Source organism: Suncus etruscus, chromosome 4, assembly GCF_024139225.1.
Source record: "Suncus etruscus isolate mSunEtr1 chromosome 4, mSunEtr1.pri.cur, whole genome shotgun sequence".
Lineage (NCBI taxonomy): Eukaryota > Metazoa > Chordata > Mammalia > Eulipotyphla > Soricidae > Suncus > Suncus etruscus.
The window spans coordinates 159,587,296-159,831,088 of record NC_064851.1 but is presented as its reverse complement, the minus strand read 5'-3'; the positions used below and the strand labels follow the sequence as shown (position 1 = coordinate 159,831,088).

At 41.4% G+C, this 243,793-nt stretch overlaps 1 protein-coding gene and 3 non-coding genes across 4 annotated transcripts; 2 read left to right on the top strand and 2 right to left on the bottom strand.

The window, feature by feature from the left end:
* Positions 1–14,642: 14,642 nt before the first annotated feature.
* Positions 14,643–140,015, top strand: PRDM6 (PR/SET domain 6). The gene is made up of 7 exons (XM_049771391.1): positions 14,643–15,093; positions 23,824–24,131; positions 108,053–108,180; positions 112,055–112,179; positions 123,115–123,457; positions 132,364–132,540; positions 139,601–140,015. The coding sequence occupies exons 1-7, from the start codon at positions 14,643–14,645 to the stop codon at positions 139,713–139,715; spliced, it is 1,647 nt and encodes a 548-aa protein (XP_049627348.1). The 3' UTR covers positions 139,716–140,015.
* LOC126008483 (U6 spliceosomal RNA) lies at positions 51,856–51,962 on the bottom strand. Its single transcript, XR_007495811.1, has one exon. It is a non-coding gene; the product is annotated as a U6 spliceosomal RNA (small nuclear RNA).
* Positions 140,016–222,980: 82,965 nt separating the features above from the next.
* On the top strand, positions 222,981–223,087 carry LOC126008372 (U6 spliceosomal RNA). Its single transcript, XR_007495707.1, has one exon. It is a non-coding gene; the product is annotated as a U6 spliceosomal RNA (small nuclear RNA).
* Positions 223,088–238,204: 15,117 nt separating this feature from the next.
* Positions 238,205–238,337, bottom strand: LOC126007810 (small nucleolar RNA SNORA51). The gene has a single exon (XR_007495292.1). It is a non-coding gene; the product is annotated as a small nucleolar RNA SNORA51 (small nucleolar RNA).
* Between the last annotated feature and the right edge of the window lie 5,456 nt (positions 238,338–243,793).

The following is a 243,793-nucleotide window of genomic DNA, read 5'->3' as shown; positions in this document are numbered from 1 at the left end:
TGAACTCTGGACATCCAGAAGCGCCCTGCGAAGAAGCTGTGGCCGAGAAGCTGCAGCGGCTGTGGCAGTGGGACCTGCTTCCAAAGTGCCGCCCAAAGGGGAGAAAGGGCAGCTGTGATCAGCCAAGAGTGCCCGTCCTGCGGCAAAGAAGTGGAGGAGAAGCTCCCTGATCAGGCCAGAGGCGGCAGGGCAGCTCTCCGGACCTGCTTGAAGAAGGCTGAGACTTTCTGGCAGTGAAACCACGTGTTGAGAGCAGCGTGGGACAAGATCAGCATCTGGACATTTGGTTTTAGGTGAAGGAATTTCACAACTGGTGTTAGTAATGGGAAAAAATTAGGTAGGTAGTAGTGTAAAAGTTCTTTTGTTTTTTTTTAAAGGGGAGTAATACAGCTTAGCCCAATTGAAAAATCTAATTTATAACTGCCTGCATCTAACTTTGTTTTCAGGTATATTTCTTGATTTGAGTCATTTTCTTAATGATTTAAATGTGCTTTATTATTTTCCATAGTTAATGTTTCCAATGGTATAATATTTTACTGTGTATTTTGAGGTATTAGCCTGTTTTATAAAATGTATGCTCTGTATTTATGCTTTTGTGCTTGTGTGTAGGGAAGGTTAAAGGAACAAAAAGTTCCCCAAAATAGTTTAAAGGTATAGGAACAAAAAGAAGTTCCAGGATAGTACTTGGTAAAAAGCATTGAAAAAAGAAAAATTTTTTAAGTTACAGGTGTATGGTATATTTTGCAGAAATGTTATGTTTTTGAAAAGGGCTGGTATGTTAATTTTCACTTTATTATATTGTTGCTTTGGAAATATTACCTGCCTGTGGCTAAAGGCAGAGTCAGGATTACAAAAACTTCATTTACATTTCAGAGAAGGAGGAGATGTGACTCCACCCCGGATTTACATGTAACTACCTGCAAGATTCGTCCATTCCTGGGAGGGGTCTTGGAAAGGTTAGATAAGGCCTTTGACCGAAGGAATTAAGGACTTGGCCAGCATGGAGAGGTAACAGGAGGAGACATATGGGTAACACATGATCCAATTCTAAGGTATGATAAGGAACATTAAAACTAGCATGGTTCATTGTAAGCCTTCAACACTCAGAGCTTTAAAATCACAAATCTTGGATAGTCATAATTTCTTAAGCAGGCATGCTTTGAGCATTTCAAACTGAAGTTCCTTGGGGAAATTTTTCATAGAAAAACTCTCTCCTTGGGCTGGCGAGATAGTATGGAGATAAGGTGTTTGTCTTCCATGCAGAAGAATGGTGGTTTGAATCCCGGCATTCCATATGGTCCACGGAGCCTGCCAGGGGCAATTTCTGAGTGTAGAGCCAGGAGTAATCCCTGAGCACTGTCAACTATGACCCCCCCCCCACAAAAAGTAAAAAGAATAAAAAAAAAAAAGGAAAACTCTCTCATAATGTTTCCAGTGCCTTATTAAAAGAAACACTAATGGCTAATATTCTGTCTCAGATCTCTCCAATTTTGCCCACCATTGATTCAATTTGGGGGGCACACCTGGCGGCACTCAAAAGTTATTTCTGGCTCTGTACTCAGAAGTCATTCCTGGTGGGTTTTGGGGACCATATGGGATGCCAAAAATTGAACCCGGGTTGGCCTTGTGCAAGGCAAATGCCCTATTCATTGTGTTATCAATCCAGCCCCTGATTTAATTTTGATGGTAGGGAAAGACTCTGAACATTATATTCACATACATTACATTGGAACCCAAACAAAATATTGAAGATGAAGACTTTCAGTTCATAGAATTATTTAACTTCCTCCTTTCCTTTCCTTATAATAAGCAACATTATTTGTATATTATGAGATAACTTTGGCCTCTAATGTGTTTTGATTATCTCTTTGCTCCAGTGTAACAATGATCTGAAGAGACAGCATTCCAAGCCAAGTGATGATGTCTTTTGTCACACCTTACTTTTTTTTTTTTTGGTTTTTGGGCCACACCCAGCGATGCTCAGGGGTTACTCCTGGCTATGTGCTCAGAAGTTGCTCCTGGCTTGGGGGACCATATGGGACACCGGGGGATCGAACCGCGGTCCGTCCAAGGCTAGCGCAGGCAAGGCAGGCACCTTACCTCTAGTGCCACTGCCCGGCCACACCTTACATTTTTATCCTCCCCAATTAGTCTAAAGTTTGTGTCTAATTGTATTATTATCTGCCACCTCCAAGAAAGATAGCAGGGTGTAGGTCCTATTTTCCTGGCCTTCAAGAGAAGGAAGATATTAGAAGGTGGACAATTTATTATTATTTGTTCACTGAACAAATATCTGTGGAAGTCCTTTTGAATAGCTGGCACTGCTACCTGAGTTGATTATTTTATGCATGTGTCCAGGAACTTCATATTCCTAACTACCAATGAAGGGCTTACAATTTAGGGGTTAGGTCACATTTTTTCATTTACAATCAAAATAAGCGCAAAAAATGTTTGAACTTTCTCTATATACCCCAATGACTCCCAGGTGGGAACAATATAGTATGTATATTTGTCATTGGGTGGGAAGAATACTCTCTCAATCCCATCCCTCCAATGGCCTTAATGTCTCCTCAGAAACATCATGGAACCACAGCTCAGGGGTAGAGCACATGCTTTGCACGTATGAGTCCCCTAGTCCTATCTTCTCTACCCACAAATTTTCTCACTTTAAAGCAGGGGTCTCAAACTCATGGCCCGAGGGCCTTTTGTGGCCCTCCATACAACATTTTGTAGTCCTGCCCTAGAGGAATCTTTTTTTGTTTTGTTTTGTTTTAGTTGTTTGGATCACACCCCCCAATGTTCAAGGCTTACTACTGACTTTGCACTCAATGATCACCCCGACTTTGCCTCCTGCGGTCCCCAGGTAAGTTGAGTTTGAGACCCCTGTATGGGTCACAGCATTCCTTCACCAGCTAGTGGTTTTTGCTTCTTTGATGCTCTGTTTTATTTTCCTGGGGGACACCATTTTTTGCTTTCTTTTTCCAAAAATTGAACTGGTACAGAGTGGGAGGTTCCTTATCTTAGTCCACACTACCCAAGAGAAATGGTCTCATTGGTCAGCCAATCTCCCTGGGGCATGAGAGATGATGGGCAAGTTCACCTCACTAGGTGAACTTATTCAGGTCTGAATGGCTGCAATGAGATAGACTCTCCATTTTGTCAGATTAGCTGTGGCTGGTGCACTCTTTTCATGGGATATTCCTATAGGTTTCATTTTATCTATAAAATGACTTTGGAGGGGATATCTGGCCCCCTGCATATACACATTACCCACCCCCCACTGAGCCATGAAAATGGCAGGCACAAAGTTGCTGAGGGGCTGCACACAATTTTTCTAAGCCCAGGCATTCTATTCTTTCAGAGAAATGGAAAAGGCTTCTCTCTCTTTGTGTACTCTTGTTTCTTCTATCCATTTAGGCCCAGCACATCCCTATCTGCCCCAATACTACACTACTCAACAGTGGACTTCTCTTCTGAGGATCAAAGTGTACTTGTTGCTGCCCTACAAATTTGGGGATTGGGTGTATTCAATCACTGGAAATTTTCCAACCTTCACCAGAAGATGATATAGCTTCTGTTGTTGCCAAACTATACAGACCTCTTGAAAGCTATATCTTTGCAATGAGTATGATTGCTTTTCAGATTAATTAGGGCTTTACTAGGCTCAGCCAGATCCCAGCTTCTCTCTACTGTGTCAATTAGGTCTTATGATGTTTTTAGTTTAGATTTCTCCACACCATTATGACTCTCATCGGGTCTCATTTTGCATGTCACAGCTTCACTGTGGGTTGCGATATGATTGTATGAGTGGATTTTGCCAATCCACAAGCCCGTGCTGGCATTTTCTATTAAAAATAGAAGAAGGGGCCAGAGCAAAAGCACAGAGGTAAGGTGTGTGCCTTGTATGCAGCCAATGGGAGACCGATGCGTGTTTGATCTGGGCATTCCATATGGTCCCCCAAGCCTGCCAAGAGTGATTTCTGAGTGCAAAGCCAGGAATGACTCCTGAGCACAGCTGGGTGTGGCTCTCAAACCAAAAAGTAATGAATAAAAGTAAAATGAACCACACATTCTTACTTGTGCTAATAAAGTCTTCCTGGGAATTACTTGACTGTAGGTAGAATTTTTAAGAAATAATGGTGGTAGAGTTTTTATTGGTGATTACATTGAGAGGAAAGAATCTCTATTTTCCTTCCCTGTGGGAAGAACAGTTTATGAAGTTTCACCAAATCCAGTGGACTGTGTGAGGACTATGTGGTAGTGTCAGGAGCAATGATCTTCTTTAGAAAGGATTTAGGAATTATAAACATTATAATTAGAATTTAAAAATTATAAATATTACAAATTATAAATAGATATTAATAGGGTAAATAATTCCAGTGGAGTCATTTATACCTGAAAAGTAATGGGAATAAGGCTTGCCAATTGGATGGACAGATGTTAGTTGTTGACTTGCTCCAGAGGGAGAAGTTAAAGTGAGGAGTTTGCTCCTAGGAGATGCTTATGACAACTTTGAGAGGGCAGAGAAATATGGCCTCCGATTCTCCAGGAAATGGCTAGAAACCCAGCCTGGGGTTGTCAATGGCAATATCTCCTGCAGAAAGGGAGCTTAACTCTGAACAGACAAAATTTTTCTAGAGGAGGCAACACCATTGCCAGCATTTTTTCCTCCTCTTCTTAGTAATTCCAGGTTTTGCTCTGGAAAACCATTCTTTTCCTAACTCTATCTATGGAGTCTGGTTGGGGTTTAAAGAAAGATCTGGCAGGCAATATGCTCATTTTTTAGATTTATGGATTTAGGGAGAGCTGGGTCATACAGGTCACCCTGTGAAGACTCAATTTCAAAACTTTTGTTGGAACCATTGGAAGACAAATCATTGTCCATAGAGTGTGATTTAGAAGAATGAGATAAGCATGGAGCAGCCTAGGGAGCAATCCCATGATAAGAATTCTCTAGAGATTAAAGTTAAAGCAGAAGAAAGCAGAGATGAAGTGAGAGGCATACTTCACAGCATTGCTTGATCCATTTGGATCCATTTGTGCCAGAAACCCCACACCCTGGTTTTACATATGGGAGCCATCTAATCAGTTTTCCTTTTTAAGCTGCTACCATTAAATTTAAATTTTATCACTTACAATGGAAAATACAGCCCAGACCTTCTTCTTCTTTTTTTTTTTTTTTTTTTTTTTTGGTTTTTGGGTCACACCCGGCAGTGCTCAGGGGTTACTCCTGGCTCTATGCTCAGAAATTGTTCCTGGCAGGCTTGGGGGACCATATGGGATGCCGGGATTTGAACCACGGACCTTCTGCATGAAAGGCAAACGCCTTACCTCCAAGCTATCTCTCCGGCCCCAGCCCAGACCTTCTTAACCCCTTCTAAAACTCTAGGGACAAATCACAAGGTCCTTTCTCTTTACAAACACACATTTAGAAACTCATCAACTTGGTACTTCTTCCTCTTTGGCAGGAGAAGGGAGCACAAAGACCTCTAGACTTTTCACAAGTTGATAACTGAAAATGAGGTGGCAAGTAGAGCCAGTCACCATATCACATGCCAAGTGGCATTTGCCCGAATGAAATGAAACTTACCTGTGCAAGGAAAAACATCTTTTGAATATCCTTGCACTTAGAAAAATATTTTGGAAGTCTGTTGCAAAACAATCAGTGGAAATTTGTTCTCCCCATTCTCCCTACCATTGGCTCCCTACCATTAAGAAGAGGGTCCTGGGCCCGGAGAGATAGCACAGCGGTGTTTGCCTGGCAAGCAGCCAATCCAGGACCAAAGGTGGTTGGTTCGAATCCCGGTGTCCCATATGGTCCCCCGTGCCTGCCAGGAGCTATTTCTGAGCAGACAGCCAGGAGTAACCCCTGAGCACTGCCGGGTGTGGCCCAAAAAGCAAAAAAAAAAAAAAAAAAAAAAAAAAAAAAAAAGAAGAGGGTCCTGTCCAGAATTGTGCTCTAAATTTCCTCATCCACCAAGTGAAAACCATGATTAGTAATATTTTTCCATTTCAGCCTTTGGCTAATAGTCAGTCTTGTAGGTGACAGGGTGACACGAGTGACCGACTGATGGGGCACATTTACTAGAGTGTTCAGCTTTTGCTGCTGGCTCTTAAAAATTGATTTTGAGGAAACAATTGTGAGAAATGCTTCTGTTTGAAAATGTTCGCTTACAGAGCAAACACTTGACTTTGAAATCTATATTTAAACTATTAGTTTACTGCCAAATAAAATACTTCTCTACCCAAACATATGCTTCGATGGAAAAGTGCCTACCAGTGTAAATGGAAAAATGCCTGAAACATGATGGGTCACATGTCACAATATTTTAAACCATCAAGTTGCTAATGCCTGAATTTCCAAAAGGCCATTTTTCTAATCGATGTCCTAGTGTCACTTGTCATTTACAATATTATATAAAAATGGGCTAAGAATGTATTTATGATCATGTACAATGCTTTTTTTTTAGTTCAATTAAGAACTGGCAGCTCTGTCAATGAAAAAAATTCTTTTTTTGAATCATCAGAATCTTAACATTTTCCTGCAGTGTCTCTTTTTCTGTTTCGGGTAGGGATTAGCCGTAGTCTTCATGGATCTTTGGGAAATGTATCCGACTCTTCTGAGTAATTTTCTTATATAAATTTCACTTCAGAAGGGTCAGGAAAACAACTATTTAAAACCCTTTCACAGCTTTATTTCATAAGTTTCTCAGTGGTTTTTATTTCTATGTTTTGGCAGGGTTCTTTACTATTTAAAAATAGCAGGCCAGACACTCGGAGCTTCTACCATCCTGAGTCAGGAAACATCAATGCTAGATCACAGTCTGGGTGCAAGTTCTGCTCTGCTGATGATTTTCAACTTGAACCCACAACTATTTTATAATTTGTCTTCTGTGTGCGTTATCCATTCAAACCTTTTTAGGAAGGACATTTTTCTGTAAGCCTCTTTCTGAGTCTCTGGAATGACTGAGGGGCCCTGGAAAATGGAGTTCCAGAGTTTGGTTGGCCATCATCCTGGCATGCAGTATTATTGGAGATATGGGGTGATGTTGGGGTAGTGACTCTGTTTATTCAGATAGTTCTGCTGTCCTCAGATTGTTTCTTCATGTTCTTTCTCCCCACCTTCTTGATGGGTAATCTTGTAGGTTTGCCTAGTATTGGAAGCTTTGTTCCATTATGTTTTAGTCTTCAGTTATGGCATCCCCTTCCTAACTTTTTGTTGTTGTTGTTTGTTTGTTTTGGGCCACACCTGGTGATGCTCAGAGGTTACCCTTGTCTATGCGCTCAGAAATTGCTCCTGGGTTGGGGAACCAAATGGGACGATGAAGGATAGAACCACGGTCGGGCAAGGCAGACGCCTTACCGCTTGCGCCACTGCTCTGGTCCCCCTTCCTAACTCTTAAGCCACTTTCTGGCTGAAGTTCCTGGAATTTGGAGAGAGAGTTGGGTCACTGAGAGAGTTTTCCATTGAGACATCACTGGAGGCCAGACCCTGACATTGACATGCTCATGGCTTGCCCCACAGCAGCTTGTATTGTATATCTCCATTAATATAAAGGCAAGATCTGTAACAACAAGGAAACTGAGAAGAGGTTCTTCTTACATTCAAATTATTATTTATTTTATTTTATTTTTAAAAATTTTATTTGGGGTGGGGATGGAGCAATAATACAGCAGGAAGGACATTTGCCTTACAAATGACAGACCACGGTTTTATCCCTGGCATCCCGTACGGTTTCATAAGCCCTGCCATGAGTAATTTCTGACTACAGAGCCAGGAGTAATCCTTGAGCATTGCTGAGTGTGGCCCAAAATCAAAAAAGTTTATTGAAAATTCTGTGATTTATAATATTGATAGGGCTTTATACAATGCTTATAGAGAGAAATATTTTTACTGAAATAAAATAAATTCAAGTAATAGCATCAACAAAATAAAACCTTAGCATCATCATGGTGGATCTCAAACAAATAAATAAAAATACAAGACCCCAAACAAAACCAAGTATTAGTATCATCCTCTGCCCCTTAGCTCATGTAGATGAAAGACTGATGCTAATCTATCCAGGCGACTAATATACTGAGGGATCTTACAGGGCCCAGGTTTGTTTTAATGTATAGAAGAGTCCCTGGACTGTTTGGGTGAGAAAACCCTAGGTGTCCCTCTCTTATGGGCTAATTGAAAGTGATCTCAGTTCCTACAGACTGTTGCCAGGCTCTCATAAGCCCATCCTCTTCTAGAACCACCAACTTTCAGCATAGTAAGCAACTGTAGCTTCTGCTCTTGATTGTACACAGATGTCCTGTCATGTGCTGGCCTCATCTTGATCTTAAAGTAAGGCCTATGAATTTCCCATAATTCAGGTTATGATCTGGCAAAGGCTGCGACAGAAACAGGTAGTATTTGCTAGACGAGCTTCAAAGGAGATTGTAGCAAAGTTTCCTACCTACCAAGAGTCTCTTGGTAGGCGGGAGGTGCTATGAGTTAGAATGCACAACTGTTTATGCATATATGAGTTTATTTGAATTTTGAGGGAGGGATGTCTGGGCCACATCTGGTGACACTCAGGGATCATTTCTGGTGGTGCTCAGGGTGGTATCAAGGATCAAACTAGGTCAGCCACAGGCCAGGCAAGTGCATCCACCTCTGGTACTTCACACTCTGTCTCAGATCGTGTTGATAATTTTAACCACGCTCACCTAATTCTACAGGGGGAGAGGGGGAACAAATACTCAATTTCTGATGAAAGTGTAGACAGGAAGCAAATACCCTGGCCTCTGAAAGGACAGTCCTCTGCCTAATTTTCTTTGCTTGACAAGACTTCACAAAACCAAAAATGTTTTTACAAGACTGTTTTGAATGGGGCAGGAGGTAGGACATGCGCCTTGCACGCGGCCTTCCCAAGTTTGATCCCCAGCATTCCACATGTTTCCCGCACTGCCTGCCAGGAGTGATTTCTGAGCTCAGAGCCAGCAGTGATCCCTGAGCAATGCTGAGCATGGCCTAAAAACCAAAAACCAAAAGACATTTTCACTCATTGCCTATTCATGAAAATTTTCAGGAGTCCGAGCCACCCAGATAGGTTTTCAACTCACGTGACTTTGGTGAAGAGAACTCCCCAGTTTCCTTGCAGAGAAAAAGGATATATTTAGAGGGCTTCCTGGGAGAATCAGTTGGCCCTGGGGAATGGACTGGAGAGCCTTTCACCTCAGGGTCAGGGGGTCAAATCCAAATCAGGCCTGGGGTGGGCTGGGAAGCATTGTTTGAGTGACAGCTGCTGGTGAATGGGGTGAATGCACCGGAGGGAGGGTTTGGCTGCATTTCAAGTGAAGGGAACAGGTGCCATCTGCAGTGAGCCTGGCCGAGGATGAAAGACAATGGTCAGAAATGAGTTGGGCTTGACCTGGCAAAGCATGGGAACCCACCTCCTGAGCACTTGTGAGAGGGGAGGGAGCCAGGGGGACAACATGTGTTTAACACCACAGTTGAGGCAGAATCAGGAAGCCCATGTTGGAGCAGATGCTCCCGAAGCTGTCTTCTGCCTGCTAGCTGTGGATGATGTTTCTGTCCCTAAACGAGGACAGATGTGTGAAGGTGCCAGGGCATTACTGAGCATACTAAGTGACGATTCAACTAAAGAGGAGTATTCTCCTTCTTAATGTCCCTCCTACACAGATCAGTCCGTGGAATTTGGGAGATGGGGTGACTGGTGGATACACCAGGACAGAATGGGGTCTCTGATTTCCAGAAGCAGGGCGTAAAAAGCTATGGTAGCAATACTCCTTTGAACATGAAACAAATTGAATCCCAGAAAAGACCATCCCAGGTCAGGCTTGAGTCACCAGTAGGAATAGCAGCCCATTGCAGCTAGTAGAGGAGAATGATAGTGGAAGGTTTAGAAGTTGTCCCAGATAGTCAAAAACAAAGGGAGAAGGGAGCCAAGTATGGCCAAGGATTGCCAGAGAGAACTGCCCTCAAACAGATAAATAATTCCTAGTCCAAGACCTGAGGAAAGTGGTTTTTTTTTTTTTAAGACTCCTCAGGGCATTAACACCTGGCCTATAGATTAGTGTCTGTCCAGAATGCACCTCTAGGCACAGAAGTGCCATTTTTTTCTGCCTTTAGTTTATACTCAAATGCCACTGTAAGAGTGTAGCAAGGCCCTACTCCCTGCATTTTAAATAGCAGCACAGCCCAGAGCTGCATTCTTTTTGTCCTCTGATTCTGTGCTGCTCTTCCTGGCACTTGTTACCATCTGACAAGTATTTACTGTATACTTCCTGTTTCCACCTCCCTATAATATTAGTTTCCTGAGGATCTGGACATTGGGGTTTGTTTTTGCCTTCCTGCCAGAATAGTCTCTGCGCATTCCTTTCTAGAGTTTCCTACTTGTGGGCTGTATGTACCTTTAGGACTGGCAGATCCTTGAGCCTCTGGGCTAGTCTCAAAGCCTTGCATTTGGGGAGTAGAACTATCTCTCCAGAGATATTCCCCTTTTGCAGTATTACAACCCCCCCCCCCCAAACTCAGGGCAAAAACAATCGGGCTTTCTGAAAGGTGTGAAGGAGCAGATGTGAAAAGGGAACAGGATTCTAGAGAACCTTTTGCTATTCTGATGCTCCATTTCCAGCCAGCCACTTCTGGAGGGCGATCTAAAAGGACCATTTCAAACTCTAAACAGGAATTTATCCCCAGGCCTTGTCCAACCTCCCCCCCCAGGTCCCCCCCCCCCCAGGTCCCCACCCCCAACCCTCCCTCGCTTTTCACCTGCAATCCAACCTCCACTCCCCCCCCTCCATTTCCCAGGAAAATAAATCTCCTGGAGGAGGCCAGGAGAGTGGGGCTCAGAGAACCCTTCTGAATAAATGTCTATATTAATGAATTATTAACTCAGCCACCCGTGACCTTAAGCCTAGAAGCAGGAGCGCCGAGGGCAGAGGAGCGCGGCTGAATCCTTTATTGGAGTCCTGTCAAAGGCAGCCGACCATTTGTTCCCTGCCTCTATCAGGAAAAAATAATTCACATGGAAGGCAAACTTTTAAGTGGTGTCAAACTGTACCAGAGAGGGGCTCTCCCGGATGGAAGCCCATCTTCTTGTCCAGTTGTTTCCGGGCTTCCCCTCCCGCTTTCCTCTCCCTGCAAAAGATACCACGGGCATCTTGAGAATAATTTTCGGGGCAAAAAAAATTACTGGAGAAAATGATGAATTTGGATAGTTAATTTATCGATCCCGGCTCTTCTTTCCACTTGTTTTATTTTAGAGGTCATTAATCAATGAAGAAAAACACCACCGTGTCCCCCCGTTCTGCATCTAATATACTCATCGTCCTTATTTATACCTCTGCAACAAATTCCCAGCAAATATTCACCCATCGATTTGGGAGCGATGGATTTTCATAAAGGTTTTGATCGGCTTCCTAAGTGGTCGAAGTGAGATTTGTTTCAGAGGTCGCCTTCTAAAAGAATGGCGACAGAAGCTGGATTTGAGGGCGCAGGGTCTCTCGGGTCAGCTGGAGGGTGCCCAGTTTCTATAGCTGCCTGCTCCCCCGGGAAGTGCTGGGGTGGTTCCTATAGCCTGGAGCTGGGGGACCTAAGTGAAACCAGAGATGATGGGGGCGGCCCCCAGAACAGCCCTAATGCCTAGGTTAACAACTCCAACCCCCAACCTCCAACTGGGGGCAGCTGCAGTGGGGTCCCCCTTTCTGGACCCCACTGGGGGAAGCTCTCGGATGGGAAGCCGGTTTCGTCCACAGGGAAATTCGTTTCTACGGCCTCTGGACTTGAGTCATCCCGGGGGGGGCATTCACCTAGGACCCTGGAGCCTTTGGGCTTTGAGGGGCATCTTAAGCAAATCCGGGTCGCCGCACCTCTATGAGGATGGGGCTCCACTAACTTCCAGTCGCTGCTTCTCCCCTTACCCTGAGGAAACGAGGGGACCCAGACTCTCCCAGGGTCCAACTCTGACCCCAAAGGGCTGATGTTTCACTAGAGAAGACCTGACCGAGGCCAGCTCTGGGCGCCTTTCCTTATCGACCTGCTCAACATCTGCCTCCTCCGCTCATTAGCGCCTGAATGTGGGCGACCCGCCTGAGCCTGCCCATCTCTGGGTTCCCCTCTGTTCGGGATAATGCCTTCTCTGCCCGGCGAACTGGGAACTGGAGGCCCCTGAAGGTGCCCAGATGCCCAGGCACATCCAAGGCTCCGAGGAGTCGATGATCGAATTAGAGTGGTGCCTTCAAACCCCAGACTGTGGCTACGGGAGGGCTGCAGGAGGACTTGGAGCTAGCGAGCGAGCTAGCGAGCAAGGAAAACGCTCCAGTGGTTTTGCAAGTCTTTTTGGCGGGCAGGGTTAAGGTGGTCCCTTGAAGGAGGGGGAACAGACCTGGCTATCTAAGGCTTGAAAGTCGCTAAGGAGCAAAATCAAGACGGTGTGTACGTGTGTGTGTGTGTGGGGGGGGGGAATGATTCCAGGTCTCTCTCCAATCCCCTTCTCTTTGCACGGAAGCCCCCAAAGTGTGAGCAAGCTCTAGTGCTCCTTTGGGAGTGGACAGTCAGTCACCAGAGACGAGGCGGCCTTTCCCAGGGGCAGTTGAACGAAGAGGGGATGGACCGTCCCACCTCTTCTCCCACCACCAGAGCAAAGACAAGCTTCGGGGAACGGGCCCGTGCGCTTCCCCTCCTGGTGGTTCTGGCCGGACACTTGGGACCCGTCGATCACTCCAGGATGACACGACTGATGGGTCTTGTCACGACCCCACCAGTCAAAACGTTTTTAGTCCAACCAGTTCCTAGGAGGCATCCGGCGGGAGACCAGGGCTAAACCTAAACAGAGTTTCCCAGGCTCCGTGGGCGAAGCGAGTGGCGGGAAGGCAAAAAAAAAAAAAAAACAAGCCTTCACCCACACCGAAAAGACTCATTAATTGTTCCGAGTGGAGTGGTGGGTGCTAAATAAGCTGGTCTATGTGGATAGGGAGGACAAATATCAGCTCTTTCTTTGGAGGTGTGGACGGAGTTCTGCGCTGGCTGGGAGAGTCCTGGGCAGCGCCTTTTCAGAAGACGGGTCTGCACCCTCCAGCGCTGCAAATGAGTGTCTGGGTGTGGGTGTCTATGTCTGGACAAGAAGCCATTCAAAGACTCTGAGACGATGGCCTCGGCCCAGGGCGCCTCGACAGGGCGGGACAGTACACCCACCTAGAAAATCAGTGACTCTGCCTTGGTGAGACCGTGCGTGAGCCTTAGGGCAGCCCAAAGGCAAATCCATCTCTTGCTTCCAGAGAAGGGCAGCACCACCGGAGGAAGCTCCGGATACTTGCCTCCGGGTGTCGGCAAGAAAGGGGAGGGGACAGCAAGACACGTCCAGCCCAGTGGCCCTGCTTGACTTTCTCCTGGAAACAGCCTCCCTTTGGAGACTCGTCTCACCTCCAGCTCCGTCGTGCCTGCCTCTCCCAGCACCTTAATAGAGAGCTTTCACTCCCCCACTCCTTGATCGCTTCTTCCCCAAGACAGAAATTTCTATTAGGAGTCCAGCCCGAAGGTGGAACTTGTCCGGGACCAAGAAGAACTTCTGGGGGAGGAAGGGAAACCCAAACCCAAACCTTCGGAGTCAGAGTCCAGCAAAATCCCAGCAAACCCGCCCCAGGACGTGGGTCCATGGGCCGTAGGGGCCCGTCGCGAACACGGGAGGGAGCGCGTGCGGAGGAGATGCCTTCTTGGTCCTGTTTGGATGCCGCTTCCCGGGATGAGGGGCACGAAGCTGGCACCTAGAAAAGACACAGGAGGGGCAGAAAGAGACAAACGCACTAACCGGAGACGTGTCACAGACACACACACACACAGACACACACACACACACACACACACACAGAGGGGCAGAGGCGGTGTCTGGTCTCGGGTGGATCATGGATCAAGGAGTTGCAACTTCCTTTTCCCCTCTTGCCCTCCCCTTAGTTCTTCGGGACCGACTCGTGCCAATCGCTCGCTCGCTCCCCCATCGCACACACACGCGCGCGCACACACACACACACACACACACACACACACACACACACACACACACACACTCAGACACACACGCACGCGTCTCCTGCTGGCGTCAAAACCCACGTGTCCAGGCGGGAGGCTGCCAGAGCGTGGAGCCGCGGAGCCCGGACACGGAGGCGGCCAAGCCGATCGAGCCCGGCCGAGCCCAGCCCGGCCCAGCCCGGCCCGGCTGCCCACGGCGGCTCGGCTCGCGGGGGCCCGCTCCTCCCTCGGCCCGCCCGGGGCGGGTGGCCCGCGGGGAAAGTGGCGCGCGGCGGGGTCCCGGGAGCATGTAGCGCCTCCGGGGCGCACGCCCGCCCGCCCGCGGCCCGGGGGGTTCTGGTGAGCAAGCGGGGGGCCGGGACCCCGAGGGGCGCGGGGGCAGGAGGTGCCCCGGCCGGGAGGCGGGGCGCGCGGGGCCAGGCGGGCCCGCCTCCTCCTGGCGCCGGAGGCCGGGCGGCCCGGGCGCTGCGCCACTCGGGCGCGGGGCGGCTCGGGCGGGCGCGGGGCTGCGTCCCGGGCCGGCGTGTGCGGGGACCCGCGGGCGCGCGCGGCTCCGGAGCCAACTTTGCGCGCGGGACTCACGCGCCCTCTCCTCCGCCCTCCCGCAGCCTGAGCGCCGGACATGCTGAAGCCCGGCGACCCCGGCGGCTCGGCCTTCCTCAAGGTGGACCCTGCCTACCTGCAGCACTGGCAGCAGCTCTTCCCGCACGCCGGGGGCGGCCCGCTCAAAGGCGGCGGCGGCGGCGGCGGCGGCACCGCGGGGTCCCTGGGCGCGCCGCCGCCGCCGCCCCCCGAGCGCCCCGAGCCCTCGCCCGACAGCCTGCGCCCGCGGCCCGCCTCGCTCGCCGCCGCCCCGGCCGCCGCCGCCGCCGCCGCCGCCCTGGCCGGGCTGTCGGCGCTGCCCGTGTTCGCGCCCCTGGCCGAGCCGCCGCCGCCGCCGCCCCCCGAGCCGGGCCCCGCCAAGGCCGCCCCGCGCTTCCGCTGCAGCGCCGAGGAGCTGGACTATTACCTGTACGGCCAGCAGCGCATGGAGATCATCCCGCTGCACCCGCACGCCAGCGACCCCAACAACCGTACGTAGCCCGGACGGGCCCCGCGCGCGCCCCGCAAGGCCGGACGGACGCGCGGACGGACGGAAGGAAGGACGTCGAGCGCGGGCGGCCGGGGGACCGGGCGGCCGGCGGGGCTGCCGCGGAGATCCCCCACCCGGCGCTCCTCCAGGCTCCCCAAGTGGCCTTCGCGAAGGAAGGAAGGGAGGAAGGAAGGGAGGAAGGAAGGAAGGGAGGAAGGAAGGAAGGGAGGAAGGAAGGAAGGAAGGAAGGAAGGAAGGAAGGGAGGAAGGAAGGAAGGAAGGAAGGAAGGAAGGAAGGAAAGGAGGAAGGAAGGAAGGAAGGGAGGAAGGGAGGAAGGAAAGGAGGGAGGAAGGAAGGAAGGGAGGAAGGAAAGAAGGAAGAAAAGAAGGAAGGAAGGAAAGAAGGAAGGAAAGAAAGAAGGGAGGAAGGAAGGAAGGGAGGGAGAAAGGAAAGAAGGAAGAAAAGAAGGAAGGAAGGAAAGAAGGAAGGAAAGAAAGAAGGGAGGAAGGAAGGGAGGAAGGAAGTAAGGAAGGAAGGAAGGGAGGGAGGAAGTAAGGAAGGAAGGAAGGGAGGGAGGAAGGAAGGAAGGGAGGGAGAAAGGAAAGAAGGAAGGAAGGGAGGGAGAAAGGAAGGAAAGAAGGGAGGAAGGAAGGGAGGAAGGAGGGAGGAAGGAGAGCGGGCAGGAGGGACACCCGGTGGAGGGGCGCAAGGGACCCCCTTTCTCTCTCCCTCCGGCACAGTGCCCCCGAGTCTCAGGGACCCCGCCTGGCCCCGGGCGTGAGGACTCTCGCAGGGCGTGGGGGCGCGCGGTGGCCTCCGGAGGGATGGGCTCTTCCCGGCGATTCTGGGGAGTCCCGCGCGCGAACCCCTTTCCCGGACCTGCCTCGCGGACTTAGCTGCCCGCCCGCCTCCTCCCGCTTTCGGGCTCGGGCTGGGAGTTCGGGGTGACGGCGGGCCAGGGTGCGCCCGCAGACGGGCAGGCTAGTCTCCCCGCTTCTTGGATTTAGCAAAGAAAGGGGCTCGCGGGGCGGGTGCGAGTGATGCCAGCTGCTCTGAGCGAGGGAAAGAAAGGTGCCCGCCCGGCGGGTCCCGCTTTCTCCGCGGGTCCTGGAGCCTGCCCGCGGCCGTAGCTGCTCGGGCCCGTCTCCGGGGTTCTCTTCAAAATGAGGGTCACAGCGAGGTACAGGAGCCACTTCTTCTCCGGCGAGCACGGAGGTTTCTGGCCACTTTTGCGGCCGTCTTCAGTTTTGCTTCTGATCACAAGGACCCTTTTCTGTCGAGGGATCGAAGCAAAACTAAACCAAGAAGAGCAGGGAAAGAAAAGCGCCTTGCTTTTCATCTCGCTTCTTCTGGGAAAGTTTAGAAGTTCCATGCTGGCCCCGAACGTGTTGGGGTGACTCCTGCCTGCCTGCCTGCTAAACTACTCTTCCAGCAACATCTGGAGAGCACTTTGGCGCAAGTTAAGAGTCAGCTTGGGGGTCCGAATGAGCCCATTTCTTGTTCTTTCGCTTAGCTCCGTTGTGAGGAAGGTTTACTTTCCAACTTTTATTATTCTCTTGTTTTGAATAAGTCCCTTCTCGCAGAATGTCTGCCGCTCCGTGAACTTAATTCGTTGTAACAGGAAAATAATTGTAGGTGACAGCTATTTGAAAGGACGCAAAGTCGTTGCTTGGATGAGAAATTCCGAGTTTGTAGATGGAGGTGCTTCAATCTTTTCATGAAGGTAGAAATGAGTGTTTGGCTGGAGATCATTATTACCAATAAAACGGGGCACTTATATTTACTTTTATTTCTTTTCTAGAGCCTGAATTGGTTTGAAATTGGGGTGGGATTTCACCTCTAATTTGGTCCGCAGTTAAGACGGTTCTTGTGCTTTTAGTGCTCAGGAGAATTACATAAAATGACGTTTTAGTGGATTTTTGAAAAATTATCTGCTACTGACTTTTTGCACACCCGAAATGAAACGATACGAAGAAGGCATTTCTTGCTTCTAAGTGCTGTAGACTAATTACGGGCTGAAACTGCTTCCCTAAACTCACCGTTTCTTTTCCAAATTAAATCAGATTGGAAAAGACACCAGCTAGGCACCCGAAATCTCAGCTAATCTGCTGAACTGTTTACATCGAAGTCTCCCGAGGTTCGATATATTTTTGTCAGAGAAAAACTTAGTCTAATCACCAAGAATTGGGATAGATTCCTAATTAATATATGAGTATTGACCCACTTGCTGCCTCGATAACTTTTTCTCTCTGGTTAAAGGAAATGAATGATCGCTTCTATAAATTATTTCTACTGTGTTAATCTTCTAGGATCTCCTTTGGAGTGGCCGAGACCACTTGGGAAGTCCAGGGGCAGGGGCGGGCACAGGGGCAGGAGCATCAGAAAGTCAGCGCTTCTCGTGGAAGTTACACCTCACACCGTTCTCATGAAAGGGCAATTGGGAAAGAAAATAGAAAGCCGAGGTCGTTGGTGTTAGTCTGCCCGGAGACCTCAGCTCCATTATTTCAGGAACTACTCTGGGCCAACACAGGCTCTCCCTTGGAACGGCGGCATGGACGTGTTTGACTGAACTGGCCAGAAGGGATGGTGCCTACTGTCAGGAGAGGAGCAAAACAAATCTGAAATGCTGGAGTGGGGGCCCTGCAATTTCTACTCCCCGAGTGCGAAGGAAGGGTGTGCTACTTAATAGAAGATGAACAGAACCAGAACTTGTCTGTCTTCTCTAGTCCTGTCCTCTGCTGCCTCACCCTCATTTTGTTCTGCTGCATAGAATCATTTCCTTTTTTTTTTTTTCTCAGAAGGCCAAGACAGAGATCTCTTCTCTTTCGAAGACTTTCCTTTTCTTTTCTTTTCTTTTTTCTCAACACCTGTGAATCGGCTGCCCGTTTCACCAACTCCGGTTTTATTGAGCCCGGATGGCAGAGCCTCCACGAAGGCATTCGGGCCTCAGGGCTTTCTTTCGGGAACATTTCCAAACTGCGGGACTGCAAGCCAGCTGGGGTGGACTCTTCCCCAGTCGGAGCTTCCACCCTACCTCCAGGAGTCCCACTGTTGTTTTCTGATTAAAGACCCTTCCCACTGGAGCTGGGATCGCTTATCTGCCTCCCTTTCATCTCGAGCAGTAGGGTGGGGAACTGCGAAATAGAAAAGGGGGGAGAGGCCCATCTCCCTTTCCTGGGTTGCTCTCCTGAGCTGCCGGCGGCCAGGATTGTAGCGGGCTCGGGCTCCAACGCCGCCGCCCAGTGGCTTCTGGCGGGGCTCTGGGTGCGGGCGCTGTCCGTGAAAGGTGCGGAAAGGCGGCCTCGGCCCAGATTGGCCTTCCTTTAGAAAGGTAGATACTGTGCCTTCTGCAGGGTTTTCATCTGCAGCTCTCCCCACCCACCTACCTACCCAGGCATCGCTCTTTGGCCCGGGGAGGGGTTGCGCTAAGACCCACCTTAAGGGAGTTAGGCTTCTGCAAGTGTCTGGGCTGGAGTTCTGGAGCTTCTGCTTTCTTGGGAGTCAGGCAGTCGCAGCCCTGTGGGGAACAAAACCTCTGAGCCTCGGTTCTAGGAGGAAGCCTAGGTTCTCCTGTGAGCTGTGTCTTCATTTTGAGGTCTTGGGAGAACAACTGGGGAGAGTTAAAGAATGTGAACCCAAGCCTTGTTCGTCCTTAGGGTGAGGGGAAAGAGGAGAGTGTGTGGTTTATTTTCCCCCACCTGTCCGCATCCCGTCCGCCCTCCCTCCCCGGAAAGCCTGGATCCTGCAAGGAAAGTTTGTGAACCCTTGGTCCGTGGTGGATTCTCAAATCAACCTGGACTGCCCCGTCCCCTGCCTAGTCCCTACACCCCGAGGAAAGCCCCCAACTGGGATGTGGAAACAGGATCCTGAGCATCGGTTTTTCTTTTCTTCTTTTCTTTTCTCTTCTTTTCCTTTCCTCTTTTTTGTGTGCAGGCTCAACCCCAAGCCAGAACGCACATGATTTAGCTATTTTACATCATTTCTTATCTAGCGCCCTGAAACCCAGCATAGAGCCATATATTAGATTGAGGTTAGAAGAGGTGGCGACTGTTTATTTAAGGTGATAAAATGGTCCATCAGCAGTAATCTCCATCGATATGTGCCACCAGGAGATGAAGGATGAGGGGACAAGCCACAATTAATTGCCCTATAGTTTTGTAGGAGAGAGTGGAGCAGCGCAGACCTGCTTCGATCTCTCGCTCGCCTCCTATTCATCATCCCCGCGGTGTATGGGGCGGCCTCACAGGGCCAGGGGCCTGGAGGTTTATCTCCACGCAATATTCTCTCGCCCTCACGCAGGCGCTCCCATTTAATTTATTAATACAGTCATGGAGACAAATAAAAACTCACATGCTGCCTGCCGCCCTGCTCCCTTTCTTTCTCCCTCCTGCTTTTGTCTCTCCCTCTGGAGAGAGGCTGAAAACTGGAAACCCAGAAATCACATCATCCAGGCCCCAGAAAACCCAGATCATCTTATCACTTGCAGGGAACCTTCAAGTGGAGTGAAGGAGGTTTCCAGGGAAAGGGAGAGAGGCATATTGATGGCCAGGACTCCACTTCTCTGGACCTGGGCTTATCCTACTTCCTGCTCTCCTGGCTTACAAGGCTCTAGGTTTCAGGGATCCGAGGAGACTCTTGTCCCAAGATAGAAAAGAAAAAACATTGGGGAGCTATGGGAAGCAAGTTGCACCCCAAGGGGTGCCAAGTCTGGATGATTTAAAAAGACCCTTCTGCTAACAGGAACTGGAAGCCTGCAAACTTCAGAGCCCAAAGGAGGGGGAGTATGGAACCATAGGCCCAAATAGCCCATCAGTGTCATAGTCTGTGTAGCCCAAGATGCAGGAGGGAGATCTGGGTGTCTTGGGAACTCCCAGTGTGTGGAAGATGCCCTGCCAGCTGAGTGTTTTCCTGGTCCCTTGCAAGGTCGTGCCACTGGGCAGGGATCCATGGGCTTTGGGCTGCCGGACTGAAGGCCAGGACTTGATCAGAAGATCTATAGCTCCCAGAACTTCCACAGCCTGGACAGGAGGTTTTTTGGTGGGTTCCTTTAGGGTGTCAAGCCAAGGTGGTCCCTAGGTCTTGAGGAGCAAAGACACGATGTATAGACAGGGGTAGGATGGGGAGGGGTGCATGGTGGGTGGGTGTGCAACTCCTGAGTGCTATGGTTTATCAGTCTCTAATCCATTCAGATTCAACCTCCACCTCCCCCAGCCCAAGGGCTTCTTTGTCACTTTTTCTAGAGGAAGCACTGGAATGTCCAAAACTGGGCAATACCTTTCCTGTCATTTTCAATGACAGAAGTAGTCCCTGAACTTGGGAAAACACTTGGGATAAGCATTACACCAAATTCTGAAGCTGCCATTTATTTCTGCTGGGCCTAGCTTTCTGAAGTCAGATGGGAAGCATACCTGTGAGCATGGACTGGGGGGTCCAGCCTGGATTCTGACTCTATGCAGGAGGATGGCCAAAAGGGAACAAGATCTTTTTACAGCCCATGCTGCTAAACCAGCATTTCTGGGTGTCTATTTGGGTGATATTTCTTACTTATCTGGAAACTCTTTTATGAGTATGTATGATGAAGTTGGACAAAATCTTTACTTGGATTTGAGGAGAAATCAGGCACATTTATTTGTCTCTGAAAGCAGATGTGTTTTGTATGTCACTTGGCCTGGAATGCTGTGTATATCAGACGTGTTATATAGAACGTATATTTTTGTATGTCAGGTGGGCAACTTGCCTGGTCTCCCACAAATCTGTTTCTGGAGTATTTTATGACTCACTGTCTAGAAAACACTTTGCTGGACGGTTTGCCCACTTGTACCGCCTTTGTGAACCCCTTAGGAATCAGCAACTTGCCTTGAACATCTCCAGGCTTCTTTGGGATTTGGCGACGGAAATCAGAAGCCAGCCTTTTTATTTTCACCAGTGGTGAAGGTTGTGTGTATTAGCAACATATATATGCATATTTGCACATATGTAATATGCATTTAAGTGAATATTTGGAAAGAGCATGTAGTGATTGATGAGTGAAGATGGCTTATGTTGGCCCCACAAATTAGATCAAGCTTTTGCACTAAACTGAGGACATGACATATAGGTAATTTACAGAGAAAGTCTGTTTCTCCCTATGCAGAATGCTACTGTAGGGCTTCTGTCAATGACTCTTAGTTTCAAATGGAACTTAGTTGAGTCATGGTTCTATCATGCATTATCCACAGGTATGTGTCTGTTGTGGGAGAGGGTCAGGGTGTACATTGGTACTTTTGTACTACCTGTACTTCCTGAGGCAGTTGGCGTGGTACTGCATGGAAGTGAGACAGAGTAGTGAACACCAAATGCTCTTGTTTCTTACCCTTTTGTTTCATTCAGCCAAGTTGAAAAGGAAAGTCTGTTAAGCAACTCATGGGTGTGATTTATTTTTATTTTTATGGGCACATTGCCTTTGCTGATCATCATTTGTTTTCAGCTATTTTTGCTAAGGTGCTGAAAGGCCATCTCTGAACTTAGGCACTAATATTCAACATTTTGGACACTTATCTATTTACTTCCCTATTCATTTTCTCAAACCTCCCCCAAACTCAGGAGTGTGAGAACAAGGGGAAGAAATCTCTGTGATTCAGACATGCTTCAGCAACTTTTGAGGTCCCAGTACAGTTACTTCAGTGAAATATTACCTGGCTTATTGGCTGAGTTATGGGTTTAGATATAAAATTTTCTCCACTTTCATTATTCTCTCTAGACCTCTGGGTTTGGAGTGTTTGCAGTCAGACAGACTTGGCTGTGAATCTATCTGCACTTTGTAGTTTCTGTTCCTGTGTCCGGTCTGTTCACAAAACCTCAGTGATTTCATCCATAGGATGGGAGTCATTTGCATGTAAAATGCATTTCCTTCATTACAGGTAGGCATTCAGGTGGCATTTGGAAGTTATGACACTGAGTTGACTCTCAATGATCCTTTGTCTTGAAGGTCTTGCTTGTTTCATAATCAAAGGTGGAGTGCAGGTGGGCAGTTTCCAGATTTTTAGATTGATTGTTATTTGTTATTATTAGATATACATTATTTACAATATCTATTATTAGATATATTGCGAGTACCTACTCTTCTGGGCTCATGCCAAAGCTTTTCCATGCTCTTAAGTCTTTGGAAGGGGGTTGTTGAGGGAGGGTACCCCAGAAACACTGGCTGGTCATTCACTGCAGAAATAGGCTTTTGCTTTTCTCTTGAAAGTCTGGTACACCTCCAGGAAGCTGCTGCCCCTGAGTGTCTTCATTTCCTGAACTTTCTGGGAGAAAGTAGCAAAGTAGATGGCCAAGGGAATGGCAGCTCAGAATGGACCCTCAGTGGAGTGACTTTCCTCATTTTGGAATGAGGTCTTCCAAAGCTTCCCCAGGAACACTGTGACAAGTTCTTTGGGTGTTCTAGCTGTCTCTGCACAGGAAAAGTCCATCTGGAAAGATCACCTGGCAGTGAGTGAGTAAGACTAGGGCAGGTCCTGGAGAATATTCCCCTCCCAGGCCCTTACCACCCACCCCCAAGTGCTCTCTGCCTTGGGAACTGTTCCCAGGCCAGACTCATGTTATAGGGTCCTTTCTGCACGGGTGATGGGGGTCCCCATGAAGGCTGCTCAGGCAGGCAGGGTTGCAGAGGTGCTGAAGGCAGGGGGCAGGTCTGCTGAGCGGGTGGCAGACACAGCGGCTCCATCAGGTCCATTAATAACCAGCAGGCTTGGCCAGTGGACATAGCCTTCGCCCCAGGCCCTGCTTCCTGCAGCTTCCTGTCACTTCTTGCTCAGTTTAGAGATGCTTGTGCTCTGCCACTGCCCAGCTTGGAATGTGGGATCCCCTCTAGCTGCTCAGGGGAACCCTTAAGAAGAGGGCTGTCTTTGAACCATGGTTGCTGAACTGCTCTCTTGGTTAATTATTCTGGTCCCATTCTCATCCTGCATGGTAAAACTGGCTACTACTTTCTTTTTTGCATCTCTGGAGATGGAAAGCACGGGTTCTGCAAACTTGCTGGGTCATCCCTCTTTCCCTGCTCTTCCACTGGAAGAGGTATGCTAGAGGACTCCCAACGCTAGTGCAGACTTCTGTGACTGCAGTCTTGGGTTCTGGCTGCAAAATGGCCCCAGACTTGTCTGTCCTCCGTCTGGTACACTGGGGTGTCCAAAGGGGTAGGAAGATGCCCGCACCAGTCCTTTAGTCAGTCCACCTGCACTGAGGACTTTTAAAGTCGCTTCTGTAAGATCAAGGTGACCCATGTGGAACCTCTCTGAGAAATCAGAGTAGGTAAGAGAAGGACTTCGATTTGGTGCAAAGATAAACTCATCTTGAAACCCAGGATAGCAGGTGAAACAGAAGAGAGGAATAGGAGGAAGAAGAGGGAGGGAAATGGCAGGTGGAGATCAGAGGAGAGGCTCAGATCCCTGGCTTCTGAGAACTGGGCCTTCTCCTAGCTCAGGAGGCATTTTACAGCGGGGTGTGTGTGTGGGGGGGTGAGGGGGGTAGGGAGTAGCATTTTGCACTGCTATCAGCTGGATTGAGGGTGGGAAGGCTTCACTTCTTTCCTTACTCCCCATGGTGCAGCTACAAAGCTTTCAAAGCTGCTCCTCCTGGGGAAGGTGGTTCATCCAGCTGGGCCTGAGGGGTGCCTTCCCTGGGATTTCCCTGATGAGGGATCCACTTAGAGCTGCCCGGTAACCCTGTCTTTCCCTCCTTGCTTGTCTCCAGCAGGCTGTGACATGTGTGCCGATAACCGCAATGGAGAGTGCCCCATGCATGGGCCCCTGCACTCCCTGCGCAGGCTCGTGGGCACCAGCAGTGCCGCTGCGGCTGCGCCCCCACCCGAGCTACCGGAGTGGTTGCGGGACCTGCCTCGGGAGGTGTGCTTGTGCACCAGCACGGTGCCCGGGCTGGCCTACGGCATCTGCGCAGCCCAGAGGATTCAGCAGGGCACCTGGATCGGGCCCTTTCAGGGCGTGCTTCTGGCGCCCGAGAAAGTGCAGGCAGGCACCCTGAGGAACACGCAGCACCTCTGGGAGGTAAGTCAGCTAGCTTCCAAGCACTTTGCACCTGTGGCAGATGTGAGGGCGAGCCTGCTTTGCTCCCCAGAGTGTCTCGGAAAGTAGATTTGCCTCCTCCAGCAGCTTCATTAAAGTACAGCGCCCTTCTGCACCATTGGCCTCCAGGTGCCCACTTGGCTCTTCCTCTCCTGGGATCTTGAAAACAAAAGAAACCATCCAGACAGATGGAGCAGGGATGGTGGTGGTGGTGGTGGTGGGCATGGACTGGGGCTTGGCAGCCTCTTAGAACTTTCTAGCTTCTTCCAATGTTTTTGTTTTTTTCCCCAAAAGGCAGTAGAAGCAGAGACAGGAGGAGGACAGCAACTCAGCTTAGAGTCACACACACACACAAACACACACACACAAACACACACACACACACACACACACACACACACACACACACACCATTTTGGTGAGAGCTGCATGCAGGACAGACAGCAGGTTCCAGAGTGTCCAAAGTTTCTGGAATGGATAGAAATCACAAATTCTGGGACTTCTGTGACAAACTGCTCTTCTGTCAGCAAGATAGAAGAGAAAAATCATAGGAAAACTTTCAGCTCTTTGAACCAACTGATACTAGTGCAGTGGCCATCTCTTACCTTTTGAAGCCTTTATTACTTAGGAACTATTTGAGAATAACACACTCACTTGAGATTTCTCCCCGTGGCTTCAGGGTTGATTGCTGAGGCTTATTCTTAAAGAGAGAGAGTCAGGAGGGTGATTCCATGCCCTACCCTCTTTTTTTTTAAGCCTCCATATTCCTAGATAGAAATGCATGAAAAAGAAGGTGGTAGAAACTTTTAAGCTAAGGTTAGGCTGCAGAATGGAGTGTGTGTATGTTGTCCAATACCAGAAGTAGAGCTGGCCTGGACCTTAGGGCTTGGCTCAGGATCATTTCTGCCTCAGTGAGGCTCACATTTGGCTTCATGGTTCACCCAGTTGGTCATTTCACTGGGAGCTCCCTCAGAGTCACTTGCTAAGGAAAAAAACCTCCTGGACTTCATTTGCATCCCAGGATCTGTTTGGGCACATCATCCTAACCAGTCTGGCATTCATGACACCTGGATCTTCTCTCCAGTGCTCTTTCATGACAGTGATCCTGGAGTTCAGAATTGGGTGCCTGCAGAGCATCCTTTGGCAAATGAGGAGTTAAGTGATCCCCACAGCCCACAGCACAGGATGACAGCGTGGGGACCATACCCAGTCTTTTTCCTCCCCCCTTCACACACGTACACACACCTAGACCATTGGTGGAAAGCAAATAGGCATCTTCAGTCTTTCAGATTGAGCTTCTTTGTTTTGTTTTGTTTTGTTTTTTGCCACACAGTGGTACTCCTGGCTTTGCTCTTGGAAATCACTCCTGACAGGCTCAGGGGACCATATCGGATGCTAGGGTGGTTCCTGGGTCAACTATATGCAAAGCAAATGTCCTACCCTCTGTGTTACCACTCCGGCCCCCAGGTTAGGGTTCTTAAGCAGGGGCAAGGGGTTGTATATATGTTGGCAAATTCTTTCTTTCTTTCAAGGGGTTGTATATATGTTGGCAAATTCTTTCTTTCTTTCTTTCTTTCTTTCTTTCTTTCTTTCTTTCTTTCTTTCTTTCTTTCTTTCTTTCTTTCTTTCTTTCTTTCTTTCTTTCTTTCTTTCTTTCTTTCTTTCTTTCTTTCTTTCTTTCTTTCTTTCTTTCTTTCTTTCTTTCTTTCACAGAAAACTTGATAAGACAATCAGGCAGGAGAAAATGTGTCAGTGCCAAGAGGCAGGTGAGAAGTGCTCATGGAATGGAAGAATAGACAAGTGGGAGATTGTCAGAGCATGTAGTTTGGAAATATTTCTTTGTTGGGGTTTATTCTTTACTAATTCATTGTAACCTCCATCGTATTTAAGATTTCAGAGAATCCAGGCACTTTTTAGGTGCCAGTGGTGCTATTAGATGCATTCAGAAAGTAGAGTTAATGGTCCTTTTCTGGCGAGATCGTAAAGTAATTGCTTAGTGGTGCCAGTTTGCTCTGTCTGCAGAGGTTAAAATAGAACCCTATCATGTGGCTCTCTGATTTGGGGGGCTAGTAAGTATTTGTCCTGGGGACAAAATATAAGTATGACAAGAAGTACATGGTGTTTTGGTCCAGGGGACAAAACATAACGTATGACAAGAAGTCCATGGTGTTTTGGGACTTTTTTTTTTTTTTTGAAAGGTGTTCAAGATGCTGGAGTTGGTGATTCTAACGGGAGACTGTAGTGGTTCTGTTTTCTGAAAGTGATGGAGCTTTCCTTTTATGCCCTGTATTTGAGAAAGTTGGAATTCTATGGTAATGAAGAGACTCAGGGAGGTAATTTATTTTCTGCTGTTAATACTACAGTAGATAGGGGCACAGGAATTGAGTATGTTGCTAGGTGGGTGCAAAAAAATTGCCCTGTTTTATAAAAAAAAAACTTTTTTATATCTGTTTAGAATAGTCTACAGGTCCCAACTCATAACTTGGGACACAATTTTTTTAAAACTGTTATTTATAAAAAATTAAAATAACATAACTTTAGGGGAGGGAAGGATTATTAAAACTGAATTCAGAGAATGTATAAAACGGTGTTGGCTGGCTGAGTAACTGCCAATGAACATATGAAAGATAAAATGCTTTCTTATAATAGGTTTCAGACTTTATTAGGATAATTATTTCAAGATAGTACGTGTGAATTTATTTTTAATTTTTAATCATGATTTATTATTTTTGTGAAATAAGGACTATTTAAGTTATAATTATGCCATATTCCAACTGTCAAAATCAGAATGTTCCATAAATCATAATCTTCCTTTTCAAACATGAATTCTTTGTGGAAAAAAAAACAACTAGTCATTATTTTTATTAGAGAACAGCAATTGAAATACACTGAAAGTCTATAGGAAACTTTTGGCAATAATTTTTTAATGACTCATGTAGTAATTATCCATTTACAAAAACATATTCTTTTAGATATCTTCCAGAATATCAGAGCGACATAAAGCAGATCTTTAAAAATTAAAAGCAGTTGAATCATGACTATTTCATTTTAAAAGTCTGCTGTAATGGTTTCTTTCGCCCACATTTTTTTTTTTAAGTGAGTTGCTGATGAAGAAATGTCTTTATATTTAGAATTCAATACTCACGTCTTGCAGAATCTCACTGGGGTTACTTATCTTTATTTCAGTACAATAAATGGATTGCTAATCTTACCCCGTCACTGTTTCCAAGTAGATGATGGATTTTTGTTTCAGTTTACAGTTCATTGTTTTTAGTACAGTTGTACTTTATTATACACATGAAGGCTTATTACAGAAACAGCCAGATTCACTTTTTGTTTAATCATTAAAAATTCCATTTTCTTGGTAGAAATGACTCTTGAATATGTAATATTACATTAGTCATAGGAAGCTTATTTGGTTTGTAAATGTGCAACTACATTTTAGTTATTGTTTCCCTTGCCTATAATTCCTGGTCCTTAAAAATACAGTAATTTAATGAAGCTTCATTATTCTAGTCAATATGTTTCAAAGTGAGTATGTATGTAAGATTTGTTTTTCTTTTTAACAATAATCAAAAGTAATGTTTTGGTAGATGAAAGAAAGTAACAACCTAAAAGGCACATTACTAGTCTATTTTGGGGCCAACAGTCTTTTAATCAGAATTTTTATTTTAAAAAATGTAAGAATTTAATGTAAGAATTTAGTTTATATAGCTTAAAATAAAAACATTAAAAGCTATATTAAATAATTACTTGCTTTGGTTATATACATTTATTCTTAGATACATGATTTATTTCTAGTATTTGGACATAATTGGGAAAAAATCTTTCTGAATGTTTTGCAAAGAAAACACAGTCTTTCTCAGCAATTAGGTCTTATTGATGAGAGTGAGATAACTTTATCCTAATGTGTTTTTTAGTGAAGAAGTGAAAGGCACATTTGATTCCAACATTTATGAAAACATTATCTCAATTATTAATGTGCCCTTTTTCCCTTGAGATAAATTAATCTCATCGCATATGGTTTCCCCTTTCTGCTTAACATCAGAACTTAATGTGGCTAGACCTGAGGAATGTACAGTGTATACTTTAATTCTACTGGAATAAGGTACAGAAGTTTAAAATAAAGCTGCAGTTTAAGATAGCCTAACCTTCCCTGGCCTCTCAGCTCACAGCCTGATTAGACAAGAAATTTTAGCAACAACAACAAAATAACTAGCTCTTACTTTCACACTCGAAAATAATCTGGTAATTGCAATAATGTGGTAACTTGTTAGGATTACAGTCAAGGTATTAGAAAGAGATTTGATTTTACAGAACCTGTCTTCTCTTTGCCCGAGCAAATTTGCCTCATTTTTATTTGCACCGTGTAGAAGCCTTCATTATTTCACTTTAGAAAAGCAAAGGCGGTAACATAATGTAGTTCTGTTTGTGGTTTGGTTTTATGCCATAATATTTTAGATTTAATATGAGTTTTGCTTTTAAGTAAATGGTCTATTTTTCATCATTACTATTTAGCTGAGGTCAAAAGACATTAAATGAAAAGCAGTATTAAAATATATTACACATTGGTAAATGTTTATATTTCATAGCCATCATAGGTAATTGGCACTAAAGGAAATGAATTGACTCTATATTTTAAATATGTTCTCTGTTTCTATAAATGATCCAAGTCCCATACATACGCATTTGTGTATATGTAGGTGTTGAAAAAAAGTTAAAAGGAATCATTTCAGACGTAATTAAAATCATTTAGAAATTAAATTGTGATGATATAAAATTGCTCCAGTGATCATATTGTCATTATTTACTCCATATTTTTCCTCTGTAGACTCAGTCTCATTTTGGCTCAGTTCTCCAAAACATCAGGGGATCGAATTAGGTAGCCATCACAGTCATATCAAAGTAAAAATTATGTTTCTTAGCAATTTATCTGTAAGTACTAGACTGTTTGTCGAGCTTGGTTTTAAAGATGTCAATTTTGTGAAATTCAGCTGACTTCTCCTTAAGAGAAAACCATAGTAATATGAGTCTTAAATTTTAAATTATGTAGAGTAACAGCTGGTGTCCCTTTCTGGCTTTGCCTCATTGGATTGAAGATACCTTTTTGAGTGGTGGCCATTTGAAAGAGCGGGAGCATTTTATAGTTTTACATAAACTCTAAAACCATCTGCCACCTCTTGGAATGGTTTCCACCACTGTGCTAAAAAGTAAGAATTTGTATTTCAGTGGGCTTGGAAAGGTCCCCTTCAAGTCCCACTGCTTTGTGATTTGGTTCATCTGTACCAGAAACCTTTGACTTCCTAAAAATTACTCTGCTGTGAAAAATATGGTAACACACACTTGGACGCTCTCCTGTTTACTGAGGCTTGTCCTTCGTCTGTGTGGGAGGGTGACAGAGCTTTCTTGCCTTGCACATACTTTCTGAAGAGGGCTATGTTCACAAGATTATTTTTCTCTCTTTTTCAGTATATTTCTTATTTACATATTGCTGTTTTGATTTAGAGTATTTTGTCCATGGAAGGAATTAGTTCTCAAATGTTTCTAGTTCCCTAGCAGCATTTTTCTCATATTCTAGGATTCCCTCCCCTCGACTTCTTTTTCTTCACTGACTTAAAAGTAGGGGAGAGAAATAAAAATTCGATTCTGGAAGGTTGCAGGATACATGAACTCAGCCCTCCTTCCAGCCCCACCCAATTTTTCGGTAGCCAACAGTCAGTGTGTGTGATCGGGGCCCAAGAACCCTGTGGGAAAAGCCCTGTGGTTCCCCTGTATCCATGAAGGCAGGTTTTTATTATTTGAGTCCATCAGCTGTGTTTCTTGGAAATCCCATAGACTTTTGGCATCGCAGGATGGATTTTAAACCATTGGATGGGAGTAGGTATGTGCAGATACTTACTGCTGGGCTCTGTGTCCGGTGTCACCATCTCTGCTTGGAAAGAAGGGATGAGGCTTTGAATCTGAGCTACAGTTCACTATTCTAAAGACGGTCTTCCAGAGCCACCACCATGTGACTTGCCTCGTTCTTTTCCTTAGACACATCCGTACTCACTGTCCCATAAGTTCAGACATTCCTTGTGTATTTACACAAGAAACACGAACTCGAGCATAACTACTTCCCATAAAAGCCAGAGGCTGGAGTGGACTCTCCTTCTCCCTCATAAGCATTTGCCACCTCGCTCAGATAAGTTACAGAATTCCATTATCCAAATTGTTACACATGTGTGACAGAGGTTGACCTTTCGTCATGTCAATCCTTTCTGTGGAGCCCCCAGGCTCCAGCCTAATGGCTCAAACCCTGATTTACTCACTGTAATAAGGGCAGGAGGTCGAGCAATTGTCAGGCTGCCTGTTCGTACTCTTCTTGGAGCCTGCTTGAAGGCTGTTAACACAAAGCTTTTCAAAGTGAATTTACAACCAGCCCCACTGACAGAGGCCAATCAGTGCGCCATAAATGTCAGGTTAGTGAGATTGAGCAGTAAGTAAAGTACTGACAGCAGCCTAGCTATTGGCTGGAATCAATTGGCCAAGGTTTAATGCAGGAGGAGGAGAGCAATCTCCATGTGGCTGGGGGAGAGAGGGGAACAGCCAGGGCTTCCAGGTGGAGGTTTACCTGTTTTGGGAAGAGTTGGGTGCCTGGCCCTCACAATGGCCTCTGTGCACCTAGCATCAACCACGTCACACAAGGGGTGTTAAGAAGTGCCAAACCTGTCCAGGCTTGGGGGTCACAAATGGAGTTAGGTAGGAGAGAGCAGCATTGTGGCAATATGCGACAAACTAGAGTGGAGAATAGGAGGCCTATGCCACTTGTCTCAGCTTCCAGCCAGGTCTTCTGCTTATGTTTACCACCAACCCTGGGATTATTTCCACCGGAGGCTGGAAAGGACAGAAAAGCCCTCATAAGCTTGTACTTGGTCTCTACCTGAGGCTCAGCAGTGGGAAACTTTCCTGGAAATCACTAATGAGTGATTATGAGTTGAGGGCCTGAATATCTATGAGATGTGGTTTCCCCCACCAGACGGAATGTTTTTATCATTTTGTGTAATGACAGCTGGGACAACAATTCATTTAGCTCTGAAGGCATCAGCAGTAAAATGGAGGAATCCATTAAAATGCTGTATGCAAGGATTTATAAATTAGGCAATTTCCCTGATTATTGCAATCATTTACAAAATTGATTGTTCCAGTGTGGTATAGACAGATCTCAGCGGCCATCATTGACAGCAAGCACACGCTCTCATATCTATAGCTACTGGTCACTAAACCAGGTCACTATTTCTCCCTTTGCTTTCCCCCAACCACAGTTGGTCTCAAGGTCAGGCAGACTTTCAAAGAACATGAAAAGTCCAGAAGTCCCATTTATGTTCCTGGGTTGGAGATTTAGATGCCGGTGAACTAAAAGATGCAGCCATGGATGTTTCTTTTTATATTTTAGTCCTAACGTTGCAGTGGGGAAGAGCTCTTGATCCTGTGGTACCTCAGATCACTAGAACAGATTTTGATACAATGCAAACTTAAAAGGAACTCTCTTTCCACATCTTATACATGTAAATATTTGTTTGAAAACCTAAACGTCAATAATATGCTTTATTGTGGGACATTAGAGTTGTCGTTATCTAATAGCTATATTGTAGAGTCACTGGATTGGAAGGTCGATTCATTCTAGAAAGCATAATAAAGACATTGTCACCAGTGGGAAATGCTGAAAATGACACAGATTTTTCTATACAAGAAGGCTGAGTATAAGTTCACTGCATGCTTAATCACTGCTGCAAGGGACGACCATAGGTGGCTGGCTCCTTGGCACTGGCCAGGAAAGTACCCTTGCTGTTTAGGCTCTGTGCAAAATAGCTGTAGGCATTTATTTTAATCTTAGTTTTGTTTTTAAATGTCATTTCCCAGTTTTGGAGCACTAACACAAACTGAGACTTGTCATGTAAGAGTGCTTCAGAAAAGGACTTTTCACTGTGGAGAAAGCAAAGTATGTTTCATTAGTCCTGACTGGAAGACAGTGTCATTTGATCCCAAGGTCTTTGTTGGTTTTAAAAGGGAAACCCTATGTTTTCGAAAGGCCTGTGGCACCTTGCTTTTATTTGAATACTATTGCCTCCAAGCTGGATGCTCACTTTCATTTTTGTTGGTAAAAGTTACTGCTTAAATTTTTCCAGTTTGGGGAGAAGTGTTTTTATGTATGCGTGCATGTCTGTGCACGTGTGTGTGTGTGTGCCAGTGTTGGAAATTGAACCCACATTGTCTTATACATGGAAGACATGTACTTTACCACAAAGCAATAACCCCCCTCCCAATGTACAGCTTATAAATTCAGTAGGAACGAAACATTTTTTTCACTTCATTATCTTGCTAGTCTCTTCTTGTTTTTATTTAACTATTTTCTCTCTACCATCTCTGGTTTCTGTTAAGACTTAAAAGCCATACAATGAGATCTGTCTTGGGTGAACTGTAGATGAGGCACTCCATATCCCAGATGTTTTTGCCAATGCCCTTGTCCATCTGTTTAATAAACCCAAGTCTACCACATACACTTGTGAAATACTGGTAAGGGATTCAACCCATTTTATGAAAACAAACTGTGCTTCTCCTTCTCAGTGGTCATTTTAAATTAAAGCTGCCTCTGATAATGAAGTGTCTTCTATAGAAACATTCGGGGCAATCTAATTCAGTAGAAACTTCTTAAGTGCTTTTTAATTGGAATCAAATTAAATGTAATCAAGTCATGTTTTCAGTGTCTTGTAAAGCAACAAGATCTAAGTGTTGTTAGCACTGGGAGTATTATTGTTGATCTAAAAGTAACAGTGTATAATTCCCCAGCGCACACTCCCCCAACCCCGCACAGAACAGAGCCCCTTCATAAATTCTGGGTTGGAATGCAGCACTTTGAAAACCTGTTGCATTTATCCCAAATTAATGCCTACATTTATATGTGATATTAAGTAGAAAAGCATAAATAATTGCTGGGAGAGAAAGACCTAAAATGTATCAGACTCCTGAGGAAAGTTCATTATTTCATATACTGCTTTGTAAAATCGGACTTGGAAGATCTCCAGGGTGAAAAATCTGATTACAAAATTTGAAAATTGTGGAAAAGGACTTTTCTACTAAAATAATACTATAAATTCAAACTACAGAAATATTAGACCGGTTGTTATGACTGCTGATTGTTGGGCCATAGCCATTGGTGCTTAGGGACTATTCCTAGCATCTTGCTAGGTGTGTTCCTGAGTGGTGCTGAGGAACTTTAGGCAGTACCCAGGATTTGAACCTGGGTGGTTGTGACCACTGCAGTCATGTGCAAAAGCCTCGCTTTCTGTATTACCTTTCCCCATTGATTTTCAGAATGACCTTTGTAATAGAATGCCTATGTATTTGACTAAACCTCAGTAAAATATGGTTTTGGTGAAGGAACTTTGCACTTTCTTTCTGTGACCACACATGGCCACTTTTACAGCAGCAACCCTGTGAATGAATTTTGGTCCCTTGTCTAGTCTTTTTCCCCCTCTGTGTCTTCTCTGGTGGCAGAGAGTCTTCAGACCTTGCAGATGCTGGAGAAATGCTGCTCCAGATACTTTTGCATGTTCCGTAGCAGCTGTCTTTAATAAGACCAATGGCTTTTTGGCTCTGCAGGGACAGCGCAATTAACATTTCTGTGCAGAGAAGAAAGAACATCCCTTTTTTGCCTGGCTTATACTGGAAGGTATTGACCAATGAGGAGGGAAAACTTTCTTGAAATGTCTTTCCCTGAAATGCTTTTCAGGGAAATGGCCTAATTTATTTCTCCCTGTACCACATTTCTGCATGTAGAAGAGCTCTTGAACTACTACTTAAATGAGAGACAATATTTATTACTTTCATATACCTAAAAGAGATGTTTTCCTTTTTCAAGGGTTTTAATAATTGTTAGGTCTCTCCTGGACTCAGCACATGGTCATAAAAACTCCATCATCTGTTAAAAGATTATGCATGGTAGACCATGATCTACAGCTTGTATTTAATTACAGCCCAAATCCAGCTTTCATACTAAAACGCAAGTTTATTTAGTGCTGCTAATAAGAAAAGATTATATATTAAACTATCACACGAATGCAAAGATAATTTTTGGATAGTTTTAGTGTTGGGGAAAGAGGTCTCCTAAGTAGTTCTCAGGGGGACTGGAGACCCCTCCAGCCATTCTTTGCCATATTATTAGATCTATGTGAGGACTTGCATTTGTGACATTTAGTCTCTGCAGTGCCAGGGATCACCTGTACTGCCCTGGTGATGATTGGGGACCTCCAGGCTGAACCACCAGTTCTTGGAGGACCAGGTTGATACAGGGTACCAAACTGGGGTGAAGCACATGAGCCTTACCCTCTCTACTATCTCAATTTTAAGGATTTTTGGAGGGTGGTACCACACCCAGCTGTGCTCAAGACGTAACTCTTGATTCTTTGCACAATTGCCACTCCTGGTCCTGCTTGGGTGACCAAAAGGTTCAAAAGATAGAACCTGGGTGAGCCAGTATAAGTACACACTTATACTATCTCTCCAGCCTCCATTTTTTTTTGTTTTGTTTTTGGGCTACACCCGGTGACGTTCAGGGGTTACTCCTGGCTATGCACTCAGAAATCGCTCCTGGCTGGGGGGACCATATGGGTTGCCAGTGGGGGGGGGCCCATGGGGGAATCGACTGCGGTCTGTCCTAGGCTAGTGCCGGCAAGGCAGATGTCTTTCCCCTTGATTCACTGCCCCAGCCCTTCCAGCCTCAATTTTGATGTTTTGAAACTTATATTTCTAATATGGGGACGATACAATTTTTCTCCTTGATGTACCAGGTTTCAGTAAATGGAATGAGCCTTCGTAATCCTTTTTTATAGAGAAGTGATTTGTGATATGAAAAATATAAAATGAATGATGCAGTAAACATCTAGAAAAATTATAAGGAAGCAATAAAACGGTAGGTATGTGCTATGGATCTCAAATCAAAGAGTAATTCATTAGGTTGGGTTGACACTGGATATTGTATTCTGAATAGAAAAATATATCCATGCCTAACACATTGTGGCTTGTCAAGAAGTATTAAATGACAGCAAGCTAGGTCTGCCACTGTCCATCAAACTAATGTGTGTGACCATGTAAATCCCATGAAAAGGAAGAACTCCAAGACCCGTAAATTTTAGAACAAATACTAAGCATAAACATCAGAACATGTCTACAGGAGGCCAAATTAAGTCTAAAACCAATATTTTTCTGTTGGGTATATTTCATAATAATTATTTCTGGTGGTATATATTGAAATTTTAGATAATTATAGTGTAAGCATAGGTGATAGACTAAATACTTGATAACAGTTGAATCCCCTATACTAGGATCTTTGCTCATTGTGCCTCATAGCTTCCTAGTGCAGATCTAGCTTAGTGTTTAGAGATTGAGCAAAACCATGAAGGAGGGGCCAGAGCAATAGCACAGCGATAGGGCATTTGCTTTACATGCAGCTGATCTCGGTTTGATTCCCAGCATCCCAGATGGTCCCCCAAGCCATGAGCGATTTCTGAGCACATAGCCAGGAGTAACCCCTGAGTGTCAATGGGTATGGCCCCAACACACACACACACACACACACACACACACACACACACACACACACACACACACACACAAACAACCCCGCAAAAACCAAAAACAACCCCCAAGCCCCATGAAGGAAATGAGAAGTCTGAGAATAATCTCTAATGATTGGTGAAGGTTCCAATTTGCAAGAAGTTTAGGAGATGGCTGACACAGTGATGTGAGAACACAGATCATGGCTAAAGTTCACGAGTCGCATTTTGTTATGACTTTACAAAAGAAGTTTCCAAAAATGTGCTCTCTATTGGTCAGTCTCCAGGTCTGAGACAATAGGCAAAATTCAACCTTGGGACAGACCCCCTAAGTCACAGGGGTCCTCAAACTTTTTAAACAGGGGGCCAGTTCACTGTCCCTCAGACCATTGGAGGGTCTAACTATAGTAAAAACAAAACTTATGAACGAATTCTTATGCACACTGCATATATCTTATTTTGCAATGAAGAAACAAACAAATACAAATACAATGTGTGGCCCGCGGGCCATAGTTTGAGGACCACTGCTAAGAGATTGGGACCCCACTAAATTGGAACCCAGGAGTCTGTTTTCTCATGGGGCCCCAGAACTACCCTTGAAGGAACAACATTTTCACTTTTCTTCCTCTCTTGAGGGCAACTTTCACTCTGTCTCTTTCTTGTCTCTGCTGTACTTGTTTTAGTGGGCCACGCTGAACAGTGATCACGGCTTTCTCCAGACACTGTTCTCAGGGATCCTTCTTGACTCATGTAGATGACCATATGTAGTGCCAGGGACCAAACTTGGGTCAGCTATGTGAAAGGCAAGCACCACACCCACTGTATTGTCTCTCTTCTCTCTGACCTGTCTCAGCTACACATAGTTCACCTGGACTCTTTCTATCTCTTATCTACACTGGACTGTACTATGGCTGTGTGAGCTCTCATCTCCACATGGCTTTCCTTCCTGTTCTGGCTTGGTCAGTCTCTTGGTTTACAGTCTTCAATTCCCATACCTAATTTCCAGACAAATAGGGACGGAGGAAGATAGGCTACCAGAAAGACTGACAAAGGTAGGGATGAGAGAAAGGTGGAGGGAGGAGAGGAAAGGAGAGGAGAGAGAGCAAGCAGTGAGCAAGCGAGAGATACTAAAAAATCTTCTGGCTGGAGAGATAGCATGGAGGTAAGATGTTTGCCTATCATGCAGAAGGTCTTTGGTTCAAATCTCGGCATCCATATGGTCCCCCGTGCCTGCCAGGAGTGATTTTTGAGCATGGAGCCAGGAGTAACTCCTGAGCACTGCCGGGTGTAACCCCCCCCAAAAAAAATCTCCTAATAGCCAACAGACTACTGACTTTATGGTTTCTTTGTTTTTAGTTTTGGGGTAACATCAGGCCATGTTCAGGGGTTACTCCTGACTCTGCACTCAGGACTCAATTCTGGTTCCCTTAAAGGACCATGTGGGCTGTCAGGGATCCAACTTGGGTGGGCTGTATTTATGGCAAGTGCCCCCCTCTATTGTTTCTATATTCTGGATCCCCATCCAGCCAAAGCTTACTTGCAGAAAGCCATACATAGCCTGTGACTGATAGGGCAAAGCTAGCTTCTAAGTAATCATAGTATATGCTTCGGGAGGAGGTGGCTTGCTCAAGGACATTTGATGGTGAACAAAGGCCCAGTACTCACTTTGTACTGGATGTGAACTCTTTGACTAGAAGCCTGCTTGGTTCCTAGCCATGTTCCCTCGACTGTGCTGCCTTCCCCATCTTTCCTGTTGGCTGCTTCGGTGCCGTCTGTAATAATGGAAAGATGCCTAAAGCTCCTGTGGACTATTTCCACCAGATGCCACCTCAGTCTGCAAACAGACTTCTTCCTTCCCTTCTTCCTCCTCTGTGTCCCATTTCTGCCCATTTAGGGTGGGACTGTGCACCTGGGGGTTTCTCGTCTTATCCCCTCAGCCATTTTCCTGGTTCCTTGAAGAGGATGATTCATTCTCAGACTGGCCTGCCCACCTTGATCTCAAGTCCATCCCTCAAGACCCTAGTTCTTATTATCTGATCAGGTTTCTTTTCAATTGAGTGGGTAACTACCCCAGCTAGCAGTTTTCCCCCAAAAGTGTCTCTTTGTCCTTGTGTGTGTGGGGGGTGGGGACATTTGGGAATGCTCAAGGATTTCTCTTGGCTCTGTACTCAGGAATTCTGGGGGTCTTAGGAAACCATATAAAGTAACAAGTATCAGACCTGGCTTGGCCATGTGCAAGGCAAACATCCTATCCACTGTACATTTTATTTTGGCCTCTGTCCTTCTTTTATAATGTTATTTGAGGCTATTTTGACATAGAAGTACAGCATTTGTAGTAGTTTTAATAAGATTTTTATTCCTGACAATGAACACACAAAGGACACTTAGTAAAAACAGTTGCTGCTATCACAGCAAAAGTGCAGACAGTCAAGCTGAGAGTCGGTTTGGAACTGTGCAAGGTAGGCAGGTTGCAAGCTTCATTCTCAAAGTGACTTCTTAAGTAAAGACAACTCTACAGTTTGCAGAGGAGGCGTTAACTTGCCTATGACTGTATGGAACACAGGTCACATTTACTCTGTGAGTCCTTGCTCTTAGCCTGCCCTTTGTTTTGCTGCCTGTTCCTTCCTCTATATATTAGTGCTATATATAATAGTGCAGGACCTGTGTCTGCTGTAGGAGGCACCAAGCAGCTGACTCTGACCTCTGGACCTGAAGGTGAACTTCCAGGGTGAGCTGATTTCGTCTCTCAGTTACCTTGGAACATTTGGTAGGATTAGTCCACCATGTGTATAATATTCCAGAGTGTTGAAACATTTGCCAAATTTTTTTTTCTTTTTTCTTTTTTTTTTTTTTTTGTGGTTTTTGGGTCACACCCGGCAGTGCTCAGGGGTTACTCCTGGCTCCAGGCTCAGAAATTGCTCCTGGCAGGCACGGGGGACCATATGGGACGCCGGGATTCGAACCGATGACCTTCTGCATGAAAGGCAAACGCCTTACCTCCATGCTATCTGTCCGGCCCACATTTGCCAAATTTTAAAGAAAGGCTCCAACGTTTAGAAACTGCATGTCTGGAAACTTCTGAACGTTTTGTAGAGGTAGTGTGGGGTGTTGAGCTGGCATGACCCACTCTACTGTCAAGTGCTGAAGAATAGTGAGGCCTCAAGTAATCACACTGGAGTCAGGGTTAGCTGGTCTTTTTGAGGATACCCAGAGCAGGGAGTGTGCCTTCCTCTTGGGGAAATTAGGAAAGAAGGGATGTGCACTAGAGCCTCGGAGGTTAATTTACTGTGAGTTTGGGATTGGGGAAAGACTGTGCTGGGGGAAGGCCAGCCCTTCTCAGTTCAGCTCCGGGCCATCCCAAGACAAGCTCACCTCCTTGCACCTTCCCTCCAAGTCTTTGCTTCCTGTCTTTAATATCTTGCTCATTTGCCCTGGTAGGGTTCTGTGTTCTTATTCCAGTCGATTGCTATCTTTTCTTTTGAAGTCATATCTTCCACAAGTTCACTTATTTTTGTTTCTTTGAACATATCCAGCAGTGCTGAGGATTTACACTTGGCTCTTTGCTCAGAAGACTATGAGAGATATAGGGGATCTAACCTGGGTCAGACTCATGCAAGGCAAGTGCTCCTCCATCTGTACTATTTCTCCAACACCATGAATTCTTTTTGACGACCTCATTTATCCCCCTTTCCTTTCACATCTTGACTATTGTTGGACTTTGGAAACTGCCCACAGTTTTCATTCTTGTGATAAACTCAAGTTTCAGACAGACCAGGATGAAACCATTCCCCTTTGTCAGTTTGTTGTCTTTGAGTGGCTTATATTTTTATTTGCTAAGCCTGCTAACAAAGTGACAGCTGAAAAGAGAGGCAGTATAAAGAAGAATGAATAAACCTTTGGTACCTCATGGGTTCATGGGTGAGTGGGGTCAGAGATCTTTAGGGTCAGAAATGAGAATACGTAAGATTTTGCCTTTTGTAGTTTTAATTTTGGGGCTTGGGGGCTGTACCCTTAAAACTAAGTAGTTGAAAGTTCACCACATTTTGTTCCAAGAAAACTGCATGCTGGTTAAATAAGTAGTGTTTAAGTAGTTAAGTAGTGAGAGCTGGTGCCTCTTCCAGAAAGTTTACTCTAAGTGCGTGCAGAAGAGTCCTTGGCCAGGCTGTGGCAGGGCAGGTGCTCATAGGAGAAATACTGAGAGGAGTATGTGACTGGAGAAATTAGTGACTGGGAGTTATTGCTAGTAATTAGATCATTTGGAGGGAGTTGAGTTTTCTGGGGAGGGAGTTGGTGGTAGAACTTTGATAGACAAGGCTGAAATGTCATCTACTATACAAACTCAATTGGGCTAGGTCACTGTATAGAATAAACCCAAAGAATGGGACATGTCATGGATATTTCATGTCATTTCTCTTCCCTGTAGCAGTAGGAGTGTGACTTCCTTCGGACTTCACAAAGTCATTGCATTGTGACTTGGAACAAGTTGCTGCCTGTAAATGTGTTAGGGTCTATGAGCCATGGCCTCTCTCTGTGATCCCCTGGGATTCTCTGCACAGGAATCCTTTCCAAGTGAGGGGTGATTATCCCACTCACCTATGTAGTCCTACCCAGATTCCCTATTGCCTCTATCACTCTTGGCCATTGCCCATATGCTTTATGATGCCCCTACTGGTGCTTAGAAAGTCTGGAGGTCCCTCCCAGAATTCTAAATGACTGGACTAAAGTTTAAGGAAAGGGACCAAGGATGTGGTGCTACTGTCCCAGCCTGCAGTGCTGGGAATTACTCAGGCCACCACTCTGGTGTTGGGGGCCTCCAGGGCTGCTTCCAATGATGCTTGAGGGACCAAATGGTGCCAGATCAAATCAGGATTGGCAACTTTCAAGACATGTGACTTAATCCCTGGCCTGTTTCACTGATTTAGAAATTTATTATTATTATTATTATTATTATTATTATCATCATCACCCATCATAATTATCATTGGGTTTTGGACTACATCCAGCAGTGCTCAGGGCTTACTCATGGCTCTTCACTCAGGGATCATTCCTGGCAGGCTCAGGGGACTATGTGAGATGCTGGGGATCTAACTCGGGTTGGTCATGTGCAAGGCAAATATCAAACACTCTGTGCTATGGCTCTGACCCCCAGAAAATTATTATTATTATTATTATTATTATTATTATTATTATTTAGTTTTTGGGCCACACCCTGCGGTGCTCAGGGGTTACTCCTGGCTGTCTGCTCAGAAATAGCTCCTGGCAGGCACGGGGGACCATATGGGACACCGGGATTCGAACCAACCACCTTTGGTCCTGGATTGCCTGCTTGCAAGGCAAATGCCGTTGTGCTATCTCTCCGGGCCCCAGAAAATTATTTTTAAAAGCAAGTAAACCATGATGAGTTTTTTTGCACTTAGTGTTTACTTTTAAAGTAAAAACATGCTTTATATTTTGCCACCTCACACATAATCATGAGCATTTTCACTAAACTGAAAGTTAGTGAAATGGAAAATTCTTTGCATAATTTCTATGCACTCTACTCTAACCATTGTTGAATCAACAGTTATTTCTAATCACGTAATGTAGTGATTACAAAACTACCTGCAGGCAAAAGCACAGAAACCACCTTTGTACTAGCAACAGTAAAAGTAAGCCACAGGAGAAATTGCCCATTGCTTTCGGCTGTCTACAAACCTCACAGCAAACTCTCGAGCTAAAGGAAGGTCTGGCCCTTCCAGTGCAGGGAAATTCTCTAGCCCACCTGGTGTGGGAGTGAGCATACCAGGCTGCGTCTGTTGATCAGGAGGAGCCACCTGCCCACTCTTGGGAAGGTGAACGCTGGGGAGCTGCCTTTATTGACCCGCTAGCTCCCTCGGAGCTTTCCATCTGTCCAAATGTGAGCCTGGAACTGAACGCCTCCACACAGTGATGAAATCCCTTACAAATGTAGTGACAACATTGAACATAAGGCCTTAATTTTTTCCCGATTGCTTGCATTTACAGTTAATTCAATTTGAATGATAAGTCCCCTCCACAGGAATGACTCATTCGAACATTATTAGGAGCTTTGTTTCCTAACATGTTCAAAACAAGAGCCACTTGGTTTTGCAGACTGGGCACAGTCAAGGTAATAGCAAAGTGGTTTTCCTTGCGGAGGAAACATCTAGTCTTCTAGGCCTGGAGTTACACAAGAAAACAGAAATACCATTTCATTGTACCCATTGTCCACAGCGTCTGGGAGAGGGGCTAAGTATGCAAATCAAATATAATTAATTCATCACATGGAAAAATATATCTCCCCCCACTCCATTATAGGGCATTTTGCCTTGGTCCAGTGGAGAAACTTCTCAAAGGCCAAGATTCCTGGGATCTAGAAGGGAGTGAGGCCAGAATAAGCCCTGCAGGTTGTATCCAAAGTGAAGGAAATGACTTCCAAAGACTGGAGCAAAACAGCAAGGAAAGGTCCAGAAAACACCCTCATAAATAGATAATTGCTGAAATATTTGGATAATTTTGGGAAGAAATGCAGGCTAACATTTCTGGACAGTGAAATCAGCTTTTCATAATAACTCTGTCTTCCAGCCAGTAATTTCCTTGTTATCCCAAATTTATTTCACTTTTTCTGTAGCTGGCAAATTCCTGTGTTCTGAACCTCCAGTAAACCAGCTTTCCAGCTACCGAGTTCTATTGAGGCACTTGTCTTGCCGCCTGCTTTATGGACAGATGGGTCCCTGTGTCGCTGCCAGGGAGTCCAGGGACTGAGAGCATTCCCTGCCGGGCAGCTCCAGCGATGCCCAATAGCCTAACAGCTCATTTAAGTTTGAACCAGTGTAGCTTTAGAGTTAGGCAACTATATCCCATGTTACAGCTCCTACTTAGCGGTGGCACCTGGGACAGGACAGTTCCCCCCACCCCAGGCAATCTCTTTAAATGTGCTATGACTCAAATAGGTCATTCAAGGTACCTTGTTGTCTCCCGCCTCCTCCCAGCCCCAAGCTAATATTGAGGAGAAGCAGTGGTGAAGACTAAAGCAAACTCAGTTTAGTACTGTAGCGTGATGGAAATTTTCATGCCTTTAACTTTGGATGGTAGCATGTTTGTGTCTGGAAAGTTGAACATGGGATTTTGAGGTACATCTTAGAAAGGTCTTGAAAACTAGAAAAAAGTCTTCATTATTGGTGTCCCCTCACCTTTCCTGTTTGGCTAGAGGTACTTATGTATCTTTCTCAGACTCTCCCCACTGGCTTAAAATGCCAGTGATGGAAGTTCTATTTAAATCTCACTGGCATTGCCAGCGGAAGGCGACTCTTGCAAAGCAACCAAGGAGGGTGTTGGCTGAGAATGAATATGAAAAGCCAGGCAGCACTGGCTTTGCCTGAATAAGGACTGCCGTACCAGTGGTATGCAACCAGTGGTACAGATGGGGTCAGATCTGCACCAAGGGCTATACAGATAGTACAGTAGCAGATAGGGTGCTTGCTTTGCACTGGTGCCGACCTGGGTTCCATCTCTGGTATCCTGTATTGTCCCCTGAACACCGCTAGGAATAATTCCAGAGCTGAGCATCTTGGTATGTTCCTTTTGAACAGACAAGAAAGACAGGTACAGAGCTGGATTTTGTTGCTGTTGTTGTTGTTGTTATTTTGTTTTCTGAGGGTCACAGCTAGCAGTGGTAGGATTTACTTTTGGCTCTGAACTTAAGAATCATTCTTGCTAGGGCTCAAGGGACCATAGGAAGTACAGAGTTCCAAACTGGGTGGTCTGGATCAGGCAAGGCAGCATCCAACCTGCTGTACTATTCTTTCTAGTTCTTGGTGCAGATCTGGAATGTGTACATGGGGATGTGCTAACTTTGAAGTTCATTGTGGCTGAAGAGAGCCACAGTGATTTAACAGTCAGTCAGCAGACACTTGGTCAGCCTTATTGAGGTGCAGGACCTATCAGGCCCAGCCTGTTGGAACTTAATGTTAAAGGAAGACATAGTCTGTGACTGGGAGCAGCTTAGAGTTCTCGAGGAAGTCATCAGTTGCCGGGAGCAGGGCAAGTGAAGCAGACAGAGAATTAAACAAAATCTGAACATGAAAACTCTGAGGACTAAATGAGAAGGTGAATAAAGATAAGCTGGTGAGCCAAGTCATCCTCAGCCTCTGCAGTCAAGAGTTTCAGGAACAAGTGGCCAGGTGTCAGTTGTCAGGATAGACTCAAGGTAGGGAGGAAAGCAGGTCCAGAAACCCAGAAGAAGTAGGAGTTGAATGTTTTCATCTAAAAGTTTCACTGTGTCTGTGGGTCTTTCTCCAGAAGAAATGAAGCTGAAGGGCCAGCAAGATAGTACAGTGAGTAGAACATGTGCCTTGCATACAATTCACAAGGGTTTGATCCTAAGCAACCCATATAGTCCCCGAGCACCACCAGGAGTGATTCCTGAGTGCAGAACTGGGAGTAAGCCCTTCTTAGGGGCTTACTCTCTGGATGTACACGCTATTCCCCCCAAAAAGAAATGAGGCAGAAGATCCTAAACGGGTGCCTCAACGAGTTTCTTCAAAGCTGTTAGAGTAGAGATTTGAGGCATTCAGAAGAATTTGCTTTCTGATTTGCTAGGACCCTTGAGGAGGGCCAGTTGCTCATAAAGAGTTGGAGGATTGGTTCTACAGATAGGATTACATTTGGTCAAATTCTAGGTAATGGATGTTTCAGTAGTATGGAGCTCAGTTTGTCCCTTCATTCAGACCCATTATGATTGTGAGAAGGCTTGGGGTGGGGAATGGGCTCCCTAGATCCTGAAGAATTTCCATGACTAGAGCAGTTAAAGTCTTGTTCAGAGCTATCAGCTCAGGTGTGTGGCCTGTTTAGGGCTCTGGTAGACTTGTGATTCTTTAGTTTTGGTGACATTAGGCAGTAGCTCCTTTGATGGTGAAGGAGGCAAGGGAAACATGTAAGGGTGCAGTGGTGGCTGAGGGGGGACTTGTAGCCTCTGGAAGGTAGATAGTAACCCTGGGGCCAGAGAGAGGTACAGGGCAAAGCACAAGTCCTGCACATGACAGACCCCTGTTGGTCCCAGCATGGCAAATGGTCCCCAAAGCACCACTAGGGGTCACTCCTGAGCACAGCTTGAGCACCACAGGATGACCCCAAACCCAACCCATCCCCTCACTCAAAGTCATTTCTGTTCATGATTGTGTTTGGGCCACACACTGGTGTATTTTCTATCATAAAATTATTTATTAAAGCACTATGGTTTACAAAGTTGTTATTAATACAGTTGTTTCTGGCACCAATCTCACCACCAATAACATTCCCTCCACCATTGGCACCAGTTTCCCCCCCAAAAACACCCTCCGCAGGCACAAAATAATTTATTTTATATTGCTTGTTGCAACTAAAGGGCTAGTGGAATTATCAGAAACTACTTCAGTAAAAGAAAATTTGTGAAAATAGTTGTCATTCTATGATGGTTTTTCTAAACTGTTGGTTGCTAGTTGAGCATTCTGTGTTTTTGTTTATTGAGATTAGTTGGCTTCTATGCTTCTTTTCCATCTCATTTGGTGTGTTGGTATCATTGTTCAGGAATCTGGAACTACAAGAGTTCTAGGATCTGTACAACTGGGTCAGTCAGCTTACATGCTGGTGGCTGTGGGGTGTGGTATATCATTGAAGGTAATATAGGAACAGCTGATACATTGTGATAAATGAATTATCTTGTTATTTGTTAGTTTGGGAGGGGGGCACACCTAGCTGGGCTCAAGGGCTACTCTGACTGTGCTTGTCAGGGATCAGAATTTGAATCAAGGCCTCCCACATGCAAAGCATTACTTCGTCCTGCTGAGCTCACTCCCCAGTCCAAATGCATCTTATTAGATAGATTCACCACCAAAAGGTTCCATCAAGCCATGGTACCAAACTGTGAAAATATGGATTTAAAAAGATAATGACCCACAACACCAGAAAGCCCTACTATTTAGGAACATGTGTCAAAATATGGAACTGGCTGGGGGCCGGAGATGTAACATAGAGTAAGGTGTTTGCTTTGCATGCAGAAGGACAGTGGTTTAAATCTCAGCATCCTATAGGGTTTCCCGAGCCTGCCAGGAGCGATTTCTGAGCACAGAGCCAGGAGTAACCCCTGAGTGCTGCCAGGTGTGACCCCAAAACCAAATATATATATATATATGTATACATACATATATATATACATACATATATATATATATATATACATACATGAAACTGGAGAGTTAGCTTTCTGGGCACTCTTTAGAAAAAAGTTGTGCAAATACCGACTGGTGTGTGTGTAGCAGGCAGTGTTTAATGTTTATTTCCTGCGCCCCACAAAACAAGAAGGAAGAGAAACTAACCTAAACTAACCTCTAATTGAATGAGCACACTCAGGAATGCACATTTTTAAGTGACTGAGAGATTAGAGCAGAGAAAAACAAGATGAGCGATTTTTTTCAAATGAAGGAATGAGAAAGAAGTGGTGATTGAGACAAGGAGTTTGGAGACAAAGAGGACAGGGGCACCAGGCTGGTGGGAGACCAGGAGTGGAGACAGAAAGAACTTTGACAAGGAGAAATGGTGTCTGGACCCCTTTGAGGAAAGCTTCCCTCCCTGTCTCCATGAGGCCCTCTTGCTGCCTCAGCCGCCACCTCTGCTCTCCTTTTTCTGTGACCAGAAGCTTCTACTGGTGGTGCCTGCCCCTACCCCCCTTGGAATTAGAGGAATGCATCTGTTTGTGGGCTGGAGATTAGAGTTTCGGACTGGGGGACTCCAAGGAAACCTGGTTTTGGGGTGGCCAACCAGACAACCTTCAGACCCTGAGCTGATACTTCTAAATTTGTTTTGCTGATAATCTATAATTTTCCGTTTTTAGATGACATTGCCAGCGGTGTCAGAGTCCCTTCTCGGGCGTTGTGTCCATTTAAGACCAGCACTTAATATCTCTGGTTTGGAAATTAAGCAACAGAAAGGAATTCAAGGGAGCAAGCTAAGAATGACTTTTTAAATTAAGATAAAAAGTTTATAATGATAGTACCAACTTAAATCAGGTCCGTTGTCGTTCCTCAACCCCCTTTCCCAGAGCTTTCAGTGAAGCTTTGAATTTAAAAGATTTATTTCAGTTGTTGCTTTAACTTCAAATTTTAAAACTGAACATTTTTAAAGGTTCCTTTTGAACTTCAATATCAAAAATATAATATAGGGAGCATGTTTACAATAGTGTTAGTACTTATGGTTTTTTTTTTTTTTTAGTTTTTGGGTCACACCCAGCGGTGCTCAGGGGTTACTCCTGGCAGGCACGGGGGACCATATGGGACACCGGGATTTGAACCAACCACCTTTGGTCCTGGATCGGCTGCTTGCAAGGCAAACACCGCTGTGCTATCTCTCCGGGCCCAGTACTTATGGTTTTGATGTACAATATTACTGCACCTTCACTTCCACCAAAGTGTCTCTGAGTTTCCATCTTGATCTGTATGTTCTAGTTTGTTTCTTCCTCGCCACTCGTTGTTTCTCCCACTGCGTGGCAACTTAAAATTTATTTGAAAGGTTTTGCCCTCACTGTGTCTCCTATAATATTGATAACACATTAGATAAGTCTTGAAGATTTACTTGGTTGTTTTGACTGTCTTTCATGCCACTGAAGGTGTTTACTGTCAATTGTTCCCAGAAAGATTTAAAGGGACTCCTGGACAGAGACAGCTGCACATTTTGAAAAGATGACCATGGAAAATTCTAAATAGAAATGAATGTGTCATTAGGAGCATCCAGCTGCTGTTGTGAGAGCGTACCGTATGGAGCCAGACTGGACCATGAATAGCTTCCAGTTGGGCTGCTCAATGGAGAGTGGGGCAGACGCAGGTGTCTTCCTGGTGTAATTGACTGGAGGCGTGCTGCATTTCCTCATGTTTTTATGTTTTTATTTTGCATTTGCTTTGGGGGCCACACCTAGCATTACTCAGAGATTTTACTCCTGTCTCTGTGCTCAGGGATCACTTCTAGTAGGGCTCAGGGCCATTAGGAGTGCCAAGGAGTGCCCCGGTCAGCTTTGTGCAAGGTAAGCACCTTTTACAGCTGGACTGTCTCCTCATCCTGCAAGTGTCCTTTCTTATTCAATAGCTTGTTAATGAAAATTTAGAGAAATATAGGTTAAATCCTTAAGTCCCTGTTGCCACTACCTGAAGACAAATTCTAATATTTGTGTGCTTTATGTCTAGATCTGTTTTATGCTGAAAAGATCATTTTACTTAAAAAGCATATTTAAGGATGTCCTGGTATAATATAATTGTTATAATTATAGTAACCACTACTATAAAATAATTATTATAATTAAAATAACCACTGGTATTAAGTAATTCTTTTAAGAACACAAAAGCCAAAGTCAACGACAACAGAAATGATACCCAACCTACATCAAGCTGTACATGGGGAGAACAGTTGCACTAGCATTGTGGGGGGTAAAGGAGGAGGAAAAGGGATGCATGCTGGGAACAGGGGTGGAGGGAGGACAACACTGATGGTGGGAATTCTCCTCATTCATTACTACTATGTGCCTTAAATATTACTGTGAAAGATTTGTAATTCACTTTGCCCACAAAAAAAAGAAAGTAAAAAAGAACGGTTAAGGGTGGAGATATGGGATGCATGCTGGGATCAGTGGTGGATGGAGGTTATCACTGGTGGTGGGAATTGCCCTAATTCACTCTTACTATATACTTTAAATAAAACTGTGAAAGACTTGTAGTTCACATTTGTCTTAATAAAAATGACAAAAAATGGCATTTAACGTATTCACTATTAAAATGAGTCAGAATTTGCTTAGCTTTTGTTGTTTACTCATTATTAAACCTTTAGTATCTGTATGTCTTACAGTTTTCATCATTTTGGGAACATAGACATGCTATTCCTTTGGAGTCATCATTTTTCTAAATTTTATTGAAACCATTGTGAATTACAAGTCCTTCATAGTTGGACTTCAGGCATGTAGTCCCAGTGAATTGGAGCCACTCCCACTACCATGTTGACCTCCCTTTACCCTAGTCCCCAGTGTGCATCCTATACCTCCACCGTTAGCCCCCTAGTCTGCCATGGAACAGGCACACTTTAATTTTAGACTGTTATAGTTTGGATCTCTTGATTCTATTGTTGTTGACTTTTACTTGGGTATTTTAAGTTCTATCTTGTTTTGTTTTGTTTTTGGCCGGTGATACTCAGAAATTGCTCCTGGCTTGATGGACCATATGGGATGCCGGGAGATCGAACCATGGTCTGTCCTAGGCTAGTGCCAGCAAGACAGACACCTTACAGCTCCATTTTTTTAAATTTTAATATAAACATACATTTATTTTTAGCTTTACTTGTACTCAATACATAAATTTTAGTGTCTTTTAAATGATTTTTATTGTGACCAAAGTGAATTATGAATATTTCACTGCAATATTTAAGGTACATAGTGACAATGAATCAGAGCCATTCTCACCACCAGTGTTTTTCTCCCTCCACCCCTGTTCCCATCATACATTCCATATCTCCTTCATTTGTCCCCCGGGCTGCTAGTGTAACTGCTCCCTTCTGTGTATAGCTTGTTATAGATTGGGTATCAATTCTGTTGTCGTTGACTTTGGGTTTGGTGTTTTTAAGTCTGATCATTTTTATTTCCACTCAATGTTCATCAACTGTTTGGTCTTGGTACCATACATCGCCCCCGCCCTCCCAATTTATGAGGCAGAACAAGATGGTTCAAGTTACGTGGTTCTGTTGAAAAAAAAAAAGAAGAAAAAAACTGGGAGGAGTCCATTTAGAGGTTATAAATATCAATTTAAAAGAAGAAAGGGAATAAAGAAGAAAAATATAATGAACAAAAACCCCCCAGCAACTCCAAATAAAGCACAACAGTAATAACAACAACAACCAAATAGCAACCACAAGAATAAAAACAAAAAAAGAAGAAAAAGAAGGAAAAAAGAAAGGAGAGGCTTCTTCTTCTTCTTCTTCTTCTTCCTCCTCCTCCTCCTCCTCCTCCTCCTCCTCCTCCTCCTCCTCCTCCTCCTCCTCCTCCTCCTCCTCCTCCTTCTTCTTCTTCTTCTTCTTCTTCTTCTTCTTCTTCTTCTTCTTCTTCTTCTTCTATTATTATTTTTTTTTGGCATAGTTGGGGAAATTAGAAAGGGAATTCCCTTGGCCTAAGAGATACAAGGTTTCTCTGCCCTTGAAGCATACTGTCATGGGAACAACTACAGGCTCCATACACGCTAATTTTCACAACCCAAGGTCGTTTTTGGTGCCAGGAAACTTTCCGCTCTGTTGTGGATGATAACATTAGGCCTCTGTAGCTAGAGATCTTGGTATTTGCACAGGTCATAGGACAAAGTCTAGGATAGTGTGTTTCTTAATGATTCTAGCTAGAAGTTCTGTTCCATCACTGTTGTTGTAATCAGTCTTCTGTAATAAGTGGTCTTGGTATTTGCACAGATCCTAGGATGAAATCTAGGATAGAGTCTTTCTTTATGGTTTCAGAAGTTCTGTTCAGTCGCAGTTGTCAAAGTCAGACCTCTGGAATTAGAGATCTTCATTTTTGTACAAATCCTAAGCCGAAGCCTAGACTAGGGTCTTTCTTATTGGTTCCTGAATAAGTTCTGCCCAATCATGGTTGTCAAAGTCAGTCTTCTGTAGTTAGGGATCTTGGTTTTTGCACAGATCAAAGGACGACATGTCTTCGGATTTCATCTTACCAATAGGTGATGAGAGAGGGCAACCTGCTCTTAGATCAAGTTGTTACTGTTTCTTCATTGTCAGTATGTCATATCAAAACTGGCACAAGTTGGTGCCAATATTCTGAATTTCCCAGGGGCCAATTTTGTTCCTGGTGCTGTTGCAGGGAACTGTGTTGGTTCTATGTCTGGGATCTGGGGTTCGAGGTTGGATGGTCGCTGTCCATTCACATGGAGTCTAAGTTGGGTTCACATGACACATGTTCAGTGTGGGAGGCGCCACTGTGTTATAAAATGTATGGGTTCTTATCCCTAGTACATAAGAGCTTTTTTCTATCCATAAAATTTCCCCTTTTTAAGTATGCCTTTGCAAAAGGGAATGGTGCCATATTATATTGCTGGTGCATTTGGGGATAAGAATGATAGGCTACACAATCTCTGTGCCCTGTTTTGACCTGAGCTATTATTCCAGGCAAGACTTTTTCTTCTAGTTTCTGTAGCAAGTAGAACCAAAACAGGTAAAGTTAAAGAAAGTATACACACACACACACACACACACTCACACACACACACACACACACACACGAAGAAATTCATAAAAATAAATTTAAAATAATTAAAGAAAAAAGTGATGGAGGAGGCTACCTTTACATTTGGGAATAAATATACTGAGGTATTATTCTAGAGGTATTAAACATACAAAAGAAATATAGGCATCCTCATTAAGTCTTTTGAGATATTCTTGTGGGGGTGAAATCTAGGGCACATTTTCATCACACACCGTGGTCTTGTTGAGTTTGAGAAATGATTTACAGCAATAAGGGATCAGGTAGTGTTCTTGAGCTGGAGATCCTTCTGGAGCTAAATCTGGTAGCATGCAACAGCCACATTTAGGGGGCTGAGAAGAAGGGCCACATAGCATAAGTCAGCAGGAGTATGCGGAATGAGAGGGTGTCCTTTCACTTTGGGAGCTGGGTGGTGGCTTATTGGGGCAGGAGGTCGGTCTTGGTACCCAATGAATTAAAAACTGAGGGCAAAGAGGGTTAAATAAGGATGGATAATGGATCAGAACTGGGGGATGAGAGGATAGAAGGATTTCTGAAGAGGGGGAGGAGGGATAATATATGAGGGGGCTATATACATTATAGGCATGGATTGTTTACAATTTAGGTTTGCATATCAGAGAGGAGTCCACTGTATACTGTATGTCATGCCTGCATATTGACAGATATTAGATATATATTCTTAAGTTGTTGTTGGAGGCCTGACCCTCATAGGATGGGTCTGAGCTCTTAAGAAATAATTGAATTAAGAAAAGATGAATAATTAGCCTAGATATAGATTAAGAGAGAAAGGGAGAAGAAAAGATAAGAGAGAAGAGAGAAATAAGTAAATACAGTAAAATTTAGTTAAAAATATATGGAATGCTTAATGAATTTGTTTGTCATCCTTGCGCACGGGCCATGCTAATCTTCTCTGTATCGTTCCAATTTTAGAATATGTGCTACTGAAGGGAGCACACTATTTTTTTATCCCCACAAATGCACCTGATACCACTTGGCCCCAGCCACATTATCTTTTTTTTTCCCTTCTCACTTTTGTAGAACAATACAGAAATATTAGCTAAAACAAAGTAATTTATGTCCCAAGGACCTTGGAGAAAGGTGGGGGCCCTTGTCTAAAAATACAGATTAAAAAATGGGGTTTGACAGGGGTTTCTGTTGTTGTTTTTTGTTTTCTTGTTTGCTTGTTGCATTGGAGCAGCAAAGGTTGGAAAATTAGAAAGGAAATACCCCTACCCTAAGAAAACAGGGTGTCCCTATTCATGAAGCATTCTGTCATAAGGCTCCAAAAATACTGATAGTCCAACCTCAGGGTCTTTCTTCATATTCCCAGGAAAAGGTCTCAATTGCAGTTGTCACAGTCAGTCTCCTGTAATTAGAAGTTTTTGCACATAACCTATTTCAAAGCTGGGGTGTTATGGAGCATCCTCTGATTTCATCTTATTATTAGGTGATGAAGCAGGAATACCTGCCCTTAAAGCAAGTTGTTGCTGTTTTCTAGTTATTGGCATGTCATTTGAACCTACCCTGGAGCAAATCACTACCAGGATGGTATTAGGGCCTCCCCAGGTGGAAGTTTGTCTCCTGGTGTTGGTGCAGAAAACTGCTGGTTCATAGGATGAGATCCAAGGTTCAGGGCTGTACAGTCAGTGCTCCATCAACTGGGGCCTAAGTCAAGTCTCTGTAACAACTGTTCAGGATAAAGGGCACCCCTGTACTATAAAATTTGAGTTCCTATCCCTGTTTGATAATAACTTCTTTCTATACATAATATTTACCCATTTTAATGTGTTAATGCATAAAGGAACAATGCCACATGACACTACTGGTACCTACGGGGGTAAAAATAACAAGGTCACCAATCTTGTGGAGTCTGAAAATGGTTTGCAGAAGTCAGGGATCAGGTAGTATCCTCGAGCTGAGGGTCTCTCTGGAGCTGAATCTGGTGGCATGCAACAGTTGCCAGTGAAAACTGGCGCCAGTTAAGTGGGAGAAAAGGAGCCGCATAGGATGAATCAGCAGGAGCAGTGGTGGCAGCTTCTTCCCTGGCTGAGACAGGGCAGGCTGGGAAGCTGTCCGTTTGCCTTGGGAGTCAGCTGGCAGCTGGCTGTGGCAGGGGGAAGGTTTTGGTTCCTGAGGAGTTAAGAACTGAGGACCAAGAGGTTTAGATAGGGAGAAATAACACATCTGAGGTGCCACGGTAGAAGAGGATTGGTAAAGATATAGGCAGGGGAGTAGGAAAAGGAAGGGTTATATACAGGGACTATATACAACATAGAAAAACCTTATGTACAATACAGATTAGACAGCCAAAGAGGTGTCCGCTATATAAACACACACACACATATATTGAAGATCGATCCATAGGTTGCAGTCAAAGAACTGACCCATGTGAAGTGGGTCAGAGCGCTTTAAAAATATGAGGCCATCAGATCGGGGTGGGGGGGAAGTTTTTCAGTTTTTAGACAAAGTGTCATTGGTGAGAGTAAACTTTGCTGAAGAAAGGCTTCTGGGGATAGATTGTTTATGGAGCATTCCTAGAACAATCATGATTTTGACATCTAGAGTATTACATAGTATGATAATGAGCATTGTGAAAGTTGTCTACCCCATGAAGCATCATCCTACCAGATCTCCAGCATCCAGATTTCTTTCCTAAAAGCAAACTGAAAATGTGGGTATTGTGATATAATAGTAAACAAGCTTGAATTGAGAAAAAAGATAACAAAAACATACTCAATGAACAAGCAATATAGCATGAGTCTATGGTGTGCAGTTACGTATCCTAATGGTATCTTTGGACATAAACATTAGATTATATTAGCAGGCATAATCATATAGAAATGGATAGGTTAGAGGATTTTGTCAAGGCATTACCATAATGAGCACTGTATTTGGAATCTAATGTGATACAGCATTGTAATGAGAAATTAGGGCGACCAACCTATATCTCCAAAAGCCACTGTGAACAAAAAAGTTAAAGAGTTATTATAGGGATATTAAATTTAAGACTAAAACATTCTTTTAGTGAGCACTGTAGTGGGAGTCCATGGCCTCCAAATGCATTCTGCACCTGTTTTTGTGGATAAAGCATTAGAACATTATTATAGACATCTATAAAGAGCAATTGACTGAACACTGCTCAATCTTAAAACAACTCTATCTGTTGCTGCAGGTCTCTGAAGTAAAAAGGAGAATTCAGGATTCTTTTTTTGTTTTGTTTTTGGGTCACACCCGGCGGTGCTCAGGGGTTACTCCTGGCTCTCCGCTCAGAAATCATCCCTGGTAGGCTTGGGGGACCATATGGGATGCCAGGATTCAAACCACTATCCATCCTGTATCAGCTGCATGCAAGGCAAATGCCCTACCGCTGTGCTATCTCTCTGGCCCCAAATATAGGCTTTCTTGTTTCTCCTCTTTTACTGTTTGTTTCTTTCTCCTCACTAAATGGTGTCATAATTTTCTTTCTTTCTTTTTGATTTTGGGCCACATTTGGTGACACTCAGGGGTTACTCTTGGCTCTGCACTCAGAAATCTCTCCTGGGATGGGGATGGAGAGATAGCACAGTGGTAGGGCATTTACCTTGCACACAGCCAATCCGGGAAGGATGATGGTTTAAAACCGGCATCCCATATGGTCCCCTGTGCTGCCAGGAGCGATTTCTGAGTGGAGAGCCAGGAGTAACCCCTGAGTGTCACCGGGTGTGACCTAAAAACAGAATAAAACAAAACAAAAATCGATCCTGACCATATGGGACACTGAGGCATAAAACCAGGATCTATCCTGGGTCAGCCACGTGCAAGGCAAATGCCCTACTGCTGCACCATCGCTCCGGCCCCAGAATCATAATTTTTATTTCTATATAGTGGGATTTATTTCTCTTGTGGTGATTATATAATACTGAATAAGCTACTTTATGATGAATGTTAAGGTGCTTATTAAGTATAGAGACTCCCATTTTCTTTACCATTGTCTTAAGGACTGTCTTGAGGATCAGGGAGTTAGTGTTTAAAAAACTTCACTTGTGTTTTTAAAAGGACAATTCCAAAAGAGTAAAATTATTTAATTAAAAAATTTTTTGTTTTGGGGCCACACCCAGCAGTACGCAGGGGTTACTTCTGGCTCTGCTCCCAGAAATTACTCTTGACAGGCTCAGGTGACCAGTGGGATGCTGTAGATCAAACCTGGGTTGGCTACATTGCAAGGCAAATGCTCTCCCCACCATGCTACCACTTTGGCCCCCCAATTATTTTTATATACAATAGAGTCTCCAGAAAAGTTGCATTCTGTCCCATTTTGCAAAGTGAGCATCATAAAACTACAGGAGAAATTTCCTTGGTCACTGGAAACTGCATTTCCCTTACCATTTACATAGATTTTTATTTAATTTTTGGCTTTCGTTTATTTTATTTGATGTTCTTTTTAAAATAAAGTCTTTAATCGAATCACTGTAAAGTACACAGTTACAAAGTTGTTCATGGTTGAGTTTCAGTTATACATTGTACAGCACCCTTCACCAGTGCACATTTCCCACTACCAATATCCCCAGTTTCTTTCTCTCCCTCCCCTCTCACCTGTCTACATCTGTGGCAGACATTTTTCCTCTCTCTTTGCGTCTCTTTCTCTGTCTCTCTCTCTTTTCCTTTTAGGCACGGTAGTTTGCAATGTTGTTACTGAAGTGTACATCATTTACTTCCTTTCAGCATCCAGTTCTTGTCCAGAATCATCATTTCCAACTATCACTGTCACATTGGTCCCTTTTCTTACCTAACTGTAATCCCCTGTTATTTGTGGCAAGATTCCCACCATGGATTGGTTGGTCCTCTTAGCCCTCATCTCATTAAACAGATTTTAAAATATAAGCAGTAGAGAAGAAATATATAGGGAAAGAGTATAATAAATTCTCTTGTATCCAACATACATTATAAGAGTAATTTTACCCCCATTCTTTCTGTTTATTATTTGACTATATTCAGGGGTGTTTGGGGAGTAAGAGCAGGTGATGCTTAGAGCTGAGATGGAGCCAGAGATGAAATCAGGGCCTCCTTCATGCAGAGCCTAACCGACATCCATTTAAGCCATTCCCCAGTCTCTTTTGTCCCATCCTTGTTTCTTCTGTTCTCTCATTTCTATATTTCACTTAAAATTTTTTGTAATATTTTAGTTGAATGTTTAAAAAATCTAGATATGGCAACTTTTTACCAATACTTACCTTAACATCTACCTCTCAATGATATCTTAGGAAGAAATTACCAAACTACAGTATCATCTTTATATCCAGTAATATTTTCAATAAATTTTATATATAATACTAATATGGGTGATAATTTCTCATTCCTCAAAATATTTTAACAGTGAATTTGCAATAGTCTAAATTAATAATTAGATCAATCTATTTAGATGTCTAAATAGATTTATTTAGATTTCTAATTAATTAGAAAAAGCAAAATATTTATTTGGCTAAAATATCTCTTGGGTCTATTTTAATCTGTACTTAAGTAGTTGAAGTGCATTATGCATAAGTATTACATGTGTGTATGTATATTCTTACCTCTAACCTATTGCATACAAATCTAGTTATTTCATTCAATGGTCTGTAGTTTATTAAATTTCAAATTGGTTAAATAAGTTTGAGACCCTTTAAACAAAGGCACCTATATACATACCTTTAAAATGAATTTTATCTAGAGAAGCATACTTTTTAAAATATATGTAATCGTCATCTAATTCCTTCATTTTTTCTTTTATAAATGCAAATACTCTTTTTTTATTGGGTCTTCCTGAAATGGGACTCACTTCTCACAAGGAGAACAAGAGGGTGATTTAGGTTGTCTTTTTATGATTGCTGCTTTTTCTCCAGGTACTTAAGGAGTTTTGTACCATTTTTTGTTGAGAATACTTTTGTTGAGATATATTATATTATATATGTAGTTGACTTTCCTTGAACAAATGTTCAAAAGATGTGTAGAAGTAGGAATAAAAATTACCTGCACTACTCATATGAGTATTTTCAGTGTTTGATGCTGTTCGTTTATTTCTTAAGGATGCATATTGAGGGTAGGAAGGAAGCCTGGGACAAAAGTGGTTGGAAGTTGATGCTAGTGATGGAAATAGTATTAGGACATTATAAGCCTGAAACTCTATTATGAACAACTTTGTAAATCATGGTGTCTTAGTGAAAAAAAAAAACAATACATGACTGTAATCATACAACTATAATCATGTTTGTAATCACGGTGTTTAAATAAAGATTAAAAAAAAAAAAGAAAAAAAAGAAAAATAAAACTGTATTGGCACTACAGACAATGACCTGGATTGGACAAACTAGTTTGCCTGGAGCCTAGAGTTGGTCTTATGCCAGGAAACTTCAGGGGTAGGGTCTCCTTGTATTTAGGCCAAGGCTTTTCCTTTCCATGTCCCCCATATTTTGGTGGACCTATGCAAACAATAATTGCCACTCTAACACTGTGCTCCTTTGACTCTAAACCTTAAAAAAAAAAAAACGCTTAAACTTTTGAGGTTAACTTAAACTAATATGCATGTGCAAGGTAATGAAAAAAAACTACTATGCCTTCAAGTTTAAAGAGTTACATTTATGGCTTTAGACTACTTTGTGTACCGCTAAGAAATGTTATAATGTACTACAATCTGGGGTCTTGAGGGACAAAGTAATTGTACATGGGTTCTGTTTTAGTTTTCTTAATGTTCTTTGACTGTAAGTTAAAAATTAAGATGTCAGCAGGGGGCTTTCTTTTGAGAACTCTGTTTTTTCGGTGATTGTCCTTCCACTGTAACTTTACCTTGTCCTCTTTCTTTGCATCATTATTCACATAATTAAAAATAAATATATATATATCTTGCAAATAAAAAAGTCATCATGTGCAGGAATACACAGTAAGCTTATCAGAGTGGGAACTGAAGGGAAAGGCAGGACCCTCTGATAGAGAATGTGGGTTAGAAGATTGTATGCTTGAAATCCCATCATTAACATTATTGTAAACTGTGGTATTTAAAATGTACTAAATTAAATTTTTTTAATTAAAAAATTAATTTGAGCCTGGGAAAGTAGAAAAACAAACAAACAAACAAAAAAAAAAACAACCAGAAAATAAATACCACCAACTCATTAATTTTTAAGTCATGATATAGGCTTGGCGTGTTTTTATACATTTTTAAATAAGTGGTACCACGTAAAAGCATTTTGGTAAACTCAGTGGAAGACGGCACTTGTATCATCCTGGTATGGTGTCCTGGGCTCAGTCCCTGACATTAAAAACATTTTTTTAATTGTAAGGAATAAAGTCTAAAGTCTTACTATGGATATTTTCTTAGTTTTCAAATATGATTTATTGTAACTTTTTAAAAATATTTAAGTTAATGGCTATCCCCTTGCATTTATGTGTATGGTCTAATTATGGATACTTGCCTTGGTTATATATTATCTCTGTTATAGATAAACTCCATTACAGAATCTCTCTACATTTTCTATCAGCATATTTTCAACTGTTTTCCTAGTCATATACAAAAAATTATTCCCATTTTGATTTGATTTCTTTGTCCTTTGAATTGACTTTGAATTGACTTTCGAGTCCTCCTTCTTTCTCAATGAATGGATTTTATCACAGAATCTTAGTGAGGATATTCAAGGCCCATCAAATGAGATGATTCTGTGTGAGTCATAAATAGTTGGAAAGCTTGCTTTGAGTCTTGCAAAGCCAGCTTAGAAAGTCAAAACCTCATGTTTGTAACCAAGGTACTTAAATAAAGATATTATTGGGGAAAAAAAAGAAAGTCAAAATCTCAAACTTGACTCAATGACAAAGAATGATCTGAGTTCTTAAACTGTTTGTTAAATTGTAATATCCAACAGAATCATTTCAGATACCACATCAAGGCAACAATATCCTGAATTTATGTTCACAGGTGGTTGGGAGATTGCTCTTTTAAGTAGGGGCCAGGAATATTGCTCAAAGGGCTAAAACGTGTGCTTTGCATGTGGGACCCCTGGGTTCAATCTTTGGTACTGCCTAGTTCCCTAAGAAATTCCTGAGCTGGGAGTAGCCCCCCGTAAAAGACTACTGGACACAATTTCATGACTTCATTTTAGTGCCTTTCTTTTTCATCATTTATTTAAAACAATGCAAGCCAGGAGTGATTTCTGAGCACATAGCCAGGAATAACCCCTGAGCATCACCAGGTGTGGTCCAAAATGTCAAAAATCAAAAACCAATGCTGTAACGGGCAAATGATGTCTCAAATCCTGTGCTGTCATTCCTTTCTGATAACTTCGGACACCGAGCCCCTTTGATCTAGGCCTAAGGATATGTCCCAGGGTTTCTTATTTGCCATTTCTGGCCACCTTTGGTTTCGTCTCAGAGGCACTTCTCATTAGGATCAACTTAAGGCAGGAGAATGCAGAGTGGGAAGAGAGAGAACTGGGAAGTCTGAATATTTTGCAGCATCGGAGGCAGCCATGACTTGGATCCAGTCTTTGAACACTGCTCAGCAGGGAGGAATGAACCAAGTCAGGACAGAAGGATCCTACATTTGGAGCTGAGCGGCTCAGCTCTGACCTCTGATCTTGCAAGCTGGGCAGATTGTGACTTGAAGGGAAACTGGCTGTGCAACTCCGCTCAGCACTGCGGGCGGATATGCTGAGATACGACTCTAAATACATTTGCGACTGTTTATGTGGTCTAACAGGAAGACACAAGCTGGTGGTTTTATCAATAATTATTTCAGCAGAGATGGCCAGCAGGATAGTTCATACTCCCATGGAAATGATTTTTATCTTAAATTGTCCACTTTAGCCCTTCCCAGTGGTAGGATGGACATTGCCAAAATTCAGTTTACTTTGGTGCTGTTTAGACACACATCATATGGTGCTTTGTTTTAAAAGACCTCAAAGTATTTTTATGGACGTATTTACAGGAAGTTTGGACCTTAAGGAAGAAATATTGTTCGTTCATTGGTAAAATGTTTTTTTTTTTCCTTCAAGTCTCCCTTCTAAAGAAAATATTTCAGCTTCAAACTGGCACTAGATACAATGATTCTGCTCCTTCACAGATATAGTGTATAATTCAGAAAAGTTGCTGTTTTTGGCAGTCCCCCTGCCTTGAATTAGGTGGGATGGGGAATAGGGACTCATATGGCTCTACCCAGGAGAAAAGAAGACAAGTTTGACAGTAATGACATCTAAGACATTGCTGCATCCAGGAAATTTATGGTGGTGACCGGGCAAGTCTGGAAAGTTGGAAAGCTCTGTCATTTGTTAATTTATTGGCTGATGTGGCATGTTTTACTTTAGAAGACTGAACTCTGGCCTCTGAAAGGATATGTCTTCAAGCTCTTTATTTTATTCTTCGTAGAAAATATTTTCTGCTCGTGACTTTCTGAAGGAAAACAAGTAAGGGAGGAGCATGATAACCCATGTTTTTATGTCCAGATCGTTGTGGAGATAATTTAACTTTTTTGGCATTTTTCTTGTGTATTTCAGAGGTTTGAGACTAGACTTTATCTTTGTAGCTATATCCCTGGAGACTGGGAGTACAGAGAACTTATAAAATGTGTGTTTTTAAGTGATGTGATGCATTGCCCTGAAAACTCTCTCTTTACTCTGTGGAATCACACACCCATGTTCACATACCCAGGAATTCTCTTGGGTGTTATCATGAGCCGCTGTGGGGGTCTGTCGCGCCACTAACCCAGCTGGGCTTGTCGTCCATTTGAAGTCTCAGTGACTCAGCGTCTGTTTGGTTCAGGGGCCTCATTTAAATGGTGGTATCATCAATCACTCCATTTTTTAATCATTTGAGTAGCAAACACCCCAAAGCATTAAAGTTAAACAATGTTAATGGGGATTTAGTGTTGAGGCCATTGTTTTAATATGACAAATGGCCGTGCATGAAGCTGCGTAGCACAGTTTATTTATGCAGACATAATTAGGTCTTTGAAATGAAATACAGAGTGAGGCATTTGCCAGAAATTCATAGTCCACTTGACGTGGCCCCTCCTCCAGTCACATGGCTCCCATGTGCCTGATAGGCTTAAAGCAAAATGTCCATGCGATGAAGGCTTGTTAGGCTCAGCACAGAAGTTACCTGATCATCAGAATGGATCTCTGTGCTCCTCCATTTCATTAATCCTGTGAGTGGGTGGCAGGTGGAGGGTGGTTTTCAGTCATAGAGACGACAGTAGAAAGAGAAATTAATTTAGAGTTTTAAATATTTGACAAAGAGCTTGGCCCCACAGGGAGTTTTGTACTCTGTAGGAGTCAGCAGCAATGAGTAGAGAGAACTATGAATTTTCAAGAGAACTATGGATGCCCTTTCCCTGACATCTTGGGAACAGCATCTCTACATGTGCTCATTTTCAAAACTGTTCTTGTCATAGCCATATAGTCTTGCTTCCATCCCTGCATATTTATTCTGGAATGTATATGTGTGTAGGGATAGAAAATCTGGCCTTTATTTTTTATTTATGGCTGTACCAATATCTATAGCTCATGCCTGCTTTGCTAGCTAGGCTGTAGGGTTGAGTGATATTGTAGACAACTTCTGGGAAGGAAGACTGAATACTCTAGAAGCTCTGACAAATTCATTTGAGCTTCTCACCCTGGTTCATGTTAACTAGGCCCCATTCTCCCTTGTTAATTAAAGAGCACATCGGGTCTGTCAAGATAGATAGAAAAAGGGACCTGGGCCTGCTGCCATGGTGACGCATCATTGAAGATGTAGCATGGCTTTAAGCATTTGAAGGATGGGAGTTGTTGACCCTAAAAGATCATGATTTTTTTCTGGTGACGCTTTGAACATCTCTGTAGTATTGAAAGGCTGAGACCGCCAGCAGGGCCTAGAGGACCAAATGTTTGGGATGAACATTTTCTTTGTGCCTAGTTAATTACAGAAATAAGTTCCTGCCATACCAGAAAAAATACACATGCTCTAAAATCAACCCAGGCATCGATTCTCTTTAACCAAGTTCTGTCTTGTGTAAGCAAAGTGCACCTCTCAGACACCAGAGAACTCTTACTTCCACATTCCTGTTATAGGAAGGAGAATTTTCTGAGGCACTAGAAAGAATTCCAAAGGTTTGATACCTCATCTTACCTTGCTTTCAAGAAAGAAGTCTTTTAGCAACTCACCTGTTCCTAGCCTCCCAAGATTTAACATCAGAATTGGGATCATCAGTGTTTCTTTTGTGTGTTTTATATTGTGACCTCAAGTGGTTTCTTCAGTTGGTATGAGAAAACTTGGAAAGACATGTTGTTTAGATATGTAGGACTTTGCAGTAAATGTTCCTGAAATCCAGACTCCATAAATATGAAAAAATAAAATAAAATAAAAACAAAAACCATGCTAGTCCCAATACTGACTTTCTTTTGCCTTTTCTTGTTGAGAAAAAACTGAAGTGGAAATTAAAAAAAGTGGAAGAAGTTTGGGAAAAGTTCTCAAAATCACTGGAACTCTGAGTTGGAGGGTAAAAGAGCTCTTTTGTATAGCATCATTGAGAGAAGGAAATCGAGAAGTTGCCAGTAGGTTTAAGAAACAAAAAGCAGGGGCTGGAGAGATAGCATGGAGGTAAAGCGTTTGCCTTTCATGCAAGAGGTCATCGGTTCGAATCCCAGCATCCCATATGGTCCCCTGTGCCTGCCAGGAGCAATTTCTGAGCATGGAGCCAGGAGTAACCCCTGAGCACTGCCGGGTGTGACCCAAAAACCACAAAAAAAAAAAAAAAAAAAAAAAAAAAAGAAACAAAAAGCAAAAAGCATGGGCCAGAGGGCTAGCACAATGGTAGGGCGCTTGCCTTGCACACATGTGATCCAGGACAGATGGTGGTTCAAATCCCAGCATCCCATATGATCCTCCATGCCAGCAGCAATTTCTGAGCACAGAGCCAGGAGTGGCCCCTGAGTGCCACTGGGTATGACCCCTCCCCCCCATAAAACCAAAACAAAACAAACGAAAAAGCAGTATGAGAATGAAACATTTTTAAGATTAAGTGTTTTAATCCTTAAGTTAACTTTAGAACTGTGCCTGGGAATAGAATAAAGGGATTTTGATTCTATGAAAATTTTTAGGAAAATGATTCTCTAAAGAGTCTCCTCAAATAAAGTGTTAATAAAAAGTTATTTAAGTTGGGCTGGTGCGGTGGTGTTAGAGGTAAGGTGTCTGCCTTGCCAGCGCTAGCCTAGGATGGACCGAAGTTCGATTCCCCGGTGTCCCATATGGTCCCCAAGCCAGGAGCGACTTCTGAGCGCATAGCCAGGAGTAACCCCTGAGCTTACTGGGTGTAGCCCAATAAAGGGGCCGGCGAGGTGGTGCTAGAGGTAAGGTGTCTGCCTTGCAAGCGCTAGCCAAGGAAGGACCGTGGTTTGATCCCCCAGTGTTCCATATGGTCCCCCCAAGCCAGGGGCAATTTCTGAGCACTTAGCCAGGAGTAACCGCTGAGCATCAAATGGGTGTGGCCCGAAAAACAAAAACAAACAAAAGAAAGTTATTTAAGTTTACATTGAAAGGCTAGTGCATGAAGACGTGTAAAAAGTACTTGCCTTGTGTGTGACTGACCAGATTTAATCTTTGAACACTGCAGGAGTGATCCTTGAGTACAGAATCAAGAGATTCAACCTCTAGAGGCTGGAGAGAAAACACAGTGGTAGGGCATTTGCCTTGTACACAGCTGAACTGGGACAAACCTGGGTTTGATTTCTGGCATCCCATATGGTCCCCTGAGCCTGCCAGGAGCGATTTCTGAGTGCAGAGCCATGAGTAATCCCTGAGTGCTAAACCAAACCAAAATTAAACAAACAAACAAAGAAGAACCCTAAGCATGGCCAGTTGTAGCCTCAAAGCAAAAATAATTGTAAATCACATTAAATCTTGGACTCGGTATATGTAGGTTATCAATGAACAAGAGGCATCATTTCATTCTAAGCATCTTCATATTCCAGTAGTTGTTCATTAGACTTGTAAATCTACCCTAAACCCACTGAGCAAGAGGTTTGGAAAACACTCAGTGTTGTAAAGAATAACAAAGTTTTAGGACTTCAAACGATGGTGGTTTGAATTTCCTAAGCACATTTCTATTTTCTCGAAAGTGTCTGCTGTACAGGGAATTACCTTTATGTGAAAAGAGCCATCAAGGGTCATTTAAGGCCTCAGTAAATCTTGTCTGTGTGTTCAAATTCTAGCTCCACCTTGTGTGACTTTTAAGTTTCTTTAAAGTCCCTCCCCGTCCTTTCTCCTCTCCCCTTTCCTCCCTCCCTTTCTCTTTTTCTTTCTCTTGTCCCATTCTTTCTCTTCCTTTTCCCTCTTTGCCCTCCTTAAATCACCTCAAGCTTCCTAAAGCCACCAAGTTCCATTGAAATTTTAATTTCTCTCAGATTGTTTTTCATTTGGAAAATGAGGAAAACCAATCTTACCTAATTTTGAAAAAAAAGAAATGAAATTGAGTTCTGTAGCATGTTACTTGTCACGTGTAGTAAGGTCACTGTAAATGTTATTTTGTATTTCAGAATTATCAGGCATGTGAAGTTTTGTGTCATTTAAGATATGAGTCAGAGAGGGATCAGCAAATCTGGTATTTCCAACCAGAGCTAGCCTATTTCTAATCTAGTTCTTGATTATAAAAATAGAATCAGTGTTAACTGGCAGCCAACTATCCTCCTCTCTTCCCCCCTCCTCTTTCTTTTAGTCTCTTTCTCCACAACATTTAGTTAACATCTTAAAGAATGAGGAAATGCTCAGCATGAGGAATAAGTAATTTCTTAATACACATCAGCACATTCAGGTTAGAATCTGGCTCAGAGACCCTCTTTGTGTATTAGCATTATTTACATTTTATTTTAAAGTATTTTAAAATTATAAAACCTATGTTTCCATTCAAGTGTTTTCAGCATTAAGAGATTAAAATTGCATTCAAGGGGCTGGAGAGATAGCATGGAGGTAAGACGTTTGCCTTTCATGCAGTAGGTCATTGGTTCGAATCCCAGCATCCCATATGATCCCTGAGCCTGCCAGGAGCGATTTCTGAGTGTGGAGCCAGGAGCAACCCCTGAGCCCTGCCTGGTGTGACGACCCCCCCAAAAAAAAACAGAAAATAAAAACAAAAACAAAAACAAAAAACAAATAAAATTGCATTCGAGCCAAATGATAGTCAATAGCAGTAGTCCATCCTCTCTGGATCATCTGATTGAGCTGGAATCCCTCTTGTTTTCCTTCTCACAATGGCACAGCACTCTGCTCTTCTGCTTAGTGCTATCTGCAAAGAACACATATCACTCATACAGCCATGTACCAGGAATTGTTCTGTGTATTTAGTACGTATTACTCATCTTTGGTTTAGATATTTAGTTTTGTCCTTTCTTACTTACTCATCTTAATTCTAGAAACGACACTCTATCTAGGGTGGCTGGGTTATTCCCATTTTACACATAACAACCTGAACCTTTATCTATCATGACACTACAAAGTACTATAGTTATATATTTAAAAATCAACCTCACTCAGTAGATGAAATAAAAAATTTCTTAGGTCAAAGGGAGATAAATGGGACCCTTCATTTTTAAGTAGGCACCTGGGTGTGTCCTGGGGACTGATGTGGTTTATTACTTGAGCTGTCTTCCTGGTCCTCTAGCCCCAAGTTTTGATAAACATTTGCCGCAAGCACTGTGATGATAACAAATTACTCACAGATAAATAATGTTTTATGTGCCCAGTAGAGAGTTGAGTATTTTCATTCAAATGGGACAACCTCTTTTGTGTTTTCACTTTTTTGTTCTGTTTTCTTCTTTTGATTGTGAGGCCACACCCTTGCTGTGCTAGGGCTTACTTCTGGCTCTGAACACAGGAATCATTCCTGATACTGCTCCAGGGATCTCTTATGAGATGACAGAATTGAACCCAGGTGGGCTGTGCTTTATGTAAGGGAAATGTCTTAGCCACCATATTGTCTCTCAGCTCCCTATGTCTATATTTTAATCTTTCAGATTAGCATGACCTTAGATGAATTGTTAGCCTTTCAGTTCCTTGAGTGCCTCAGAGGCAAAATAGACCTAAAAACAGCATCTTTCCCATTAAGCAGTTTGAAGATGAAATGAACTAAAACATATGATCAACCTGAAAGACAGTGCCCAGGTACAGAGGAAGAGGCCTCTCCATATTCTTGGTCATTATCATTTATAACCTGGATTTGTCTCATTCTCAAGTAATGCTCTTTTTTTTTTCCTTCTTGTTTTTTTTGGGTCACACTGGCAGTGCTCAGGGGTTACTCCTGGCTCTCTGCTTAGAAATTGCTCCTGGCAGGCTCGGGGACCATAGGGAATGCTGGGATTCAAACCACCGTCCTTATACATGAAAGACAAATGCCCTACCTCCATGCTATCTCTCCGGCCCCAAGTAATGCTCTTTTATAACATCTATTTTCCTTTTTAAAAGTTTCTTTTCATTTTATATAATTTTGCTATTGAGGCCACATCTATTTTTCTTTTTAAAAGTTTCATTATTTAAAAATTTTGCTTTTGGGGCCACATCCTGTTGTATTCAAGACTTACTCTTAATTTTTGTGTCTCTCCTGCCAGTGCTGGGGGTGGGGTACTATGAGTAGTATTAGAGATTAAATTGGAGTCAACCACATGTAAGGCCGGTGTCTTAATTGCTTCAGTACCTTTTTCATATTTTAATAAAAATTGTATGTCCTGAAAATGTATGACATGATGATGGTATAGCTACACATGAACATAGGGCAATGTTTATTGAATCAAAATAATGAGCACATTTCAGAGTTACCATCTCTGTACATGTGTGTGAGAGATGAGCCCCCACGATGTACTGTCTTCGCATGTTGTTAGTATTAGACACCCTATTATCAAGTGCAGTCAATATACATTCACTTCTTCATAGTACACGTTATCTCTCAATGTTGAAGTAGAACTGAACTCAACTTGCTTTATTTGTCTCTTAAGCTTCATTCGAACCTGGTGGGCTTTTCAGCATGGAGAATCCATTTCATTTCTCACAAGCTGTGGCGTAGAAGTGTGGGGAGACCCTGCAGACCCTTCAGCATGAGAATTCCTGCCAGTTCACTCTTCACAGAAGCAGGATCAACACATTCCTTACTAAGAAAGGAGGCCTTAGGTGGGGCTTTTTTGTTTGGTTCTTCTTCCTAACTTATCAAAGAGGAGTTTTTCCAGGTCTGCCTGTTCTCCAAGTATCTTCTAATGGGTTTCCTTGTTTAGTTTTTCACAAGAGCAGGAACATCAGCTCTGTATCTCTGGTGGAGCGCTTTCTAAGTGTGTTGACGTTTCAGGGAGTGGGGCCTGTTGCTAGAAGCACTGGTGTTTTGGGCAGAGTGGAGGCCCAGAGTCTGAGCAGAGGGGTTCTATGGAATAGTGTCCAAGTATAATTCCTAGCATGATGCAGTACGCTTGCTCTGCATTTCTCTTATCCTCATTTTAGAGGCTCACTTATTAGGGTTTTTTTTCTTTGCATATGTTACTTATTTTTTTCTAATAGAGATATTGTTTGTTTGTTTGTTTGTTTTGGGGTCACACCCGGCAGCGCTCAGAGGTTCTTCCTGGCTCTATGCTCAAAAATCACTCCTGGCAGGCTCAGGGGACCACATGGGATGCTGGGACTCAAACCACCATCCTTCTGCATGCAAGACAAACACCCTACCTCCACGTCATCTCTCCAGCCCCATCCAATAGAGATTTTTGTAGTGTTGAGATTTGATAAACTCTGCATGTTTTATTCCCTGACCCCTCCACCCCATATTTATAAGGGTCATATCCAGCAGAGCTTGGCTTAAGTGGCCGGTAGTTTTGTGGATCTTGCATGTGCTGGGCACGTACTCTACAGCTTAAGTGATCTCCCCAGCACTTCTATCTTATCTTGAACAAATATCTTGAACAAGAATACTATTTTCTGACAAGCAGAATTTTGTCTATTTTGTCTTCTAACCCTCAAAGTCTACCATATTTTAGAATCATCACCCTAGTAAGGACCTTATTAAGGAAAGAATACATTTCATGTTTTGAAATGAAGATACAAAGTCAATGATGAGACCACTATGAATTTGAGGGGGGGGGGAAAGTAATGACTTTGGGCCAGTCAATGACAATGGGAGAGTGCATGCTTCAAAAGTGGCTTTGATCTGGGGCAGAGGTCCTCAAACTGAGGCCTGTGGGGCCACATATTGTATCATTTTGTCTCTTCACTTCAAAATAAGATATATGTAGTGCACATAGGAATTTATTCATAGTTTTTGTTTTTACTATAGTCTGGCCCTCCAGCAGTCTGAGGGACAGTGAACTGGCCCCCTGTTTAAAAAGTTTGAGTACCGGGCCCGGAGAGATAGCACAGCGGTGTTTGCCTTGCAAGCAGCCGATCCAGGACCAAAGGTGGTTGGTTTGAATCCCGGTGTCCCATATGGTCCCCCGTGCCTGCCAGGAGGTATTTCTGAGCAGACAGCCAGGAGTAACCCCTGAGCACCGCCGGGTGTGACCCAAAAATCAAAAAAAAAAAAAAAAAAAGTTTGAGGACCACTTATTTGTGGCATTGCATATGTTCACATTTGCATATGCATGCTTGCATGTTTGTGCGCACACAGGCCTAATAACAACAACCAGAAAATTCTATGCTAATTCCTGTTCTTCCTTGTTCATAGCCCTGGTGAAAATAAACACCTTTGTCATAGTCTTCTTTCCATTTAAAACTAATTTTGTAGGTTTTGCATTTTTGCCCAACTAAGGGGGAGAGTATAGGAATTTCATAGAAGTTGCATGTAAATTCTTTCTAAACAAACATGCATTTCTCCTATAACAGAGAAATAATCCTCTTCTGCTAGAAGTTTTCTTCTTTTGAAGCAGTCAGAGACAAATTTCACCATCAGAAAAAAAAAAAAGAAAGTAGTTCTGTAGTTCCGTACACTTTCTTAAAAAAGAGATTAAGAGACAAAAACAAAGCACAAGAAGAAAATCTTTTTTTTTTTTTTTCATTTAAAGTCAAAATTAGCATTGCAAATACAATCCAGAACTTGTGAGCTGTCACTTATGGGGAACCATTTGATAAATTGGATCTTGATATTTACAAAATCTATTAAAGTACAACCAATAGTGTGTTTGTTTATATGTTGACAAGATGATATACACTCTGAAGGTCAAGGGTGATGTGAATTGTTATGGTGTTCTTGTCAAAGTTGTTCAAAATAAAGTGGGGGGAGTCTAAGGAGTTTTGATGGAGTAATGGCTTTACTGTGTGATAGCGAATGCAAAGAGCCTCTTGAAAAACTTCAGTTGATTTGAAAGGAAAATCTCTGATGTGTATCAATCAAAAAAAACTTGCTTGCACGTGTAAAAAAATTGGCAGATCAAATGGAAAAACAAATAGTGAAATTAAACAAAAGCATTGATTTAACTTCTTGGGTGGCTTATCAAATGCCATCATGAGCTTTTCTTCTGTTTTGTCACTTATTAATTACCTTCTTTTATCAAACCAGGTCAGGATCACTTTACAGACATTTTGGGTTACTTCTGTTCAAATAATTCCCCAAACTCAGTTACTTTGTCATTTTACCAAAGGTCTAATTGTCAGCCAAGCTACAGTTCTGTTCCCCTTGTTAAACACACACACACACACACACACACACACACACACACACACACACACACACACACACACACGTACATCCACTCACTCAATATATCTGAAAAATAAATGTAAGTGAAGCTTATGTAATCTTTTTTTAACATGATTTTTTTTTCTACGTTTGGCCTCCTTGTTTTCTTTTGCTTAACAATTGTCATAGGCTTAATTATTGGAGGCATTAGCTCAAAAAAGTGATGCCAAAAAATGTCAGTACATTCAATTTTAGTTAAGTTTTTCAATGGAGATCTTTATTGTACTGTTTCAAACCAGCATCTGGAAGAAATTGAGTGAAAATTATAGATGTTAATTTGTAGGTGATAGATTAAGCTTCCTTCAAAGAACGGATCAGTGTATAGTCTATGAGCAAAATATGAGCTGGGCTAAGTAGATTGAGATTCCCCACATCTATTTAGAAAGCATTTAGATTTTTATGTCTTTTAAATTATAGTAGCAGACAGAGACAGCTGATTTATAGGTATGTTTAAAATTATTTTTGAAAGGAACTGAACTATTTTTATGTGTATGTCATAAAATAGATTGATTAAATGAAGTTAAGCCAAAATAACTGTAAACAGGCATAAAAATAATAACTCCCATCTCCACCAATCATTTTTGGTATAAGATTTCTGCTAAACAGTATGTAGTTTATCTTCCAGGAATTGATTCTTGGAGTACATTTCAATATATTGGTTCATTTCCAGTTGCTGTCCGGTGTATAGAGGTGTGGGATTGAGGGGTATGTGAGACATCAGTGTTTTAAGAAGCTAATCGCATTGCAGTGAGAGACCTTTCACCTGAAGTAGATGGCACAAGTGGTAAGGGCAAGAGATATTTATCCCATTAAATGCAAATACATAATTGAGAAAACCCACCTGATCCCAATTTTCCTTAAAATAGTTTAAAACAAACTGCTAAATACAAATTACAATGGTTGTCCTGGTTTAAAGGCTGACGGTACTTGCCAAAGTGTGCACAATTGCTCGTTTACTCAGCCTGGAAACCGCTGTCGAGGCCAACTCTTCCATGCAAATTCTTGTCCCAGAGATGTGCATAAAGCTAACTTTTCCTGCAAGCATTTAAAACCATTTCTTTTCTGATAAAGGCACGGAAATAAGCGACTCTGATACAGCAGGATGTGGAAAATCTTTAAGGCCACCTGGGGTGGTGATAGTCACCCAATTTGCTTTTGAAAAGGCAAAAACAAATGGAGTGGAGAAGCATTCTAGGCTATGGAATGAATAAAGGACAGATCTGTCCCTCTACACTTATGTCCAGGGAGAATAGTTTACTCTCCAATACAAAGCCTATGGGTTTCATCAAGCTCTTTAATGGTTGATCTTGAAAGTGCAACATAACGTCCCAAACCTTAGCCCTAACCCCCGGGAAAGATCTCTAAACTATCACTAAAGCTGATTAATCACCCCTGACTGCTTTGAAATAAAGTAAATAATTTAAGAATGAAAGTGTCTGTATTCCATTATCAAACTCATTAAGTCATCTAAAAAAGCCACATTTTGGGTGACTTTCTAAATTCCTTGGACTCTGTTCACGCACATTTCACACCCCCACCATGTTTCACAAATATTAAAATAACCAGACCAATCCATTTGGACAGCAGAGTTCAAGGTAATTATTTTAGAATTTCATTAGTTTGTTTCGCTAACTATCACATTGCCCTGGATTATATGTGTTTTTAAAATGATTACTTTTCACTAAGTAAAGGAAATTAAAATATGAAAACTCTACTTGCAGATAAGTGAAACTTCTGTGTTTGGCCATTTCTCATTGTTTTGCTGGATGTGCCTGGAAATTTCAGAGTTCTCTGTTCAACGAGTGATTTGATGGCTTGAGAGAGTCTGAGGGGGAAGATTTCAATGATGAGAATGTATTTTTTAGTCCCATTGCACTCGAAAGTCAAAATTTTATCTCCTTTTGGAAATCATCCTATTTCCAAGTTTTCAGTTTTGCGGTGGTAACCCTTGGTCTTTGTGTTTATCTTTTGGCAGAGGCATGTGGTGTCATGGATTCAGTGTAGGTACATAATAAACCTTAACGCTTTTCTTTTGTTCTCTTACTGTTCTAACATGTTTATAGGTCATGTTGGCTGAGAATGCCTATAAAATAGACATTTTTAACTGAATACAGTAGAAGCTTATAAAATAGATACACACGAATCCAAAGAGTTTGTTATTTGTCTCTATTCTTCTGGAGAAGACTAGAACTTTAAAAAGAACCAAAATTCCATCTGGAAAACGAAGTAGCAAGTAAATCTAAAGATTATAAGCACATTATTTAGTTCATTTGACTCTAGTTGGAAATTTTTGACCACAATTTTTCTTCTTAATTTGAGTCCTCTTTCTTTTTCTGTTGGAGGATGTAACAGTATTTGGCTTTTTTCGGTTGCTTTTAGTACTCTTGAAAGATTTACTATTACAGATTTTATGTAAAATGTAGATAAAAGAATAGATGTTGTGGTGTATGTCTTCTTAATTTCCTGATTCTTTTCTATCCATTTATTTTCCATTTTATTTTTTTTTATTCTCTCTGTGTCTCCTACTGATCTCTCCATGCTCTCATAATTCTGCCAGCAAAATGTGCAGAGGAACCACAGGAGATGAGAGATACCTGCAATCTAGTGTGGTGCGGGTGCAAAAATTTATACTCGGCAGTCAAATTCTTCTGGCTCCCTCCCCTTCCTGGCAGTGTTGCTTCTTTTTTAGTATCTGGGTTGTGGGGTATGAATTTGGGACACATCTAACAGTGCACAGGGCTTACTCCTGACTCAGTGCTCAGGGAACCTTTTGTAGTTAGTGCTGAAGATTGAAGTAGGATTAGCTGCATGCTATGTAAACTAAGCGTCTTAACCCCACTACTGTCTGATTTCTGACATTGCTGTTCTTTTTTTTTTTTTTTTGGGGGGTCTCACCTGGCAGTTCTCAGGGGTTACTCCTGGCTCCATGCTCAGAAGTTGCTCCTGGCAAGCACGGGGACCATATGGGACACCGGGATTTGAACCGATGACCTTCTGCATGAGAGGCAAACGCATTACCTCCATGCTATCTCTCCGGCCCCTGTTCTTTTTTTTTTTTAAGCAACAAAGTTTTTAATTGAAACGTATTTAGAAAGATGTGAGGGGGAAAGGAAAAGAAGAAGTACATGTTTAGGAAAGAACACGGGTTTCCCTAGAATAGAAAGAAGCAAGCAAAGAAACAGACAAACAAGTTAGATAAGTGTTCAAGGGCTTGAAGAATGTGCAATTGCTTCTTTTTTGTGTATGTATCAAGATTTTAATTCAAAAGTAAGCAATTTCTACTTTCTTTTTATATATATATATTTTATTATTTATTTATTTATTTTAATTATGAGAACAATGATGCAAAGAAAGAGGACAAGGTAAAGTTACCGGGGAAGGACAATCACCAATAAACAGAGTTCTCAGAAGAAATCCGCTTGCTGACACCTTAATTTTGAACATAAAGTCAGGGAACATTAAGAAGAAATAAAAGAGAACCCATATACAATTACTTTGTCCCTCAAGTCTCCAGATATATATTATAACATTTCTTAGGGGTACACAAATCAATTTAAAGCCGTGATATTTGTGTAACTCCTGAAACATTGAAGGCATAGTATTTTTTACATTTCCATACATATGCATATTAGTTTATGTCAACCTCAAAAGTTTAAGTAGGTTTTTTTTTTTTAATTTAAGGTTTAGAGTCAAAGGAGCAAAGTAAAAACAGTGTTAGAGTGGCAATTATTGTTTGCATAGGCCCACAAAAATATGGGTGACATGGTAAGGAAAAGCCTGGACATAAATACAAGGAGACCCTACCCCTGAAGTTTCCTGGCATAAGACCAGCTCTAGGTTCCGGCACAATAGTTTGTCTAATCCAAGTCCTTGTCTGTAGTGCCAATACACTTTTATTTTTCAAACAGTCTCTGTTGTTGGCAAAAGATTCTGGAACCTGCATATCCTACATTGAAGTCAGGCTGGTGTCGAGCGTCCTCTAGTTTCACCTCACAATTAAAGGGCAATGCAGAGAGCCCTGTCCAGTAAGAACTTATTTGTATGTATAGAATTTCACCACTTTAATGTGCTTATGGAAACAAGAGATAATGCCACGTGGCATTATTAGTACATATAGGGGCTGCAAGAACAAGTCCTACAATCCCCGTGACTTGGTTCATACATAAGCAATAAACTGAGGGAATCTTTCACCAAATTCCTTATTGATCAGTTCACAAAGAGAAGAAAAGATAAAAAAAAAAAAAGTAGGGGAAATCATCACTATATAAGAGAATATTAAGTAAGAGATATAGCTGTCAAAGAAAATAGATATAAAAAATTCAAAGGGCATATTTGCTGTTTTATGCTTTTGAAATAGTTGGGTGAGTGTTAAATCCACTACACCATATTGGTCTGTGATTTTGGATGGTGCAGTGCTGAAGTTAAAAAGGGTAAATGTGGAGTAATGATAGTTTGGGGTGAGTTAAAGAGTAAAAATGAGTTTTGTGGGGGTGTGATAAAGAGCAGAATACAAAATGGACCTTCTGCATACATAAAAACACATGAGCAATTGCTTCTTAATGGATCATTTCATTTTGGGCAAGTTCCTTTGTTTCCTACCTCACTTTTCTGTTAGTGACCTTCACTAGTGGGTGCCGGCTAGAATTCAGTAAGAGGAGTGTGATGCATTTTGGGAGCCATCCCTGGATGGTGTAAGCCAGGGGTCTCAAACTCAATTTACCTGTGGGCCGCAGGAGGTAAAGTCGGGGTGAGGCAGGGCCGCATAAGGGATTTCGCTTACTGAATATTCGCAATAAAAAATCGCATTAGTAAGAAAAAAATCGCAAAAACTCACATTAAACATTTGCGTACCCCGAACGGAACTGCTCGGGGTATGCGAATGTTTAATGCGATTTTTTTCTTACTAATGTGATTTTTATTGTGATTATTTGGTAAGCGAATAATCGCGAATACTGTGATATTTGAGGCTGGCCGCGGGCCACAAAATGTTGTTGGGAGGGCCGCAAATGGCCTGCGGGCCACGAATTTGAGACCCCTGGCGTAAGCATTGCCTAACTTTTTGCTTCTCTATTCCATTGTGTTCATTTCTGGATCACTTGCAGATCTGTGTGTGTGAAAGGATGAGGATACAAGAGCCTGGAATTGAATGTTGAGAAAACCAAGCTCTAGATCTAGTTCTCTGCATTACTATGTATGGTGACTGAGAAAGTCTCTTGAAGGCTTCTGGGACCATCATATTTAAGAATTTTAAAGAGATGTTTGCAGTTGCCCTGATATTGACTTATGGAGAAGTAAACAGGAGATCCACCAGAGCTTGAAACGATTCACTGCTCATTACACTGAGCAAGATAGCACAATGAGTCTTGGGTACCATCTGACTCTTCTTTTTCAAGCCAGTATCTCCAAGAGTGACAAGATGTTGGGTGTAGTGTTGGGGCGATAGCACGTTTGCCTTGCATGTGGCCAACGAAGGCCAATCCAGAACAGACTCGGGTTCGATTCCCAGCATCCCATATAATCCTCTGAGCCTGCCAGCAGCAATTTCTGAGCGCAGAGCCAGGAGGAGCTCCTGAGCGCTGTTGTGTGTAGCCCCCCAAACAAATAAAATAAAATAAAATAAAATAAAATAATTTGGGGGGGGGGAGTAGTACTACATAGAATAGGAAACTGTGCTTAATAAATACATCATACCAAATTCACACTTTTTTCCCCAAATTCACACTTTTTATAAAAATTGTGAGGCTATACTCTCATAAAATGATAAGACTAGGTTGATTTAAAGTTGTTTATATACATATTTTTTGGTTTTGTTTGTTTTGGCCACACCTGGCTGTTCCCATGGCTTGTTCCTGGCTCTGTGCTCAGAGATACTCCTGGCAATGCTCAGGGGACCATATAACGTGCCTGGGATCGACACTAGGTCTGTGGCAAGCAAGGCAAATGTCCTACCTGTTGCATTACCAGTCCGCCCCGCTAAAGCTGTGTTTAGAAGATGATCATATCCATAACAGTCTGGCAGTGTAAAACTGGAGGAAAATCTATCACAAGGAGTAAGGTAGGGACATCCTAGGTGAGGATGACATAAAACATGTTTTTTTCTGGGGTTTGATTTTTTTAAAATTCATGTTTATACATCTTAGGATAAATGTCTTAAGTTAGAAGTGTCTTCATATAGCTCATGACTTTTTTAAACAAAAAAGTCTGGGTTGGCCATATGTAACCTCAGCTGGCCTTGGGATCCTGAGGACAAAGAGAGGAAGGGTTGTTGACTGGTGCTGGAAGCCTTGCTGAGGGAAGGAAGTGTGAAATGCACTTTAGAGGGAAAAGGCAAATGTGGAAACCAAAACTGGTTCTGATAGTGGCTTATCTTATCACATTTCTAGGAATACTTTCCCATTCCTCTTCAGCCAAGATGTTTTCTCTTTATCTCCATGTTTACACACAGGTAAACTTCAGTGTATATAGTAGTATGTTTTTGAAGTGGCCTATGGACTTTGGATCTGTTTTATTCAAACCATCCTTTTTAGGGCTCTGGGTAAATAGAGGGGTTTTTTTTTAATTTAAAAATATTTTTATTGAAATAGCATCACATTATAACGAATATAATGTCATGCATTCCTCATTATAAATCAACATCTGTCTATACCAAAAAGAGTAAGTGGAGTGTTTTTAAAATAAACTGTTTAAGCCTCTTGTCAACAAGATCAACTCCTTTATCTCTAGATACCTTTGGACTTTTACATATCACATTTCTTAAAACAAAGCAGACCTCATTGAGTAAGTTCAAGATTTGGGCCTGTTAGATAGTAAGTGTTGGCTTTTGTTATGGATGATCTTGTTTGTTGTTGAAGGGGAGCCACTGGAAATTCCACAGGGTTCCGACTGAGCAGCTATGTTCTTACAGCTTCCCTGTGGTACCATTCTTCTTTGGCATGTCTCTTATTAAAGGGTACTGGATTATTGTTATTATTATTATCATTATAATTGGTTTTGGGGTCATACTTAGTGATGCTCAAAAATTACTCCTGGCAAGCTCAAGGGTCCATATGGAATTCCAGGAATCAAACCTAGTAAGCAGCATACAAAGCAAATGCCCTACCCACTCATTGTGCTATCGCTCTGGAATGAATGAACATTATAATTTTAAATGTATAGATTTGGGGGCTGGACATAGTACAATAGGTAGGGCATTTGCCTTGCATGTTACTTACCTGGATTCAATTCCCAGCACCCCATATGGTCCCCTGAACATCTCCAGAACTGACCCATCAGCACAGAGCCAGGAGTAACCCCTGAGCACCATCAGGTATGCATCCCCCACAAAAAAAGCCCACATAAAAGTTAAATGTATAATTCTTTAATGAAACAGAAAGAGAGAGGGAGAGGCGTATTATAGCCTTCAACTAGAGCTCCCTCATACCTGACTGGCATGATCTGTAAAATATAATATGGAATCTCTTAACCAGACTCAGGTGAACCATTTAGAGAGAGTCCAGCTTCTGATTTACAGATATGCTTTAGGAAAAGCTTGATCTTGCCTTGATGTTTCCGAATTAGCACTTATGTACCTGTTCTTTGGCAGCATGACCTTTAGAGGGGAAGGGATTGTAGATGGAAAGGGTTCCAGGATCTGTTTCTGCTCTTGAAATGAACAGGCCCTCTCTTTGAAGAGTCATTTCTGTCTATGCTATGCTGAACCTATCAATAGGGACACGGGCTTCACTGTTGTCTACAGAACATGCTGGACCCTGGACCCTTATTTTTATAGTCTATTTTTTTTTGTAATCTAAACTTAATAAATATATAATTAATTAATTTTGTAGTTTGGGTTTTGTAATTCAAACTTAGTATATAATCAATTAATACAATTAATAAATCTAAGCTTAATCTATTTTTGTAATCTAAACTTGATATTTAGATTTTGCTGACAGATCCAACCAGTGCTAAAGATGTGAGCATTGAAACCTTGGATTTATTACTAGCACAGAATTGAATAGAAAGAATGCAGAAGCTGGAAATGTGTATGTTCCCCCAAGCCCAGCCGAGTGTGATCTTTGAACAGAGTCAGGAGTAAGCCCTGAGCATAGCCAAATGGTCCAAAATAGAGATAAACAAGGAGAGTGAGACATGGAAGGATGATCTGGAAAAGAAGCCAAAAGGATGCTGCAGGAAGCAGCCTCTGTTTGGGAGACATGTTTTTATATTTGTGAGAAGGTGCTGACAAATCCATGTAGCCTGGAATTTATTTTCCAGTAAAGCCTGTATCTGATTTGTTTTATGTTAAAGGAACGGTGTAATTTGTAATCATAGTTGATATCAAACCATTCAAAATCTATTCTAAGCACTAGTGCTTAGGAACACTCACGGACTTTCTAAGTGACATCATAATTTTGAATAAGAATTACTGTGGTTTATAAAAAGAGGGTTAAATTCTAAGATACACATCTTTAACCTGAAATTATCAGTGTATGGCCAAATCAGCTTGCATGTATTTTCTTTCTTCCACAAAACATTTGGTCTCAATTGTAGTTTTCTTTCTTAAAAAAAAAAAAGGTCAGAAAAAGTTCAAAATGACATGATGGAATATATATTTATTTGGAAAATGATCTGGTTATTACCATGGCAGCTATATTAAATTTTTAGGGTTATGTGATATAGTTTTTATATTAATACCATCTTTGAAATTTATTTACATGATGTAAGAGCTCTGCTGGTTACATTACATCCTTGAAAGCAAAAATGTACAAACTAGTCAAGATTTATGTAGCTTCTTAGGAGGACAAAATTATTGAATTTAAAGGGGGAAAATATATCTGTTGGATTTTAACCATGCCATTTAGAATTTGATGCTTTATTTTTTGTGAAAGAAATGCAAAGATGGCTTATAGAAGAAAATCCTCTTTATAAAAATACATTAGTAATGCTGTCTAATTTTGCTTTTGATAAAAGCAGAGGTTTGAGAGCAATCTTCTTAAAATTATTTTTTTATTTTTAAAGTAATTTATTTAAGCACTGTAGTTACAGAAATGTTTGTAGTTGGATTTCAGTCACCATAAAATGTCCAACACCCTTCACTAGTGCAGCTTTCCCACAACCATTGTCTCCCATTTCCCTCCCCCCCCCCCCAGCCCTTGCCTATCTTTGGGATGGGCATTCTGCTTCTTTCTCTATCATTGTCATGGTAGTTGTCAGTGCAGTTATCTCCCTAACTGGTCTTTGTGGCAAACTTCATATCATCGGCTGGTCCTCCTGGCCCACATCTCTATTGTCTTTTGGTATTATTACCTTAATGTCTTATTTTTTTTATATAAAGATGAGTAAGACTATTCTATATTAAGTCTATCCCACTCCCTCTGACTCATTTCACTCAACACAATAATTTCCATGTCCATCCATGTACAGGCAAATTTCATTACCTCATTTTTTCATAATGGCTGCATAGTATTCCATTGTGTAGTTGTACCACTGTTTCTTTAGCCACTCACCTGTTGTTCGGGCACCTGATAAAGGTTATTGTAAATAGTGCTATAGTGAACATAGGAGTGCAGAGAGCATTTTTGTATTGTGTTTTGTGTTCCTAGGGTATGTCCCTAGGAGTGGTAGAGCTGGGAGCTCAATTTCCATTTTTTTCCAAAAATATCCATATCATTTTTCAGAAAGGCTGGACTAGAGAGCATTCCCAGTAGCAGTGAATGAGAGTTCCTTTCTCCCCACATCCCCACCTGATTGTTCTTGTCTTTTGTGATGTGTGCCAGTCTCTGTAGCATGAGATGGTACCTCGTTGTTGTTTTGATTTGCATCTCTCTTATGATTAGTGATGTGGAGCATTTTTTCATGTGCCTTTTAGCCATCTGATTTTCTTTTGAGGAAATGTCTGTTCATTTATTTTTCCCATTTTTTGATGGAGTTAGATGTCTTTTCTTATTGAATTCTGTTTGTACCTTGTATATATTAGATATTAGCCCCTTATCTGATGGGTATTGGGTGAATAATTTCTCCCATTATGTGGGTAGCTTTTACATTCTAGTCATTGTTTCCTTTGAAGTGCAGAAGCTTCTCAGTTTAATGTAGTCGCATTTATCTTTCCTTCTACTTGCTTGGACAGTGCTGTTTCTTCCTTGAAGATGCTGTTAGTCTCAATGTCATGAAATGTTTTGCCTACATTTTTTATATACCTTATAGATTAAAGTCTGATATCAAGGTCTTTAATTCATTTTGATCTGACCTTTGCACATGGTATTAAAGAGAAGTCTGAGTTCACTTTTTTGCATCTGGATGACCAGTTATCCCAACACCACTTGTTGAAGAGGATTTCCTTGCTCTATTTTACATTTCTTGCCCCTATATCAAAGATTAATTGATTATATGTCTGGGGAAAATTCTCTGAATACTCAAGTTACACTGTTTTGAGGTTCTGTTTTTATTCAAATTTCATGCTGTTTTAATGTAGTACAATTTAAAGTTGGGAAAAGTGATGTCTCCCATCTTCTTTATCTTATGAGTTGCTTTAGCAATTCATGGAAGTCTATTGTTCCAAATGATTTTCAGGAGTATTTGATGTATTTCTTTGAAAAATGTCATGAGTATCCTTAGAGGTATTGCATTAAATTTGTACAATGCTTTGAGGAGTAGCACCATTTTAATGATGTTGATCCAATCCATGAGTAGAGTATATGTTTCCATTTTTTGTATTCTCGTTTATTTCTTGGAGCAGTGTTTTGTATTTTTCTTTGTATAGGTCTTTTATCTCTTTTGTTAAGTTGACTCCAAGGTACTTTAGTTTCAGTGGGACTATTGTGGATGGGATTTTTTTTTTTTTTGGTTTTTGGTTTTTGGGTCACACCTGGTGGTGCTCAGGGGTTACTCCTGGCTGTCTGCTCAGAAATAGCTCCTGGCAGGCACTGGGGACCATATGGGACACTGGGATTCGAACCAACCACCTTTGGTCCTGGATCAGCTGCTTGCAAGGCAAATGCCTCTGTGCTATCTCTCCAGGCCCGGGATTTTTTTTTATATCTGAATTTTTATCATTATTTGTATATAAAAAAGGCCAGGGTTTTTGCATGTTAATTTTGTAGCCTGTCACTTTGATATACAATCTATTGTTTCTAGAAGCTTTTTGAGAAAATCTTTAGGATTTTCTAAATAGAGTATCATGTCATCTGTAACCAATGAGAGCTTGATTTCTTCCTTTCCTATTTGAATGCCCCTGTATCTTTTTCTTGTCTGATTGCGATGGCAAGTACTTTCAGTACTATGTTGAACAGGAGTATGAGAGGGGGCAGCCTTGTCTTCTGCCAGATTTTAGAGATAAGGCTTTCAGTTATTCCAGTTGAGTACAATATTTGCCATAGGCTTATGGTAAATGACGACTATATTGAGACTTGTTCAGATGACTATATTGAGAAAAGTTCTTTCCATTCCCATCTTTGGTTGAGAATTTTTATCATAATCGGTGTTGGACCATACCAAATGCTTTATATGCACTTATATAAATCATCATATGGTTTTTATTTTTCCTTTTGCTGATATGATATATTATGTTATCAATCTATTTTTTTAAATCTTAGGAAGCTCAAACCGACTTAAGAGGCAGACTTAGAGGAGGAGGATGTGCAGGGCATGGAACCAGGGCCTCACACATGTAAGGCATGCACTTTACCCCAGAGTCAATTTTATGTCTTCCTGAGAAGAATATTTATATGGTTTTCTCTATACTGTGTGTAATTGTTATCTGCATTTATTCCTGTTGGGGTGGTAATTTATAAATGGTGTGCTTATTAAAAGAAGTCTGCTTGTTAATTCTTGATAAATAGTAATCATAGGATTATTGTTTCTAAAGCTTATTGACATCATCTTTCATTGAACTTGTCCTAAAATCTCAGATGCTGTTAACAATTAATAAAATTAGTTATTTAAAAAAATATGGCATTGGGTCCTATACTTGGCAATGCTCAGAGTATACTCCTGACTCCCAGTTTTGCTGTAAGGATCCTTTGTGATGACAGGGATGCAGTTGGCATCAACCACATGCAAGGCAAATGCCCTAACTCCTGTATTATCTTTTCAGCCTGAGGTCAATTACATTTTAGGGTCACTTAAAATAGAAATGTGTAATTCAATAAGATGAATTTCAAAATTTATTTTCAAGTTTAAATAATATTTCTAAGTTGACAAAAATTGCTATTTTATAATTCAACAACTTATTAATAATATTTTAAATATGTTTGCATACCTTGACATATCTATTTTAATTCTAAAACTTTGTATGAAAGTTTTTTTAATGTGTTGTAACTTGAAACTTTTGATATTTCAGATAATGGGGTCACTGGATTATTAAAAAAAAGTAAAACTTTCTAGGAATGATGTTTTGTAGAAGTGTGGCAGACCCTTTTCCCACCATTATTTTTCTCACTCCTTGCAGGTTAGTGGGGTTATTATTCTCTTTTTACACAAATTGGAAAAGTTAGTAACTTGCTGCCTTCAAACAGCTGGAATTTGATTCCCACTTTACTTAATTCCACTTCACACACAACACTCGAGGGGCAAAAATTCTGTCATTTTCTTTTGTTGCTTGTTTCTCAGAAATACTAAACTTAAGGCAAATGTGTTCTGTATGGGATGCTCAAATGTGGTAGTAAAAATCAATGATAATGATGGTATTTAATTTGTTATTATATTTAGAAGCCACAGTCATTTTTTATTATACAGCCATATCTGCCTCACTTAAAAAATTGGTCAATTTTATGGAGACTATTTCCAGCTGTGGTTAGAGGAAAAACTATGCTAAGGATCAAATCTGGCTTTGCACATGCTAGGCTTCTATACTCTATCAGTTGATCTGCCTTCCTGGCTCCATCTGCCTAGTGGTTATTTATATATTTATTAATTTATATATAGATTCTTTTTGCAATATTGTTAATATTGATGCACCTCATCACCGCCCATGTGCCCCATCCCCTCTGCTACTGTCCTTGCCACTTCTACTTCACCCTATCCCTCCCTGCCCTTCTCTCCACTCTCCTTTGCACACTTGATACAGTCCCATTCTGTTGTCTGAGCCCAAGCTTTTTGTTGTTTTGTTTTGGTTTGGTTTTTGGGTCACACCTGGCAGTGCTCAGGGATTACTCCTGGCTCTACGCTCAGAAATCGTTCCTGGCAGGCTCAGGGGACCATATGGGATGCCGGGATTTGAACCACCGTATTTCTGCATGCAAGGCAAACACTCTACCTTCATGCTATCTCTCCAGCCCCTGTAAGTTTTTTGAATTTTTTTCCCATGGTTTTTTTTAATTCATCTTTTCCCATTCCCTTGCTTTGTTACTCTATATTCCATGGATGAATAAGACCATCCACCATTTTTCCTTTTTCCTCTGACTAACTGGTATCTCACATTGTGTAGCCCTTTTTTATACCATTCAAGTTATAGCAATTGGGTATTTTTTTTTTATCTTTTTGATAGCTCAATAGTATTCTATTATGCATTTATAATGGTGCTATTTTACTGAGAATTTACTGTGTCATACACTTGTATACAGTAGCCCATTGATGTCTCACAGAAACCCTGAAAGTTACAATGATATCTTCCTCATCTTAAAAATCAAACAAGTTGTTTTCCTGGTATGACACAGTTTGAGATTGCCGAAACAAAGAGTCGGATAAGATCTTTCTGATTCTGTTTATCACTGTGCCTCCTTTCCACTTCAGTGTAAGCCTCACATTTATATAATTGATTTTACTTTCAAGAGTATGGAATTTCAAAAAACGTAAGGCTTTGATGGGGCTGGGGCGATAAGACGGTAGGGCATTTGCCTTGCATGTGGCCATTCTAGGCCTGATCCTGGTATCCCATAGGGTCTGCTGAGTATGGCTGAGAGTTCATTCCAGTATGAAGTGCCAGGAGTAGTAACCCCTGAGCATTGCTGGGCATGACATCCACCCCTCCAAAAGTCTTTAAAAAATACATAGCTGGGGAGGGAGAAAAAAAATACATAGCTTTGGAATGCTGTGACAAGAAGAGTGCAGTCCCAGAAGGAGAGGGAGAAGAATTAAAAAAAGAAATACATAGCTTTGAATTTGTTTTGGTGGTCGTTATATTGTGAAGTTTAGATCTAATTAGTATGTGGCATATTCCTCTTGGACATCACGGGCATTGGAATTAAAAAGTACACTCCGAATGGTTGTGAATGGCTTTTTATTCTTTTGGATTTCAGTAGTCAAGAACTTAAGTGTATACCACACTTGTATAGTTTTCAGGTCATTGGGTCATAGAAATCAAAGATCTTCTGACTTCAACTCATGTGTCACGTTTAATGATATAGAGTCACTTTAAATAACTGACCTGGGCCACAAACTTGTCATTGCTCAAGTCATAGTTATTACCCTAGTTCTTCCCTTGTAGTTCACCAGTGAACTAGGATATATAAAGATGTAAGTCAAAGCAAGAGGCACAATGCTTTTATTTGTTTGTTTGTTTGTTTGTTTGTTTATTTTTGGGCTTGGGGCCATACCTGGAGGTGCTCAGGGCTTACTCCTGGCTCTAAGCTTAGGGTGTCCTTCCTCGCAGTGCTAGGGGGCCATATGGGATGCCAGAATTAAATCCAGGTCAGCCAAGTGCAAGGCAAATGCCCTACCCACTGTGCTATTGCTCTGACCCTACAATGCCTGTTTTTATTAAACACCTATACAAAAACCAAACTGAACCATTTAGAAAGCCAGTGGTTAATTTGAGTAGACTCATTGAATAGTTCCCTTTTAGTGGGAAAAGTAGTGACGTATAGTGGTTCTAACCAAAGCTGAAGGGAATGGTTGGAATATTAATAACCACTAACACCCAAAGGCCAGCAATAGGCAGTGCTTAATGTTGGCTAAGTGGCAGCATTGCATAGCCTAGTACCATCTGGCCCACTCATACCATCCCAACCGAAAAGTATCTGTCTTATTAAATAAAATAGCCAAAGGGCTTGACTCCAGGTAGAATTTTACAGTGGTTCTGAAATGTAATCAGATCAGGACAGTGCTGGTACAAACCATTGGTGCTTTCCTTTTGAATGTCATTTAATGAATACAAATTGCAGCACCAATATCAGTGTAGTAAGGCAAAAAAATAAATACACAAAAGATATAATTGCAGTATAATACCAAGTACACCTGCAGTGAAAGGAACCCAGAGAAGTTGGCATTTCTATTTCTGAAGAAAAGTAAAGGGGAGTAAGAGCAGGTATTTGGGAAACTGAAAAGAAGAGAACCCTTGACGAGAACTACATACAATTTTTGATTCATTTACACATATCTTCTCTGCTTCTTTTGTGTAAATGAATGGAATCTGACAGTAGCTGTGACACACACATGTGTGTAAAGACACCATATCTCTTGAGAATCCACCAAGACTTATGAACATTCTTTTCAAAAGATTATATAGTGGCACATATCTCATTTTTCTGAAATTTTGTTCTGTGTGTAATCTTGCCTGTACACTCTATGGCAAAGGAGCTCTCTCTCTCTCTCTCTCTCTCTCTCTCTCTCTCTCTCTCTCTCTCTCTCTCTCTCAGTTCTCTCTCTCTCTCCAGTCTTTTATCCATGCACTAACACTTCTGCTGGAAAGAAGGAATCCGAAGTCTGTGGGAAATGGGGACTCAGGTTATATCCACGGAGCTGCTTTTCTGGAAGTGTGGATAACCATCATACTTCACTTCACTAGAACATTTGCAAGTCTAAGGGCCCAGATGGTCAGGTCTCTCTTTGCTGCATGTATTGGGACTCATTCCATTCCAGGAATTCAGATTGCCTCTATGAGAAATGAACAGGCCCCAGGTCGCTGCTCACTTGCCAGCCCTCTGACCCCATTTGTGAAAGCAAATTTATGAATAAAGCTAAACCAAGACAAGTTAGGGATCAGGGCCACTTCCAGTTTTTTTCTTTTTTTTAAATGAGAATCTTGATTTAAAAAAAAATGAAAGCAAGCAATGCCAAAATAATGTTAAAAAAAGCAGTGAAATACTTTAAATGTTTACCTTTCAGAAGCTAATGCTTTTAATACCTGAAACATATAATTATGTCATTTATAAGTTAATTAAAGGATTTATATGATGTTAATTTATCGCTCACTAATTGCAGTGTGGTCCCGTCAAAGGACCCAAGTGTAAGGGATTGAAAAGAAGGCCTCCTCCAGTTCTGTCCATCTGGTACCGGGATTGCCAGCAGACCTTCATCTGGAAAGGACTGCTCAGGCCTCCATTGGAGGCTCTTCAAGAAGTGAGGCTGCTGGGCCCTTCTGCACTCCACACCAGCATTGATTTTGCAAACACACTTCTATGAGCTGGCTGCCCCCATCCTCCTCCTCCAGTCTCTCTCCTTGTCCTCCAAGCTTCCGTTCAAAAATTTGTGTGCTTGTTGCTGTATTCCAGCAACTCGGCTGGTTCTGTCCTCTGGATCTCTACAAGGATTCCCATGGAACAGTTGTGCAGCAGGAGGAGGAGTGCCCAGTGCCCTCCGTAGGATGACAGGCACTAAGTTTGCTTCAGTGGGCATGTCTTCTTCTGTCCCTCTAGAAGGGAATGTTCAGATACAGCCATCCTTCTCAGAACTGTGCCTATGTCCTCAGAGCCAACACTTCTGAGGTCCTGAAGAGAGAGATCAGGACTTCCCTGAGCAGGACCCAGTACAAGAATTGACCTGAAGGGCAACTGTGCCCACACTGCAAAGAGACATCTGACCTCACGGCTAATGTGTCCATCTGTCCTTCTCTCTGTTCTCTCTCCCTACTCCCTTCTCTCTTACACACACACATACATACGTACATACATACATACATACATAAACACATAAACATGGATATACAGTCACTGGCTGTGCTCATTTACTGGAATTTCTTCATAATTTCCACATGTATAGAAAATGGCCAAAGGGGCCCGGAGAGATAGCACAGCGGCGTTTGCCTTGCAAGCAGCCAATCCAGGACCAAAGGTGGTTGGTTCAAATCCCGGTGTCCCATATGGTCCCCCGTGCCTGCCAGGAGCTATTTCTGAGCAGACAGCCAGGAATAACCCCTGAGCACCACTGGGTGTGACCCAAAAACCAAAAACCAAACCAAACCAAACCAAACAAAACAAAACAAAAACACCAAAAAACAGAAAATGGCCAAAGATGTGCACTTTAAATATCTCACATTTTTATTGTTTATATCTCAATGAAACTAGACTCTAAAAAAAAAAAGGAACAAAAGGGGACAAATAATCAAGTGTTCACTTTGAGCCAACAAGGCAAAGCCCACTCATTCAGGCAATGTGGCCTCTCAGTTCTCCCATGTAGGGCCTGAGAAGAGAGCTCAAAGGGATAGAGCCAAGGCTCCAGGTCATGTGCCTGGCACCCTGTGGCCCAGCACCTCCAGGTGTAGCCCTTATCTCCCCAGAACTGTGGAGTTTGTCCCTCTTAACTCAGCATCACTGGGCATGGCCTTCTGGGCTTCTATGCAGCAATGGGTACAATGGGATAGGGAGTACTATTTAAAGCAGTTTGGTGGCAGGAAGTTTACACAGGTGAAGGGACGGGTGTTGGAACATTGGATGACTGAAATTCAATTTTAAAAGAATTAAGAAAAAATAATGATTTCCCCATCTTCCAGGTGGATTGTCCCACACAATTACGGAGTGACTCACCTGGGTTGTCCTGCGCAGAGAGCAGTGGTTCAACCCCGAGTGCTTTGGTAACCTGAAGGTTTTCTGTCTTCTCATTCCTCCACTGTGTGATGCTCAGATGCCTATACTGTCACTAATGGCCTCCAACCAACCCAAGAGCAGCCAGGAAATGGTGACCTGGCACCAGGTGCTAGAGCATGATGTGCTTTGAGTTCATCACTAGGGATTACATGGCAAACTAGATTCCCTTTCATTATGCTCCCTAGACTGCTGTTTCTCAGAAACTAAAAAAAATGGGCATTCTGTTGCATCTTTATAGACTTTGATCAGATGCAGAAAAGAAGCTAAAACTGTGATAGAGCATAGGGTTAGCACAGCCTGGGTTCAATCCCTGGTACCAGAAAGAAAAGATAAATAACATGGAAGCAAGCCAATAAAAATGCATAAAAGTAGTTAAGAAAATTCCAGGCATGTGGCAATATTTATAACAGTGAAACAGTGACTCAGTGTCAGAAGTTGTATCTAGTATATATTTATGGGGTTAATTTAGGGGGATACTAAGTGGTATTTAAGGTTCATTCCTGGTTCTGTGCTTAGGATGATTCCTATTGTATTTGAGAGAGGTATATGTGGTATTTAGAATCAATCCTGATTCTAGGTCCAGAGGCTATTCTGGATCAGGGTTCAGGGCTGCTCTAAGAGTACCAGGGGAATTATAAAGTGCCACAAAAGACTGATTTTAGATTTGCCTTCATAGAGGTTATAGTTTGGCAAATCTTAATCAAATGGTTGCTTAATGCTGCCTTGACAGCCCAGTATGAAAGTATCTGGTTTACCCTTTCCCTTATTTTATCGTTAATTAAGAAAGTTGGGTAGGGGCTAGAGTGATAGCATAGCAGTTGGGCATTTGCCTTACATGCAAAGAGCTTGGGACAGACCAGGTTCAATCTTCAGCATCCCATATGGTACCCTGAGACTGCCAGGAGGAATATGAGCACAGAGTCAGGAGTAATCCCTGAACACTGCCAGGTGTGACCCCAAAAAAACCAACCCCCCCCAAAAAAAGTTGGGTAGAGGATATGCTAACTTGGTAGTGTTCACAGGTATTCCCAGCTCAGTACTTGGGGGGGGTATTCATAGCACTGCTGGGGGACTATGCAGTGCTGGATATTGAACTCTGGCATCTTGCCTACAAGCATGTGCTCTAGCCATCTAAGGGATTTTCCAGCTGTGCTTTAGTTCTTTAAGTCCTGATGCCTGCCTGTAGGTCAGAGATGAAATCTAAGAGGAAATCAAAATATTTCTGGAAACAAATGACAATGAACACACAAATTATCAGAATTTGTGGGACACTGCAAAAGCAGGTCTAAGAGGAAAATGTATAGCTTTGCAAGCACACATCACAAAGAAAGAAGTGGCCTACATAAATAGCTTAATGACACAGCTTTTAAAATTAGAAAATGATCAACAAGATGAACCAAAAATAGGTAGGCAGAAGGAAATAACAAAGCTTAGAGCAGAAAACAATGAAGTGGAAATAAAAAAAAAACAATTTGAAACATCAACAAAAGCAAAAGTTGGTCCTTTGAAAAACTTTTAAGATTGATAAGCCACTAGCAAAAATCACAAACAAGAAGAGAGAGAAACTTAATAACCAGATTAGAAACGAAAACGGGGAGATCACTATAGATATTGCAAGATTCAAAGGGTAATCAGAGACTACTTTGAGAAACTCTATGCCTCAAAACATGAGAACCTGGAAGAAATGGATAAATTCTTGGACTCTTAATCCTTCATGGTTAAACCAGGATGATCTAGCATATCGAAATAGAATCATCACTACTGAGAAAATTAAAATGTAATCAAACGTCTTCCCTAAAACAAAAGCCCAGGCCCAGATGGATTCACTGATGAATTCTTTCAAATATTTCAAGAGGAAGTACTTCCAATCTTTTTCAGGCTCTTTCATGAAATTGAAGAAAGAGGGACACTTTCAAATAGTTTTTATGAAGCTAACATTACCCTGATACCCAAACCAGATGATGCTGCAAAAAAAGAAAACTATAGACCAATATCCCTAATGAACACAGATGCAAAGATCCTTAACAGAATCCTGGCAAATAGGATCCAAGGTCTCATCAAGAAGATCATTCACCAGACCAAGTAGGTTTCATCCCAGGAATGCAAGAATGGTTTAACATACATAAATCAACCAACATAAGGCACCATGTCAACAAAAAGAAGATGTCCTTCAACAGATGAATGGCTAAAGAAACTGTGGTACATATACAAAATGGAATATTATGCAGCCATCAGAAGAGATGAAGTCATGAAATTTTTCTATACATGGACGGATATGGAAACTATTATGCTGCATGAAATAAGTTAGAGGGAGAGAGAGACACACAGAATAGTCTCACTCATCTATGGATTTAAGAAAAATAAATGACATTATTGTGATAATGTCCAGAGACAATAGAGATGAGGGCCAGAAGGACCAGTTCACAATATGAAGCTCACCACAAAGAGTGGTGAGTGCAGTTAGAGAAATAACTACTCTAAAAACTATCGTGACAATGTTATGAGTGAGAGAAGTAGAATGCCTGTCTTAAATAAAGGCAGGAAGTGGATGAGGAGGGAGATGAGGCATTCATGGTGGTAATGTTGCACTGGTGAAAGGAGGAGTTCTGTTTAAGACTGGAACCAACTACAATTTTGCTTGTAATCATGGTGCTTAAATAAAAATATTATTTTAAAAAAGTCCTGATTCCTTCTGCAAAGCTATCATGGATTTCCTTTGCCATACTAAGATTCCCCACTGTGAATGTCTCATAGTGCATGATGGCATGGGTTGTGGGGACAAATTGTGGAGCTGGAATGGACACCCTCTGACTTGTGTAAATGCAAGTCTCTTCCACTGAAAGCCAGAGGACAAGGAGCAGGGACTGGGTGTTCAATGTTTCCTTCAGTCTGTTCCAAGGACCTCATGGGCGAGTTGTTAAAGTTTCCCACTCATGTTTTCAGTCAGAGAGCCCAATATCACCCTCTTCCCATTTGGACCTAGATGAGGAGGAGACCCAAAGCAGGAATGTGTCTCTTTATTCTTTCAAGTGTGTAACTGGTTCTTCAAGGCCAAATGGAGTTAAGGCCCAAGTCTACCCCCTTACGTCCCTTGTTCCAAGGAAAACTCACTGTTTCATTGTGGTGTGTGTGTGTGTGTGTGTGTGTGTGTGTGTGTGTGTGTGTGTGTGTGTGTGTGTGTGTGTGTGTTTAATCCTATAAGCAATTACTTTGGGAGAACAGCAACCTGGAGGTGCGGAGAAGTGAAACTCAATTCAGAACTTTATCTGATCCAGTTGTGATCAACTCACTCCCCAGATATGCTCATTGTCATTGCCTCTGCCTCTGCTATAAACCTCAGCAGGACAGAATAAAGTGAGGATTGGGTACAGGCTCAGTGCTGTTCAGTTTGACATAAAGAATGTCTCCTTCATGATTTAAGATGGAAAAATCAGTTGTCTACTGGCAACAGATAGTCCCTTTCCATTAAAGAAAAAACCTGCAATATGCCTGGCCATTGTGCTTTTTATTGGCATAGCTAGCTAGGAACAGAATGTCATAGACTTAAGAAAAAGTCATTATTTAAAGAGTGACACATCTCAGTGAGAATATAAAGCTGTGAACTACTCTGAAAAGAAATAAAACCATAGGAAACCATGACTTCACTGGAACTATTTTTTGTATTTAAAAAAATATAACTTTGATTTTATATTGTATTAAGTACAATAGGATATATTAAATTGCTGCTATGCATTAGAATTTTTTTTTTATCTTTCTTCCCCTTTTTAAATTTAAACACCATGGTTACAAATTTGTTTATAAACAGGCTTTATTTTTCCACAAATAAAGTTTTTTTATGATTGACTTACAATCAAACTTTAGAAAGTTCTCATTAAAAAAAAAGAAAAAAATAACTGAACACGGGATATGCTTGACTATGTCCACTCATACTTGGAAACAGCCCTGTCCTACCTATAGGGGCTGCCTTTTGCAAAGGTACTTTACTGTCCTGTCAGTGCTTCCTGTGCTTACAATCTAACATCCTGTCTGTCTCAGTGGCTCCTCAGAAATAAGATTCTTAAGTAGTTGTATGGTGAGAGGGCAAATCAAATCATAGTTTGCTTCATAGACTCCTATTCACTGAAATTCGTAGTCTAGGAAGTTCCTCTCCCTCAAGGGCTTATATGAACCAGATGATGAACTGGGATCCCCTGAGCTGCATGAAGCCTGTGGTATGTCTACAGTGGCAGCAATGCTGGAAATGTTACTGTGGATTTCCTGAGTATAGACCTGGCTGATGCTGCACTGGTGAAACATGTTTGTAATCATGGTGCTTAAATAAAGATATCATTAAAAAAGATAAAAATAAATAAAATAGGGGCTGGAGAGATAGCATGGAGGTAAGGCATTTGCCTTTCATGCAGGACGTCATCGGTTCGAACCCCAGCGTCCCATATGGTCCCCCGTGCCTGCCAGGAGCAAGTTCTGAGCGTGAAGCCAGGAGTAACCCCTGAGCACTGCTGGGTGTGACCCAAAAACTAAAAAAAAAAAAAAAATAAATAAAATAAATGCAAAATAAAATAAAAGCCATCCAATTCCCTCGTTAAAATATAAAAAGTATATTTGAGAGAATGTACAGCTCCATCCATGTACACTGCCACCATTTCTAGGATTCTTCTGACATAGAATATTGAACATTGTCCCATCTCCTGGTTGGTGAAAATCCAAGGATTGAATTTTCTTTAAGGAAGAGGAGCAGCAGATTAATACAAATACCCTAGTAATTTAGTTTCCAAAATTGATATTTATCATTCCCTACTTTTATTTATTTATTTATTTATTTATTTATTTATTTATTTATTTATTTATTTATTTTTGCGTCAGACCCAGCAGTGCTCAGGACTTACTCATGAATCTGTGCTCTTAGCAGAGCTCAGGGGAGCATATGCAGTGCTGGGGACCAAACTCAGGTTGGCTGCCTGTAAAGCAAGAACTTTACCCATGTGCTATGTTTCTGGCCTCACATTTCTTTTCAGTCTGGCTGATTTTTTTTTCTTTCAAAATTCACTGTTCTCTCTTTTGGGAAATGCTAGTGAGTAGCTGTGCCTCGCGGCAACTTGCAACCTGAGCTCAGCGGCCTAGTAGGATTGCCAAGATTCTCCCGTTCGGTCTGTGAGAGTGAAAATGAGAGTGAAGAAGGGAGGGAAGCCCAAACCCAGCTTTTCTTGATTCATCTCAATGTAAAAAGGAAAGGCAGCAATAATGCAAGCTGCCCTTCGTTTATCACATACACGGTTCATGGCGGCAGCTTTATAAGCACTTGTGACACTTCATAAATATGAAGAGATACAGGCTTTTTTGATTACTTAGATCTAAGTGTTTATTGAAGCATTTATGAGAAATTTTTTCTGCCTTTAGACTGACCTCTCTCCCCAGAACAAATGTCCATTTCCACATGCAGACTTACACAATTGAAACAGTTTCTCAGAATCCAAATCCATTTCATTTTGGTATAGCTTTGGTATCTTTTTGTATAGCTTCTTGTAGTTTTTTGGAAAACTGGATTTTTCTTTTCTTTTTTTATTTAATCACAATGAGTTACAAAAATATTCATGTTTAGTTTCAGGCATAGAGTATTCTAGCGCCTATCCCTTCACCAGTGTTCTCTGTCCTTTCACTAATGTCTCCAAATCTCCACACCTCCTCCAGTCTACCTCTATGACAGACACTTTAATTATAGATTTTAGGCACTGTGATTTATATTATTGTAATATTAATGTTACTTATAGGTTTTCATATTTAACGCTTTACCACTCTTCAGCAATCTCCATTCCTTAATGACCACTTACAACCACCATTGTCATAGTGTTCTCTTCCCTGGCCTTTTTTCCCCTTCACCCCCTCCATTGACAAGAGGATCTGAAATTTCTTTCTAAAAACTAAATTTTAGGGGGAAAAAAACCCCCTAAACTTTAGGAACTAGATTTAACTGCATCCAAGAACCTTACAATTTAAGATAAACATAAGTGCTGATATTAAAGAAATTAAGAAATGAATAAAGTTGGGGCCGGAGAGATAGCACAGCAGTGTTTGCCTTGCAAGCAACCAATCCAGGACCTAAGGTGGTTGGTTTGAATGCCATCGTCCCATATGGTCCCCCGTGCCTGCCAGGAGTAACCCCTGAGCACTGCTGGGTGTGGCCCAAGTAAAAAAAAGAAATGAATAAAGCGGGGCCAGAGCTGTGGCGCTAGAGGTAAGGTGTCTGCCTGGCAAGCGCTAGCCTAGGATGGACTGCAGTATGATCCCCCAGTGTCCCATTGCTCAAGCCAGGAGCAATTTCTGGGCGCATAACCAGGAGGAACCCCTGAGCATCACCAGGTGTGGCCCAAAAATCCAAAAATAAAGAAATGAATAAAGCAATGGAAAATAAGAAAAATTAATGCTGTATGAAAATGTTCTTGAGGCCACTGTGTTGGGTCAGAGTCTTTTTTGGTGTGAATATGGTGTGTGGCTACCTAGCCCTTTACAGATATTGTTACTGAGAAAGGTCTGCAGCCACGCCTGCTTGTGGCACTCAGCCAGTGCCCTGAAAAATAGCATGCATGTCATAGTGAGCAGCTGGGTGCAGAAATATAACTCTTTAATTTGGATGGATAAAATTTTTTGCACAGCAGGGCATCTCTTAAAAGAGTACAACCTCAAAGAGGGCGGGTCTGCGCTGTCCGGCTTCAGCTGGCTCAGGAGTGAAGCCAGGAGGACTGTTACTGCATCTCAGCTTCCACCAAGTGAAAAATGGAAAAGATTCAGTGGCTCACTGGCTCCCAGTTCCAACCAATCCTAATCATGGAGGCCTCATTTCTTAAAGTTCTTCTCTGGTCAGCAGATAGAGGCTGTCCCAAGAAGTCTCTGGATTGATGGATGGCAGGCTTTGTACCACCAGCTGCCACGTCATCATTGGGAAAGATTAGTGGCACTCACTCCAGGCAACTGTGGTCTTCATGCGGGAGTTCTTGGGTATACCCTTTCTCCTCTGCTAGCCTGACCCTCGACAGCAGCTGATCCCTCACACCCCAATGTGCCCAGAACCCCCAGTCCATCTCTCTATCCAGCCTGTTCTCAGAAACTGCTTCTCCAACCCTACTCCGGTGATTTTACAGTCTATTGACACTTTTCAAGTGTTTTTCTGATTACCATATTTCAGTCTTGACTTATATGTTGGTATTATCTGCAAACTCAACATAAACCTCTAATGATTTTCTAATATTTCTGGAACTTGATGAATGTGAATTGACAAAGTACAGTATATAGCTTTATATCAGCATTACTGAAAATATTGCAACGGTGTATATAACCATCACTCATTTATTTCATGGGGTGTTTATTACTTGACCTTTTTAGCCACTTGTTAGAAGGCTGGCATTCCAAACATTCCAAACTGTTCCAGAATGAGGGGGAAGGGGCTTCTTATTAGAAATAACAACAAAAGAAATTAATGGGCTTGGGAGAAGGAGTGCAAAAGGGTAGAAATGAAAGGGGAAAAAATCCTATAGTATCAGAGTGTAGAAGAGTGGGAGAACTACTAAACTGAATGTTTCATTGATTGTTTTTGTTTGTTTGTTTGTTTGTCTTTTGGGGGGACACACCGGTGATGCTCGGGTTACTGCTGGCTATGGGTTCAGAAATTGCTCCTGACTTGGGGAAGTGAACCGTGGTCTACCTAGGTCAGCCACGTGCAAGGCAAAGGTCCTACCGCTGTGCCACTGCTCTGGCCCCTCCAGTTGGTTCTTAACCCAGCAGGCCAGATGGTTCAGTGGCGAATCTGGAGAATGCCAGGTAGTGCTCAGTGACCTCTAGAGTGGTACCTGGAAGACGTGCAGTGATGGAGGATCAAAGTGGACCCCTTGCGGATGCACTCTAGCCCTTCAAGCTGTCTCTCTGCTCCTATACTGTATTATCTCTGAGGAAAGAATGGAAAAGATGAGCACAAATAAATAAGAACACAAGCCCACATTTGCTTCCATAAAGACATTTCTCTTGATAAACTTTCTTGCCACATCATCTGCAGATTTTAGACTTACTGCATGTTGATGTTTCCAGTCATTCTGGAGCACCCGGAATGGACTGACTAGTTCTCTTAGCCAGGGTAGTTGTAGCTTTCCTACTTCATGGCCATTTGATCAGGTTTACTAACAGATGAAGTCAGTCTCACTACATTAACATTTGCCTGGAAAATAGGAGTTTGATAAGTGATATCATGAATCACTAGGAACGTGTTTATGACCATCCTTTGGAGTGTGTCAGATGATTTTAAAGGGAAAGCTCCAACCTTTCTCCCTCTCAGACAGGGAGGGAGAGTGGCTAGGAGGTGGCTGAGCAAAGCCTCCACCTGGTGGTCTGTCTCTTAGGAGAATCCTGTCCCTTTACATGCAGGAACTCAGATACAGGCAATGCTCCTCAACCTGGGGTTGCTGATCTGTAACACCGAAGAGTGTTCCAGCCTGTCTGCTAGGTCAGGGATAAAGATCAAGTGCAGTTGTGAAAGTATTTATAGGCAAAAATGCCACACAACTGTATATAGACTAGGTCATTAGCTGTATGTACTTCTTTCTTTTGATTCTGGGAAGTCAGAGGCTGGCTCCTGGGTTGAAAGCATTGTATTGAGATACTTCTCAAGCCTTGATGTAGCTCAGTTTTCAAGTTTTTAAGCCAGGTGGTGAAGAAATCCTGCTCTTCTGGCTTTCTTCTTTCCAGGCCAGTGGGGTTCTCATTTGCTCCTTCAGGCTGCTCTCCTTGAAAAGGCTTCGCTCCTGCTCCCTATATTTTTATGCATGCATGCACACTCCACACTCATATGTACATACATGTATACTCACACATGCACTGTCATACAGCCGCACACACATATTATTCAAATTGAGCATTCCAGGATCCTGAGTTCAGGGAAAGATGCTCCTTGAGAGAGCTGTTAGAACTTTGGCTTTTCCACTTATGAAAACACTTACTGATAATTGTGACTTGGTTTCTGATATGCTTCAGGGATGGCCTTTTATGGTATCCTTGAAATAAAAGACTAATCCCATCTAGGAAATGGAAAAAAGAAATATGTTTTCTAATAGCATTCACCATTAGCTAGTATTTTTATATTTGTTTAGTTTTTTGATAAACTTTTCTAGGAAATAAAAACATAGACTAGGATGACTTTAAGTCTAAGAGCTCACTTATGTCATCCACTTATCTTTATTTTTCTTTTTCTGTGTCAACAAAAATTGGTTATCCAGTTGATACAAAAAACTTGTTTAAGATACTTGTTTGAAAAGTGACCAAAATGCATTTCTGGGGGCTGGAGAGATAGTACAGGGTGAAGTAACCCCTTGAATATTGTTGATGTAAACTTGATCCCCAGCACTGCATGGTCCCCCAGGCATAGCCAGGTAGGTGCATCTCAGGAAGTCCCTTAGCACTGCTGGGGTGACAGGGTAATCTCTGACAGTTCAGAGCCTGAGCAGCACCACATCCTTGGGTTCTCACATTGAATAGCCAGTCAAGTTAGTGGAGAATCACCGGGTGGGAGGCCTCTGGAAGTCTTGAGCACTACAAGCCCTAAACTATAACAACCTAAACACAAAATGAACCTGTTACACTGGTAGACCAGGGAGTTAATGATGAAGGTATGGATGCATGCTGGGAACTTTGGTGGAGGGAGGTCAACAGTTGTGGTGGGAATGGCCTTAATTCACTGTCACTATATGCCTGAAATACAGCTATGAAGGACTTGGAATTCACAGTGGTCTCAATAAAAATTTTTTTTAAATGTAAAATGTGTTTCCTCCACTGAGCTTATAATCTAATAAATTTGTATTCAACCATGTTTGTATATAAAGCTTTATGGCTCATGTTCATGGGCAAGTTACTAAAAAATTCCTGGTCTAATTAGGGACACTAATGTTATTTGACTGTTTTTTACCCTTTCAATTTAAGTTCTCAGCATGTAGCATTATCTAATATTATTTCCCTATAAGTTATTTGAAAGGGTAATACCATTTTAATGCCGTGTTTTTAAGAAAAGAGCTTAGTTTCCTCAAGAGGTTAAGTAATAGCCCAAAGACACATGACCATATATAGCCATTCTATTATCAGTCCCATATGTATGCTCCTTTGTTGTTTTAGTTTTGGTTTTTGGGTCACACTCAGTAGTGCTCAGTGGAAGATGCTGGAAATCAAACTTAGGTCAGCCATGAGCAAGGTAACTGCTCGACCTGCTGTTTTGTCTCTCTAGGCCTGTATATGTGTGCTCTTTTGGTGCTTATTTTTTCCTAAATAAGGGTTGTATATTGGAGGCCATAAGGGTTACATCCAATAGTGGTGGGATGAGAACATACTGTGCTGGGGATTGAACTCAGGGTCTCACACATGGTTAGCATGTATGACCTGATTTGGCTCTCCAGGTCTCCAAGAATTGCTTCTTTGGTGTAGATAGTTCTGTTGCCACACCTATGGCACATCTTCTGATTCAAAAATTGTGAACTTAAATCTTATTTTCTATCTTGGCATGCACTTTTTCAACTGAGTTTTTCAAGTTATTACTCGATCAATGAGACCTCAGTTTTCTGAATTTTACATGGCACTCTGTAAAATTGGCACAACATGGAGAGGAGGAAGAGGAGGAAGAGAAGCTGTCTTTTGGTCTGTTCTTTCCTGACTGCTCCATGGTGTTGAAAGACTCAGAAAAGTTAATACTTAGACTGACTTCCATATGCATCCAGGGCCCCTTTCAGTGGCCCTTCTCTAACTGTTCTGTGGATTTGTTTTAGTCATTTGAAACTTACCTTTGTCTTAAATAAAATAGAAAGAAACTATGTAATGGTATATTAAGTCTTGATATATACAGTGGAAAATTATACAGCTGTAAGAAAAGATAAAAATCTTGCAGTTGGTTATGGCATGAATGTAGCCAGAGGGCATCTTGTTAAATGAAATAAGTCATAGGGAGAAGGAAAAATACTAGATGCTCTAGAATAGAGAGAGACAAAATGGGGTTAGAACAGTGGCAAATTCTAGGTTTTGGAGCACAAATCATTGACCACATAATGGGGAAGAAGGGAAGAAGAGCAAACTAGATAGAGCTCAGGACATTGGTGGAGATTTGTGAACATTTTCATGGGTGGGGTTGTCTAGCAATCTTGTATAATCTTTAATGCTACTATAGTTACATAAACTGTAATAAATAGGAATTGGGGGAAATGTATTAAAAATACATTAGCTGGGATTAGAGAAATAGTACAAGGGTAAGACCTTGCCTTGTATGCAGCTGACCCAAATTAATTCAGAGCCAATCCACAGCACCATCATAGCACCTGAGTATCAGCAGAAGCGGCTCCAGAGGCCCCTGAACAGCACTAGATGGTCAGGGTATCCCCAGCGCCTCATCCTCAGACCCTCACATTGAACCACCAACCTAACTGGCTGAGAGTCTTCAGAAGAAGCCCCTGGACTTCCAGAGTACCAGGAAGTGCTCCACTACTGTTTTGAGACTCAAAAAGTAAGATAAGATACGGACTAAACAGATAGTATTGAGGTTAAGGCCTTGCATGCAGCCAACCCAGGTTTGATTCCTGGTATGACATTTGATCCCCAAGTACTGGTGCCTGAGCACCACCAGGTGTGGCTCCAAAACCAAAGAAATAAAAATATGTGAAGGTAAATGAAATAAAAATATGTGAAAATAGTCTTATAATGTTTACATTATAAAAGTAGGATTGAAAAAATTATTTTACTACATTAAAAAAAGACCAAGTCTAATTACTACTGCTTACAAGGCAGTTTCAGCATGCCTTGAGATTCTCTTCTTTTGTAGAATTTTGTAGAATCCCTTGCTGCAGTTACTGCAGTAAGCTGCAAGCTTGCCTGCTGCTCAGCTGCCCAAGACTGCCAGGGCCCAATGCTGCAAGGCTCGCAGGGGCCCAAGGGGCCCTGCTGTTGGGTGGGACCTCATGCCCACTCAGGGATACCAATTTGTAGCAACTGCCTGCCTGGGACTGAGAGAAGGAGAGAGAGAGGGAGAGGAGAAGTGAGTTGAATTGAATTGAATTGAATTGAATGCTTCCTGAAGTCTGAAGCCAGCCGCTGCCACCCAGAAGTTTCTGAGAGAGAGAGAGAGAGAGAGAGAGAGAGAGAGAGAGAGAGAGAGAGAGAGAGAGAGAGAGAGAGAGAGAGGAGAGAGAGAGAGAAGAGAGAGAGGAGAGAGAGGAGAGAGAAGAGAGAGAGGGAGGAGAGAGAAGAGAGAGAGGAGAGAGAGAGATATGAAAATTCACTGGCCAAAGGTGGACGTGGCCAGGGGGCCTGGGTTTCAAAAGAGAAAGAGAAAGGGATAGCTACAAAGCAGGCAACATCTTGGCGCTGCTCTGGTCACTATCCTGGGCTCCCCCTCCAACTGTCCAAGTTTTTCCTTTTATAGCGTGCATGGCAGGGGGGCATGTCCAAGGGGCATGTCCAGGTTCAACCATTATTACAGCAAGGTTATCCAAGGGGCGTGTCCAAGTTCAGTTGCTTTAACTGGACTTCCTCTGGTCTTATGGACCAGGAGAGCCTTTTTGTAATCTGCTTTTATTTTGTTTTCTGGTTTAGCTTTTTGTATTGGGCTCGTGATTAAGACTTTTATGAACTCAAGGGACCCATGGCTTTAAAAGATCACGGAAAGGGGAAAGGAACTCCCTTCTCTGTTCCTCCTTTCCATGACAGTGCAGGAGAGGCTGATCGTGGTCAGATGGTGGATCTGAATCGCAAAGAGGTAAAGATATTTGCAGTATTTCCAGGATAGCAGTTGAGTTTTTCTCCAAAGTCCTCCCCACAGCAAACCTGCAACAGACTGATTTGTGTGGGTATCAACAATTCTTCTGCAGCTAGGATTGCTTACTAAAGTGCTGAATGACGCTCCCAAAGGTAAGTTAAGTCAGGTACATAAAAACTAGGGAGTGGTAGGCAATGGAAAACTGGAAAATCCTTTGCCTATGTAAAGAGGGGGCCCTTTCATTTCCTGAGACTCAGAGAAAAAGGCTAAAGATTGGTGGGAACAGAAATGGGAAATTCAGCTTCTGATTTTAGAGAAAAATTCAAAATTATGTAACATTTCTAAATTTTCAAAATCGAAAGTTAAGTTGGTCAATAACCTAGATTCAACTTTTGGTCACTATTTTGCAAATCTTGCTTTAAAGAAACAACTGCTCAGAGCCAGCAATATACACAAATTTATGATATTCAGATGCTCTTCTTCATATGTTAATATATGCTCAGACCAGCTACTGGCTCCCTTTATTTCTATGATATTGATCATTGTTTATTTTATTTTATTTTATTTTTTAAATGTTTATTTATTTATTGGTTTGGAGCCACACCCAGTGATGTTCAGGGGTTATTCCTAGCACTATGCTCAAAAATCACTCCTGGCAAGCTCGGGGACTATATGGGATGCCAGGAATTGAACTGGGTCCTTCCTGGGTTGACCACATACAAGGCAAATGCCTTACCACTGTGCTATCTCTCCGGCTCTGATTATGATTATTTTTATTTTATTTTTTTTTTGTTTTTGGGTCACACCTGGCAGTGCTCAGGGATTACTCCTGGCTCTATGCTCATTGCTCCTGGCAGGCTCGGGAACCATATGGGATGCCGGGATTTGAACCACCATCCTTCTGCATGCAAGGCAAATCCCCTGCCTCCATGCTATCTCTCTGGCCCCTATGATTATTGTTAATTCAAGTTGGCAAAATTCACAAGTGGCAAGGCTGTGGGCAAACCATTCATGACCAGTGTTAATGACATGCAATGGTGCATTGTTAGCTGCCACTGTTCTCACTTAAAGTAAATTCTTGTTCTTAGAAAATATGACCAGGTAGGGATGGAGTGGTGCTTTCTGACATCTAGCCCTTTTTACTCAGTTCTCTCCCAGGTTCTAACGATAAGTTGGTATTGTATTGAAAGTGAATCTCTTGAATGCACACACAGAACAAAAGAAGCAAAATATATACATGCAGCCAATTCTGGTTTAATCTCTAGCACCACATAGGGTCCATCCAAGCTTTGATAGGAGTGATTCCTGAGCATAAGGTCACAAGTAAGCTTGAGCACCAGATGTACTCCCTATCCTCTCCAAATTATGGTTTTCCATCTAATTTCATACACCTCTAATTTTTTGAACTTCCTCCATGCTATCTCTCCGACCCCTGAGTGAGAATTTAGATGACTAATATTTCAGCTAAATGAGTGCTATTTTAATAAATGTACAAAAACTATAAAAACATCCTTCCTTGGGGCCGGGCGGTGGCGCTAAAGGTAAGGTGCCTGCCTTGCCTGCGCTTGGACGGACCGCGGTTCGATCCCCCGGTGTCCCATATGGTCCCCCAAGCCAGGAGCAACTTCTGAGCACATAGCCAGGAGTAACCCCTGAGCATTACCGGGTGTGGCCCAAAAACAAAACAAAACAAAAAAAAAAAAAAAAAAAAAAAAAAAAAAAAACATCCTTCCCTAAAGAATTCGTTTTCCCCTTACTTTATCTTTCTATTCCCATAGATGCCAGATAAAGGGCAAAGTACAGATCAAAAGCAGTGGTTACTTGTAAAATAACAACAGTAGCAATCCCAAAGGAAATGAGTGACTGATTATGTAGTGATATATGTGGCAAATACATATTGATAATACAGACTACAGTTTTTTACCTTGAGGAAATTTTATTTGAGGGGGTGGGTCACACCTACTGGCACTCAGGAGTTATTCCTGGCTCTGAGCTCAGTACTTGCTCCTGGTAGGCTCGGGAGATCATATAGGATGCCAGGGATCAAACCAGAATCCATCCTGGGTTGGCTACATGCAGGCAAATGCCCTACCACTGTGCTATCACTCTGGCCCATAAAATTTTATTTTAAAATCTAGTTTAATTATACATGCAATAATAAAACTACAAAGAAATTAATGACTTGGCTTTCATTTCACTTTTTTGGGGGGTGAAAGAAATCAGGATCACAAATTATTACAAATGCTAATGTTTAGGCCTTCAAAAAGGACTTTTGCTTACATTTTGCCATTTTCAGAATTTTTTAAATAAAAAAATGAAGACTTTCTGATAAAGTTTTCATTCCCTTTGTTTTCCTTCTAATCCCTGTCTTACCCAAAGCTTCTCTGAAAAAGTTATTTAAAATTCTTTTAGCATCTTGGGCCCGGAGAGATAGCACAGCGGCGTTTGCCTCGCAAGCAGCCGATCCAGGACCAAAGGTGGTTGGTTCGAATCCCGGTGTCCCATATGGTCCCCGGTGTCTGCCAGGAGCTATTTCTGAGCAGACAGCCAGGAGTAACCCCTGAGCACCGCTGGGTGTGGCCCAAAAACTAAAAAAAAAAATTAAAAAATAAAAAAATAAAATTCTTTTAGCATCTTTATAGTCTATTACTATATCTACATATAAGATTGTCTATACTACATGTACCATAATGTTTTTGTGTGTTTTGCAATGAAAACCTATTGTAGATTTGCATATATTAACATGTGAGCACATAAATATTAATCAGCATCATTTATTAATGTTTATTTTAACTCTGTCTTTATATGCTAATTTATTCACTTAAATTATTTTTATTCTTTACTCTTACAATGCTACCCCTTATTTTTATAATGACTGATTAAAAAATTACTTGTGATTGAATTTCAGTCGTAGAATGTACACCACCCTTCACCAGTGCACATTTCCTGCCACCATCCACCCCTCTTGTCTCTGGGCAAGCATTTTACTCCTCTCTTTCTCTTTCTCTCTTGACACTGGTTTGCACTATTGTTAATGAAGGGGTACCAGGAACTTGCCTCCTTTAAGTCAGCATATCAGAGCTTTCTTGGAGTGGTTTCCTAGAGTGAAATTGCTTAGTCAAAGGCATTGCTCACCTGGTTTGCACATTGCCAAATTATTCTCTAAGGTGACTGTTTCATGCTCCCTTTTAGCAGTCATGAGACGCACTTTCTGAGAGAACTGTGCCAAATCTGCTTTCAGTGGGTCTGAGGTGTTTTCCTTCCCACTGAAGGGAAATGTAACCCCTTTTCCTCCTGATGTCCTGTATGTTTCTTTACTTACATTATTCTCCCTCCAGAGGCTCATTTGTTTGTCTTCCTTAGACAGAACAGAGCAAATATTAAAAGTTTTTTGTTCATGTTGATTCAGGGGGAAAAAAAGACACAGTTTTCAACAAACCATTGCTGCTCTTTAAGTGTTCTTTTGGAATCTGTCCATTTAAATTTCTCTCTCTTGCCGTCATTCTTACAATTTGAATGAACACAATTTCTCACCTTTTCAACGTTTTCCTAAGTCTGGCGGAGGTTGTATAAACACTCTAGGCATGACTTTCAATATTTTTCTGCTTTTTAAAAACCCTTCAAAAGGTAATGGAAACAAAATAAGTCTTGGCTTTGGCATGAATTCATCTTCTTACATTGCTTGAATTTTTATTTTTGGCTTCTTAGGTGTCCAACTTAAAGTTCTCTTTTAGCATCATTCTACCGTGGATATTAAGGTAGCCTCCAAGATCTGAGTTTGAATTTGTTTCTGTGATGCCAGGTTGGAGGTTGTTGAATTTCTTCCAGTAGAATGATGCAGTCCAGGCCATGAGCTAGGACTCTGTCACATCTAGAATTCACCTCCTCTTCTTTTCCCTTCTAACTGGGAGCATGGTGAAAGGTAGGGATAGGACTTTCTAGAACTTTCTGGTGGGTTTTCTTGATTCCTACTGAGCATTTTATTTGTATGCCCTTTCTACTTATTTTCCTTAGAGCTGAGGCACTCAAACTTATTTGGCCTAACATCCCCTTTCCAGAAAATTAAAAATCACTCAGTGCCCACCTGGAAATCTCCCTTCTTTAAGTAATAAAGAGAAAGCAAGTCATACCCCAACTATTACCACCTCCCTGAGTTACTCCAGTAATGGGAAGAGAGTGTCACCCTCAATGTCCAAAGGAATGATTAGAAATAGGTATTGAGGCTTTCTGCTGCTTTGTCTCATTAGGCACAATATAGGCTTAGGCTACACTCATTTGAGTGTAGATTTACTTCTGGCTCTGGGACCATATGCAGTGCGATATCACACCATAGTGTATGACCAGCAAGGCAAGCGCCTTATCGGCTGTGCTGTCTCTTCATCCCTGGATCAGTTGACTTATTGTTTTTGTTTTGGGGGACATACTCAGTGGTGCTCAGTAGCTTATTCCTGGCTCTGTGCTTAAGGTTTACTCTTGACAAGCTCTGGAGGTTTACTCCTGACAAGCTATATAGGTTGCTGGGGATTAAACCTAGGTTGGTCATGTACCATGCAAGTACCCTCCCTGCTCTATTACTTCTCTGGTCCTGAAACCCTGAAGTGAAATATGATTTGTCAATTGTCTACTCTTCTTTCTTGTGCCAGAATGGAACTAGGACCTTGCCCATTGATGTTTGTGCTCTGCCACTGAGACTTATCCCTAAACATTATGAGCACTTAGCTGAGACAAGAGCACCCTCTTGATTATCATGAGCCTAAGACAAAGGTTCCCTCGTGTGCCAGGGCAAAGGCCTGCTTCACGTGATGAGCTTCCCAGAAGAGACCCAATATACTGTAAAACCCACATGCTGTGAATATGTGTTATTACAATGACATATTTTTGGTGGAGGTGGATTCTTGTGTTCAGACAACTCCCAGGCCCCAGTGTGGAGATGCAGAGTTGAGGTAGGGAGGGTATGGAGGAGCAGTGATAAGAGGTTTGAAGGCCTCTTCATTATTTCAGGTTGGAAAGGGGCTGTGGGGCTTGGATGGGGCTATAGTGCAAGAGACATGGATACTCATGGACAGTAATTGAGAGGCAGGTTCAGCTGGCTTCTAGGTTCTGAGTGTTGAGGTACAGAATAGCACTGAGGTTGAACGTGTATCCCCATGTGGTGTGCAGTTCTGTCATCTCAGTTTGCATGTGGCTTTTGCCCACTGTTTTGTGGGAAACTATATGGGAGTGCTTCAGCCTCTGCTATGTGCTTTGTCCTCGAAAGATAGCTGAAAAAGTCTGATAATTTACTACCTTCTTATTTTCTCAAGGCCAGCAGCAGTTTTTTCAGGTAGTCAAAAACAAAACAAAACAAAACAAAAAGTCTGATAAGTTACTACCTTCTTATTTTCTCAAGACCAGCAGCAGTTTTTTCAGGTAGTCAAAAACAAAACAAAACAAAACAAAAACACCACCAACCTAGTTCGCAGCTCCTGTTGCTCCATTTTTAGGAGCAACCTTTGTTTCTGAACAAGGTCATTAGAGAACAAAAGTGTAGAAGGAAACCCCTTTTCTCCTCATTTTCAGGACTGACTGTTTTGTGCCTGGTGTTCAGATGGGTTGTTCACCCTTCAGAACACTCCTGATGCAAAGAAATGTTAGCACTTTGCTTGCTGTAGGGGATTGGTTAACAACACTTGACTAAATACTTCCTGATTCTTTTCATTTGTATCCCTCAGGAAGCTCAATTTCTGGGAAAAAGTCAAACATGTTCCCCATTTTGAGCTCTATGCAAGATAAATCTAAATGTTAAAGATAGTTGAGTTTGTCAGCCAGTCATAGATACACTGTCAGTTGTAGATCAAGTTTGAAATTTTGAGTCTTTGCCCCAGTTCTAGATTGGAAATTTAGAGGAACGTAACTCCAATAGGTATCAGCCATTTGAATGCTCACAGAGCAGACATATCCACCACATGAAATGTTTTCATAGTCCAGTTGTCTCCAAACTGGAGATCTAAAGAAGTCTTTAGCTGTAAGTCTAATAGAGTTCAGGACTTGCCTTCCTTCTTCTCAGGTTACATTGATTATCAGCTATAATCACTCTGGCATGCCATCCTGTCATAACTTTCCCAATGATTGCCTCTGTTAGATTGATGTCTGTCTTTTATTTGTGGGGTCAGAGGAAAGGTTGGGGTGGGAAAAATTGGGGGAGGGGAATACAAAGAAATGAAAAAAAAAACTCATCTGGTTTCACATGACTGAAGATGATTAAAAAAAAGAAAGAAAGAAACTCGGGGCCGGCGAGGTGGCCCTAGAGGTAAGGTATCTGCCTTGCAAGCACTAGCCAAGGAAAGATCGCGACCACGGTTCGATCCCCCAGCGTCCCATATGGTGCCCCCAAGCCAGGAGCAATTTCTGAGCACTTAGCCAGGAGTAACTCCTGAGCATCAAACGGGTGTGGCCCCAAAAAAATCAAAAAAAGAAAAAAGAAAGAAAGAAAGAAACTCTGCCCTTTGCTCTTCTATATAGAAATACTGAAGTAGGGCCCAGAGAGATAGCACAGCAGTGTTTGCATTGCAAGCAGCCGATCCAGGACCAAAGGTGGTTGGTTCGAATCCTGGTGTCCCATATGGTCCCCGTGCCTGCCAGGAGCTATTTCTGAGCAGACAGCCAGGAGTAAACCCTGAGCACCGCCGGGTGTGGCCCAAAAAAACAAAAACAAAAACAAAACAAAACAAAACAAAAAGAAATACTAAAGTAAATTAACATTAAATACTATACACTTTTCAGTGCCCAAATACCAGAACCTGTGAGGCTCTTGGTGAAGCTTAGTCTGCATGTTTGACTAAAAGAAAAGGGGAGAAGCTGTTGTGCAGGACAGGGTGTCCCAGGACACACTGGGTTATATCTCAGCAGGCACCCAGATCCCAAGGCTGATTTTGTGGGGAAAAAAAAGTTCAGTTGTATCACAGTCATTAGGAGAGGGGAGGCCCTTCCAGCATTGCTCTGCATGTGTTACATCCTAAGGACAATACTGTCCCTGCCCCCTAGGACTCAAAGCTATCCTCGTGTCCAGAAATGGGAATCGTTGTCTCTAGGGGTGGTCTGAGGTGGGGTGGGAGGCAGTGGTGGCTTTGGGCTTGGTTCATTACCTTGTCTAAGATTCTCATCTTGTCCTATGCTCTAACCTACTTTGAAGCAAATTTATTTTATTAAAAGAAACTGCTTGAGATAAGCTGGGGCCATTCTTATTTGTCCCAACTTAACTAGGACATTGGAAACTCATAGGAAGTGGTGAGGTTTTTCCTATCTTCTTATTGAAGGTCTTTGTGTTTGACGGCTCCTGTCTCCTAGTAGCAGATCCTGACAATAGATCCCCATGTAACACCCAAGGGGAGAGAACATTTACTGGATTCTGAGCCTGTCTGGCCAGTTCTTTCTAGCTCCTTCCTTCTCCCACTGTCCCTCACACTGTGGGACAGTTATGACCACCTCCTGAATGCCTCCCAGCAGCCCTGTGTTAGGGCTCGGGCGCCCCTCCTATGGCCACCCAGCCACGTCAGCATGGCCTGTCCCGTCAGCTTGCTTTGTTTATTCAGCAGCTCATTACTTAAGAGCCGCCTGTCAAAATAGGTTAAATATTCTTTGGGAAACATGGTCCCTCACATCCTTGAGATACCACAAATATGTTTCATGCAGAGAAGATGGGCTTGATAAGAAAAACATGATGGACTCCAACCACCCTGAAATACTCGCCTGTGGTGCCCATGGCGTGTCCACCAGCATCAATAAACCCTCACAGTGAACCTGGGGGCCATAAATTTCCACAGCCAGCACGGAGAGGCACCCCGGGAAGCAGGGAAAATGATTGCTGATGATTTGTTCTAACTACTTGACCTTCTGACCTCTTCTCTAGATATATGACCAAGATGGGACACTACAGCACTTTATTGATGGTGGGGAACCTAGTAAGTCAAGCTGGATGAGGTATATCCGATGTGCAAGGCACTGTGGAGAACAGAATCTAACAGTAGTTCAGTACAGGTAAAGTATATCTTGATTTACCACTTCCAGAGCTGAAGCTGTGGGCTCACAGTGTGTATATGTTCAGGCTTCTTGTTTTTACTTTGAATGGCTCCTACAGACTCAAAACTAATCGGGCAGACCGTTTTTTGACCAGTGAGTTCCTGAAACCTCTGTAGTTCTTGAAACAGTCATTTCATGAGAGTTTGAGAGTGAATATGGTTGAGTTCATTGCCCAAATTACTGCCGTGTCTTGAAAGAGCCCAACAAGTCTCTGGGACTTGAAGTGGTCCCAGCCTATCCAGTCTTATGTGCACCCACAGAAAGTGGAGTTCTCCCCAGATCCCTGGCCTTCTGTCACCTGCAGGCTCTCTTCTGGGCACCACCAGGAAACCAAGCCTTCCTGCATGATGCTCAGCCACAGTAGCAGAACCTTGGGTCACCTCCCATGCACCTGAAGGTGCCAGCACTATTTTCAAAGTGAAGAAGAGGTTACAGAGCACCAAGACACCTTTGTTCCCTGAGATGTTTGGGCAAAACCCCAAAGGCAACTAACTAGCTCACTAAACCAAGGTAGATAGATCCCTATCTTCTCTATATCCCATATCCTAGAGCTCCCTGAGTTTGGGAGTATGGTGAAGCCGGGTGTAGGGAAGCTGGGACGCCAAAATTATGCCACATCTGTCTGTACACCTGTTGCTTGTGCATTTCCACCCTCAGTTCCAGGATGCTGAGGTGGCAGCGAGAGGACCCTGAAAAATCACAGTAGAAAGGAAGGGAAGGAAAAAATAAAAAGCCCAGCCCCTCAGCCTGCTTTGCTCAAAATCCCTCGAAAACATGTGCCGCATAAATATATGACCTCACTTATAAACAGCCTTGTTCCCTTTAGATTCAGAAGCAACTGTTTAGCTTTATTAGGCTCCACAGACACATCAAAGCACAGAACTCCGGGCTTGGCCACTTGGAGTCGTGCCTAAAGCTATTTGTTTTTCTTTCCTGAATTATTTTTTTTTTCCTTAAAAAAAAAAGGAGCCTTAAAATAAACAAATAAAGCTTTCTTCTTCTTCTAGGTGAAAGGCCACACAATCCTGACTTGCCCTTGGAAAGTCTCTGATACTAAGGAAAACTCTCTGGCAGCTCTATTCCTTGCCTTGGTTCCCCTACAGTTTGCTTTCATTCACTAATATTCCAGGGAATTGATGTTCAGAGGCTTAAACCTGATCTGCAGGGCACCAACCTCTCTCCTCTCTCATTGTGATCGCATTTTGGTCTCTGAGTTTTTCCCAAATGCTGAGCATCTCAGTGAGAATTGTGCTTTTTTCTTTTTCCTTCAGCAAAAACTTGATGGGTTAGTCTTGCCACATGTACTCAGAGAACTCTGGAGGGGAACTCTGACTCTGGGCAGAACCAGCACCCCCCAACAGGCAGGCAGGCAGGCAGAAGTTAGTTCTTCCTCACCTCCCAGTCAATATGCAGCAGTGGACAGCCGCCCTCAAGCTGCTGCTTTAAGTTCTCACTCTCCCTCTGTTTTCGATTACTGTAGATCTTTCTAAAAGGAACTACAAAACACAATTTAAAAAAACTGGCATCCAAAATCCTCCTCCCACACCCCCACCATCCCCCTTCCCGACCCTGTGACCACGTCCCGGAGTAAGAAAATAGAAAAGTTGGACCTCGAAGAGCCAGCCTAATTTTTATTGTACATGGATGTCCTCTTCACAAAAAGTCAGCTGGTTTAGATTCATTCTGTTATGATTTGTAATATCTAAATGGAATTTTCTTCAAAGCGCCCTTGATTGATTGACCCTGTGCTGAACGTTTTGTTTTTATTTTGAGGCTGACAATAATGTTTGTTGGCCTGTGCTCCGCTTCAACTGCGTTGGGACGCCACGGAGCTATCTTTATGAGTCATCCGACCACAATGCTAAATACATGTCAGCAAAGGAAATATTATCTGAAAAGGGAAAAATCCCTTTGATGTGCTTCAACATGCAGAGATTGCTGCGAGTTTTGGAAGCCCTGCCCGCTTGTAAGGAACGGTGTACGCTTACACACAGCCCCCCTCCTCTCGGCCCACTGGGTGCCTCAGCAGACCACCCATGGCTCGAAAACAGTCCTGCTCTTTCAGCGGCAAAGCGTGTCATTTGGGTTTAGCACATTCATTTGCTGGGCGCTGTGTTTATGTTAAGGGAAGCCAAACCGAGAGATGAAATGTTACAAGGGTGAAGTACAAAGTAGACTCAATTTTTCTCAACTTAGGAGATGCCAGTGATTTATAACCCGGCTCCAATTTAGATTTTTTTCCCCCTTTTTTTATGTAGCAGTGGAAAGAATTAATAAAATGTACCCCTCTTGGAGCAGCCGAGAGAAGAAGGGTGGGGAGGTCCAGCCCACGGGCTGTAGTTTTTGTCAGATATTCATAGAATGTGTGTTGGGAGGGGGGGACATTCTGCTTAGCTAGCAGTGCCCTCGTGAGACGGAATGGCAGCAAGGAAGGAAAAATAACAAGATAAATGAAATTTTTGCAGCTGCAAGTAAAATATTGAGAATCTGCACTTTTTTATTGATCTTTATGATCCTGTTGCCAAGAGCCACTTTGCGGTGACGAAATATGTTGACAAGTGCATATCTCACCACCGTGAAAAATGTGGCAGCGCATTCATGGTGTGTCTGCAGTGTTCTGCACGAAGCAAATTGCCTTGCTATGGCCCATTCCTCATAGAAAGGCAGAATTTAAGGCCCACTGGCCCTACACACTTTGATCTGAAGCTTGAGACTAATATTGGTGGCTGTTCTTCATTGAGTAAACTTGTGCAGGCTCCTCATTTTTAATAAAATCTATAACTGGGGCCAAAGCGATAGCACAGTGGTAGGGCATTCGCCTTGGGTTCGATCTGGGTTCCTGGGTTCCATCCCCGGTGTCCCATATGGTCCCCCCCGAGCCAGGAGTGATTTCTGAGCGCATAGCCAGACGTAAACTATGAGTGTCACTGGGTATGGTCCAAAAACAAACAAACAAAATCTAGAACTGTTTCTCTGCAGTATCAATGTTGTTCTATAAAACATTGTTTATTTCTCAAGACCTTCACTCTGTCATTTCTCAGTGTGCTCTTCAGCCAGAGTAGAGGGCTCCTTTTGTATTGATTGATTTTTCCCTCCATTTCACGGAAGAGAGGTCATCTCGATTTAGAAAGCAAGAGGGACCAGAGAGACAGTGCCAGTGGGCTGGGTGCTTGCCTTGCAGGCAGCTGATCCTGGTTTGATCCCCCACACTGCAATATGGTCCTACAATAACTGCCAGGAGAGATCCATGAACACCACTAGGTGTGGCCCCAAAAGAAACATGGAAAACAAAACACAAGACAATTGTGAGGGTTTTTCTATGTTTTGGTTCTTCTACTACAAAGCTGCTTAGTATTAGTCCAGATTTGGGACAACCCCTTCCTGCCATGAATGCCAGGTATCAAAAACACATGTCTTGCTATCCCTTCAAATAAGAGATCAGTAATACTCATTTTACATATGTGGTAGAGAACTCCCTGACCCTTAGTCACCATTTGCAAGAGAAAGATAATTTGTATGAGATGGAATTTCTGAGGTTAGTTTGTTTGTTTGTTAACTAATTCTTCCCTTCTGCCATCTCCTGGGCCAAAATCCCTTTCTTCTGCAGTTAGTTGATTGAGGGACACTGGAAATAAACTGTCTATGGGTTATAGACTTTAACTGATGGCTGAAAATGGTAAGGTGGGTGCAGAGTTTATTGTATATATAAGCTGTTTAAATAAAACAGGGCAGAACTTTGGGTATTTTTGGTGAGGGATAGCAATAAAAATGTGACTGGGGGGCATGTGAGACCTACCAATGACTAAGCTGGGTTTTCTTTTGTTTTGAATAGGTCGAATATATTCTACCGAGCCTGTATAGATATCCCCAGGGGTACCGAACTACTGGTGTGGTACAATGACAGCTATACGTCTTTCTTTGGGATCCCTTTACAATGCATTGCCCAGGATGAAAACTGTAAGATTTATTTTTAGCTCTGAATGTATTAAACCTATTTCAAAGCTCACTGACATTTATAAGGGTATGGGGAAGACTGGAAAGGGGATCTAATCGGGAATGTTCTGCAAGTGCCTGTCTGCTCCCCCATTTCCTTTTCCTGTCCATCCTTATCTTTTTTGATATAGGACCTCTAACTTGTCCAGCCCAGTACTTCTTGGCCTGTTTACAATGTCAGAATTTTACCCAAGTTTTCAGTCAATTTTGCCATGGACTCATGAGTCATGAGTGAGCAATGGAAACCACAGGGCAACTGCTTAGGGAAGATTCTTTAGACTTGACATGCATGTCTGGGGTGGAGAACCAAAGCATTGCTTTTACCTTATGATGCCATTATATGGAGGAGTTTGACCTAGGAATTGGATTGGAGGGATGGGGATAGAGGCAGTCTTAAGTGCCATTTACTGTGGGTGAAGGATGCTAAACACCTGATACTGGTTGTTGAAGGGTATGCCCTCTGGTCTTTAGGACTAGCACCACAGATGCTAGATGGAAAAGTATACTTTCTGGATATACCCATTGTCTTTGATTTGCTGATGTTTATGATTTGCAGTCCTTTATCTGATAAGCATACACAGTCCAACCTCAAGCCTTTCTGAAGTTGCTCATTAGAGTACTGAATAAACTCATGCAGCAAATTTAACACCTGAAATCCTTAGGAGAAAAAGCACAGTATTTTGCAGTGTGGATTCGGTAGGCAAACTCAGCAGAACTTTTGGGTTGACTTCAGGTTATTGTAAGTGAGAGTTGATAGAAATTTGCAGGGAGTTAAGTCAATGAGTAAAATGTACAACCATAATTATCCCACTCCCTCACTTCCAAGGGTGTTATTGGAATTTTATATTTCAGTTCCTATCTCAAATACATGCACCTGTGAGGTGACGGGCCACACAAGAATCCAGCAGAAAGTCTCATCAGATAGCCTGAGAAAGATAAATCTCTTTGACACGAACTTCTCTTTTGACAGGATTCATTAACAGAGAATTGTCCCCAGAATTGATTTATAAAGCAATTTTATATAAAGCAATTATATGTAAAGCAATTTTTTTTGTTTTTGGGCCACACCCAGTGATGCTCAGGGGTTACTCCTGGCTATGCGCTCAGAAATCGCCCCTGGCTTGGGAGACCATATGGGACATCAGGATCAAACCTTGGTCCATCCTAGGCTAGTGCGAGCAAGGCAGACACCTTACCGCTTGTGCCACCACTCCAGTCCCTATATAAAGCAATTTTATAAAGCAATTTTACCTTATGTAGTGCCATGAAATTACTGTGACTCGAAAACTCACATGTGTGAGTGGGTATAGTAGGTACAAATATTGAACAGATAAAGCCTCTTACGATCCTTAGAAACTTAAGTCATCTACCGGATTGATGATTCTTAGAGAAGTTTTATCCCTTTGTGCTGCACACAAGACAACTTACATCCCTTAAAGAGAAGCTTCTTCAGATCCAAGACTAGTGAACCCAAAATCAAACCACCACACAGTACTGCACATAGCAAGCAATTAATGAATGCACTCAGAGCATTTCATTGTCATTTTGAGGCAGCGTTCAATATCTCAGTTTAATTTCTCTCCACCTTTTTATTTATTTCTATTCCCCTCCTGCCCACTCTGCTCCCAGGTCATGAGATGCAACTGAGATCAGGCCCGTGGCTTTAACTTCCCCTAACTGACCTCCAGCCACTCTCAGCTTCTTGGAGTTTATTTTTACCTATTTTATTTTATTTTTATTTTTAGGTTTTGGTTAGATATGATTTATTTTTTTGAATTTTTTTTCTTTATTTAAGCACCATGATTACATATATGAATGTAGTTCAGTTTCAGTCTTAAAAAAAAAAACACCCCCCCCTTCACCAGTGCAACCTTCCCATCACCAATCAAATGGCCAAGATAGTCACAGAAAATGTGATTTTATTCAGCAAATAATACTTATTAAGCACTTTTTTTTATTAAAACTTTTCTTTTTTATTCACCTAGTACCACATGAACAAAGGTCCTTCAAGCATGTTAGATTACAGATTTTAAAACTTCAAAATATGTAAGATAACGCAAAGGACTAGAATATGTGCTTGTGTATGCAGGAAAGTCATGTTATATTCCTGTGCATGATCCCTGAGCACTATTGAGGAGTAACCCCTGAACACCACACTAGAATTAGCACCTGAGCACTGCCAGAGCACTCTCTATATCCTCGCCAGAAAAAAGCAAAAACCAAGCATTGGTGTAGAAATGTTGCACTTGAGAAGGGAGGTGCTCTTTTTTTTTTTTTAAATAAATTTATTTTTAATTGTGAGAACAAAGATGCAAAGAAAGAGGACAAGGTAAAGTTACAGTGGAAGGACAATCACCCATGAACAGAATTCTTAGAAGAAAACCCCTTGCTGATACCTTAATTTTGAACTTTCAGCCAAAGAACATTAAGAAAAGTAAAATAGAACCCATGTACAATTACTTTGTACATTTACAATTACTTTGTATTAAGCACTTTTTTAATAAAAATATTATTCTCTTCCCATGGCTCTTTCAACATGAAAGAGTCCACATTTCCCATTGAGCATGTTGGGTGGAGTCAAACTTCAGTACCTCTTTCTTCCCCAGCAGTACCCCCAAACCTGTAGGGGCCATATTTTTCACTGGACAAGCACTGAGAGGCGCCGGTTCTCACAGACGAGCCAGCAGTCCACGCAGGCATTTGGACACTGGAAGCAATTCCTGGGTTATTTTCTTTTTCAAAGGCCTCGCTTTGAATGTAATAGAGCCCCGAAGAGCGAGCCTCTCCGTCCACTGTGGGCCTTTCAGGAATGGCTGCAGAAAGGCCTGTGTCGACAGATGGTATCCGCAAGAAGGAATGAAGTCCCCCCGAAAACATCCAGGGGGGATTAGCTCCTGCAGAGTGCAAAGACCAGAGTGGATTCATATTCATTTCAGAGGAAATGAAAGAAAAAAAACCTGGGAATAAATGTTAAACAAGTCTTCCCGCTGCTTTTTCTGTCTGGGTGGGTGACGCTGAAGTAGCAGAATGTGAGACGGGATGGCCACGCAGGGGTCGCTGCCCTGGGTCAGCTCTGTCTCCGTGAGGCCCGCTTTCTTCTTTTCTTGAAGTTTCAAGGCTAGAAAAGAAAATGGGGCCCTCTGCAGAGAGCTCTTTATCTCCACCAGTTCACCCATCCTCACCACATGGGGATCTCAAAAAAAAAGACTAGCTCAGCCTTAAACCTTAGCGAGATAATGGAGGCACTCTAGCTCGCAAGAATGCCTTTGTGCAAAGCCTGTGGTATACAAACACTCAGGCCCTGAACCCAGGGACTGCACAAGCACAGATGCACAAGACAGATATGCATATGGATACACACGTATATACCTATACAAGGCTTACATGCACCCATAGACACACACAGATGCACACACAAAAATGCCCACATGCTCAAAAGCATACACCCATGGCTAAACTAAGTATTGATTCCTCTGTGAGGAGTCAACTCTTGGAGGCCACCTCACTTTTGTGTGATGGAAAACTGGGACTGACCTAAATCTAGGAATTAAATGCTGATTTTTTTTTTTAATTTTGCACCAGCTGCTGGTATGGAGGAAATGGGGCTTTATTTATCCCTACTTTGCCCACTAGGAAAACCAGAGCCAAGAAACCGTTGGCTACTTTGCCCAAACCCAAGAGATGGAAACTCCACCCAGCACCCAGTATTTTTAATGCACTCACAAGGTTGTTCATAATAAAATTGGGTTTCTTTTTACAATTTGGAAAGTTGTTCATAATTGGGTTTCCGTCATCAATGTACAAAACCCTTCACCAGTGCACATTTCTTGCCACCAATGTCCCCAGTTTCACACCCACCACATGCCTGCCTCTGGAGCAGACATTTTTTTTTTTATCTCTCTCTCTATATTCTTTTTTCCTTTTAGAAACTGTAGTTTGCCATATTGTTTCTGAAGAGGTATCATGCCTACCACTTTATCTCCTTTCAGCACCTAGTTCTTGACCAGAATGATCAGTTCCAAATATCATTGTTATAGTGGTCCCTTCTCTGTCCTAACTGCACTCCCCCACTACTTGTGGCAAGCTTCCTACCATGGGCTGAAGACCCAGTATTTTTATGTGGAGAAATGACAAGCATAAAGAGAGGGCAATAGTGGGAAGTGGGTCACTTTACCAGCCAGGGGCCACTCTGCCAGGGGTGCTACCAAGATTTTGCCCCACCGCTGCCTCAAGGCAGCCCTATGACTGACAGTGCTGGGTTGGAGAGGGGGTGTTTCTATGTATACTTAGAGAGTCACTTGACCACTTGGACTCATACCTCCTTATTGTCTGTGTATATGATTCAGAATGTCTGTCTTGGGCCCGGAGAGATAGCACAACGGTATTTGCCTTGCAAGCACCCAATCCAGGACCAAAGGTGGTTGGTTCGAATCCTGATGTCCCCATGCCTGCCAGGAGCTATTTCTGAGCAGACAGCCAGGAGTAACCCCTGAGCAATGCCGGGTGTGGCCCAAAAACTAAAAAAAAAAAAAAAAAAGAATGTCTGTCTTATCCTGAATCAGGGTATCACTAAAGTACTTTCCCGTTTATGCAACCTATTCACTTCTTCCCTTCTGGCCTTAAGCCCACATGCTGTCTGTCCCAGGCCCACTCTCCAGGAGTCCTCCACTGCTTGGAGCCAACCTTCTCCACTGTGTGCCTTAATCAAGTCACTTAATCAAGTGCTCCAGAATCACATGTCAAGCCCCCAACCAACCAGTCACTAATATCACCTTGTATCTCCTGGTAAAATAGAAGCCATCCTACTCAGTTCACAGTTGGCCTGCCCAAGTTCAGTAATCCTCATTCAGCTGCCTTTCTAGAAACTTTGATACCAAGTTTTTCTTCACACTCCCACTCAGTTTTCATGTTCTGTGAATTGTTTGTGCTGAAATGTGTTTCTCTTCCTTTTGATGTGCCTTTCTACATGCTGGCTCTCCCACTAGTTTTAGTGGCATGAGGACAGTGGGTGTGGCTTTCTTATTCCTTCTGTAGCAGCTGGCCCAGAGTCAAGCATGTAGGTCAGAATAAGCAGACATGAGGCTTTAAGTCTATTGTTGCTTAAACTTGCCTCCCCCTGTTCACTTTTCTAGGGTTTGATGAGTTCATGTTCTTCTGGACTGTATCTGTCAAGGCAGTGTTTGTTCTCAACCTCAACCTTTATATAGCAATGACTTTCTTCTGACCTCATTTTCTTCTGTTAGTTCCCCCACTACATCCTACCTGTTGGCTCTCTAGCCTCTATTTTCACCTGTTTCCTACCCCCAAATTACTCTGGAGCCCCTACTCTACTCCCAGGCAATGCTTCTTTGAAACTGTCAGAGTTTGCCCTCTTTCTTTGAATCATTTGTCTTAAAGGTTAAACAGATTTCACATGTTTGGTATGTCTTCATGTAGATCAGGGGTCTCAAACTCAATTTACCTGGGGGCTGCAGGAGGCAAAATCGGGGTGATCCTTGAGTGCAAAGTCAGTAGTAAGCCTTGAACATTGGGGTGTGTGACCCAAACAACTAAAACAAAACAAAACAAAAAAGATTTCTCTAGGGCAGGGCCACAAAATGTTGTACGGAGGGCCACAAATGGCCCGCGGGCCGCGAGTTTGAGAGCCCTGATGTAGATATTCCTTCATCTTGTTGGTCATTTTATTCAGTCATTTGGGTCTTATGCAGTCTCTATATCTGCTGTTCATGAGTTAGGCCAAGACAGTATTCCTGATTTATTTCCTGTCCCCTTTTCTGACAATTTCTGTGTTCATACTTTGAATTGCCATGGACTAGTACTTAGAAGAATTTTCTGTGTTTTAAGGGTCTTTCTTTAAAGTATTATACTTGGTAGATATTGGGGTTCCTGGAGGTAAGCAGCACAGTTTGGAAATTAAAGATAGTTGCTTAATTTTTATGAATAAAAATCATTTTCAAAAACTTTTGGGCTACTCCTGCAGTACTTTGGGGGCTTACTCTTGGCTCTGCACTCAGGAATCACTTCTGGCAGCGCTTAGAGAATCATATGGGGTGCCAAAGATCGAGCTTAGATTGACCAGATGTAAGTACTCTCATTCAGTCCCCAAATTGTTTTCTTTCTTTCTTTTTTAGGCTACACCCAGTGGTGCTCAGGGCTACTCCTGGAGGACTTGGGGGACCACATGAGGTGCCCAAGGGTATCAAACCTGGGTTATCCAGGTGCAAAGCAAGTACCTACCCATTGCACTATCACTCCAGCCCCAAATAATTTATTCTTATTTCCACTTTTGTTTTATTGTTTAAAATTTGAGTTTATGTAGCAGCAATCACTTTATAATCAAATATGAGAAAAGATCACGTCCAATGTGGAACATGGCATAGAAGTTTTGCTTCCTACTACTAGGAAACTTGTTATAAAACATTTGTTTTGGGGTATCCTGGAGAGAGGATTTAACAAAATGGAAAAAAGTGTATTCTCGCTATCCCTCCCCTTATTTTCCAAATGCTTTTACCTAACCTGTTAATTGGCATCACATATATTCTGACTATTTGAACAAACTAGTATAAATTTGTGTTTAAAACGGCACTGACACTGATCATTAAATTTACAAACAGCCATTTGCCCACAGTTTATTTAAAGGTTATATGACCTTAACATTTTGAAATTAATGGGGTAAATTACTCTCTAAGGGCCTAATGCAAAGTCAGATCTACAGTCTATACATTGAGTATGATTTATATTATTTTTTTCAGATGTTTATTAGTCCTCATTCCAATAGTGACACGTATGGTGTTCCCTTGCCACCTCCTTCCAGTGCACAGGGGTTTCCCAGCTCCAGAGCTTGAAGACTTGAGAGCTTCCCTGTGCTCCTTCTTCTAGATTATTTATCCACATAATGGTGCTGTTTCACTTCTTATCTGAAAGCATGCTATAAAAACATCAAATCTTTCTCCTTTTCTTGTGATACCTTTTCAAAAAAAGAAAAGGAAGTCTGTATGCAGTCAGAGGTTTTTTGACTATTACAATTGTGCTCACAAAGTTCATATTGATAATGCACTTTTTGCTCCAGGAAATAAAATTATTTTACACATACACATATGCATAGACACACATCCTAGTCTTGGGACCACTCCCAGCAGTACGCAGGGTCTAATTTTTTTTCTTTTCTTGGGCTACTTTTGGCTTTGTGCTTGTGGGACCATGCAGTGCTGGGAAGAGAAGCAGCGACTTCTGCCTACAAAGCCTGTGCTGCAGCCTTTGAACATCTTGCTACCCTCTATAACAATATTCCTCTATAAGATATAGACATAAACATATATGTGTATATATGTAGAGGGATTCCATGTATAATGTGTTTAAATTGTATGATAAGACACTATACTAACAATAAAACATCCTTTAAGTTTTTGAAACATAACTTGGGCACAGGCAGTATAGGAGTATGGCCTAGAAGCAGGGCCCTAAAACTCATCAAGTTGGGCCCAGAGTAATAGTACTGCACATGGCTGACCTGGTTACAACCCCTAGAATCTCACATAGTTACTACTGGTTTCTCATATGGAACTCCACATGAAGCCCCATTAAAACCTCTCTGCATGTAGAGCGAGGAGCAAGCCCTGAGCATTATTGACAGTGGCCCAGAAACCAAAAATGAATGAATGAATGAATGAATGAATAAAAAAGCTCTGTAAATTAAACATTAAGCTTAGGTGATCATGTGACCGTGGGCAATTACTGGACCTTCTTGAGTCTTTTTTAAAAATTAGTTATTAGAGGGCCCAGAGAGATTGCACAGCGGCGTTTGCCTTGCAAGCAGCCGATCCAGGACCAAAGGTGGTTGGTTCGAATCCCGGTGTCCCACATGCCCCCCCCCACCCCCCCGTTCCTGTCAGGAGCTATTTCTGAGCAGACAGCCAGGAGTAACCCCTGAGCACTGCCGGGTGTGACCCAAAAACAAAAACAAAAATTAGTTATTAGAGAGGTGGGACTAGTTACATAATTCTTAGTATAGATATCCATATATCATATATTAAGTGGATCTCAATATATATGAGATGCTCAGAGAGGACTTCTTTAAAAATAATAATTTTATTTAAAGACTGTAGTTATGAAATCATTCATGATTAAGTTTCTGCCATAGAATGTACATCACCCTTCACCAGTGCACTTTTCCCACTATCAGTGTCCCCAGATCCCCTCCCACCCACCCACTCCTACCTACCTGTAGGGCAGATATTTATTTCTTTCTCTTTCTCTCTCTCCCCCTCTTTGTGATACTGTGGTTTTCACTATTGTTAATGAAGGGTACGATGCATGTCACTTTATCCCCTTTTAGTACTCAGTTCTTGTCCAGAGTGATCAGCTCCAACTATCATTGTTATAGTGGACTCTTCTCTATCCTAACCAAACTCACTGCTCTTTGTGGCAAGCTTCCTACCATGGACTGGCCCCTTCTGGCCCTAATTTCTATTGTTTCAGGGTAAACATTAAAGATGCCCATGTCCAGTTTCTTCCAGGAGTGTCTGGTTCAGGTTATAAAATCTAGGAACCTGTTTGAATCAGAACAGAGGTGACTGGCTTGAGGCTCCCTGCAGGCGCATGGATTTTGCTTTTGTTTACTCTCCATCCCCTGGTTGTGCTGCTGAAAGCTCCTGCAGATAGTTCCTTCTCTGGGTTCTTGGGGTTCATGTGGAAGATTCTTGCCACCCCAGGTGCCCCCACACAGTGTCCCAGGTGTCTTGGAATTCAGGTCTCCTTACTGTGACAGCTCTCCTTTTTCTGCTCAATGCTTTCCCAGCATCCACCGCACTTCCCTCCCATCATAGTTTATCTAGTCTTACTTCTCAGGTGACTTCTCAAATACCTCCTCTGGAACCTGTCATCTTTCTGAACCCTGAAGTAATCAGTCACTATTGACACTGTAGTTAACTTTAAAAAGGGATAATCAGCTAGGGGCAGATTAGGAGCTAATTAATCAATTAACTATGACCCTGTGGGTTGACCCACTGGTGAATACCTGACAGATGATGAACAAAGTAACAACATTAAAAAAGTTCCATCTTAATTAATTAGGTTTTTTCTCACAAAAATGTATCTGATATTTTTGCTGTGTCCTTCTGCTATTGCCCCAAGTAGTAGCTACGAATCCCATAACACTGTTAAAGGTGGTGGCTGTTGTTGCAGATCATGGGCCCTGTGATGGTATTTAGACCTCATAAAATGGGGGGTGAAAGATGTGGACAACTCCTAGAGTTTGATGTATAGAGATGAGTGATCCTGGCTTTTTCTGAATATATCTCTGTGCATGATCTATTTCTGTTCTTTGATGATTTTGCATTTATCTATTGATTTCAATGTTCTGCAATTGTTCAATCACCAGAATGGAGTAGAGTATTAATGTAGGGCATTAACTTTATTAGGCTGTTTTCCTGTTACTTGTAGAATTATTATAACCCCATTTTTATTTTATGTAAGGAGAAACTGAGGAATATTGACTAGGCAGACTCAGGATTTCTGATTCCAGAGTCCAACTTGCCATATGCCATACTCTCCCCATCCCACAGCTTTCTACTATTCCTATATATAAGTGACACATCACTTGAGCCCTCTCTCAACACAGTCTTTTTTTTCTTGCTGTATATCTTTTTTTTAATTTATTTTTTATCTTTTATATATTTTATTTAAACACCTTGATTACATACATGATTGTGTTTGAGTTTCAGTCATGTAAAGAACACCACCCGTCTCCAGTGCAACGTTCCCATCACCAATGTCCCAAATCTCCCTCCTCCCCACCCGACCCCCGCCTGTACTCTAAACAAGCTCTCCATTGCCCTCATACATTCTCAGTTCAAAATGTAGTTATTTCTCTAACTAAACTCATCACTCTTTGTGGTGAGCTTCCTGAGGTGAGCTGTAACTTCCAGCTCTTTTCTCTTTTGTGTCTGAAAATTATTATTGCAAGAATGTCTTTCATTTTTCTTAAAAACCATAGATGAGTGAGACCATTCTGCATTTTTTTTTCTTGCTGGATCTCTAAACAGAAAGATCTGCATATATTTATTTTGTTTGTTTGCTTGTTTGGGGCCGTACCTGATGGAGCTCAGGATTTAATCCAGGGTTTACTCTGTACTCAGGAATTACTCCTGGCAGTGTTTGTGGGGCCAAATGGGATGCTGGCAATTAAGTTTATGTCAGATGCATTCAAGGCAAGTGCACTACCCACTATCCTATCTCTCTGCGCCTGCATCTGTTACTAAGATCTGAAATCTTTTGCTTATTTCCTTTTTTTAGATTAAAAATGACCCTTTGAGTTCTCTGCTTCTCTTATTCCCACTAGATCAGCAGCCTTCTGGTTGTCCATTACTACTCCCCACCCTACGTCTCTCTTTTTTTTTTTTTTTTCCCTGCAGGATCTTTCCTGTTGATCTTTCTCCAGTCAGTTTTTTCTAGACAACCTGTCCTGTGCCACTGAATCAGATAAAAGACTAGCACCTCTCATGTCCGCTTAAAACCATCCTCTCCAGTCAGTCACCCTCAAATCTTCTCTATCACCTTCTCTCTATGCCCTCTATTGCATAACCCCCAAACCTCGGGGCAGTGCCTCCTCCTGAGCTGCATGCCACTAAATCCTAAGTGAAGTCCACAAGGGCGAAGACCATGAGTGGACAGTCTGAAACATGCAGCAGTTGCATGGAAATAAGCATAGACCAAGTTAATAATTTGTGACAAGAGGGCCTTCCTCCTTTGCTCTGCCCATTGGCTGTGTCACTCACTTAGAACCAGAGAAACAAAATATGAACATGATGCCGTGGAGATGGGACTTTTAGAAGTGTTTATTGTTGTACTTGCTTGCAAGGGCTAAGCAAACTGATTTCCTCCCACCTTGTTTTTTCCCAGTAAACGTCCCTTCCACGGTGATGGAAGCCATGTGCAGACAAGACACCCTGCAGCCTTTTGCCAAAAGCAGCAAGCTCTCCCCGGCGCCCCAGCAGCGCTCTGTGGTGTTTCCACAGACACCCTGCAGTCGAAATTTCTCGCTTCTGGACAAGTCCGGACCCCTTGAGCCAGGCTTCAGCCAAATCAGCGTCAAGAACCAGCGTGTCCTGGCAAGTCCCACTTCCACCAGCCAGCTGCACTCTGAGTTTAGTGACTGGCACCTCTGGAAATGCGGGCAGTGCTTTAAGACTTTCACACAGCGGATTCTCCTCCAGATGCACGTGTGTACACAGAACCCTGACAGGTAACCCCAACATCTCCAACTCTACCCCCATTGCTGTCTAGAGGGACCTCACGTCCACCCAGCCAGGCCCCAGCCATGCCTGAGGAAAGCCCGGTGTTATGGAGGGTTTGAGGGCAACTTGGGCTTGGGGGCTTTGGTGGGGTTGCATCAGCCATTGCTGCAAAGAGGACACTGTTGCTTCCCTGGAGCTCTGTCCAGGAGATCTAAGAGGCTTAAGCTCTGCCCAGGTCCAAAACGGGGGCCGACACTGAGGACAGGGCCTTTCTGAATCTCCTCAATGGGTAAATGAGGTTGGCATCATTAGAATCCGCTCTGTCTTCCAAAGATAATCGAGCCGGCGCACTGCTACTGCCGCCACCGTCTCAGGGTTCACCTCCAGTGTGCCGTGAGTAGGAACTTCATTAAATCCTCAGAGGTAATGAATTGGAATTTTTTGCTTAGTACTATTTTTCTTCAGAGCATGCAAGCCCATAAATCCTGAGGAGCTGTCAAAAGGAAATACCTAGCCTGCTAGTGATGTGGAGGAAAACAGATGCCGCTTATTCAATAAACTAATATCCTCACAGAAGAAAAATGTTGACTAGATACCTTGGAGTCAAAGTTGGTTTGAAAGTTTGTCAATAAAGAATTTTATGGCCATGAACTGAGAGGATGAAATTTAGCTGAACAAGTGAATTAAAATTTCAGGTACTCTGACGAGTGGCATAGGAGATAGAATGGAACTATTATTTATGAATCAAAACTGGTTCATTCGACAGTCTTGAGAGCTGGGCCTATATAAGACAAAATTCAAATTAATTCAATAAGAAAGGCTTGTGTTTTATCTCTCCTTCAAATCGTATGAAAACCGGATTTAACCCCAAATGTCTAAGGATTGCATTTGGCTATCAAAGCAGAAGAAAGTCTTAGGAGAGAATGGAGATTGTGAAGCAAGACTCTTGACTTATTTTTTTTAATTTGACCTCTTATTAATCTTAAACTTCTCGACTCTCCTAGATAATAATTTCTACCCCTACCCCTTGTCTCTCTGCCCTCTCCCTAGTGCCACTGTCAAAGACCCAAGCAGACAGGGAGAATGCAAGAATGGTGAAGAGATGAGAACAAGCTTTCCTAAATAGCAACAATTATCCATTTTAGGGTATAGATGCACATTGACCTCTGAATATATTTTTTAATTTGTGTTACTCTGGAAACCACTTGCTTTGCAAGTGAATGATTTAGTTAATTCTTATTTTTTTTTATTTGCAGTAAGCTTATTAAGGCAGCTGTGTCCTTCCTCTTTTTCACTTTCATAAACACCCAGGCAGAGAGACTTCCATTGTTGTTTTGGGCTCACACCCACTGGCACTCAGGGGTTGCTTCTAGCTCTGTGCTCAGAAATTATTCCTGGTGATTCTCAAGGAACCATAGGGGAACCTTGGACCAAATCCAGGTGTGTAAGGTGTGTGTAAGGAAATACCCTAACTTCTGTGCTATTTCTTTGGTCCCAGTATAGACTTTTGCCCATATAACTCCTATTGACTTTGAAGGTGACTCTTTACTCAGAAAGAATGTAGGGGGTAGGAATTCACCTTTCTTGCGAGTAGATATAGAGTTTTAATATATATTCATACATGCATAAATGTTTAAACACATCCATATTGACATATATATACACACATGTAGATCTACACTAACAATGCTTTTGCATATGTCCATACATACACACATATGTATGTGTACTTATTTTCAGTTCACCAAGCATTCTAATATTTTAGTATAAAAATGTGCTATTTAAAATAAGTATTGTTATTTTAAACTTGCTTGTTTAGGGGCACAGGATGGCCTGTAGGGTATTTTCTTTGCATAGCATTGACCTGGGTTCAATCCCCAGCATCCTATGCTTCCCTTAGCGTCATAAGGAATAGTCTTTGAGTTTAGAACCAGAGTAATCCCTGAACACCACTTGTCTGTTACAATAAGAGAATTATTGTGCAATATAGTTTGAGAGTGCAAAATCTTTCCTGTAAAGCCACAAGTATAATAGTTTATAAGGTATACCACATTCCCCTTCATAATCATGGCAGATTTTATGCCACTCTTTAGGAAAGGAAGGAAGAAGGATGACTATAACGTAAAGCTTTTGTGCTGTTGTTTGTTTGGGGGGCACACCCAGAAATTCTCAGGAAAATTTCTAATATACCTTAGGAGACCATGTAGGATGTCAGGAATTGAAACCAGGTAGGGCCATATGTAAGGCAACACCCTACCCACTGTACTATATAGCTCTGGCCCCTACATCAAGATGTTTAAAAACAAAATTCTGCTAATACTACTTTAAAATTGAATGCCATGATTATGTGGTAGCAATTTTCTTGTGAAAATTTATGTGATTTACACATAAATCATCAGAAAAATAACCAATGCATTAAAACATACATGTATCAAATACACTTTCATGAGAAACTGTTAGGTCAGTGGTAATTCCAAGCTGTTTTCAATTGGTTAACAAAATCCAGGAGCCATAATTTACCTGTTCCAGGTGAGACCCCCAACAGCTAATTTGACTTGGATGCTAAGGTACAGAAGGAAAGAAGGTGTTGATATCCAGGGAGAAAATCAGTTTGAGATCCAATTACTTAAATTGTGTGTGCCTATTTTTCCCAAACATGTGATTGGCTTGGGAAGATTAAAGAGGTATTTTTCATCAACTGTGAACCAGTTAAAGTTAAGAATAATGGTGCTGAGACTTAACATCTGCAGAATACAGGAATAACTTTATGTTTGGGTTCTGTGTATCTGTTGGCTGTTATTCTCTGGCACTTTGTGTCCATCCATTCATAGACAGTGAAAAATCTAGCAGATGGTCAGAAACCATCTTCCTTCCATTGAAAAAGTGGTATGCTTTGATTTCACTCGATCGGTCAGGCTAGAACCAGAGGCAAGAAAGGGAGATGCAGAAGACAAAGTCACAAGTTAAACAGCTTAGAGTTTCAAACAGGCCCAAAATTTGAAACTGCCTCTGCACTGAGGTCCAAAAGGTCTTTCACTCAACAGTCTGTATGTTTGGCCATGAAACCCAAGACATCTGAGCCTTCCTCAAAGAGACTGTGTCTGTGTCTATACTGGTGAGTTTTTTCATGCAAGTGCCTTTCAAAAAGCCTACACACCTTACTATAAAAGAAAGATCCCAAGAAATATACCCATGGGACCAGCTTCCCCATTTTCTGTTTATGAACTCTTTACATTAAATGAAGAAAAGAAACTCTATTTTACCCAAGAAGGTAAGAATTAGCAGTACAGGTAGAAAGAGCCCAGAGTAGATCCAGAAGATACAAAAGAATTAGATGTTGATTTGTTTGTTTATTTGTTTGTTTGGGGGCCATACCCGGCGGCACTCAGGGATTACTTCTGGCTCTGCGAACAGAAATAGCCCTAGGCTCAGGGGACCATATGGGATGCTGGGGATTGAACCTGCATCTGTCCTGGGTTAGCCACATGCAAGGCAAATGCCCTACCGCTGTCCTACCACTCTGGTCCCTAGATGTTGATTTCTTTCTCTTCATAGCCAACAAACTATACCAGAAATCTCTTCATTCCTTTTGCCAGATTAAGTGAACATTTCTTTTCCTGAGCAAATCCATAGGGAAGATTAATTAGTAGAATCAATTATCAACAAGATATGTGGGTCTTCATAAATATTTGAGGCTTTGATTTTGAGCTCATTCCCACCCCCAATCAGAGAAACTTACTTTTGCTTGCGAAATTCCTTTGCTCTTTTCTGCTAGGGAAATTCTCAATATTCCCACTAAGAGTAATAGAGTAGAGGTAGGGTTGGGGAGTGTTGTATATGTAAACATTTTTATTGGATTATTATGTAATTGACCCTACCCTGATCGTGATTGTGCCCTACCCTAGGGTGTGACCTGGCATTCTGCTCCCATCCTAGGGTGGTACCTGATTCTGCTCCCACCTTTGGGTGGTATCTGATCCCACCATTGGGTGGTACCTGATTCTGGGGCATAAAAGCAAGGGTCTGTGGAAGGTGAGGGGCTTTTTTCCTGGGGCCTATTCTTAGGTCTTTTGGCTTCGGCCTCTTCATGGAATAAAGAGCTGTTTTCTTCGGAAGCCTGACTGCCTGTTGGCTTTCTTCCCGCCGCATTCACCTCAGAACCGCCGGCTGAACAGGGTAACAGGCGCATGGTCCCAGCTGGAGGAGAAAGGCCTCATCCTCCATCCCTCTATCAGTCAACCCCATTAGGGCTGACCCAGAAAGGAGTAAGCCGAGCCTTTTATTACAGTGGGCTATTTCCTGGTGTACCCTTTCTCTTTCTTCTTCTTCTGCAGAAAGTATCTACCTAAAACTAATTTTTTTATTCTTTTTCTTTTTTCCTTTTTGAGTGTTTATTATGGGAAGAAGTTTGCCTTTTGCTTCAGAATGCACCATCAGCTGATCATATTTGTGTCTTGCTCTTTCACTATGGGTGATCGGATGTGATGGTACCCAAGTCAAGGAGAATCTAAAGGGTTTGCTGGGAAGAACCAGTATGGGGGACTCTTTTACCCTGACAAGTTCCTTGGAACATATTGGTATCTTTGTAATTCCACCCTCCCCAACTGAAGGCAGTCTTCTTTCTAGCTCCCATTTTTTTCTAGGTGTGTTGGATCTACAACTTCTGTTGCTTTTCCTGAAATCTCCAAGCCCTTTCATAAAGCAGACTTCATTTCTCCCTTTTCCCTGCCATCCGTGGCCTTTGACATATTAAAAGTTTTGCACATGACATATGGGAAGCAGAAAGAAAATGTAGCCCTAGTGAAATGACTTTGGTCATTTAAACAACTCATACTTAATCTTATTAAATGATTCATCCTTTTACTATATATACGCAAAAATCATTATAGACCCCACTTTCTCAGGTAAATGAGTTGCTTTTTTTTCCTGGAATCATTTCAGGCAGGGAAACTGCCAGTTCCAGAGGCCAGCAGGTAAACAGGATGGTTTCACTGCCCTCCTTCTGCTGAGTGACCAACATGAATCTGCACACAGTCCAAGGACCCCGGGTTTGTTTGATTGGGTCTTTTACTTATAATTTTTTGTTGTTGTTTTGGGACCACATCCAATGATGCTCAGGGGTTACTCCTGTCTCTGCACTCAGAAATTACTCCTGGAAGGTTCAGGGGACCATATAGGATAGAGGGAATTGAACCTAAGGTTGGCCACATGCAAGGTAAACACTCACTCATTGTATACTGTGACTCTGACCCCAGAATTGGGTCTTTTATTAGTTATGTCATTATTGAGTGCAGGGAACATCTAGTTTTTTCATGAATATTGATGTCTGTGTTGAAACGAACATGCAAGGTCATTTACAATTAAATGAGTGAAAATCAAGTTCTGCTTTGATTTCTCAGGTTTGTTTCAGTTACCCACAGTAGAAAGTGTAGCTGAAGAACTTTCTCCAGGAATGTCTCAAAAGAATTTCTATTTTAAGATGTAAAACTGAAGGGGCAAAAAAAAAACAAAAAAACAAACAAACAAAAAAAAAACTGAAGGGGCAAAATAAAGCTGTTGCTTTTATGCCAGAAATGCTAATTATCTCTAGGCATACAGCACAAGTGACAACCTAAGGAGCACCCAAGAGTATTAGACTAGACATGCCCTTGTAGGGCACAATTACAAGACCTTGGAGATTGAGAAGCATGATACCAACCATGTCAGCCTCTCAGCACAGCAAAGGAGACAGAATTTTGGAGTTGAAATTAAGTAGGTCTTTGGACCAGCCAAACCTTGGCTAGTTCATGGGCATATTATTAATCACCAGAGTTAAGAGCTGAGTAGTAACTGATTCTGGCCCGAAAAGGCCCTTTGAGAGGTGCGAAATTACAGTGTGCTAATGGAAATGGGCAGGGCATAGTCTCCCTCCTGGGACAGCTCAGTCCCCAAGGAAATTGCAAGGTCTGTGGTTCTACAGTGTGGCAATAATTTTTAGACCTGACTCTTGGGCATAAAGGTATCATTCCGTCTTGAATGGATTCATGTGTCTTTAAATGAAATCCTAGGACCAAGTTGCTGTTGAAATTAATTTTCAATCATTTTATAAAGCAAATATTGGACATTCTAAAAAAGGAATCTGTCTCCTTGCTAGATCACTTGTTAGAGCACTCTGAGAACTCCCTCTGTATTTTTGTAAACCAAGAGAGACAGAGTACACTGAATTCTTCATGAAATCAGCTTCTGCAAAAAAAAAAAAAAAAAATGGATACAACAGATCTAAAATCTTAGTTTTTGGGGCACCTAAGAATGAAGGACCTTTTGACTTCATTTCTAGAGAGCCATTAAGATAGGGCTGGATCTCCTGCTTTGGTATTGAGTTTTCTTCTTGCTCTGAATCTTCAACTGTTTATCAAAATAGTTTAAGTGGATCCCTGTTTTAACTAATGAATGGACACACTCAAAACCAAGTCAGTTAGCTTGCAAGGCATTGTGGGAGATAAACTTTCATGGCACACACTGTCGTTGGGGTTGTTTCAGGAGGAACTCAACAGGATACAAAGTGACCCGATTCAACTTTCTCTATTCCTGAAAAATAGAGTTGAGGATATTGAGAAATTGGTCCAAGTCATGCAGTTGATGGGGTCAGACTGAGGCAGGACTTAGTCTCTCTGACCCTAGACCTTCCATTCAGACAAGCTAAGTCCTGCAGTTTTAAAAATGATGCCATGGGTTAATAACTGCCTCAAAAACTGCAAGTGCCTTGATGCCTCCCAGGCCAATGCAGGACAAAGGTGATGTAGTAGGACCTCTTTGCCTTTGATCAGTGCTCCCTTGATACAAGAATACCATAAAAGCTTCTCTGTGACCATGTCTGCTCTCCTCTGTGTAAACCGTTGCTGCCATGACCATTAACATTAAAACAAAGGATTGACTTCTCATGATAAGAAATAAATCATACCTACTTTTGACAGCAGAGTTAGAAAAAAAAGAAAAGATTAATTGGTTTTATTTAGTGGCTTATTGTTTATTGTGATAGCTATTTAAAATAGATAACCAGAGGCTAATAAATGTTAATGGCCCCTTCACTATTAGAAAAATCAATTGTCTGGAGATAGGGCATATATTAATTTATTATTTTGTTTATAATCTTCAATAACATTTTAAAAATACTTCACTCCTGAAAGAATTATTTCTTGAGGAACAATTTAAAGTAAATGGTTACTGCAAGAACAGACTCAGCTAGAGAATGGTTTCATCTACATATAATTTTAATGGCTTAGAAAGCATTATTTTATAATTGCAATAAAATGCATGTGTAATTTGTCAGGATTGATAAACTCCTTACCAAGGACTCTTATATATTTCTTTGAAACTTGTTGGAGAGCAGTTAGATAGATTTCTAAATGTAAGTAATTAAAATTGTATAGTATTGAGTTATTGACCAATCCTGGACTATTAATCAAGCTAAAAAATTCTACAATCAGTGTTCAGCATGCTGAAGCCTGGTAAATAATAGTATTTGTGTTCAGTGAGGCAAGTAGCCACAATTAGGCACTTTACTTGACAAATGAGAGGGTACACTTTATTTTGTACTTAATTGAATTGTTGTGCACACACAGTCGCCATTGTCTCAGGGCCCTTCATTTGAGTTTCTCATCAATGGAGCTTATGCATTTGTTAGAGGTGGAGCAATGAAGTCTGCCTTTATTGACTTTCTTGATCCTAGCAATATCTGGGCCACAAACAAGGTTGGTTAAAATACCTCATGATGGATTATGAATTTGATTATAATAATTTGATTAAAAAATGTAGAGCCCTAATTATTAGGGAAGGAAATGAAATAGCTTCAAAGGGGGAAAACTCTCCCTGGTTTTACATTACTCACTAGATTCTGCTTAAGCAAGCAGAAGAACTTGTGTGAAGAGACAGAATTTTAATCTATTGCATGAAAACCAAAAATTGATTTCTCACCCATGAGCTGGAGTGAATGCGCTCTGGTAATCTTGCTAATTATCCAGTATTTGTCTCAAACTTCCTCCCTTTTGCTTCTGCATCCTCATCATCCTTCTGTGAGCATAGTGACAGCCTATGATTTCTGGGCTGTGATAAATCATTGCTTGCTTGCTACCAGGTTAAACTGGAGAATGGAAGGCTTTTTTTTTTTATGTGTGTGTGTGTGTTTGTTTTTAAAGAGTGAGTGACATATAAATATTTGCAGGGATTGGAAAGTAAGTAGAAGTCAGGGCCTCTTTTATGAAGAAACATATCTGGGGGCATGTAGATCATTGCTGAGCAGTGTCAGTAGCTGTGCAGTGAATAGGTTCCCCCCTCTACCCTCACACTCCAATCATGGAGTATTTGTTAATAGTCACAACCTGCTGTCCTGTATGCATGCTCTCCTGAAATGTAGACCCATGGTCAAACTTTGATTGGCGCCAGAAGCTGATTTCACAGGAGCACAGTAGATCCTCCATTTTCTATGGTATTGAGATTAAAAAAAAAAAATCAAGTGTCCAGCCCATTGCAAATCAGAGAGTACCATGGATTTCAGAGAGACCATTGCATGTTTCCCTTTGACTGGCACCATAGCTGTGTCTTCTCATGCCATGTGCTCGCTCAAGCTGCACTCCCATTTGTCTGGTGGTGGGACTACAAACAAAAAAGTGGGGATGCAGGAAGTAGAGGAATTCATCCCCAGAAGCATCATTGTTCTGGAATGAACGTTTCTAAGCAGTCTATGAGGCCCATTCCACGACAACAAGGCCAGTCATGTGAAGCTAGCACCCAGAGTGCTCTTGTTCTCCTTACTTGCACTCCAACCTCTGTGCACATGGTACCCCTGAGCTTTGGCTTTTGCCCCGCACTACTGCCCCCCACCCCTGCCAATGAGCATGACCCCGTGCTGACCAGGCAGTCTCTCTATCTATTTCAGACCTTACCAGTGCGGCCATTGCTCCCAGTCCTTTTCCCAACCTTCAGAGCTGAGGAACCACGTGGTCACTCACTCCAGTGACCGACCATTCAAGTGCGGCTACTGCGGCCGTGCCTTTGCCGGGGCCACCACACTCAACAATCACATCCGAACCCACACTGGAGAAAAGCCCTTCAAGTAAGTCGGGGCAGCCCTGGCAGCTCCCTTTCTCCTAGCTGTTCCTGTGAACTAAGGGGTGGGTGGTGTGGTGGGCCCCTGGCACAAGCACCTGGGAGGGAAGGCTGTGGGCAGGTCTGCAGCCAGGCTATCCAAGTTCCAGTGATAGGCATAGACTGAGACCCACAGCATTGCTAGTTTCAGCCAAATGGTCTTCCTAGGGCCTCATTCCCCATTATCTCGAAATGTAGAAGTAGCATTAGTTCATATTGACAGCCCATGGAAAGAGTTGGGGTGTGCATGCCAACATGAAACTCCTTTTGATCATCTAAAAGAAATCCTTTGTATTTGTCTTGATTTTGTTCTACACTCTCACATCCTTTGACTCATTTGTCATACTGATTTTCCCAAAAGAAGTAGAGTGAAAGAGGCATAGAGAAACCTTCTTTCTGTATGAGTGTCCAGCAGTGTGGAAGTGGCTCTAGATCATGTTGTGTCCTTCTCAGGTTCTTCCACAGAGGAAAGGAAAATATAAAAGGCTATCGTCTTCACTTACCTACTTTCAGATTAGCTGTCTTCCTTTGGTATTTTCTTTTGTGGTTCAAATAAATTGTTCCAAATAGCTTTATATATGTGGGCATCTTCCATGTTGCGTAACTCAAGTTGGCCAAGGGGACAGGATAGAATTTAAGGTCCAACTACCTTGGGCCCTCTGTGTCTTCAAGAGGCCACTTATTTATAAGTCATTCCAAGCATCACAAATCTAGGAGCAACTCTCCCAGGGGTCAGTGCCCTATGTAGAGGCCTTGGCCATTGGCCTCAGGCCTGCCCCACAGGGATCACAGACTGTGAGGTCCTGAAAGCAGAAGTTGAGAAAAGTGTTCGCTGGGTCTGAGAGAAGAGCTTCACAGAGGCAGAACTGAACTGAGGACCCACTGTTCCTGTGTTAGAGAGGACTGCAGACTGCTGGGTGCCCAGGATCCAATTGATTTTTATCTTGTTGCTGTGTAAATAGATTTTAGTAATTAATTGAAGAGGTTTCAGGGTCAAAATGGGAAATAGATTTCTATTAATGTTAAGGTGTTACTTATGTGTAACCTCGTTGACTAGTCAATTTTTTTTCTTTAACATCCTGTTTTTGTCATGTTTCCAATAGAATTGCCATGTTAACTTAATTTTAATGCATCCAATTTATAATTGAAAGACTTTGGCAGTGGTTTCATTTTCTTTTCTAAAAAGTATTTTGGGTGACCGTGACCATTACCTAATTAAATCTGTAAAAAAGAAAAGAAAAAAAGCTGGGGCCAGAGCAATGGTGCAGCGGTTGGGCATTTGCCTTGCATGCAGCTAACCCAGGACAGACTGTGGTTTGATTCCCTGGTGTCCCATGTGGTTCCCCAAGCCAGGAGCATTTCTGAGCACATAGCCAGGAGTAACCCCTGAGCATCACTGGGTGTGGCCTGAAATTAAAAAAGAAAAGCTATGGAAACAGAATTGGGTAGGTTAGAGTCAGTTTGTGTTGAGGTCCTTCTGTTTCTTCTTATAAAAATAGCCTGTTGTTTTTCCTTTTAATGAACTTAGCAAATGTAATATTCTCCAGGAAGAACTTAGTGTACACTCAACTTTTATAAAATTTTATTTTTTATTGAATTGCCACATATTTCACAGTTACAGATATTTGTGATTGAGTCAGGCCTACCAGTTCCAGTACAAATTCCTTCATTAGTGTCCACCCTCTATCAATGTTCCCAGTTTCCCTTCTACTCCCCAGTGTGCCTCATAGCATGCACATTTGCCCTCCCCATTTTCCTAATGTTCCCTTCACCCCCATCCTGCCTCAGTAGCAAGCTTCCTGATGTAGATAAGTTCTCTTGTCCTTTGTTTTTATTGTCTTGGACATTTGATATTCCTCTCGAAGATTTTTTTTTTTTTTGGTTTTTCGGGCCACACCCATTTGACGCTCAGGGTTTACTCCTGGCTACGCGCTCAGAAATTGCCCCTGGCTTAGGGGGACCATATGGGACGCCGGGGGATCGAACTGTGGTCCATTCCTTGGCTAGCACTTGCAAAGCAAGACACCTTACCTCTAGCACCACCTCGCCGGCCCCGAAGATTTTCTTATACCCCATAAATTAGAGAGATCATTCTGAGACCATTCCTCCCCTTCTGACTGATTTCACTCAACTAAACACACTTATTTTCACAGTGCAATACTTAAACATTTAAGAAATAGAAAGCTAAAATCCTTTAGTATATACAACCAAATCTTGTAGGATTGAAGTTTCCCAAGGGAAACTAGCTCATGGCTAGTGGTCCTAGGAAATTTGTAAATATTTTGACGATATCCTTTTACCAGCTTATAAAACAAACACTAAAAAAATTGTTGCAGATAATTCAATAAAACGGGCTTCTCCACAACAGTTAATTTTACTAATTCAATGAATGAGTATTGTCTTACACAGTGTTGCAAAGAAGGAAAACAATCTTGGAATGATACACAATCCTAATGCATTATGGGAAGCTTCCAAGTGGATGCCCCAAATGGCTCCCTTCCCAATTTTCCCACCCCACCCCCAAGGACCTAGGCAGCTCTCCAGATTCCTCAGGGTCAACTGAGATAAATACTGACATGACAGGGAAAAACCCTTTGTAGCTTCTCAGATCCCTTTGTTGGAAAGTGGGTCTTAAAGTCAGATCAAGGTCATTGCCAACTAGAGTAGGCTGGAGAATATGTGACAGGTTTAACCTCAGAATTCACTGGACAGGGATGCTCCTGAACAACCTACTGCCCTAACTCCAAGAAATCCATGTGCTTGTCAGCACCTTGCCTAGGCTGCGGACTTGAAAATATTTAATAAGACAGCAGCACACAGAAAAATATATCTCTAAAAATATTTAATAAGACAGCAGCACACAGAAAAATATATCTCTAAAATGATCACAGGAAGTTCTTATCTTTTGACTCTTCTCCAAGACCAGAAGTCATGGAGGTCAGGGAGCAGAAAGCAGAACATCATTTCTTTCAAGAGCAATTGCTAAGAAAGTAAAGAAGGAAGTAATGATGGATGAAAGGAAGTTGGTAAGATGAAATTTACTCTTTACAGTGCGAACACCTTCCTCCCATTTGCTAAACACAGTCTCACAAGATTTTAGATATACTGCCCTGTTGAAAGGATGGAACCGGGGGAGCTACTTTGAGTTCTGGTTTGGTAGGCTTGGAGGACCAGACGTTTCCAGAAGAGAGGCTCTTTTTTTCCCTCCTTGGTTAGAAGCAGGGAAAACAACTTTTCACTGTAGCTTTGCATGAAGATGGCTTATCAGAGATTGAAAAAAAGCCAGAGGGCCCGGAGAGATAGCACAGCGGCGTTTGCCTTGCAAGCAGCCTATCTAAGACCAAAGGTGGTTGGTTCGAATCCCGGTGTCCCATATGGTTCCTCGTGCCTGCCAGGAGCTATTTCTGAGCAGACAGCCAGGAGTAACCCCTGAGCACCGCTGGGTGTGGCCCCAAAAATAAAACAAACAAAAAAAAAAGTCAGAGGGTTAAGGTACATTCTTGTATGTGCTGGAACCATATTTGATCACCAGCACTGCTTAGAGAGTAACAAGTGTTGCCCCACCCCACCAATTTAAAACAAACCTCCCAAAGCAAAGGACATTCCAAAGAACATCTTATATTCTAAGATGATCATCTAGGCAATCAGTACCAGCCAAAGGAAAACAAAGTTAATATGTAATAAGTGCATCCCATGTACCAACTCTTCTGCAGTTTGCTTCAACTCAAGAAGTATTTTGTGATAGGCCACAGAGTCGCAGAATGAAAGTTTCCTTGCGGGTTTTTTGTGCTACAGAATTTGACAGTGTTTTGAGCCTCCTGTCAATATCAGGAGACAGTTGTCCAGTCAGCTGTCATGTTTAACAATGATTCCAAAAGAAAATCAAGTCTAATGAAAATACCCATATTATAGAAAGTTGGGAGCTTTTTCTTTGCTGGACTCTCTGGACAATTTTCCACTTGAGTGTTTAGACACTTGAGTGTCTTTACAGTTATGACTTTAGCACTAGAAACTACTCCTGAGCGTAGGCTGTTTTTGCACCCTGATTCATTCCTAGCCTTCCCTCCTCCTGTTGGAGCAGATGAAACTCTAGCTTACACAAGATTGTTCCCTCCATTGATTCATCAGAGGTGATAAATTATGATCAGTCTGACTCTCACTTAGTGTTTGCATTGAGTCTTCTGATTAATTTTATTAAGCTATGGAAGTAAATTGGGAAGGGATTTTTTGAAGCTAAATGAAGGCTCTTCTTTTATATATAATATAAAATATATAGAGAATATATTGCTCTGTTTACTTCCTTACTCATACGAGTTGTATTTCTAAGATTCCTAGCCCACTTAGATTTCAGATATAATAACTCAATTTTCTCAGGGGGGAGACATTCCTAGAGAATGGAAATGTTTTGTGTATGTGTGTGTTTGTCTCTGTGTGTGTTTACTTACACTTGGGAGAGCAGATAGACTGGTATGATTTTCCAGTGATGATCTCAGATGCCCTATATAGCAGACTTAGTAAATTTCCGATTCTTATAACAAATTGTTCCATTCACAGCATCACAAATAGCTGTGAGGCATGTAAAATCAGGCTTTTGAGAAAGAAATGTGATTCTCTTCTTCATAGCTCCATCCTGTCTGGGCATTTACATATTATATGTGGACATACACTTTTGCCTTCCATGAAACACTAAACTCCCCAAGGGTGAATTATTTTCATTTAACACAAGATTAGAGAGGCAAAGGCACCTCTGGTAAATTGCCATTCCTCATAATCAAGCCATTCTGCTCTCTTGAAAATTGATTCTAGAGCTGCAAGATTTTGATTTTTTATTTTTTGAAAAGGAATATAATCATTTGAAAGTTTGTCAAAGACTGAAAGGTAGTATATTTTGACACACCAATCCAGTAACTAATCTGTTTTCTAATAAACAATCAGCAATTCACTAACATGTCATCAGCACTTGGTGAACTCAGGAAAGGGGATGAGTTGCCCAAGACGTTAATGAATACACCAAAAATCATTAGCTGATCAATACTTCTGAGTTATTTTCATTGAGCTGATAGGTCTGATACATTAAAGCTGACATTCTACATTTGTCAAGATCACAGTGCAGTTTTTTAACAGTGGAATGGGCTGCTAAAAATATTCCTTGGAAGACAATCTGAGCAACAGAACTTCCGCACCCTGGCTGCAGACTGGAGCTCCAGGACCTTCAGTGTGAGAGTCACACTGCTGCTACCTCCCCACAATCAGAAATCTGCATGACAACCTATCACAGACTTGTGTGTTCCACTTTCTAGGTTGTTTTTCTAGTGGAAGGACTTAAAAGCTGAAAGTGGAAAATGCCCATGAGCTATTGGGGCAAGCAACTCAGGGACACATTCTCAGGGTGGCTTGGTCACAGCCACAGTGTTTAACCATCCTTAGTGATCCTCAGGAGACCTCAGTGAAAAGAATGACAGTTGCCAAGAGAGGCACACTCTTGTCTCCAGAGAGTGGAAGACAGTATGTGAAGGGAGAGACTGAGGAAGTCACCATGCTATCTAACAAGACATGACAGGGAAGTTGGTGTGTCCAGCTTGTAGCTACAGTGTGAGGATAGGTAGGTATCGCCACATACAACCATTATCGTTGTTTGAGTGTGTGTAGATAAAACCACGAGTCAGTACAATTATTTGTGAGAATGTGTGCATGAGTGTATGTGAGCATGTGCAGCTGTACAAACCAGCCAGAAACAGTGTCTGTCAGAGAAAAACCAAAGGCTACCATTACAATTGTGTGTGAATGTGTGAGGACACAACTACCCAGGAACATTTACCACCAGCAGGGAAACCAGAGGCCACCATTACAATTGTATACGTGTATGCATGTGTGTGTGTGTGTGTGTGAGTGTGAGTGAATGTATGTACAAGTGTATACAACCACCCAGGAGCAGTTAATGCCAGCAGGGAAATAGCAGCACTGTGTGTATCTACAACCGTGTGTCCACAACCACACTCAGCAAGCTCGGAGTAGTAACCTTCTGGAAGACTAAAGTGTTGAGCAGCTTCTGGCCATAAGTTAAGCCAGACTCTCCATCACTGTCCGTTTCTGAAGGAGGCTGACGAACCATTCCTCCCATGTGATCTACCTCATGTACTCCATTCCTTCCCGGTGGACAATCACTGCATTACTCCTCTCTGGAGAGATGAATTTCTTTAACAACACAGATGTTCCTAGAGTTCCCACCTACTGTTTTAGTCTCAGTGTGCTGGTCTGTGAATTCCCAGTTTTTGCACCAGGTCGTCATCATTCACCCCCAGCACTGTGGTCCTTAAGAACAGATGGATTCAGGGGCCGGGGAGGTGGTGCTAGAGGTAAGGTGTCTGCCTTGCAAGCGCTAGCCAAGGAAGGACCGTGGTTCGATCCCCCTGAGTCCCATATGGTCTCCCCAAGCCAGGGGCAATTTCTGAGTGCTTAGCCAGGAGTAACCCCTGAGCATCAAACGGGTGTGGCCCCAAAACAAACAAAACAAACAAACAAACAAAAAAAAGAACTGATGGATCCTTCCTCTAGTCCCCTGATGGGGAGACCAGATCTCTCCTTAACTGCTGCGCCCACTCCCAGGCGTTGAATTCCTGATTTTACAGGAGCAGCAGGAGAAATTCTATTTGTCATCCATTTCTCTTTGGAGATTTGGGCGCAGAAAACTGCAGACAAGCCGCCGCTTTGATGGCTCACTCCTCCCTGTCTCTTTTTTGTTCTTTATCTATTTGAAGTGACAGTGATCAGAGCCACAGCGGGACAGGGCTCTCTGGAGAAATCACCTTCCCCCTCCCTATTGACAGATCCCTCTGTTCGGCACCAGATGGGGGCTCAGCTCCAGCGCTGTCCTCTGAGCCTGGAAGGAGCCACCAATTACACCTCTCGAGCTCCTCAAATCTGAAGCCACTTTAGAGTGTCTGTTCTGATTAGGCAGGATGAGAGGCAGCACATCCCCCCGACACGCCCTGCTCCCTGGTCTCAATTTTCTCTCTTGCCTCCACCAGGTGCGAGAGGTGTGAGCGCAGCTTCACGCAGGCCACCCAGCTGAGCCGACACCAGCGGATGCCCAATGAGTGCAAGCCAATCACCGAGAGCCCCGAATCAATCGAAGTGGATTAACGGATTGACTGGTTGGAATTAAACTGCAAGGAAAAGTCATGATTAAATGTCACGGACACTTAAGCAAAACCAAAGATTTCCTCTGAGCAACTCTCAATCAGTCCCAGAAAACCAAAAGCAGTAATAAAATAAGTAAGATGTTAGAAGATATTGATCCCGTGGTGGAAGTCAGACCAGGAAAGAGATTATTTATTTATGACTAGGGATGAGACTTATTTCAGTGAACATCTAACCTGGAATGGCGAACACTTCCAGTGTGACCATGTATTTGCTTTGTTTCTAAAAAGCTTTTTTTTAAAAAAACAAAAACAAAAACAAAAAACCTGTTATTTAATACCAAAGGGAGGATTGAGTGGGCTCCTTTGTCCACCACTGGGACTGAGAATGCACAGTGACTTGTTTCTCGTGGCACCTTTGTTGAGTAGCATGATTCGAGGGGAACCCACTGTACAGCCCTGCTTCCTGCTGTTTTGGTTCAGCTTGGCCTGACTTGGTGGCCTGGCGGAGACCTGGGAATTGAGAACCTTTGAGAGGCCAGCTCAGTCCTCAGCCCCAAAGGCTTCCTTCCATTCCTGGGATTTTCCCATGCTTACTTCTCACACACTTTTCACAAGGCTCCTTCCACCCAGCATTCTGGAACTGATCTAGAAGAGCCTGTAAGAAGAAGAAGAAGAAGAAGAAGAAGGAGAACAAAAGAAAAAGGAGGAGAATAAAATTATTTCAAGGTCCAAATTTCAGGAAGGGAAAAAGGGGGAAGGGAACTTCATTGGTTGGATCAAGATTTCAGGAACCTTTTACAATGTATGGAGCTTCATAATAGGGTCTATTGTTCCAAAGCAGCTAGTGGAAAAATTTTGTTTTCAGTAACATTTTAGCTTAAAAATATGAAAATAAAGTTCTTCAGTACGAGGCTGACTATATAATATATTAGACTGCAAGTAATTTTTGTGGTGTGTCGGCGAACATGTTGACCATGTGAGCAAAAACTGGGCCAAGCTTCATGACTCAATGGTTCTTTGGGGACAATTCCATCTTCTCTCCTCATACAGGGAAGCCCATTTTTATTTCTGATGTGGAGTGAACTCTTACCAACAAAATGTAACCATAGCCTAGGCACAAGAAGCAACAGAGAGCATTTTTTTAAAATTGATTGCCTAGGAAAATAGCCATTTTTATCTGTAGAACTCATCCTCTCTGGCCCTGGATATTTGTCTCTTCTCTATTTGATCCTTTGAAAATTTTGGAGAGACAAGGAAATGAATATGTAACTTTTTCTTGCTGGTTGGTAGGTACTGGTGCTGGGTACAGTTGTAGAAACAGTGGTAGTGTCCTTAGTCACAGTTCATTTTCTCCTCTAGCATCTTTGCTGAGACACAGCACAGTTGACTTTGATGGCCAGTATTGACATAGATATACATTTTTGTCTCATACTTAAGAGCAACCATTTTGTAGATCCTCAGTGGAAGACATAGACTTTTAGTCATCCCTGACAACCAAGAGCTCAGGATGAAGTACTAAAAATCATGGATACAGGGCACAGGTATATGACTATGTTTAATTCTCTAAAAATTCTCTATCCCTTAGTACCTAACTATTGCATTTAAGATAGAGCCACACCAGTTGTATGTTTGCTTCTATCTCAGATGAATCCTTAAGATTGTAGACCCCTAAGAGGAATATGGCAGATTTTAACTTAGGTGGTCAACTTCAAGTCACTCACCTAGAATTGTCTCACTGTCAGTTCTTGTAAACTTCCTTATTACAGAAGTATGAACTGTCTGTGCAATATGGTGATTGATAGTATTCTTTCTGGTAGATTGCAATGTGTTTTGCTTGTGTAGTTCCTTGACCAAAAATCTGGGGACAGTTGCCAACCATTTTTGCCATAGGGAAGGGTACAAAGAAGTATGTAGCTATATCAACCCCAAACTGGAAGAAAGTGGCAAATGGACTACCTGGATGGCCTGCTGATTCATGCATTAAGGTTGAAGCATGTGATTAGAAGTTTTGAAAATGATCCTAAGGGACTCACTTGATATTCATGGTTCTCCTAGTCATTTGTTTTGAGAGAAATTATCTTCACCTCATTTCTCCATAGCACCCCCTTCCCATTCTGTGATTTCCCCACATAGTAAAGGGGAGCTGCTCTTCCTTTGGCATCTCCCTCGAGAGGCTGCCCTGACAGTGGTTCATGCTCTTGAATGGCCTACCCAACTGATCCAAGACCTCTTCATGAAACAGGCCTCTTTCTGCAAATTGGCATGGAGCACTGAAGCAGGGCCACCAGGCCCCAAATACTCTTAATGGCAGTAGATATTGGACTGGGAAGGGATCTTTTCCCCAACAACCCAACAATTGCTTTAACATACTTTCTATTTAAAAATGGGGAAATGAGCCCTGTGGACCTTACAAGTGGGTGGTCCAAAAACTATTATCCAAATGTTTCCCTGCCTCCTTTATATGCAGTTGCCATCATGAAGCTCATTGCAGAAGGAATCAGGTCAGGCTTATTCAAATCGCTTTTAGAAGGGAAGGGGAGTTTCAGATAAAAAAGACTCTAAAATTAGGGTCTAGAGCAAAAGTACAGATGGATAGGGCATTCACCTTACATACAGCAGATCTGGGTTTGATCCCGAACATACCATATGGTTCCCTGAGCTTGCCAGGAATAATTCCTGAGCACGATTGGGTGTGGCCCAAAAATGGAGAGGAAAAAAAAGACCCCAAAATCGAACTGGCACTTGGCTCTTGAGACAGTCCCTCTGAGCTTTTTTGTATACACAGTAATACTTGTTTGTTTAGTTTCAAGAAAAGACTTCTTCTAGCATGTGCTTGTTTGTCTCCCTATGAGTTTAAGCCCAAAGGTGTGACACATTAAAGTTGAGGTGCAGGAAATGATGGGTATTTAATTGTATGCACAATTAAAGCTGTAAAATTTTATCTTGTATGATTTATATAATGTGATTAAATTAGTAAATATTTATTGAATGTCCTTAAGCCTTTTGGGGGCTGGGAGTATGGAGAGATTGTTTTTTCACAACTGAAAAAAAAAGATGCCTCTCTGGGCTCATATTGCTTAGAGTTGTCCTTTGGAAAAATTTCATTCTAGTTCTATATGTAAAGGTTTACAAACATTTTGACCAGCTCATCAACTGCTCTCATTGGTTGATTGGATTATTGTTTTATTCATTCAGATATTTTCTTATAGTTGTTCATCATAGCAGCATTATTTAAGTGACTGTAGGAAAAGAGCTTGTTTTCTTGTCTTCTTAGAAGTGGCTGGCTGTAGTACTGGTTCTAAACTCTGGGCTCTGACCCTTTATGGGATGATGTAACTGAAGGTGGGGTGGGAGATCATGAAAAAGTTGGCAATAGTAAAAAGGTTTCTAAACATGCTGTGGCCAAAAATTAATGTGAAACCAACTCCAAAATAAATTTAGTAAATCCATTGCTAGTGATTCTGGCAATGCCTGGCCCCCAAAGATATTCCCACCGTGGAATATCTTGAGTGAAAAGCCATTGTGAGGTTGCATGTCTTGGTAAAAAGCTCCTATAGTAATGGGAAAGCATTTAAGAAGCCCTGCTTTAGACCATTCTCCTGGAAGTTCCTCAGATTATGCTGCAGCTAAAAACGTAATGGATGTCATGTCAACTCAGCTGGAGACCAGAAGGTAGCAAATTTCAAAGCAAAGCAAGGTATACAACTCGATTGTCTCTGGTTGGCTGGTTGGACTGCAGACTTTTAGCAACTCTCTGAAGAGACCAGGACTAAAAGACTAGAGCCAGGATCTTGGAGAGTTTATGATCCTAATCTCTTGTGATAAAGCAACAAATGGCAACAAGGAGGTGCCGGGGAGGGAGCTCTTTTGGCTCACCCTGACTCTGAGGGTTCTTGCTAGGGCTCTGCCTTGGCCTTGCAACTCTGAGTTGTCTGGGCTGTGACCACCAAAAGACCACTCAGAACTGCTAAGAGCAAAGTCGTCTCTGGCTTCCAAATAACCATGACTTGAGTAAGTCTTGTAAAATATAGTATTGGATCACTTAAACAGTAAAAGTAGCATGATCACTATATTTGTGTTGTATTAATTTTAAAAAGCAGATGAAGGATCTTGTGAATTGGCTCAAGAAGAGAGCCTAGTGCCCCTCACAAAGTAGCTTTCAGAGAGGCTAGGAGCCCCTTCAATGTAAGGGCCCAAGAATGTGTTGCTGCTCAGGTTCTATAGTGTCACGGATTAAAGGGACCATCTCCTTGGTGCTCAAATGCCTCAGAGGGACACACCCAGCAGTGTACAGAGAACACCAGGGCTGCACTCATCATGCTTGGGGGGGTCACATGGTGCCTTGGATGGAATCAGTGGTTTGTCAAATGTAGTCATATACTTATCCCCATATTACCTCTATAGCCCCTTATTTTTCCTTATATGTAGTTAGTGTTTGATATTTAATCAGGTAAATATGAAATTTGATTTTGAAAAAGAAAAATTATGTCATAAAATAGGGTAAACGCTATTGAATAGTATTCCTTACACTGAGCTACAATCATTGTAATTTATATTTGAGAAACTTTGTTGAATCCATTTTTTTTGTTTGTTTGTTTTTGGGCCACACCCGGCAGTGCTCAGGGGTTACTCCTGGCTGTCTGCTCAGAAATAGCACCTGGCAGGCACGAGGGACCATATGGAACACCGATATTCGAACCAACCACCTTTGGTCCTGGATCGGCTGCTTGCAAGGCAAACGCCGCTGTGCTATCTCTCCGGGCCCTGTTAAATCCATTTTAATGGAAAATAAAACATGATCATTTTACATGTGATAAGGTCACTGATAGACAATAATGGTGACTTCGATTGTGCCATTAGTTTCAGGCCCATTAATTCACAGGTAATCTACTTTAATCCTCAGCAATTATCAGACACTTGTTTTTCCTATCTAATTTTCACAGCTGCTCTACCTTCTCTGCAAAACCAGTAACTTTTAAAAAGGAAAAATATTTTCTTACTAGAAGATGCTTCTTGAGATGAAGAGATTTTTGAAATGGACACGGGTAAAGCCTGCTGATAAAATGTGGTTGTCTTATGTTAGCATAGGTTAATATACCCTTCAAGCACATATTATTGTAGTTGGTAGTTGTCATTTGCCATTCTGAGTTTTTCATCTTCAAAGCTATACAGATGGACAGAGGAATACCAAATGCCTCCTTGCTTCCAAGCACTGTTTTTTGTTCTTTTAAACATGCATGTGTTTTGTAAACACAACAAGGGGAGAGAATCAAAGATCTGATTCACATTAGGACACATGACTAAAGGCAGGTCATATTGAACACTGGCCAACGGAGAAAAGCTAGGCTTGAGTACTATTGACCTGTAAACACACTCCTGGATAGGGCTAAGTGGAAAATAATTTATTTTTTTGTTCCGATCACATGCTGAAAAAATAACTTTTTAAGCATTTTAGGAATCACTAGGCAGTGTGTCCATTAATAGTATGCACTCACGTTGTTAGTTTCATGAGCTCAAAAGACAAGAGTGGTCATAGGCTTATTTTGTGAGTGGCACCAATCATGTCTTGATCAATATGAGACACTCACGTTGTTCCATGTTCTCAGTGCAATGGTTGAAAAAGTTGGTTCACAAGATTTCTTCATGAGCCTACCTATTTTGCAGAGCAACTCGTTACCCTGGGATTGAGACCATAGTATGTACTGCTTGTCTCCAAACCAATTCTCACAGGCACTTCTATTTGTCAAGATTAGTGTGTTTCCCCCATCAGTCAAAATGGTAGACTCCAGCTGGTATTTCCTGTTTCCTGCCTTGCAAAATATCCCCCCCCCCCCCTGCCCAAAGCTTGGCACATCATCCTGATTTAAAAAAAAATTTGAAGAGAGACTTCAACAGTTTGGAGGTAGATCTCTGCGGCACAACTCTTTCTGGGTAAGAAGAACCCTGTCACAACACTGCATGTCCAGAGAACTGTCAACTTAGATCTGCTCTAAAAGCTCCTGGTCTCTTGTGGAATCAGATTTGAACATCTTTGAATGATCAGAAACCAAAAAAGCCCAATCTCTGTAAACTTGGTATGTTTTATTTTGTTTTGTTTTGCTTTTTAAGTAGGTAGTAAACATATTTGGGTTTCTCCCAACTTGGAGAAAAGTGGAGGGGAAAAAAAGGCAGACTTATTCTGGAAAGTTGAGTAGTCTGTGAGAGAAGCTTGCCCTGTTCAACATGGTGACTCAGATGTTGAGGAAAAATTTGATTCAGAGCCACAAAAGTTATTTTGGAAATAAAAATGTCTTCAGATGAGTTCAGTGGGTTGGGGGCAACTAACTAGGTGATGTCTCCCAACAGGAGTGTGCTATGATATTTAGATGCTATCAAGGCATAGTGTGAATTTCCTGTTGGTAAATTTACAGTGACACTAAGTGTTTTCACTGCTGTACAAAGATATTCCCCCCTCCAATTTCCACTCAATGAAATGGCAAAGCTCAGCGTTCCATTTCAGTTCTCTTTGGGATTTTTTTGTTTTGTTTTGTTTTGTTTCGTTTTGGGGTCACACCCAGTGGCACTCGGGGATTATTCCTGACTATGCACTCAGAAATCAATCCTGGCAGGCTCAGGGGACCATATGGGATGCCGGGGATTAAACCTGGGTTGGCTGTGTGCAAGACAAATACCCTACCTGCTGTGTTATTGCTCCATCCTGACTCTCTGTAATGTTTCCAACAGTCTAGAGAATGCATCAAAAATCATAGCAAGTATTGAGAGGGGTTCTTGCTCTAAATATTTCTGATAGAACAATATTTATCCTCTCAGTCCAGGGATAGGGTTCAAATGAGAGAGCATTTGTAAGGCACTTATTGTGTACATGTAAGGCCTTCGTGTGATCCCTCAGTACTGCTTGACCCTAGCACTACTGAGATTGGCCCCTGAAACAATAAAAAAAAATGTATCCAGCAATTAGATTAATATGCAATTTGCTTCTGCTTTAACTTTTCTAAAATTGCCTCTTAAAAATAATTACAAAGGACCAATGAGAACACACACAAGCTGTACTTCGGATCAAAATTAGCCAGGATTACATTATACTTAAGTGAAAAACAGGCATGCAGGTAGAGCAATTGACCAAGACATGTAAATCTGTTTCATTGATAAAACATCCCTATAGTGACTTGATCTGCCCTTGGGTTCTGTCTCTCCCAATCACACTGTTCATTTACCCAAGGGCCATCTGTTCCATTCTTGTGAACAGCTTTGGTAGTAGAGAGACAGCTCCCTTCTCCTCTTGGGAAAACATAAGCTAGAACACAGAATGAGAAAGTTTGAGAGGTAGCTAAAATCAGCTCCATGGTATATTCAGAAATATTTGAGATTGCTCTTTTCCTCCTGTCTTCACATGCTCATTTGCTCTACTATGGTGGGCAGAGAGACAAAGACTAAGTATTTCAGGAAAATTTATACGCAGAAACCCAACCATAATTTCTGGGATATGGTAGACTTGATATTTAACCTCTTAACATCTGTAAGACCTAGAAAGAGTGGAAAGCCTTGGCTTTGTGACCCATTCTTCATATCCAGAGCTCTGAAATTCTCCAGGCCGAAAGCTATTTGCCACCTGTTTGATTTCTCTCTTGTTCTGGAGGACAGCTTGGAGATCAAAAGATTGGGAGACTGTAATAGATAAAACCAGAAAATAAAATGGGATAGGTAGGTCACATAGAGTCTTGATAGGCACTGTAAGAACTAGACTGTTTGCTTTGACAGAAGTGAGGGGAAAGCTGGACTGGAGCATAGATGAATATGATGTGACTGAATCATGCTAACTGCTCAATTGAGAATAGATAAAGATGGGCTGAGATGGAGATGAATCTCAATACATGGGAGAGGTGATGCTGTGTTTCACGCAGGTGGTAGATATGAAGACAGCAGAAAGTGGAATCTAAGCTCAGATGGACTGGATGTGAGATGTTAGGAATGACTCCAAGGTATTTTTGTCTAAGCAATATAAGAGAAAGATTTTTGTATAGGAGTTCATTTCTAGTGTTGAATTGCTTCCCTTAGTGCTCCCTTAGAATAAGGATAAAAATGACCACTCAGGCAAAGTAGTGCCCTGGAAAGGTGGATATTCTCATGTGTGGCCAGACATTGCTCTGTCCCATTGTCTGGGAGGGAGAGTTGCTAGCGTTGTTTGAGTAAAGTGAAGCCATGTTCCAAAATAGTTAGTTCTATCCTTCCCTAGTCTCCCTTCCTCTTTCTCACTTTCTTTCTCTCTTTTTTTCTTTCTCTTTCTTTTTCTTTCTTTCTTTCTTTCTTTCTTTCTTTCTTTCTTTCTTTCTTTCTTTCTTTCTTTCTTTCTTTCTTTCTTTCTTTCTTTCTTTCTTTCTTTCTTTCTCTCACTTTCTCTCTTTTTTTCTTTCTCTTTCTTTTTTCTTTCTTTCTTTCTTTCTTTTTCTTTCTTTCTTTCTTTCTTTCTTTCTTTCTTTCTTTCTTTCTTTCTTTCTTCTTTCTTTCTTTCTTTCTTTCTTTCTTTCTTTCTTTCTTTCTTTCTTTCTTTCTTTCTTTCTTATCTCTCTTTATTCTTTCTTATGTCTTTTCTTTTTTCTTTATCTTTCTTGCTATTTATTTTTTCTTTCTTCTTATAGTTTAAAATTTTTATGGTATCATTGTATAAAGTTGCTGTACCACCAAAGAGGTTATGAACTTCCACCCTTGTCCTTATGCCACCTCTAGTCTGATCTTCACACCCACCACCACCACAACACCCTATACATACTGTTTGTTCATCAGGTTTGCAATTTAAGGCCAAAGATTTGTCATAATTCAATGTTTCACACTAGAAATTCATGAAGGAGAAGATCTTCTGGAAATTCACATGAGTCTGAGACATGAGTAAAAATGAACAGAGACAAGGGTTTGGATTCTATTCTGAACAGCCACCACCAAGAACTGTTGATGTGGCTTCATTTGGAAGATCTGCCACCAAAGTTGATGGCGACTCAGTGACAAATTTCGAGAATATTTGTGCCATGTTAAAAATAAAAAATAATTGGAGGTTTTTTTGGTCTAACTAAATATTTCTTAGTGCTTCAGTCTTATATATGAGAAGAAATTTCCCAAGGTTGAAAACAAACCACCAGTTCATAGCCCTGAGCCAATCCGTGAACAGTCTTCCCTTTCTGGGGAGATGGAATTCTTTGAGAATGTGATTGTTCTGCAGAAAAACTTTCAAATATGCATAATTGTGCATAAAATTTCAAAGTGGTTCTAAATTAAAAAATTGGTTCTAAGAACCTTGCATTTGGAATGGTACCTTTTAGTCATCTATTACATCCTCAAAATGGCAAAAAAAAAAAAGTTGAGAACAAGTCTCCTGATAGACAATTAAGACATTTGTATTTTCTTTCTTTTCTATATGAATATTTTGAGTCACAAGACTCAAAATGGTGGGGTGTCATTCTCTCTTTTACATTTTACAAGGGATCTGGGTACCTGCTTCCAAGGCTTCCCACAACCCTCCTCCTGCTCCCACTCCCTGTTTTTGATTTGGTGCAGAGCCCCCAGAGATCCAGAAAAGAGCCAGGTTAAAGCCACAGTGTGTGCTGTTTTATTATTTTATAGGACCAGGTAGAGATTTTCCTCCCCTCTTATCATTAATTATTATTCTCTTCTCCAATCTATGTATATAGAAATTTTGAGTGACTATTAATTATCCTAGTGACAAGAAATACCTATCATTTGATATGTTCGATTAGAGCTGATAAACATTTAAACACAAGAACTCACAACTTAACAAAATGAAATCAATAAGGCAGAATTCTATAAATTTCTCAGTCTTTAGACACACACAGACTATATGAGATACAATTTATTTTATCTTTAAAACCCTTATACTTTCAAGTTTTCTGTACATTTTCTTGTGAGTTTTTAGCATCTTCCATGTATAAAATAAATAAGGTAACCTCCAGAAAATAAATATGGCATTTCCCCTACTGCAGAACCAGTGAATGAGATCTTCCTTTGCAAAAGTTTCGAAAATGTAATTAATGATCTCAAAATCATCCTGTGTTATCTAGGCAGTGCCTAAATCTAGTGATGTGTCCATTTTCTGTTTTGTTTTTTTTTTGGTGGGGGGATCACATCTGCCTGAACTCATGACTTATTCCTGGCTATATACTTAGCGATTACTCCTAGCAAGCCAGGGGACAATATCTGGCTTGAGGTATTGAATCTGGGTCAACTGTGTACAAGGTACTATACTATCACTCTGGCCCTTTTGATGTGTTTTCTAAGAGCCAAAAGCAGAGGAGTTGCCTAGAGTAGAAGACTGTGTGGAGAAAGTTGAAGTGGGCATGATGGATCCATATGGCCAGGCACCCTCAGAGGTACCAGAATTTGAGTAAAAGAAAGTCTCTGAAGAAACTTGGAAAAGTTCATAACCTTTGGACATTTTGATTTCAGGCCCAAGGAGTCTCCAGATCTATAAGAAAATGAAATCTACATTTGTAAGCAAGCATGCTATCATTTGTGTGTCATCCAAAGGAAACCAATATGCCACTTCACTTCAGCAATCATAGTCCCTCTACTCTGGCTCTGCATCTGCTGCCTCAGCATTAGCAAACACTTCTTTAGACATTTGCTGACATTTGTATTTTCAGACTTTAATCTTCTGTCATGTAGAGAATGACAAAAAGCACCAATGTAGTCCAGTCACTTTAGGTGTTTATTTTTAAAGAATTGTTTGTCATCATCTTAAATAACAAACTTTTGGGGCTGGAGAGATAGTACAGAGGGTATGGTGCTTGCCTTGCTTGTGGCTGACCGACGTTTAATACTTGGCATCTCTGTGGTCACTCGAGTGGTGCCAGAAGTAACTACTGAGTGCAGAATCAGAAATAATCCCTGAACATTGCCAGGTGTGGCCCAAAAACAAACAAAAAATTAAATAGCAAACATTCTTTGAAATCATAATTTTTTCATGTGAATGATATGAGTGATTGTGCCTCTACTCTTTCTAGAAAGGTACTCTGGCCTTCAGATGACCTAGTGGAGAGTTTGAATCTTAAATTTCCTTCCTTCATTTCCTTCCTTCCTTCCTTCCTTCCTTCCTTCCTTCCTTACTTCCTTCCTTCCTTCCTTCCTTCCTTCCTTCCTTCCTTCCTTCCTTTTTTCCTTCCTTCCTTCCATCCTTCCTTCTTCCCCCTTCCTCCCTTTCTGCCTTCCTTCCTTCCTCCCCCTTCCTCCTTTTCTGTCTTCCTTCCTTCCTTCCTCCCTTCTTTCCTTCCTCCCTCCCTTCCTTACCCCCTTCCTCTCTCCCTCCCTTCCTTCCTTTTTTCCTTCCTTTCTACACTCCATGTCTTCCACCCTCCTTTTCTTTTTGTTGTCCTCATTGCTATGGTAGTCACTAGGGCTATGATACTTGGTTACAGTGATTCTATCTATTAAACAATACCAGGGAGGCTTTTTAATTTTTTTTTATAATTTTGGAGGGTCTCCCCAACAGTAATTGAAGACATGGTGGTGCTTGACCCAGCTGCTGGCTTTATGCTTAGATATGGTGAGGCTGCTCTGGCCCAGCAGAATTAGGGGTTATCATAGGGCTCCATCAGATGCTGAAGATTGAATTTAGGCCCTTTTATATGCTCTGCCCCTTTGAACTTTCTCCCAGACCCCTATTTATATTTTTTAAAGACTTTAATTCCTACATTTCAGACTGACAACAGCAGGTATTTATGACAATATTCATCTTAGACACAAACCCAGGAGTTAAGAAAAATATTTTTGGTTTCAAATTACAGCAGTGTGGCAGTTTTTAACATGTTGAACCTCTGAATTTCAGTGTCAGAGTTAAAGGTCTGTGGTTTCCTAATCCCCTCTGGTTATTTAGGCTAGGAAAGGTATGGCTTCCTGTTCTGTTGTCCCATTGTTTAGTGGTTTTGAAATATATCCAGAAACACATCACTGATATTTTTCTCCAACAAATGATAGAAAAGGATAGAATATCCAAAAAATTCTTGGCAGTTTGACACTTGCATTCCATTTTTGTCTTATTAAGAAATTATGGGTTTTGATGCAAAAACCACGACATCTTAGACATCAGAGGTGTCTCAAACTGCAGAGCTCAGTACAAACAGTTTATGGAAATGCAGTCCACCAAGTTTAGGTACATTAAAACATGCATCTTTCAAGAAAACACCTAAGTGTTGGAGACACTTCATGAACCCTAGTCTTTTCACGGGTCTAAATTAATTTCCTTTGCCCTGTGAGCTTGGGTCATTGAAGAGGCACCATAGCTCAAATATGGCTGACTTTGACTTATTGGCTAGCAGAGAGTGGGAGAAGTGACTGGGTCTGCTGTGAGAACAGCCCTTGAAAAGTTTGACATCTTTCCATTTAACTCTGGCATCACTGGGATCACCTACCAAGCTCACCTTCCAGAGGAGAGGCCATCATAATTGGATCCAGTGGCCCAGGCGTACCAGCAGTTCCTTAGATTACCCCCCCCCCCCCCGTGATGGCTAATCTTTTAGAGCCCGAGTGCCCAAACTGCCGCACAATGCCGGGTCCTCCCAATGGCCAGTCTGGCCCTGTTGCCAGGTGAGCTGCAAAGCAGACACCGGCACACTCGACTCCTGCACCGCATATCTTAATTGCGGACCCCTTCCTGCATGCCAGCTGCAAGGCCTTTGTGTAACACTGTTGGCACGCGTGCCATAGGTTTGCCATCGAGGCTAGACTGTGTGTGAGTCTAATCAAATTCCTCAGATAGCCAACAAAATGGCCAGATGGTTCCAGTGATATGAGCAAGACTTGGTGCCCAAGATTCTGTGATTCTAAGATTCATGCCCCAATGATCATCAGAGTAGCAAGGTACATCAGGAATGGAGACTCATAGTGCTTATACTATGGCAATGGCTTATACCCTATTGCCATTATACATGTAGGCAGCTTGGAAAAATTATCAGGGGGCTGGTTGTGAGTTGATGGTTTGTACAAGCTTTCTTATATTATTTAACATTTAATGAACACTTGGAAGCGTATTTGATCTTCCTCTGCTGTTTGTGAAGAAGCTGGATTGATGCTTATTGAATACTTATTAATAATTGAGTTCTTATTGTACCCTTCTTAGTATGCACCTCAATTGGCACGTTTGTTTGCTTTAGGGCTGTCTGTGCTCAGGACTTACTTCTAGCTCTGTGCGTAAGGATCTATCTTGACTGCTCAGGGATCAAATTCAGTGGTGGGGACCAAACCAGGGTGTGTAAGGCAAGCACATTAACGTCTACTCTAGACTATCTATCAAGCCCTCATTTTTTTATTTATAGAAAGTACATTCCCTCAACTAAAAATATCTTCTCTTGCAGTGTCAGTCCTCAGCATGACTAAAAACAAATTTTATCATACATTTCACCCTCGTCTATGTACTTGTATCTATTCCATCCCCAGCGGGGCTCTTGTCCAATAGCAGAGTGAGTATCTGTGAGCATCTATTTTATTGAGTCATTCATTGAGTAAAGACAAGCATTTATATAGCAGATGTATGAACCAGAAGTTGTCCTAAATGTTTTTATTTTAATTTTTTATTTAAATTCATAGTTATAAGGTTATTCGCAATACATTTTTTTCCTTAAAGAAAGTTGTTCATGATTGAATTATAGTCATATGCTGTTCAACAGCCTTCACCAGTGCACATTTCTCACCACCAGTGTTCCCAGTTTCCCTCTCACACTCCCTGTGCCCTCTTCCCTCTCACCCACTCTCTTCTTCCTGCTTCTGGGACAGGCATTCTCTCTCTCTCTCTTTCTCTCTCTTTCTCTCTCTCTCTCTCTCTCTCTCTCTCTCTCTCTCTCCTTTTCTGATACTGTGGTTTGCACTACTGTTAATGTAGTTAATATACTGCTAATATTCTAAATGTTTTGAATTATTCTTGATATTCCTAGCAGCTCAGAAGTAGGTACTCTTAAGAGCCTTATTCTACCTATGACAAGCAGAGGCCTAGAAAGATTAAGTATCTTGCCCCTTGTCACCCTGTGCCACTTGTTAGTGGCAGTGTTGGGAGATGAACTCAGGAATTCCATCTCTGGACTCTCTATTCTTACTCACTGCACACGATAATCAGTGTTTCCCCACTTGCCATGATACAAGGTAATAACCCCAGTCATCTGAGAAGGGAGCTTCTACAGTACCTCACTCTGTTTCTTCCAGACAGCTACTCAGTTACGCTATCAATAGATAGCGTCTGTGTAAGCTGATTGTCAATGGTAAAGCTTGTTTTACAGATAGGGGCCACTTTAGACCTTGCCTCCAGATCTCAGGTCTCTCTCATGCCTTACTATCCTTTCCTGTGAATTTTGTGTAGTGGAAAGCGTTCTTTTGCAATAGCTCAAGACACATTTCCATAGTTTACTCAAGAAGGATGTGGGGGCTGTGTTTTTTTTTTTAATTTTTTATTTACTTATTTAAGGTTTTTGTAGGCATGAGAACCCAGTGGTCCTCAGAGCTTCTCCTGAGAATTCTGTGCTTAGGAAACCATGTGGCGTGTCAGGAACAAACCCGAGCCAGCAGTGTGGAAGGTAATTATATGCACTGACCTACCTCTCTCACAGGGTCTATATTTTCAGAGAATGGGAGGGCACAGGTATGGCTAAGTGGCATAATGCCTGCCATGCAAGTGTGAGACCGTACACATGCAAGTGTGTATCCCCATACCTGGGGATACCAGCCTAGCCTCACATGCACCAAGCAAAACCCCAGGAATACAGCAAAAAAAGTGTGATCTTCAGTGTCTCGCTAAAGTGACGGAGCACTACAGCCAAGTGTGTGACCCACTGTGAACTCCACAGCCACATTTGTACAGTAGTCAGTAATCCCAACAGCCACCACCAAAAAAGGGGAAGGAAAACCAAAGGAAATAAAATAGGAAGTACATTTGAGCTCTACAACAAAGTTACCTAGTAGAGAGACAGGTAAATAGATTTGTGATCTGTAGTAAATCTAATTTTTAGATGCCATGAACTTGATTGCTCACCAACGAAATTATATTGATAAACTGTGCTGTTAATCGTGAAAAGTCTTCTAATCCTAATAGAGCATGTGTAACATTTTTGTGCCGGGGGTTAGAGAGGATCCCCCAAATGGAGGCCCCTACCTGTGATTCTTAGTCAATCAGGAAAGTAATTTAATGTGAAGGCCAGGGGACGCAGTGCTGCTCAGACCCTGCAGATTATCAAGTCTACCCAGGTAGTGCTCAGGGATCCATCTGGTGGTACCCAAGACCAGGTGGTGTTAGGGATCAAAATGGGGTCAGCTGCATGAAAAGCATACAGTATATACTAATCTCTGTACTATCTTTCCAAACTTTGTGTGTATTATGGTACTTGAGAACAAAATGAGTTTTTTGCAAAAACCATTAATGAATTTACACTGACAACATGCAAAGCCATCACCTCACCATTTCTTCTAAAATTACCACATTGCTGCATAATCAGTACCTGAAGATTTAATGGTTTAAAAAGGTCTTTTTTTAAACTCTCAATTTTGTGGATAAAGAATTCAAGAAAGGCTCAGGTGGGGAGAGTCAGCTTGCTCAATGGGTTTGAAACATCCAAGAGCTAAAATCCAAAGGGCACAGTTATGGAAGATAAGTCTGGGGCTGGGCTATGAATTTATTGGTTGCCAGTTGGAAGCTCAGTGAGGTGCTGATTGGAGAGCCTGAGCACAGCCTTGCTAGCATGGCAGTCTGAGTGGAGTTTGTCATGTTGGTGGTTGATTTCCCACAAGCCAGCACAGTGGGAGGTTCAGACTTGGAAGTCACATAGGCATATTTAGTGAGCTGAAACTGGTACAGGCCCATCAAGGGAGGAGACATTGCTCTTCATTTCTCTATAAAAGAAATATCAGAATTGGAGGGGGGGGTCTTGCTTTGAACAGGCACAGATTACTTAATAGAATGTAGCTACCAAAGACCCAAATAAACTTTTCTCTCTGCTCTGTACGTTTTGATTCTTCAGTCTCTCCATTTTTGCTACCCCTCCTCTGCAGACGCCACCCTCAATTTCTAATCTTTCAACCTTTGAACCATTTACAGAGATTTTTTTTTTCTTGTGGATATTTTACTATAGATATAGTCCAGGACCAGATAAAAAAAAGAACTTGATAACTGACTAAAACATTGAAAGCTTGGAGTAGTCTGTGCAGTTTCTTGAGCGCCTCTGTTAACCCATGCTCACCTCTGTCACAGCTTGGGACTCTCTCTAGCCCTGCAACCTCTGGGCATCTCAGGAGCTCCTTTGATGGGCTGTGTCAGATTGACTCAGCAGTATCCAAATATCCCCTTGCTTAGGCTTAGAACTGAACTGTTATTTTCTGACCCTGTTGATTCTCCAAGTGACTTTTGTATATGACTGTAGAAAAATTGCTTCATTCTTCCTCACACTCTGCTCTATTTTGTCCCTTTACAGTTTACCCTCATAGGGCATCTCCTACATAAAGCATTTCCCAGCCAAACCCTCCTTTCTTAGCAGGAAGTAATCTGACCTGTAGATCCTCCCTTCCACAGAATAGACCAGAAAGCAACTGTGCTAAGAAAAAATCATTCTTAGATGAATCCATTTAAAAATAGATTCAAACTCACAGCTGCACAAGTTCTGTTTTCAGGTGTTGAAGGGATTTCATTCCTTTTCATTCCATTTCATTCCAAATCTTCACCTTGCTCCAAGAAACAAACATATTTGCTATCTCCCATTTCTGCCACCTGAAAGCAATTTTATCACATTTACTTGGGGTCAATGAACAGAAGGTCACCTGTTCCTCTTTGGTGGCAAATAAACTGGATTTGTTGCCCAGATTCCTTGATCCTCACAAAGTGAGGTTAGATGAATCTCGCGGAGGTTTGCTACTATTTCCTGGCCTCTAGATGCATCTCATTCCTAGTTCTCCTTCCTGGAAAAATATTCACCTGTGCCCTGCTCACCAGCCTGGTGAGTCATTTTCCTCTTCCAGGGGCTGAGTCTCAGGGAAGGCAAGCCAGGTGAGCAAGAAGCAAAACCTGGATCTTAGCTTCCTGCCCTCCCTGTGCTCTTGGCGGGAGTAGCCTGAAGTTCATCCCAGTTTCCTGTGCAGATATCGCGTTGGGCAACTTCGTTGAAGCATTTCCTTCCAGCCATCTTCCTATGGGCCAAGTTTGAAAAATACTTCTCTTCTGCCCAGTTTCAAAGCTTTTTTCATGCACAGCAATGGTGTCAAAGAGAGGCTTAGATTTTTCTTCTCACCCACCAGCTCTTCAAAGCTGCATCTCAATCATTGTAACTGTGTATCTCACGTAATTCAATGAAAGAATTTGTTAATAAAATGAAATACAAATTAAAAGTGCGAATGACTCAGGCCTCGGAAGAAAGAAACAGGAGGTGGTGCTCCTGACTCTGGGCTTCCGGAAAAAGGCCTTCCTGGCTCCTCAGCTCCCTTGCCTACTTGACCTCAAGGTGCCCTTCAGACTTTCAAAGAAATCTGCCCACTTTAAGAAGAATAATCTCAGATTTCAGACTTGGGGTGCTTCCTGGATTTGTTTTCCTTTACCAAAATACTGTTTTGATGAAATTGATTTTATTTTTTCAGAATGACACTTGAATATATCTCTATCTCTCTTGTTATACCATAATATTACTGTTTTAACTGGTTTTGTGTGCACATCAGTGGCATTAGATATATCCACAGTCTCCTGGGGCTGTCACCTCTAACTATCTCCAGAACATTTCAGCCACCACACTTACCGATTAAATAATAATGCCTGTCCCTACCCCCTCACACACAATGGCTTTTTCATTTTCTGTTTTGTTTTGTCAAACCCAATTCCTTGCATCTGAAAGCTAATGCCATTCCTTTGCATGGGCATCTTATGATTTCTTTATCTCTTCATTCATCGATAGACACTTGACTTGCAACTAGCTCTGGCTAATATAAACATAGGTATACCAATATCTCCCAGATTTCTTGAAATCTTTAGTTTATACCTAGAATTGATTATATCCAGGATTTTAATTGAAAGGTCAGATGGAAGGTCTGTTTGTGTTTATTTGGGGAACAGTCATCCTGATTTCCATAGTGGCTTGACCGTCTCATCATTTCTCCAGAGTTGCCAACACTTTCTTTTGTTCATAATGGCCCTTTTCTAGTAATGAAGGTCTGTTTGATTTGTGTTTATTCTTCAAATATTCAGTGATGTTCAGGCTTTTATTTTGTGGTATTCATTGGTTGTTTGTTTTATTTTCTCTAAACAAATGTCTCTAAGATTTTAAAACTGTTTATGTCATTATGAGACTTGGATTTGCTTTAGATATGAACCCTTTATCAGCGATTATAGACAAATATTTTCTTCCACAATTTGGGCTACCTTTGTTGTTGTTGTAGTGTGTTTTAATGTGCTAAGGCTGTGAATTTTCATTCATCTATATTTGATTCATCTATATTTTTCTTTTGTTTTCTCTACCTTTGGACAGAGCCACGAGACCATTGCCAAATACACCATTTTCTTCTAAGAGTTTTATAGTTTTTGTTTTTATGTTTAGGTCTTTAATCTATGTTAAATTCATTTTACAGATGAGAACAGTCTGGTACAAAGTCAAGACAGATTGACTGAGATACTGAGAATCAACCCACTTCATGCTGTCCGAACCCCCTCACCGGAGTCCTCTTGGGGACACCTGAAAATTTTGACTGTCAAATTTTAATTAGGAGTAAGTGATAGTAGGTTACTATTCATATCTTTGCTCTTGTGCTCTTGTGATAAGTCATCTGAACCATTTGGATGTTTTCTTCTTCTTCTTCCCATCTTCCATAGAAAACCAACTTAGGATGGAGGATATCTCTGACAAAGATTTCTCTCTTAAGCTAAGATTGAGGTCACCATTTTTGTTTGAAGTCTTGGCCATGTGAAACCCTTTCTGCTTCTGGATGCATGAATAAGAGCCCAGAAAGGGGCACTTTGGAGCTTCTTCACTCTAAAAGTGGCCCTTGAACTCAGGCACCCCTGAAGGTAGATCTTCAAGGGGAACATGATTTTCAGAAGCCTGAAGGGAGCCTTTGCAATCTCCACTTCTCCACTCGAAAGGGGAGGCTGCAGACTTTCTGAGTGTAAAACCTACTTTTACTAAAACAAAAAAAAATTTTTTTTGTCACTAAGGAAAGCCTTCATGTTGGAGGAGTTGGGGTGGGGGTGGGATGGGATAGTAAGGATTGGTGGGTGAGAGAGCCAGGAGTGGCAGGAAGAAATTCTACCAAAAAGAGTGACTCAAGATTCTCTCAGGCACACACCACACCTAGTGGCTTAAGTGTGGACCCGAACATTATTCTTTTTTGGGAGAGGGGATTTACACCTAGCGGTGCTCAGGGGTTACTCCTGGCTCTGCACTCAGAAATCGCTCCTGGCAGGGTCGGGGGACTATATGAGATGCCAGGAATCAAACCACCTTCTGTTGTGGGTTAGCTGAATGCAAGGCAAATGCCCTACCATTGTGCTATGTCTCTGGCACCCTGACTGTTATATTCTTTCTTATCTGTTTCATTCCTGGACAAGCCACTTCAGCAGCCAGGGGGCCAGGGACTGTGAGCTCAGTAGAGCCCTGAGAGAAACAAAGGATACATGAGATTCATCCTTCCTGTCTGCCTCCTCTCCACCCCTACTCCACAGGGTCACCATACTACCCTTCTTACAAAACGAAAAACAAAAACTAATGCATCCTACTGGGCCTCTTTCTGAGATACATAACGCAATGTGATTTTCTTTTTCTGGACAGAGAAACAGCAGTTGTTTCTCTCTCGACTAATTTCTGTTCCAAGACCTCACAAGGCGCGAGGAGAGGAACTTCCTGAGTGAAGAAAGCATTCGAGTGTCTGTATCTAAAGATACACAGATCCAAGAACTTAATGGGACTGGGGTGGAGACTCTAGGGAATGAGAACGAAAAAAGTCATTTCTGTGACAGGGAAATGAGAAACCAAGGCCTTTGTTTTGTCTTCTTGTTTACAGTGCCTCCCCAACTCCCTACTGTGTGTGTGTGTGTGTGTGTGTGTGTGTGTGTGTGTGTGTGTGTAAACATATATATAAATGATTCTACAGGCCTCAAGGAAGTTCTGTTTTATCAGCTTGAAAGAAAATACCAAGGTATCCCTTAAATTTTTTTTTTTCTTTTTTGGTCTTTGGGCCACACCAAAGTGTTCAGGGTTCACTCTCGGCTCTGTGCTCAGAAATGACTGTGGCCAGTATTTGGATGACATAATGTGGTACCAAGGATAGAACACAGGTGACCTAACCTCTGCTCTCTCTCTGACACCATCTGATATTGTCTTTTAAAGATATAGGTTGCTGCTTAAAGAGGTTGGGCCATGGGAAATACTTAGGAGACACTGTTCCAATAAATCCCAACAGGACTGTGTGATTTATAAATTGACAAATTCTCTCACAGCCTGTTTCTCTGCTGCCACCAGAACACCCCACCCCACCCCATTTTCAACTATAGCAAGTTTTGTTTCCGCAAAACACTCAGATGACACTCAAGTGAACACCTAAGTGGAAATGGGAGGAGGAGTACAGATAAGGGTCAGGCTTCCTATCTAGAAAATTCCTTTCTCAGGGAACCTTTGGGGACTGCCAGTAGCTAGCTCTCTGGGAAGGTCAGGCATCAGATTCAGGACGTTGCATTAGAATAACTTTTTCCTTGAATCACTTGTGAGTGCATTACTAATTCTCAGAGCAGATTGCTTTTCACTTTGCATTAAATCAAAGTGATGTGGGAGGTAAAAAACAGACACCTCTCCCATATTTCCAGCTCAGCCCATGGAGATCACCGGAGCAATGAGCATTCCCCTCCTCACACAGCCCTGGGCCCTCAACTTGTTCATTCTGGTTTCCATTCCAGATTCCTCCACCAAGGCACATGGACAAAGAAAGCCTTCAAACACTGATGCTTTTCCCCTTTCCCCTTTCAACTGTATGGCTCAGCATATTGCAAAGAGCAATTCCAATTCTAATGTTGCAGTTACAGAGAAAGAAAGAGACAAAAGTACAAAAGGGATTCGTTGCAGGGGAGGTTAAAGCTCTGCACGAAAAGAGGCCACAACCTTGCCCTTTGAGGCCTGCTGGATCTTCTTTCTGTGATAATGGGTTATATTTCCAAGTAGGGTGTCATCTTGCAGCATGTGGAAAGCACTGAATCACCCATCTACCCTGGCAGAGAAACTAAGTCTTTAAAGAACTCCCTCTGTTTTTCAGGCAGGCATGGGTAAGTTCTCTGTTACCAGTGAGTGAGTGACTTCGGTGTGGGGACTGAGATACTGCCCCCACGGCCCGCAGAGGGCAGGGATCTTGGGTATCACATCCGTTTTGTTCCTTATACTCTTCCTGGTCCCTCCCCCCCAACTCTCACTCTGTCTTCCAAATGTTTAATGCACCGATGAGTAAATGATTTCTTTCCACTGGCTGCTTAAAGTGCCAGACAGCAAGAGAAATTTAAACAGACCTAAGATCAACACTGCGCAGTTTACTTGGCCTCTTCATCTAGTAACACTGCCATAAATTTTGCCGGCTTCTTAGCTGGAATTGTAAAAGGCCTATACTCTTGGCACAGTTTATATAACAGTGTTTCTTCTATATGGATTATAAACTTGCAAAATCTTAGGCAGTGGAGAGAGGAATCATATTTGGTCACTGGGTTAGCCTGAGAAGCCAGCAGAAAGACTAGACACCATATCCCACCCAGCACTGTACCTTTGGCTGGTCTGGGTAGATGGAAACAGCTTTGTTGGCTCTATCTCTGACAGGGTCATGAGTCTGTGTCTGATGGGCCCATTTTTCCTTGTGGACTTTGGTCTCCCAAAGGCAGGTTTGTCAGGGTCTCTGCAGGACCCAGGAGCTTTTAGTGGGTCACCTATCTCCATCACAGCCGCATTCTCACAGTTGCTCCCAGGATCCATCCTCTGGGATCCAGAAAACTCAGTTAGCCAGAAACAGGGCTGCCATGATCTAAGGGACACACTGCATTTCATCAGCCTGTCTGGTTGTATCTAAGGAGTTTTGTGATGAGAAGAAACCACCCCCCCCCCTCTCTGCCTCAGAATATCTTTCCTCTTCTCACTGGCTCTCATAAGAGATGTTGCTACGTTTTCCAGGGCCTCAGAACATTCTCATGGACTGGTGGGTGGGTCTTGTAAGGAACTTCAAGCCAAAGGGCATTTCCGGAATGTGAGCTGGTCTCCTGCCAACTAGGCTGTCCTCTGCAATCAAGTATCACTTGGAGGCTGGAGAGAGAGTACAGTGGGTAGGGCGCTTACCTACCATATGGTCAACCCAGGTTCAATTCCCAATACCACATATGGCCCTCCCCCGCAAAACAAAAGTGTTACGTTTCCAGCCTCTCATGAGATCACTCAGTAGAACACAAAATTTCTGTCTTGAACATGACTTCTCTCTGCACAGAACTGCATGCTAGGGGCTGAGGGCTATAAGCAATCTAAAAGCTGGTCTAGTCACACCTGGGTGCCACTCTCCCAGCGAAAGAGTAACAAGTTGCAGACAGAACATGTGCTATTTCCCCATTGCTGAGGAGGAAGGTCGAGAACTACACGCTCTCCCTTGGACTGGGGGGAGCAAGGTTTCTGTTTTATGCTTAACTAGGAAAACTGTAGCACCTGTCTGCCCATCTTTCATTCACCAGCTGTGATAGGTTGACAAAGTAGTTTCCAGCTACTCCAATTGGCCAATAAGTGGGTAATGGTGGAATGGTGTGGGCGGGGGAAGGCTCAGGAGTCCTTGGATTGATGTACAGAAGAAGGCTAACTTTGCATTTTGCCAAGAAGTGCATACCTTATCAGAAGGAACCACAAGCAAAGATATGAAAATGCTGCAGAAGGCCAGTGAGAAGTCATTGGCTTGTTTCATTTAGTCAGCATCGGACGTGTGAGGAGACAAACAGCAGACATTGAAGGAATGCATGACCCCACAGGTGTTTCTGGTTTGTTCTCTCATAATTCAAGGCCCAGACTCAAATAAGTCAAGAGATTTCCACAGAAAACCAATTCAAGGATATACTGTATATATCTCAGCATCTTGCACTAGCAACCTACAAAACTCATTGTCTTTGGGGAGTGTTTGAAAACCAGAGAAGAAAAAAATTAATCATTGAGACTACCATTTTGATCAGTAATTTCTATATTTATTTTGGGGTCATACCCAGCTGGGGATTGAACCCGGGTTCTTTTATGCAGAATACGTGTTCCTACCTTTTAAACTCTCTCCCTGGCCACTATCCTTTTCTTTGTTTTTGACCCCACACTAAGCCATGCTCAAAGGGCAGTGGGGGACACCATGTGATACTGGGAATCAAACTTGAGAGCCTCCCACATGCCTGGCAAGTGCTCGACCACTGAACCACATCCCTGGTGCTAGAATTAATTCTAATAATAAACTTGAAGGGGTGCCAGGGATTAATTCCAGAACCTCATCCAAGGTAAATACTCTACCACTGACCAACCTCCACAATCTTACAAATATAATTATAAATGGTCTCAATATGTAAAATGAAAAGTAAGTAAAAATATTTTGAATGAGGGCAGGTGATGTGCCCCATTGGAAATTCCATAAATCCATAAAAAGTAAAATATCTGTGTTTTCAGTAATTATTTGAAAACCAATCCAAATCAGGAGGTACTGAACCAGGTATCTGCAACAAACCAATCCCAGGAGTCGATAACTGCACTAGCTCTGTGCTCCTGGAGAGAAAACTTCTTGTTCTGCCATGACTGATGCCATGGGGAGTAGAATGAATGCCTCTAGCTGCCATCATCCTCCACTTGCCTCCCTTATAATGTGGAAGGTTCTCAGTGCCCAAATTTCTCAAGGGCATGAAAGAATGTGCGATTTGCATTTTCACAGCCTCTCTTGGGCTGGGGAGAGCTGTTTTAGTCATTCTCTGCTGAGTTTGCTGATATTTAGAAGCAACCTGTTGGAAAGGCCTCCGAAATGCAGATTTTTATCACGATTTTGCCCGCTGAAGATGTCAATAATAATTCCACACTGAGGTGCTGGTGGAATTCTGCTCTGCCAAAACCCACTGGGGCCTCAAGAGACTGTTAGCCAAAGCAGACATGTAAGACGACAGTCTGACTCTCCGGAGGTATGCATGCCTCTCTTCCTAATTTGGGATGTGATGAAAATGGAGTGGTTTTCACATCTGATCCCTCTGCCCTGTGTCAGGCCCGGGTGGGGCCTGTGATGCCTGACTCACTTTACCTTCTGTTCCGCATGCCGAGCCAGTGCCTCTGGGAGCCAAGTTCCTGTGGATTTTGAAAATGCACTGTTAAACCTGGAATTGGGTTGGCTACAAGTGAAATAAACCAGCTAACAATGGAGCCACAATCTTATCCAGAGGTCTAACAATCTCGTACAGATATTCACTTCAAAATAAATTGGGAATCAATTTACCACTCCCAAACTTGGTAAATATGAATAAGATGATTCTGCTTAGAGTCTTGCCAAATTTTTTTTTGTTCAATGCAGTGAGAAATGATTATTCAGATCCGAATCAATGCTGTCTAATTGTAGCCTCCTTATCTCCTTAAATCCCAAAAATCTGTATTTAAGGTATGTATATAACCTAACCATGCTTGAACATCCTGTCTAGTGTCTCTAAATACAGTGATCAGCATGGGTAAAAGTTTACTACACTATGTGTAATCAAGTTACAGGACTAAGTGACAATTTTAGACATTGTTGCACCAAGTGTCTTTCAAGCCTAACTATCCAAGCTAAACAACAAGCATACAGGTAGGCTTCTTCAGGGAGGTTTGTAGGTGCCACAAAGGTGTAGGACGTGGTGCTAAACATGCCTCAGTGTTAGCACGTGCTGCTCCCTCTGCTCAGCATCACCCCGTGTTTTTGTTTTTGGTGGGGAGAGTCAGCCTTGTAAAATAAATATATGAATTTGGAACAAACACCCATATCAAATGCCACTTACTTTCCTTCTTTATTTTTACTTTTTTGTTTGTTTGTTTGTTTTGGGGTCACACCCAGCAGCACTCAGGGGTTACTCCTGGCTCTATGCTCAGGGGACCATATGGGATGCTGGGATTCTAACCACCGTCTTTCTGCATGCAAGCCAAATGCCCTACCTCCATGCTATCTCTCTGGCCCCTATTTTTACTTTTTAATAACAATAGTGCCAGATTTGAAGTTCTTTATTCTGGCATTTGGGGGAGATAAGAGATAGGGAGCTGTCTTGCTTTTCATACTTACTAGGTTTAGATGTGAAACCAGACTGCCAAAGATGGCACTCCCAGGTCACCTGACCTTGGAATCTTTGTGCATCTTGCCTATAACAGCCAAATGTTAGAATAACCAATGACCCTGTGTCCCAGAGCCTTTGTCTTTTCTGGGAACAAGCAGCCTCTCCCAGGACTGGACACAGTCACAGACTAGCTCCTGCTTTAGTCACTGTGATCCTGAATGAACCTTGCTGAGCAAGAACAATGATCACCATTTTACAGACAGGAACAGACGTCTCAGAAATGCCCATGATGGTTAATGCAGGTTACATAGCTGAGGCAGGGTGGGAGGAAGCTTAGGCATGATGCCCATAATCCCTGCAAATCCCTCACCAAGTAAAACACAGCCTCTTGGTGAACTACTGAAATGGAGTTCCTGTGTCTGCAGACACTACAGGCAGTGTTCGCTGCACATTGTACCATGTATGTCTGAGGCCACAGACTCTACAGAACCCAGGCTCTTTCCTCACTTTTATTTTTCTCTGGCTTTGACAGCCAAAAATACAAGCCAGTATATCTGAACATCTGGTAGGTAATTGTGACCTTGGCTCCATCATTCTGTAAGTGGGTCTTTTTTCCTCCCCTTCTGTGCAGACTTTTGGGTTCTATGACACCTTCTTCTCATAGGACCTCTGAGATGGTGGGCAGAATGGTATGGGAAGGGGGATGGAGATAGATCTGGGGAATCTTCTTTAGCAATAAATCTCCAGGAATCACTCCCTTGCAACAGGTGTTGATGTGGGGTGTTATTAGCAACCTGGGCTTGATCAGCAGATTAGGTGGTACAATATTAGGAGGTACTTGAGCCTCTTTGTCTCTGGAACTTGTGGCTTCAGCTCAGATGTGTCATGTGTTCTGGGTCCCCTCTGATCTCGAGCGCTTCAAGGTGGCAAGTGTTCCAGTAATGGAAGCCATATGAGACCCTGAATGGGGTCATGCATGTGTCCTTAGGCAACAGTGGTTGGCCCATTTTTGGGTGCCCTGAAAACTCTTCTCCTCTCTCTTTCATTGGCCTGGCCATTGATAGGGACACAGTCACAAAAGGAATTCTGTTAGAGTCACTCTCTGGTCCTAGTTTCCATGATGGAAAACAGGTCCATTTCTCTAAATATCATTCCCAGGGCTGGGCAGAGAGTTAATCCCATCGCTTAGGAATCTTTCAACTTTCTCTTCCCTTTCCCCATGCACTGAGTTTCCCTCTTGTAGGTGGTGAGGCTGGCTCCCCAGGGAGGCTTGCTCAATTTAATAGTCAGATTCCATCTCTTCTGGGGTCCTACACAAAGAGAAGCAGCTTTTGAATGTATAAAAAAATCTTTATCATTCCTCCCCCCCATCTCCCATCTCCATTCACTCCTGCCTCTGGCGCTGCTCCCAGGGACACAGGACAAAAAATAATGGAAAGGAGAAAACCTCCCATGATTGATACGCCCCATTATTATTCCACCACACTAAGGAGTAGGCAGAGGTGTGATGCATGGCTGTTAAACAGAAAACATATATGATCACATAACTTTAGTTCCCTTCTCTAAGCACCAAAGACAAATGGTCCGTCCAAAGGTCTATAAAGTTACAGCTGAAACCTTCTTGCAAATCATAGGTGCCCAAGGAGCCATTAAAACGTACATCATTTTAAAGGACAGCGAGAAAAGTGGAACCCTCAGCAGTGGATTTTGCATTGGGGGAAACCTTAGTATTATACGTGAAATGGTGAGTCATTCCCACAGTTCCAAGTGAAGTGGTAATCACTTCTGCAACAGCAGTATTAGAAATGGTTAGGAGCTTGTCTGCCACATCTGTGAATTTGTAACATTCTCTTTCCTTACCCTTCAAGGGGGAATTTATAATGTATGTATCACTAAATTAAAAAATGCAGGATGTCATGTCTGAGGCATACTGATTGGTGTAGAATTGACTCAAATGCAGTGTATGGCTGTATTCCAGTAAATGCTTTCAATGCTAAAGAGTCCCATACAATAGAGCTCCCATTTTTTAAAATCATGTTCATTTTAATAAAGAGCATTTCTGAAATCAGGTACAGCCACTTCCACAACCAGCTGCCTGGGCATAATTTAAGATTCTCTTTCTATTTAGTTGTGAAAATTTGACCCACACGTGGCAGAATCACAATCAATGTCTTGGTCTGAAAATTGCTGTCCTTAGGGCTGCCAAGGATTGTGCTGGCAGTGGCTACGGGAACGAAGAAAATGGAAAACCACCCAGAACTTTTTCTGGAGTTGGGAGCCACATCATTTGGAAAAGAGAGATAGGTCTCGGGCCAGCCTCTCCTTCCATGACTCCATGCTTGAAGCAGGAAGCTTCTCTGTGGCTGGCGAATTGATTGATTGCTTGATATTTATTGAGGATGCGTGGTGCATTTGACTCTCCATCTTTAGGAATGTTTCAATGGGTTTTTTTGTTTGTTTTTTTTGTTTGTTTGTTTTTTAACCAGCAAGGCCATCGATGCCACAAGATGCTGCCACCACGACTTTCCAAATTCACTCCACCAGGATGGCCCCCGGGGGATAGGAACAAACAAAAAGTAAACATAGCTTGATCAGAAGATTCTTGATATTCATCTGCAGCCCTCCCCCACCCCAGGTATTTTCAGGTGCTGAGCCCACCTTGGCTCACATTAAAATTCTCTCTTCCATCATTAAGTTCACCCCTAGGAGCCAAGCCCTCCCTGAGGTTCACAGCCAGCCTTGAGCGTGTTTCTGAACAAAGGTCATCTGGACTCAGGAGAAATCTTACCATTTTCCTCCCTGGCAAACCAGCGTTGGCACAATCTCCGGGTCTGCAGGGCGCTTGCTTCCAAAACGCAGGCTCAGGAGAATTGTTTTCCTCTGGGCTAGATGACTTCATTAATTGGTGTCTAACTCCAAAGTCTGAGTTATTTATTGTAAAACCAAATAGGGACCATATGACTTTGAAGATGTGATCAGATCAGGCTGTGTGGGCTAGAGCCCGAGGAGCCAACTAAGCCTCCCTGCATTAATCTGTCACAGCCCATTTTTCACTTGCTAAATCAGCTTTATGCAAATCATCCCCTCACCGCACTCACCTAGTCAGGGACCCCACTCCCCCAGCTCCAACATCTGTGGATGTTTGAGAGAGAGGGGCACTCAAACTTCAGCCTTAGATGTGTACTTAGAATTTCAGAGTGGAAGGAAATTTTAGCTGCCATCTTGTTTCAGTCCCGATTTAGCATAGAATGACATTGAGGTGATACGACTGGTCTGGGATCACAGCACTGAAATGACACCAGCAGAAGAAAATGGTTATGAGGTGCATAGTAATGCTAGACATGTATCTGTCCCTTCCAAAACTTTCTATTCCCACAAGCTTGCTGCCCTCCCCCACCTTATGCTGTTATAAAAGCAGATCATTCCCTCAGACACACCAGCAAGCACAAACATTAATCAGAAAAATATCCCTTCTATTTTTTTTTTTTTGCACAGAAACAACTATGGTTAATAGTTTGATTCTTATATTTTCCCTCTTGTTATCCTAAGCATGAAAGAAATATGCTTTTTTGTTGGAAATAATAGTATATATCACAAGACTTCTTTCTTTCAACAAGTCTAGACAAATATTTTGCAGGGATGGCATAAGGAATGGCTAGATTTGCTGAGGTTACAAGTCTTCACATTCATATGAAGTTGTGCTTGGATTGGGACCTGTTTCTGTTTATGGGACATGCAAGGGTATAGGTTTAGGAAGTTCTGTCTCAAAGCCTATTCTGTGGACACCTACCATACTGCTGTTGTGACTTCTGCTTCTTGTGGTTTACTAGTAAAGGGAACAGTCCATCCCTCTAGACCTCAAGGCAGTTTAGGATTACCCAGGCCACTGGCATTTTTGACCAATGGATACAGATTTGAGGATTTTCTCTACCCATTCCTCAGGGATGCAAATTTGTTGGAATGACTTGGAGCATTACAACGCGGAAATTGCCATTTTAGAGCATACCAGGTAAAATATGTTTCATCCATATGAAGATACCCAGGATGAGTTCAGGAGGAAACCAACATGGAGCTTCTGGATTCATAAGGAATACCACCCCACACTCACATCCCTGCCCTGGCACCCAGGGGCTACCTCTTCCCAGCTCCAGTATCTCAGGATCTCTGAAGGAGCTTTATTGTGTGAGCAAGGTTGAGGAAACCTATTGCATCCCTAGAGATGGGATTGGTGTTATAAGGCTTAAAATCCCAAGTCTTCTGTCCCGCGCTTGTTCTTTTTTTATCTGTGGTGATATATCACTGATAATGATCTAGAGGCGGTCACAAGCCCCACCATGAATAACAGTGGCTCTCCTGTCCCTGAGGAACTGCGAAGGGTACAAGACTTCCTCCAGCAATAAAGGGCAGTGAAATTTCTTTTTATAAGGAGGACCAGAATGGAGGCCTTCCCCTTGCTGCCTCCAAATATTCAGAGGCAACAGAAATGGAGAATTGGTCTTCAGTAGGAGGGCACCACAGGAGAGAAAGGGAATGAGAAAGGGAATGAGGGCTATAAAGCTGCAGAGACACTTGAAAGGGAGATGGTGTGGTGAAGGATTGTATTAGGCATGTGCCCCTACCAAGAACAGTATTGTAAGCCATGGTGCCAAAATAAAATATGAAAATAAATAAACTGGACTCTTAAGCTTGAGAGGTTAAGCAACCCTAACCTTCAGATATTGCCAGGACTGGCCCCTGAAGAATTGTGTTTAACTGAGAGGGTCTATGTATGGGGTTAGCTGGACAGATAGCAAGTCTTTGTATTCTATGAGAAGACAGTGCTCTCCTGTCCTCAGTGTCCTTCAGCATTTAGCCACCAGCCCTGGAAAGTGAAAGATGGGGTCTTCTAGGAAAGTTTCTCTTTCAAAGCTTCTATATCTAGTTGGCTGAATTTCTAGTTATCTGTGCTCCTTGGACTAAGGAGCTGGAGTTTGTAACACCTGTACTTTTTTCTCTCACCAGTAGCCTCTGTCATTTGGTTTTCTTTTGTTTTTGTTTGTTTTTGAAACAAACCTGGCAGCGTTCAGAACCTATTCCTGACTCTGCACTCAGGAATCACTCCTAGAAGACTCAGGGGGCCAGGTCAAACACATATAAAGCAAGGGCTCTACCTTTTTCTTCCTCTTGGTTTTCTAAATTTGCCACCAGACAACTCCCTGAGTCTGAGCACATGGCAGAAGGAAGCATTCTTGCAGACCTGAGCTGCCACTATGGTCTCTTCTTTGCAAACTAGATGCACATCTCCCTTCTTTCCACGGTATTCAGAAGGATGCAGTATATGCTTTAGGAAAAGTTTGTGCAAACAGGTTCTGACCCAGGGTGCAAGCATTGGGAGAAGCAAACAAATACAATCTAGCAAGTCCTGGAACTTTCCATTCTTTTTGTCTAGCACTCCCTCTAGTGATATCTGACTTCTCACAAGTGTCTTTAAAGAAACAAACATGTTACAGAGCTAGAGGGGAGTGCTTTTATTCTTTCCAAAGTTGCCACCAACTGGATTTGTAGGAGAGTGACAGTTTGTAAAAGCTGAAAGTTGGGGCTGGAGAGATGCTGTAGATAAGGCATTTGCTCCAGAGTGATCCCTGAGCACAGTCAGAAAAAAAGCCCTGAGAGGGAGAGAGATAGACACAGAATAGTCTCACTCATCTATGGGTTTTAAGAAAAATAAAAGACATTATTGCAATAATCCTCAGAGACAAAGAGAGGAGGGCTGGAAGGTCCAGCTCACGACATGAAGCTCACCACAAAGAGTGGTGAGTGTAGTTAGAGAAATAACTACACTGAGAACTATCACAACAATGTGAATGAATGAGGAAAGTGGAAAGCCTGTCTAGAGTATAGATGGAAGTGAGGTGGGGCGGAGGGAAGAGGGACATTAGTGGTGGGAATGTTGCACCGGTGAAGGGGGGGGGTGTTCTTTACATGACTGAAACCCAACTACAATCATATTTGTAACCAAGGTGTTTAAATAAAAATATTAATAAAAAATAAAAAATAAATATTTTTCACAGACATTACTAAATTGTAACATATTTTGCAAAGAAAAAAAGAAAAAAGCCCTGAGCACCATCAGATGTAGCTCAAAACCATCATAATAATTATTATTTATTAATAATTACTAAAAGAAAATATAACTTTCCAGAGTAAGATCATCTACTTGCTGAGACTTGGGTGGAAAGGAACTGAGATGAGCAAAGAGTTAAAGTAAATATGAGTGAGATTAAGAACAATCATGGATGACACGTCAGATAATGTCCAAATGTCAGGGTCTACAGAAGGCATAGCCAAGGACAAGGTAGAGCCAAGATTCTATGTTCTGTTCTGAGACTTAGTATTTTGTGTCCTATTTCTGGAGACCATGGACCCAACTCTATTCATTCCCCCACCCCCTGACTAGGAAAATGTCAACCTTGTTTTTCAACAAATTAGTGTTTATCCAGGGATCTCAAAGTCCTTTAGTCAAGGAAGTACAGAATCCTGTGTAATCCCCAGTCTGTGCTTTCTGAGCCTTCTTCTGTGTATGGGAAAACTCTACAAAATGGCACTGATAACATTTGGCTCTATCAGACTTGACCATGAAAAGCAAGATCTCACAGACTTAAGAATGCCTCATGCGTCTATGCAAAGAAAAAGTGGCCAACTTAATTCTGTTTTGATTTTGCTTGGTGTGACTTGATCTGTGGGCTGAATTTCCAGAGCCATGGGGATGCCAAACACCATACTCATGCCCAAATATGGATCTCTTGTGTTTTGTATTGACCATGTGCTGGGCCCCACTGTCCAATCCAGGGAGGATTCCTCGCCAGGGCTCAAACAGACACAACATAGACTAGCATTATGTGATGTCTAAACAATTTTGCCCAATGTGACAACGTATGAATAGCTCAGCCGGTAGATAGATGTATGAGCAGGAGGAAGCATGACGTAGCCCATGAATGGCTGCTCCAGAAATTCATATTCTCAACAGCTCTCTGCCAATTTCAGTCTCAGCCTCCAAAACAATGACTGGGAAGTGCTAAATTCCCCTTTTCAAAAAAAAAAAATAACAAAACCATTATATTTCGAGTTGTTTATATAATAGTTGTTTCAGGCATCAAATACTCAAACACCAATCCCATCACCAGTGGAAGTGATCTTCCCTCCACAAGTGTCCCCAGATACCTCTCCACCCTAGCCTGCTTTCTTCTTGCAGGCACAAATTTATTTTATATTGTTATAACACAAGGCCAATGGAATTATCAAAACCTAGATCAATAAAGGTCAGTTTTGTAATAATTGTTACAACCTCTCAATAGTGCACTAAAGTCATTGTCTAAGAATTTACTGGGCTTGATTGATGCAAGTTGTGTCTTTTGTGTCACTGTTTAGGCTTGCTGAATTTGGTGGTCTTCAACGCAACTTTCCTATCAGATGCTCTGTGATCATACTGAGCTCACACTTGCATGAAATTTGGAGGTCTGGTCATGCAGGACCTTAAATCTAAAATAAATTTGATGGCTTGGTAATTTGATACAGTTAACCTGTGGTGTTGAGCTGTTTGTGTCAGAAGGGGTTTTGGATTTGGCTGTGGGTCACTGTGCCTTCAGACAGAACAGAGAATCTGCCCACCTCCATTGAGAGAAGGCCCCGAAGTGTCAGCCTGGATATCAATTTCTTTTGGAACTTGGCCATTTTTCTACTGGCAAAATAGAGCATGTGGATAGGGGCTGCTGGATTTCCTGGTGGCAAGGTGGGGGAAGAAGATGGGCAGTGTGAGGGGACTTGGCCCACCCACATTCCAAGAATACTCTAGAGTTTGCAGTCCAGAATGATCCTACCTTGGTAGATTCAGTTGTTCATCATATTTTTTGAATTCAGTTTTGGAGCTGGGTCATTACTTTTGGAGGGTGTTGAGTGTGACTGTGGGTCTTGAGAGACTGAGAAAGAAGAATAGTGTGATGGAAACAAGAATAGAAATTGGAGAAGGGAAGCAGCATAACTAAAGAAAGGAGGTATGGAAGGAAAAAGAATAGTGGAGAAAGGGAAAGAAGAAACTCTCCCAACTCTCCCTCTCTTCTGGTTCTGCTTAAAGGAGTGATATCAAGTGGCCAATGACAGTTTAAGGGGGAGAAAACCTCTTCTAAGCCTGGCTATGTGTGTTGGGTTTTCACACCCAGGGCTAGTTGTCAGGGGGAATCCATGTCTATGTACCACACATACATCGTCTTTGGATTATTTCTTCTTTCCTTAAGCCATGCCACCTGAAAGTGTCTCACATCTAGCAGCACCTGATTCGTGCATGTGGAGTGAGTGAAACTTTTGTTTCTTGTGGAGTTTCCTTAGCATTTTCCTCAAGTTCCAGCTATGTCTTTTTTTTTTTTTTCTGGCTCTGTGCTAAGAGATCACTCCTGGCAGTTTTCAGAACCAAATGAGGTGCAAGGGATTAAACCCACCCACATGCAAGGGAAGTGCTCTCCCCAATATACTATCTCACCACCCTCCCCCAACCTCAAAAAAACGTACTACTTCATTTTTTTTTACTTTTTACAATATCTTTATTTACGCACCATGTTTATGTAGGCAACATGTTTGTAGTTGGATTTCAGTTATAAAAAAGGAACCCCCCTTCACCAGTGCAACCTTCCCACCACCAATGCCTCCATGGGGAAAATATGGGCTGTATTCATAGGTAGTTATTACAAAAATAAAAAAGTAATTTAGGACAAATCATTGTTCAACTATAACATAAATTATTGTTTGGTCCTGGGAAAATGTGGACAAACTAAGAACATCCTGATTAGTGTTCCAGCAGTTGGTGCTGGAAAGATAAAGGGCTGGTATAGTAGTTGGGATGGTGATTTCTATTTGCATAAAAAAATAAATTTTTCTGGGATGGAGGGAGTTGTTACTGGGTGAGGTTTAAGGGTTTATTTATTTATTTATTTATTTATTTGGTTTTTGGATCACACCCGGCAGCACTCAGGGTTACTCCTGGCAGGCTCAGGAAACCATATGAGATGCCAGGATTCAAACCACCGCCCTTCTGCATGCAAGGCAAACACCTTACCTCCATGCTGTCTCTCCAACCCCTTAGGTTTGTTTTATTACATGGGGTTGTAATCTAAATAAATGTAGAAACTTCTGATGCAGCAGACAGAGAAGTAGAAAGAGAGGGAAGAAGCTAGAAGTCTGCTCATTGGTGATAAGTAGGTATTTTGAGGATTGGAGAGAGTACAAGAGCACTTGCATTGAATATGGCCATGCCTAGTTTGATCCCCAGCACCACATGATCTCCTGAGCATTGCCAGAGCTAGCACCAAGGTTGACACTCAGACTCGGTTGACTAAGAATTTCCAAACCCACCCCCACCCTATACTACCTATGGGGTTTTTTTGACCCTGGAATACAAAGGTTTTAGTTTCAGTTGCCCCTGTTTTAAATGGCTCATTCTGAACAGGCTCACTAACTTTTCTAGTGCCATCATCTATACAATAAATATTGAATGATATATTTCATGTGAATGTGCAGGTAAGACCCACACATAAAACAGAGAAAACCTCTGACTCCTCAGAGACCCCCACACCATTAAAGTTGATTTTGTGCCAGTTGAATTCACAATTCATTGTTGCCTTCAGATGAGATTACATGAGGTCATGCCAAGTTTTAGATTCCCTCTAAGACTCTTTGGAGGGGTCAGAGAGATAGTACACTAGTTATGGTAGGGCATTTGCCTTGTAAGCAGCCAACCCGGGGACAGACCCAGATTTGAATCCCAGCATCCCATATGATCCCCTGAGCCTACCAAGAGCAATTTCTGGTGCAGAGCCAGGAGTAACCCCTGAGTGCTGCTGGATGTGGTCCAAAAATCAATTAATAAATAAAAACTGCTTTTAATAAAAGATGCAATAGACTTGAAAATTCAGATAATGTTCCCTAGACAAACAATCAACTAATATTTGATAAAGGGACAAGAAAGGCAAAATGGAGCAAGGAAAGCCTTTTCTACAAGTGGTGTTGGGACAACTGGTCAGCCACTTGCAGAAAAGTAAACTCATGGGGCTGGAGCAGTGGTGCAAGCAGTAAGGTGTCCTGCGCTAGCCTAGGATGAATCAAGATTCCATCCTCCAGCATCCCATATGGTCCCCCAAACAAGGGGCAATTTCTGAGCGCATGGCCAGGAGTAACCCCTGAGCATCACTGGGTGTGGCCTCAAAACAAAAACAAACAAACAAAAAAGTAAACTCAGACCTCCAGCTAACACTAGGCACAAAGAACATATACAAATGGATTAAAGACCTTGATATCAGACCTAAAACCATAAGGTATACAGAACAACACGTAGGTAAAATCCTCCATGACATTGAGACTAAAGTTATCTTCAAGGAGGAAACATCACTCTCCAAACAAGTGGAGTTGGAGATATACAGATGGGATTATATTCAGCTGAGAAGCTTCTGCACCTCAATGGAAATAGTGTAAAGGATACGAAAGCCACCTACAGAATGGGAGAAACTATTCACCAAATACACATCAGATAAGGGGCTAATATCAAAGATATACAAGATACTGACAGAACCTAAAAAGAAAAAAAAACTAACCCCATCAAAAAATGGGGAGAAGAAATGAACAGACATTTCCTCAAAGAAGAAATACAAATGGCCAAAAGACACATGAAAAAATGCTCCATATCACTAATCATCAGGGAGATGCAAATTAAAACAATAATGAAATACCATTTCACATCCTAGAAACTGGCACACATCACAAAGTACAAGAACAATAAGTGCTGGTGGAATGGCATCTAGTCCAGCCTTTATGGAAAACAATATGGAGATTCCTCAAAAAACTGGAAATTGAGCTTCCATATGATCCATCTATACCACTCCTAAGGAAATACCCTAGGAACACTAAAACAAAATACACAAATGCCTTCCTCACACCTATATTCATTGCAGTGCTATTGACAATAGCCAGATTCTGGAAACAACCAAGATGCCCTTCAACAGATGAATGGCTGAAGAAACTGTGCTACATATACACAATGACTATTATGCATCCAGGGCCAGAGAAATATCATGGAGGTAGGGTCTTTGTCTTGCATGCAGAAAGTGGTGGTTTGAATCCCAGTATCCTCTATGGTTCCCCGAGCCTGCCAGGAACAATTTCTGAGAGTAGAGCCAAGAGTAACCCCTGAGTGCTGCCGGGTGTGATCCAGAAACTTAAAAAAAAAAGAATATTATGCATCTGCAGGAGAGTTGAAGTCATGAAATATGAAATTTTCCTTTACATGGATGGACATGGAATCTATAATGCTGAGTGAAATAAGTCAAAGAGAGAGAGATAGACACAGAATAGTCTCACTCATCTATGGGTTTTAAGAAAAATAAAAGATATTATTATAATAATGCCCAGAGACAATAGAGATGAGGGCTGGAAGGACTGGCTCACAATATGAAGCTCATCACAAAGAGTGGTGAGTGCAGTTAGAGAAATGACTACACTGACTACTATCACAACAATGTTAATGAGTGAAAGAATTAGAATGCCTGTCTTGAATACAGGTGGTGGTGGGGGGAGGAGGGAAATGGGGGATATTGGTGATGGTAATATTGCTCTAATGAAGGGGGGGTGTTCTTTATATGACTGAAATCCAACTACAATCATCTCTGTAATCAAGATGCTTAAATAAAAATATAAAATAAAGCTGTCCAAGGATGGAAAAAGACTTACACTAAAAGTATAAAAGAAAAACTCAGTATTGCAAGATATTTAAAGAAAATACTCTTCGAAAAACCAAAAAAAAAAAAAAAAAAAAAAGACCCAACCAGGGGCCAGCGAGGTGGCGCTAGAGGTAAGAAGTCTGCCTTGCAAGTGCTAGCCAAGGAAGGACCGTGGTTCGATCTCCCAGCATCCCATATGGTCCCCCCAAGCCAGGGGCAATTTCTGAGCACTTAGCCAGGAGTAACCTCTGAGCATCAAATGGGTGTGGCCCGAAAAATCAAAAAAAAAAAAAAAAAGAAAGAAAAAGAAAATACTCTAAAAGAAGGTAAGTTAGAAATCTGTAGTTATAAAAATAAATGTCTCTGATGTATAGTCAAACTATGAGAAAATATAAAGCCAATCATCATAGTTCAGCTATATCTCATGTAAGAAAGCCTTAATTTTCTAAGTTTATTCTTTTCTAAATATAATTGTATGTAAATTCATGTGTGATATCACTAAAATATAAGCCACATTGAGGGGGAAAAAGATGAAGACAGGTTAGATAGCTCTTCCACACAATCTGCTCACAAACAATTATTTTACTATTTTCTTATCTTCTCCCACTGAACTAGATAGTATGAAGATAAATTTGTGGTCTCTATTTCCATCTGTTCACATTCTTTGAGTACTTTTTCCATTATATGATTGTTTGCCTTAAGGTTCTTTTCTATTCTCATCTGCTGTATGGAGTTGTTCTGCATTTGATCTTCCAGTTCACTGATTCTGTCCTCAGCTGCTGTTACCCTACTGGAGAGACTTTCCTTTGAGTTTTTCAGTTGAGCTACTGTGTTTTTCAAATCTGTTATTTCAGTTTGGAGTTTTCTGATTTCTGTCTTTGTGTTCTGTTCAGCTAGAGCTATGTTTTCTTTGATTTTCATGAGCATCTTCCATATTTCTATTCTAAACTCCTTATCTGAGAGGTTAATTAGATGGTTGATTTTTTTGGGTCATCAGAGCTATCATCTTCATTCTCTGTGATGGCGTTTGCCTGCTAGGTTTTCCCATTGTCACGCTTGTAGTGTGACTTTTTCTGCATGTTATGGTGGGTTCATTTGTTAGAAAGAGCATGCGGCTACAATGTGAAGCACAGCTGCCGTGCTCTTCTAAAGCCTCTAGGAGAGTGATTTTGCTGGGCCCTTCTCGGCCTATTCGGGAAAGATTCAGGACACAGAACAGTAGAGAAACACACACAGGTGACACACACAGTCTCTCCCAATTGGTAATCTCACAAGGGCAGATTCCTCCAGCCTGACTTCACAGACAAAGGGCAAGTTTGTGATCTCTTTGGTTCTAAAATATTGCCTTTAAGATAGCCAAAAGAGCCAGCCCATGATATCAATTAACCACAAAGAGTAGTGAACACATATAGAGAAATCACTACGCTAACAGCTATCATGAAAATGATTGAGAAAGAAAAACATTGGCTATCTCTAAGAAAGGTAGGAAATGGGGGAGGAGGGAATTGGGGATCTTGGTGGTGAGAAAGTTGCACTGGTGAAGGGTTGTGTGTATATATTTTATGACCGAAACCCAATTATGGACGTGTCTGTAACCACGATGCTTAAATAAATATATTATTAAAAAAAAAAAAAAAAGAGGGGCCGGGCGGTGGCGCTGGAGGTAAGGTGCCTGCCTTACCTGCGCTAGCCTAGGAGACGGACCGCGGTTCGATCCCCCGGCGTCCCATATGGTCCCCCAAGCCAGGAGCGACTTCTGAGCGCATAGCCAGGAGTAACCCCTGAGCGTTACCGGGTGTGGCCCAAAAACCAAAAAAAAAAAAAAAAAAAAAAAAAAAAAAAAAAAAAAAAGACTCACTGGAAAGAAGAGAGACACTTGCCTCCCTGCCCCATGACAAAATGGGAGGAGCATACATAATTTCTACACATATTCTTTGCCTAAGAACAACATCCAGTGGCCTCTCCTAAGCAGGGGATGCTATAGAAGATCCTGTGTGTGCTCGGGGGTTAAAGGTAGAGCTTGATTGAAGACAATAGTATCTCGTCCAGTCTAGTATGCTGCCACCTGTTTCCTGCTTCCTTCTTCCTCCATAACTCAGCTCTTTGCTAGAGGTGATGAGTCCAGTCACAGTCAGTGGCTGCATCTAAAGCCAGGTTCAGAGTTTGATCTGAGATCTTGGGGTGAGGTGTAATTCTCAGTTCTGGAAAGGACTTTGCCAGATCTGGCCCTGGCCTTTTTTCTACTGGAGGCTCTGACTCTACATTGAAGACTGTGTTCTCCCCAAGCACTTTAAAATTGCCTGGGAGAATCTCTTGCAGGCTTGATGTCATTCAAGTTTTTGAAGAATGGTACAAAACTGTGATTCTGAACTCCAGAATTGTGAAGAGTGTGATTTGTGAATTGTGTCAATCCGAAGAAATTTCCTGCAAGTTTAAGAAAAGTTGTTGCGGGCTTCCTGATCCCTGCGGGAGACTGCCGAGGAAGACCCCAGTGAACTTAACCCCATCAAGGTTCGCCAGCCAGGAAATGGAGGAGCATGGCTGTTCTGCTTTGCTTCGCAGCCGCACACATCTCCTATCCCATGAATTCCACCACGACACGCAGTAAAACTTCTGCTACAAGTGTGTCAGTGGGGAAACGAAGCAGGACAACAGCATGCATAGAGAAATGAATGCTTTGCCTATAATACTGCACCCAGCCAGACTCACTTTCAAGTTTGAAGTAAACATAGCGTCACAGATAAACAGCAGTTCAGAAACTTTACTGACTCAAAACCAGCCTTGAAAGAAAAACTGAAAGGTCTACTTTAAAACAAGACAGACCAACAGACACAACAAATTTATACACGAAGATGGCACTAAATCCCATGACAATTATCTCTCTCAACGTCAATGGACTAAATGCACCAGTTAAGAGAAACAAAGTAGCAAAAGTGATCAAAAAGCTGAAGCCAACATCCTGTTGCCTACAAGAAACACGTCTAAATAGAGAGAACAAACATAGACTCAAAATAAAAGCTACAGAAAAATCATCCAAGCCAACAACTCCCTTAAGAAAGCTTGAGTGGGGGCCGGAGAGATAGCATGGAGGTAAGGCGTTTGCCTCTCATGCAGGAGGTCATCGGTTCGAATCCCGGCGTCCCATATATGGTCCTCCCGTGCCTGCCAGGAGCAATTTCTGAGCCTGGAGCCAGGAATAACCCCTGAGCACTGCCGGGTGTGACCCAAAAACCACAAAAAAAAAAAAAAAAAAAAAAAAGAAAGCTTGAGTGGCCATATTAATATCAGATGTTGCAAAATTTAGACTCAGAAAAGTTATAAGGGACAAAGATGGTCATTTTGTACTAATCAAAGGATATCTACAGCAGAAAGAAATCAATCTCCTAAACATATACGCACCTAATGAGGGATTAGCAAAATATTTAATACAATTGTTGACAAACCTGAAATAAGACATCAATAGCAACACAATAATAGTGGGAGACTTCAACACTACCCTGTTTACCCTTGATAGGTCAATCAGGCTAAAACCCAACAAGAATATACTAGCTCTGAAAATAGAAACGAAGAAAGTGGACTAGTATATATATATGGCACTCCATCCCCAGAAAACTGAATACACATTCTTCTCTAATGCACATGGGTCATTTACCAGGATAGATCACATGCTGGCCCATAAAACATATCTCCATAAAATCAAGAGGATAGAAATTGTACAGATTACCTTCTCAGATCACAAGGCACTAAAATTAGAAGTGAACTACAAAGGGTCACAGAAGAAAAACTTTAACACCTGAAAATTAAACAGCACACTGCTGAACAACCAGTGGGTCAGAGATGAAATAAAAAGGGAAATCAAAACATTTCTGGAAACAAATGACAATGAAGACACAAACTATCAGAATTTATGGAACACAGCAAAAGCAGTACTAAGAGGAAAATTTATAGCTTTGCAAGCACACATAAGAAAGGAAGGGGCCTACATAAATAGTACATAAATAATGACACAACTTTTAAAATTAAAAAATAACCAACAAAAGGAGCTAAACCAAGAGAGTCACACATGGAAGGCACGTGCTCTGATGCTGAGCCACATCCCTAGCACACCATAATTCTTCAATCGTTTTTTTTTTAATTACATAATTTAAACACAGTGGTTACAATATTGTTCATAATAAGTTGGAGTGGGTTTTTCCACAATTGCAAAGTTGTTCATGATCACGTTTTAGTCATACAATGTACAACACCCTTCACCAGTGCACATTTCTAGCCACCAATGTCCCCAGTTTTCCCCATCTCTTGCCCGCTTGTCTCTGAGGCAGACATTTTTCTTTTCTCTCTCTTTCTCTCTCATTCTTTTTTTGCTTTGAGACACTGTGATTTTCAACATTGCTGCTGAAGGAGTATCATACATAGCACTTTATTTTCTTCTGTTTTGTTTTGTTTTTGTTTTGGGGCCACACCCAGTGACACTCAGGGATTACTCCTGACTATGCACTCAGAAATCACTTTTGGCTTGGGGGATCATATGGGACAACAGGGGATCGAACTTCGCAGTCTGTCCTAGGCTAGCGCGGGCAAGGCAGACACCTTACCGCTTGCGCCATAGCTCCGTCCCCAGCACTTTATTTTCTTTCAACACTTAATTCTTGTCCAGAGTGATCATTTCTACCTATCATTATCATAGTGGTTCCTTCTCTCTCCTAACTTCACTCCTTATTATTTGTGGCAAGCTCCTCCTAGCCTTCTAGCCTTCATCTCTATAGTCTCTGGATATTGATCCCATACTATTTTTGTTTTTTATTTAGAGGGGAGGTCATACCCGGCGGCACTCAGGAGTTACTCCTGGCTCTGCGCTCAGAAATCACTCCTGACAGGCATGGAGGACCATATGGGGTACCAGGATTCGAACCACTGTTCATCCTGGATCAGCTGCGTGCAAGGCAAACATCCTACCACTGTGCTATCTCTCCAGCCCAAACCTACTATTTATTAATATCCTAGAAATGAGTGTAATTATTCTATGTCTCTCTCTCCCTTTGACTCATTCTTCAATTTCTTATATCAACTTTTTTTAGCAAAGAAATAAGGATTTTTAAAAATTTTTATTAAGGCACTGTAATTTACAAAATTGTTCATATTAGAGTTGTTTCAGGCATTCATGTGTTCCAACAGCAATATTACCACCTTGTTCCCTTCCTTCCATCAATGTCTTCAGGTTCCCTTTGGCAGATATATAGCAAATTTATTCATACTACTTGTTTCAACAAAACTTAAAGGAATGTAAAATAAAATTATCAGAAAAGAAATCAGCAAAAGTCAATTTGCGATGATTTGTTGCTATATTATAACCTATATAAATAAATTAAAAACATTTAATACTAGATGTCTGTTCTCATTTACATAACTAAGTTTTCAACTCTGACATCTAAATATATTTTATTAAATTTTATTTTATACTTATACTTATTTTGGTAATTATTATGCCATCACTGTCATAAATAAAGCTTTCTTAAAAAATTCTGTGCTAATATATTTTAGTTTCCAAGAAACAGACACAAAGTGCAAATATAAGATTTAGAAAGAATAAAGAGAACTAAGAAAATTTAAATGGGAAAATATGAATAGGCATATAAAAGTACTAGATGTTATATTCTAAGAAAGGGAATATTGGTTTTATATCAAAAATATTATAGGTACTGCTTATGTGTCTGCATTAATAAGTAAACTATTTCAAAAAATACTTGGATAATAAAAACTCATCAATTCATTATTGAAAATGTGTAAAAGTCCTTAGCAAACAGTAAGCACACATTTCTTAATCTAGTAGAAGGCAATCATATGCACCATTAGTGAGTGCCATACTCATGTTGAGAAGTTTCTCCTGTTTTTAAAGAAGCTTTTTTTTTTATTAATATCTTTATTTAAACACCTTGATTACAAACATGATTGTGGTTGGGTTTCAGTCATGTCACCAGTGCAACATTCCCATCACCAGTGTTCCAGATCTCCCTCCTCCTCATCCCACCTCCCCCTGTACTCTAGACAGGCTTTCTACTTCCCTCATTCATTCACATTGCTATGATAGGTCTCAGTGTAGTTATTTCTCTAACTGCACTCATCACTCTTTGTGATGAGCTTCATGTCTTGAGCTGGATCTTCCAGCCCTCCTCTCTTTTGTCTCTGAGAATTATTGCAAAAATGTCTTTCATTTTTCTTAAAACCCATAGATGAGTGAGACTATTTTGCATCTATCTCTCTCCCTCTGACTTATTTCACTCAGCATAATAGATTCCATGCACATCCATGTATAGGAAAATTTCATGACTTCATGAAAAAAGCTTTTTTAATGCTTCTTGTAAAACTAGCTTCAGGGCTATGAATTTCTCAAGCCTGTCCGTAAAGCTCTGTATGGTTTCTTCAAATCTGAATGACAATCTTGTTAGTATATTCTTGGCAAGGTGTTCATTTTTTTTGAGTTTTTATCCTATATTATTCCAATCTCTTCTGGCTTGTAGAGAGTCTCATATGCTGTGAATTTATGGGCTTTCCTTTGTATGTAAGCTCTTTTTTTGGTATTATTGCTCTCAATAGTCTGTCTCTATCTTTGCTTTTGTCATTTTGAATACAATGTACTTAATGTTTTTCTAGTTGAGTCTAGTTTTGCAGAAACTCTGAGTCTCTTAGATCCTCATCCATGTATTCTTCAACTCTGGAAAATTCTTTTTTTTTTTTTTTTTTTTTTTTTGGTTTTTGGGCCACACCCAGTAACGCTCAGGAGTTACTCCTGGCTATGCGCTCAGAAGTTGCTCCTGGCTTGGGGGACCATATGGGACACCGGGGGATCGAACCGAGGTCTGTCCAAGGCTAGCACAGGCAAGGCAGGCACCTTACCTTTAGCGCCACCGCCCGGCCCTCTGGAAAATTCTTATCAATAATGTTTTAACTGGTGTATCATCATCACATTAGCCTTCAGGGACTCTGATGACTTTGATGATTCTTATATTGATCCTTTGAACTCATATCTTATTCTATGATATGACATTCACTTTTTTCATACTACCTTTTACCTTCTGTTATTTCCTAGTCATTTTTTCCTTCTCATTTTGGAGCTTCTGGACTTTCTGCCCAACTGCTGTTATTCTGCAGTTAAGAGTTTCTATTGAGTTTTTTTTTTAAATATCACTTACCATGTTATTCATTTCTGTCATTCCTTGTAGTAATTTTTTCATCTTGATTCTTATACTTTTTTGGGTTTGCTGACTATCTCTGCCATTGTTTATTTAAATTTATTAAAAAGCCTCATTATAGTGTCATTTAGGTCATTGTCTGAGAAACTACTAAACTGATTGGTGCATTTTGAGCTTTTTCGGTTATAAATTTTTTTGTTCGTTTCATTTGATATTCTGCATGTTTTCCCCGTTGTTTTTTAGTGTCCTTGCTGTGCTGAGGGATGAGTCTTTGTTGTTATATTCCCTGTAAGATGCTAAAAGATTAGGTTTGCAATTTCACTCCTTTTTCTTTTTTCATCTTCACTGAAATGACATTAAGTATAACTGTGATCAGCGCATAATTTCCTAGATCTGTTGCTTCAGGATTTATTGTATGGCCTGTTTATATGGTAAAGGTCTTTGGTAAAGGCTGCTGGCACCTAGCCAAAAGGGAGAGACTCTGCCTCCTATTCTGGAGTAGGCCTAGTGATATGAAGTAGATATAAGCCTTCCTTGGAATGGTAGTGCAGCAAATAGAAGTTTGGAATTTGTAGTGTGGGCCTGTTCATCTTTTTTGTCAACTTTTGGGGCCTTCAAGCAATGTACATTTCCCAACCATGTAAGATTCTTGATGTATCCCTTTACATCATTTTTTTATTTTTTAAACTAAATTTCTTTATCTTAGATACTGTTTTACAGAGTTGTTTATAATACAGCTATTTATTGCATTCAGTATTTCAACATCAATCCCATAATCAGTATAACATTCCCTCTACCCTGTCATCAGCTTCCCTACCTTCCCAAAGCCTTAGCAGATACAATAACTTACTTAATATTGTTTGGTACTACTAAATATTAATAGAATTATTAGGGGGGGGCTTTGATTAAAAGCAAAATTTTGAAAATTTTTATCTCACAATGGGATCTTACGTCGTCTAAAAGTCAACTAAGCTGTATGTTGCTACTTAAGTATTCTATTGCTAGCTTTGTTTGTTGAGCTTATGTGACTTCTATGAAAATTTCACATCTTAGTTGATGTACTCCTTCTACGAAATTAGTATTGAACTTCTCAAAAGTTATAAGAGTCTGTAGTGGAAGGCTCTGGATCCTGTAGCCATAATTGCCAGGGACTTCTGAAAGTACAGGCCATGAGGGGAGGGTGGGGGTGTGATCCAGCTGGGCTTCAAGCCATGCCCAGAGTTCCATCATTTTTTGAAAAGTTGATCAGTTTTTTCATGAACTCGTATCTTACCTATTTTCCTATAAAAATCAGCTAAGAGCTAGCCTTTCTTTCCTTTCCAGAATCTCTAGAATCTCAAGCCAGTGCCTTAATGATAGGGCCTTGTGATGGTGGCATAGATTCCAGTTTCACTAAGGTAATATGGGTTGCTATCACAGGTAAGCTACCAGCTTGCAGTGGCCAATCTAAAAAAAATCTCTTTCTTATACAATTCACATTCTAATACTAGTATCCTGGAGGTTGCCCTCTGGGGAGGTGCTCAGGTTCATCCTCTCTATTTTCTCTTCATCCACTATATGGTCTTCAATGTTCTCTTAGGACTGAAGTTTTTCTGTTATGTCATGGAAGAGGCACTTGCACAACCATTGCTTCCTCACAGCACCCAGGCAATAATTATGCATCAGTAACAACTTATGTTCCTATGGGTCTTGGGAAATCATAAAGAAAAAGCTAGAGAGAAAATACAGTGGATTAGACACTTGTCTTAAATATGGTCAACCCTAATCTCATCTCCAACACTCATCGTCATCACACAACCAGGTGTGGCTTGAAAAAAAAAGGAGGGAAGAAAGTAGGGAGGAAATGAGAGAGGAAGAGAAGAAAAATGAAATCAGAGAATTAGGCCTATTCTGTAAGTTACCAGGTAGAGAAACTGGGAGGAAAGAGAGAGGGAGGCATCCTACCACATAAAGTAAGGGAATTTTTATTCAGGAATTGATCACAAATGTTGTCTCACTGTAAAGAGCAAAAGCTAGACCATGGTGTGCTTGAGCAGAGACCTGGGCTCATGCCTTAAAGGATCTTGGCTAGCATTTGGGTCCTCTAACAGAGTTTCTGAAGCCCTTTTCAATAAAAGTCTTGCATTTTCTGTACTTGAAGTAACGTAGATAAATGACTTGAACTGGTCACATCCATGAAAATGTGTTAACGTCTGGTTATCTCACTCCATAGCTAAGAGCTGCAGAATCTGCTTTTGGGAGCCCTTGTCACCTCCGTCACACAGTTGGTCAAGCATTACTTTTTTCCATGGGCTCATTACTTTTTATGGGGAAGCTGCACATGGGTCCTTAAAAGCTCCACTTTACTCCACCTTCACTATAGATCCCACACACAGGAAAGTGGTCTCAGATCAAAGGAAATGCCTATCTACTTGTTCAAGGCCCAACAAAATGTGTAAACTTGAATCCTCTGCTGACTGCTACATCTAAGCAATCATCAAGTATCTTTAATATTTTGAAGAACAGAATTCTCCAAGCAGGAAGTTTGGGGGTCCCAGTGGTAATTCTTAGCCAACTATACCAACAGTTCAAAGCATGAGCCTAAGGAAACGGTGCTACTGGGCTCTGGGCTGCCAAGAGGCCTGTGTGTGGGATGGGGGCAGGGAAGGTATTTCCAGGGCTGCTTCCCATGATTCTTGTATAAGGTGTATGCCCTAATCTCTGTGCTCTCTTCAGCCCCATTCATGTATTTTCATCCTCTCAGGTACTACTTTCACCAGCATCTCTCCGCTCACTTCCCACATGAATGAGAGGAGCCTCAGGAATCAGTGCTGGAAGACTTGTTTCTCATGTCAGCCATTCAAAAGCACACTAGGTAATGATCAAGCCTAAATACCAAACCCAAAGTCAATGACAACAGAATCAAGATCTACAACAAATTATATACAAAGGGGACCAGTTACACTAGCAGTCCAGGGGGCAAGGTGTATGTATGGGATGTATGGGATGCCTTCTGGGAACAGGGGCGGAGAGATCAAAACTGGTGGTGGGAATGGCCCTAATTCATTGTCACTATGTACCTTAAATATAACTGTGAAAGACTTGTAATTCACATGGTCTCAATAAAAATTATTAAAAAAAATAACAAAACAGGGACCGGAGAGATATCATGGAAGTAGGGCATTTGCCTTGCATGCAGAAGGTCGGTGGTTCGAATCCCGGCATCCCATATGGTTCCCTGAGCCTGCCAGGAGTGATTTCTGATCATAGAGCCAAGAGTAACCCCTGAGCACTACCAGGTATGGCCCCAAAACCAATAATAATAATAATAATAATAATAATAATAATAATAATAATAATAACAAAAGCACACTAGGACTTTAGATGCATGGGATTCCACTCTTTTTTTTTTTTTTTGGTTGGGTATCCTTAAAGTCTCCTCAACATCCTACCTGTGGACTGTAACAGTCTTCCATTCTGTTCCAGATGTTGAAGATTCTTAGTAGATGGTCTCTGGGGAGCCTATTATCTCTGTGTCTCATTCCCATACAGGCTTGCCTCAGTTCCCAGTGCTGCTCAAAAATACCCTCTGTGCCCACTCATCATGGGCCTTCTCACCTCTGCCTCTCTTCTCTGACCCTGAACTCTTTCCTGAGCATGTTTCTAGCCTCGCCTGAATCCTTATTTTCTCCTCCCTACAGCCTCTTCCTGATCTTTTGTTTTGTCAGACTCCCTCTGCTTCTTAGACCTTGGGAAAGAAAAGTGGGAGATTGTTAGCAAAGGGGCTTCTATCTCAGCCCTATCTGTAGCACTTTTCTCTCCCCTAAGGTGCTTGGGGACAACTCTACTGAGAAAGGAAAATGACAAAGAAGAAAATCCCACCCTGCTCTAGGCTCTGTGTGCCAATCTGCTAAAATTTGCTTCCTACTGAATTGCTTCCTGTCACCCTCATGGAGATCAAGTTTGAATATTTCTCATAACAACCGGGGCCTTTTTAATCATGCCATGCGTAAAGATCCTCTCATCTCTCCTTCCCCTGAGGACAGGAAAACAGCCCCCAAACAGTGACATCTCCCCCCTTCACCAGCACAGCTCTTGGGCCAGTGTTGCTCATCCCCCAGTTGTCTGGCTTGTCACTCTAGGTGTGCAGTGACCTGTGGGAGCTTCTGTGAGGTAGTCCTGGTGCCAGGTTGTCTCTTGAGTCTATGATTCCAGAGTAGCCACTGTGCTTTGCTTTCCACTACCAGCATCACAGCATGGCCCTGATCTCTGTTAGTACCCAGTACACACGTGTCTCTGTCCTGGTTATCAACACGGATAGCTTGTAAGCATTTTATCAGTGCTTCCAAGAACAGGTGTTTGTGCATATGTGGAGGGTTGCGGGAGGTGAGGAATTCTGCCATATCTCTGGCCCATTATCTCCTGTGCAGCTGTAACTGAGACTCCCCATTGGTGCCAAGCCCAGTTCTAAGGCTTTTTACAGTCACTGTCATACTCGTCTGTACTACCATTTTCCTTTCATTCACAATGTGTCCCCACTTATTCTTGGATGCCGTCTACACATGGCTTCGAAGCCTGGTTTCTGCGGGAGCAGCTTGGGGGTGGGGAGTGGCTGTATTTCTGTGCAAGTTTGCAGCACCTTAGAATAGCAGGGCTCTGGGAGCCATGACACCAAGGCACGACTATTTTTAGGGAGTGTATATTTGTTACTAACACATTGGGAGCTCGTTTCCAAACTCTCCACTTCATGCAAAGGGGGGGTGGGGGGTGGGAAGAAAAGCAAAGGCAAAAAGAAACAGGAAATGAAAATGTCAGTGGAAAGGGGGGTCAGACAAAATTCCAAAAAGCCTCCAACATCAATATTTTTTTTCCAAGGGGGAACAAAGCCAACTTTTTTTTTTTCTAGTGAAAGAAAAGACTGTTTTATGAACTGACGATAGCTTTATGACAATTATGTGATCTGGTCTATAATTTTTCAGCCTTTCTTGACTTTGTCCCTCTGGAATCTCATAGTAAGGCTCAGTAACTATATCACAACAGCCCAATTTCTGGCTGCAAACTGACATCCAAGGCTTCTGGCTCAATTAACATTCAATGGTCAAGAGGAGATGAAATTCATGTCCGAGGATATTCCCATACTCGGTCACAACCTTCCTGGGAGCTATAGAACATCAATGTGCAAAAAGCAAAATAAAGCTCTCTCTCCTCTCCTCTCTCTCTCTCTTTTTTTTTTTTGGTTTTTGGGCCACACCCTGTGACGCTCAGGGGTTACTCCTGGCTATGCGCTCAGAAGTTGCTCCTGGCTTCTTGGGGGACCATATGGGACGCCGGGGGATCGAACCGCGGTCCATCCTAGGCTAGCGCAGGCAAGGCAGGCACCTTACCTCCAGTGCCACCGCCTGGCCCCACCTCTCCTCTCTCTCTTCTCTTCTCTTCTCTCTCTCTCTCTCTCTCTCTCTCTCTCTCTCTCTCTCTCTCTCTCTCTCTCTCTCTCTCTCTCTCTCTCCCTCTCTCCCTCTCTCTCTCTCCCTCTCTCTCTCTCTAACACATCTTATTAGCATTCCCTCCTCTACACTGTGTCAAGTGTTAGCATTTTCAAAAATCATCAATGAGCACAGAAATTTAGATTTTAAAACAACACTACAATCATATTATAATGAAGTTTTCCATAAATTGGGGGTATTTTGAAGAGGGAAGAATTTTATATTATGGCTTTGCAAACATGAGATCATTTCTTCAGAGAAGATTAGAGAATCCTTTTTCTGATAGGAACCAAGATTCTACTTAAATGAAGTTTTATAATCTAAAAGCACCTTATAAATAAACATGAAACAGGTACCAGTATTATTCTCTATCTTCTGAAAAAAATTGTCTAGTGAAAATCAGTCCTATATATGAAAAAAGTGTAAACGTACTTTATTTAAAAGATGTAAACAGTTGAATGACTTTGTTTTTTACATGTGTTCATTCTTGATAGACTGCCTTTGCTTGCTTTTAGCACTGAAGTGGGAGATTACCATTTTTTAAAATAATATCTTTAAAACTGAAAGATCTACTCTAAAAACAAGACAGAACAAAAAACACACCAAACTTCTACACAAAGATGGCAATAAATCCCATGACAATTATTTCTCTCAATGTCAATGGACTAAATGCACCAGTTAAGAGGCACAGGATGGCGAAATGGATCAAAAAACTGAAGCCAACCTTCTGCTGTCTACAAGAAACACACCTGAATAGTCAGAATAAACATAGACTCAAAATCAAAGGCTGGAGGAAAATCATTCAAGCAAACAACACCCTTAAAAAAGCGGGGGTGGCCATACTAATATCAGATGACACAAACTTTATACTCAGAAAAGTTGTAAGGGACAAAGATGGATATTATGTACTAATCAAGGGATTTGTACAGCAAGAAGAAATCACTCTCCTAAACATATACGCACTGAATGAGGGTCCAGCAAAGTATTTAATACAATTGTTGACAAATCTGAAGAAGGATATCAATAATAACACAATAATTGTGGGAGACCTCAACACAGGCTTGTCAACACTTGATAGGTCAACCAAATGGAAACCCAACAAAAATATACTAGACCTGCAAAGAGAAATGGATGAAAGAGGCCTAGTAGATATATATAGGGCACTCTATCCTCAGAAACCTGGATACACATTCTTTTCCAATGTACATGGATCATTCTCCAGGATAGATCACGTGCTGGCACATAAAACATACCTCCATAAAATAAAAAAGATAGACATTTTGCAGGCTGCCTTTGCTGACCACAAGGCTCTGAAGTTAGATGTGAACTGCAAAAGGACACAGAAGAAAAAATTTAACACCTGGAAGTTAAACAGCCTCATACTCAATAACCAGTGGGTCCGAGATGAAATCAAGGAGGAAATCAAAAGGTTCCTGGAAACAAATGACAATAAAGACACAAATTATCAGAACTTATGGGACACAGCAAAAGCAGTACTGAGAGGAAAATTTATAGCTTTGCAAGCACACATCAGGAAGGAAGAAGGAGCTTACCTGAGTAGCTTAATGACACAGCTAATAGAACTAGAAAGTGCTCAACAAAAGGACCCAAAATAATATCTTTATTTAAGCACCATGATTACAAACATGTTTGTAGTTGGATTTCAATCATAAAAATGAACCCCTCCCCGCAAAAAAACCCAAGAGAGTGTCAGACGTAGAATGAAATTTAATTTGCTCCTACACTGCATATCTGCCTGGTCCCTATTGCTCTTTATTCCTAGGTATAAGGGCTGTGATTCCACTGCAGTGCTATGAAAAACAAGGAGAAAATGAAGAAGTGTATACTGTGGTGGCCAAGAAAAGTTACTGGTTTGATTTAATACATAGGCAAGACCTCTCTTTTAGTAAATCATTGTTTCTTGTTTATTTTAGTACTAATTTGCCAGTTGAATTGTATTGGACCATTTATCGTTTTTAATTCTTTTTTTTCCTCTTATAAAAATCTTTATTTAAGCACCATCATTACAAGCATGATAGTAGTTGGGTTTCAAGTATACCATTAACTTAATGCCTATGGTGATGGCCATGATATACATATATGGAAGGCATACAAGAACAAATAAAGAACAAAAAAGAACAAATAAAGCCGTGAAAAATTGTTCTGATGTGATGCTAGATTTTAAAAAATTGTTTTTCAAAAACAAAACAAAACAAAATAACCCACAAAGCCTTGCTACCAGCCCTTTGATTTTTTTTCCTTTTTTTCTTTTCTTTCTTGTGGTTGTTTTGGTGATGATTGTGTGTGTGTGTGTGTGTGTGTGTGTGTTGCTATTGCTGCTGTTGTGTGTGTGTGGTTTTTTGTCATTGCTTGCTTTTCTTTTTTTGTTTTTGTTTTTGTTTTCTTATTTTCTTCCTTTTGTTGTTGTTGGTTTTTTTTGTTTGTTTGTTTTTGGGCCACACCTGGTGACACTCAGGGGTTACTCCTGGCTACGTGCTCAGAAATTGCTCCTGGCTTGGGGGACCATATGGGGCGTCAGGGGACTGAACCACCATCTATTCTAGGCTGACACGCACAGTCCTTAAGCCCTGAGCCACCGCTCCGGCCCCTCCTTCCTTCTTTTTTTTTTTTTTTTTTTTTTTGGTTTTGGTTTTTGGGTCACACAGGGCAGTGCTCAGGGGTTAGGTACTCCTGGCTCTGTGCTCAGAAATTGCTTCTGGCAGGCTCGGGGGACCATATGGGATGCCGGGATTCAAACTGCCGCCCTTCTCCATGCAAGGCAAACACATTACCTCTATGCTATCTCTCCGGCCCCACCTTCCTACTTTTGAATTGATATTTATAACCTCTAGACGGATTCCTTCCAGCTTTTATTTCATTCTTTCTTTTCTTTTTTCCAACAGAGGCCAGAGTGGTTGGCACAAGCAGTAGGGTGTCAACAGAACCACAGAACTTAAAACTTGTTCTCCCTCATAAATTGAGGGGCGGGGGAGAATGGATGGTACCAGGAGCAACCAGTCGTATGAACATTGAGTGGAAATAAAAAACGATCAGACTTAAGCACCAAACCCAAAGTCAAGGACACCAGGATCGATATCCAGTCTACAAGTTATATACAAAGGGGACCAGTTACACTAGCAGTCCATGGGGCAAAGGGGAAGGTATGGGATGCATGCTGTTGGGAACAGGGATGGAGGGAAGGCAACACTGGGGGTGGAAATGGCCCTAATTCACTGTCATTATGTACCTTAAATATTACTGTGAACAACTTGCAATTCACTTGATCATAATAAAAACTATTTTTAAAAAAAAGGGCAAAAAACTAATAGAAACTCCTCCCCCCAAGATAAAAGAAAGAAAAAATTGTTTTTATTTCTGAGCCATACTTACTTACCTGTACTCAGGTCTTACTCCTAACTTTGCATTCAGGAAACACTCCTAGTGGTGCCTAATGGGAGACTATTTGGGGTTCTGAGATTTAGCCCAGGTCAGTTGCATGCAAGGCAAATTCCTTACCTACTATACTATTTTTTTAAATATAGCCCCACTACAGTTAGATCTATAGTTTTAACTGTAGTAGAGCCATAGGTGCTTACAAATTGATCATTGGAGATGAGAAAAAAGAGCAGGTCTAATATTATGAACCTTGCAATGGGATGCTCTTTGGGTATTGGGACCATGGATGGGTTTTACTTTTGATGTTTCCAAAGAAGAAGAAAAAATTAATTTTTAAGAAAATAATCATCTTGTTCTAGGACTGGGAGATAGCTCAAGGGTAAAGAATGCACCCAGCAGGGGCCGGAGAGATAGCATGGAGGTAAGGTGTTTGCCTTTCATGCAGGAGGTCATCAGTTCAAATCCCAGCGTCCCATATGGTCCCCCGTGCCTGCCAGGAGCAATTTCTGAGTGTGAAGCCAGGAATAACCCCTGAGCACTGCCGAGTGTGACCCAAAAACCAAAAAAAAAAAAAAAAAAGAATGCACCCAGCACATGTAGGTCCTGTGTTTTATGCCCGTTACCACATTACCCACAAGCACCAGGGGTAGCACTCAAGCACCGCCAGAGTAGTTCCTGTAAAAAGATCATTCTATCCTGATCTTTACTTCCACCATCCTACTTCAAACCAACAGATTCACAAACTCTTAATGAACATTGATAAATTATATTTGACTATTCATTTGCCTTATATTAAGATTTATTTCAAGATAGATATTCTAGCTGTGTTATCTTCTGTGAAAATATACTACATACTCATTCAATGCTTTTAAAGAAAAGGAAAATCGTATTGTAGTTGAAATCTGGAGTAATGAATAAGTGGTGTAAATTCACTAGTAGAGTTGTCTAGATTCTTTCATCTAAAATGGAATTTATAGGTTGAAGAAAGATGTTTCGTCAGAGAGAGAGAGAGAGAGAGAGAGAGAGAGAGAGAGAGAGAGAGAGAGAGAGAGAGCGCAAAAGTTCTAATAATAACAGCAACTCAAATTCAAATGTCACCAGGGAACTTCCAAACAGTTTTTGTACACTTTTTCATTCAATGCCACAAAAAATCTTGAGAATTATTCCTAGATTTTGGCTGGAAAGATGGCATTGCTAAAGGCAAGTTATCTAATTTCTAGAAAAATTTCATCCATAAAAACATGCTGTGTGTGTGTGTGTGTTTTTAAGTGATGGGTATGAATGTAATCTTAGTGTAGTCTGTTACTATACTTGATTTAGAACATATTGGGCTTTCCTTAAATGATTAATTAAAAAAATTGTGAGTCTGATGGGCAAAGGCTGTATGCACGGAGGTGAGATGATAATCTTCCACCCAAATTGGTAAGATTTTCAAGTAACTCATTCCTATAAAGAATGAGGCGTTGATAACATTTCCCTGATATGTTTGCTTTTAAATTTGGCTGGTTTTTCTATGTGAAGTTGTGAAATCCTTTGGGCTAAGATAATTTCCTTTTCTTTAAAAACCAGAAGGAGAGGTAATAATACCTTACTTTAGGTAGAAAATGTGTCTGCAGAGGGGACCACTTATACTAGCAGCTCGGGGGTGGGATGGGCAAAGGAGGGGGATATGGGATGCATGCTGAGAACAAGGGTGGAGGGAAGACAGCATTGGTGGTGGGAATGCCCCTGATTCAATGTCACTATGTACCTAAAATATTACTGTGAAAGATCTGTAATCCACTGCAACCAAAATAAAAATTATTTAAAAGAAAATATGTCTGGCAGTATTTTCATTTGACATCACATGAGCATAAAAAGAATCCATAGGATGCATCTTGTGGAATTTGGTGGAAAGCAGATTCTTTCTCTCCAAGATGACTGTTGATTCAGGCCTTTCCCCCCTAAAAACTGTGGCAATATAGAAGAAAGGGCGGGCAGACACCTTTTGAATGTGTGACTCCACATCCCTGGGAAAAGTAAAAGAGGTAGCCTGTAGTAAGGAGAGACCTAAGAGAGAGATGCATCTAGTATCAGGTTAGACACAGAATTTCTCTTTCATTCATTGGGCCCACTAGGCTATTTGCGGGGCTTACTGCTGGCTCTGTGCACAGAGATTATTCTTAGTGGTGCTTAGGGGATTATATATGGTACCAGCAATCAAGTTGGGGTTGGCTGTATGCAAAGAAAGCACCCTACCTGTTGTACTATCCCTTTAGCCTTTCTTTTTAATTTTTTAAACAAGACTCCTCAAATGCAAAATTTGCTTCTGTATTACATTTTCATTGGATGCTGCTCATTAGATTTTATAATGTCTTGCTCAGTTATTTTATGGCTTGGTATTTGACCTATTTCAATAAACATTCAAGTTGTAGTTTAAAGAATTACCAGCTCTTATCATTAAATACAGAACTCCCTAATTTGTAATGTAAAAATGTTCATTGACTTGCTCACCTATCAATCTTTATAGATGGGTGCATTTGTTATATTTTATCTTCAATTCTGCCTTTTTATCTTTGCTTTTGTTTGTTCTTTGGGTCACACCCAGCAGCGCTCAGGGGCCACTTCTGGCTCCATGCTCAGAAATAGCCCCTGGCAGGCTCAGGGGACCATATGGGATGCTGGGATTTGAACCACCGTCCTTCTGCATACAAGGCAAACGCCTTACCTTCATGCTATCTCTCCGGCCCCACTTTTTTGTTTTTTATTTATTGTTTTGGCCACATCCAGAATTGCTCAAGGGTGACTCCTTGCTCTGTGCTCAGAAATAACTCCTGGCAGGCTCAGGGAACCATATGGAATGCCTGGGATTGAATCCGGGTTGACCATGTGCAAGGCAAGTGTCCTACCCACAATGTTATCACTCCATCGCTAATTGTGCATTTTTAAAATAGATTTTGAAGCTGTCTTATTAAGCCCTGAGTGTGAAATTAGTTGTATTTTTGGATAACTTTTTTGCCTCTACATTTTATATACTCATTCTTTTAGAATAATTTGAAAAGTTAGCAGATGATCCACCAGCTAATAGGATAGTCCTTGCTGCCTTCTTCCCGTGTCTCTCATGAACCAAAGGCTGTTGCTGTCCATTACTCTCAGCTCTCACCCCATTCCAGAGAGTGGTTACCTGACTTTTCATGCTTTTGTGTGTTTTAGGCTTCCAGAATTTGGCTATCATTGTTTATGATAGTTTATATAGATAAGTGCATTTAAAATTACCTTGTATTTTTCTTCTCAATTCTTCCTTCTATATTCAGTTTTCTCCTGATTGGAGAAGAAAGTGCTGAGGTGTTTTCTCAGCAATGGTCTGTGACTGTTAAAGTCCTAAATATTTGTTTTAAATTGTATTACTTTTGCCTCCACTCTTTGAATGAATTAGCCTAACTATACAGTTTTAGGACGAGCCTTTTTCTTCAAAGGAAAAATGAATAAAGACTCTACTTGGCAGAATAATGATCTTACCCCCATGCCCAAAGATGTCCACACCTCCTATGCCTCAAAACCTATTAATGTTATCTTAGACTATGGTTAGGATATTGAGATGAGGAGTTTGGGGGCCTCCAGCTGGACCCAACATAATGTAATTTAAGAAAAAGGCAGGGGAGTGGTGATGGAGCTGACAGATATTATGTGAGTGAAAGAAAAAGAGTTAGAGAAAGGGCTGCAAGCCAAAGAAGGAAGGTATAATCCAAAGGCTGAAAAGGGCAAAGGAATGAATTTACCTCCAGGGTCCTCAGTAGGGAACCAGCTCTGCTAACTCTTGGCCCAGAGCCCAGTGAAACTGATCTTAAATGCCTGATGCCCAGAACTTAAGATAATGCCTTTGTACTGTGTTGAGCCACTACATATGATCATTTATTACAGGGCAATAGGGAATCATTAGAACTACTATTGCCTACTAAAACACTACTAAGAAGATTTAATTTAATAGAATAAACTCATGAAGTTTACAGTTGGTGAGTAGTTATTACCACATGCTTATTTTCACTTTAAAATATTACTTCTAACCTTTTTCCTTTTTTCTTACCTTTTTATTACTCTGTTGTATTTGCAGATTCATTTTCAAGAAACTTCACAATATTTGGAATAAAGGACGTGTTTGATCAGTGTTTGAAGACTATTTAAAACAGAATGAGTGATTGAATAAGAAGTTTCATTCCACCGTCAGTGCTTTTACTCTATCCATTGAGTGTATCTTTTCACCCATATTTACCATAGAAGAATGAGATACTTTTCCTGGAATATAAAATAATCATTAAAATAATGGCTTTTGTTTTGAAGAAAAAAATGTGTATATTACACAAGAAAACAGAGAACATTGTGATCAAAGAAATCACTGTACAGCTTCAGAGGACATAGTATACAACTTAAACATGCAGATGGCCTTGCAGTAAACAGTGGAGAATGCTCGGTTCTCCCAGACAAACCTCTGTGCTCATAACAGTTTGGGAATTCCTACAAGAAACATCTAAATAGTACAGGAAAGTTATTCACGTTTCTTGATAAGCTTTGAGGAAACTCAGTTTTCTAACCTATATGTATTTGAAGACCTGGTGACTAGATCTGAAATCACCCTTTAGGAAAGCAATCTGGTGGGCTTCATTTTTTTTGATGGTCTTCACAGATAGTTAATGGAAACGTGTAGTGTCTAGTTTTCAGCAATCATCATAGGATAAACTCTAATTAGTTTATTCAGAGATTGTGATCATTTCACGCCACAACCCTTTCCTTCTCTGTTTTGTTTCTATGATGGCATGTATGTGGGACATTGCTTTTTTGCGTTTTATATGCTTCTTAAGCTCTCCTCTCCTTCACTTTGTTGCTGTAGTTGTGCAGATGATGATTAGGGGTTTCAGTCTCTCTGTTGAGGGTGCTCCCATATTTGATACTGGTGCTCTCAGTAAGTGGGAGGCTTTGGTAGTGATGTTCATACACCCCTGTCTGTGTACTGGGGCTTGCATATGCTGATTAGATTCATAGTCAGGGCTGTGAATCAGAGCTCCAGTCATGTAAACAGCATCAGGGATTACACTCATGACCTCATATCTGTGAGGCAATTACTATTGGCTACTGAGTTCATCATCCAAGCCACATATTGCCATCTTAAAAATATGTGTATGTAAGGCCAGAGTGGTGGTGCAAGTGGTAGGGCATTTGATTTGCATGTGGCTAACCTAGGACAAACCATGGTTCGAAGCCAGGAGCAATTTCTGAGTGCATAGCCAGGAGTAACCCCTGAGTGTCATAGGATGTGGCCCAAAATCCAAATATATATACATATATATGTGTGTGTATGTCAGGGTATAAAAGGAAAGGGAGAAAAAGAGAAGAAAGAAGAAAGTGAAGAAAGAAGAAGAGGAAGAGGAATAATACAAAAAAGAAGAGGAGAATGAAGAGAAAGAAGACAAAGAGGAGGAGGAAGAGGTAGAAGAGGAGGAGGAAGAAGATGGGAAGGAGTAAGATAAAGAATAAGTAAAAAGGAGGAGGAGTAAAAAGGAGGAGGGGGAGAGAGGAGGAGAAAGAAGGAGGAGGAAGTTGTAGGAGGAGAAAAAAGCGGAAGAAGTTGAAGGATGAGAAGAAAAAGGACGAGGAAGAGGAAAAAGAAGAGGAGGAGGAGGAAGGAGGAAGAAGAAGGAAGAGGAGGAAGAATAAGAAGGAGAAGAAAGAAGAGGAAGAAGGAGGAGGAGGAAGAAGAAAGGGAAGGAGGACTAAGAAGATAAAAAGAAAAAGAAGAAAGGAGGAGGAGGAGGAGGAGAAGAAGAAGAAGAAGAAGAAGAAGAAGAAGAAGAAGAAGAAGAAGAAGAAGAAGAAGAAGAAGAAGAAGAAGAAGAAGAAGAAGAAGAAGAAGAAGAAGAAGAAATAATCAAGATTTGCTGAGTCAGGTAGGAAAGAGGAGGGCAGGGGGTGGGAATTGGGGACATAGGTGGCAGGAAATGAGCACTGGAATTGTATGACAAACTCAATCATGAACAACTTTGCAACTGTATTATGAACTTTATGAACTTCCTTGTAACCATAGTGTTTAAATAAAGTAATTAAAATATGTCTTATTAAAATACATGTTATTTTCTAGGCAAAAGAGATTTCCTAAATATCCCCATAAAATAATAAATAAATTCTTTATTTAACAGTGGTTAATCTGCCTGTAATACAGTCCTTAAGTTATGCATTTCAGTGTCCACCTATTTTTCATTGCTTTTATTCTTGGAGTTTTCATTTGTTTTGATCAAAATGTTTTAATTTCATTCTATCCCATTTTTTCATTGTGATTTTTGTACTATATATTTACAGTTCTTTTTACAAGAGAAAAAGCTCTAATTATCCTATTATTTATCTTTGCTGACTCTTGTTTACTATTGATTATTTTCTTGCTGCTTTATAGTTTTGTGGGGAGAAATTTACTATGCATACAAATCCTTATTTTTTGTTGTTTTATTAAATTTTTATTATTTTTAATTATGAGAACAAAGATGCAAAGAAAGAGGACAAGGTAAAGTTATAAGCGAAGGACAATCACCCATAAACAGAATTCTCAGTAATCCCATTGCTGATATCTTAACTTTGAACTTTCAGCCAAAGAACATTAAGAAAAATAAAAGAGCCCATGTACAATTACTTTGTCCCTCAACTCCCCAGATTGTAGTACATAATATTTCTTAGCAGCACACAAAGAAATCTAAAGACATAAAACTTATGTAACTCCTTAAACATTGAAGGCAAAGTACTTTTTTACATTTCCATGCACATGTATATTAGTTTAAGTTAACCTCAAAAGTTTAAGTGGGTTGCTTTTCTTAAGGATTAGAATCAAAGGAGCACAGTAAAAATGGTGTTAGAGTGGCAATTATTGTTTGCATAGGCCCACCAAAATATGAGGGACATGGAAAGGAAAAGCCTTGGCCTAAATACAATTAGACCCTACCCCTGACGTTTCTTGGCATAAGACCAACTCTAGGCTCCAGGCAAACTAGTTTGCCCAATTCAGGTCATTGTCTGTAGTGCCAATACACTTTTATTTTTCACACAGTCTCTGTTGTTGATATCATGTTTCTGTATTAAAGATCCTGGAATATGCATCTCCTATATTGCAGTTAGGATGGTGCAGAGCGTCCTCTAGTTTCACCTCACAATTAAAGAGCAATGCAGAGAACCCTGTCCTGTAAGCAGGTTGTTGTGGTTGTCAAGTCTTCTTAGTGTTAAGGGAAGTCTCTTTTGAGCAGGTTGATGTCAGAGCCATGGTAGGGTCTTCCCTGGTAGAGGATTGCTTCCAGGTGTTGTTATAAAAAACTTTGGATGTTTCATAGATAGCTTCCCTGGTTCAGGGGTGAATGGAGGATGCCCATTCATCTGAGGCCTGTGCCAGGTCATTATATCAATGTTCAGGGTGTAAGGTCCCATTGCACTCCGAGATTTGTGTGTTCCAAACTCTATTAGATAAGAACATATTTGTATGTATAGTATTTTCCCATTTTAATGTGCCTCTGCAAAAAAGGAGCAATGCCATGTGGCATTATTAGTGCATATGGGGGCCATTAGAACAAGTCCAACAATCCCCATGACATGGTTCAATCATAAGCATTAAACTGAGGGACTCTTCCACCAAAATTCCTTATTTAACAGCTCACAAAGAGAAGACAAGATAAAAAGTGGGTAGAATCATCATGGTAAAAGGAATATTTAGAAAGAATTATAGCTGTTAAAGAAAATACACATAAAATATTCAAAAGACATATGTGTCCATTTTATGTCTTTTAAAACAGTTGGAGGTTATTAAATCCATGCATGACTTTGGTATGTGATTAGAACTGTGTAGTGCTGAAGTTAAAAAGGGTAAACGTGGGGGTACTGATGGTTGGGGGTGAGAGAGTTAAGGAGTAATAATGAGCTTTGTAGGGGTATGCAAAAGGGCAGAATCTGTTGGGGCAAGAGGTCGGTCTTGGTGCCTAAGAAATGAAAGAACTGAGGGTAAAGAAGGTTAATTAAGGGGAAGATAACAAATCCGAATTGGGAGATGAGGGAGTAGAAGGGGCTCTGGTGTGGAGGAGGGGAAATATATCAGAGGGGCTATATACATTGTAAAGATGAATTGTTTATGGATTAGGCTTGGCAGTCAGAGAGGACCACTGGATAGAAAGTCACGTCTACATATACACTGATTTTAGAGACGTATTTAAATATTATCCTCCAAATCTAGGGAATTCCATTTTTTTCCATGAAACAGTCGAGAATTAAGAATATTTTTGGGTATTATTAAAAAGTATATATGTCGCGTGGGTGCATTTGTGCCCGCGCTTTTGAAAATGAATACTAGGAAGAAAAGAACTCCTGAATGGGGCCCAGTATACAAAGAGGGGGAATTTCTCTTTCCCCAGGACCCAATTTAACAGGTGTGGCCCTGAAGACCACTCTGGCATGGAAGGATCTCAGTTCCCTGAACTACGTGGTCAGCCCAGGGGGCCTATGGCTAGCTGTCCACCCCAGAGCCCTCAACATACCAGCTGAAGAGAAACCAAAGAACTGGCATGTGGAATCATCTGGGTGCAGCCCCTGCCTCTGTAGTTTGTGGATGCATGGGGAGGAATTTGCAGAGAAATCCTTTTAAGGGATTCTAGTTTACTAAAGTTTTGGAAGTGTCCTTATAAAACAGGTTGCATGTCTTGAGTTTAAACACCAGTTTAAACTAAAATAAAAACATTAGTTTTTATTTTATTTAATTTTTAAAAGTTTGATTGATTGATTGATTGATTAGTTTGGGGGCCAACTGGCAGCTCTCAGGGGTTACTCCTGGCTCTGGACTCAAAAATTTCCCCTGGCAGGCTGGGGACCCAATTGGGATGCCAAGAATTGAACCAGGTCCCTCCTGGGTCTGCCACATACAAGTTTTTAAATTCAGTTTACAATTTGAGATTCTCATAATACTTGGTGACAAATTCAGACTCAGCATTATCAAGTAGCTTAGTATTCAAGCTTTCTGATTTTTACTTAGAAATACTCAAATTTTAGTACATTCCTTGAATTCTTAGGAATAGATTTTTTAAGGGGACAGAGTCAAAGAAATAAGAGTGAAGGCATCTGCTTTGCAGGCAGCAGACCCTACTTTGATCTCTGGTACCACAGAGTTCCCAAGCATCACCCTCAAATATAGAACAAGAAGTTTCCCCTAAAAAAGTTGCCCCCAAAACCCAAAAGCATAAAGGAAAAACAAAGACAGAAAAAGTATTCATATAAAATAGAGGGGCAGTGATACAACACAGGAATTAAAGGAAACATGCTTTGCCTGTGTGAGTACTTGGTTTGATCTAAGAGACTACATGGCCTCTCGGTCATCACAGAGAATGGCCTGTGGCACCACATAGCCTAAGATTACATGCTCAGGCCCACATGCATTGAGCCATTGGGTTCAGTTGAATGACTGAGTGTTCCCAGTCCCTGGGTGTGTTTTGGAGATCCCCATGAACAATAATAGACACATAAAATAGAGAGGCAGTCCTTCTAGGCATATCATGTAAAGTTTCTCAGTTTCCTGTAAAGTTCTTAGTAATTGTTTTTTAACTCACCTAGATCAATCCCTGGTATCAAATCAAGCAACAAGCTTATCTTGGATGAGAGGAAATATTTATATTTATATAGGAAGTGGATACAGAAAGCAGATCCCAATTCAGTTTCCAGAACTGCATATGGTTCCCAATAATTGCTAGGAGTTAACCCTGAACAAAAAGTCAATAATAAGCCTTCACCCCATTGAGTGTGGCCCTAAAACAAAACAAAAAGAAAATAATAAGAAATAAAAGGTGGAAGTCATTTATAGATATCCAGGTTTCTCTTCAGGTTTGTTTCTGGTCTCTGATGATTGGGCTGACTTATAAATTTGAAATAATATATGGTACATGCTACAATTAAGATTTTTGTTTTAAATGTAAGGACACAAGGGAAAAAAACTCATTTAGATTTTTGCTTAAACAATATGTTCTGTGACTCAGCCTGTGACTCAGATGCAAAGCGCTGGTGTCACTTGGCAACTTCTAGTATACTCAGACAGCCCACATTTAACTGTAATCTTTTAAGTCTGTAAAAGGAACACCTTCACTCAAATTCCTACAGCTGGTTGTTACTATCCTCTGACTCCATTCTATACATATTGAAGGGAAGAACTGGGAGATTCTCTGGGAGGTGTAAGAAAAGGGTTTACTCCTGACTCTGTGCTGAGATGAGAGGCCATGTGTTTCTGGGGATGAATATGATCAACTGTAAGTAAGGTGAGTATCTTACTCTCTGTTCTATCTCTCCAGCCCTGGATGGTTCTTTAAATTTCCTGGTCACTTTTTAGTCTCTCATATCACTGAATTTCAAAGTAGGACACACACAGCTGTGTGCTGCCCTCCATGAGAAATGTTGTATTTTTAAAGATAAACTGGGTCTGGTAAAAGACAACATACGCTGAGTAGAAAAGAGCTTGGAAGAGACAAAAAGAGGTTTAGGCAAAGAGGAAGCCTGGTACAAAAACTGGTTTGCAACCTCCCCATGGCTCTCCACCTGTTGCCCAGTATTATGGGACCCGTAATTGGCCTTCTTTTGCTCATTTCCTTTGGCCCATGGGCGTTTCGTAAGCTGACCGACTTTATTAAGCAGCAGGTTGATTCTATCAGTGCCAAACAAGTGGCTGTGCACTACTCTAAGCTGAATGCTTCAGAGCAGGACCAAACTGATGAAGTTGAGCTGCAAAGAGAGGACTTCCAGAGACTTGCCCGCACAGGCCTCTCGGAAAGACCCAGGCTGTGGTTCTGCCAATGACGGGTAAGTTTGCTGTCTGTCTGCAGCAACAACCTAAGACAGGCTTTGCCACCCTTTTCCTCTTTTGCAGTCTATAGTAGAGGGGGAACTGTCAGGGACCTGACAGCCCCACACCCTTGGTCTGCTTCTGCTGCTGCCTATAGCTGCCCTCGAGGCCCCACACCCCGGGGCTTAGGAAATGAGTAAAAAACAAGACAAAGTTAGCACAAATTGTGCTACCTAACAGGATGCCTGAGGAGGTTTGCTAAACTATGTTGCCAGCCATGTTCCTGTTGACCTTTCAAGCATGAGTTAAGATTTAGGTTTAACTTTATGTTTAGTAAGAACATTGGGTAATTGTAAATGTTTTAAAGGTAAATGCCTTCATGTTACACATTTCTTTCGGCAGGCCCACCCCCCCTGCCTCTTTGTGGCTTGGTATATAAGCTCTGTCAACTTTGCAATAAACGACTCTTGATCAGAATCTTGTCTTGAGTCCTGTCTGTTCCCCTCCCCAATTCTTTTACAGGTTAAGTCCTCTTCGTGACCCACGAATAACGGCGACCCCTGTCCCTGAGGGCAGGTTTGGGTGGTTGCACACAGCTAGCTGTTTTTCTTTTCCTTTTTAAGTCTTGCTTTCTTTTTGGTCTTTTATTAAAGTATTGTGAGTTTTTGGTATTCAATATTTGTAACTTTCCCCCATTTTTTTCTCTTTATTTTCTGTCCTATTGCTGTTTCCTTGTTTCTTCCCTCCTTCTTTTCTTCCCTCCCTCCCTCCCTCCCTTCCTTCTTCCTCCCTCCCACTCCCTTCCTTCCTTCCTTCCTTCCTTCCTTCCTTCCTTCCTTCCTTCCTTCCTTCCTTCCTTCCTTCCTTCCTTCCTTCCTTCCCTCTTCCTTTCTTCCCTCTTCCTTTCTTCCCTCCCTCTTACTTCACTGAAATCCTGAACCTAGTGTATGATTCTATCTAACCTCTTGCTAACATGTTGAGATAAAGTTCTCCACAATCATCTAACATACCTATCCCTAGTTTATCTATGTGTAGTTTTATACATTGAGATTTTTCTTACTGAAATAATTTTACCATACCATGTGTTTCAACATAATTTGGTCTCAGAAAAGAAAAGAGAAAGTATCTAGTAATTTGCGCAAGCTTCTTATAACTCCTGCTACTTTCAAAGAGCAATTGTTTCATAAAACAGCAGTACCAGAAGTGAAGTCCATTTGCTTTTACTTTTCCTAACTGCATGAAAGTCTCCTTACTCTAATTATACCAGAAAGGTCATTCCTAAGGAATTACTAACCTTCAAATTATATCAGATAATTATCCCTAAGAGAATCAGACAAATTTGTAAAACAAATACAGTTGAAATTTTAGATATCAATCACTCTTTTTTTTTACTATAGCCTGGGAACAAGGGAACTATGAAATATAATTTTACCCCAAGGTCTATGGCATGTCTACATAAAAATGATTTCCTGCCTGCCAAAAAAAAAAAAGAAAAAAGAAAAGAAAAGAAATCTTTATTTTGGTACATAGCCTAATACTTGTGTAGGGTGCTATAGTTAAATAAAAAAATTCTCTGAAATAGTAAAGTCATTCCCTTCCAAATGAAGTATTCTAAAAATAATTTCAGAGTGTATTTTAAGAATCACTTTGTTTGTGTTAGTCAATAGTTCATACTATTCAGGATGTGAGTAACAGACTATATTGCCTGTCTTCTTTCAAGGGTATGAGAGTGCACCCAGCAATTCTCAAGGTTTACTCTTCACACAGGGATCACTGTTGGCAGTGTTCAGACACCATTTTGTGTGCCTGCATTCTAATAGGGGTTGCCTTCATGCAAGACAAATGCCTTAACCTCTGTCTATCCCTCCTGCCCAGATCTCTCCTCTTAAGTAGTACCTTGTCTACCAGTCTAGAAGCCTTTCTAGACAGGCTTCCAATTTCCACTCACACACACGAAAACAGTGGAAGAGGTGAACTGTACACCAACACTAAAGATAGTGCTCATAGTTAAACCCAGACAGAATCTGAAATCAAGACCACTAGCCTGTGTTTGCATTTAATAATCTGCCTTCCTGGGCAGAATACAAAGAAGGTGGCGGGGGTCTCCCTTGGCACCAAAATCACCGAAATCATGGAAGCAACCCTTTTATAGCCGAGTTTCCCAAAGTAGTGTGTCTAGGAGCATAATCCCTAAGGGATGCTCTTTCTAGAAAAGGGTTCATGTCCTAAGTTGGGCTCCTGTGCAAAATAGATGTTTTGGGAGAGCCAGAAAGTATGTCAAATGATGTTAATGTTGGTGAGAGTTCCTGCAAAATAGAAGTGTCATTGATTCTTATTAACTATGATTTCCAAAATGTGTTTCAGTCACAGCCCTCTCTTATTTCCTGTATAAGCAAATCTGTTGATATTCTCTTGCAACTATGCTCTAAGGAGCATGCTTTGAGTGTCTAGCTTAGGAATTGCCTATTTCCCCTTTCTCTCCTATTTTGTTTCAAATAAAGTTTAAAATAAAATTATATTAAGGGTCTGATGCTATGGCGCAAGCGGTAGGGTGTTTGCCTTGCATGTGCTAACCTAGATCAGACCATGGTTTGATCCCCTGGTGTCCCATATTGTCCTCCAAGCCAGAAGCAATTTCTGAGTGCATAGCCAGGAGTAATCCCTGAGTGTCACCTGGTGTGGCTCAAAAAACCAAAAAAATTTATTTTAAATAATCAATTAATAAATATCAAGGGTAAGGGAGATTGTGGGGGAAGAAATCTTAGGAAGAAAATGAGGGGGCGGATGCAAAAGGAAAAGATAAAAGAAGAAAATGAAAGAGGGGAATACCGAAGTAGCATGTAATGAAAATGAAGAGCAGTAAATTATAGAAGGATCACAAAAGATGATATACAGGTATGCAGAAACTACCAGTTAAATGCAAACATTAAGAAAAACTATTTTAATTAAGCAAAGCTTTTGAGATCATAGTGGAATAACAAACAAGAAAGAATAACCAAGAATATTCGGGGTTGGGGGAGGACCTAAGCAGTTTCTTTCTTTGAAAACAGCATGTAAAGCAAGGTTTTTGAGCACATGAACAGCTAAACTCCAAAAGAAGAAATTCTCAGGAAGTAAATTGGAAGAAAGTGGAATATGGAAAGGAATTCACAATACCACAAAGATAGCTTTAGCTGAGTGGGAAGAAATAACTTTCGCTTTTTGTGTGCCCCGGAGTGTCAAAATTCCTCCATGCATGGAATCATTTCATCCCCACCCTCCAGAGTGACTGCTTTTACTAACCTGTTATCAATAAGAAATTATGAATAAGTGAATAAGTGAACAGAGTTTGATTTCAAATCCATGTTCCAAATCCTGTACTTCAAACATATCATCACTGACATTGGCACAAGTCAACCTAGTCCTAATAGAGTTTTAATCTAATCTGAGGGACGTTTGATTCTTGTCTCCATCATAGAGCCAATGATCATAAGGTACCCGAGATACATAGAAATTCACTTCTTTAAAGGATACCCTTAGGGAAAAAAGGGAATGCCCTTAGGAAGGCCAGAGTAATAGTATAGCAGGTAGGGCACTTGTATTGCATAAGACTGACCTGGGTCCATTCATTAGCAACCTGTACTGTCCTTTGACTAGGAGTAATCCCTGAGCACAGATCCAGAAGTAAGCCCTGAATACCTCTAGGTGTGGCTAATAAATAAATAAAATGAAACCAAAGATACCTAAGCAAAGATGTTAATTGTATTGGTTATGACTTAGTTGAGGATATGATTGTGTTTAAATAGTCCCTCACTAGAGGCTTCTTATGGTTCTTCTATCCACTAAGGCCTAGTGGTTTATTCTCCATAGCATTATCCTCCATTGCATTATCTTTCATTGCAGTATCCTCCATGACAGTCAGGGAAATTATTTTGCCTATCTGACACTCAGGGAACCTTATGCCCCTTGAGGGGATTTTCCCGAAAATCTCCTATATCACTCTTCCTTTTTAAGTAACATTTCTCTGTGGGAATCGTAGGTTCAGTCCCTTGTCAGTAAATGGTCCCCTAATAGCCCTCAAAGGCAAAGTTATGACTTATCCTCCAAGAAAAATGCTGCCTTGTGAGTATGTTTTATTGAGGCTAAGAGTCAAGTCATAAAACATCGGCTTCACATATGAGTGCCTGCTCACTAACACACTATTTATTTGTACATAAATATTTGTCTTTTCTCTGTAGGGATTTATTTGCTTGCATATCCAAGTAGGCCATCTGAGTAAATTAAAAATATCCAAAGTGTCATAATGGAAATGTAGATTAGAATCTGATGGTTTGGGCTGTTAGATTTCTTCTATGTTAGTTGAAATTAGTTCATCTATATTCGTTGATAATCAGTTCCTAGATTATCTAAAAGCTACATAGAAATACAGCACTTACATTGAAGCACTTGTATTAAAAAATCATGTATAAAATTAAGAGATGACAGATAACCTCTTAGAAGGGAAAAGAGACAATCATTCTTTACTATTTTTAACATTGTATGCTGTAAATTGGTTTTTTTTTTAGGTTTGTGTTTCTGTTTGTGTGTGTGTGTGTGTGTGTGTGTGTGTGTGTTAGGTTTGTTCCTTATGAAATAAATCAACTAACTTCTGTTCACTTGATACCATAAAAGCTCAGGTCAATTGCATATGTCCACATGCACATTAAACCCTTTACAGTAATAAGCAGGATGGAATAATGGAAGGCTTCTGTGAAGTTGTATGTGTCCCTTGGTCCATCAATCTCATTGCTACTGCAATGTCCATGGGGCCTCTAAGTAATTATTTTTACCTAATGCATGCAATAAAACAATATTTTTAAATAGCTAAAGAAAATAATCATGCTTGCTTCCTGCTTCCAGTGGCAGAGCATCTGTAATTTCCAAATCAGAACAAACTTGGAAATTGGGTTCTTTGAATGAAAATCAAAGTTAACAAGGTGGAGGGTGTTTCTCTTCACTTCATTTCATTGCCCATCATCCATAGAGTAACGCTCTTTCACTGGGAAATGCCTAGTTATTGCAAGGGTACCAAGGTAGACCCAGAAAGTGATACACATAAATTGAAGGAAAACATCTACAGTATGCTCTCCTGAGGAATGGTACAAGCAGTCTTGTCAAGCGGGCATTGGAATGGATCCATTCATTATTCTCTTTTCAGTCAGGTGTTGATAACAGGCTTGTTAAGCTTAGGGTTGAGCTTGAGCTTGGAATGTAGTGTTTGAAAAGAAGGTGCTGAAAGCAATTTTGAACCTTCTTTATGTGTCTGCTAAAAATAATTAAATGGAACAGAAGAAGAAAAGAAATGCTGTCACTTCCCTGTCAGATCAGCTTACCAGTGGGCTCTGGCACAAACGGAAACCGGAAAGGAAGTTGCTGCTTAGCTCTCGTGAGTAAAATGAACTTGGTGTTGGTGTATGCTGCACCCTTCCAGGGATGTTGACAGAAATTGCAAGTGAGATTCTAATGACTGAGTGGAAGCTACAGTTCATGCTCAGTGGGAAAGCTGAGGGAAGCTCACTTAATGCAATAAAGATCAGTAAATGGGAGGTTGGTTTAAGAATTTTTGGTACAACATTTGAGATCTGAAAGATGAAGTAAGGTCTTACTTGCAGAGCTGTGCTACCATTTCTGTATTCTCCTAACTTGTTAGGAAAATAAGAAGTGATACTACTCTTAAAAAGTGATACTACTCTTAAAATTAGTCATTAGAAAATAGAGGACATATGAAAGTGAGATCTACTTGTTAGGAAATAACTGTATTTAAAAATTAATGTTCTGGGGGCAGGAGAGATAGCTCATGAACTGAGCACATGATTTGCATGTAGGAGGCCCAGGGTCACTCTCCAGCACCACTTAGTCTTCGGAGTACAGCCAAGAGTGACCTTTGGGCACTGAGCGAGGCCCTTGAGCCCTCTTAGATGTGGTCCAACAATAAAAAAGTATGGGAAAGACATACTTATAGTGATAGACATAGGTTGAACGTTGCCAGGCATTGCGATGAGAAATGATTTGGTCTATAATTTGGTCACTTGCTTTAATGTTTAATTGTGTATTGATATAATAGTTTACAACACTTTCTCTGCCTTAGAACCTGAAATGTGTGCTATTATACACTACACCCATCACCACAAAATCACCTCCATAGCATCAATTGAATGCCCACCTTAGACCTTTTCCCCACCTGTCAGGTCCATGGGTTTGGTTCCACTACTTTTATCTGACCTGTGTTTTGCTTCTCTGTGTCTCATATATGAGCAAGATCAACTGGTATTTGATTCTACTTGTGGCTTGCAGACAAAATGTCAAAGCCCATTGCTCTGGATATATCAAGGGGTAAGTTTTAATGCATGTCAAATAACAAAAAAAAATCAGTATTTTAAAACTCACTATAACCAAAATTAGTTTCAAGCACATTTAAGGAGACAAGTTTATCATTACATTGTAAGGCTCTGGATATTTTTTTTTATTATTCAAGTTATGGCAAGACAAGAAATACAAGGCAGGAGGGAGTCATTTCATTCCCAAAAGCTTATCAGTCCTCAACAGAACTGAGATTATTATGATTTTGAAAGAAATTACCTCTTTATTGTTTTCATAGGGCCATACCCAGCCTTGCTTTGGGCTGACTCATGACTCTGAACTCAAGTATCACTCCTGGTTTTGTTCTGGGGACCATATGTGTTTTGAGGGATTGAACCTTGTTTGACTGTGTGCAAAGTAAGTGTCCTGTCTGCTGTTACTATTGTTCCAGTCCCCAAATTAAACTATTTTAAAAGTATGGAATATAAATATAAAAACATGCATCACCTCCTAAATGAATAGATGTTTTTTATATTATTTACATCAGGTCTTCAAACCTAAATAAAATGGAAGTTTATAAAGAGAAGAAATCCTTTAACTTCTTCTCCTGGCATACTGTACTGTCCAAAAAGTGATTTAGAAAAATAATAGTTGGTCAGCAGTGACAGGAAAATTGTGACTACTCTGTTGAGTGAAAGGAATGAGTTAGTTACATTTGTCATTGGGTGCCTCCTCACCCTACCTTGGGAAGACAGAATTAGCACAACCATATTAATATATAGAAGACACATAAATAGCAACTAGCAGGTCATGCAGAGCTAAATACAGTCCTGGTTGTGTGCACAGTTGGGCTGAAGACTAAGGTGGATGGGAATAGCTAATTTAGGTTACCATTACCAGCATCTAGTGTTTCCAGCTTTCTCATCTCTTTCCCAAGAATTTTAGCAGTAGAGTTAATCCCTCTGAGAGGGAAGTTTTAGGTCTTACTTAAGAGGCTTAATAAAGTGTTTTGCTCCAGAGGTCATCAATCTAAAAGCCCACAAGAGAAAACAAAGTTGATGTGAATGCCAAATCTACCATGTGAATCTAAAAGAACAGAGTTATAGATGACTTTCCAAATTGAAAAAACTGCCCCCGCTGTCCAAATGTCCTCACAAGCTTTCTGTTGCATGCCTATCTCTGACAAGAAAATTGCTAGTTCTCATCTGAAATAAAGCAATTACCAAACAGAGAGGTGTAATATTTATGAACTGCCATCAGTTACAGAAATAACTCATTTGTAGTATTAAGTAAATCAATCGGAATTGCTGTCTAAAATGTTTCGTGGAATTTGGGGGGCCCAAGGAACATAACAACACAACGTGCTGTATAGCATGGGTAGAATGTCTCCATTAAACTGATCATCTTGCCATCAGCTCTGGGACATCACAAGTCTCACCAGATCACCAAAGAATTGTTTCTTCAAATTTAAATTCTTTTAAGTGCCATTTGAAACCCTTTACAATCAGATTTCACAACTTACACCTCCTTTTCCCTGCTATCTTTAAAGAGAGGTATATTGTTGCTGTTATTAGATATTTATTCAAGTAATTTTGGTCAGAATATTATGTAGGTCCTGTTTGTACAGATCAAAATTCAGTATCTGTATATTAGACATGAGTACCACCAAAAACCCAATTTCTAGCTGCTAACTACCAATTACATAACTACGTAATTCATTTCTTTGCTGAAATTATTCAGCCACTCCTGTAACCACTATTTTGTTCTCATAATCTAGTTTTGTTTTGTTACTTTATATTACTGACACAAATGAACTCTTTGGAGTATCTATCTCCATCACACTCATTTACAGTGTAATAGACTTTAGATCTGTTTATGTGGCTACAAATGGCAAAGTTTCTTTTTAAGATGTGAGTTTCCATTGTATTAATCTCCAACATCTTTCTTGGGTATACATCCATTTATTAATGGGCATGAGTATTTTTCAAATCTTGGCTGGTGAAATAATGCTATTATGAACACAGAATTTTTCTTTTTATATTAGTGCTTTTCTATTACTTAAATACTCAAGTGGAGGGTCAGAGCAATAGCACAGTGGTTAGGGCATTTTCCTTGCACACCATTGACCTGGGGTGATCTTCAGAATCACATATGGTCTCCCAAACCTGCCAGGAGCCATTTCTTATAGTAGAGCAAGGAGTAACCCCTAAGCAGTGCCAGATGTGGTCCAAAAGCCCTCCTCTCCCGTCCACTTCTCTTCCCTTCCCTCTCCTCCTCTCCTCTCCTTTCCTGCTCCTTTCCTATATTGATGTGATTCTGCTCTCTTGAATTCCACACACTGCCACCAGGCCCCTCCACTCTGATGTCTAAAACCTCATGAACCAGAATCTGCATTATAACAAGATCCCCAGACTCGCTTGCACATTCATGTTTAAGAAACACCAGTTTCTATCATGATAGGAAATTTCTCACCTTCTACCTTTATGACGCCATTTGTTTTAGGCAACTATTCTATCAAATAGAAACCCTTCATACTTTTAGACCCAGCCTCATTATGCTTTATACTTCACTCACCAAGCAGTTAAGATGCTTACAGAGTAGATACACAATGTGTTCCATCACACTAAAATGCCAATGAGCATATCTGCACCACAGCCTGGAGTGTTTAAGTTGCAAAGAGGAAAGGTAGCTGCCTTCTGTCACCAGCAGAGGTGGCATCCAGCAACTCACAAGTGACTGGCTCAAGGAGGAGCCATTTTGTTATAAGGCATCAGGTGAGTGATACTTTAGTAAGAGTTACTGCCAAGTGATGTTACAACAATCTCCCCTTTCTTTGACTTAGTCAACATTTGAATTTGTTCAGGAAGCCAATTAAAGTTGCTGCACCATTTGTCCTGCTCTAACCTAGACATCTATACAATAATTGGGGATGTCTTGGGCTTTTCCTTAATATATGTGTTTACCAGGATCCCTCTCAGCCCTAGGCTATGTTTTTCAGCAGAACAGACAAGCTTTCGCATTTTGCCCTGAGCTGTGGTATTTATATTTAATTTCTCAGGGTTGTTTTCTGGGGGAGAGGGGCCTATATATGATACTCATTCAAGGGGGTTTCACAACACCGGCTGGATTTGTGAAAATCAATGGGCATTAAATTTACCTATAAGACAACCTTAGAATGGCCCTCATTTACATCAGGAATGGGAATGAGAATCAGGAAACAGAAGGAGCAGCACTGGGACCATTCTGCTATGCTCAGCACAGCCCCCTTAGAAAGGGATACCCCTCTGCAGGCTCTAAAATGGAACTTCTGCATAAATGTAAACTTGCATGGGTTTTTTTTTTGAAATATATTTTAGATATTGATCATTGTCCACACAAAAAGCTCTCTCTAGATAAAGCAATATTCTTTGATTTTTATTCATCTTCTACCAACATTGCTCTGTTTTACTTCTGCTCATATTTTCCCAAATATGCTGGATGAAAACTAACGGAGCTTATTAAACATTTGCTTTCTGAAACCTATCCCAACTCCAGACCTAAGACAGTTTCCCATTGGGGCTGGAGAGATAGCATGGAGGTAGAGCGTTTGCCTTACATGAAGGACGGTGGTTCAAATCCCAGCATCCCATATGGTCCTCCGAGCCTGCTAGGAGCGATTTCTGAGTGTAGAGCCAGGAGTAACCCTTGAGCAAAGCCGGGTGTGACCCAAAAACCAAAAAAAAAAAAAAAAAAAAAAAGAACGTTTCCCATTGGACTACCTAAGAATGCCTCTCCAGAAGATTCTTAATGCGGGGAGAGGGCTCCCAAGCAATGATGAGAAGACCTTCAGGTTACTCTCTGTGATACTTGGCCAAAAAGAACTTTATGGTACAGAGCTCAGGTCTGGCACTAAGCTGCTGCTCCAGCCAGCAGTGCAGGGGTTGACGGGGTACTTGTGCATACAAGGTGTCCTCATCCAGCTTCTTGACCCTTTAGATGATTATTAAATGTTTATTCTTGATTTATTTTTCTCCTGAGGGAAATTACAAAGGCTTCACTGTTCCTATTCATTCATTCATTCTGTTTGCTTTACTTGTTTTTGTCACTTCTGCTCCTGGGCCAAAACCCAGGGTGGTGAGAGAGGAACAGGCCCCTTCTCTCCATAACGATCACATGGGGACAGAAGAAATGGTACGGGGTCTAAGGCATTTTCCTTGCACACAACTGAAAGTGTGTTTCTGGAGTGCTCCCCAAGGAATACTGAGTGGCCTGGATAGTCCCTAGCTTCATGAGGCTTTTAGCAGCACTATTCCACAAATCTTTGTACTGAACTCCCAGCCATGCTACTGAGAATTGCCAGGAGTGCATTCTCAGGCCTCCCGAGCAAAGACGATCAAATCACCGGAGAAACAAAACACAGAATAAAGTACCCAAGACATTATGGGATGAGCTTCAAAAAAAAAAAAACAAAAAACGGGGGGGGGGGGAGGTTTGATTAAATCAAATCCTGTAGCTTTCTCTATTGTGATGTAATAATAGTCCCACAAACTTAAGATATGGCCAAAATAATATTTTCATCTATGACTGTACATTAAAATCAGAATAATTTGAGCCAGAAAGAGAGCTCAAAAAATTAAAACTCATACCTTGCTTGTTGGGAAACCTGGGTTTAATTTTTGACATCATACACTGCCAGAAGCACTGAGCACTGAGACAGGAGAAACTCCCAAACACTGTTGGGTGTAGCCTCCAATCAAAAAAAAAAAAAAAGGGGCCGGGAAGGTGGCGCTAGAGGTAAGGTGTCTGCCTTACAAGCGCTAGCCAAGGAACGGACCGTGGTTCGATCCCCCGGCGTCCCATATGGTCCCCCCAAGCCAGGGGCGATTTCTGAGCACATAGCCAGGAGTAACCCCTGAGTGTCAAACGGGTGTGGCCCAAAAACCAAAAAAAAAAAAAAAAAAAAAACAGCAAATGAAAAGCCAGAGGTGTGGTATTCCTTAGATAATATCAATGCTGACTAAAAATATATCAGGTAGATTGTGGACTAGGAATGACCACCAAATGATGTACTGGGAGTAAAGCAGAAATGCTTTCCAGTTAAATGCAGTGACTGAGATAGTCAGGACCTCTGAGTTCTTATTCCTAAACATCCCAGAGGGAATCTGGAGCCCATGCACTTCTTTATTCTGTCATCAATATCTGAGATGTGTACAATGAAGCATGTCCTTCTTAGGAGACACTTTTCTTTTGCTATTAGCCTGGCAAAGAAAAGTTGTCCTTAATCAAGATTTCTGTTTCTTCCCTTCCCTCCAAATGCAAACTGTCTAATATGAATGTTATTTTTTCCAACCCAGGCATAATGTCTAATATTGGACTCTCTATCAGGGGAATACCTTGCTAAAAAGAGCTTAATGCCATATATTTTTTAGGTCTAGATTTAATTCTCCTGGAAAAAATTTCTAATCTGCTCTAGAGGGACTTCAGGTTAAAAACTTACTTGACAAAAATAAATACATAAATAATAGAATAAATCCACCACTAGTTTCATTGCTATTTAAATTCCCATATAAAGAACCCCAATAGGACCAGAAATGAACACAAGAATATTTGTGGCCTAAGAGAAATATTTTCTCTGGTGTGTTTTTAATAGCTATTTCTTAGTTTCATAAAGCTTCATAGTTGTAGCTGAAAAGTCATAAACAAGAGCACAAGTATTTTCATGCTCCCCTTTCTAGAAGTTAGGTGTTAGTATAGTTGGGTCTTCTCACCCAAAGGTCTCCTTTGATGGAATTTGGCTACATTATTCATGAACCTCATGAACCAGAATTTCTTGAGCAACCATGTTTCAGTGGTGCCTGAAAATGAGGTCACCATTTCTAGGAAATGAAGAAAAATCACTCTAGTTATAGTCAGGGTTCTGCCACACAGCTATAATGCAACCTGGAGGGCACTTGCCTTCAATGTAGCTAACTCAGCTTCAATTCCCAGCACCACATATGGCCGCTGAGCAATCCCAAAAGTGATCCTTGAGTGCAGGGCCAGAAATAAGTGCTGAACAACTTGGGGTGTGGCAAAAAAATAAAAATGCACTGCTCACCAGCATTAATGTGGTCATGAACAGCTGTCAGGCCAGTCTGCCATCTTGGTTTTGACCTCTTAGAGTCAGCCTGCCATAGTTCCATAGGGGAGTCTGAACAGCCTGCACAAAAGAGATTTTATCAGACCACTTGGCCACCCTTTTATCCCCATTATTTTTGCATAGTGAAGGAAACCAAAGCAATACAAATAAACTGAAGATGATAAAGTGATATTAAGAATGATGATGTTGGGCCAGAGAGATAGGATGGAGATAAGGTGTTTGCCTTTCATGCAGAAGGTCATTGGTTTGAATCCCGGCATCCCATATGGTCCCCCGAGCCTGCCAGGAGCGATTTCTGAGCATGGAGCCAGAAGTAATCCCTGAGCACTGCCGGGTGTGACCCAAAAACCACACACACACACACACACACACACACACACACACACACACACACACACACACACAAGAATGATGATGTCAATGATGGCAGTTAATGTGATTTAAATGGGGTTTGGCATGGTGCTGAGTTCTTTTCATTCATTACTTTATGAAATCTTCTAGACATGACATTGTGAAAGAAGCAAGACATAACTGAGTATGATTCCAAATCAAAATCCTAGAACAGACAAAAGTCAGTAATCAGAAGGATTTGATCAGGAAGTGAGATAAAACAAATGGTGGGGCTTGAGGAAATTTGGAAGGAACTCTCCAAATTCCATCTCTTACTGGAGTAGATGGTTACCCAAGTGTTTTGTTGGGATATCTGAGCATTTGTGATTTCCTATTGATTTCAGGATGTCAGATCTAGCATCATACTTTTTCAAAGAGTGGTTCTTAGCTTTTATTTTTGCTTGTAAATGAAGATTTAGAGGCTGGAGAGATAGTGTCTGTTAGGGTGCTTGTCTTATATCCAACTGGCCCAGATTCAAACCTAAGTACCACTTATGGTCCTAAGCCCTCCAGGAATGATACTTGAGCCAGAAGTAAACCCTGAGTAAAAACTAGGCGTGGTCCAAAAATCACAAAGAACAGACAAATAAGTATGGACTTAGTGGGATCTTCTCTGCATGACTAGATAAAACTCTCTGAAAAAGGGACCTTGAAACTTGAATTTAAATTCATTACGCTGCAGCTTTCAAAGCAGAAAGACTAGGCTGACTTTGCCCTGCTTAAGTCAGTTGTGAGTTCTATCTGTGGCCAGGTATACTGAAAATTAACCTGTGGTGGTTCTTAAAACAAAACAAAACAAATAACTCTACTCCTGAAAAAAAATCACTTGGAGAACAGGAGAATTTTTTGCATTTGAAAGCACTTTATCTAGAAGGGACTAGTGTTCTTTAATCCTTTTTCTATGAAACCCCTCTGACCACTTCATTTGAATATTTTTCATCCTCTTCCTGTCCTGATGATGCTTTTTGTTCACCTGTGTCAACTAGTGCCTAATTGATTTTTTAATAAAGGTAGTTCTTGCTCTCTTTCACTCTGATTAAAAACCATCGCATGATCTCATCAGGCCTAGACAAGTATTGATGGGTTGGGGTGTCAGGGGGCTAATAAAGATACTATCCAGTATTTTTTTGTGACACATAAACATTCCCTCATGAAAGAGACAGAAGGTACAACATGCTATAAATGTCATTTCAGAAGCAGTGGTATTAGGGTGTAGGTGGCCAGACATAGTGATTTCATTAATGCACACAGGCAGGTCAATCCTACGTATAAATGGCAAGAGCCCTGGGCAGCCCTGGTGGGTCAGAAGGAAACCAAAGAGAAATCATTATAAAGGAAGACTGGGAGAGACTAGGAGTCCTGCAATGTTCCTAGGTGTGCTGCAGCGATCTAGTAAGATGCTTCAGTTGAAGAGAAGAACTTCATCCAACTCCCCCATTTACTTGTCCTCACCTTTCACTTCCCCAAAATACTACTTAAAATATTTCAGAAAGGAGGAGGTGAGGTGTCAGAAACCAGAAGTGCTTTAGGATTTGTCTCCTCTTACACATTAAATCTTTAAATTCAATAGGATCTACTCAGCTACTTGGATTATGGAGGGGAAGAAGACTTGGGAAGATTTGGGGACATTCCTAACATGGCTCCTAGATCCCATTTCAAATAATAAGTATTTGGGGTAGGAAAAGGAAACCTAACCAATATTAGCCCCAGCCTCCCTCTGGAATATCTCCCTTTGTCTTTAATGCCCAGGATCCACATCTTGCCCTTAGCCAAAGAGCAGTAGAGATTTTTAAACGGTTTTTATTTTCCAATTAAAAATAGGGTTAATCTATGACTTGCTGTGCTTAGGACCACATAGGATAGAAAACACTTAAGAATATATACTGTGGGGCTGGAGATATAGTACAGCATATAGAGCACTTGCCTTATATATGACTGAGTCCAGTTCAATTCTTGGCCTCACAGATGGCTTTCTGAGCCTGACCAGGACTGATTCCTGAGTACAGAGCCAGGAATAAGCCTGAGCACAGCCAAGTATGGCCCAAAAACTAGAAAGAAAGAAAAAAAATCTCTCTCTCAAAAAAAGAAAAAAAAGACTATTGCTTCCAGGAAGAGACTGGCTAAAGGACAAAAACAGTAGGAAAGGAAACAAAACTGAAAGCACATTCAGACCGCTCACAGATGTCACGCAAGCATCTATGTGCCAGTCTTTCAAACAGCACATTTTGAACATTCCATTAATCAATTAATATTGATAAAGCAAATAATATGGTTCGGATTGGAGATGTGGCTTAGTTGGTAGAGCACTTGCCTTGTAGCCTTGAGGCAGTGAATTCAGTTCCTGGCACCACCACTTTGCCTGCCAAACGTAGTCTCTTCGGAACACTGACACCAGGATCCCAGGATCCCTGCCATCACAACAGGTGTGCAAGTGCTATTATGTGTGGGGAAAAGGTGGCAAGCAACAGGTGGTATGCAAGCACTATAGGTGGAAGAGGGACCAGAGTTATAGTAGAAATCGCTGAGAACAAAATCATTTCAAAAGCAATGAAATAGGAGAGGGACACAGAGAGAGAAAGAGGGAGAGAGAGACAGAGAAAGAGACATAGAGAGAGAGAGTGCGAGAGAAAGAGAGAGAGAGGGAGGAAGGGAGGGACGGAGGGAGGGAGGGAGGGAGGGAGGGAGGGATTTTTCAACAACCTTTTCACTGTCCATTGTTTTGCTTCCTTATTTTCAGGGAATGTTGTATTAAGCATATGGGGACAAGCACAGTACAATCTGGATGACGACCATCATTCTAAGTCCACTTGTCCCTAGAAACCCTGTAGGAGAGTGCTGCACAAGCATTTCCCTGCATTATTGGAGACTTATTTGTCCTCGAAAGGGCTGTGATCTTCCTCTCAGTTGTCATGTTGTGAACCATGCCATATTTTGCAAGGTGATAATGGTCCATCAGCACAGTCAGAAAACTTCATTTATTTTTCCCCTTTCTTTCACTCGGAAAGTTATCCAAAATTCTTTGCCCCAAATAATATTGCTGAACAACTTGAGAAAACACAGATGTTCAAATTTAAGGGCAAAAAAGAACATTGAAAGTAGCTAAGTCCTTTGGTCTCAGAGTTAGTCACATTTTATTTGTTCAGTGCCAAGCACCAAAACCAGAGCCTCACACATGTAAGTAAGGCATGTGTTTATTGCTCTACTGCCTGACCACATGCTCAGCTACAAAACATCATTCCACTCATTTTTTGTAAATCCCTTTCCTTTTCTTTATACTGTCACAGTGGGTTTTCAAGGAGATTTTGCAAAAAAAATAATCGTTTTTGCTTGTTTGTTTTGGTTTTTGGATTTTCCTGCAATGATTTTTTTTTCTTTACCCAAAGATACTTGTGAGTGCCAACAGTCCTTAACTGCATATTATGTGCTGGCGATATTCATCAGTCATCTTGTCATCAGAATCACCCTACTGAGCCCATTTCACAGACAAGGACACTGAGGGACAGAGAGGATCAAAGTTGATATCTAAAGGGTGATGAAGTCTCCATGAGAATCCGAACAGTGCAACATCCCCAGAATTCTTTGCCATCCTTTTTAACCTCCACTGCCTGAAAATATGCTCAGACCTGCCAAGGACCTCAGAGTTATAACCAAGATTCCAAGTCCTCACCACAGTCCTAAAGCAAAAGACATCGGGCACATCTCTGGGCACTGCTCCCCTCTCAGATTCATCTGAGAAAATTGAAGTTCCCCCAGGTTATCTTCTGTTGATCTTTCTACTCTACCTCACTACCTTCCTGCCATCATACTGTTTCCCTTTGCAAAACTCAAGACAAGAGTGTTTGGGGACATGAAAGATTAATAACCTGGGCCTGGACCAGACTGGATGTGGGCAGGTCTTGTGAGAACTTTTCCCACAGTTTGGTGCCAACAGGTCTCAGGCCTGTGCTGCAACACCCTTGTTATTCTTTCTGGCTGCAGGGTGGGGACTCTGTGTAGCTGGCCAGACACACAGTGATGATCTGAAGCAAGGTTTTGAGAGGGCTGAGCCCTGAGGGGACATTCTCAACAGCTCTCCCTTAGTTCTGTCATGTCAGAGCAGAGACAGGCTACAACCCAACCAAGCTGCCATTTGAATCTCGGAAACTGAACCATTCAGGGCAATGTAAATGCTGTCTCCATTATTTTTCCTTTCCAAGTCAGTTAGTAGGAGCCAGAAAAAGTTTGTCTTGAGGAATTAGCTTCCCTCAGGACCTTATTCAAGGACCACAGAGTTCAGCGAGAGAATGTGTGGACCTTCTGATTGAGTGCAGAGCCATCCTGTTGGGGTCTGGGGGCGGCATATCTGCTCCATTTGCTCAGACCAGCTTCCAGCCCATTACCAGCTGGCTTGGTTTAAATGGATTTCAAAGCTCTTCTGTTATAATGATCAGCTTCTGTCCAACAAACTCTAAGCTGGCCCCAGTTTCATTCATTCATGTAAAAATATTATAGATCCTTCATTGAGTACATGTTTATGTGAATGGCTCCATTTAACTTTGTATGTCCATATTTGAACAGGATGTCTAAACTACTAATATGCACTTCATATGGAAACTACTCAGGCAGACTCACTATTGTGTATCTTTTTGGTTTTGTATTTAGGACACATCTGGCCACGCTTAGGGGATATTCCTGGCTCAATGTTCATGCGATCATTCCTGCACCTTGTGGTGCTGGAGATCAAACTCAGGTTTCCTGAATGCAAAGCCAGTGCTCTAGACATTGTGCTTCCTCTCCTGCTCAGTATTTACATCTTTGACTGAGATGGAAATACCAAACATCTGACCTGGCAGCATAGTTCAATGGTAGAGCACTTGCTTTACTCATGTGAGAACTTGAATTTTTTTTTATTTTTTTTTTTTGGTTTTTGGTTTTTGGTTTTTGGGTCACACCTGGCAGTGTTCAGGGGTTACTCCTGGCTCTGTGCTCAGAAATCACTCCTGGTAGGCTCAGGGGACCATATGGAATTGCGGGATTCGAACCACCAGCCTTCTGCATGAAAGGCAAACACCTTACCTCCATGCTATCTCTCCCTCCCCAAGACCTTGAGTTTAATCTTTGAATTACACACACACACACACACACACACACAGACACACAGCATCTTTAATCCAGCAGTCTCTTCTGTAATACCCAGCAGTAATCTGTTTTAGACTTTTCCCTCTTACTTTTTGATCTGCATAGATATATAAGGCCCTGGGTTCAATTCCTGGCACACACAAAAATTATACTATCAGTACTGGACTCTCTTAGGAAGTGAGAGTCCAGTGGAGAGTGTGGCATAGTGGTCAAGAATCTGTTATATATTTAAGAAACATGGAACCTAGCCAGTGTCCTCTTTCCTTTAATTCATCAGTCAGCCCATGCACAGGCTTTGTTGCACCTCTTCTCTCAGGGCACAGACACCGCCTCAGAACTGGACTGATCTTTTGCATGTCCTAAAACCCATAATCCCTTAAAGTGGGCTCTTAGAGTGTAAAGTCTGTGGTATTTATTGACTCACAAAGCATCTCAGCTGATTTGAATGAGTCACCATGGAATACTCATGAAGAGCAGCATATCAAACTCACATGTGTCCTCTGGGGCCTAGCAGAAAAACTGCTCTGATGTACTCTTCTGCCCAGGTGAACATTTCTGTAACACAACTATTTATCATGGTAATGTTCCTAGATACTAATTATGGCATTACTTATGCCTTCCCACTGCAGGTCTGATCAGAAGCACCTCAGAATCTGACTGGGTTAGTTCACTAGGCCTTTAAGGAGGTTGTTCAGTTCACTTAGGTCATGGGGTAGGCATGAGCCCAGACTGCTAATTCGAGGATAGACAGAGTGTGAGGGGCAGATGAGGAGCCAGTCACCTGTGAGCTGAGGAGAGTGGTAGCCCATAAACCCTGCTAATGCTGTGAACACTGGCTCACACCTCAGGGAAGGTAAGGACATAAAGTCCTGTTATAACAGGAACCTCCATGCCCCCCTTTGTTATGTTAGCCCCAGTAAATGAATACAGTGCCCCCCAGATGAAAAGTGTATGCATTCATTTTCAGTCACTATCAATAGTTTTCCAATTATGTTTCTTTTTTCTTGAAATATATTTTTTATTTAAGTAACATGATCATAGTTGGGTTACAGTCATAACCAGAACACCCCCCTTCACCAGTGTAACATTACCCCCTCCCCCCTTCCCATCCCCTGCCTGTATTCGAGACAGGCATTCTACTACAGTTATTTGTTTTTAAGTTCAGTAAGTTGTATTTTTTTTCCTTAAAGGATAAGAGTAAAAAATATATATAGTAAAGGTGTGATAGTGGCAATCGCCGTTGTTTGCATAGGTCCAGAAAAATGGGGAAAATGGAAAAAATAATCCTTGACCTGTTTACAAAAAGGCCTCACCCCAGAAGTTTATTGGCATAAGACCAACTCTGGGTTCCAGGCATACCAGTCTGTCCAACCCGAGTCATTCTCCGTGGTCCCGGTGGAACTTTTTCACACTTTAGCTATTGTTGGTATCAGATTCTTTTATTTAAAGACTGGATTCTGTGCTCGCTTCGGCAGCACATATACTAAAATTGGAACAATACAGAGAAGATTAGCATGGCCCCTGAGCAAGGATGACACGCAAATTCGTGAAGCGTTCCATATTTAAAAAAAAAAAAAAAAGACTCTGGATTCAGTGCATTTCTTTCATCGATGTCAGGCTGATGTGGAGCATCCTCTAGTATGTTTCTTACCCTTTTTCATGCTCACCCCAGCACACTGAAACAAATGCCAACCAGCATTGTTTTCTTAGACTTTGAATCTAAACTAAATCCAGTGTTTGGGTGTGACTGCTCATAATATCTTCTCTTCTACAAGTCTTGGTTCTCATCCTTTTCCGTGGTATGAATTTATGAAAGAAAAGTCAGATTGTGTAGCCTCTATAATGTTCTCAAACATTCTTTCCATGAATCACAGGAAGAATTTTTAAAATCCTTAACGACTTTCTACTCTTCCTCATCAAGTTATTGAGGCCAGACCTTGCCATGATAATGACATCAGAGTTATCTTTGAAGGGTCACCCTGGTGTCAGGATGTTTACCTTTGTTCAAGCAATTGATGGCAATGGCCAATCCAGTTAAGAATCATTGTTCTGGAGTCTTGCTTCTTAAATTGTGTGTGGTGACCCTTTTTAAAAAATTCATTTTAAATGAATGACAGTTGATGTTGGCTTTGTGTATCCAAATTGTATGTCTGCATACTTAGGGTCATGTGAAAATTCCTTCATTGAAAAGTGGTAGAACACCTGGCCTACGATATCTCATCATTTGATTTCTGTGATTTTTCTGGTATATAGTCTAAATTTGACCCCAGATTACTATTTTAGGCAAGCTGCTTTCACTGGAAATTTAAAACTTCTACAGTGATAATTTATTTTCTGCTTGTTAAAGAACACACACATAGTGTGGTGGTGGATACAGAGAGACAGTGGTTTTGCAGATTAATCACTGAAGAAAACAAAATGGAAGATCTCATAGGAAGGTTGTCAAGACCACCATTCTCACTTAAAATGCATCTAACTGTGGCTTATTCTGGCATAGGAATGACTGTCATATGTGTCCAAGATCACAGAGAGTCCAATTACTTTTGTGATTTATTTGAAAACCATACTGTTGTGGCAGATGCATAACTATAAATCAGAAGCAGCCAAAGAGGTAGGAACAGGCATGGGGAAAGCATGGAGAGCTCCCTCAAAGCCTACAGAGGTCAGGGCTCCATCCCTGGAACCACAGAAGCCAACTCGTAACACTGAGTTATGAGTAGCCCCTGAGTACCACTGGATGTGCTCCTTCTACCCAAATGTTCTTTTAAAGGACAGCTGTGGCCAGCCTGCTTTTCTCTACCTTTCCAGGATTTTCTCTTCCTAAGTCATAGTGGTATGTGATCTCCAGGTTCTCTTAGCTGTACCAAAGAAGGGTCCAGGAGTTGGACTTTCCTGAAGCTCTGTGCCCAATAGCAAAGTCTGTAAATGAGCCCACCCTATGATAGAAGACCTATTAACTACACTATAAAATACTAAACAGCCTTTAAATGTATTCACATAAGCTTATTATTTAAGCCTGTGTTCTCCCTTGAATATGTTTATCACTTGCTTGTCTCTATGCCTTTTGCTTGCTTTTTCCCACTCTGAAGAAGCCCATGTTCTCTCCTAAACATGTACTTTCTTTCTCTCTTCCCTCCTGTCTTTCTAAATAAGTTTTATTTGGTAAAAAAAAAAAAACACTTTCTTGATACATTAAAATTTTATTAATATAAAATAAAAGAATTCCACAGGTCTATTCATACTAATATAATCCCATATGCCAAACTCATTGCAATGAAGAAAGCCAACTTTGAAAGTGCATCAAACAGGGTGGCCAGTAGGGTTAGTTATAATGTGCCTGCAGTACTGGGTTCAGGACCAAAGCAGGACTGAGTGTGAAAGACAGCTTTGCCTCTAACTAAATACTCATTTGTGCAGTTTGAATTGTTAGCTATGTGCCTAGACTTTTCTAAATAGTGACTAATCCATTCATTTCTTGGCAATTGATGTGGACTGGGGAGGGGATAAGTGACACTAGGACTAAGCCCCAAAGCTTTCAGTTCTGTTCCCTATTTCCCAAATTCAGAAAATAGATGAAGGGCAGCAGCAGGGTTTTCATGTGAAACTCTTTTCAGCTTACATTTGACTTCTTTGCAGAGAAACCTAACAGACTTTTGAAGTAGGTTCTAAGGATTGGGCTTGTTCTGTATTTTTAAGGATTTTGACTCACAAATAGACCTTTCGGTGGACTGATGTTTCCCACTTTGAGAGACTAAAACAAGTCGCTTGCCCCTTCCCTTGCAAAATGTATGACTTATGATCAAACATGTAAAGTCTGGAAGAAAGGGAAAAAAAGACTTCCAAAATAGCCTGTGTTATTGTTTCCATAAAGCATGCCACAAACTATATGTTACAGCCTGCCAATGGAGGAAATCTATTAATAGAACTGAGAAAACAATAATTGGGGCCCTCAAGGCCTGGTAATTTTTAAAGATATGAGAATGGACCCTTGACTTTGTTATTTTAGAACTGTTAAAACACCTGCTAGTAGGGCCTCTTATTTGTGGATTTTTTTTCCATTACACTGTGTGTGGAAAGACATTTTCAAACAAAGTGTAAAAACCATTGATGAAAACTTAAATAAAGCCCCAGCCCTAAAGCTTGATAAAGTGATCCAGAAAAACTGTGTTTACAAATCTGCAAATAGCCCTTGAGTGCTTTTATTAACCCTCAGTCTTCAGGGCTGTGAAGAAACCCAACTAACAAAGGTAATTTCAACAGAGAACTGTATGTTGGGGTTGCCTAAGAAAGGGATTGCCCACACAAAGTAGGCAGCATTAAAATGCCATGGACTGGAGAGAGAGAGAGATCAGGGTAGAGTCCAGTCTTCTACCACTATAGCTCACTGTTCCACCATCTGCTTCATACTACCCTTTCTTCTGTTCACCTCTATCAGAACTTAAGGGTTTGTTTTTATTAAACACTGTGTGTTTCTTTGCATCCCACATTTGACTGACAGTATCACATATTTGCCTTTCTCCTTCTGACTTAGCATGACTCCCTCTAGTTTCATCTGTATTGGAGCAAAAGGCAATATTTTATGTATCTAGTGGCTGAATTGTATTCCATAGAGTGTACTATATACTTAATATTTACCCTATCATCTGTCATTGGGCTTTTATACTGTTTCAAGATCTTGGATATTGTAAAAGGTGTTGCAATGAACATAGATGTGCATTTTTTTAATTAGTGATTTTATGTTCTTTTCTTAGTAGTGGAATTGCTGGCTCTGGCTCATTTGGTGATTCTAATTTGTTTTTGTGCCACAACCAGCTAGCTCAGGGCTTACTCCTGGACTTAATCTTTAGCCTTTCACCTGCTGTACTTTTTCTTCATCCTGATAGTTCTTTTTTAATTTTTTAGAAATATTTATATTGTTTTTCATAAAGGATGAACTCATATTCATTCCCACCAACAGTTAATCTTTTGGGGCTAAGGGATTGTACTGAAATATATAGCAAAGTTTTTAGCATGAGAGTTATAGCGTGGAGTTCGGTTGTCACTGTGGAACCACAGGACATGAGTTTGAATCTCAACTATACCTTCTCTTACCTCTAAAGCTGGGGTGAAGTAGATACTATAAAACCTCACCAGGTTCCAGATGATGGCCTTTCCTGGACAAGAGATAGGGAGGATCCCTTGTCCAGAAGAGGATCCCTGTCCAGTAGCCAGCTGGACAGAGGGTATGGATTAGGTACTAATGTGAATGCTCTGATAATAAGTAAAAAGTGACCTCACAAGTGTTGGGAGGGGAGAAGCAGAGTAGTGCATTGTGGGCTGCACAGCAGCAAATACTGAACATCATCCCCTCCGATGACATGGCTACTCTGGAGGGGCTGAGACACCACTCCTACCTCCTCCCCAAGAAGGGCAGTTATATATGCCGTTCACAATGGTAGTAGCAGGGCAGAGACTACTTAATCCACTTTTCTGTATCCGAAGTCACCCATTTATTCTTCCATTCTCTACCTTTGCCCTGATTTTCATTTTATTGCCACATCTAGAAGTATACATTTCTTCTTAAAATGATTTTCGGGTTTGGAGTGTAGACATTTGCCTTGCACGCAGCCAACCTATCCCTAGCATCCCATATGGTCCCCCAAGCCTGTCAGGAGTGATTTCTGAGTGCAGAGCCAGGTGTGGTCCAAAAAATAAAAACAACAACAACAACAAAGATTTTCTATTGTGGTATAGTGGCTCCACTGCAATAATCCAACCCCAGGTAAATGGGTTTGAAGCAGGGATCCTGCAAAGGTTAAGAAAACAAGACAGGCTTATGGGAGAAAAGCATGGTCAGAGGCTTCCAGCCTGGAAGACCGAGAGCCTCTGACTATCCTCCCCTAGAATATTTATTGACCAGACTTAATCCATGGGGTGGGATGGGATGAGGAATGAAGGCAAATTTATGTTAATCAAGCCTGGATGGATCTTTACATCTCAAAAGGAGTCGGTGAAGGGAAGTTTCTGATTTGGAGAAATCAGGTGTGTGCTCTGTGTTTTTAGCTACTCTGTGGGCCTTAGATCACACTTGGCAGTGCTCTTGGAGGATCATATGCAGTACCAGGGATCAAACCAAGGTTTGACTTCAAGCAAGCAAGTGTCTTAATCCCATATTCTCTGGTAAGAAACATGTCATTTTTGGTAGCAGTTTTGGTTGTGCTAGGAAATGGTACCAGAGCCATGCCCATTGGTACAATGGATCAAACTCAGAGCCCATATGTTCAAGGCATATGCTTTACCATTTGAGCCCACATCCTCAGATGTAAAATTGAGTTTTTTTCAGTTGAAACAGTGATTTAAAATATTGCTGAGGACAGGATTTCATGTTTAACGTTCCAATTCCTTGGCTGTTTCACATCACCATCTTCTCATTGTCTTCCAAAATTAGTTTTTACTGACATTTTTAAGTATAAAAATTCTCCTTGAAGTAAATAAAAAATAATAAAATAAGAAGGAAGGATTAAAACATTTATAAGACCTATATGACAAATGAGTAATGTTGCTCCCAGAACTTATGTTTTTAATTTTGATTCACATGAAATATATAAAGAATTAATCTTATACAGACACTGAATTCCATACAGAATGTTAAAAATTCCCTTATATTGTAAAAAATGCCTCATTGTGTGTATATTTAACCTCCTATTCTAGGTTATAAGCCCCAGAAAATCCAGCTGCCTGCTACCTCAGGGCTTCTTTCTACCCCATAGAGATAAATCACAGATGCTGATTGGAAAAAATAAAGGCCAGGTACACTGTTGTACTTGAAGACAGGAATTTTACAGTGCTGAATTAAGTCACTGTATCTTAGATCACTCTATCATTTATTAGTAATCTGAATAGAATAACAAAGACTTTCTGAGAAAGTAACATCTTAATTTATCTGGACAAAAGACATACGCTCAGACACAAAGGCTGGCTGGCCTGAGACTATTCAAAAAGCAAGTTCCTTGAGGAGTGCTGTGCCTGGTGCTCTAAAGGCTCCATCATCTGATTCCAAAGAACTTCACTGGAGAGCAGTGAGGCTGAGGAAACAGCACTCTCTTGTAGTTATGGGAACTTTGTATTCACACTTGACACTGCACAGCGTTTGTGTGTTTGTGTTAAGCTACATTTAGTGTGAGCCACTAGTGGTACAACCACTAGTGTCAAAGTTGTTAAGCTTACAAGCTGCAAAAATTGAAAATTTTTCCTCTGATCGCACATTACTATAGTCTCTCTTTCACAATTGCTAAGAGACTACATTCACCCTGAGAAACTCAGTATATTCCATACAGCACACAGGATTTTAATGTTACCTGTTGAATGTTGGTGAGAAAATTATGAAGCTGATGCCATTCTCACCATCCTATTTTATAGATAAGGTAGAAGGAAAGAGAGTCTTATCTTAACACTAAGCTAAAGAGTAACACAGTCAACATTCAAACCCAGGTAGGTAGCTGGCCATTGAACCTGACCAATTTGTCCAACCAGGAGTTGGACTGACTTTTCTTTCATAAATACCAATGAAAGACAAATGCACCCCAGACTCCCAACCCTACTCTCACCATTCTTATTTCTTCTTCCTAAAAGCCAACTGAGGAATAATCTCAATTTGGATTTTTCCCTTCAATTCAGGCAAAAAAGAAAAGGAAGAAAATCTCATTATTTTATTGTCTTTACAACCATCTGAGATAATATTAGCATTTCCCAAGAGCTTCATCAAATATTGCTTTAAAAAATTAAAACAAACAACCACTGAAGCTATTGTTCCTGTTGCATTGTCCTCTTGGATGCTTTAGTTCTACTTAAGAGCTTATCATTTTCTTCATAAGCAATTTGGGGGAGGGAGTACAATCTGTCTTTTTGGCCATATCCCACAGGTCTCTTCCAAAACTTCATTACAAGTCACTTCCCTGTAGCCAGCTGCAACGCTAGACAAATGATCGCATGAAATTTTAAATAAACAGACAACATTTACATTATACTCTTTCTTGAAATGATTTATCATCATTTGCTTCTTTCAATCCTGCTCTCTGGACATGAAAGACATGAGCTTTGGTTGTTTATACAAACCAAATCCGCTGTTTGCTCTGATTAAGCATGCCTGGGTCTTTAATATAGCCCAGGCTGGAGATCTGAGATTATTTCCTTGGGGAGTGGTGGAATTAAATACATTAGCCAACTGAGATAAGTGAAGGTACTGAAGTTTAATTGCCATTAAAATAGATATGGTGGGTAACAGAAATAGAAGGCAGGAAAACAGTCTTAGTTCTTTTCTGCCACGGTGGATGAAGTAATAGGATCAAGTCACTAGCAACCTTGTGGTCTCTAAAACTAGCCAGATAGAAAGCTAATAGAAGATGGAGGAAAAGGTGGCAATAATGCTGGGGCGTATTAAATAAAGGTGGGGAGCATGTCCACTCTCGGGCTCCCGAAATGCTGTTTCTAGAAAAACATAGCACATAGGGGTCAGTTGGGGGGGGGGGTGTTAGAGAAACACTATAGAATGTAAGGTGTTTGCTTTTTATACAGCTGACCCTGGTTCGAATCCCTGAGTAATCCAGGTAACTCGTAAACATAGCTCCAATAATAACCACAGATCACTATGGGTGTGCTCTACCCCTCTCCCCCAAAAAACATTGTGAATAGAAGGAACTAAATTCCTACTGGGAAGAGACTTTTTTCTATCTTATGGGACCTACTTGGTAATTTGTAGAACATAAATCTGTTCCTGGCACTCCTCTGTGCCTATCGGTAGGCATTTTAGAACGTAGAAGGGAGAAATCACCTTCTCTGGCCCTCCTGAGTGACTGGACAGAAAAGGGAGTTTGAATATGTCATTTCAACTGGTAAGATTTCACGTTTCAGTCGAATCATTGGCTAACATGCTGGCATATTTTTGCCCTTTGTTCTGTTCCTAGCGTTTGTAAATAAATCTTGTTACACAGTCGTCGTCCCCCTTAGCCCCAGACTCCCATATTTGGGGTTAACCATGGATAGAGGATTGACAGGTTAGGAACCTCAACCAGCTAATTCATGTGGAGCAGATAAGTGGGAGTGTCAGATCTTCCATTTGGACATTTCACTTCCATTTGGATATCTCCAACTTTTCTGACTTCAAGTTTAAAACTACCAGCCCAGCAGTACCAGGTGGCATAGATACTAACATTGGCAAGACCAGAAACTGTGGCAAGGAATGGACCACATTGGAATCTTGCTTTTTTCAGCAATGGTTTTTGAGAGAAACATCCTAAATAGTTGTGTATCAGAATGGGAGAGACGAATGCAGATGCATTTGCTGGATGTCATCTATTTAAAATTCTAGGAAGAGCAAAGCTAATCAGTAGTGACATAGGCAGATCAGAGAGGGCATAGGCCAGAGGTACAAGAGAGAGGGACTGTGGGCTCAGAAAGAGCAGAGGAACTTTGGGGGATGGGTGATGAAAATCCATTGTGATTACAGTATTTGTGCAAATTAAACTCATAAAATCACACCCTTAAAACGGAATGCATTTTATTCTTATGCAAATCATGCATAATATAATCGAGTTGGTTTGAAAACACAGACTGGCATAAGTTATAATGAGCCAGGCAAACCATGGGAAACCATTCTAAATCATTTTTTATTTTAATAAAAAAAAAAAGAAAATAGTTGAGCTAATACTCTAGGAGTCATTAGTGGAATAATGGATATTTTTCCCAAACAGAAATAATATATATCCATCAGTTTTAAGTGCCGCAGCTGACAGGCTGAGCTATTATTGCCAACTGCTCTCTGAGAAGTTAGGGGCTGGCCTGGCGGCAGGGCGGCTGCTCCCCGGAGCTGCGTGGGATTTTCCCAGTAGTTTCATCCTTCATAATGCATGCAGAGGCGGCTCGGTGGATTGCAAGATGCGCTTCCATCTCCCACATGAACATGGAAAGAAAGCATCTATCAGCCTCAGTGTCCAGAGAGTCTTTTTCGCTGTCAAGTGGCAGCAGTGAAGTCCCTCTGGAAAAGTCTGCATCTTTCCATAGGCTGGAGCAGGAAGGTGCAGCATGGTCCATCCAAGTACATAGAGGTCAGGGCCTGCAGTTCCCAGCAGCTGAGGGATTCTTGTCCCAGGGCCTGAGCTCGCAGGATGCTGATGATGGGCGACCCCTCTGCTCTCCCTCACCCCCTGTCCGTCTTTCTCAAATGTGGCATACTCCCCCCTGCCCCGCAATCTCAGAGGCCAGCCCCTGATGGATGCTGAGAGTTAGGGTTTTGTGATTTCACAGCTGATAGGAGCTTTCCCCCCTTGAAGAGAACAGCCAGAGCCAGCCCCCTTCTCCCCTGGGTCCCCCAGGCCCTCAGCGTGTTTATACTAGAGACTCCAGGTCCGGGAAGGGAATTTACAGCCTTATCACAAAATTCAGGCTATGTTGGCTGGCTGGGACGATATGTATCCCCCACTCCTTTCCAGGGAGTGCAGAGAGGGGTGGTATTTCCACCCTGTCCTCCTCTGCCCCAGCGCCTTTTTGAAGATTTTCTGTCATGCTTATTGGGCTGATGAGATTTCTTTTAAAAACTTCTATTTCATTATTACTGACAGGAAATGATTTTTAAAGGCAAAAATTTCATTAAAACACACACACACATACACAATCGGTTGGATCAATATAAAGGGTATTTACAGGTCAGTATTTCTCATCTTAAAAACTTAACACCTATTAACCAAAGAGCATTTCAAATCCACAAGGTGGAATTGATGGTACAATGAATGCATAAAGAATACAGCTGTTTGTTTTTCCTTAAGTCTCTAACTTCCTGCCTGGTCCAGAGATCCATTCTGAATTTTCAAAGAACAATCTCTTACGTGCAATTTTGCCAAATGTTTTCAGCCTATACATTTTTTTTTTTTTACAAATTTCTTCATATCTTTGAACTTCATGACATGGAATCCTACTGAACATATTGTTTATGGCTTGTATCAGTCATGAATCCATTCATGATGTGTAGCCCAATTTTTCTGCAGGCAATATGGTAGAATTAAGTCATGTTCATTCACATCTTTACTCATTCAGTCTGTGGTGATAAACATTTTCTTGTTTTTTTTTTTTTCAATTGCAAATGGGGGTGTTTTTACATATCTCAGATTCCAGAGCATCTAAAATTCCTTTAGGCCTAAAATATACAGCAGGGAGTAGAATTACTTATCATACATTTATGCACCTTTACAGATAATGCCGATTTTTTGTGCCTAAGTGTGTTACTGATATTTATTATTTATTATTATTTTTATTATTATAATATTTATTATTTATTATTATTGCCCGATTTTTTTACCTATTTAATGTAAATGTATCCTTACAGTTTTCCAGTCTTTTTCTGCTTATTAATGAGGTCACACATCTTTTCACTGACCATCTGGTTTTCCTCTACTGTGAAAGGCCTGGCTTCCATTGACATTTCCCTTTGTTATATATTTGGCAAATATCTCCTCTTGACTTGTGCCTTATCCTTTCTCTGTCTTAATGTTGTGTTTTGATGAACTAAGGTGTTTTCTTTTAGTATAGCTTGATTTATCATTGACTTTGTCTATGTGTCTCTATGTATGTCTTTAAGAGTCTCTTCCCTAATCCTTGGTTAGAAAGGTACTCTTCTATCATGTTGTCTAAAAGTTTTATAATTTCATTTTACACAATAAAGTCTTAAATCTTCCTGGAATTGTCTTTGGATGTAGTCTTGGGTTTGGACCCAGCTGCATTTATTATAATTTAGATATGCAGTTCTCCCAGCAGCATTTACTGAAAAATGTCTAAAATTTAACAGTTTCTGTCAAATACTCTGCGTGTTTGTATGCACGAACCCACACACATGCTGGGCTCTCTTCTAGTCCTTTGATCAATTTATCTATATCTAAATCAATTTCATCCTGAATCAGTTATTATAGTTTTATGTTAAATGGTCATATTTATTAAATTTCCTTTGACATTTTGACTTTCTTTATAAATATTTGAATAAGCATAGAACCATGATAAATCTCATTATAAATTTGAAAAACATTTATACACTAATGATAAATTTTCAGTTCAAGAACATGATTCAATCTTTAGCTTTCTTTAATATGTTTCAATGAACCATTATTTTTCTTGTAGAAAGTTTCTTTACCTTTTCTTGATATTTTCCTAAAAAAATCTTTAAATTTTGAGGGCCAGAGCAATAGCAGAGCAGGTAGGGTGTTTTCCTTGCACATGGCCAACCTGGGATGGACCCAGGTTCATCCTAGCATCTCATATGGTCACCCAAGCCTGCCAGGAGTGGTTTCTGAGTGCAGAGCTAGGAGTAACCCCTGAATGTTATTGAGTGTGGCCCAAAAAACCAAAAAAAAAAAAAAAAACCAAAAAAAAAAAACTAACTTTAAATTTGTGATTATCTAGCCTCTTTTAAAAATTATATGAAGATATTAATTTTAAAAAGTAAATGAATAAATTTAAAAATAATAAAAATAAAAATAATGTGATCTAGCCAGTGCTGGAATGTAGAAATGCAATTACTTCCTATATGAAAACTTATAATTCTATCTGTTCTCTTATATACCATAGCTTTATCTTTATTCATAAACATGTACGACTTTGTAATTATTATTTTTATTTATATAATACTTTCCTTGCCTCAACGTCATTGAAGAAAAGTTGACTAGAATTAATGGCAGTCACCTTATCTTATTTCTGATTGAAAAAGACCTGCTCAAATGGGTACCTTTTATCTTAATGATTAGCCAAAATATTCTTATTTCTTGATAAGAGGTTTTTTAGTATAAATGTAAGTTCATTGTTTGTAATGGATACCTTTTATCTCAGTTTTTAGCCAGTATATTTCTATTTCTTGATAAAAAGTTTTTTATTATAAATTACTCACAATTTTCTCAAACATTTCTTCACTTTTGGGCTGACACAGATTTCTCAGTTACTGTGAGAGTTTTTGTAACTTATTTTTTCATGTCTAAGTAACCTTGCAATAAAAAAAAATTAATCAGGAGCGAGAAACTTGTTTTTCATGGTTGAAACTGGTTTACTAATATATTTTTAGAGCTTCCCCATTTCGTGTTTTAAGAATTTATCTCTTAGAAGTGAAATAACCTTACTAGATCTACTTAGTCTCTGTGGTGTTAAATCTTAAAAGACATTGAAGCTGTTTCCCACTTTGTGATCTAGAAATAGATCTAGAAAGGTAAAAAAAACTTTCAGTGGGCCAGAGTTCTTACAAGAGGTGAAGGACTTGTCTGCGTGCTGCTGTGGTGGCTGCTACACTGATTCAAAAATCATGCCACAGGCCACTTTTGACCACAGAGCCAGAAACACTTCCTAAGCACCATTGGATCTGGCCCCAATCCCAAAATAAATGCATAAATAAATTGTCACTCAAGTGAAAAACTCTCCCCAAGTATCTCGAGGACCCAGAGTGGCTTTTAACTTCCCAACTATGCTCTGCCTCCCTTGAATTTTAAATATTTAAAAATGATAATTTTATCATTAGAGCAGCTTTTCAAATAGCCCGAGGAAGACATGAATTCCTGCATGAAATTATATATGGAGAAAGAGCATTTTCAATAGGTTTCTCAGTACCTATAGCCAAGAAGAAGAAACTTTTCTCAAATCTAATAATGGTATATATGAATGTCTATTTGTGCTTCCAAGTAACTTCCTACTATGTTTCCATGTCTGCTTGACTTTTCTTCAAAGTGAAGCTTCTAGAGTGTCTCTCTGCGCTCAACTGTTCTTCACTGGGTGTCGGATTCATTATCTGAAACAACAGAACTCAGTTGTTAAGTTCCCAAAGCAGCATAGAATTTGATAAAGACTTGGATCTAATCTGGCCCCAATTTCTAGTGTGGAATTCTCAGTTGACCTGTTGGAATTTATCTTCTCACTTTGTTATATGTCCCTTTGGGTCTGGGATCTCTTTTATGGCCACAGGACAGAGATCCTGCCTTAGAGTAACAGTAGTTGGGGAGTGGGAATGATTGAGCAGTGCCATTATGGGGAAGAATTTTTGACAAGTGAGGCCATAGCAAAAACAAATGCTGTTTTGAAACCTGGATGTTTGATGGTGGTATGGAGTTTGGGAACCATAAAACCATCATTTACCTAGCAGCATTTCACAGTTTGCCACTGTTCAGCTGCATGTGGGTGGTAAAACACAGCTGGGGGGGAGGGTTAATTGATTTATCGGTTGGGGAGGGCTCTCTGTTCCCAGGGTTAATTTTCCTACCTCAGTGTGCAAGAGAAGGTGGGGGGAATTCCTGGGACTAAAGATCTTTTCAGGGCTCCATGAGATGCCCTAGAAATGAACTCATAAGGCGTCAAGAGGAATGGGTAGGGGGTTGGAATCCTCAAAAGCCCAGGACACATATGATTACCCTAATTTATGTTGAGCATCGTCAACCATATGAGCTTATCATAATTTTTGAGCTTTATTTTTTCATTCTATTTGTCAGGTTCCCAAGAAGTGCCCCTGACCTGGGGACTTGGAGGAGGCTTTTTCCAGATAAGACTCATGGGGCCACCAGAGACAAGCATGGCAGCCATCTTGGGTACTCTGGGGAACCCAGGGTTGAATACAGAGTCCTAAAAATGTATGAAATGAACTCCAGCTCTTTGAGCTTGTTTTCAAGTATTCCCAGAGAGGGAGTAGAGGTAGAGAATCCATGAAGTGAAAAATGGCACAAAGTGGATCAATTCAGGGTGGGGGAGAGAAGTTGACTTCATTTACTTTCAAAGTCTTTCGACTTTGATGATGGTTTTAGGTTTTTCATGCCGGATATTTTTTTCTAGCTTGGTGGTAAAGATGGAAAGAAATACCTCAACTACAAGTAGTAGTTTGCTGGTAGGAACTCAACAATGTGCATTCGAGTTCTTAACGAAATGACTACCTGTTCCACAGTGATTTAGAATACAGACCCAGTCATTATTCTCATAAAGGATGTATCTTTGTTAGAGACACCCATATCTGTACTTATTCCTCAAGACCTTCACCAACTAATTGATATAGGGTAACATTTCCAAGGAGACGTGTTGCATCTCACCTACTCTGCCTTCCCCACCTCCTTCACAAGTGATGTTCCCAAGAGCATTTCCTTATAAACCTCCTTCCTCATTTGGGAGGAGGGTTGGGACCACACCTGGCAATGCTCAGGGGTCACTCCTTTCTCTGCACTCAGGAATAACTCTTAGAAGGCTCAAGTAACCATATGGGATGTCAAGGATCAAACCTGGTCTGCCATGAACAGTGCTTACAGTACTATTTCTCCTTCAGTTTTTCACTGGTTCACAGTCTCCTTTCTGGAAGAACACAGCACTTGACACTACCAAAACACAACAATCAGATATTCTTGGTTATGAAAGGGTTATGAGCATTTTTCTTAATACAAATCCCTTATTTTTAAACTGGAGACATTGGTGCTGGGAAATACACAATGGTGAAGGTTGTTGTACATTGGATGGCTGTGACTCAATCATGAACAACTTTATCTGTGAGGGGAAAAATGTATTATGAACAACCTTGTAAACATACATTTAAATAAAAAATGTTTTAATTTCTCATTTTCCAGAGAAGAAAATAGCATGCCAGAAAGATTATATGACTCACTCAGGACTGCTCATTTAACTCATTGATGCACAAACTAAGATCCAGAATCCACAAATCCTGATGCTCACAGGACAGTCCATTGTCCTGTCCTAAACATTTTATTCCTTCACATAGGCTATTTCAAAAGTAGGTTTGTCACTTTATACTGACTTATTTTGTAGTATGATTGCCAAGAGACAAGGATACACCAGTTGTGTCTGCTCATGATTGGATACTCAACTAAAAGCAGTTAACAGATGCATGTTTATTTTCTTATTACTGGGAATAAAAGTGTGGAAACTAAAGATGTCAGAAGTCCAGATTTTTTTCCATCTTTCTGCTATTATAATATGTTAACAATATTGGATTTAATCTTCAGATCATTAGAAGACTGCTAAGGCTCTAGCCATTACATCACTTCCAATATGAAGGCAGAGAAAAAAGTGTGGTTGTAGAAACAAGTAATAGAGAAAAGCATTTTCCAGAAACCTTTCAGCAGATGTTTCAAATTGTTCTAGGTTTATATCTGTGTTTTAGCTAGAAGGTAAGCTGGGGACTCATTTTCTGGTGTTTGGGGTCTTTCAGAAAATGAGCTCTGCTGACAAAACTGACAGAAGGATGCAAATTCACTAGATAGGCAACACAGTTCACCCCATCAGGTTAATTTTCATCTTCTAGAACAACCTGTTCAACCAAGGAAAGCATTTATTAAATATAATACTTTCTACTCAGCCCTGTAAAGATAGTTCTTGGATTGTAAAATGGATGAGCAAAGCCATTTGTCAGCTGCTGAGCTGATGCAGATTTTGCCCCCAGCACCTCATATGGTCTCTGAGCACTACCATAAGAGAGCAAGCCTTGAGCACAGCCAGGTGTGGCCCCCAAACCAATAAACGTTTCTAACACACACACATACCCCACGAACACCATGTTTTACCTAACCTCTCAAGTTTATTTCACAGATCGGATCTGCTTGAGTGAATCCACAAATTACTAGTGACCCTCATTCCCACACCCCCGCGGGTCGGGGGTCCCTCACCGAGGGTTACAACCTTGGAGATTTAACTTTTTTTTGTCCCCCAATTCACAATACAGACCAGGAAAAGGGCCTGGGTTGAGGTGTATATGGGGTGCATTCACTGTACCTCCTCTTTCTATACAATCAGTGTAAAGAACACAGCCTGTGGTAAGAATTGGGAGGCCTTATTTTTTCTTTTTTTTTGATTTATATATATATATGTATATATATATGATTTATATATATGTATATATATATATATATATATATATATAATCCTTCACCAGTGCAATATTCCCATGACCAATATCCCAAGTGTCCTTTCTTCCCACCCTGTGTAGGCCTGTACTCTAGACAGGTTTCTACTTCCCTCATTCAGTCATATTTTGTTATGATAGTTCTGAGTGTAATTATTTCTGTGACTGCACTAAATGATACCTGTGGTGAGCTTCGTGTCAGGAGCTGGACCCTCCAGTCCTCCTCTATTTTGTCTCTGAGAATCACTACACAAATGCTTTTCATTTTTCTCAAAACCCATAGATGAGTGAGACCATTCTGTGTTTATCTCTCTCCCTCTGACTTATTTCACTCAGCAGAATAGATTCCATATACATCCATCTATAGGAAAATTTCATGACTTCATCTCTTCTGATGGCTGCATAATATTCCATTGTGTATTTGTACCATAGGTTCTTTAACCATTCATCTATTGAGGGTCATCTAGACTGTTACCATAGTCTGGCTATTGTAAACAATGCTGCAATGAATATAGGTGTGAGAAAGGGATTTTTGTATTGTATTTTTGTGTTTTGTATTGTATTTTTCCCATCTCAGCAAGATGGGAATGAAAGGAACCTTTCTCAATCTAGTCAAGGCCATCTGTCACAAGCCAATGGCAAATATTATCCTCAATGGAGAGAAACTGAAAGCCATTCCTCTAAACTCCAGTACAAGACAAGGTTGCCCCCCTCACCACTCCTATTTAACATAGTACTGGAAGTACTTGCTATAGTGATTAGGCAAGAAAAAGATGTCAAGGGAATCCAGATAGGAAAGGAAGAGATCAAGCTCTCACTGTTCGCAGATGACATGATACTATACTTAGAAAACCCTAAAGATTCTATCAAAAACTTTTAGAAACAATAAATACATATAGCAACATAGCAGGCTATAAAATTAACACACAGAAATCAATGGCCTTTTTATACACCAATAATGATAGAGATGAAATGGACATCAAGAAGGCAATCCCATTCACATTAGTCTCACATAAACTAAAATACCTTGGAGTCTACTTGACTAAAGATGTGAAGGACCTATACAAAGAAAACTATAAAACCCTGCTACAAGAAATAAGAGAAGACACACGGAAATGGAAATCCATACACTGCTCTTGGATTGGCAGGATTAATATCATTAAAATGACAATACTCCCCAAAGCTTTGTACAGATTTAATGTGATCCCTCTAAAGATACCTATGACATTTTTCAAAGAAGTAGATCAAACACTTCTGAAATTCATTTGGAACAATAAACACCCACGAATAGCTAAAGCAATACTTGGGAAAAGGAATATGGGAGGTATTACTTACCCCAACATTAAACTGTATTACAAAGCAATACTTATCAAAACGGCATGGTATTGGAATAAAGACAGACCCTCAGATTAGTGGAACAGGCTTGAGTACTCAGAGAATGTTCCCAAGATATACCGTCACCTAATTTTTGATAAAGGTGCAAGAAATCCTAAATGGAACAGGGAAGGCCTCTTCAATAAGTGATGTTGGCACAACTGGCTAGCCACTTGTAAAAAAGCGAACTTAGACCTCCAGTTAACATCATGTACAAAGGTAAAATCCAAATGAATTAAAGACCTAGATATCAGACCTGAAACCATAAAGTATATAGAACAACAGGTAGATTAAACACTCCATGACATTGAGACTAAAGGTATCTTTAAAGAGGAAACAGTACTCTTTAAATATGTGAAAGCAAAAATAAATAGATGGGACTATATTAAGCTGAGAAGCTTCTGCACCTTAAAGAAAATAGGGCCCAGAATACAAGAGCCACCCACTGAGTGGGAGAAACTATTCATCTAATACCCATCAGATAAGGGGTTAATCTCCAAAATATACAAGGCACTGACAAAACTTTACAAGAAAAAAAAAACATCAAAAAATGGGGAGAAAAAAATGAACAGACCTTTGACAAAAAAAGAAATACAAATGGCTAAAAGGCACATGAAAAAATGCTCCACATCACTAATCATCAGGGAGATGCAAATCAAAACAACGATGAGGTACCATCTCATGCCACAGAGAATGAGAACAAACAGTGCTGGCTGGGATGTGGAGAGAAAGGAACTCTTATTCACTGCTGGTGGGAATGCCGTCTGGTCCAACCTTTGTGGAAAGCCATATGGAGATTTCTCCAAAAGCTGGAAGTTGAGCTCCCATACGATCCAGTTGGAGATTTAACTTTAATGAAGTCGCTTTATGAAGTGATCTGCATTTAAACACCAGACTTGAAATCAGCTTTTCTTTTTTTGTTGTCCCTTCCATGTGCTTTATGGTTCCCCATCCTGTCTATACTGCCTGGTCAGTTCTGGCAACCACTATCAGTGTCTCCAGAGCTGGGTCTTTTCTAGAATATACATTCTTTTTATACTTCACTGAAACAGAGCCCGGGTTATTTTAAAACTACATATATATTTCACACAAACAGATTAAAACATAACTTTGACCCTCTTTATGTGAGCATGTGTTATATTTTACAGTTAGGTAATGAAATTAAAATTTTGTTATTTTAGGAATAAAAAATTTAATACTGTAAAAACAAGTTAACTTGCCTTCATCTGTAGTACTTTAGAGTAAACCATTGGGAAGAAAAGTGCATATATGAACTAGAAATGTCACTTCAGAGTCCTTTTGCTGGCATATAAAATGACAGACTTGGTGGAAGGAGGACCCAACACATATGACTGTTTTTCCATTTTCATTGAGCTGCTGATCCAATTGGTCAAGGAAATCCTTGGCCTCCTGAGCACCACTTGGGAGAACCTCCCCCAAAAAACAGAGCCAAAATAAGTACTCTGAGAATTCCATCTGTGTGCAGGATAGTGAATGTCTGAGCCCCTTCACTTCACACCCCACTCCAAAGAGGGTATAGAGAACCATCAAAGGTTGTTTCGAGAGAGAATTACTGGGAATGACAGACTTAGGAAGGGAATCAAAGGCTTTTGCATTTTTCCCCAGGAAACAAAAATGACTGGATATCCAGTCACAGGAAGAAAGATCAAGCAAGGTTCAGAGATCTATATCTTGCATGTGTAGGGAACCAAGTTCAAGCCTTGACACTGTAAGAGTAGCTCTGGGGAACCCTCAGTCCTGCTGAGCCACGCAGTACTGCATCACTGGGTCTGAGTACTTAACAGTCCTGCACTGTTGACAGAGGAGTTGCAAATATGACCCCTGAGCACTGCTTGGAATCCCTTCTCCTTTTCCTCCCAAATTGCAAAGCAGGAAACCAACAGCTTCGCTTCTGTTCTCACCCAGAGATTGAAAGGCTTTATACCCACCTCACAAATCATTCTCCATTTCCTAGTGAGAAAAGACAGAGACCCTCAGGCCTCTACCTTAAACAACCAAGATGGAATTGTTTCTAAGCTCTGGAATCTTACCACTTTCTTTCCTATCAAACTGGTCCTTGTTTGTTTTACCAAGGTCAGTCCTTGGGTTATCTTGAAGTCATCCAGGTCTGAGTTATCATTATTCTTCAGGAAAATCTAGTCAACTGTTAAACTGTTACACACACACACACACACACACACACACACACACACACACACACACACACCATTCACCATTCTCCCCACCCAATCAGATGTAGAAGTTAAAGCTCAGGAGAATAGTTAGACACATTTTAGAAGCATTTGAACACTCTTTTACAGTCTCCAAAACAGGTTACTTCATGCCTGCCCATCTTCAGTAGCTGCCCCTTGAGCAGAGAGGGTGCCTAGAGTTTAGAAATTCACCTCCTGGGTGATGGGAGGGCACAGGAAAAACCATCACACCACGTGCTCCTTTCAGAGACTCTGAACCCCCAAAGGCAAAGAAAGTAGAGAAGGCAGAGACAAGTGATCTCACCACTCAGCAGACCACAGTTAGTCCAGTGTGTAGGCACGCTCAAGGCCAGTAAAACTTGGACTTGCAATGGCCTTGCCTTTCTTTCCTGTCCCTTAGTGATCTCTCCATTGCTGCTTAAATGTCCTCCTTCTTCATTCTTTAACACCTGTACACCTGCCCATTGAGAGTAGACCCACAGATAGGTAATAAGAACAATTGTGAAATCCTTTTTTCAGAAGCCTCTACAACTGTTGGAAGCTTGTGACCATTGCAAAAAATGTGTACATATATACACACAAGACAAGGTTTGCTTGTAACCATTATCCAGGTGTGTTCATGGCACAAATTTAGTCTCGGAAGTACACAGGACAAATGCCAGGCTATCCATACTCACACTCTAAAAAGAATTGCATTGACTATGTCCCTGTAATTCTGTTTTTCCCCTGTATCTACCCCATAGCAAACCACTCATTCATTCTGTTGATTCCCAAATCAGGGTTGACTGATGCCCCATGGAGAACCAGGCTATAGCACCTCTTTGTAAGGAAAAAGAGCTGACATTATAAGGTAAAAGGTTTTGCATGTATGGAAAGGATAGTGTAGGCTAAGTGAGGAGGTCAGAGATACTGGAAAGAATGCCAGGATTCAGAATTTTTTTGTGGAGGAGGGCTCCTTATTAAGTGCTTGAACAATCCAGGGCCCATTATAGGTGACACCTATGAAACTATAGGGATAAGGGAACCTATTGAAAAGAAGACATTTGAACAAAGATGTCATTGGAACTGTTTTGAGCTGACTACCATGCAATTTGGCTTGATCATATTATCTTTTTAAATAAGTATATGAATTGAACAGATGTATACTGTTTTGCCTCAAGGATGAGCCTAATTTAACCCTATGGCTAAGCAATTACCAATTCAATTTATTTCTTGTGACTTAAACTTAGAAATATAATATGGTATGGCATCCCTATTGAAATATTGTGAAAAAACAGGATAAAGGTATGAGATGAAACTCAGAAATGAGGAGATAGGCCCAAGGTAAGAATGGTCAGTCACTCATAGGAGCCGGAGAGATAGCACAGTGGGTAGGGCATTTGCCTTGCATGCAGCTGACCCAGGTTCTATCCTTGGCATCACCTATGGTTCCCAGAGGACAAAGCCAGGAGTAAGAGTAATCCCTGTGCACTACAAAGTATGGCCCCCAAACCAAAAACAAAAAACAAAACAAAAAAAAAAAGTGGTCACTCTTGGGGACTGGAGAGATAGTACAGCAAGTAGGGCATTTGCCTTGCACTAGACCTAGCCCGGTTCAATTCTGACAATACCTATAGTACCTATAGATACTATAAGCACTGCCAGAAGTGATCCTGAACACAAAGTCAGGAGTAATCCCTGAGAACCACTGGATGTGACCTAAACCCCAGTCCACCAAAAGAAATTTCAGTTTCTGTTGTTAAAAATATTGCAGTTCCTTAATTCTATTTTATTTACCTTTAAGTTACCTATTATATA

Coding starts and splice junctions, on each gene's coding strand:
- PRDM6 (XM_049771391.1), top strand. CDS start 14,643: ATGCTGAAGCCCGGCGACCCCGGCGGCTCGGCCTTCCTCAAGGTGGAC. Junction 108,181..112,054: donor CTAACAGTAGTTCAGTACAG/GTAAAGTATATC, acceptor TGTTTTGAATAG/GTCGAATATATTCTACCGAG. Junction 123,458..132,363: donor TGTACACAGAACCCTGACAG/GTAACCCCAACA, acceptor TATCTATTTCAG/ACCTTACCAGTGCGGCCATT.